At 40.5% G+C, this 288,358-nt stretch overlaps 9 pseudogenes; 1 reads left to right on the top strand and 8 right to left on the bottom strand.

The window, feature by feature from the left end:
- Nucleotides 1–76,850: 76,850 nt before the first annotated feature.
- Nucleotides 76,851–78,614, bottom strand: LOC138362753 (NADH-ubiquinone oxidoreductase chain 5-like; annotated as a pseudogene).
- Nucleotides 78,615–81,114: 2,500 nt separating this feature from the next.
- Nucleotides 81,115–82,836, top strand: LOC138362738 (cytochrome b-like; annotated as a pseudogene).
- A 42-nt stretch (nt 82,837–82,878) lies between these two features.
- Nucleotides 82,879–83,830, bottom strand: LOC138362737 (NADH-ubiquinone oxidoreductase chain 1-like; annotated as a pseudogene).
- Nucleotides 83,831–90,205: 6,375 nt separating this feature from the next.
- LOC138362752 (cytochrome c oxidase subunit 3-like) lies at nt 90,206–90,984 on the bottom strand (annotated as a pseudogene).
- Nucleotides 90,206–94,418, bottom strand: LOC138362742 (ATP synthase subunit a-like; annotated as a pseudogene).
- Nucleotides 94,419–95,242: 824 nt separating this feature from the next.
- LOC138362751 (cytochrome c oxidase subunit 1-like) lies at nt 95,243–95,735 on the bottom strand (annotated as a pseudogene).
- A 14,104-nt stretch (nt 95,736–109,839) lies between these two features.
- On the bottom strand, nt 109,840–111,094 carry LOC138362741 (cytochrome c oxidase subunit 3-like; annotated as a pseudogene).
- LOC138362740 (cytochrome c oxidase subunit 2-like) lies at nt 110,622–112,327 on the bottom strand (annotated as a pseudogene).
- LOC138362872 (cytochrome c oxidase subunit 1-like) lies at nt 112,327–232,501 on the bottom strand (annotated as a pseudogene).
- Between the last annotated feature and the right edge of the window lie 55,857 nt (nt 232,502–288,358).

Below are 288,358 nucleotides of genomic sequence, written 5' to 3'. Positions count from 1 at the left end.
GACAACCACTCAAGTGGCCAGCGAGCGTGGGGCCCCACATGTCTACCCACGCCTGCGGCCTAGCTGTTTCCCGCGCAAAGCTGAGCCTAGCCTCATGCCATACAATGAGATGATGCTATCAGCTCTAGCACTGTCCACAGACATGCCACCCCGGCCAGGGTAACATTTATGGACTGCTGATGACTGGGGCTCTCACATGAGCCCAAACACTAGATGTTTCGGTTGCTGGTACAAAACTTAAGTCCGCCCACTTAACAAGTGCACTTAACAAGTGTACTGGCTCCCACAGGCATAAGAGCACTATTGTAAGTGAGCTGGTGAACCACCTCCTCACAATATAGTTACGATTTTCAAGGTTTATGCTCCATCGGGGAATGCGAAGCAGAAAGATAGGAAACACTGTTTGGTTGTGGATTTCCTTCAGTTCTTTATGTATAATACGTGATCGCTGGTGCTAGGTGGGGATTTTAATTGTCACCTCTGTTTGTGACATTTGGGATGGTGGTTTTAAATGTAACGAAAGTGTTGGTGAACTTGATTATAGTATATAATTTATCGGGATGTGACTCTGATATCTCCTGGGCTGGTGACATTCACACATCTTTGTCGCACGAATGCAACAATGTCAGATTGTATTTACACTCACCAAAACATGTTATTTTTTTATTATTATTATTTTCTACCACAGGCGTGGCCACACATTTACAATGCTAACCAGCATATATACATTTTCTTCTGTCCTCCATGGACAGGGTTAGAGATCAGTTAAACATACAGTTCAGGGATTTATTGAACAATCCACCACAGAAGGTGATTCGGTACTTTTAAATTGCTAAGCTAACCTACATACGTAAATACATAGATACACAGATTTGCGTATGCCCTACATAAAGTGATCGAAGTGTCATTAATGTGCATTTACAAAGGTGAAATGCAATTCTGATCAGCTTCCATATAAACTTTATACACATACATATACATACACACTCATATATACGTACATTATACATATATACATGCATATATACACACACATGCATTCACATACATTTGTCTCTTTTACTCTGACAGGGTGAGATAGCTGACAGAGAAACTAGTGTGCAATTAAGCACTTAATCACTGAAGTTGATTAATGTGCTTCTGCAAGCTCAGGTTATATAGTTACATCACATACATACATTGTATAAATGATACATTACATGGTCAATCTTGGGTACAAGTCCAATATATCATCAAGTGTTCCAGTACCCATATAGTAATTACACAGTTCAGCCTACCTCAGCCCAGTAGAGCGAAAGTCAGACAATATGGGACATTCTACAATATAATGTTCAAGAGAGTGCATGTTTTCTCTTTCACAAAGTTGACACATTGTGTACTCGACATTTGGGTTTTGAGAAAGCTGCCAGATACGTCAATATCTCAGACGTATTCTGGCCACTATAACATCACATTGCCGGGTTCTTGTTCTATTAGTCCCATATGTGAATGTCTCCTCACGATATCTATCATAATATTTAATGCTACAACTTTCAGGTCTTTGTGAATTTGCTAGGTCGGTAGGATATTCATTAGATATTTGTTTAGGTATTCTCTTTGTCACTGCTAATGAAACTTTGTCACTGTACGCTATTCTCTTTGTCACTGTCCATATCAATTTCTACCACTGGTTTTCTACAGGCTGTCTTTGCAAGAATATCAACAGTGTCATGCCTTTAGATGCCAACATGTGATGGTATCCATAGGAATTTAATTTCAAATCTATATTCTTTAGCAGCTAAAACATTCATTCGAATATCACTGACTATTTTATGGGTGTCACTACTATGTGAGTTCAATGCCAGGAGTGCACTCTGCGAGTCACAGTATATAAGTCCACTGCCTTTGTCTTTTAAAAATTCAGTGGCAAGGTATATTCCTGCAAGTTCGGTTTGAGTTGTACTTGCCCAGTCATTGACGCGCTTCATTACTGTATATACGAGAGAAGATTGTTCAAATATATTGCATGCACATCCGGTACATCGTTCACCTTCTTCTACAGAACCGTCGGTATAGCACTGATACACATCATTACCCATACTCTGAGTACTTTCAGTGATGCTTTTCAGTGTTAACTGTTTTAATAATGTAGAGTGCACACTAGCTTTCTTGGGCGCATTTACAAAATCAACTGATAGATCCCAGTTATCCCATGCAGTAATTGGTTGATTAATCATTAATTGAGTTGGGTACATATTTAATATTTTGATGGAGTTGGCTATCCTGTAGAACCAAAATACATAATCAGATTTCGTTCTTCTTCTATAAACCTCTGGTGAGTGCAGCATATTAGAAAGTTTAGCTTGAAACTTCATGTGTTGTCTAGATATACTCAATGCCTTCACGCCGAAAACTGTTCTGATAGTCAAAATTCTCTGTCTTATGGTAGGTAATTTTAACTCTGCTCTCATATTAACTATTCTCGTGGACTTTGGAGCTCCAAGGATGAGACGCATAGCTTCATTTTGCAAGGTTTCAAGAGATTTCAGCTCTTTGTCAGTATACAGTCTGAGATGTAGTCAATCACAGAGCGTATAAATGATACATAAAACATTCTAGCAAGTTTCACGTTAATTCCATGATTGACACCAACAAGGACCCGCAAGGGCTTTAATCTCTCCCACAGTCTCCTCTTGAGAGAAGAAAGGTACCCAGGGTCATTAATGGGGACACCAAGGTATCTGTAAGACTCGCAGTTCTCAAGTGCTCGCTCATCTGTATGATAATTGGGTGGTGGAATACCACATGAATGAGGGCACGAGTTTTCTGTACAGAGATAAGGAGGCCACATTCCTCAGCTCTAGTAGCAAAAGCATCGAGCAGAACTTGCATTCTAGGCTTGGAGGCAGCCTGTAAACATATATCATCAGCATAACAAATGACAGTGTCTACATTATTAGTTGGAAGATCTTTAATAAGTTTATGCATCTGAACGTGGAACAACAAGGGGCTGAGGACCCCTCCTTGTGGAGTTTCCAGTTCAAAGTGTTTGATTTATGTGCTTTTAACACCATTAAACAAAACATATGCTGTTCGATTAGACAAATAGCCCTCTATCCATTTCAGTAATTTTCCCTGTATTCCCAGCTCGGCAAGGTGTTCTAGTATGATTACCCTGTTTGCTGTATCAAAAGCTGCTGCTAGGTCGATGAAGACTGTTTAAGGGGAAGCTTCAATATGTGCGAAGTACTCAGCAAAACCGTGTTGTGTACTGAGCCCAGGCATGAATCCAAACAGTTGAGGTGACAGGTGCCCCTGTATACGAAACGTGAGTCGGGTTAAGGACAATGAGTTCAAGCACTTTACAGACACACGATGTTACAGATATGGGTCTATAATTATCTGAGTGTGGTTTGGGGATGGGAACAATGACACTCTTTTGCAGAGTGTCATTGTTCCCACTGATGGTTCGTTGTCTGTTGGAGCGTGTGTCATTAAGTTTGTGCTGTATGTTAATTGGGAGTGAGCTGTAGCTTGATGTCAGTGCCCATTGATCAAGGAGAATGTTTGCTTGATCTAGTGGGCTGTGGTGCAGCGGTTTGTTTGGGTTGCTTCTAGAGATTTTTCGTATATTTTCCCAAACTTCAACAAGTGTTGTTTGCTCATTTATACTTTGCAGGAACTCTTCTCAATGTTTATTACGTATAACGTTGCTCATGTCTGTTATGATCCCAGGCAGCCGAAAAACGAGTCTCCCCTTTGAGAATTATTCTATCAAGCCTGATCTGACTAGGAGTTCGGAAATACAGACATGAAGATTCATATGTAAAAATAATTGGGTAAACTTTACACGGAGTTTAAGATTATGGGCAGTGAATAAGAAAATAGATAAATGACTGGTTAGGAGATGTAGATAATTTGCTGGAGGCATAACGCTAGCTTCTGGAGGGCTTTGAGCTCACTTGAGTGCCAAACATCGCAGGGGGAAGCCGTGCTCCATTTGAGCTCCCGTCAGAAAGGAACCCCTAGTGAAATATCTCTAAGAGAAGAGAAGTGTGCAGACGTGCCAGCTGTAGAATCGAACTGTTAACGCTGTGGTCTCAAGTCCTGGACGGCGAGGAGAGTTTATTAAGCCGCCCAGAGACATTATCGTGGGCTGTGGGACGCCCTGACCAGACGCAATCAGAGGGATAGCGCCCTCGACTAGACAGTCTATGGTAAGCATGATTTAAGCCAGTTCATAGTGATTGCTTGTAGTTGGTCGTGTGCCCAGCAATGTAGACAGTAGCAATGTTTATTGATAAGTCAGACATGTTTTGATAAGGCAGAAGGCCTAAAAAAGGAGAGTGGAGAGGGAGGAACACGGAGCGACGTCCGTCCCCTCTGAGCGCTGGCAGGTGACTGAGGTGGAGTCCTCCCAGAGTGAGTGAGGCCCACCGGGTGGGGTGGAGCATGGACCAGCCCAAAACGGGGGACCACTCGCACAGAATGTACAGAGCAGATAGATGTTGGAGGCAAACATATTGTGTGGTTATTTTTGTTTATGTGTTTAAGGGGAGACATTTTTATTGGAGTGTCAATGGGTGGCAGGTTTGTCTTTAGTGAAGAAGTTGCTGAGAACTTCGAAGCCAGCACAGAGGGAGTAGTTGATGAAACTCCAAGGTAGTGGAGGAGAGGACCTCGAGCTGTGAGGAGAAGCAGTGAAGAGGAGTGTCACGTGCTTCTGTAGAGGTGGTGAAGCACCATAGTTGCTCGAGAAAACTTCATGGTGTAGCAGCCGGGAGAGCTGTGGAGGACCCTAGTAGAAGTGGTGGAGTGCCATAGTTGTTCAAGGAAAATTTTCATGGTGTAGCAGCCAAGAAGTGCTGCAGAGGATCCTGGTAGTTAAGCCCGGAAGAACCTCAAGATATCAGGGTAGTGAACTTCCAGATGTGGAAGGGGAGTTCTAAATGATTACTTGTAGGGAGGTGATAGAGTGTTTGTCATTAGCGTGCAAGACGCAGTGAGAGGCGAGTGATTGTTTGCTATTTTTGTACCAAGGAGTGTTTATACTGAAGCATAGAGTTACAGTCGTAGGCTGGATTACCTACAGATGTATGTGTTCTAGGACTGATAGGGTGATCGATTGATCATTGTTGTGTATCAAGGAACATTTATACTGATATAGTTGTTATTGCATTCATACGTTGATTTTCCTTGTACATGTTTATAGATATATATTCTCTTGCTGATAGTGCAACATTGTATTATAAGACTTGACCTACTTGAGGAGGTTGGTAATATTAGGTGGTGAATCAGGAGATTGAACACCACTTGATAAGCTGATGATAGAGTTCTGATGGCGTTGGAGTGCAACCTGATTGAAATAGTATAGAGTGTAGGATTCATTATTATTATATGTGTGTATGTATTGTGTATGTGCTTTGTCCAGTAAATGTATTCAAATTTGCTGGTGTTTGCCCTTGTCCTAGTGAGGCTTCCCAGAAAATAGTAAAGAAAGAGAGAGAGAGAGAGAGAAAGAACCAAGAACCACCGCTGTGGACAGGGTAGGACGGAAAACTAGAAAGTCAAAGGGGTTGAGGAGATCATATCACATAAGGAGAGAGTGGGGAGTCACAACGGCTCGAGTGGGTGTGTGCACGTGACAACGAGGCTAAGTGTTGGAGCCGCATCCCCTAAACGTGTGACGTTGAGCCCCTCTCGAAGAGCCAGAAGCGCTTATTGTGGTCTCCTGGTGAAGTATAAGCACTCTACCGAGTTGTGGGTTGGGTTGTCCGTAAAAGATGAACAACGCGACAACACCACCAACCAACACAATATGTCTCTCACCTCTCTATTTGCGACAAGAAATGCATGCAAGTCACATTGTGCTTTGGTTCGTTTGTATGTATCTCCAAGCTGCTTTACTCGTTCATGACAGTGATTTACCGCACATTCTTGTGAGCACATCACACAATGTACACACACAGTACCATCACTTTCATGTACAAACTGCAGCAGGCCACTTCTCATTCCTCAACGTATATGCCAGAAACTCAATGTAGCATTGTTCCCGGATCTAGACAATCATGGGACAATATACATGTGAGATTTTAATGCTAGACATATTACGCTGGGAGACAGTACTAACAACGATAATGGATGCAAATTTATCATATATGTTTATGGCAAAAGATTAACTCTGTATACTACGGATACCCAAACTCATTTATTAGGAGGCAGACTTGATTATGTAATGGGTAGAAACCTTGTGCAAGATTGGATGGAATGTTCGTTGGTAAATCACTTGGTTAGTGATCACTATGCAGATTCTGCTTCCTATGAGGTACAGTGTGATGTACCTAATAGACATCAGAGACGGAAAATGAATATTCCATATGGTTTGCATAACCACTTTATTATTTGTATGTCAAAACTTGTTAGTAGTAAAACACCCAGCTGGATAAATTTTAAATACAGTCTACTATTAAATATATACAGTCCATTCTTAATTAAAATATTTAATTAAATTAAACTAATAAGTCAACGATTTAAAGTACGTAAATCAAATAAACTCCAGCTGTAAAGATTCCCCACATGTTTATGGTCATCCTAACCTAGATGGTCTAGAAACTAGATCATCCATAATATACCAGTTTTTGAACCATGTTCATGGTTCTTTAAACTGAGATTGTCCAGAAATTAGACTATTTTTTTTTTTTTTTTGAGATATATACAAGAGTTGTTACATTCTTGTACAGCCACTAGAACGCGTAGTGTTTCGGGCAGGTCCCTGGAATACGATCCCCTGCCGCGAAGAATCGTTTTTTCATCAAAGTACACATTTTACTGTTGCGTTAAACAGAGGCTACAGTTAAGGAATTGCGCCCAGTAAATCCTCCCCAGCCAGGATACGAACCCATGACATAGCGCTTGCGGAACGCCAGGCGAGTGTCTTACCACTACACCACGGAGACTGCAAGAACTCAAGAAGAAGGACTATTCTCAAGAACAGGTTCGTCTCAGACCATGTTAATGGTCTTCAACGAACCGAATCAACCAGAATTAACACGTTTATCCAATCTAAGCCTACAGTGGCTCTTAGAACACATGTTTATGGTCCTTCGTACCTAGATCATATTTATGATGAAAAGAACTAGTGTGTATATATAATTTATCAAATATAACAGTAAAAGTAAACTGCTATGTAAAACCATTTGTAGCCTTATTCAGTCAACCTCAATCTGCAGAATAACCAGAAGTATTAATAGTGACTGAGATCACAGCTGCTATTAAATAATATTAGGCATCATGGTAGCAATAGTGGGACATAGCCAAGTGCCCAGAGAACTTGCTACCATTCCTGAGGTAGAAATAAGAATATACTGGTCACCAGGAGCTACTGCTCACAACTTTTATAACAATTCAACATTACCTACAGCTCCAGAGTGGTCCCATTATTTAACCAGAATATACCTAGGTGGCAATGATACACCCATCACGAAAAACAGCTGAGATTATTTACAACCTTAGGAGATTAATTAACTCCTTCAAAGCAAACAATTCAATAGTCGTTTTACTCTCATAGAACCATGCCAACCACCAGAAAATAATCGTTGGGGTGTTAGTTCTGAGTTTTATACACAGACAGCTAATTATATGAATTATCATCTCAGGAGGGTATGTCTAGGAGCCACACCTATATTCACTTACTGCATGACTATTACCTGAGAATATATCTCCAGACTAAGTTCACCTCACACGAGAATCACAGCATACGTATCTAATAAATTAATAAATACTATTAAATATCACTAGAGCTTGATGAGAGGTTACTATTCATAAATGTATACATATCTCTCTTAAGCAATGAGAGAAACATTAAACATATAAAATAAAAAAAACAAATTAAGTATTACACCATTTTATTTCTGCACCTAATTGTACCACTTCATTAATCTGCCGACCCTTATGTGGGATGGGACCAAATTAGGCTAGTGCTGAACTCAATAATGATCCACCTAGATTAATCCAATTAATTGTGCTAACCTGCTGTAAGAGTAAGATATCACAATTGTCTAGTGTTGAACAAAATATTGTACAGCCTAGCAAGTATTTAAATATTGTGCAGTGGGCCTGACAGCTGAGTTGACAGCGCTTCGGATTTGTAGTTCTGAGGTTCCGGGTTCGATCCTCAGTGGAGGCGGAAACAAATGGGCAGAGTTTTTTCACCATGATGCCCCTGTTACCGAGCAGGAAATAGGTACCTGGGAGTTTGACAACTGCTACGGGCTGCTTCCTGGGGGTGTGTAACAAAAAAGAAGGCCTGGTCGAGGACTGGGCTGCAGGGACGCTAAGCCCTGAAATCATCTCAAGATGACCCCTACGAGGGTGGGGGTAGTTAACAACACGAGTTGTGTTGCAAAAATATATTTAATTTACCTGAATTATCTTACTATATATTTTATTTCATGTAATTGTTTCACCTCTGAGTTTTAAGAAGTGTTGCTTTCCAACCAACAGCAATAATGATGAGCTAGCTTTAGGTATTACCTATAGTGACACTGATTACCACTCAAATCATTTGTATATATGTCAATCATTTATAGCTGCATACTGCATACTGGAGCTGCATACTCCATGATTGGTCTTACATAAGTGGTATAAAGGGTCCTGAACGATTCCTTACACAAGCTTCTAAAGGCAGTTCTTATGTTGGTCAGTCTAGCATATGCCGGTGATGATATTCTTTTGATGTGGCCTCTGAGGACAGGTTCGATGTGATATCAACCCCGAGATCTTTCCCTTTATATCATTCTTGCAGGATTTCACCTCCCAGATGATCCCTTGTGTTCAGCCTCCTGCTCCCTTCAAGTGTAAGGTAATTTCATTACCTTACACTTTCCTGAGTTAAACTTTAGCAGCCATTTTCTAGACCATTCCTCCAGTTTGTCCAGGTCATCCTGTAGTCTCTGTCTATCTTCATCCGTCTTGATTCTTCTCATAATTTTTGCATCATCAGCAAACATTGAGAGGAACGAGTCTATACCTTGTGGAAGATCGTTTACATATATTAGAAACAGGATGAGTCAAAGTACTGAGCCCTGTGGGACTCTGCTGGTGACATCTCGCCTCTCTAATGTCTCCCCCCTCCCCTCTCACCGTTACTCGCTGTTTCCTGTTGCTTAAGTATTCCCTTATCCACTGGAGCACCTTCCCTTTTACTCCTGCCTGTTGCTCCAACTTTTTAAACAGCCTTTTATGGGGTACTGTGTCAATGGCTTTTTGGCAGTCCAGGAAAATGCAGTCGGCCATCCCTTCTCTTTCCTGGCTATTTTTTATTGCCTGGTCATAGAATTCTATAAAACCTGTGTGGCACGATTTACCATCCCTGAACCCATGTTGGTGGTGCGTTACAAAGTTATTTCCCTCCAGATGCTCTATGAGCCTTTTCCTCACGATCTTCTCCATCACCTTGCATGGTATACAAGTTAGGGAAACTGGCCTGTAGTTCAGTGCCTCTTGCCTGTCGCCCTTCTTGTATATTGGGACTACGTTAGCTGTCTTCCAACTTTCTGGTAAGTCTCCTGTTTCCAGTGACCTGTTATACACCATGGAGAGTGGCACACTTAGTGCTTCTGCACCTTCCTTTAGTATCCATGGTGAGATTCTGTCAGGCCCAACAGCCTTTGTCACATCTAGCTCCAGCAGACACCTTTTGACCTCATCACTGGTGAGGTCAAATTCCTCCAATGCATTTTGTCATTGCTTGGTTTGCCTCCTCCTCATTGAGTGCAGGAGCTTCTCCTTGTTCTATTGTGAAGACCTCCTGGAATCTCTTGTTGAGATCTTCATGCACCTCCTTGTCATTCTTTGTGTATCTGTTCTCCCCTTTTCTCAGTTTCATCACTTGTTCTTTCGCTGCTGTTTTCCTCCTGATGTGGCTGTGGAGCAGCTTTGGTTGGGTCTTGTCTTTACTTGCTATGTCATTTTCAAACTGTCGCTCTGCTTCCCTCCTCACTCTGAGGTACTCATTTCTAGCCCTCTGGTATCTCTCCCTGCTCTCCAGTGTTCTGTTATTTATTTACTTTCTCCATGTTCTTTTACTCAGTTGCTTCACTGCCATGCATTCCTGGTTAAACCGTGGGTTTTTCTGTTGTTTTCGTTTTTCTCCTTTTGGACGGGGATGGACCTGTCTGCAGCTTCCTGGCACTTCTGGGTGACAAAATCCATCATGTTCTGGACATTCTTGTCTCTAAATTCTGTTTCTCACCTTATTTCCCTGAGGAAGTTCCTCATCTCGTCATATTTTCCTCTTCGGTAATTTAGTCTTTTTCCATCCGATCCCATCCTTGGATAGGTTAACCCTACCTCCACCAAGTACTCAAAACTCACTACACTGTGGTCACTCATTCCTATGGGGGCTTTAACCTTGACTTCCCTTATTTTTGACTTATTCAGGGTGAATATCAAGTCGAGTTTAGCTGGTTCATCATTGTCTCTCACTCTTGTGGGTTCCTTGACATGCTGGCTCAGAAAGTTCCTTGTTGCCACTTCTAAGAGTTTAGCTCTCCACGTATCTGCACCACCATGTGGGTCCCCATTCTCCCAGTCTATCTTTCCATGGTTGAAATCGCTCATGATTAAGAGTCTTGAGCCATTCCTGCAGGCAACTGAAGCTGCTCTCTCTATTATATTAATGGTTGCCAATGTTGTTCCTATCAAACTCCTGTCTAGGCCTTTTGCCATTTACGGGAGGGTTGTAAAGGACTGCCACTATTATCTTAGGTCGACCCATTGTTATAGTTCCTTTTATGTAATCTCTGAACCCGTCACAGTCCGGAATTTCCATCTCATCAAAGCTCCAGTCCTTCTTTATCAGCAGGGCCACTCCTCCACCTCCTCTCCCTTCCCTCTCTTTCCTTACTGTAGTAAGAGTGTTATATATTATCGTACCGGATTGATGCTCGCTTGACTGTTTTGTTTGGATGCTCGCTTGACTTGTTTGTATCGTTAGATCAGCTGTGTCGTGCTTGTGTACAGGTTTGTGTAATGTTAACTTCTAGTATAATTTCTGTATATTCTAGCTTTAGTCATGTGCAGTTGGCTTATTGTTATAGTGAATAGACAAGGCTTAAACTATGTATAAGTATAGGGCATTAATGGCTTGTGTTATTGCAGGATGTAACTGTACTGTAATTATTTGATCAATAAAGCCACATGTCTGGCGATGCTTCTCATTCACCTCACTTACTATATAGTAGTCCTTTGGAAACACAGCATCTGTTATGACTCCTGACAATTTTGTTTCCGTGAGTCCTTTTATATCAGGGTTTTCTTCTTGTGCCCTGTCTGCCAGTTCACTTGCTTTATTGGTAATCCCATCAATATTTGAGTACATTACCTTGAAGCTCACTTTCTTATATCCAATTTTACCCTCACTCCCCACAAGTGTAGGAAGTTGTTCCATGGTCATTGCTACTTGGGTAGGCTTATCCTCCAGTGAGGTAGTTGCCAGGGATTCAGGGGGAGGTGGAGTGGGGGATGGAGGGCTAAGGTCTTGCACAGGCCTGCCTGGGGCAGGAAGAAGTCCTACGGGTGAGGGGGCAGGGATTGCTTGGGGAGAGGGCACACCCTCCTGCGGTGTAGTTGACAGGGGTTTGGCGGGAGGTGTAGTGGGGGATGGAGGGCTTAGGAAACGCATTTGTGTGGGCCACCTTTTATTGACTGCACTCACCATACCAGCTTAGTGGTACGTTATGGTGAACACAAATGTAGATCCTTATACATAACGTGTGTATAGAGTGTAATAACAGCAATTGGAGTAAGTTGGGAGCCATCATTTTGGTGAGGGAGGTGCGTCGTCTGCATGACTTATCATGTTGTTTACTGGTGGCCACTATGGTCTTTGGGCACCATACCAGCTTATTTGTACAAGTATGGTGAATAAAACAGGTAGATACTTATATATAATGTGTTTATATAGCATAATAATACCACAAACAATATTGTTGGGGGAGAAATATTAGTGCATCTGGCCTTGAGGGCGGCCATCACCAGCCGACTGTGTGAGTAGCTACGTCTTTGTACCTTTACTCACCATACAAGCTAAGATGTTCAGTTATGGTGAACAAAACATGTAAATACTTATATATAACATCGGTGTATAGTGAATAAATGCAAAAACCGTATTGTGGAAGGAGAATGAGTGGGAATGAGGTGTTGTTGAGGGAGTGAGTGGCAGCGAGTGGCTGGCTGGTGTGTGGTGGTCACCCCTCATTGCATTTTGACTCACAATACCAACATAGTGGTTCGTTATGCTGAGCAAAACATGCAGAAACTTATATATAACCTGTGTATATAGTGTAACAACAGCGAAACTATTTGTTTATTGTTTTATGAACATAATAATTGAGTCACTAATATGCACACAATAACTTTGAGTACAGCGATGGTTCACACTTTTTATTATATAAATATATATCACAATTCACTGTATTGAATAATATTACTGCAAAAAAACTAAGAAAAAATAAATCAGAGACATTGAAATAATTTGGTAATAATATATTTGTGGCAACTGCCACCTGACAGCACGACCGGAGTAGACCTCATCTGGCGAAGGCTCTGTAAACGCTCCTTTTTTGCCAGACTTCCCTACCCTATTGCGGCTAAAATATATCACTTACGATTTTTTTGTTATTTTTTCCGTGATCAGGGAACACAAATGTACATTTTTATAAAACGAAAGAATTTTTTGGATTTTTTTTTTGTTGCGCCTGTGGATGTTAACCCTTTAACTGTGCCGCCTCCAAATGTGACCCCCCCACCCCCACAGTGCGCAGGAAATAAATTCTCTTGAAAAAATTCTTTTGTTTTTTTAAAGTGTCAACAACCCTTCCCTCAGTATCAGTATGTCAAAAAAAATCGAAATCGTACTTACTTTGTTCGCTATGGGGTCCGTAAGTTGGCGCGTGATGTCATCATTCCCAGTTCTCCCGTGACGTACACTCCCTGGCCAGTAGGCCGCCTAAGGCGAGGCGCACGAGTTGCCGCGAATATATTTTTGTTCATTTTTTGCGCACAGTTCCAAATAAATTTTATTTGTTTTTACGTGCTAACCCTATGTGTAATGAGCACGTACACTATATTATGGCAGTAAAACATCCGTACTATCTTAGGACACTGTGTTACGTGCATGACACTCGTGTACACATATGTTAAGAACATAAGAACAAAGGCAACTGCAGAAGGCCTATTGGCCCATACGAGGCAGTTCCTATCTATAACCATCCAATCCCACTCATATACATGTCCAAACCGTGCTTGAAACAATCAAGGGACCCCACCTCCACCAAGTTACACGGTAATTGGTTCCACAAATTAACAACCCTGTTACCGAACCAGTATTTACCCAATTAATCTTTCCTAAATCTAAATTTATCCAATTATACCCATTGTTTCGTGTTCTGTCTTGTGTTGATACTTTTAATACCATATTAATATCCCCTTTGTTGTGTCCATTCATCCACTTGTAAACCTCTATCATGTCACCCCTAACTCTTCGCCTTTCCAGTGAATGCAATTTAAGCTTTGTTAATCTTTCTTCATATGAAAGATTTCTAATTTGGGGAATTAACTTAGTCATCCTACGCTGGACACGTTCAAGTGAATTTATATCCATTCTATAGTACGGCGACCAAAACTGAACTGCATAATCTAAATGGGGCCTAAGCAGAGCAAGATATAGCTGAAGAACTACACCAGGTGTCTTGTTGCTAACACTTCGATTAATAAATCCAAGTGTCCTATTTGCCTTATTACGAACATTCATGCATTGATCCCTTTGTTTTAAATTCTTACTAATCATAACTCCCAGATCCCTTTCGCAATCCGACTTCGAATGTTGCATATATTTACCATGTATCATGCTAATTTATGTATATATACAATCTTTTTACAGACTATACACTGTCACACACTATATACATTCACCATCAACACATTCAGAACACCGCGAGTGTGAGCAGCCACACCCAGCCAGCCCTCCCTCACTCCTCCAACATTGTATTTGGCAACATTGCTTCTCCCATCATACAGATATTCACACAAATGTTTCATGTTCATTTATGTATATTTACAACATATGTACACACTATACACTGTCACACACTATATACATTTACCATCAACACAATCAGAGCATCGCGAGTGTGAGCAGCCACACCCAGACAGTCCTCTCTCACTCGAACATCTTACTCGCCAACATTGTTCCTTCCACCATACTGTTATTGTTTTTATTACACTATTTACACATGTTATATATACCTATCTACATGTTTTATTTAACAGAACTATGCAAGTAAGCCGGTATTGTGTCCAAGCAGTACAGTGGCCACCATACACTGCATGAGAAATCACGCAGCAAACAGCAGACGACGCTATCATTACGTCACCTCCCTCACCAAAATTCTTCCTTCCACAATACTGCGCACAATGCTAGTTATAACCACAATCCTGGTCACTAATTCCTGTAAATGAATAATTGGCCGCAAGTTTATTTTGAAAAGGAACCTAAGAAGTCGTTTGAAGATTCCTAGATGGACGAAATAATGCTGTATGTCCTAACACAACCTTCAGAGAGGTTGTGTTAACCGGAGCTCCTGAGTGTTGTTATATTATCATAGCAATATGGAAGTTGTAGTGAAGGACCTGGTGACTCTAGTGGGAGCCCTGAGGACAGAGTTGGACTCTCTGCGGGAGGAGGTGCGTCAGCTTAAAAAACAACGAGAAGTAACGAAGGAGGAGACCAGCAGTAAAGGGACCTCGTCTTGGAGAGTTGCGAAAGACAGGGGCCTTAAGAAGACTTTGATAAAGCCGCCTTCAAACGCCATAGCAACTTCCAATTCATTTGACGTTTTGGAGGACGAGTGCTGTGGAGAGACTGTGGATCGCGCAAAAGGGAAAGCAACGAAGAGAAAGGAAGCGCAGGCCCCTCAGAAAGTAAAGGAAGTACCTAAGCAAACATTAGTTGTGGGAGATTCCCAGATAAGGTATTTGGATAGAACGTTTTGTGCTAGAGATAGGGGGAACAGGTTAAGGGTTTGCTATCCCGGAGCTGGCATTGGTGATATTATAAACAACATGAATGATATTATGGCTGGTAATGGGAACAATCCCATTATTTGCATTAGCGTGGGAGGAAATGATGTTGGTCGAGTCAGGAGTGAGGAACTGATTCAGAGGTATAAAACAGCCATAGAGTTAGTTAGGAGCAAGGGAGGAATCCCGATCATATGTGGCATTCTTCCAAGAAAGGGAGTGGGAAATGAATGGATATCGAGGGCACTTGGTGTCAATTGCCGGCTGGAAAGATATTGCAAATCAAATGCAATATCTTTCATAGACAACTGGGAACACTTCTATGGAAGAAATGAAATGTATGCTCGTGATGGGGTGCATCTATCGAGAGCTGGGGTTGTTGCTGTTGCGAACTCGCTAGAAGAAGTGGTTAGAGGTGTTTGTTTGGGTTTAAACTGTTAGTAGATAGAGGTATGGGAATTGATTTGGAGGAAGGAGGTAATAAAAGTATGTGTTTGTGGGAGAAAGGAATTGGCAAAACGATCAGGGAAAGAGAAGGTCCGCAAAATAACAATTCACTTAGGGTATATTACACTAACAGTAGAAGTCTAAGAAATAAAATTAACGAATTAAATGCTCTTGTCTGCACAGAAAAAATAGATATTATTGCACTTACCGAAACGTGGATGAATGTAGAAAATAGAGAACTATTAGCTGAATATCAAATATATGGATTTAAACTATTTCACACAGATAGATATATTAGACGAGGAGGTGGAGTAGCCATATATGTTAGGGACAATTTGAAATGTAGTCTCAAAGAGGGAATCAAAACAGAGCCACACACAGAAACTATTTGGATTGAATTAAACGAAAAAGCTAATAATATTATAATAGGAATAATATATAGGCCACCAAATTTAGACAGAATGGAAGCAAAGCATCTATGGGATGAAATATCTAGAGCATCTAGATCTAACAGTATTTATGTCATGGGTGACTTTAATTTTAGCGGAATAAACTGGTTGAACAAAACAGGGAATAGTGAAGCAGAAGATTTTCTAGAATTAATTGACGATTGCTTTCTTACGCAACACATTAAGGAACCAACACGGGAAAATAATATTTTAGATTTAGTGTTAACTAACAGGGAAACGCAAATTAATGACATCGAAATAGGGAGTGAGCTAGGGAGCAGTGATCACAAAGAAATCAGATTTAGCATAGAATGGAATAGACCAGTAGAAGAAAATTCTGTTAAAGTGCCAGATTTTCGAAAAGCTGATTTTAATAGCCTAAGAAATTTTTTGGGTCAAATTGATTGGAAAGGCTTGGGTATGGGGTGTGGGCCGGTCTTGGAGCGAGACATGAACCCAGCGATAGGTGACTTAAATGGGGATTTCGATGTGGATTCAATATATAACTTATTTAAGAATATTCTAAACAAAGCACAGGAACGTAGTATACCATACAAATTGAATAGATCGTATACTAATGACCCAAAGTGGATAACAAAGAATTTGAAGAACCTTATAGGTAAAAAGAGAGCTTGGTACAAAAGGATTAAAAATGGGGAGGTCACTTTAGAACAGGAATTCGTACAACTGGTTAGAAATGTTAAAAAAGAGATAAGGAAAGCAAAAAGAAACTATGAAGTTCGCATAGCAGGGCAAGCAAAGACAAATCCTAAAGGGTTTTTTCAGTTATATCGTACTAAGACTAGGGAAAGGATAGGTCCATTAAAAACTGAGACAGGTCAAATAACAGATAGTGATGAAGAGATGAGTAGTATTTTTAATAAATATTTTGTATCTGTATTTACTAAAGAGGAACTTAACAATATGCCTTCAGCCGAACAAGTCTATGTGGGTGGGGACGAGGACAGGTTGACGAGTTTAGCAGTTACCAGGGAGGATGTTCTTAAACAAATAGTAAAACTCAAACCAAACAAATCCCCAGGGCCGGATGAAGTGTTTGCTAGGGTGCTTAAAGAATGCAAAGAGGAGCTTTGTGACCCACTGTCAACCATATTTAATAAATCAATAGAGTCAGGCAGAGTGCCAGAGTTTTGGAAAGTTGCTAATGTGATACCAGTTTTTAAGAAAGGAGATAGATCACTTGCGTCTAACTATCGACCAATTAGCCTAACGTCTATTGTGGGAAAGTTACTCGAATCTATAATAGCAAATAAAATTCGTCTTCATCTTGAAAAACATAAATTAATAATTGAGTCGCAACATGGTTTTATAAATGGCCGTTCATGTTTAACAAATTTGTTATCTTTTTATTCTAGCATTGTTGAGGCAGTTGATAGTGGTAAGGATTGCGATGTTGTATACCTTGACTTTAGCAAAGCTTTTGATACAGTGCCACATGAAAGACTGATTAAAAAAATAGAGTCTCATGGTATTGGGGGTGCTATATTAAGCTGGATTAGGGCATGGCTATACCAAAGGAAACAGAGAGTTAGTATAAATGGAATCAAGTCAGAGTGGGAAAATGTTGTAAGTGGAGTGCCTCAAGGCTCTGTCCTGGGACCTCTGTTGTTTATAATATATATAAATGATTTAGATTCAGGTTTGAGTAGCAACATTTGCAAATTTGCCGATGATACGAAAATCGGTAGGGAAATTAATTCGGAGGAGGACTCACTATCACTTCAAGTTGATCTAGATAGGGTTTTGAAATGGTCAAAGGATTGGCAGATGCAGTTTAATGCTGATAAATGTAAAGTTCTGAGGTTAGGTAATGATGATAGAGTTACAAGATACGAGCTAGATCGTATCTAGTCGGTCAGGTGAAGTCACAGTGAGAGGTTGTGTTAACTGGAGCTCCTGAGTGTTGTTATATTATCATAGCAATATGGAAGTTGTAGTGAAGGACCTGGTGACTCTAGTGGGAGCCCTGAGGACAGAGTTGGACTCTCTGCGGGAGGAGGTGCGTCAGCTTAAAAAACAACGAGAAGTAACGAAGGAGGAGACCAGCAGTAAAGGGACCTCGTCTTGGAGAGTTGCGAAAGACAGGGGCCTTAAGAAGACTTTGATAAAGCCGCCTTCAAACGCCATAGCAACTTCAAATTCATTTGACGTTTTGGAAGACGAGTGCTGTGGAGAGACTGTGGATCGCGCAAAAGGGAAAGCAACGAAGAGAAAGGAAGCGCAGGCCCCTCAGAAAGTAAAGGAAGTACCTAAGCAAACATTAGTTGTGGGAGATTCCCAGATAAGGTATTTGGATAGAACGTTTTGTGCTAGAGATAGGGGGAACAGGTTAAGGGTTTGCTATCCCGGAGCTGGCATTGGTGATATTATAAACAACATGAATGATATTATGGCTGGTAATGGGAACAATCCCATTATTTGCATTAGCGTGGGAGGAAATGATGTTGGTCGAGTCAGGAGTGAGGAACTGATTCAGAGGTATAAAACAGCCATAGAGTTAGTTAGGAGCAAGGGAGGAATCCCGATCATATGTGGCATTCTTCCAAGAAAGGGAGTGGGAAATGAATGGATATCGAGGGCACTTGGTGTCAATTGCCGGCTGGAAAGATATTGCAAATCAAATGCAATATCTTTCATAGACAACTGGGAACACTTCTATGGAAGAAATGAAATGTATGCTCGTGATGGGGTGCATCTATCGAGAGCTGGGGTTGTTGCTGTTGCGAACTCGCTAGAAGAAGTGGTTAGAGGTGTTTGTTTGGGTTTAAACTGTTAGTAGATAGAGGTATGGGAATTGATTTGGAGGAAGGAGGTAATAAAAGTATGTGTTTGTGGGAGAAAGGAATTGGCAAAACGATCAGGGAAAGAGAAGGTCCGCAAAATAACAATTCACTTAGGGTATATTACACTAACAGTAGAAGTCTAAGAAATAAAATTAACGAATTAAATGCTCTTGTCTGCACAGAAAAAATAGATATTATTGCACTTACCGAAACGTGGATGAATGTAGAAAATAGAGAACTATTAGCTGAATATCAAATATATGGATTTAAACTATTTCACACAGATAGATATATTAGACGAGGAGGTGGAGTAGCCATATATGTTAGGGACAATTTGAAATGTAGTCTCAAAGAGGGAATCAAAACAGAGCCACACACAGAAACTATTTGGATTGAATTAAACGAAAAAGCTAATAATATTATAATAGGAGTAATATATAGGCCACCAAATTTAGACAGAATGGAAGCAAAGCATCTATGGGATGAAATATCTAGAGCATCTAGATCTAACAGTATTTATGTCATGGGTGACTTTAATTTTAGCGGAATAAACTGGTTGAACAAAACAGGGAATAGTGAAGCAGAAGATTTTCTAGAATTAATTGACGATTGCTTTCTTACGCAACACATTAAGGAACCAACACGGGAAAATAATATTTTAGATTTAGTGTTAACTAACAGGGAAACGCAAATTAATGACATCGAAATAGGGAGTGAGCTAGGGAGCAGTGATCACAAAGAAATCAGATTTAGCATAGATTGGAATAGACCAGTAGGAGAAAATTCTGTTAAAGTGCCAGATTTTCGAAAAGCTGATTTTAATAGCCTAAGAAATTTTTTGGGTCAAATTGATTGGAAAGGCTTGGGTATGGGGTGTGGGCCGGTCTTGGAGCGAGACATGAACCCAGCGATAGGTGACTTAAATGGGGATTTCGATGTGGATTCAATATATAACTTATTTAAGAATATTCTAAACAAAGCACAGGAACGTAGTATACCATACAAATTGAATAGATCGTATACTAATGACCCAAAGTGGATAACAAAGAATTTGAAGAACCTTATAGGTAAAAAGAGAGCTTGGTACAAAAGGATTAAAAATGGGGAGGTCACTTTAGAACAGGAATTCGTACAACTGGTTAGAAATGTTAAAAAAGAGATAAGGAAAGCAAAAAGAAACTATGAAGTTCGCATAGCAGGGCAAGCAAAGACAAATCCTAAAGGTTTTTTTCAGTTATATCGTACTAAGACTAGGGAAAGGATAGGTCCATTAAAAACTGAGACAGGTCAAATAACAGATAGTGATGAAGAGATGAGTAGTATTTTTAATAAATATTTTGTATCTGTATTTACTAAAGAGGAACTTAACAATATGCCTTCAGCCGAACAAGTCTATGTGGGTGGGGACGAGGACAGGTTGACGAGTTTAGCAGTTACCAGGGAGGATGTTCTTAAACAAATAGTAAAACTCAAACCAAACAAATCCCCAGGGCCGGATGAAGTGTTTGCTAGGGTGCTTAAAGAATGCAAAGAGGAGCTTTGTGACCCACTGTCAACCATATTTAATAAATCAATAGAGTCAGGCAGAGTGCCAGAGTTTTGGAAAGTTGCTAATGTGATACCAGTTTTTAAGAAAGGAGATAGATCACTTGCGTCTAACTATCGACCAATTAGCCTAACGTCTATTGTGGGAAAGTTACTCGAATCTATAATAGCAAATAAAATTCGTCTTCATCTTGAAAAACATAAATTAATAATTGAGTCGCAACATGGTTTTATAAATGGCCGTTCATGTTTAACAAATTTGTTATCTTTTTATTCTAGCATTGTTGAGGCAGTTGATAGTGGTAAGGATTGCGATGTTGTATACCTTGACTTTAGCAAAGCTTTTGATACAGTGCCACATGAAAGACTGATTAAAAAAATAGAGTCTCATGGTATTGGGGGTGCTGTATTAAGCTGGATTAGGGCATGGCTATACCAAAGGAAACAGAGAGTTAGTATAAATGGAATCAAGTCAGAGTGGGAAAATGTTGTAAGTGGAGTGCCTCAAGGCTCTGTCCTGGGACCTCTGTTGTTTATAATATATATAAATGATTTAGATTCAGGTTTGAGTAGCAACATTTGCAAATTTGCCGATGATACGAAAATCGGTAGGGAAATTAATTCGGAGGAGGACTCACTATCACTTCAAGTTGATCTAGATAGGGTTTTGAAATGGTCAAAGGATTGGCAGATGCAGTTTAATGCTGATAAATGTAAAGTTCTGAGGTTAGGTAATGATGATAGAGTTACAAGATACGAGCTAGATGGTGTTGTGATTGCGAAGTCGGATTGCGAAAGGGATCTGGGAGTTATGATTAGTAAGAATTTAAAACAAAAGGATCAATGCATAAATGTTCGTAATAAGGCAAATCGGACACTTGGATTTATTAATCGCAGCGTTAGTAACAAGACACCTGGTGTGGTTCTCAAGCTATATCTTGCTCTAGTTAGGCCCCATTTAGATTATGCAGTTCAGTTTTGGTCGCCATATTATAGAATGGATATAAATTCACTTGAACGTGTCCAGCGTAGGATGACTAAGTTAATTCCCCAAATTAGAAATCTTTCATATGAAGAAAGATTAACAAAGCTTAAGTTGCATTCACTGGAAAGGCGAAGAGTTAGGGGTGACATGATAGAGGTTTACAAGTGGATGAATGGACATAACCGGGGGGATATTAATAGGGTATTAAAAGTATCAACACAGGACAGAACACGAAACAATGGATATAAATTGGATAAGTTTAGATTTAGGAAAGAGTTGGGTAAATACTGGTTCAGTAACAGGGTTGTTGATTTGTGGAACCAATTGCCGCGTAACATTGTGGAGGTGGGGTCCCTCGATTGTTTCAAGCACGGGTTGGACAAGTATATGAGTGGGATTGGGTGGTTATAGAATAGGAGCTGCCTCGTATGGGCCAATAGGCCTTCTGCAGTTACCTTTGTTCTTATGTTCTTATGTTCTTCTTAGATGGTGTTGTGATTGCGAAGTCGGATTGCGAAAGGGATCTGGGAGTTATGATTAGTAAGAATTTAAAACAAAAGGATCAATGCATAAATGTTCGTAATAAGGCAAATCGGACACTTGGATTTATTAATCGCAGCGTTAGTAACAAGACACCTGGTGTGGTTCTCAAGCTATATCTTGCTCTAGTTAGGCCCCATTTAGATTATGCAGTTCAGTTTTGGTCGCCATATTATAGAATGGATATAAATTCACTTGAACGTGTCCAGCGTAGGATGACTAAGTTAATTCCCCAAATTAGAAATCTTTCATATGAAGAAAGATTAACAAAGCTTAAGTTGCATTCACTGGAAAGGCGAAGAGTTAGGGGTGACATGATAGAGGTTTACAAGTGGATGAATGGACATAACCGGGGGGATATTAATAGGGTATTAAAAGTATCAACACAGGACAGAACACGAAACAATGGATATAAATTGGATAAGTTTAGATTTAGGAAAGAGTTGGGTAAATACTGGTTCAGTAACAGGGTTGTTGATTTGTGGAACCAATTGCCGCGTAACATTGTGGAGGTGGGGTCCCTCGATTGTTTCAAGCACGGGTTGGACAAGTATATGAGTGGGATTGGGTGGTTATAGAATAGGAGCTGCCTCGTATGGGCCAATAGGCCTTCTGCAGTTACCTTTGTTCTTATGTTATGTTCTTATGTGAACATCGTGAACAGCAGTGAATCACTGATATTTGAACATTGTACCCAGTCATTATCACACTCAGGCTCTTTTATAATACTATCATGGTTAAATAATACAGGTTATATATATATATTGACATTATTAGGCGATGCTGTGGTCACACACTGAACAGTAGTGCTGTGCACTCATGCTGTGTGCACCAGCCTTGGTTGTTCACTCACTACTGAGGCTCTCACACCCGGGAATGTGAACCATGATTTTTTTTAAAGATGGTGTCTGTTTACAAGAGACCCTGAGGAAGCTGATGTAAACCCCATGTAGCCGCGGGAATTTTGAATGGAACGTGAAAAAAACAAATACCTGGAGGTGCGAAGCGCACCCCAGACATGGACCTGCAGGCGCGTTGCGCAGTTAAAGGGTTAAAGCTATTTGGACCCCTAGTGGTTTGAGGGTTAAACAGCCAGAATGGCTAAACTAGAAAAACTGAAAAGGACCCCTCATAGGTCTAAAAGATCACTTGACCATATAGATTAATAAATGTCAAGATATGTCTCAGCAATCACCAGTCGACTATGTTGAACTGAAAAGATAGTTTCACACATCCACAAGTAAGTTTCAGCAAGTCAAATGCCAGATAGAAAATTATTTGGTCGATCCTGCCAAAATCAATTTATCTGATACTGTATCTTGATTATCTTGAGATGATTTCGGGGCTTTTTTTTAGTGTCCCCGCGGCCCGGTCCTCGACCAGGCTTCCACCCCCAGGAAGCAGCCCCTGACAGCTGGCTAACACCCAGGTACCTATTTTACTGCTAGGTAACAGGGGCATAGGGTGAAAGAAACTCTGCCCATTGTTTCTCACCGGGGCCCGGGATCGAACCCGGGACCACAGGATCACAAGTCCAGTGTGCTCTCCCCTCAGCCGACCGGCTCCCTGTCTTAGCCGACCGGCTCCCTGTATTAGACGATGTTATGACTGATCTGGCACTGTAAGAGGATTATATACAGACCAATTTGAATCTTTTCGCTAAAATAATTAACCAGTGAAAGGCAACAGCCAAAGCTTCCTCTAATACAGCATAACTAGAGGTCAAGCTGCATTCCATCAGCCTTCCTACATTCTCTGGAACAGAGAATAAAAATTAGGCTAACTTCAGGAATAAATTTGTTGACTTAGTGTATTCTAAAGCCACTATACCTAAAACCATCAAATTTACATATTTTCAGTGTAAACTTCAGGAGAAGCTTTAAAGGTATACGTTTACCTTTACCTATAGGTACCTTTACCAATAGGTAATAATTTTTTTTTTTGGACATTGTTGAAAGTAACTGATAATAACATTGGAACAATAAATGACATTGGTATTTATATGAAGTATAACAAAATAGAGCATAATAAAATAATTACTCATTATTATATGTGTTATTATGTATTACTCACCAATGCTATAAAAGCACCAGCTGTATATCCACTTTGTGGACACTTCTTACTACTATTCTTCTTCTTTGTGCGTCAGACAGGTTCCTTCACCTCTTTATTCTTGCATTATCCATCAGTTCCATTTAATAGGAGCTGTTCTCTTTATCAACAAAACGTTCTTTTTCTTAAATATTCGTTTAAAATCAATTTCTGAAAATATTTTGATGAAAGTTTCACGAAGCTGAAGCCAATAATTTGGAGGTTTGTTTAATTTTGTTTAGTAATTTTCACATAATTCGAATATTTTTTGAGCTTATACCCCCCTTCAATGTCACACATATGACGTTTTGTGCAGTTTAAGGGTTAGGGAAATGGTCATTGCCACAGTTAGAATTAACCGCCCTACTGGTAGGCGTAAGATTGGCTCATTACCTGATCAAAACATTAATTAACCTCCACTTTGAAAAAACATCGGTGTGGTCAGATAATGAGGGAGTTCTTTAGTGGGTGGGAAACAATAACAGTTTTCTGGGTCAATCCAGAGACCCAGATCATTAAAAGTTTTTATCAGGCTCTTCTAAATGTGATTTGTGATGCAATGATTTGTGAATTATGTTTAGGCTACTGGTCACTGAGGTCCATTAACTACATCTCAGCTTTTGGTTATTGCCTTAAAGTCAGGCCTCTAGAGAAATAGTCAGTGGGATTCTCCTTTATGGGTACATATCTGAGTTTGTATCTAGTTGACAACTCTCTTATCTCCTTGACACGATTGCTCACATAAGGAGTTTTACTATTGTTGTTTTTCACCCACTGAAAAACTACCTCATTATCTGACCATACCACTCTTTCTTCAAAATTTATATTACTTAAAGTTTTCGTCAGAAAATGACCCAGCCTTACTCCTAACAGTTGGACAGTTAATTCTAGTTGTGGCAATGACTGTCTTTTCAACGGTGCCACCCTATCCTTTGAGGTGAGCAGATCTGCCAGTTCATCTGCCACTAAAATGTGATTGACTACAATCCTCTACATCTCACACTGTATACAGACAAAGAGCTGAAATCTCTTGAAACCTTGCAAAATGAAGCTATGCGTCTCATCCTTGGGGCTCCGAAGTCCACGAGAATAGTTAATATGAGAGCAGAGTTAAAATTTCCTACCATAAGAGAGAGAATTTTGTCTATTAGCACAGTTTTCGGCGTGAAGGCATTGAGTAGATCTAGACAACACATGAAGTTTCAAGCTAAACTTTCTAATATGCTGCACTCACCTGAGGTCTATAGAAAAAGAACGAAATCTGATTATGTATTTTGGTTCTACAAGGTAGCCAACACAATCAAAATATTAAATATGTACCCAACTCAATTAATGATTAATCAACCAATTACTCCATGGGATAACTGGGATCTATCAGTTGATTTTGTAAATGCGCGCAAGAAAGATAGTGTGCACTCTACATTATTAAAACAGTTAACACTGAAAAGCATCACTGAAAGTACTCAGATTATGGGTAACGATGTGTATCAGTGCTATACCGACGGCTCTGTAGAAGAAGGTGGACGATGTACCGGATGTGCATGCAATATATTTGAACAATCTTCTCTCGTACATACAGCAATGAAGCGCGTCAATGACTGGGCAAGTACAACTCAAACCGAACTTGCAGGAATATACCTTGCCACTGAATTTTTAAAAGACAAAGGCAGTGGACTTATATACTGTGACTCGCAGAGTGCACTCCTGGCATTGAACGCACATAGTAGTGACACCCAGAAAATAGTCAGTGATATTCGAATGAATGTTTTAGCTGCTAAAGAAAACAGATTTGAAATTAAATTCCTATGGATACCATCACATGTTGGCATCTCAAGGCATGACGCTGTTGATATGCTTGCAAAGACAGCCTGCAGAAAACCAGTGGTAGAAATTGATATGGGTGTTTCATTAGCAGTGACAAAGAGAATACTTAAACAAATATTTAATGAAGATCTCACAGACCTAACAAATTCACAAAGACCGGAAAGTTGTAGCATTAAATACTTAAATCCATTAATAAAAAACATGACCTTGAGAAGAAGTATAGGTTATGAATTGTCTCCAATTCATTCTCAAAGAATTACTCGTTATTGCTATCTAAGATAATTAGACGAGCCAAAACTAAATACTACGAAGATAAATTAACCCAAATAAAGAGCAACATTAAAAAAACTTGGAGCACAATTTCACAAATATTGAGATCAAAGAAGATTTTAAATAACAAACCAACTCTCCTGTCCAATAACGATGGTCAGCTTTCAGCCTCTGATTCTGCTATTGAGTTCAATAGGTTCTTCTCTTCCATTGGGGCATCCCTTGCAAATGATATTCCATCTTCCAGTACTGATATTAAGGACTATCTTACAGGTAACTATCCACAGTCTCTGTACCTAAAGCCTATTAATTCCACTGACGTCAATGAGATAATCCTTTCCCTTAAAACCAAGTCTAGTGCCCTTGAGGAGATACCAACTTTAATTTACAAAAAAGGCCTCCAGAACTTTAGCCCCTGCTATTGCATTGCTCTTCAACAAGTCACTTGAACTCCAAACCTTTCCAGATATCCTAAAAAAAGCGAGAGTAACCCCTGTACACAATTGTGGTGATCTCACAGATGTTAACAACTACAGACCTATATCAATTCTACCTAACTTGTCAAAAATTTTTGAAAAACTAATCTACAAGCAGCTTTACTCTTATCTAGCCGAACACAATATACTTAGCTCTTGCCAATATTTTTTCAGACCCAAAAGAAGCACTAACGATGCACTTATTAGTATGATTAACTTGATTCATGCAGCTCTTGATAAAAATGAGTTCCCTGTTGGGTTATTTGTGGACCTGCGTAAGGCTTTTGACACTGTCAACCACCAAAACCTTCTTCTTGAATTGCATCATTATGGAATCAGAGGACACTCCCTGCAATACCTCAAATCCTACCATACTGAAAGGCTCCAGTATGTTTCTGTGAATAATTCAATTTCTCCCACCCTACCCATCAACATTGGTGTTCCTCAGGGCAGCATACTTGGCCCTCTCCTCTTTCTCATCTACATTAATGACCTTCCAAATGCCTCCCAACACCTCAAACCAATTCTATTTGCTGACGACACAACCTTCATTTACTCCAGTCCTGACCCCCTTGCTCTAAATGCCACAGTAAATACTGAGCTAAATAAAGTCCATCTTTGGCTAACTGCCAACAAACTCGCCCTTAACAATGGCAAAACTTTCTATATTCTGTTTGGCAATAAATCCTCTAATCAAATAAATCTCAAAATAAACAATACCCAAATTTGTAACAAATTAGATGACAAATTCCTTGGCATTCTCATTGACCACATTTCCAGGGACACATTCTAAATACTTCAAAAAAAGTTTCAAAAGCTGTTAGCATTCTTTCTAAGATCAGATATTATGTACCCCACCCTGCCCTGGTGACTCTCTATTACTCCCTCATCTATCCATATCTCAACTATGGTATTTGTGCTTGGGGTTCTACTACCCAAAATCATTTATGTCCTCTAATTACTCAACACAAAGCTGCTATTAGGACAATATCCAACTCTGGCCCCAGACATCACTCGGTACCCCTGCTCAAATCTCTTAATATGTTAGATATTAAGTAACTGCATATTCTCTCATGTGTATTATACATATATAAAACGCTGAACTGTAATGCGAATCCTGACCTCAAAAGCTTCATAGAAGGTTGTTACAGCCCTACTGGGACGCAACCGGGTTCTTCTCTGATGGTAGTAGAGTTTTGGGAATCCGGCCCCAAGTTAGTAGAGGCTTTCAAGGGGTGAGCTCTGTAACACAAGTAAAATTAACGGGGGAGGTATACAAGTACACTAAATTATGAGAATTTTCCTTCAAATATATTTGCCACCACCATATATATATATATAAAACAGGTCACACACGGGGATTATAACTACACTTATATACAGTTCTGTCTTCCTTCGAAGACACTGGATATTCGGCGATGCTCACTTTGGGTAACCCTGGTTCCTTCTTCCGTGGCCCACGATGAATCCACGCTGACTACCCCAAATCTACCCTGGCCACAGGCCAGCCAAATCACAGTCCCACTGGATGCTTCGTCGTGGAGGCCTTCAACCACAATCCAGCCTGTAGCTGGCAGGTACCGATCAGCACCGCTGTATAGGCCACTCTACGACCGATACTAGGGTTGCGAGCCCTAGCCAGGAGCCTCGTGTGACTCGCTAGTCACTCTCCTCATACAGCACCCCAGTGGGTCGTCTCTTCCACCAGCCAACCCCGGATAAGGCGATTCCCGACACTGCCACTCCTCAGGCAGGCTATTGTACTCTCAACAGAGTTCGTCCGCGGGTGGCTCACAGCTTCTTCAAAGCAGACTGGTGAAGAGACCTTGGCTGCCTTGGGTAGACTTCCCCATCGTCCAACACTGCAGTCCCAGGTCGACTCTGAAACCAGACACGTCATCAGTACTGGGGACACGACCTGGAGCCACCAGGAAACATCACTTACAGAAACGCCCACCTACTTAAAGAATTAGTGCTTTTTCGACCCATTTGCTTAGAAATAAGTGCTTATTGTACCTGATTTATATAAACCAGACACGTCATTAATACTGGGATGCTCTAGGGAACATCACTCACAAGCTTAGACAGAAACGTAAACCTCTTCTCTCCATAGATGGCGTTCAATGTCTAAGCACTACCTCACCAGAGGTCAGCAGCGGCTACTCCACTAGTCAATTAAGACAGGAATCCAGCTCCTATTGCCGTCATATCCTGTCACCACTAGATGGCGTCATCCATTTGGAGGGGGTTTCGGGAGCGGACTCACAGATGGCGTTGTCGTCCCTGCTCCGACGATGGACTCGGGTCCGTAACAAAGGTTGTAACAGAACCCATGAGCACCACACCAGAAATAAATACAGTTTTGATATTCCAAGAGTACGACTTAATCAAACTAGAAATGCTCTTCAAATCAAGGGACCCAGAATGTGGAATGACCTTCCCAACCATGTTAAAGACTGAACCTCTCTCAACCAGTTTAAGATAAAAACGAAGCTATACCTAATAAATTCCCTGTAACCTACCTTACCCCTCTATTGTCAACCAATGTCGTTTTTTTTTAAATGACGCTGTTTGTCGACTGGAGCTGTATTTGTGCTGCTTTTTCAGCCATGTTCCCCCCTTTTTATCTCTGTATTTTAATTGTTCTCAACTCATTTTATTCTTTATGCTCAATTAGTATTAAGCTTTAGTCATTTAAGTTTTTCATGCCCGAAACGCTTTGCGTAATAGTGGCTTTAGGCATTGTAGGTACTAGCCCTATCTATAGATCCATCACTCTTTGTAAAATCTCTTGTATGTATGTACATTACCTAAATAAACATTTGATTTGATTTGATTTGAAATATTATGATAGATATCGTGAGGAGACATTCACATATGGGACTAATAGAACAAGAACCCGGCAATGTGATGTTATAGTGGCCAGAATACGCCTGGGATATAGACATATCTGGCAGCTTTCTCAAAACTCAAATGTCGAGTACACAATATGTCAACTTTGTGAAAGAGAAAACATGCACTCTCTTGAACATTATATTGTAGAATGTCCCATATTGACTGACTTTCGCCCTCCTGGGCTAAGGTATGCTGAACTGTGTAATTACTATATGAGTACTGGAACACTTGATGATATATTGGACTTGTACCCAAGATTAACCATGTAATGTATCAATTATATAATGTATATATGTGATGTAACTATATAACCTGAGCTTGTAAAAGCACCTTCATCACCTTCAGTGATTAAGTGCTTAATTGCACACTAGTTTCTATGTCAGCTATCTCACTCTGTCAGAGTAAAAGAGACAAATGTATGTGAATACATGTGTGTGTGTGTGTCTATATGTATGTATACATGTATGTATATATGTATGTGTACATATATATGTGTGTGTGTGTGTGTATGTATATGTATGTGTATAAAGTGCATATGGAAGCTGATCAGAATTACATTTCACCTTTGTAAATGCACATTAATGACACTATGTAAAAGACACATCGAACACTTTATGTAGGGCATACGTAAATCTGTGTATCTATGTATCTACGTATGTAGGTTAGCTTAGCATATTAAAATCACCGAATCACCTTCTGTGGTTGATTGTTCAATAAACCCTTGAACTATATGTTTAACACATCTCTAACCCTGTCCATGGAGGACAGAAGAAAATGTATATATGCTGCATAGCATTGTAAATGTGTGGCCACGTTTGTGGTAGAAAATAATAATAAAAAAAAAATTAATAGGCTACATATAGCTTAATGAGCGAATCTGCCTGTGCATTCAACGTGTTTCGAGGAAACTTGATAGCCATTAGGATACATAAATCTTTTACTAGGTGCTGTCATTTTTCCTGAGGGCAGGTATTAGCGAATCTTCCCAGACCTATCTTCTCCGGCCAGCATTCTTGCATGATCAACTTTCCTTTAATTAATATGGAATTTAATAGTCCCAAGGAGTCGAAAGCCTTAGTTACTTGCAATAATATCTTTCTCATTGCTAAATTGATGGTATTTGGTTTTCTTGATTTGATGATATACTGATCAGAAGTTGTTTCCCATTCGACACCTATAGTACTTTCATCTTCCGGATTGTCATGTAATCGGAAAATTCTGGTTCGATCAGTTGATTTAAGTTGTAATTATTTGAGGATCATGACTAGAGGGGCATATTTGATATCATTAACTCTCGATTGGCCTCATGATATATATTTATCTGTTCTTTCTTACTGCTGGTGGTTCCTTGGAAGTTGTCTATATACATGTTGATGCTAATTTCAGTTTTATTTGAGCTATTAGACATCTTTAAATGCTTATCTAAGGTTGCTTGAAGCAGAAACGGTGAAGATTGTTACCACCCTTGAGACTATATAAGGTTCTTCTCCCCGCAGTGTTAAGAAATAATATTAAATCAGCCTTGCCAACATATGTCTAGGGGTTATAGATACATCACTGCATAAAATGGAGAACAATATATTTACACTAAGAGGGACAAACATAACAATTAAATTGTATAAATAATAGCCAGAAATATTCTTCAGCATGCAATATCATAGAATAAAACTAATCATTGAGACATTAGCACTATCACCAGCACATGGATTAATCAATAGTTATACACAATCATCTAACCAGGAAAATTAACATTTATATGTGCTAAAATAACAGTGACCAATGACTTAACTTAACAACATGTCTCCTATCGATCCTAGCCGCCACGCTTCTGCCCCACGCTTTGGTCAACCGGCCAAGCGTCTACCAAAATATCAACTAAACATCCACATAAACATTGTGGAAATTCTACTAACAAAATGTAGTACTAATATTCCAAACATTATTAATCTTAAGAGTAGTAAACACTGGTACAACACTCAATATAATATAATGGCAACCAATAATGAGAATTAATCAAGGTTAAACTATAAACACTCGCTTGACAACAATGTTTCCACACTGGCCATATCCAAATATGGTCAACCGTCCACACGGAGAAACCACATGAGAAATCTATCACAAAAGCCTCATACAATATAATGCAACTCAGGCACACTACAGCATGCTATAATATATGACATACAAAAATCTCATATCATACAACTGGATGCTATATTAATTAGAAAACAAGACAATAAGTAATATAAGAATCAAGAGTAATGGCAGAATCCTAGTAAGATTCGTAACATCCCTCCCATCCCCTAAGAAAAAAATGAAATTAACTGAAGGTTGATTTCATTTTTTTTGACTGCATGGAATATAACATGAAAATACAACATGAAAATACTTCAACTAAAATCAAAGTACAAAGCAATGAAATTTCACACAGTAAAAAAATACAAAATTTACATACATCTTATGAATAAAGAACACTACATATTATGACACTGCAACAGGAAATCCCCTGGATAAAGCATCAGCAATAACATTTTGCCTCCCAGGAATATGACGAATTACAATATTGATTTTTTGCAGAATCAATGACCATCTAAGTATTCTCTGGTTTTTACACTTCATTGAGTTGATAAATGTCAATGGATTAGGGTCTGTATATACTACCACTTGATTTCCTGACAAATATGTCTCAAATTTCTTCACTGCAAGTATTAAACAAAGTGCTTCTTTCTCAACTACAGAGTAATTAAGTTGTGTCTTGTCAAACTTACGTGAGAAATAATAAACAGGATGTTCTAACTCATCTGGTCGTACTTGGAACAAAACATCACCTGCTCCTACATCGGAAGCGTCTATGTGAAGAATAAAAGGTTTATCATACTGTGGACTAGCTAACACAGGTGAAGTAGAGAGAATTCCTTTCAACTTCTGAAAAGAGTTCTGACACTCCTGCGTCCACTTAAATTTTACCTGTTTCCTTAAAAGATTTGTTATGGGTGCAGCAACAATGGAAAAGTTTTTACAATACCTCCTATAATACGCACACATTCGCACAATATCTCTGCACAGACTTCTTATTTGTTAGGACTGGGTACTCCACAATTGCCTGGATCTTGTGCAATGGGACTATCCTTCCTTGTCCGACCTCATGTCCTAAATACACTATAGTTCCTTTAGCCCAACTACATTTCTTCATATTGACAGTCAAATTAGCATGTTGTAACACATTGAACAATTTCTTTAAACTAGACATATGATCTACCCAATTCTTACTGAAAATTACTGAAAATTACTTACTGAAAAAATGTCATCAAAATATGCCTTACAGTCTGGCACATCCTTCAACAAAGAATTCATTAATTTCTGAAAAGTGGCTGGAGCATTTCTTAATCTAAAAGGCATGACATTACACTCATAAGTTCCATCAGGAGTGATAAATGCTGTCACTTCCCTTGCAAAATCTGTAAGAGGTATCTGATGATATCCCTTAGATAAGTCCAATTTAGATACAAAGTTTGCATGACCTATAGTATCAACACAGTTTTCCAATAATGGTAAAGGATAAACATCAACTACAGTTACCTGGTTGAGTTTTCTATAATCCACTACTAATCTCCACTTATCTTCTGGTTTTGGTACTAATAGACATGGTGAACTCCAGGAACTCTGACTGGGTCTAATGAACCCAAGTCGAAGAAGATAATCAACCTCCTCCTGGATGATACGACGTTTCTCGGGTGTCACTCGATAAGGGTGCAGCCGAATTGGAGTCACATTTGTCAGGGTGATATCGTGAGTAATGAGAGAAGTCTGAGTGGGGACCTCCCCAAACAAGCTAGAAGACACCTCCAAAAGGTCCTGGAACTCTGCTCTCTCCTCATCCTGCAATTGACTCAACAATTCTTCCCCAGAACTACTGGAATTAGACAAACAAAAATTACTATCTTCCTCAGCAACACTCCACTCTTCAGGAATTACCTCCTCAGCAACAATACTAGGCCCACAATAAGCCTTCAACCGGTTTACATGTACACTTATGATCTGTCGTTTCTGCTTGGGATGGCAAACCTTGTAAGTAACTTCCCCAAGACGTTTTAATACTTGATACGATCCTGGAAATTTATTAGACATAGACGTACCCATACGAGGCTTCAAGACCAATACCAAATCTCCTGGCTCAAAAACTCTGAGTTTGGCCTTGAACCTCTGGTCATGTTTCTGCTTCATTACCTGTTGTTGTTCACTTAGATGTCGTAAGGCCAACTCCCTCGTTCTGGACAGCTTGCTCTTGACATCCGTCTGGTAACGCTCACTCTGCCTGGCTGTAACATCTAACAATTTCTCATATAACATATTTAAAGGTCCTCTCACCTGATGTCCGAATACAAGCTCGAATGGAGAACAGCCTAGGGCACTGTGCAATCCATCTCTAGCCGCAAATAAAACAAATGGCAGATTATCATCCCAATGTCTGGGTGAATCTTCCCCAGTTGCCATCAACATTTTCTTGAGAGTTTGGTGGAACCGCTCGATTCCCTCCCTGACTCTGAGGATGGTAAGGACTGGAAAAATTGTGCTTTATACCAAACGAATTACAAAAATGTTTAAAGGTGGTGGAACAAAAATTACTCCCATTATCAGTTTGAATTATACTGGGCATACCAAATAGTGAGAAAAATCGTTCCAACTGCCTTATAATGGTAGAAGCTCTTAATGTTACGTAATGCATATGCTTCAGGGAACCTGGTGGTCATACATAAAATTGTAAACATATACATATTTCCGGATTTGGTACGGGGTAAAGGTCCGACACAATCCAGTACCACATGAGTAAAAGGCTCCTCTGGCTCTACAATAGGGTATAATGGTGCTCGTGGCACAGTCTGATTAGGTTTGACACACAACACAATTGTGGCAATATCTGACCACAATTTTTTTAAGTTTTGGCCAATACAAAAGTTTACAGATCTTATGATACATACTGGTAATGCCTTAATGGCCTTCCATCAGGTCATCATGAGCAGCTTGCAATACCTGCTCCCTATACTCTGTTGGCACAACGAGCTGGGTGTTAGACTCACAATCATCTGATGAGGGAGTTCCTGATGGTCTCCACCTTCTCATCAGACATTGATCCTTGAAATAACAACCCGTACTCTCCTCCAAAGTATCAATGGAGTCGGCTGCTTCTGCATAACACTCAGCAAGACTGGGATCAGTACTCTGTAACTTACGCATGGTCTGGAACTCTACAACTGGAGCGAGCGGGCAAGGAATTGGTACCTGGGCCACATCTTCCAGACCATCTGGGTCATAATAAATTAGGGCTTTGGCACCGGCCTCACTCTCGACATCCACGTGAGCTAAAAATGTATCTTCAAGGTCCACCTCCACCTCCCTCTCTGAAGGGGGTACTAGCCTCGAGAACATCCACCTTGGTAGTAGCAGGACTTACCACATTCTGCTTACCCATGGATCTGGTCACAACACAGGCTGGATAAATGACACCATCCTCCGCATCGGGTTGAGCCAGTACTGCATTAGGTTTAGTATACATAACAGGACAATCGGTCCCACTAAATTGACACTTGTCAAAATCATTACCTACAATGATATCAATCCCAGGAATGGGCAACTGCTCACTGACTGCTACAGTGAACCAACCTGGTGTAATAGAAGAATTCAGGTTAACCTTAATTAATGGTACACGCTGGATATGCCCTCCAAGTCCCTGCAATAACACTACCTCTCCAGTGTCTTTTGTGCTAACATCAGTAAGAACACGGCGAGAAATTAAAGACTGGGAAGCACTAGTGTCCCTTAACAACTGGACTGGTTTCCAGGTTCCACTAGTACATAATAGGGTTCCCGAATGTAGGTATGGATCAAAATTAGTCATCCACTTGGGCATGACTGGAGCAACATTGGCATTAAAGGCTTGCAAACCCCTACTCATAATTAGACCAGTTGGTCTCAACTCTGGGTGCAAAGCATAACATGAATTTACCACATGACCTCTTCTCCTGCAATGTGTGCAATATCTGCCAGTGGTCGGAACAGCCGAACCCACTGCAGGCTTAATCACTACATTACTTGAGGTTGACAACCCTGTCTATTTCTCAGATTTAGGCTTTACAGGAGAAGGGTTAAGCGGAGAAGGTGAAGTAGCTGGTCGAGTCTGGAAAACATGATTTTTATGAGCTTAATTATTAGTTTTAGCATTAAAATGATTAATTGGTGCTCTAAAAGGCACTTTAGTAAGTAGTTCATGCTCATCAGCTAGCTTGGCTAGTTTTATAAGATCAGTGGTTTGTTTATTTTCAGCCATAAATAAAGCTAATTTCTCTGGTAGACATCCAACTACTTCCTCAGTTACTATGAGGTCTCTTAAAGTCTCAAACTCTGTAATATTAAGTGCTTTAATCCATCTGTTAAACTGATTTAATTTTACTCGTACAATGTCAGAAATAGTCTGGTTATGTGCTCTTTTTAAACTTCTGAATTTTATTCTATGTGCCTCTGGGATCTGCTGGTAAGCATTCAAAATACTTTGCTGAACAAATTTAAAATCGAAAGAATTCTCAGCAGGCAAAGATGCAAATACCTCTTGAGCTTTACCATTAAATTGTCCTTGTAATATGCTAACCCACTGATCGACCGGCCAGTTCATGATGACTGCTAGTTTCTTAAAATGCAAGAAAAATATTTCTGGATCTTCTTCATTAAACTTAGGTAATTCTACATGTTTACTGTACTTAGAAGAACTATTTGTACTCTCTGGATTATTACTAGTGTTACCCAAACCTGCCGCAATCCTCTGCTGTTCCAGCCTGTTATTATTTTCAGCCATACTCTGCTGAATTTCTAATTGTTTAGTTTGTTGCTCTGCCAGTCTTAACTTAGCCTCCAACTCAAGGTGTTTTGTCTGGTTCTGCAACTCCAACCTCTGCTTGTCTGCTTCCAGCCTAGCCATTTCTAATTTAGTCTCCAACTCCAACTTTAAGATTGCCACCTTGTCACTTGACTCTTCTTCTAACTCTCCCAAACACTCCTCTTCAAGTTTCTCCTCCTCCACCAAGTGTGTGACAATCACTCTTAACACTTGAGCTTTCAAAATTTTACTGGAAATTGCTAGATTCAATTTATCAGCCAGCAATAACAAACCAGACTTCTTTAAGTCTTTAATTTTACCAAAATTTGGCTGTTCTACCAGCGCAACAACCTGATCCTCCATGGTTGGCTCAATTATCACAACTTAACACTTGATACAACACTGAAAATTATGCTTGGCCCCTGGCACAAGCTGAACACTTACCTCAAATCGTGAAGCGTTGAGAAGTTTTCACAGCAGCTCAGATTGAACAGATAATTTCACAGGCTTGATTAGGTGTCTCTAGATAATAACAGAGTACCAAGGAAGGCAATTGCTATTAATAATTAGCACTTTTTTTTTATTATTATTATTTTCTACCACAGACGTGGCCAGACATTTACAATGCTAACCAGCATATATACATTTTCTTCTGTCCGCCATGGATAGGGTTAGAGAAGTGTTAAACATACAGTTCAAGGGTTTATTGAACACTCAACCACAGAAGGTGATTCGGTGCTTTTAAAATGCTAAGCTAACCTACATACGTAAATACATAGATACACAGATTTACGTATGTCCTACATAAAGTGTTAGATGTGTCTTTTACATAGTGTCATTAATGTACATTCACAAAGGTGAAATGTAATTCTGATCAGCTTCCATATATACTTTATACCCATACATATACATACACACACAAACATACACATACATATATACACACACACATGCATTCACATACATTTGTCACATTTACCCTGACAGGGTGAGGCACCTGATAAAGAAACTAGTGTGCAATTAAGCACTTCATCACTGAAGGTGATGAAGGTGCTTTTACAAGCTCCGGTTATATAGTTACATCATATATATACATTTTACGATTGATATATTACATGGACAATTTTGGATACAAGTCCAATATATCATCAAGTGTTCCAGTACTCATATAGTAACTACAGAGTTCAGCATACCTTAGCCCAGGAGGGCGAGTCAGTCAGTATGGGACATTCTACAATATAATGTTCAAGAGAGTGCATGTTTTCTCTTTCACAAAGTTGACACATTGTGTACTCGACATTTGGGTTTTGAGAAAGCTGCCAGATACGTCTATATCCCAGGCGTATTCTGGCCACTATAACATCACATTGCCGGGTTCTTGTTCTATTAGTCCCATATGTGAATGTCTCCTCACGATATCTATCATAATATTTAATGCTACAACTTTCAGGTCTTTGAGAATTTGTTAGGTCGGTGAGATTTTCATTAGATATTTGTTTAAGTATTCTCTTTGTCACTGCTAATGAAACACCCATATCAATTTCTACCACTGGTTTTCTGCAGGCTGACTTAGCAAGCATATCAACAGTGTCATGCCTTGAGATGCCAACATGTGATGGTATCCATAGGAATTTAATCTCAAATTTGTTTTCTTTGGCAGCTAAAACATTCATTCGAATATCACTGACTATTTTCTGGGTGTCACTACTATGTGCGTTCAATGCCAGGAGTGCACTCTGCGAGTCACAGTATATAAGTCCACTGCCTTTGTCTTTTAAAAATTCAGTGGCAAGGTACATGCCTGCAAGTTCGGTTTGAGTTGTACTTGCCCAGTCATTGACGCGCTTCATTGCTGTATGTACGAGAGAAGATTGTTCAAATAGGTTACATGCACATCCGGTACATCGTCCACCTTCTTCTACAGAGCCGTCGGTATAGCACTGATACACATCGTTACCCATACTCTGAGTAATTTCAGTGATGCTTTTCAGTGTTAACTGTTTTAATAATGTAGTGTGCACACTATCTTTCTTGGGCGCATTTACAAAATCAACTGATAGATCCCAGTTATCCCATGGGGTAATTGGCTGATTAATCATTAGTCGAGTTGGGTACATATTTAATATTTTGATGGAGTTGGCTACCTTGTAGAACCAATATACATAATCAGATTTCGTTCTTCTTCTATAGACCTCAGGTGAGTGTAGCATATTAGAAAGTTTAGCTTGAAACTTCATGTGTTGTCTAGATCTACTCAATGCCTTCACGCCGAAAACTGTGCTAATAGACAAAATTCTCTCACTTATGGTAGGTATATGATAATTGGGTGGTGGAATACCACATGGAATGAGGGCACGAGTTTTCTGTACAGAGATAAGGAGGCCACATTCCTCAGCTCTAGTAGCAAAAGTGTCGAGCAGAACTTGCATTCTAGGCTCGGTGGCAGCCTGTAAACATATATCATTAGCATAACAAATGACAGTGTCTTCATTATTAGTTGGAAGATCTTTAATAAGTTTATGCATCAGAACGTTGAACAACAAGGGACTGAGGACCCCTCCTTGTGGAGTTCCCAGTTCAAAGTGTTTGCTTTCTGTGCTTTTAACACCATTAAACAAAACATATGCTGTTCGATTAGACAAATAGCCCTTTATCCATTTCAGTAATTTTCCTTGTATTCCCAGCTCGGCAAGCTGTTCCAGTGTGATTTCTCTGTTTGCTGTATCAAAAGCTGCTGCTAGGTCGATGAAGACTGTTTGAGGGGAAGCTTCAATATGTGCGAAGTACTCAGCAAAACAGTGTTGTGTACTGAGCCCAGGCATAAATCCAAACAGTTAGGGTGACAGGTGCCCCTGTATACGATACATGAGTTGGTTTAGAACAATACGTTCAAGCACTTTACAAACACACGATGTTAGAGATATGGGTCTATAATTATCTGAGTGTGGTTTGGGGATAGGAACAATGACACTCTTTGTCCAAGCATCAGGTAATACTCCTTCACGTAAACTCATTCTGTACAACACTAATAGTGGATTACCTGGTACGTGTGAGACTAATCTCAGTAGACTGTAAGTAATACCACCCTCTCCAGGAGCAGTTGATTTTCCCATCTTTAGTGCATGATTTAATTCCCAGATGAGTCTAGCCCTAGCTTCGGTAGGGGAAGGACGTGGTGAATCGGCGCTCCGGCTGTTGGTGGTGGTTACCAATTTGGCCGGTTGAGGGCGGGTGTGTCTCTGCCTGCCTGTGCTGACGTGGAGTTAACGATGGGGGTACCCCTCCCCCCTGTACTGCGAGCTCAGTCTGTGGGCCTCGAATTTTCCGGCCGGGCTGGGTACCCAGAAATAGCGCTGGTGTGTGAGCTGCTTTATGTCCCTGTGTTAAACATTTATGGAGTCGAGCTGGTGACAGCTCGTCGAGCGATATTAAAGTTTACCGGGGAATTGGCATATCGCCAGTTTCTCCGTCGTTACGAGGGGTGGACAGGATGGTGTGGGCACTGTGTCACTATCTGATCGGAGTGGTGCCCTCCCGTACGTTAGTGTGCATGGGGCTCCGTTGGAGTTTCCAGAGAGTCTGCTACGGCGGTACTTCGGCCGGTATGGCGCAGTGGTTAGTGTGCGGGTGAACGTGGTGTCTTCCAGTCCACTTAAGGGTGTGAGGACCAACATTCGCACCCTGGGCATGAGGCTCCAGGAAGATATTCCGTCCTCTGTGCGGCTTATGGGCTACAACGTTCGGGTGTTTTACGCCCGCCAGCCTCGGACGTGTTATCGTTGTGGCCTCTTGGGCCATCAGGCTGCTGACTGTTCTGCGCCGGCCGTTGCACCCGTGAACCTCTTCAGTGAGGAGGATTTTCCACCGCTTCCTGTGGAGGAGGATTCAGTGGATGTGGACGTCTCTTCAGCTGCAGATGTGCCCCGTGTATCGCCTGTTGCGCCGCCTGGTGCGCCCCCTGTTGTTGTCGCCTCTCCTCAAGAGGTTGTGGCGTCGCAGGGTGATCGTCCTGCTCCGACTAGTGTCCCTGGGATTCTTCAGACTGCCTGCTGCTCGATTCCCCCGTCATCCAGTTCGTCCTCTGCTGCGTCTGACCCTGTCCCTGCAACCTTGCCAGCTGTTCCAGCTTTGCTGGGTGATGGGGTGGATCCGGCGTTTCCTTCTGTGCCTGGCCTGGTGCCCCATGTGGTTGAGGATGCTGCCGTTCTGCGACGTGCGTCGGTTCGCCCAGCTTGTGTTGCGCGTGTCTCTGAGTCGGCCTCCGGGTCTGATGATGTGCGGCCAGAGCCTAAGCGTTCCCGGCTTTCGTCTTCAGCTTGGGCTGACGTTGGCGATTTCGACGCTTGTGGATCTGCCGGCGACGGAGGGGTGGCTCCGGTTGCGTTGCAGACTATGGTGGTGGCGGAGGTGCATTTGCCTGAGGGTGCCAGTGACGGTGTTTCGGCCTCCACTTCAGATTTGGTGTCTGCGGTTCCTGCTTCGGGTGCGTCGCCTGCCTCGGATGGCTCCGGTTTTTCGTGGGGGGTGGTTCCCCCTGCTGAGGTTCGCGGTGAGCGGGGTGGCCTGGTGATGGTGTTGAAAAAGACTGCTCGCTCTGGGGGTTCTGTAACCCCTTCCTCGGTCCCCGTTTTATCGACTGTGGTCTCGACGCCTCTTCCGTCTCCGGCCATCTCTTCAGTGTCTCCTGCGGTCTCGGTTGGGACGTTACCATCTCGTTGCTTGTCCCCTGCTCCTGTGCGTACGGCGACGCGGCCGTCCCGACAGCCCTCGTACGCTTCATCGGTGTCATCTGCTACCTCGAAGGACGTGGTTTGCGCTCCCCAGCCTCGTTATGCAACTTGCGTCGGTGACCTTCAGGAGTGGCCGTTTCCACCTGATTTGGAGGTTCCCGAGTTTATGCTGGGCCCACGGCGGCAGGGGGATCGCCCCCCTCCCCACCGACTTGGAGTATTTGATTTGGGAGGCCTATAAGCGAAGGTATCCTTGGGATTCGTTCCCTGGCTTGTGTGTGTGTCCGGTTCCTGTGCGATCCGGGGTTTGATTGGTGGGTGTCTGGTTGTGGATGTCGTGTGCTTATGTTGTGCTTTGTGGTTCTATGTTTTTTTTTATGTTGCTGCTTGTGCACTTGTTTGTGTAGTGTTGAATACCCTTCAGGCTGTTGGCGTGACCCGGTCTGGGTTTATGCTTTTTGTCGAGTTTTGCCATTGTGCTTTTTTTTGATTGTTGTATATTTGTTCCTTTCTAGTTGTTATTTTTATTATCACTGTTATTTTTGTTATTATTGATATTATTGATATTATTATCATTATTGTTATTGTTATTATAATTATTTTCGTTTTGTGTTGGTGCCTCTCCGTGTGGGTTTGAGGTGCTGATAGCCTTGTTCTGAATATTTCATATTTTGGTGTGTTATTTCTGCATTGTATTCCACTATGTTTTAACTTGCTTGTTGTGATTTGTTTGTAATTAGTATTGTTTTGTGGTCGGCGTTTATGTGTATAGTACATTTGTTCCTTTATGTTGTTGCACGTTTGTGCTTTGTTATTTTGGTCTGTTCTATGTTATTGTTTACTTTTATTGTACTTATAAGCATGCTTGCATGTAAAAATAAATACAAAAAAAAAAAAATTTAATTCCCATTCAGTTACATCATTAAGGTCCGACACGTCGATAGCTGTACAGGCAAGATTGATGGTTCGTTGTCTGTTGGGGCGTGTGTCATCAAGTTTGTGCTGTATGTTAATTGGGAGTGAGTCGTAGCTCGATGTTATTGCCCATTGATCAAGGAGGATGTTTGCTTGTTCTAGTGGGCTGTGGTGCAGCGGTTTGGTTGGGCTGCTTCTAGAGATTTTTCGTATCTTTTCCCAAACTTCAACAAGTGTTGTTTGCTCATTTATACTTTGTAGGAACTCTTCCCAATGTTTATTACGTATAACGTTGCTCATGTCTCTCACCCCTCTATTTGCAACTAGAAATGCATGCAAGTCACCTTGTGCTTTGGTTCGTTTGTATGCATCTCCAAGTTGCTTTACTCGTTCATGTTCTTTAACAAATACGGGGTCAAGGACCCACTTGGGTGGTGGTAGGTGTTGCCCACTTCTGCTAGGCTTACGACCTATTCCCCAACACACCCATGTGTCATAGTTGGTAGTAATCGTATCAACGAGATCTCTGGAGAAGGCTTGTACATTCGTTATTGTGTAATCTTGATACCATTTTGATATACAATTAATAAAGTGGTCATGCAAGCCATATGGAATATTCATTTTCCGTCTCTGATGTCTATTAGGTACATCACACTGTACCTCATAGGAAGCAGAAACTGCATAGTGATCACTAACCAAGTGATTTACCAACGAACATTCCATCCTATCTTGCACAAGGTTTCTACCCATTACATAATCAAGTCTGCCTCCTAATAAATGAGTTTGGGTATCCGTAGTATACAGAGTTAATCTGTTTCCATAAACATATATGATAAATTTGCATCCATTATCGTTGTTAGTACTGTCTCCCAGTGTAATATGTCTAGCATTAAAATCTCCCATGTATATTGTCCCATGATTGTCTAGATCTGGGAACAATGTTACATTGAGTTTCTGGCTTCTGGCATATACGTTGAGGAATGAAAAGTGGCCTGCTGTAGTTTGTACATGAAAGTGATGGTACTGTGTGTGTACATTGTGTGACGTGCTCACAAGAATGTGCGGTAAATCACTTCAGGCGTAAGTTAATAGGCCTGTGGCGTTACTGTTATTATAGGATGTATACCCTCTGATTTTTGGTGGGGTTTTGTTTATCATGTTGGACGTGTAGGGCTCATGTTAAGCAATTATATCTATGTTGTTACTGGTAACATATGCAATTAGGTCATTCAGTCTTTTGTTGATGCTACGAATGTTCCAACTGAGAAACCTAATGGTTCTTGTGTCAACAGCAGCCATCGTCTTGGTGTTGTTCCTCCCTGGGACTGGTGGTCCCTTTGTTGTCCTTGTCCCACTTACACAATGTGTCAATAAGTGACTACGACGTAAAGAGCCACACCAACCTGGCGTATAGTGTCGTCAGGAACATCTGGTGACATCATCAGTTTCTTGATCACTGAGCAACTCGGGATGGTCCGCGAGTGAATGCTCCCTGTAAGTCGCATGGCATAATTACTGTCACGCAGAATATTATCTTTTTCATTCTCGTACTTGGCTTGAGCGCGTTCCTTAAGGTCATGAATCATTTTAAAATATGTTGATGCAGGCCGACTTCCTTTTCCAGTTAATGTTTCTGTATCACTATCACTGCTGTCATCATTGAGTTGACTGACGACGTCGCTGCCACCGCTTCTGTTGTCGCCGCTGCTGTCGCCGCTGCCGCCGCCGCTGCTGCTGCTGCCGCCGCTGCTGCTGCTGCCGCCGCCGCTGCCGCCGCTGCCGCCGCCGCCGCTGCTGCTGCTGCTGCCGCCGCCGCCGCCGCCGCCGCCGCTGCTGCTGCTGCCGCCGCCGCTGCTGCTGTTGCCGCCGCCGCTGCTGCTGTTGCCGCCGCCGCCGTCACCACCACCACAGGAATCTTTACCAGCGCGGGCCACGGCTGTGACACAGCAGCATGGAGGCTGCTGTATCTCTTGTGGAGGAGCCAGACGTAGCGTCTGTATAATTTCAGTCAGTTCTGCTACCTGTGCTTGCAAGGTTGCCAACTGTCCATTAACTGTTGTATCAGGCTGTTGTGTGTTGTCAGAGGCGTTGCTGGTACTGTCACCACTATGGGGTGGGTCAACAGTACTAGAGCCGGCATCAGTAGGCACTTGTTGTGTCTCGGGCACTTGCCTCCTTGTGCCAAGGGAGGCTGGCCGTTTGGTACAATCTGAGTGCCAGATGGTGACTCCCTCCATACCACATCTGAAACACTTCAGCGGCGGTTTAGACGGAGCCACAGATTCAGGATGTTGCCCTGCTTCTGTTGCACCTGTTCCTGCTTTCTTTAGTCTCTGGTCGTCTTATACTGACAGTTCTTCAGTGGATGAAGACCAGAACAGAGAGCACACTTGGGTGTGGGGCACCGGCAGTGCTTAGCTATGTGGCCACTGCCACAGCACTCGTAACACTCCACAGGGTTCGGCTCCCACACCCTGAACGTGCTGGGGGGCGCATACAACCCACTAAACCAATGCTGGTCAGGTGGCGGGTCAGGCTTTTTCCAGACTATGACTATTTGATCAGTAGGCTTACCATTCATGGTCAATCTTCGTGCTCTGTGTACCCCGTCTAATTCATAGGCCCACTCTAGTGGATACCTGTGACTGTACCTGTAGACTAGGTATTCATCCATCTTCTTGTTCCGTGTTGGATTATCTAGAGGGGAGAGCTTTACATCACCTATTTTCTCTTGTAGAAGAGCCACCACAACCTCCTGCTTCTGTCTTGAAACATACACATATGGAGAGTTGACATGTGGACGTAGCACGCCTGCAGAGCCAGGTGGATACACCTCGCTCAGTTTCTTACTCCACACAATCCTGTCCGCCACACTCGTGCCTTTAGGGAAGGTCAGACGTGTGTACTCGCTCCTTGGTGCTATCGGACGCCTTCCACCCTGTTGTTCACCAGGCTTCTGTTTCCCTTGTTTCCTTCTCTGGCTCTTACTTACCACCTCCACAAACCCATCATTGGGTGGTGGGATGACAGTGTCACTGGTCACGGTAGGGGAGAACCCTGAGGGTCCAGCAGCTACCTCCTCCATACCTGCTTCTTCAGGCGGCATTATTTGTTGCTCTAACCTCTTCCGATACCTGGTTTGCATTGATAATCATAAGGTGACGATAAACACGACAAATGGCAGAGAAGACAGCATGCCCTTACCAGTCATCAGCGCCAACAGTCATAAACCTGCTCTGAGGGGAAGAGCACTCTCAGTGGGTTTGAGTGTGCTCAGACGTCTTGGATAAACACTTGGATATTCCACTTGGTTGGTTGGGACTCGCAGAGGAAAGCCCTCAGTGACTTATTCTCCTATGTGTGGACAGAAGGTCCCCTAAGACAGCCTAACCCTGCTACAAGGGTGAACAGATGCCCAAGTCAAGTGGCCCCCCAGACTTTACAGGTAACCGCATGGGCCACTGGACCGTTCCACTTGACCTGTTGAAATGGCGAAATGAGAAGAATAAGAGAAAGTGGGGAAGATAAGTCTTATAACTAGGAATGTACAGTTGCTCTGTACAAAGCTGGCATCATTGTAGTGTTGGCGGCTGTCAACCTCCCGCCAGGGAAGGGATAGGGGGGACCGTTGGGTCAGCACTCTAACCGCAAGGGTCAGAGGTCCGTGGGGGACAGATTACCATCCCACAACTCTCCTTGCTGTTTGTTGCCTGACGCTGTATATGCCCTGTGGTTCTTGCTAGAGTCTTACAGTGAGTCCCAGGTGCACTGTACAGGTGATGCTGTGTTATTAGCACCAGCAATGCTGCATCAAACTAATGTTTGGTAGGCTGCCCCTAAGGGAGCGGAGGGGGCAGGCTGGCCTGCCTTCGACCTCAGGCGCCACTCACTAGTTCACTCTAGGGTTCCCTTGATACTAGTGACTTATGCAACAGTGTTGGAACACTCAGTAGCACAGTAGTATTGTGACGATACCGCCCTGGCGATCACAGCACAAGGTTGGGGACGAGGGACTTAACCCAAAGAGGGAGAGGAGGCGCGCACATCCTCTCAGTCCAAGGCCTGGCCAGCGAGTGAATAATTAGCACTGTTAATAGTACAAACATTACAGGGAATTAAGGTTTAATCTCCCGGACACAGGCCCTCATTTTTTACCACCCTTGAGACTATATAAGGTTCTTCTCCCCACAGTGTTAAGAATTAACATTAAATCGACCTTGCCAACATATGTCTAGAGGTTATAGACACATCACTGCATAAAATGGAGAACAATATATTTACACTAAGGGGGACAAACATAATTAAATTGTATAAATAATAGCCAGAAATATTCTTCAGCATGCAATATCATAGAATAAAACTAATCATTGAGACATTAGCACTATCACCAGCACATGGATTAATCAATAGTTATACACAATCATCTAACCAGGAAAATTAACATTTATATGTGCTAAAATAACAGTGACCAATGACTTAACAACATGTCTCCTATCGATCCTAGCCGCCACGCTTCTGCCCCACGCTTTGGTCCACCGGCTAAGAGTCTACCAAAATATCAACTAAACATCCACATAAACATTGTGGAAATTCTACTAACAAAATGTAGTACTAATATTCCAAACATTATTAATCTTAAGAGTAGCAAACACTGGTACAACACTCAATATAATATAATGGCAACCAATAATGGGAATTAATCAAGGTTAAACTATAAACAATCGCTTGACAACAATGTTCCCACACTGGCCATATCCAAATATGGTCAACCGTCCACACGGAGAAACCACATGGGAAATCTAACCCAAAAGCCTCATACAATATAATGCAACTCAGGCACACTACAGCATGCTATAATATATGACATACAAAAATCTCATATCATACAACTGTATGCTATATTAATTAGAGAACAAGACAATAAGTAATATAAGAATCAAGAGTAATGGCAGAATCCTAGTAAGATTCGTAACAAAGATGTAGAACCAAACAAAATCTGAGGCAAACCCATAGTAATTATTTCACTGTTAGGATCACTAGGATCCTTTATCCATAGGACCTTTGTGTAATTTCTGCCTTCCTCTTAGAGACCTTCCCTAAGGAATGCCTTACTTTTGTCGTCTGTGTATACATAAGTTATTAAGCGAAACTTTAATAGCAAGTCTTACAGTCCATATGATAGACTAGGGCCAGTTTGAAGGCAGTCATTCAACGAGACACTATTCTGTTTGGTGCTAGCACTACAGTTAAACACTATCCTGATAGGTCTAGTAACTGTGTCCTTCAGTACTTTGTGGTGTGGCAAACAGTGTCCCTCCTTAGAGTCATCATTGGTTACAACTTCAATTAATTTATTATCGAGCTTCTGTTGTATTATGTCATGGTACAAATTCAGGTTCTCAGATTGTCTATTCTACACCTAAAACCTTACTTGGTTTTGTGCCATGAAATGATTTACTGGAAGCTGAGGATGAATCAGCTTCCTGATAGCCTGTCCAAGTTTTGATATTTTTGTAGACCGCTGAGTCCAGGTACTGTTTGTATGTCCAGGTATCATTTGGACTATTTAGAGATTATGCCTAAAGTTGCAAGATCCCACAACTTATGTACAGGAGGATCAATTTCATCTTCAGACATGTCATTGAATTTACGTGATGATGGTTCTTCTAGTCACACAAACATCACTGGGTTGACTTGTTTGTTGTCTACAGGTGGGGTTTTCTTCAGACTCAATACTTGGCCAGTGAGCAATTTGCCTCCCGCAGACAAAAACAGGATTATTCCCGGCTGTTTTGTACTTCCAGTGATGAATATCTGGTAATAGTCTGCTCCTACAAGTATTCCAATATTAGTGAGGTGATCAGACGTAATTTTGTTATCAGTCAACCTAATTCCCTTTTCTTTTAGAATTTTTTTTATTTCCCCCTAGACATAAACATATAGGTGAGGTGGAATTTCATTGACTGTGACAAAATTACAAATTACTTCCAGGGACTGTATTCCCGGTGTTACAGTCGAGTTCGTTTTCGATGCACAATAGAGAATTCTAGGTTTGAATCCCTGCCCTGGAAACACAAACCGAAACTGTCTCTATTTTCCGCTTGTTACAACGTGTAATAACGTTGTTACATCCTGGCTTATCGTGTTTATGACGTATTACAACGTTGTTCGAACTTGCTATATTGGTTGTTATAACTGGGTAGGAGGTGTTAAAACTTGTTCAAACGTTGTACCAACGTCGTAGTTTCGGTATGTGTTTGGCGGGTGGTGAGACAGAAATGGTTGAGCATATTTCTTTTCATCTAATGAGCCGTTCACCTAGCAGCAAGTAGGTACTCAGGAGTTACTCAACTTATTTTGGGGGTGTATCCTGGACGGGGTCAGTAATTTGCCCTGGGGGGGGGGAACTCGGTAAAAGCCTAATGTGAATGAATACACTCTGGCTTCTTGTCCCCTGAAATAAATAAAATATGGTGTTGACTTTGGCCCTTTTGTTTTTAAGGATGAATTGGGTAGTGGGTAAAGTTGTGTCATTGCTTAACTTTGTGGATAGGACACCTATATCCTGTCATACTTTGCAGTACTGCATGGAGGTAGAAGTCTCTTCCTCTACCTTGGCCTTGGAGAACTTTGATTTTGTCTCCACACAGTGCGGTCTGGTGTTGGCCCTTATTGCACCTATTGCAGGTGCTTAGTTGGACTGCACAGGTACAGGAGTCATGTGACCGTAGGTACTTTGTGCGTTTGTGCAACTCCTTGAGTCGCTTTACCCCTTTAGTATGATCACGGTAATTTGCAGTGATATATTAAATGTCCTTCTTGGCAGAGCACACACGTTCTCCAGCCTACAGCACCTTTGGGATTCACAACCGTTTATTTTGGGGGATCCAAATAAAAAAATAAAAGGCTTTGAATAACTCGCTGCATATGTACCCACACGGCCTTTCCTCCACCTTGGAATGGAGATGGTAGATTTAGATTTATTAGGATTATTTGTCATATTCGTTGGTCTCCCTGTGTTACGAACCAGAGTCCATCATCAGAGCACGGAGCAGTGACGTCAACGCCATCTGTGAGTCCGCTCCCGAAACCCCACGAAATGGACGACGCCAACTAGTGATGGCAGGAATATGCCAGCTGGACATGCTGGATTCCTGTCCTAGTCAGCTCTTGAAGTAGCCGCTGCTGACCTCTGGTGAGGTGGTGCTTAGACAGTGAACACCATTTATGGAGTGAAAAGGAGGACGTTTGTGTCTAAGCCAGTAAGTGATGTTTCCTAGTGGTTCCCATGTAGTGTCCCAGTACTGATGACGTGTCTGCTTTCACAGAGTCAACCTAGGATGGCTTTGATGTACGTCTACCCAAGGCAGCCAAGGTCTCTTCACCAGTCTGCTTTGTAGAAGCTGTGAGCCGCCACCGGATGAGCACTGTTGAGTGTTCAATTGTCTGCCTGAAGAGTGGCAGTGACGGGATTTGCCGTACCCGGGGCTGGCTGGTGGAAGAGACAACCCACTGCGGTGCAGACCGAGGAGAGTGACCAGCGAGTTACATGAGGCTCCTGCCTAGAGCTCGCAACCCTAGTATTCGTCGTGAAGTGGCCTAACAGCGAGGTTGATTGGTACCTGCCAGCTACAGGCTGGACTGTATTTGTGGGCCTTCACGACGGGGCACCCAGTGGGATTGTAATTTGACTGGCCTGTGGCCAGGGTAGATTCATCGTGGGTTCTGGGCCACGGAATAGGAAACCAGGCAAGACTACACAGAGTGAGCGTCGCCAAGTGTACAGCGTCTTGAGAGAGACGAAGAGATATATTGTGTAGTAATAGTTCCCGTTTGTGACTTTTAATTTATATATGGTGGTGGGAGAAGAAATATAAATATATATATAGAAAGTGATGTACTTGTGTATTTAATGTACCTCCCCTGTTTATTTTACTTGCATTATGGAGCTCACCCCTTGAAAGCCTCTACTAACTTGGGGCCTGATACCCAAAACTAATACCATCAGAAAAGAACCTGGTTGCATCCTATTAGGGACGTAACACCCTGATTTCTCAGTGCATGACTTTTCAGTATCAGACTCAATTTGTTGTGAGCTTTCATTCTATTGACTGTCATTCTCAACCCCTGGAAGATTTCATCTATGGATAGTGTGGTGTTTGTGTGTAGCTGAGGAAGTCTTGGTTGTAGGGTTGATACAAAGCCATTGCTTGGTTACTGACTTTAATACTTAAACTGATACATGACTAGTAGCTTCCAAGCTTGGCGGGCGTCCTGTACGCTCTTTTGTTTACCTCTCTCCCGGCGTCTGAGCCGCCGCACATAGAAAACATATGGTACCGTTTTCTGTGAACATGACATCCCTCCTTTTCTTTAAAAAGAATGAATACAGGATGTCTGCCATGCTTGTAGCACAAAGCAAAGTTATTGACACAAAGTAAGTTATTAACATATCAAGAGATATTGCATACATTTAACATTAATTAAGCACACAAAGAATTTAAACAACTTAATCTTTACCACAAAGGATTTCAATGTTAAAAATACATATGCAATGTTAAACAAACATGAAAGAAACTGTAATACAAAGTAACAAAATATTGAATGAGAGATCTGCATTATTCAAACAATATTAAATTTAGTTTAGCATAATAAGTATATACCTTGCATTACATAGGAACAAAATTAATCATCAAATCGTGTAGGGCGTTTAACATGACGTTTAGGACGAGAATCCCCAAATACAATAACATCCCTTGATGAATTATTTGTCGGGTTATAACTACTTTTTTCTTTATCGTTTGTACGACTTTGCACTTCATCATTTTCTACACTAGTTGGAATCACTTTGAAATAGGCCATATTACGTGTTATACTATGATCTCTATTACTAGCTGTTACCATAGTTCCTTTTACACTAATCACTTTATATGGTTTTGTATCATACAGCATATCTAGCTTTCCCTCTTTTTTCTTTTTAACTAGAACAGTGTCTCCAACCTTTATGAATTGTTCCTTTGCACGTTGATCATGAGCAATTTTCATTTTGGCCTTGGCTAGTGCATCCTTCTCAGCGAGACGTTTATCCGTTATCTCGGCTGGCATGACAGGTAGTGCGATTCTCATAGGACGTCCAAATAGAAGTTCGCCAGGCGACTTGCCGAGTGTTCCATGTGGTGTTGCACGGTAGTTCCTGAGAAAAGCATACATAGCTTGTTTCCAGGATCGTCCTTCGGCATAAGCACAGAGTACCGCTTTCATGAGAGGTTGCATGAATATCTCGACTTCTCCATTTGCTTGTGGATGTAGTGGCATCACACGGCTGTGTTTGAATCCAATATGCTCAGTAAAATTGACGAAGTCTTGTCCATTGAATGGCGGTCCATTGTCCGTCTTGACAACTTCAGGAATGCCAAAGTTTTAAAAGATCTTGTCGAGTTTTGGGATGACAGCCTTTGCAGATGTGGAAGTGATGATTTCTACTTCTGGATAACGTGAGTGATCATCAATGACTACCATCAAGTACTCTCCAGTTGGTAGCGGTCCACAGAAGTCCACCGATACTTCCGTCCATGGTGCAGCAGGTAGTGGTGAAGGCTGTAGAGGTGTTGGTCTTGAAGTATCCACTGCAGCTTGGCAAGGGACACAGGCATCATGCATGTCCTTTGCTTGACGATCAATGCCAGGAAACCACACCTTTTCTCGTAGCAGCTGTTTGGTCCTAACAAGACCTTGGTGTCCTTGATGTGCAAGCTTCAGAGCACGTTGATGGAGAACAGCTGGAATGACGATACGAGTACCTCGCAGCAAGGTGTCGCGTTGTTGTGTAACACTTAATTCTGTCTGGATGCGTTCAAGTGCTTTGAATGCATCTTGGTCAACTCCTGAGGGTGGGATGCGTGGAAACTTTTTCTTAGTCAATGCATCCACTGTTGCTTGCAGAGTTGGGTCCTCTAGGGTTGCAGTACGGATTTCATCAAAAGTGAGAGCCTTAGGGACTGCATCACAGGTTACAAAGTGTAAATATTCCTCGGCAACTTGCTGATGCTTGGTGATGGTGAAACTGTTGGCAGGATGTCGACTGATGTAATCAGCGGGATTGCCTGCACCCGGCTTGTATTTCACCGTAAAGTTGTATGGTTGCAGACGAAGAGCCCATCTCTCAATGGTTTGGACTGCTGGTGGTTTGGACTTTGGATTATTGAAGATGGTTTCCAACGGTTTGTGGTCAGTGACTATCGTGGTGAAGGGCGCACCAAGCAGATACACATTGAAGTGTTCACAGCCCCATAAAAGAGCAAGAGCTTCCTTCTCTGTCTGATTGTATCGTTGCTCAACATCTGTGAGAGAACGGCTGGCATAGGCAATTACTACTGTGGAATCTGGTTGACCAGGTTTGTGTTGGGCTAAAACAGCACCTAAACCAACAGGACAAGCATCCACCGTTAACTCAGTGTCCATTGATGGATCAAAGTATGCAGCAGTCGCATTCTCTACTAGTGCATCTTTCACAGCATCAAATGCATTTTGCTCGATATCGCTCCAGTACCATGATGCATTTTTCTTCAGGAGCTCACGTAGAGGCTTCGTAATGGTAGTAAAATCTGGAATGAAGCGAGAACAGTAGTTTGCCATTCCCAGAAAACTATGTACTTCAGTGGACGTTGAAGGAGGTGCAGCATTTTTTATATCTGCAACTTTCTTAGGATCTGGAGACAGACCCTTGTCACTAAGTACATGTCTAAAGAATTCAATTTTATGTTGATTGAACTCACACTTTGCTCGGCTTAGCGTCAGATTTTTGTCTCGTAGGCGTTGCAATGTTGCACGAAGAGCTTTGTCGTGTTCAGCTTGGGTACGGCCATAAACAATGATGTCATCAGACATGTTTTCAGCATTAGGTATATCTTACAATACCTGGCTGATGATGTGCTGGAACACCTCGGCAGCACTGTTAATACCAAAACTCAGGCGCTTGTACCTATACAGACCTCGATGTGTCGTAAACGTTGTGATGAATCGACTCTCATCATCAAGTTCAAGCTGATGATAGCCCTTGTTTAAATCTAACTTGCTGAATACAGTTCACCATTCAAGCGGTAGATCATATAATCTACAGTCGGTGTAGGATGGCATTCACGCATTATTGCCTTGTTGGGAACACGCATGTCCACACAGATGCGTATCTCATCTGGATTCTTCGGCTTTAGTGGAGTGACAATTGGGCTTACCCATGGTGTTGGGCCTGTTACTGGTTCAATGATATCTAGTTTCATCAGCCTATCCAGTTCGGCATCGACTTTCTTGCGAGTATGGAATGGTTGTCGGCGATGTGGTTGGGCAACTGGAATTACATCTGGGTTGATATGCAGATGTACTTTGCTATCAGTATAACAACCTATAGATTCAAATCGATCAGAAAATTCAGCAACAATAGCATCAACATTGTTTGCAGATTCCACTGCTACAGCATTAGAAAGCTGAAGTAGCCCCAATTTGGTTGAAGTCTTGTAACTGAGTAGAGACTCCTTTGCATTTCTAACAACATGGAATGTAGTAGTGAGCATTGCATTCTTTGACTTAATCTCTGCATTGAAAGTTCCAATCACTGGCAAGGCTACCTTTGAAGCATAGGCAGTGGCTTTGCCATTGTAGTTTTCAAGCTTAGGGAACTGTTTTTTTAAATTTCTCATAGTGACATTCAGCAATGGTGTCAATATTTGATCCAGTGTCAATGAGAACTTTGAGACAAATACCAGCAATGTATACACATGTCTCTGGGTTGTTTGGAAGATCATTCCATTCTGTGATTGCTTGTACTCCATAAGTGTACTCACATTCACTGTCATCTGAGACTGGTTGTAATGAAATGTTGTCTTGTACATTATTAACATTCTGGATATGAGGTGCAAGATTGTGGTTGCCACCTAGACACCTATGACCTGATCCTCGTACAGTGCTTTTATTCACTGACTGGTTTCTTTAGTGCGGAACGACACATAGCACCAAAATGACCTAGTTTTCCACACTCATAGCACTTCTTAACTTGAGCAGGACAAACATTATCTTGGTGTGGGTAGTCTCCTCCACAATTGTAACATTTATTGTTGACACCCTCTGATGTGGGTCGTTGTGACTGCTTGAGTCTTGTTCCTTGACCCCATTTGTGATGTGGTTCTCGGCTCAATTTGCTGTTAGGTTTGCCATGATATCTTCTTTGATCACGGTGTCCTCCCTGAACCTTACGTACCTCATCACTGTTAGTAACAGTGGCAGAACCGTTGTTGGCACTGCACTCCATGACACGAGCATCACGTGCAGCATCTTCCATTCGACGAGCCATATCCAGTATCTTGGTAAGATAACTTTCATCATCAACAAGTTCTAGAGCTCTTTGACGGAGACATGTAGATGTCCATGTTTCAATTATTTGCTGTTTGATTTCTTTGTCAACATCAGCAAACTCACAATGGGCTGCTAAATCCTGCAGACATGTGTGGTATTGCTCCACAGTTTCATTAGAGAGTTGTTTTGCTATCCTGAAATGCATAATTTCCATTGCAGTATTTTGCCTTGGTTTGAAATGCTCTGTTAGTTTGGCTTTGGCAGTGTCATAATCTTTGGCACCACCAGTGTCTTTCAGTGTGTCAAAGATGTCACAAACTCTATCACCTGCATAATGAAGTAGAAAGGCATGCTTTCTTTCAGCACTTTTGATGTCAGAAACTATCAACAAATTTTCAAACCTTTTAAGTCATTTGATCCACCTCTGTGACAGGTTTGTCTGGTCACAGTCAGGATCAAATGCAGGAAACTGAGGTATATTTGCCATTTTTACTGAATAAATTTAACCTTATCACTTAAATGTTCCTCAGAATACTAAACACTTACTGCACTGTGTATGTTAGTTATGAATTCACTGTAGTTACTTTAATTTTGCAAAGCACACAAGAATTTTAATGCAAAATTTCACAGCAGTGCACAATACAGCAGCAACTGACTTCTTACCTAGCCCTTGTGTACATGTGTTGTTCCTACTCACAGCAACACAGCAGTTGTTAGCAGTTAGTACAGCAGTTGGCAGCAGTTGGTACAGCAGTTGGCACAGCAGTCAGTTCACAACTTGAAGAATTGTAGCACATAGCGCGTTTCGTATACAAAACATCGGGTTTTGTATACAGCATCAAAGCGTCGTTTCGTACACAGCGTCGGCAGATTCCTCAGTACTCGGCTTCAGTCAGCACAGCTTGGGTAGCACACAGCATTGGTTAGCACACAGCATCGTTTAGCACACAGCATTGGTTAGCACACAGCATTGGTTAGCACGCAGCATCGGGTATGGTGCTTACAGACAGCACGACTTCCCTCCTCCTCCGGGGGCGAGACAGCATGCTTCTCCTTGTGTTTTAAGTTGAACAAATACCTGCGTTCACAGTTCATCCTCGTTGCCAGTGTGGTGTTTGTTTGTAGCCGAGGAAGTCTTGGTTGTAGGGTTGATACAAAGCCATTGCTTGGTTACTGACTTTAATACTTAAACTGATACATGACTAGTAGCTTCCAAGCTTGGCGGGCGTCCTGTACGCTCTTTTGTTTACCTCTCTCCCGGCGTCTGAGCCGCCGCACATAGAAAACATATGGTACCGTTTTCTGTGAACATGACATCCCTCCTTTTCTTTAAAAAGAATGAATACAGGATGTCTGCCATGCTTGTAGCACAAAGCAAAGTTATTGACACAAAGTAAGTTATTAACATATCAAGAGATATTGCATACATTTAACATTAATTAAGCACACAAAGAATTTAAACAACTTAATCTTTACCACAAAGGATTTCAATGTTAAAAATACATATGCAATGTTAAACAAACATGAAAGAAACTGTAATACAAAGTAACAAAATATTGAATGATAGATCTGCATTATTCAAACAATATTAAATTTAGTTTAGCATGGTTGTAGGGTTGATACAAAGCCATTGCTTGGTTACTGACTTTAATACTTAAACTGATACATGACTAGTAGCTTCCAAGCTTGGCGGGCGTCCTGTACGCTCTTTTGTTTACCTCCCTCTCTGGCGTCTGAGCCGCCGCACATAGAAAACGGATGGTACCGTTTTCTGTGAACATGACAGATAGGGCGTTTGTCTTAAAATGAGATGAGATATCAACTAAAAAATCTCAAGGGAGCTTCCTCTGGATGCTCAACTTTAGTGACCATTCAGAAGCTCGTACATCTACTTTGGTGTTAAGGGCTCTCACATGCGACTTCAAACGTAACTTGAAGTCTTGAAGGGAGTCTGTTCGGTTGGTAGGTGAGGTTAAATCGACCAATTGATAGAAAAGATTAGCAATACTATTTGTTTGGTGTAGTAATTGACTTTCAACAACTGTATAGCTATATCATAAGTATCCACTGACAGATTAGCTATGACCTTTTTGGCCTTCCCTTTGATAAGGCTTTGAAGGTATGTGAACTTTGTCACCTTTGGTATGGTTGCCATAGAATAAACATGAGTGTTAAAAGACATCCAAAAGGTGTCCCAGTTTTCTTCATCTAGTCCAGCAAAAGTTCGTTACTGTGCTGAACTGGATTGAGACACTATTATTTTACGCGTTGCCTTATGAACAGCTAATAGGTGTAGTAAAGGACTTAACTTGGCTTGAGTATCATCTTCATACATTGCCAGTTCAGACATGATTTGTTACATTTCGTCAGGGTTGTGTTTACTGCTGTTTGTGTTGGCAAGGAGTTTACTTCGGTATAATTCAATCAATCTTTTCACATCATCGAACTTGTTATCGGCCACCAATAGAGATATTTCCATATGGGTAAAATCAATTGGAGACTAGTGACAAATTCTCAAATATATTGAGTAGTCTTGTCAGGTGACGTTAAAGTGCTGCTAAGGCACTTTTGTTTACTCTGGATCAGCCATATTGGCTGATTGATTCCATAGCTTCTAAATGAAGATATCTGGGGTACTGGTTCATTGAGGTAAACAATTTTGAGTAGTAATAGCCTAGGATTAATATCCAGTCACTACGCTATATCCTACCTCTCGTTGGGGTTGGCACATTAAAAGTAAATTGTATATATATAATCACAAATAATTTGAGTGGTGACCAGTGTCACTGTAGGAATACCTCTGGCTAGCCTATCATTATCACTATTCGAAGGATTAGAGACACCAATGAAGACTCAAAAATGAAAATGTTATAGATAAAATATAAATGAATATAGTAATTATTTATATAATATGAGTAATCTAATTATTTGCCCAGCACAACTCTTGTTGGTATTGATCTGATCCTCTCTGGGGCCTACACAATGTGTAAATGATTATTAGGAAGTTCAATATTTAGTTCAACACTGGACAAGTTGGGCATCCTACCCAATATAAGGGTTGACAATAAGAAAATTGATATATTAGAGTTCAGTAAAGACGAAGGTGCAATATTTTCTGGGTTTTATTTATATGTTAAATGTTTGTCTCTAAACTTAAGAGAAATTTATATACATTTATGTCTAGTAGCCTCACATCAACCTCTTTTGATATTTGTGTTAATAATTTTGTTAAGTGATGAATATGTACGTTGTGTGTTTGTCTTCTTCTCTTCCTCAACATACCATTTATTCATATTAATTTCCATTTGCCAATTGGTGTTACATACACTAATAGTTTCCTTTTTTTTTTTTTTTTTTTAGATATATACAAGAGGTGTTACATTTTTGTACAGCCACTAGTATGCGTAGCGTTTCGGGCAGGTCCCTGGAATACGATCCCCTGCTGCGAGGAATCGTTTTTTCCTCCAAGTACACATTTTACTGTTGCGTTAAACAGGTTACAGTTAAGGAATTGCGCCCAGTAAATCCTCCCCGGCCAGGATACGAACCCATGACATAGCGCTCACAGAACGCCAGGCGAGTGTCTTACCACTACACCACGGAGACTTTTCTTGAAGGGCATAACAATCGTCTATGTTTTTAATCTTTCCTAGTGTCTTAGCATCATCAGCAAACTTATTCTTATAATTCAATATATCTTCTAATAGGTTGGTTATGCATGCAATAAAGATTACTAGTGCAAGAAATAAGCCCTGTGGTACTCCCCTTGTGACTTTTCTTCAGTTTGATAAATTGCTTCTGATTACTGCCCTCCACATTCTGTTGGTTAGAAAATTTGTCATCCAGGTTAGAACCCTCCTTGTCACTCCTCCAGTATCTTCCAGTTTCCAGAACTACATCTTAAATGAGACTCTGTCAAAAGACTATTTTAGGTGTAGATATATGCAGTCAACCCAACCATCTATTTCCTGTAAAATCTCTGTGGCTCTATCATAGAAACCAAGTAAATTTTTTACACAGGAAGTTCCACATCGAAAACTATATTATCTGTCCATTATCATATTATTTTTCTCCAGGTGTTCTACCTATTTCATTTTAATTATTTTGAGTACTACACTTGCCAATAATACAGGTCAATAATGAAGTGGTCTTCAATGCTGATACTTTGTGAAATGGAACTATGCTAGCTTTTTTCATATTTAATTGTGCTTCAGTAAACAGAAATGTCTGAAAAATTCATTGTAATGGTGTTTCAGGAAGCCCTTAAAATTAAATGAATATTACATGTTGATATAATCATTATTTAATATTTTCTTGTTAATTCTCCCAAAATTTGTATTTCATTGACTTCAGAGATGGTATAACTCAACTATATTACACCATAACACACTATACAATACCACTTATTAAATTAGGAGTACACCAAATAATTAAGCAGAATTGTTATATTCCTAAAAATAATTATCTAGTAAAATATTTGTTTTATAGTAGCTTAGAAATATAGTGAAGAAATGGAAATATTTTAAATGGAAACTAGATTTAACTAGGTTACTACCCAGGAAAGCTAAGAGGATGTAAATATCACAGGATTCAAAGTAAATACCAAATTCAGCAGTACTTGGATAATTTAAAAGTGTAGTTAGATTGTTTCGATATAACAAATGCACATGTGTTACGAACCCGGATCCAGCGTCCGAGCACGGAGCAGTAACGACCACGCCATCTGTGGGTCAGCTCCCGAAACCCCCGCCAAATGGACGTCGACACCTGGTGAGGACGGCGAATACCGGCCACAAGGGCCAGTTTCCAGTCCCATTCAGCACTCTACACCGCCGCTGCTGACCTCTGGTGAGGTGGTGCTCAGGCACCAGCGCCATCTATGGAGTGGATAGGTGGGCGTTTGTGTCTGAGCCTGTAAGTGAGTTGCCTTAGTGTGTCCCAGTTATTGATGACGTGTCTGCTTACAGAGTCGACCTGGGACTACTGTGATGGGAGTTGAGTCAGTCTACCCGAGGCAGCCAGTCTCCACACCTTGTACCCTGCTGCAGCAGTTGTGAAGTCATTCCCCCGGAAGAACACTGTGGTGTGTTAGCCTGCCAGTGGAGTGGCAGTAAAGGGATTACCCGGGACCGACTGTTGGAGACAATTATCCACTGGGGTATTGAGGACAGGAGGGTGATTTGTGATATCACACGAGACTCCTGTCTAGGGTGTTTACCCTAATATCGTTCGTGGAGTGGCCTGACCAGCGTTGCGGGTCCGGAACCTGCCAGCAGACCGGCTGGATTTGTGGTTGACGGCCTCCACGGCGGTGCCCCCAGTGGACCTGTGTTTTGGCTGACCTGTGGCCAGGGTAGGCTCAGCATTCTCAGAGGATTCGTTCTGAGGCCACGAGAAAGCTCCGAGGACTTAGCACCGAGCGTCTGGATCCAGAGTCTTCAGCAGAAGACAACTGTGTGAATAATCCCCTTGAATAGTGTTAATACCCCTCCCCCTGTGTACTCCTTTTATATCTTATTTATTTATTTGGTGATGGTAATTACAATATTAAGTTCTTAACTTTCTTTCCCTACTCCCTTTAAGTTACTTGCGTCACGGATCACATCCCTTGATAGCCACTACTGGCTTGGGAACGGATATATATCTTCCTCTAACAACATCAGAGTAAGAACCCCATTGCGTCCCGAGAGGGCCGTAACAACATGGCAATAAAGTACTGATATATCAAATACATAATAAGAAGACAACATAAAAATAATAAATGAAAAGTCCAGCAGCATATATCAGAAAACCTGACATCATTTACTAACATTAAATACAATAGGCAGATAATATTGACGCTGTTGTATACACAAGTTAACTCATACAAAATGTAGCGCAGTGGAAGTTTCCATCAAAAGGAAACAAGATGTCATTGCCACATAGCGCTATAAATTTACCAGCTATTCTGTTGGGAATTATTCTTAATACTGCAGTCTTTGGACTAATAACATCATAAAAACATCTCATTTGAGAATTAACTTAATTATCAGAATCAAGATGGGATAAATGTGACCTTTCTAGCAATTACTGACATCTGGACAAGGTGAGCCAGGCGTCAGTGGTGGGAGGGAGGTCAGCCATTGTTGTTAGACCGAGTCGCTTGGAGCGAGTTCAGCTCCTATAATTCTCCCTTGGACAAAGCGTTATGGAGATCAAATTAGTGCTTATTCCATCATCAACACGCAGTCAACATCTAAACAATGGAAGTGTCTTTCCGAAATCTTATCTAAGTCATTTCTGGCCAGTAATGTCAGATACATAGGATTAATTCCGTTTAGGACGTGAGGCAACGACTCAACCCAGGTAGTTATTTAATCTAATAATATAACAATTGTTTCATCTGATATAGCTGTTATATATTTGAACTCTGGCTTTACAGCTAGTGCCCTTTGACAAGAATAATAAAAGAGGAAGCAGTACAGTTGCTTGGTACTCCAGTACAGGAATGGAGATGCTAGATTCAACTATGAAGATTATTTGGTACCTTCATTCATGTTCATACCTAGTGGACTAAGCCTACTCTACAATAAGATAAGATCTTAATTATTATTACTAATATATGCAGCTTAATACTGTAGTTTGATTGGCTGCATATATATATATATATATATATATATATATATATATATATATATATATATATATATATGCAATTGACGATCACAAAACACTGATCATTTTATGCGGAAAATCCACAGAGAAATATGAAATGAGGTGAACGTTTCGGCTTTGTTAAAGCCTTTGTCAACACCAGACTGACTGTCTAGTGACTGACGATTGAGTCAGTCTGGTGTTGACGAAGGCTTTAACAAAGCCGAAACGTTCACCTCATTTCATATTTCTCTGTGGATTTTCCGCATATATATATATATATATATATATATATATATATATATATATATATATATATATATATATATATATTTAATATAAAAACCCCCTAATGTGCAAGAAATTGATTTGTGAGAATATTGCAGAAATACAGTCCGCTAAACATCAAGCAAATTGCTATCGAAATATATAAATTAACGTATATATTAATTCTATATATATTCATATAAATTAAAAAAAATGTAAATCTCACAGGTCGGTTCCCACAGTATATGGTCACCTTCGAACCGGATGACAGATTATTTGGTCATCTTTGTACTGGATAAACTAGAGTTAACCTGTGGATTCATTAAATACACTGGTACTAGTGCGATTTATACAATAACAATGCATTGCCAGTCAAAGATCGGTGGCAGTGCCCCGCCATCTGCTCACGAGCCCCCAAACAGTCTTACAGCGGCTTCATGGGTATATCACCCACCAATTTCGTGGAGTGTTATTCCGTGAAGTGACAGCGCTTATTTTAAAACCAGCCAAATTTGTGGTTGCTCCCTTGCAAGATTATTTACGAGTTTTGTGGTGTTTATTCCGCGAGGTTACTAATAAGATTTAATATTTCAAGATAATACTAGTGGCTATCATTAACAATTGTGTATATTATTTATCTTAAATCGAGAACTATTTAATATATTGCATTAGTCTTCTCAATACAATATTTACTACTTGCCAACCCACAACAGGGTAGGATATACATTGACTAGTGTTTATTGATAACATATCCCCCCCTATTATCATTGAATAGTTGAACTATTTATTGTTCATCCGAGTCCCATTTATTACCATTGTCTAGCTGTACTACATTGAACAACCTAGCACCATTAATTAATGGTACTGACCCTATTTTGGTTGTAATTAATAACAGCTCAAGTTGAGTTGTGCTTATATATATAATAATTTACTTATAATCATTGCACATTTTGAGTGATTAATTAGTGTCTATACCATCCTAGGGTGATAATTGAGAAGCTAACCTAAAGGTACTTCCAGTGACACTGGTTTATCACTCAAATCACTACTGTGTATGATTATATATATATATTATATATGACCGAAAAAGTAAGATTAATAATTCTAACACGAATTTTCTCAATGTTTCTTATATTGTTTTGCTTATGCATAAGCAACAGGGCTCTATTAAGGAACATATAGCCTCTTCCCACAACCAGACCATCACCAGAGAAGTCTTAACAAAAAACACGGAAACCATCGATAGATACAGCAACAGCAAACGGCTAGATATCTGTGAGGCACTACACATTAAGAAGTCGACACCAGCAATCAACAGCCAATTAATGCACAACTATATTCTACCCACTTCAAGACTCCGCACCAATATAGAAGCATCAAGAAATATGGGTCAATAGGCCTTTTGCAGTTACTTCCATTCTCACCTTTAACTTACAAAATATTATACCCATTGTTTCGTGTTCTGTCTTGTGTTGAAAGTTTGTTTTCACCTCATCCAAAACTGTTGTAACATATCACCTCACCCAAATGCAGGTATAAAATCGAAGATGTTTAAACTCTGTTCAGTTATAGTTGTGTGTGTGTAAACTAAAGACTTTGAAAATGTAACAAGTTTTATGAAACGCGCTCAAGTGTCGCGTCAGACTAGTAATAAAAATGAATTTTGGAGAATTGATATTTCAGTTACCATCAGCAGTGAAAAAATATAAGAAACATTGAGAAAATTCGTGTTAGAATTATTATTCTTACTTTTTCGGTCATATTTAATAATATATATATATATATATATATATATATATATATATATATATATATATATATATATATATATATATATATATATATATATATATATATACATATATATATATATATAAATGCGAACAAGCCTGAATGGTCCCCAGGACAATATGCAACTGAAAACTCACACCCCAGAAGTGACTCGAACCCATACTCCCAGAAGCAACGCAACTGGTATGTACAAGACGCCTTAATCCACTTGACCATCACGACCGGACAAAATGAGGTGATAGCCAAAGCTATTTGAATACGTCTTGTACATACCAGTTGCGTTGCTCCTGGGAGTATGGGTTCGAGTCACTTCTGGGGTGTGAGTTTTCAGTTGCATATTGTCCTGGGGACCATTCAGGCTTGTTCGCATTTGTGTTCCTCGCGTGTGCCCCAAAGAATGAGGTGATTTGGGAAAATGCTATGCCCAAGATTACCATCCGAGTGCCGGCGGTGGGGTGGTTCAAATAGCTTCGGCTATCACCTCATTTTGTCCGGTCGTGATGGTCAAGTGGATTAAGGCGTCTTGTACATACCAGTTGCGTTGCTCCTGGGAGTATGGGTTCGAGTCACTTCTGGGGTGTGAGTTTTCAGTTGCACATTGTCCTGGGGACCATTCAGGCTTGTTCGCATTTGTGTTCCTCATGTGTGCCCCAAATAATGAGGTGATTTGGTAAAATGCTATGCCCAAGATTACCATCCGAGTGCCAGCGGTGGGGTGGTTCAAATAGCTTCGGCAATCACCTCATTTTGTCCGGTCGTGATAGTCAAGTGGATTAAGGCGTCTTGTACATACCAGTTGCGTTGCTCCTGGGAGTATGGGTTCGAATCACTTCTGGGGTGTGAGTTTTCAGTTGCATATTGTCCTGGGGACCATTTAGGCTTGTTCGCATTTGTGTTCCTCACGTGTGCCCCAAAGAATGAGGTGATTTGGTAAATTGCTATGCCCAAGATTACCATCCAAGTGCCGGCGGTGGGGTGGTTCAAATAGCTTCGGCTATCAGCTCATTTTGTCCGGTCATGATGGTCAAGTGGATTAAGGCGTCTTGTACATACCAGTTGCGTTGCTCCTGGGAGTTCTGGGAGTATGGGTTCGCATTTGTGTTCCTCACGTGTGCCCCAAAGAATGAGGTGATTTGAATAAGGTGCCCCAAAGAATGAAGTGGATTAAGGCGTCTTGTACATACCAGTTGCGTTGCTCCTGGGAGTATGGGTTCGAGTCACTTCTGGGGTGTGAGTTTTCAGTTGCATATTGTCCTAGGGACCATTCAGGCTTGTTCCCATTTGTGTTCCTCACCTGTGCCCCAAAGAATGGGGTGATTTGGTAAAAGGCTATGCCCAAGATTACCATCCGAGTGCCGGCGGTGGGGTGGTTCAAATAGCTTCAACTATCACGTCATTTTGTCCGGTCGTGATGGTCAAGTGGATTAAGGCATCTTGTACATACCAGTTGCGTTGCTCCTGGGAGTATGGGTTCGAGTCACTTCTGGGGTGTGAGTTTACAGTTGCATATTGTCCTGGGGACCATTCAGGCTTGTTCGCATTTGTGTTCCTCACGTGTGCCCCCAAAGAATGAGGTGATTTGGTAAAATGCTATGCCCAAGATTACCATCCGAGTGCCGGCGGTGGAGTGGTTCAAATAGCTTCGGCTATCACCTCATTTTGTCCGGTCGTGATAGTCAAGTGGATTAAGGCGTCTTGTACATACCAGTTGCATTGCTTCTGGGAGTATGGGTTCGAGTCACTTCTGGGGTGTGAGTTTTCAGTTGCATATTGTCCTGGGGACCATTCAGGCTTGTTCGCATTTGTGTTCCTCACGTGTGCCCCAAAGAATGAGGTGATTTGGTAAAATGCTATGCCCAAGATTACTATCCGAGTGCCGGCGGTGGGGTGGTTCAAATAGCTTAGGCTATCACCTCATTTTGTACGGTCGTGATGGTCAAGTGGATTAAGGCGTCTTGTACATACCAGTTGCGTTGCTTCTGGGAGTATGGGTTCGAGTCACTTCTGGGGTGTGAGTTTTCAGTTGCGTTGCTTCTGGGAGTATGGGTTCGAGTCACTTCTGGGGTGTGAGTTTTCAGTTGCATATTGTCCTGGGGACCATTCAGGCTTGTTCGCATATATATATATATATATATATATATATATATATATATATATATATATATATATATATATATATATATATATATATATATATATATATATATATATATATATATATATATATATATATATATATATATATATATATATTAGTAGCAGTCTTTCCTGTAGACATATTTTATTAAATATGACCGAAAAAGTAAGATTAATAATTCTAACACGAATTTTCTCAATCTTTCGTACATTATGCTTCACTGTTGGAGGTAAATCAAAAATCACTTCTCCAAAATTCATTTTTATTTCTAGTCTGACGCGACACGGGCGCGTTTCGTAAAACTTATTACATTTTCAAAGACTTCACAAATACACAACTGATTAGAACTTGCGTTTCCCTGATTTTATATCTACATTTGAGTGAGGTGGGAAGGGTGATGTGGCATTACATTTGAGTGAGGTGGGAAGGATGATGTGGCATTAGAGGATATTAATAGGGTATTAAAAGTATCAACACAAGACAGAACACGAAACAATGGATATTGAATAGAAGTGTTTGTAGAAAGCCTATTGGTCCATATTTCTTGATGCTTCTATATTGGAGCGGAGTCTTGAGGTGGGTAGAATATAGTTGTGCAATAATTGGCTGTTGATTGATGGTGTTGACTTCTTGATGTGTAGTGCCTCGCAAACGTCAAGCCGCCTGCTATCGCTGTATCTATCGATGATTTCTGTGTTGTTTACTAGGATTTCTCTGGCGATGGTTTGGTTATGGGAAGAGATCTCTTCCCATAACCAAACCATCGCCAGAGAAATCCTAGTAAACAACACAGAAATCATCGATAGATACAGCGATAGCAGGCGGCTTGACGTTTGCGAGGCACTACACATCAAGAAGTCAACACCATCAATCAACAGCCAATTATTGCACAACTATATTCTACCCACCTCAAGACTCCGCTCCAATATAGAAGCATCAAGAAATATGGACCAATAGGCTTTCTACAAACACTTCTATTCAATATCCATTGTTTCGTGTTCTGTCTTGTGTTGATACTTTTAATACCCTATTAATATCCTCTAATGCCACATCATCCTTCCCACCTCACTCAAATGTAATGCCACATCACCCTTCCCACCTCACTCAAATGTAGATATAAAATCAGGGAAACGCAAGTTCTAATCAGTTGTGTATTTGTGAAGTCTTTGAAAATGTAATAAGTTTTACGAAACGCGCCCGTGTCGCGTCAGACTAGAAATAAAAATGAATTTTGGAGAAGTGATTTTTGATTTACCTCCAACAGTGAAGCATAATGTACGAAAGATTGAGAAAATTCGTGTTAGAATTATTAATCTTACTTTTTCGGTCATATTTAATAAAATATATATATATATATATATATATATATATATATATATATATATATATATATATATATATATATATGTCGTACCTATTAACCAGAACGTCCTTCTCAGCCTACTATGCAAGGCCCAATTTGCCTAATAAGCCAAGTTTTCATGAATTATTTGTTTTTCGGCAACCTAACCTACCTAACCTAACCTAACTTTTTCGGCTACCTAATATAACCTAACCTATAAAGATAGGTTAGGTTAGGTTAGGTTAGGTAGGGTTGGTTAGGTTCGGTCATATATCTACGTTAATTTTAACTCCAATAAAAAAAAATTGACCTCATACAAAATGAAATGGGTAGCTTTATCATTTCAAAGGAAAAAAATTTGAGAAAATATATTAATTCAGGAAAACTTGGCTTATTACCCAAATCGGGCCTTGCATAGTAGGCCGAAAAGTGCGTTCTGGCTACTAGGTACAACATATATATATATATATATATATATATATATATATATATATATATATATATATATATATATATATATATATATATATATATATATATATATATGTCGTACCTAGTAGCCAGAACGCACTTCTCAGCCTACTATGCAAGGCCCGATTTGCCTAATAAGCCAAGTTTTCCAGAATTAATATATTTTTTCTAATTTTTTTCTTATGAAATGATAAAGGTACCGATTTCATTATGTATGAGGTCAATTTTTTTTTATTGGAGTTAAAATTAACGTAAATATATGACCGAACCTAACCAACCCTACCTAACCTAACCTAACCTATCTTTATAGGTTAGGCTAGGTTAGGTAGCAGAAAAAGTTAGGTTAGGTAGGTTAGGTTGTCGAAAAACAATTAATTCATGAAAACTTGGCTTATTAGGCAAATCGGGCCTTGCATAGTAGGCTGAGAAGTGAGTTCTGGCTACTAGGTACGACATATATATATATATATATATATATATATATATATATATATATATATATTTATATATATATATATATATATATGTCGTACCTAGTAGCCAGAACTCACTTTTTGGCCTACTATTCAAAGCCCGATTTGCCTAATAAGCCAAGTTTTCATGAATTAATTGTTTTACGACTACCTAACCTACCTAACCTAACCTAACCTAACTTTTTCGGCTACCTAACCTATAAAGATAGGTTAGGTTAGGTTAGGTAGGGTTGGTTAGGTTCGGTCATATATCTACGTTAATTTTAACTCCAATAAAAAAAAATTGACCTCATACATAATGAAATGGGTAGCTTTATCATTTCATAAGAAAAAAATTAGAAAAAATATATTAATTCAGGAAAACTTGGCTTATTAGGCAAATCGGGCCTTGAATAGTAGGCCAAAAAGTGAGTTCTGGCTACTAGGTACGACATATATATATATATATATATATATATATATATATATATATATATATATATATATATATATATATATATATATATATATATATATATATATATAAATATATATATATATATATATATATATATATATATATATATATATATATATATATATATATATATATATATATGTCGTACCTAGTAGCCAGAACTCACTTCTATGCCTACTATGCAAGGCACGATTTGCCTAATAAGCCAAGTTTTCATGAATTAATTGTTTTTCGACTACCTAACCTACCTAACCTAACCTAACCTAGCTTTTTCGGCTACCTAACCTAACCTAACCTATAAAGATAGGTTAGGTTAGGTTAGGTAGGGTTGGTTAGGTTCGGTCATATATCTTCGTTAATTTTAACTCCCATATTTTTTTTTTTACCTCATACATAATGAAATGGGTAGCTTTTTCATTTCATAAGAAAAAATTAGAGAAAATATATTAATTCAGGAAAACTTGGCTTATTAGGCAAATCGGGCCTTGCATAGTAGGCCGAAAAGTGCGTTCTGGCTACTAGGTACGACATATATATATATATATATATATATATATATATATATATATATATATATATATATATATATATATATATATATATATATATATATATATAGGTCGTACCTAGTAGCCAGAACGCACTTCTCAGCCTACTATGCAAGGCCCGATTTGCCTAATAAGCCAAGTTTTCATGAATTAATAGTTTTTCGCAAACCTAACCTAACCTTTTCGGCTACCTAACTTAACCTAATCTATAAAGATAGGTTAGGTTAGGTTAGGTAGGGTTGGTTAGGTTCGGTGATTTATCTACGTTAATTTTAACTCCAATAAAAAATACCTGACCTCATACATAATGAAATGGGTAGCTTTATCATTTCGTAAGAAAAAAATTAGAGAAAATATATTATTTCAGGAAAACTTGGCTTATAAGGCAAATTGGGCCTTGCATAGTAGGCTGAGAAGTGCATTCTGGCTACTAGGTACAACATATATATATATATATATATATATATATATATATATATATATATATATATATATATATATATATATATATATATATATACAGTATATATCGTACCTAGTAGCCAAAACGCACTTCTCAGCCTACTATGCAAGGCCCGATTTGCCTAATAAGCCAAGTTTTCCTGAATTAATATATTTTCTCTAATTTTTTTCTTATGAAATGATAGAGCTACCCATTTCATTATGTATGAGGTCAATTTTTTTTTATTGGAGTTAAAATTAACGTAGATATCTGACCGAACCTAACCAACCCTACCTAACCTAACCTATCTTCATAGGTTAGGTTAGGTTAGGTAGCCTAAAAAGTTAGGTTAGGTAGGTTAGGTAGTCGAAAAACAATTCAGGAAAACTTGGCTTATTAGGCAAATCGGGCCTTGCATAGTAGGCTGAGAAGTGCGTTCTGGCTACTAGGTACGACATATATATATATATATATATATATATATATATATATCACTATATTTTGGTAGCAGTCTTTCCTGTAGACATATAATATTAAATATGACCGAAAAAGTAAGATTATTAATTCTAACACGAATTTTCTCGATCTGTCGAAAAATCCGACACCATTTAATAATATTACATGCAGGCAGATAATATTGCTGCTGTGTTGTATAAACAAGTTAACCCATAGAAAATGAAACTTGTAGTGGAATTTCCGTCTATAGAAAATGGGATATCATTACCACATACTATTATAAATTCACCACCTATTATGGTGGGAATTATTCTTAAATACATTAGTCTTTGGACTTTACCATCATAAAAACATCTCATATAAATTACCTTAATTATCAGAATTAAAATAGAGTAAATGTGACCCTTCTATCACTTACTGTCATCTGGACAATGTAGGCCAGTAGCGTCAGTTGTGAGGGAGTGGTCAGCCATTGTTATTGTACTTAGACCAGAGGCATGGGAGCAATTCGGCTCCTGTTAATTTTACTTGGACGAAGTGTTATGGAAACCAAAGGTGTACCATCATCAACACGCTATCAACAAATACAAGTTAAGTGTTCTGCCGAAACCCATTTATCTATCATTTGTGGCCATTAATGTTAGTTGATATTGGGTATTCCGGTTAGATCACAAATGATCGACTCAAACAAGGTAATTAAGCCTAGGTCTTTATGGTTGCTTGTACAGTGTTTTCTCTGATATAGCTGTCATATATTAGGATTCTGGCTTTACAGCGAGCGCCCTTTTGACAGTTCAAGACGAGGAAGCAAGACTTTGTACATCAGTTACTGGATGTTGGAAACTGCCTCAAAATAGGATAATTTGGTGTCTACATCCTTGTTATATCTGGTGGACTAAGGCTTGCTGTACAATAAGATAAGGAACCTCTTCAATTTTTTAACAATGTGTAGTTAATACTGTAGTTTGATTGGCTGCATATATATAAATTCAATATAAACCCCCCCTAATGTGTAGAGGATTGATTTGTGAGATTATTGCAGAGATACAGTCCACTTATCATCATACAAATTGCTATCAAAGTATATAAATTAACGTAAATATAAATTCATATAAATTAAATAAATATAAATCTCACAGGTCGGTTCCCACATTATTTGGTCCTTCGAACCGGATGACAGATTATTGGTCCTATGAACCCACATTATTGGTCATCTGCGAGTCAGATGACAGATTATTTGGTCATCTTAGTATCGGATGAACCAGTTAACCAGTGGATTCATTAAATATACTAGTGCAGTGTGATTTATACAAAACCAGCAGTCAAAGACGGCGGCATTGCCTGGTGCGAGTTCACGAGCCCCACTCAGTTCAGTTCAGCCTTATCAGCGGTTTCATGCACACCCACAGATATTTGGTGGCGTGTTATTCTGTGAGATGACAGCACTAATATTAAAGCATGCCAAATTAGTGACTGTGTCTTCGCGAGATTGTTCACGGATTTCGTGGTGATAAATTTCGCTAGAGATTATCTACGAATTTTGTGGACTTTATTTCGCGAGGTCACTAATAATATTTAATACTTCTTGATAATATTAGAAGTCTTATAGAGGCTAATTAAGAGGCTATTATCAAAAATTGTGTATATTATTTCTCCAAAATAGAGAATTATTTAATATATATTGCACTAGTGTTCACAATATAATATTTACTAATTGCCAACCCACAACAGGGTAGGATATTACCATTGACTAGTTGAACTATTTATTGTTCATCCTAGTCCCATTACCATAGTCTAGTTGTTCTATATTGAACAACCTAGCACCATTAATGAATGGTGCAGACCCTATTTTGGGTGTAAATTTTATCAACTCGAGTTGAGTTGTGTATATATAATAATTTACTTATGATCATTACACCTTTGAGTGATTAATTAGCGTCTATACCATCCTAGGGCGATATAGAAGAGCTAACCTAAAGGTACTTCCATGACACTAGTTTATCAATCAAATCATTAGTGTGTATGATTGTATATGTATAATGTGTATTAATTTTAAGTGCTAACCTCTAGTAGAGGTAGGGTTACAGCCTAGTGAGTGCAGAAATTTTACCCTAGGCTACCATCAGTGCTTGTTCAGTATTATGAGCGACCCAAGTACAAGTCCACGAAGGCTTCACCAACTAGCCAGTATGGATAATGCAGGGAGAATGAAAAGAACCCTTGCAGGTCTTACAGGCCACTTAACAAGACAGATCAAGAAATGTGAAGATTTGTCACAACAATCTCAAGTTGATTATGCTGACCTGGAAAGCTATTATCAAGCAGCTGCAGGTAAATTTGGGCAAATCAAATGCCAAATAGCAACAGCCAAATTCCTGAGAAATAGAGGAATAAAATTGGCAGATAATATTAAGTCTGATCACCTCAACGACTTCGATCTCCTTGTAGGGACAGACTATTGCCATCGATTTATTGGTAGCCCTACTAAATATCAGGGCATAACCATGTTTAACTCTGCAGGAGGTAAATTACTCTCAGGCCCAGTATCAAGCCTGAGGAGACCTATGACTGCAGATAAACAATACTAGTAGAAATCTAAATTTGTCAGCTGATTATATTTCTCCAGTAGCATTATACTAAGGAGATTACAGCTGACTATACCAACAGAGGTTGATGTTAGTATCATCATTTAAAGCTGAAGATGAGTTCATGGGGCCTCAGTGGCAAATCAGTGAACAGTAGCCTAAACAACTACAAGTCACTGTGACCAATGTCACTGAACCCATTGCAGTCTCAGAACTATACTTTACTTTAATGATGAGCTATTCAATCTTCTGAATCAATTACATATATTATTTAATCAAGATGTATTCCATGGGCCTCAGTGTTTATATATCAGTGACCAGTTACCTGAACAAACTTCAAGTTATATCGAATGTCACTGATCTCACTGCAGTCCCTGAATCATACTTGACTGTAGTACTTGATCACATCCAGTCTTCTGGGTTAAATAATATGTAATTAGGCTTGAATTTTAGCCATTCAAGAGTTAACAGGGAAATGAAATCGCATTAGACTTCTAACCCCTGCAACTCTAGTACGGGACATCCGTCCTGTACGAACAGACGCACAAATGTGTGATTACTAACTACTAACATCAAATTAATCTAATAATCCGAAGGAGGAGTATCGGTGTTCGTCTGTTCTAAATAGGACTTCGACCCGTGAGCAGCCCCCTGGGGAATTATGTCGGAAAATCCGACACTATTTAATAATATTACATGCAGGCAGATAATATTGCTGCTGTGTTGTATAAACAAGTTAACCCATAGAAAATGAAACTTGTAGTGGAATTTCCGTCTATAGAAAACGGGATATCATTACCACATACTATTATAAATTCACCACCTATTATGGTGGGAATTATTCTTAAATACATTAGTCTTTGGACTTTACCATCATAAAAACATCTCATAAAAATTATAAGAATTAAAAAGGGGTAAATGTGACACTTCTATCACTTACTGTCATCTGGACAATATAGGCCAGTAGCGTCAGTTGTGAGGGAGTGGTCAGCCATTGTTATTGTACTTAGACCAGAGGCTGGGAGCAATTCGGCTCCTGTTAATTTTACTTGGACGAAGTGTTATGGAAACCAAAGGTGTACCATCATCAACACGCTGTCAACAAATACAAGTTAAGTGTTCTGCCGAAACCCATTTATCTATCATTTGTGGCCATTAATGTCAGTAGCTATTGGGTATTCCGGTTAGATCACAAATGATTGACTCAAACAAGGTAATTAAGCCTAGGTCTTTATGGTTCCTTGTACAGTGTTTTCTCTGATATAGCTGTCATATATTAGGATTCTGGCTTTACAGCTAGCGCCCTTTTGACAGGTCAAGACGAGGAAGCAAGACTTTGTGCATCAGTTACTGGATGTTGGAAACTGCCTCAAAATAGGATAATTTGGTGTCTACATCCTAGTTATATCTGGTGGACTAAGGCCTTCTGTACAATAAGATAAGGAACCTCTTCAATTTTTAACAATGTGTAGTTAATACTGTAGTTTGATTGGCTGCATATATATAAATTCAATATAAACCCCCCCCTAATGTGTAGAGGATCGATTTGTGAGATTATTGCAGAAATACAGTCCACTTATCATCATACAAATTGCTATCGAAGTATATAAATTAACGTAAATATATAAAATTTACCCCCCTACAGTAAATAAAAAAATAAAACCTAGTACCCATAATAAAGAAGGACTATAATTTACTTGTGTTCCCTGAAGAGTTCCTAATCAACTAAAAATTTTAATACCAGTAGGAACTGCAATAATTATTGTAGCAGAAGTGAAATAAGCCCGAGTATCTACATCCATCCCTACCGTAAATATATGATGAGCTCATACTACAAAACCTAAAATACCAATAGCAATTATAGCGTAAATTATACCTAATGTTCCAAAAGCCTCTTTCTTACCTGATTCTTGAACTACAATATGAGATACTATACCAAAAGCAGGTAAAATTAAAATATAAACTTCAGGATGTCCAAAAAATCAAAATAAATGTTGATATAAAATAGGATCCCCTCCACCTGCCGGATCAAAAAAAGAAGTATTTAAATTACGATCTGTTAATAATATAGTAATAGCCCCTGCCAACACAGGTAAAGATAATAATAACAAAACAGTAGTAATAAACACTGATCAAACAAATAATGGTATTCGATCCATAGTTATCCCTACTGTTCGTATATTAATAGCAGTTGTTATAAAATTTACTGAACCTAAAATAGAAGATACGCCTGCTAAATGTAAAGAAAAAATACCTAAATCTACAGATGCCCACGCATGAGCAATAGCAGAAGCTAAAGGAGGATAAACAGTCCATCCTGTCCCAACTCCTCTCTCAACTATACCCCTAGTTAATAATAAAGTTAAAGAAAAAGGAAGTAATCAAAACCTTATATTATTTATTCGAGGAAAAGCCATATCTGAGGCACCTAATATTAAAGGAATTAATCAGTTTCCAAACCCACCAATTATAATAGGTATTACTATAAAAAAAATTATTACAAAAGCATGAGCTGTAACTACCACATTGTAGATCTGATCATCCCCAATTAATCTACCTGGTTGACCTAACTCCACCCGAATAATCATTCTTAATGAAGTTCCTACTATACCAGCTCAAGTACCAAAAACAAAATATAATGTTCCAATATCTTTATGATTTGTAGAAAAAAATCATCGTTGCGTAAATAAAATGGCCAAGCTTTAGGCGCTAAACTGTAAATTTAGATACAAGATTTTTCTTTTTTATTAGGTTTTATAGTAATAATTAAAAACATCAAATTGCAAATTTGAAAATGTGCTAACACTAAAACTTTTAAGACCTAAAAGAATTTCTTTTTTTTACAACTTTGAAGGATGTTAGTTTTATTAACTTAAAGTCTTAATATATTATATAAATTGAAGGAACTAATATCCCGATAAAATTTGTAATTATTACTATATTCATAATTTTATTCCCTTCATAATCCTTTGTAACTCAACCCCTAAAAGGAAATACTAAAGTCAAAAAAGAAATCCTTATACGAATATAAAAATAAAGAGTTACCAACCTACATATTAAGAGTACTAATAAAGGATATAAATAATTACTAAAAATTATTTCCTGAATAATAAATCACTTAGGAATAAACCCTAAAAAAGGAGGCAACCCTCCTAGAGAAAATAAACTCATTATAGATATACATTATAGATATAACCTTAGGTATTAAAGGAAATCTACTATTAACTAAATGAGAAAAATGATAAGCCTGCTGAAAATAAAAATTTATAATAACCAAAATTGAAAGTAAGCAATACACCCTAAAGTATAATAATCAACAATATTCCCTTAAAATTATAGCAAAAAATATTCAAGATATGTGATTAATAGAAGAAAATGCTATAATCTTTCGTAAATATAATTGATTTAATCCCCCCATAGCCCCAACAATAGCAGATACCACAGCAGAAGTAAAAATTATAATTAAACTTCACTTATCATAAACCAAATAAGATAATAAAATTATAGGCCCCACTTTTTGTAAAGTTATTAAAATAATTGCTTGAATTCAACTTAATCCTTCTATAACCTGAGGAAATCAAAAATGAAAAGGAGCTGCGCCTAATTTTAATAATAATGACAAATAAAATACTATCTTTAAATTTACCATCATTAAAATAAATAAAGCTGAAAAAATAATTATAATTGAAGCCAAAACTTGTACTAAAAAATATTTTAAAATACTCTCCGAACTATAACGGTTACTTCTAGAAGAAATTAAAGGAATAAAAGATAATAAATTTAACTCTAACCCCACTCAAGCCCCAAATCAAGTATCCGAAGAAATACATAATACTAACCCTAAAACTAAAGTAAAAAAAGAGTATTCTAAAAGGAGAAACCACCGGAAAGAGAGAAATTGATCTCATTCACGGGGTATGAACCCATTAGCTTTTTTTAGCTTATCTTTCAATAATATGAGTAAATTTTACATAATTAGTCACATCAAAACTATCCTTTTATCAAGCATCATATTATTTATAGGTATATACCACTGCTGTGGCTTCAACACAACATTCTAATTTTAAATTATATAAATTAAATTAAGGGGGCATATCAAAAAATATCGTTATAAATTAAAATTGTTCAATTTGCTTATAAATTTTTTTATGAAATGGTTATAGAAAGGGCTGCAACTGGTCCAAGTTTCACCATCACACCCTAAACAGAAAAGGAGAAAAAAAAAATACACAACGTATTATGCAACGAATGTTCAACATTCTCAAATAATCTCAGGGAACACATGTGTCAACTAAAATGTCTACTATGTGCTGTAGAAGCACAAACTCTTGTAATAATTGTAATATGTATGTTCAATATATTTATATTTAAAAAAAAAAAAAAAATATTTTATTTTTTTTTATTTTTTTTTTGCCAATTTTTTTTTCTCGTTTGTTATCAAGGAATTTGCATGAAACTTGCACACTTTGCTCAATGGATGCCTATCTGCAAGGGTGCCAATTATGAACGAAATCTGTCGAAGTCAAGCTCAGCTACAGGTGGCCGAACTTGGATCTTTATTTTACTCTGGAAAGTAATTTACACCTTCAAATTACTTCAGAGCTTTCATTTATTTATCAATTTACATGCAAATTACACCTTATATGTAGCGTTAGTGCTTCTACAGACTCTAGTAGACATTTTAGTCCAAAGTCTATTTGTTGATTTTATAAAAATTTATAAATATCATATATTGCATATTTTTTTAGTAGGGTAACTTTGAAAAATTATATTATTGCACTAAACACTTTTTTGATAAAACTGATCACTAGAATCCTTTATTATGTGCTTAATTCAATATCTGAGTGTTATAGAAATGATTTTAGTTGACACATGTGTTCCCTGAAACTATTTGAAAATTCGTTGCATAATTCGTTGTTTATTTTTTTTCCTCCTTTTCTGTTTAGGGTGTGATGATGAAACTTGGACCAGCTGCAGCCCTTTCTATAACCATTTCATAACAAAAATTTATAAGCAAATTGAACCACTTAATTTTACATCGATATGCCCCCTTAAAACTAATATAATAATAACAATCGTCACCCATAAAAAAAACCTCTTTATATAAATTTTAATTATATTACCTTGAGTAACTTCTAAATAATAAGAACCTTTTATAATTGCACTAAATCCTCCTTGTCCCCCAAAATATTCAGATCATCCCTTATCTCCAATTTTAACAAACCTTTTTCCTAATTTTAAAATATAGTAATTTAATTTTACCCTAGATAAAAAAGGTATAAATCATATAGATCCTGAAAACCTTCTAATAAAATTTAAACCCAAACTACTTAAGGTTTCATTTAAACTTATAATATTTAATATATACCCAGTAAAAGAACCAATTAATAATAATAATAATACCAAACTTTTCATAAACCTCCTTAAACAAATTATATAATATTCAGGAAATATTACTCAAGATAATCTTGCCCCCCTTAAAATAGAACTTAATCTTAATATTACCATAGGATTAGTTATAATAAAATCATTATCTCTAATCCCTCTCATATTTCTAATATGCCTTATTCTAGTAAGCCTATAAAAAATTAAACGAAAAGTATAACTTACTGTTAAACCAGTAGCTAAAATATATATAATAAATCTAATAAAATTAATATTACTTATAAAAGCCATCTCCAAAATAAAATCTTTAGAATAAAATCCAGCCATAAAAGGTATACCACATAATGATAAATTTGATAAATTTATACAAACACCAGTTAAAGGTATTCTAACAATTAAACCCCCAATTATACGAATATCCTGATAATCTCCCAAACTATGAATTACAACCCTCGCACACAAAAATAATAAAGCTTTAAATAAAGCATGAGTTAATAAATGAAAAAAAGCTAAATCAGGGAACCCCAGAGATAAAACTCTTAATATTACCCCCAATTGACTTAGAGTAGATAAGGCAATAATCTTCTTTAAATCATACTCAAAATTTGCCCCAAGACCTGCTATAAATATAGTTGTACAAGAGATAATTAATAAAAAAGATTGAACCGAAGACCCTTCAAAAATAGGCCTAAATCGAATTAATAAATAAACCCCAGCAGTTACCAAAGTTGACGAATGTACTAATGCAGAAACTGGTGTTGGAGCTGCTATAGCAGCTGGTAATCAAGCAGATAAAGGAATTTGTGCTCTTTTTGTTATAGCAGCCACAACAATTAATACTTTTATTAAAATTATATCTTCACTAGTATATAATCTTCAAACCATAAAATTTCAACCCCCTATTCTAAAAAACAAAGCAATACTTAAAAGAATTGCTACATCTCCTACCCGATTTGATTAAACAGTTAACATACCTGCATTAGCTGATTTTTCATTTTGATAATAAATCACTAACACATAAGAAATTAACCCTAACCCATCTCACCCTAATAAAATACAAATTAAATTAGGCCTAACAATTAAAGCATTTATTGAAATAACAAAAGCAAGTACTAAATATATAAAACGATTATAGTGTTTTTCTCCCGTTATATATTCTCCCCTATAAAATATAACCATAGAAGAAATAAATAAAATAAATCTTAACAATATAAAACTTAACCAATCAAATACCAAAGTTACCACAATAGAAGAAGAATTTAAAGAATATAATTCCCACTCAATTCCATACCTAGTCAAATTCTGTAATCTCATTAAAGACATACTTAAACACAATAAAGAACTTACAATTAAAAAAACTAACCTCACTAAATACATAGAGAATTTTCAAACCACTATTTAAAATAAATTCTTATAACTTTGACACCACAAATCAATATTTTCTTTTAAACTATTTAAATTAAATTAAAGGTAAAACTAAACCCCTCTTTAAATTTTTTTTTTTTTTTTTTTTTTTTTTTTTTGAGATATATACAAGAGTTGTTACATTCTTGTACAGCCACTAGTACGCGTAGCGTTTCGGGCAAGTACTTAATCCTATGGTCCCTGGAATACGATTCCCTGCCGCGAAGAATCGTTTTTTCATCCAAGTACACATTTTACTGTTGCGTTAAACAGAGGCTACAGTTAAGGAATTGCGCCCAGTAAATCCTCCCCGGCCAGGATACGAACCCATGACATAGCGCTCGCGGAACGCCAGGCGAGTGTCTTACCACTACACCACGGAGACTGCAATCTTTTATATTTAAGCAGACTATTATAGCAGCATTTTTTATTATAGCAGCTATTATAGCATATTTAAGCAGACTGCAGACTATTATATTTAAAGGAATTCAATGGAGACTTAGAACATAATACTCCCTTAACTTCCCAGAACAACATGCATACAATGATCTAAAAAACGTCCCATGCTGTCTAATCGAATACAAATACGAAGTATAGGCTGCTCTAAAAAAAGATAAACCAATTAATCCAATTATCCTTACTTCTCTTCAACTTACTATTCTAATAATTAAATTAATTTCTCCTAACAAATTTAATGTAGGAGGAGCCGCTATATTCCTAATATTTAATAAAAATCACCATAAACCCAAAGAGGGCATTAAATTTAATAAACCCTTATTAATTAATAAACTACGACTCCCTAATCGCTCATAAATAATATTAGACAAACAAAATAAACCAGACGAACATAGTCCATGGCCTACCATAATAATAACAGCACCATTTATTCCCCATCACCTAAACACCACTAAGCCACTTAAGACTAATCTTGTATGAGCTACTGAAGAATAAGCAATAAAAGATTTTATATCCACTTGCCGTAAACATAAAATTCTAACAAAAACACCTCCTAAAACACTAATACCTACTCACACTCAAGAAAATATTTTATTTTCCTCAGTAAACATTCTTAATACACGAATTAAACCATACCCACCTAACTTTAATAAAACACCTGCCAAAATCATTGAACCAGCTACGGGAGCTTCAACATGAGCTTTAGGTAACCACAAATGAAATAAATACATAGGGAGCTTTACTACAAATACCAGTATAGTAAAAAAATACCATAAAATACTAACCATTCCTAATTCAGATTCCCTTACTTTAGTTAACCCTATTATTAAACTATCCCCCACTATATACAACCCAGTTAAAGACACTAATAAGGGTAAAGAAGCAAATAATGTATAAAATAATATATAAATACCAGCCTGAGTTCGCTCAGGCTGGTAACCACAACCTAAAATTAAAATTAGAGTAGGAATTAAAGAACTTTCAAACCTTAAATAAAATATTAAATAATCTATAGAGCAAAAAGTTATTACTAAAGCAAATAGTAAAATTAAATTTAAAAATAAAAATAGACAACTAAATTTATTTGTCTTTTTTACTATTTGACATCTATAAATAACAAGTACAACAATTCAAACCCTTAATATTACTAAGATTATACTTAAATAATCTGTCCCTAATTGTATTCCTAAATTAAATATATAAAAATCGTGGCCCAACTCTAAAAATACTAAAAAAATATTAAAAACAACGCTAATTCAACAATACCCCAATTATTAATTAAAACCAATAATATTATATTTATAAGTAAAAACTTTATCATTACACTACATTAAATCTACCAAAATAATCATTACCATGAGAACACACAATAGAAATTAATAAAGATAACCCTAATGCACCTTCACAAACTCCTAAAGTTAAAAAAAATAATACAAAATATATATATATATTTTTTTTTTTTTTGAGATTTATATACAAGAGTTGTTACATTCTTGTACAGCCACTAGTACGCGTAGCGTTTCGGGCAAGTCCTTAATCCTATGGTCCCTGGAATACGATCCCCTGCCGCGAAGAATCGTTTTTTCATCCAAGTACACATTTTACTGTTGCGTTAAACAGAGGCTACAGTTAAGGAATTGCGCCCAGTAAATCCTCCCCGGCCAGGATACGAACCCATGACATAGCGCTCGCGGAACGCCAGGCGAGTGTCTTACCACTACACCACGGAGACTGTAGATATGTAGATAGATATCTCAATACCTACTCTTATAATATATAAAACTATAATCCAAAACACCCTCAATATTACAAATTCTAATCTAAGCAAAGTATTTAATAAATGTTTTCGGTTGGAGACAATAGATCATCCCCCACAAAACAATATAGCTAAAGAACAAATATAAACTAAATTTAAAGTATTCATTAGTTTTAATAGTTTAAAAAAAACCTTGGTTTTGTAAATCAAAATTGAATTACTATTCTTAAAACTTTAAAATATAATTTTAAAATTATTTTAATTTTTATTTCAACTACCGACTTCATCTCCATTCTATTCACCCGGTTATTTCACCCCTTATCCATAGGGTTAACATTATTTATTCAAACTCTAATTATTTGTATTACCTCTGGATTTTCTAATAATTCATTCTGATTTTCCTATATCCTATTCTTAATTTTCCTAGGGGGTATATTAGTTTTATTTATCTATGTAGCCTCATTAGCCTCTAACGCAATATTTGGAATCTCATTTAACACCTTATTTACCTTAACATTTATTATTTCTATGATTTGTTTTATTTCTTTCCTTGTCGACCCTTTATTAACCAGCTCTAAATATAGAATTAGAAGTTCTTCTATTATATTCCCCTATAAATTTAGAAATGCCCCTTTAATAACAAGAACTATTTATAATTCCTCATCAATAATATTTACTCTATTTATCATTACATATTTACTTCTTACCCTATTTGCCGCAGTAAAAATTATCAACGTCCACTCTAGGCCCTTACGAGTAAATAACTAATGTTTAAACCCTTACTAAAAACTCACCCCTTATTTAAAATTATTAATAGATCATTAATTGATATACCAATTCCTAGAAATATTTCAATTATATGGAATTTTGGTTCACTATTAGGATTATGTTTAGTTATTTAAATTATAACAGGCTTATTTCTATCTATACATTATACCCCTAATATTGAAATAGCTTTTTCAAGAACTATCCAGATTTGTCGAGACGTAAATTATGGATGACTATTACGCACCATTCATGCCAATAGAGCCTCTTTTTTTTTTATTTGTTTATACTCCCATATTGGACGAGGAATATACTATAGTTCTTATACTTACTTTCATACCTGAATAATTGGAGTATTAATTTTTTTCTTAACTATAGCCTCAGCCTTTTTAGGCTACGTTTTACCCTGAGGGCAAATGTCTTTCTGAGGAGCAACAGTTATTACTAATCTCTTCTCTGCTATTCCCTTTCTAGGTACAGATTTAGTTCAATGGATTTGAGGAGGCTTCGCCGTAGACAACGCCACTTTAACTCGTTTTTTCTTATTTCATTTTTTATTTCCATTTATTATTGCAGCTTTAACAGTAATTCATATTCTATTCCTACACGAAACAGGAGGAAATAACCCACTTGGAATTTCTTCATTTGTAGATAAAGTCCCCTTTCACCCTTATTTCAACTTTAAAGACATCTTAGGATTTATTGTACTTTTCTGAGCCTTAATTATATTAACCCTTCTTAACCCCTACCTCCTTAGAGATCCAGATAACTTTATTCCGGCAAACCCTCTAGTAACTCCCGTTCATATTCAACCTGAATGATATTTTCTTTTTGCCTATGCCATCCTACGATCAATTCCAAATAAACTTGGAGGAGTTATTGCTTTAGTAGCTTCAATTGCTATTTTAATAATTCTACCATTTACTCACAATTCTACTTTCCGTAGAAGAACATTCTACCCTATCAACCAAATTACTTTCTGATATTTAGTCTCAGTAGTAGTCCTACTAACATGAATTGGAGCTCGCCCAATAGAAACTCCTTATATTCTAACAGGACAAAATTTATCTACACTCTATTTTTTATACTATATTATTAACCCGATTTTTACAATAATATGAGATAAATGATTAAATTTAAAGTTTAGTTTATAAAAAACAAATGTTTTGAAAGCATTAATAGGAGTATCTCCAACTTTTATATCGAAAGAAAAGAATATCTTTAATATCCAAAATTAATATTTTTACTTACCTTAAACTATCCATCGACCTATCACTACAATAATAAAAATCAAGTATAAAATAATATCTTTATACCTATACACCAAATTAAAAAAAATTAAAGAAACAGGTAAAAAGCTTTTTCAAGCTAAATACATAGGTTTATCATAACGAAATCGAGGTAAAGTACCCCGAACCCAAATAAAAACAAAACTAATTATTACCACTTTAATATAGAAAATAATTCTCAAAGAATCAGGACCTAAAAAAAACAACCTAAAAATTATCCTTATAAATAAAATACTTGAATATTCCGCTATAAAAATTAAAGCAAACCCGCCCCTTCTATACTCAGTATTAAACCCTGAAACCAACTCAGATTCCCCCTCAGAGAAATCAAAAGGAGTTCGATTAGTCTCAGCTAAACTGGAAGCAAATCACACTATTCTTAATGGAATAGTTAACCATAGAAATCAAACTTCCTCCTGGTATACAATAAAATACTTAAAATTAAAACTCTCAATTAAAAAAATAAAAGACAATAAAATCAAAGCCAAACTTACTTCATATGAAATAGTTTGAGCAACAGAACGTAAACTTCCCAACAAAGAATATTTACAATTTGAAGCCCAACCAGCTATTATTATAGGATAAACACCCGCACTTAAACAACATATAAAAAATAACACCCCTAAGCTTATATTAAATAAACCTCTACTATATGGTAATACCCTTCATAAAATTAAAGAAATAAATAAACTTAATACAGGAGCTATATAATAAGGTAAAAAATTAGATATTCTCAAATTTATATTCTCCTTACAAAAAAGCTTTACAGCATCAGAAAAAGGCTGCAGAATACCTATAATTCCTAATTTATTAGGTCCCTTACGAATTTGAATGTAACCTAAAATTTTTCGTTCCAACAAAGTAACAAAAGCTACTCCTAATAATACACAAATAATTAAAATTAAATAATTAACAACCATAACCAATATTACCCCCCCCCCCCCCGTGACCAAGCATTTTTATTATTTATAGATTCCCTATATTATTAGATTCTAAATCTAACGCATATTTTGCCAAAATAACTCAAATTTTTTTTAATTATTTAATCCTTTCGTTCTAAAATAACTACAATTTATCCTGAAAGATAGAAACCAACCTGGCTTACACCGGTCTGAACTCAAATCATGTAAAATTTTAAAGGTCTAACAGACCTTCTATTATAGTCTCTACTCTATAAAGAACTTTTAATTCGACATCGAGGTCGCAAACTTTCTTGTCGATAAGAACTCTTAAAGAAAATTACGCTGTTATCCCTAAAGTAACTTAATCTTTAATCCCTTTTAGGATCATTAAACCAAACATTACTGTAAAAAAAAAAAAGTTATTTAATATTTTATCCTTGTCACCCCAACCAAATACTCTAAAATAGTACCCTTAAATAAAACTAACTACTATATTATAAATATAAAGTTTTATAGGGTCTTATCGTCCCTCCAGATTATTTAAGCCTTTTCACTTAAAAGTTAAATTCAATATATTAATTTAAGACAGATTATTTCTTGTCCAACCATTCATTCTAGCATTCAATTAAAAAACTAATGATTATGCTACCTTTGCACGGTCATAATACCGCGGCCTTTTAGTTCCCAATGGGCAGGTTAGACTTTATAAACCTCCATAAAGACATGTTTTTGTTAAACAGGCAGAAATAATTTTTGCCGAATTCCTTAAAGAAATATTTAAACACATAAAAATTTTTTAATAATTTAAATTAAATTCAAACACAATTATATAATAATATATTCATTATACCTATTTCAACATTATTTCTAAATAATTTTTAATAAACAATTAAAAAATATATAAATATTATTAACCTAAATTTTACTTATAACACCCTATAAACCTAGCTAATTTTAAGCCTAGTTAAATCCTTTAAAAATATTTTTTTATAATATTAAATAATAAAGAGCTAATCCCCCTTATTTTAACTATTTTTATAAATATATAAAAATGCTAATTTAAATTCACTTCTTAAAAAACTAGATATGAAGGAACCCGATTAATATTTCACTTCTAAAATAAAATTATAAATTTTTCTGCTACAAAAACTCACCTTTTAATTTAGTTATTTCCTTTTCGAGATACACAACCGAATTACATTAATTTAAACATCTATTATACACAAGATACATAACTTTAATATTACTTTTTCATTATTAAATCTTAAATTATTTCAAATTTCCTTTACAGTATTTTATATTAAGTCTTTAATATTATTCAATTAAATTTACTATATTTAAAAAATCTTTTTCATATTAACTACACTAAACAACTATTCATAATCAAAATATATCGAATCACACGACAAACCTTCAGTGTAAATGAGATGCTAATTTTTAGCTTTACTTTGTAATTCTAGAAACAATTTCCAGTACCTCTACTATGTTACGTCTTATTTCACATTAAATGAAAGCGACGGGCGATATGTACATAATTTAGAGCTTATATCAAAAAATCTCACTACTCCTTTTCTTACAATTAAATCCTCCTTCATAAATATATTTAAATACTTAATTCATATTAAATAAATTTTATTGTAACCCATATTTACTTATTTATAAGCTGCACCTTGATGTAATATACTCAATAATATGATTTCAATAATATTTTCTTCTAAATTATCTTATAATGACGGTATACAAGCTGATTAACTAAAATAAGGAAAATAATGCGTGTTGTATCGTTTATAAAACAGGTTCCTCTAACTAGACTAAAACACCGCCAAATTTCTTAAATTTAAAGAACATAACTCCTAATATTCTAGTATTTATAAATTAAATCTAAGTGTACTAGGGTATCTAATCCTAATTCATACCTTAGTTTTTTAAGTTTCACTACCTTAATTTTCAGATAAGTCTTTATATTTTATAACCCAATTTCACTTTTTATAAACATAAACTCTTATTTTAATTAATTTATTAACTTCTAATAATATACTTTATTTAATTTTCATGTATAACCGCGATTGCTGGCACAAGATTTTATCAAACTTATTATAATTTACTAACTCAAGATTTCTCCTATTGATAATATTAAATATTGCATATCTATATACTATACTTTAAGCAAATATATTTCACCAAAATTTACATATACTAAATAATTATAAAATAAAGCCCAAAGCAAAAATCAAACTTTATTAAACCTAATTCACCAAAATATAATTCAACTAATAATAAACCTACAACTTAAAATTTAAGAAAATATTCATAGAAACCAAAAAGAGGTATTCCACTGTTAATGGAAAAATTGAAATTATTTCCTATTAAGGAAATTTATTGGTTAAGAAAAAGCTTCTAACTTATTTCTTGAGCAGTTTAATTCCGTTCAAATTTCATTATACGTAAGGGTTACAGCACTAGAAGTTTTGATCTTCTAAGAATTGGTTAAACTCCATTATGTATAATACAATTATACTATAATCACTTATATATATATATCTACTAATTCAAATCTATTCTGCCCCCTCCTAAAATAAAAACCTTATTATTTTATATTAATTTTAAATAATTTAATATATTAATTCAATTTTAAGAATTAATAATATTAATAAATTTATTATTCTCTTCATATCTTTAATTACATCAAATATAATAACTTTTAAACTTTACAATATATATATACATTTAATTAATATTAAAATTATACTATATTATTAATATATTATTATCTTATATAAAAAATTACATTAAGATATAATTTAATTAAATTAATTTATTTTAATAAAAATAAATTTTAATATAAAATACATTTAAATATTATAAAAAATATTGAGGAAGATAATCTTCCTCAATATTTTTTATATAATAAAATTTAAAAAAAAGTATAATTAATTCTATATGTATAAAATAATGCTTTATTATAAAAAAAATATTTTTATTATTTAAGTTATTTGTATATATATACTAATTCAATCCTATTCTTCCCCCTCTAACATAAATTTAATTTTTTTACTTTAATTCCAAATAATTTTATACATTTAATTAATTTTAGGAATTTTAACGGATAATACAATTTTAAAAAGATTAGTCTTATTCTGCCCCCCCAGTAAAATAATTAACTAAAACATTACTATCATATTCTTGATTTATAGTAAATTATATTGATTTTTCTCAATATATATAATATTATATATTTAGAAATAACTACATCGGGTTACCTCTTTCATTTCCTTAAGATTCTAGCGTCTAAGTTCTTCTATCTTTTATTATTATTTATCAGAATATAAATATTATAAAAATCAGCTTCGATTGAGATATACCAAAACATAATGAGAGGATTAACGGAAGTCTAAATAATAAGAACTTAGTTCAAGAAAAAAATGTTCCGTAAAAGTACTCTTTTCTGACGAAGAGTACTTTTACTACATTTTTTCCTATAGCTAGCCTTAAACTAATATAGAGAGAAATTTAATATAAGATTGCGTTCTATTTATACTAAATTTAGTTTTTGTTACTTAAATAAGGTAATATATATGTATGTGCTTTAGAAAAATATTCTGCCCCCTCCTAAAATAAAAACCTTATTATTTTATATTAATTTTAAATAATTTAATATATTAATTCAATTTTAAGAATTAATAATATTAATAAATTTATTAATCTCTTCATATCTTTAATTACATCAAATATAATAACTTTTAACTTTACAATATATATATATACATTTAATTAATATTAAAATTATACAATATTATTAATATATTATTTTCTTATATAATAAATTATATTAAGATATAATTTAATTAAATTAATTTCTTTTAATAAAAATAAATTTTAATATAAAATACATTAAAATATTATAAAAAATATTGAGGAAGATAATCTTCCTCAATATTTTTTATATAATAAAATTAAAAAAAGTATAATTAATTCTACATGTATAAAATAATGCTTTATTATAAAAAATTTATTTTTATTATTTAAGTTATTTGTATATATATACTAATTCAATCCTATTCTGCCCCCTCCAACATAAATTTTATTTTTTTACTTTAATTCCAAATAATTTTATACATTTAATTAATTTTAAGAATTTAATGGATAATACAATTTTAAAAAGATTAGTCTTATTCTGCCCCCCCCCCCCAGTAAAATAATTTAGTAAAACATAACTATCATATTCTTGATTTATAGTAAATTATATTGATTTTTCTCAATATATATAATATTATATATTTAGAAATAACTACATAGGGCTACCTCTTTCATTTCCTTAAGATTCTAGCGTCTAAGTTCTTCTATTTTTTATTATTATTTATCAGAATATAAATATTATAAAAATCAGCTTCGATTGAGATATACAAAAACAGAATGAGAGGATTAACGGAAGTCTAAATAATAAGAACTTAGTTCAAGAAAAAAATGTTCTGTAAAAGTACTCTTTTCTGACGAAGAGTACTTTTACTACATTTTTTCCTATAGGTAGCCTTAAACTAATATAGAGAGAAATTTAATATAAGATTGCGTTCTATTTATACTAAATTTAATTTTTGTTATTTAAATAAGGTAATATATATATATGTGCTTTAGAAAAATATTCTGCCCCCTCCTAAAATAAAAACTTTATTATTTTATATTAATTTTAAATAATTTAATATATTAATTCAATTTTAAGAATTAATAATATTAATAAATTTAATAATCTCTTCATATCTTTAATTACATCAAATATAATAACGTTTAAACTTTACAATATATATATATACATTTAATTAATATTAAAATTATACTATATTATTAATATATTTTTTTCTTATATAATAAATTACATTAAGATATAATTTAATTAAATTAATTTATTTTAATAAAAATAAATTTTAATATAAAATACATTTAAATATTATAAAAAATATTGAGGAAGATAATCTTCCTCAATATTTTTTATATAATAAAATTAAAAAAAAAGTATAATTAATTCTACATGTATAAAATAATGCTTTATTATAAAAAAAATATTTTTATTATTTAAGTTATTTGTATATATATACTAATTCAATCCTATTCTGCCCCCTCCAACATAGATTTTATTTTTTACTTTAATTCCAAATAATTTTATACATTTAATTAATTTTAAGAATTTTAACGGATAATACAATTTTAAAAAGATTAGTCTTATTCTGCCCCCCCCAGTAAAATAATTTACTAAAACATTACTATCATATTCTTGATTTATAGTAAATTATATTGATTTTTCTCAATTTATATAATATTATATATTAAGAAATAACTACATCGGGCTACCTCTTTCATTTCCTTAAGATTCTAGCGTCTAAGTTCTTCTATCTTTTATTATTATTTATCAGAATATAAATATTATAAAAATCAGCTTCGATTGAGATATACCAAAACATAATGAGAGGATTAACGGAAGTCTAAAACATAAGAACTTAGTTCAAGAAAAAAATGTTACGTAAAAGTACTCTTTTCTGACGAAGAGTACTTTTACTACATTTTTTCCTATAGGTAGCCTTAAACTAATATAGAGAGAAATTTAATATAAGATTGCGTTCTATTTATACTAAATTTAATTTTTGTTATTTAAATAAGGTAATATATATATGTGCTTTAGAAAAATATTCTGCCCCCTCCTAAAATAAAAACCTTATTATTTTATATTAATTTTAAATAATTTAATATACACTTATCAATTTAAGAAATAACATTTTATAACTAAAAATGTTCCCCTTTAAGAATGGGGGGAACATTTTTAGAAGAAACTTCTTCAACTTTACAGCGAAAATGTAATATGTTATACACCTTAAAAACAAATTAGAGGCTTATTACCAAAATTTAGGTCGAAACTAAACACGAATCTTCGCTTTCTAATTTATAAAGTTGATCTACCGATACTTTATGATTGCAAATCATAAATCATAATTGACTACAACTCTACTCATTTCACTCCAATGCACCTTTTAATCACTCATAATATAAACCAACAAGTAAAATCAATAAAAATATTAACCCCGCCAATAATCAAGTAAAAATATTTGTTAACCTGATAATATAAGCCAAAGGTATTAAAAGAGTAATCTCAACATCAAAAATTAAAAAAATTACGGCTACCAAAAAAAATCGAAGGGAGAAAGGTAATCGAGCCCTTCCTTTTGGATCGAACCCACATTCAAAGGGTCTACTTTTTTCATGATCAACTACAACCTTCTTAGATAATAATGAAGCTACTAATATTACTAATATCCTTACTACTAAAGTAAATAAAACACTTGTTATTAAAATATAAATTAATTTTTCTAGACTCTAGACCTTTTGGTTGGAAGCCAAATATACATTTATACTAAAAAATTAACCTCCTCATAAGTAAATAAATACATATAAGAATAACCACACTACATCTACAAAATGTCAATATCAAGCAGCGGCCTCAAATCCAAAATGATGATAAGAAGAAAAGTGACACTTATATAAACAATATAAACATACTGAAAGAAATGAAGAACCAATAATAACATGAAGCCCATGAAACCCAGTAGCCACAAAAAAAGTTGAACCATAAATAGAATCGGAAATTGAAAAAGATGCTTCCACATATTCAAAAGCCTGTAACCCTGTAAAATACAACCCTAATATAACAGTTAATATCAACCTTTGTAAAGCCTCTTTATGATTAGAATTTAAAATTGCATGATGAGATCAAGTTACCGTAGCCCCAGAAGACAATAAAATTGTAGTATTTAATAAAGGTACACCGAAAGGATTAAATGGTTGAATACCTCTAGGAGGCCAAAATCTACCAACCTCTACAACAGGAGCTAAGATCCTGTGAAAAAACGCCCCAAAAAAAAAGAGAAAAAAAATAAAACTTCTGTCAAAATAAATAAAATTATACCTCAACGTAATCCTCTTATTACAGCCCCAGTATGTAATCCTTGATAAGTACCTTCACGAACTACATCACGCCACCATTGAATTATAGTTTAAATTACACCTAATAATCTTAATTACAATAAATCTGCCCTTAATTGATGAAATCACTTAATTAACCCAGTAGTTAATATTATAGCTCTAATTGAACCGGTTGAAGGTCAAGGTCTTATATCCACTAAATGATAAGTATGATGTGTATGTCTTGACATTAATTTACTTCTCTAGCATATAAAGTACTTAAAATAGCAAATACATATGGTTGAATAACTGCAACAGCAGACTCTAATATTAATAAAAGAATTTGCAAAATAATAAGAACCCAAAGAATTCTTAAAGGTATAGAAGAACCTATTCCCCCTAAAAGCCTTAATAATAAATGACCGGCAATTATATTAGCAGCTAATCGCACTGCTAATGTTCCAGGTCGAATAATATTCCTAATATGTTGACCAGACCACACACTAGAAATTGAAGGAACGACGACGTTTCGGTCCGTCCTGGACCATTCTCAAGTCGATTGTGATGAGGACAGGTAGGGACAGGCATTAAATAGGCAAGAGAGAGCTGAGGAGGAAAGTCAGGTGTAGGGGATAGTAGTAATGAGAACTGCAGCAGGCCTATTGGCCCATACGAGGCAGCTATTATATTATAACCTATTATAACCACCGAAGGAGATAGTAATAGGAATAAGAAGAGGATAGCAAGGGAGCGTAGAAGACAATGAACAGAAAAAGGGAGAAGAGAGAAAGAAAGGGAAAGAGAAAGAAAGAAATGGAAGGGGGAAAGCTTATGTTAAGTCACGTTTGTTAGAAAGATTAGAGCATTTGAGTATATACTGTGAAAGGGAAGAGTCCACAGCAACAAAGCCAGGACTCAAGTTCATGTTGGGTACATTGTTAATAAGAGCCGATTCTACAAGACGGCGTCTGTGTAGAGTAGAGGCAGGAAAGATTATTTTGGAGGAAGACCAATCAATGGGATGATTAGAATCCCTCACATGGCAGAAGAGAGCATTGTTAGTGTCTGCAGACATAACACTTCTCTTGTGTTCTTTAAGTCAAAAAACTAAGAAAAAAACCGCAAACTAAGACAGCTCTCTAGTCTTTGCCCTCCTGACTTTGATCTCATTAAACGTTTCCGTGTCATCTGCCCTTCTCTTCCTTATTTCTATGGTCTTCCTAAGACTCATAAACCTGGTGTTCCTCTTCGTCCTATCATTTCTTCACGGGGCTCTGTCAGCTATCCTCTTGCCTCGTGGCTCGCTAAAACCCTGACACCTTACCTTGGCACTTTTTCCCCTGCCCACCTTCGTCACTCTCAGGACTTCATAGAAAGACTGCGCCTGCAACCCTCTTGTAAAATGCTTAGTCTTGATGTCGACTCTCTGTTCACTAATGTTCCGCTCGATGACGTTCTCTCTTTCCTCAGACAGAAGGCGTCAGAGGGTCTCCTTCCTCTCCCACTTCCCACTGACGTTTTCCTCGATCTCATTAGACTCTGTGTTGAATCTAACTCTTTCTCTTTCAACGGTAAATATTACACTCAAACTTTCGGTGTCGCTATGGGTTCCCCTCTCTCCCCTGTTCTTGCTAATTTCTACATGGAATACTTCGAAACTGTTCTTCTTCCTTCTATTGATACTCGTCCCTCCCTCTGGCTTCGCTATGTTGATGACATTTTTGCTTTATGGCCTCATGACCTTAATCTTTTCCAGCCTTTCCTCGCCTCTCTTAACAATCTGGCTCCTTCTATCCATTTCAAAGTTGAGTGGGAATCTAATTCCCTCCTTCCTTTTCTTGATGTTCATGTTCACAGCTCTGTGTCTGGGTTCTCTTTCTCTGTCTACCGTAAACCCATGCATAGTGGCATGTACATTCACTTCTTTTCCTACCATCCTCTTTCTGTTAAGAAAAGTGTCCTCGTCTCTCTCTTCCTTCGCGCTCTACGCATCAGCGACCCTCAGTTTCTTGATTCTGAAATTGCCTTTATCTACAAATCATTCTCTCGCCTTGGTTATCCTTTGCATTTCATCAACTGTGCCCACTCTCAAGCTAAACGAAATTTCTTTCATCCTAAACCTGCTTCCAACACTAGTAGCACTGTACTATGCCTTCCCTTCATATCTGAACTCAAAACTTTTACCAATACCTTTCGTCCTCTTGACATTAAACTCGCCTTTCGACAAACTAACACACTTCGTAGCAATCTAGTTCACACTGCTCCTCCTGCTTCTAATGCTGCTGGTGTCTACTCTATTTCCTGTTCATCTTGTCCTCTCCAATACTTTGGCGAAACTGGCCGTACACTGAATGACAGACTTAAAGAACACAAGAGAAGTGTTATGTCTGCAGACACTAACAATGCTCTCTTCTGCCATGTGAGGGATTCTAATCATCCCATTGATTGGTCTTCCTCCAAAATAATCTTTCCTGCCTCTACTCTACACAGACGCCGTCTTGTAGAATCGGCTCTTATTAACAATGTACCCAACATGAACTTGAGTCCTGGCTTTGTTGCTGTGGACTCTTCCCTTTCACAGTATATACTCAAATGCTCTAATCTTTCTAACAAACGTGACTTAACATAAGCTTTCCCCCTTCCATTTCTTTCTTTCTCTTTCCCTTTCTTTCTCTCTTCTCCCTTTTTCTGTTCATTGTCTTCTACGCTCCCTTGCTATCCTCTTCTTATTCCTATTACTATCTCCTTCGGTGGTTATAATAGGTTATAATATAATAGCTGCCTCGCATGGGCCAATAGGCCTGCTGCATTTCTCATTACTACAATCCCCTACACCTGACTTTCCTCCTCAGCTCTCTCTTGCCTATTTAATGCCTGTCCCTACCTGTCCTCATCACAATCGACTTGAGAATGGTCCAGGACGGACCGAAACGTCGTCGTTCCTTCAATTTCTAGTGTGTGGTCTGGTCAACATACTTCAGCCACGTTATTGTGACTCATCGCCTGCAATATTCCTAATACTTTCAATTAAAACTATAAAAGGCATCAATACTCATGGAGTACCTTGGGGTACTAAATGAGCAAATATTTCTTGAGTATGATTAATTCAACCAAAAACTATAAAAGATAATCATGAAGGAAAAGCAAGTGATAATGTTATTGCTAAATGTCTTGAACTTGTAAATACATAAGGTAATAAGCCCAAAGAATTATTAAACACAATTAAAGTAAGTAAAGATACAAATAACACATTTAAACCAATATTTTTTGCCCCTAAAATTACTTTAAATTCACCATATAACATATTAGTAAACTTTAATCATATTATAACTCAACGTGAAGGAGAAACTCAATATATAAAAGGTAAAAATAACAAACCTAAAAAAAGTAGAAATTCAATTTAAAGGAAGAGAAAAAACTCTTGAAGAAGGATCTGAAATTCTAAATAATCTTGTTATCATTTTCAAACTTTCTCAATTTCCTGACCCATTTTTTCTACCCGATCTAATTTACAATAAATTACTAAAAAATACTGTACAGCCAATACTAAAATTAAACTCAACAAAAACATAATATATAAATTTATTCAAAAAAGAGGGGATATTTGAGGCATATAAAAATATTTATTCAATTACTTAAGTCTGACAAACTTATATTATATCTATATTAACTAATTTTTATTTCATCTGAAGTAAATTACTATTTCAAGCTTAAAAGGCTTACACTTATCTTTAAGTTATCAAATGAAGATTTTAAGCATGAAGAAACTCAATCCAAAAAACTATTTACACTCACTCTTTCTACTACAATAGGTATAAAACTATGGTTCGCCCCACAAATTTCTGAACACTGACCAAAAAATAAACCAGGTCGATTGATAAAAAATCTAATTTGATTTAACCGACCAGGAATTGCATCAGCTTTTATACCTAAAGCTGGAACAGTTCAAGAATGAATAACATCAGCAGCCCTAACAAGTATACGAACTTGAGAATTTATAGGTAGCACTACACGATTATCTACATCTAATAAACGAAACCCAGACTCAGAAAGATCCACCGTTCCTAATATATAAGAATCAAATTCTAAATCTAAAAAATCAGAATATTCATACCTTCAATATCATTGATGGCCAATTGTTTTCAAAGTAATCCTAGGATTATTAATCTCATCTAATAAATACAAAAGTCGTAAAGAAGGAAATGCAATAAAAATTAAAATAATAGCAGGTAGAATAGTTCAAATAATCTCAACTTCCTGTCTTTCCAATAAATAGCAATTAACCAAAAAATTAAAAAATAAATAAAATATAATATACCCTACAAACGAAACAATTAAAATTAACACAACTATAGCATGATCGTGAAAAAAAATTAATTGCTCTATTAATGGTGAAGCACTATCTTGAAAGCCTAAATTTCCTCATCTTTCCATTTCTAAAAGAAGAAACCTTCTTTATAGGAGCTTAAATCCTATACATCCATCTGCCATTTTAGAATTAATTAGAAATTAATAGAGTCTCAGAATAAGTATGATCAGCAGGAGGATAAGAATGCTGTCATTCTATAGAAGTAGGTATAAAAAGAGATCTAAATCTTTTTCGACTTATAATAAAAGCCTCTCAAACAATAATTACAAATCCTAACACAGCTACCAAAGAATTAATAGAACCAATTGAAGATAAAACATTTCATGCTCTATAAGCATCAGGGTAATCTGAATAACGCCGAGGTATACCATTTAAACCTAAAAAATGTTGAGGAAAAAATGTTACATTTACCCCTACAAATATAGTAAAAAAATGAATTTTTAATCATTTTTTATTTAAAGATAAACCTGTAAATAAAGGGAATCAATGAACAATACCTGCAAAAATTCCAAACACAGCCCCTATAAATAAAACATAATGAAAATGAGCTACTACATAATAAGTGTCATGAAGAATAATATCAATAGAAGAATTAGCTAACACAACCCTATGTAAATTCATATAAATTAAATAAATATAAATCTCACAGGTCGGTTCCCACACGATCTTTCATACGTTTCTTTTCACTGTTGGTGGTAATTCAAAAATCAATTCTCCAAAATAAAAATGAATTTTGGAGAATTGATTTTTGAATTACCACCAACAGTGAAAAGAAACGTATGAAAGATCGAGAAAATTCGTGTTAGAATTATTAATCTTACTTTTTCGGTCATATTTAATATATATATATATATATATATATATATATATATATATATATATATATATATATATATATATATATATATATATATATATATATATATATATATATATATATGTATATATATATATATATATGTATATATATATATATATATATATATATATATATATATATATATATATATATATATATATATATATATATATATATATATATATATATATATATATATTATTAAATATGCCTGAGAAAGTAAGATTAATAATTCTAAAACGAATTTTCCACATGTTTCTTATATATCTTTTCACTATTGATGGTAACTGAAAAATCAATTCTCCAAAATTAATTTTTATTTCTAGTCTGATGCGACACTTGAACGCGTTTCGTAAAACTTGTTACATTTTCAAAGACTTTAGTTTACACACACACACAACTATAACTGAGCAGAGTTCAAACAGCTTCGATTTTATACCTGCATTTGGGTGAGGTGATATGTTACAACAGTTTTGGATGAGGTGAAAACAAACTTTCAACACAAGACAGAACATGAAACAATGGGTATAATATTTTATAAGTTAAAGGGAAGAATGGAAGTAACTGCAAAGGGCCTATTGGCCCATATTTCTTGATGCTTCTATATTGGTGCGGAGTCTTGAAGTGGGTAGAATATAGTTATGCATTATTTTGCTGTTGATTGCTGGTGTCGACTTCTTAATGTGTTGTGCCTCGCAGATATCAAGCCGCCCGCTATCGCTGTATCTATCGATGATTTCCGTGTTTTTTTTTTTAAGACTTCTCTGGTGATGGTCTGGTTGTGGGAAGAGATTATATGTTCCTTAATGGAGCCCTGTTGCTTATGCATCGTTAATCGCTTGGAAAGAGATGTTGTCTTGCCTATATACTGAATTCTTTGAGGCTTACAGTCCCCAATTAGGCATTTGAAGGCATAGACGACATTGGTGTCTTTTAAAGCGTTCTGCTTTGTGTCTGGAGAGTTTCTCCTGAGTAGATTGGCCGTTTTCTTGGTTTTATAGAAGATCGTCAATTGTATCTTCTGATTTTTGTCTGTAGGGATAACATTTCTATTAACAATATCTTTCCATTTCCATCAATATTAACAATATATATATATATATATATATATATATATATATATATATATATATATATATATATATATATATATATATATATTTATATATGTATATATATATATATATATATATATATATATATATATGCATATATATATGTAAATATATATATATATATAAATATATATATATATATATATATATATATATATATATATATATATATATATATATATATATATATATATATATATATGTATATATATATATATATATATATATATATATATATATATATATATATATATATAAATATATATATATATATATATATATATATATATATATATATATATATATATATATATATATATATATATATATATATATATATGTCGTACCTAGTAGCCAGAACGCACTTCTCAGCCTACTATGCAAGGCCCGATTTGCCTAATAAGCCAAGTTTTCATGAATTAATATATTTTCTATAATTTTTTTCTTATGAAATGATAAAGCTACCCATTTCATTATGTATGAGATCAATTATTTTTTATTGGAGTTAAAATTAACGTAGATATATGACCGAACCTAACCAACCCTACCTAACCTAACCTAACCTATCTTTATAGGTTAGGTTAGGTTAGGTAGCTGAAAAAGTTAGGTTAGGTTAGGTTACATAGGTTAGGTAGTCGAAAAAAACATTAATTCATGAAAACTTGGCTTATTAGGCAAATCGGGCCTTGCATAGTAGGCTGTGAAGTGCGTTCTGGCTACTAGGTACGACATATATATAAATATATGCATATATATATATGTACATATATATATATATTTATATATATATATATATATATATATATATATATATATATATATATATATATATATATATATATATATATATATGTCGTACCTAGTAGCCAGAACGCACTTCTATGCCTACTATGCAAGGCCCGATTTGCCTAATAAGCCAAGTTTTCTTGAATTAATATATTTTCTCTATTTTTTTTCTTATGAAATGTTAAAGCTACCCATTTCATTACATATGAGGTCAATTTTTTTTTATTGGAGTTAAAAATAACGTAGATATATGACCGAACCTAACCAACCCTACTTAACCTAACCTAACCTATCTTTATAGGTTAGGTTAGGTTAGGTAGCAGAAAATGTTAGGTTAGGTTAGGTTAGGTAGGTTAGGTAGTCGAAAAACTATTAATTCATGAAAACTTGGCTTATTAGGCAAATCTGGCCTTGCATAGTAGGCATAGAAGTGCGTTCTGGCTACTAGGTACGACATATATATATATATATATATATATATATATATATATATATATATATATATATATATATATATATATATATATATATATATATATATGTCGTACCTAGTAGCCAGAACGCACTTCTCGGCCTACTATGCAAGGCCTGATTTGCCTAATAAGCCAAGTTTTCCTGAATTATTATATTTTCTCAATTTTTTTTCTTATGAGATGATAAAGCTACCCATTTCATGATGTATGAGGTCAATATTTTTTTATTGGAGTTAAAATTAACGTAGATATATGACCAAACCTAACCAACCCTACCTAACCTAACCTAACCTATCTTTTTAGGTTAGGTTAGGTTAGGTAGCCGAAAAAGTTAGGTTAGGTTTGGTTAGGTAGGTTAGGTAGTCGAAAAACAATTAATTCATGAAAACTTGGCTTATTAGGCAAATCGGGCCTTGCATAGTAGGCAGAGAAGTGCGTTCTGGCTATTAGGTACGACATATATATATATATATATATATATATATATATATATATATATATATATATATATATATATATATATATATATATATATATATATATATATATATATGTCGTACCTAGTAGCCAGAATGCACTTCTGAGCCTACTATGCAAGGCCCAATTTGCCTAATAAGCCAAGTTTTCATGAATTAATTGTTTTCCGACTACCTAACCTACCTAACCTAACCTAACCTAACTTTTTCGGCTACTTAACCAAACCTAACCTATAAAGATAGGTTAGGTTAGGTTAGGTAGGGTTGGTTAGGTTCGGTCATATATCTACGTCAATTTTAACTCCAATAAAAAAAAATTAACCTCATACATAATGAAATGGGTAGCTTTATCTTTTCATAAGCAAAAAATTAGAGAAAATATAATAATTCATGAAAACTTGGCTTATTAGGCAAATTGGGCCTTGCATAGTAGGCTGAGAAGTGCGTTCTGGCTATTAGGTACGACATATATATATATATATATATATATATATATATATATATATATATATATATATATATATATTCACAAAAGAGAATTGTAGCCTCGGCTACCATCCTCTTTTGTCCGGTGCTCCTGGCAGTATGGGTTCGAGTCACTTCTGGGGTGTGAGTTTTCAGTTGCATATAGTCCTGGGGACCATTCAGGCTTGTTCGTGTTTGTGTTTCTCATGTGTGCCCAAAAGAATGAAGTGATTTGATAAAATACCATGCCCAAGATTACCAAGCGAGTGCTGGCAAGGGGATGGAAATAGCTTCAGCTACCATCCTCTTCTGTCCGGTCGTGTTGGTCGAGCAGTTAAGGGATCCTGTACGCCAGACGAGATCTCTTTTGGAATGGGTTCGAGTCACTTCTGGGGTGTGAGCTTTCAGTTACATATAGTCCTGGGGACTATTCAGGATTGTTCTCATTTGTGTTCCTCACGTGCGCCCCAAAGAATGAGGTGATTTGATAAAATACCATGGCCAGTATTACCAAATGAGAGCTGGCAGAAGGATGGAAAAATCTTCAGCTTCCATCCTCTTTTGTCCAGTCGTGTTGGTCGACCGGTTAAGGGATCCTGTACGCCAGTAGAGTGATTCTGGCAGAATTGGTTCGAGTCGCTTCTGGGTGTGAGCTTTCAGTTGCATATAGTCCTGGGGACCATTCAGGCTTGGTCGCATCTGTGTTCCTCACGTGTGCACAAAAGAATGAGTTGATTTGATAAAATACCATGCCCATGATTACAAACCGAGTGGCGGCGAGGGGATGGAAATAGCCTCAGCTACCATCCTCTTATGTCTGGTCGTGTTGGTTGAGCGGTTAAGGGATCCTGTACGCCAGAAGAGTGCTCCTGGCAGTATGGGTTCGAGTCACTTCTGGGGTGTGAGTTTTAAGTTGCATATAGTCCTGGGTACCATTCAGGCTTGTTCGCATATGTGTTTCTCACGTATGCCCCAAACAATGAGGTGATTTGATAAAATACCAGGCGCAACATTACCAACCGAGTGCTTGCGGGGGGATGGAAATAGCCTCGGCTACCATCCTCTTGAGTCCAGTCGTGTTTGCTAGGTGATTCAGGGATCCTGTACGACAGGAGAGTGCTTCTGGCAGAATGGGTTTGAGTCACTTCTGGGTGTGAGTTTTCAGTTGCATATAGTCCTTGGGACCATTCAGGGTTATCGCATTTGTGTTCCTCATGTATGCCTAAAAGAATGAGGTGATTTGATAAAATACCATGCCCAAGATTATCAACCGAGTGCCGGCGGGGGGATGGAAATAGCCTCGGCAACCATCCTCTTTTGTCCGGTCGTGTTGGTCAAGCGTTTAAGGGATCCTGTAGGCCAGCAGAGGGGTTTTGGCAGTATGGGTTCAAGTCTCTTTTGGGTGTGAGTTTTCCGTTGCATATAGTCCTGGGGACCATTCAGGCTTGTTCACGTTTGTGTTCCTCACATGTGCCTCAAAGAATGAGGTGATTTGATAAAATTCCATGCCCAAGGTTACCAACCGAGTGCCGGCGGGCGAAGGTAAATAGCCTCGGCTACCATCCTCTTGTGTACGGTCGTGTTGGTCGAGCACTTAAGGGATCCTGTATGCCCGTACAGTTCTCCTGGCAGTATGGGTTTGAGTCACTTCTGGGGTGTGAGCTTTCAGTTACATATAGTCCTGGGGACCATTCATGCTTGTTTGCATTTGTGTTCCTCACGTGTGCCCCAAAGAATGAGGTGATTTGTTAAAATACCATGCCCAAGATTACACACCGAGTGCCGTCAGGGAGATGGAAATAGTCTCGGCTAGCTGCCTCCACCAGCCACCACCAGCCGCCACCTGCCACCACCCACCACCAGCCGCCACCTGCCACCACCCACCACCAGCCGCCACCCGCCGCCACCCGCCACCCACCACCAGCCGCCACCCGCCGCCACCCGCCACCCACCACCAGCCGCCACCCGCCGCCACCCGCCACCCACCACCAGCCGCCACCCACCGCCAGCCGACGCCACCCGCCACCACCCACCACCAGCCGCCGCCACCCACCACCACCCACCACCAGCCGCCACCACCCACCACCAGCCGCCGCCACCCGCCACCACCCACCACCTGCCGCCGCCACCCGCCACCACCCACCACCAGCCGCCGCCACCCGCCACCCACCACCGCCACTCACCACCCGCCGCCACCACCCACCACCCGCCGCCACCCGCCACCACCCACCACCAGCCGCCACCCGCCACCACCCACCACCAGCCGCCACCCGCCACCACCCACCACCAGCCGCCACCCGCCACCACCCGCCACCCGCCACCAGCCACCGCCACCCACCACCGCCACTCACCACCCGCCGCCACCACCCACCACCAGCCGCCACCCGCCACCAGCCACCACCAGCCGCCACCTGCCCCCACCCACCACCAGCCGCCACCCGCCACCAGCCACCACCAGCCGCCACCTGCCACCACCCACCACCAGCCGCCACCCGCCACCAGCCACCGCCACCCGCCACCCGCCACCACCCACCACCAGCCGCCACCCGCCACCAGCCACCACCAGCCGCCACCCGCCACCAGCCACCGCCACCAGCCACCGCCACCCTCCACCGCCACTCACCACCCGCCGCCACCACCCACCACCACCACCCACCACCACCCACCACGAGCCGCCACCCACCACCAGCCGCCACCCGCCACCACCCACCACCAGCCACCACCCAATTGCACCACCAGCCGCCACCTACCACCAGCCGCCACCCGCCACCACCCACCACCAGCCACCACCCGCCGCCACCTGCCACCACCCACCACCAGCCGCCACCTGCCACCACCCACCACCAGCTGCCACCTGCCACAACCCACCACCAGCCGCAACCCGCCGCCACCCGCCGCCACCCGCCACCCACCACCAGCCGCCACCCGCCACCCACCACCAGCCGCCACCCGCCGCCACCCGCCACCCACCACCAGCCGCCACCCACCGCCAGCCGCCGCCACCCGCCACCACCAGCCGCCGCCACCCGCCACCACCCATTACCAGCCGCCGCCACCCGCCACCACCCACCACCAGCCGCCGCCACCAGCCGCCGCCACCCACCACCGCCACTCACCACCCGCCGCCACCACCCGCCGCCAGCCGCCACCACCCACCACCAGCCGCCACCCGCCACCACCCACCACCAGCCGCCTCCCGCCACCACCCACCACCAGCCGCCACCCGCCACCACCCGCCACCCGCCACCACCCGCCACCCGCCACCAGCCACCGCCACCCACCACCGCCACTCACCACCCGCCGCCACCACCCACCACCAGCCGCCACCCGCCGCCACCAGCCCCAACCCGCCGCCACCCGCCACCCACCACCAGCCGCCACCCGCCACCCACCACCAGCCGCCACCCACCACCAGCCGCCACCCGCCACCACCCACCACCAGCCGCCACCCGCCACCACCCACCACCAGCCGCCACCCGCCACAACCACCCACCACCACCACCCACCACCACCAGCCGCCGCCGCCACCACCACCCACCACCACCGCCGCCGCCACCACCCATCACCGCCGCCGCCGCCACCACCCACCACAGCCGCCGCCGACACCACCGCCACCACCCACCACAGCCACCACCACCCACCACCACCGCCGCCACCACCCACCACCACCAGCCGCCGCCGGCACAACCACCCACCACCCACCACCACCGCCGCCACCACCCACCACCACCAGCTGCCACCCCCACCACCACCCACCACCGCCAGCCGCCACCACTCATCACAGACGCCGCCACCCGCCACCGCCCGCCACCACCACCAGACACAGCCGCCAGTGTCCGCCACCACTGTCCGCCACCGCCGCCACTGTCCGCCACCGCCGTCACTGTCCGCCACCGCCGCCACTGTCCGCCACTGTCCGCCACCGCCACCACTGTCTGCCACCGCCACCACTGTCCGCCCGCCGCCACCACTGTCCGCCCGCCGCCACCACTGTCCGCCCGCCGCCACCACTGTCCGCCCGCCGCCACCACTGTCCGCCCGCCGCCACCACTGTCCGCCCGCCGCCTCCACTGTCCGCCCGCCGCCTCCACTGTCCGCCCGCCGCCTCCACTGTCCGCCCGCCGCCTCCACTGTCCGCCCGCCGCCTCCACTGTCCGCCCGCCGCCACCACTGTCCGCCCGCCGCCGCCACTGTTCACCCGCCGCCGCCACTGTTCGCCCGCCGCCGCCACTGTCCGCCCGCCGCCACCACTGTCCGCCCGCCGCCGCCACTGTCCGCCCGCCGCCACTGTCCACCACCGCCGCCAAAGCCGACACGGTCCGCCCGCCGCCACTATCCGCCACAGCCGCCACTGTCCGCCCGCCGCCACTGTCCGCCCGCCGCCACTGTCCGCCCACCGCCACTATCCGCCACCGCCGCCACTGTCCTCCCGCCGCCACTGTCCGCCCGCCGCCACTATCCGCCACCGCCGCCACTGTCCACAAGCCGCCACTGTCCGCCCGCCGCCACTATCCGCCACCGCCGCCACTGTCCGCCCGCCGCCACTGTCCGCCCGCTGCCACTGTCCGCCACCGCCACCACTGTCTGCCACAGCCACCACTGTCTGCCACCGCCACCACTGTCCGCCCGCCGCCACCACTGTCCGCCCGCCGCCGCCAAAGTCCGCCCGCCGCCGCCACTGTCCGCCCGCCGCCACTGTCCACCACCGCCGCCACGGTCCGCCCGCTGCCACTATCCGCCACAGCCGCCACTGTCCGCCCGCCGCCACTCTCCGCCCGCCGCCACTGTCCGCCCGCCGCCACTATCCGCCACCGCCGCCACTGTCCGCCCGCCGCCACTATCCGCCACCGCTGCCACTGTCCGCCCGCCGCCGCCACTGTCCGCCCGCCGCCACTGTCCGCCACAGCCGCCACTCTCCGCCGTACAGCCTCCCCTCTCTCCGTTAGTAAATAATTATAATTGTTAGTAAATAATAAAAGAAATATAAATTATTAGATTTTTTTTACCCCTAAATTGGTTTTAATATTTAAATTGAAAATAATAATATAATATAAAATATAATAAAAATAATATAATATAAAATATAATTTAATTTCAAGAAATTTAACTTTAAACACAAAGATGTGAAAAGGGTTCAGATTATTGGCTCAAACCTTTCATAAGAGATTCATATTGGTATATGAATGGATTATGAATGACTCATGTTAGGAGTGTAAAGTTGCCACAACATCTCAAACTAGTGTTAGATACATATGTCTTGGTTATAAGTTTTGGAAACCTATTTAAGTCCACACACAATATCTTATCTGATACGATAAAACAAACGTTTCCAATACTTTCAAATACTTTCAAGATATGTTGTGGCAACCTAAAATTGTTTGCTGGGCATCCTCTTTTGTCCGGTCGTGTTGGGCGAGCGGTTAAGGGATCCTGTACACCAGTAGAGTGCTTCTGGCAGAATGGGTTCGAGTCACTTCTGGGTGTGAGTTTTCATTTGCATATAGTCCTGGGGACCATTCAGGCTTGTTCCAATTTGTGTTCCTCACGTATGCCCCAAAGAATGAGGTGATTTGATAAAATACCATGCCCAAGGTTACCAACCGAGTGCCGGCAGGGGGAGGGAAACAGCCTCGGCTACCATCCTCTTGTGAACGGTCGTGTTGGTCGAGCACTTAAGGGATCCTGTATGCCCGTACAGATCTCCTGGCAGTATGGGTTTGAGTCACTTCTGGGGTGTGAGCTATCAGTTACATATAGTCCTGGGGACCATTCAGGCTTGTTTGCATTTGTGTTCCTCACGTGTACCCCAAAGAATGAGGGTATTTGATAAAAAAACATGCCCAAGATTACCAACCGAATGACGTGGGGGGATGATAATAGCCTCAGCTACCATCCTCTTTTGTCTGGTCGTGTTGGTCGAGCGGTTAAGGGATTGTGTACGCCAGCAGAGTGTTCCTGGCAGTATGGGTTCGAGTCACTTCTAGTGTTGTGAGTTTTCAGTTGCATATAGTCCTGGGGACCATTCAGGCTTGTTCGCATTTGTGTTCCTCATGTGTGCCTCAAAGAATGAGGAGATTTCATAAAATACTATGCCCAAGATTACCAACTGAGTGACGTGGGGGGATGATAATAGCCTCGGCTTCCATCCGCCTTTGTCCGGATGTGTCAGTCTAGCCGTTAAGGGATCCTGAATGCCAGCAGAGTGCTCCTGGCAGTATGGGATCGAGTCACTTCTGGGGTGTGAATTTTCTAGATATCAAGGAACCCGATTAATATTTCACTTCTAAAATAAAATTATAAATTTTTCTGCTACAAAAACTCACCTTTTAATTTAGCTATTTCCTTTTCGAGATACACAACCGAATTACATTAATTTAAACATCTATTATACACAAGATACATAACTTTAATATTACTTTTCATTATTAAATCTTAAATTATTTCAAATTTCCTTTACAGTATTTTATACTAAGTCTTTAATATTATTCAATTAAATTTACTATATTTAAAAAATATTTTTCATATTAACTACACTAAACAACTATTCATAATCAAAATATATCGAATCACACGACAAACCTTCAGTGTAAATGAGATGCCAATTTTTAGCTTTACTTTGTAATTCTAGAAACACTTTCCAGTACCTCTACTATGTTACGACTTATTTCACATTAAATGAAAGCGACGGGCGATATGTACATAATTTAGAGCTTATATCAAAAAATCTCACTACTCCTTTTCTTACAATTAAATCCTCCTTCATAAATATATTTAAATACTTAATTCATATTAAATAAATTTTATTGTAACCCATATTTACTTATTTATAAGCTGCACCTTGATGTAATATACTCAAAAATATGATTTCAATAATATTTTCTCCTAAATTATCTTATAATGACGGTATACAAGCTGATTAACTAAAATAAGTAAAATAATGCGTGTTGTATCGTTTATAAAACAGGTTCCTCTAACTAGACTAAAACACCGCCAAATTTCTTAAATTTAAAGAAAATAACTCCTAATATTCTAGTATTTATAAATTAAATCTAAGTGTACTAGGGTATCTAATCCTAATTCATACCTTAGTTTTTTAAGTTTCACTACCTTAATTTTCAAATAAGTCTTTATATTTAATAACCCAATTTCACTTTTTATAAACATAAACTCTTATTTTAATTAATTTATTAACTTCAACTAATATACTTTATTTAATTTTCAAGTATAGCCGCGATTGCTGGCACAAGATTTTATCAAACTTATTATAACTTACTAACTCAAGATTTCTCCTATTGATAATATTAAATATTGCATATCTATATACTATACTTTAAGCAAATATATTTCACCAAAATTTACATATACTAAATAATTATAAAATAAAGCCCAAAGCAAAAATCAAACTTTATTAAACCTAATTCACCAAAATATAATTCAACTAATAATAAACCTACAACTTAAAATTTAAGAAAATATTAATAGAAACCAAAAAGAGGTATTCCACTGTTAATGGAAAAATTGAAATATTTCTTATTAAGGAAATTTATTGGTTAAGAAAAAGCTTCTAACTTATTTCTTGAGCGGTTTAATTCCGTTCAAATTTCATTATACGTAAGTGTTACAGCACGAGAAGTTTTGATCTTCTAAGAATTGGTTAAACTCCATTATGTATAATACAATTATAATATAATCACTTATATATATATATATATATATATACTAATTCAAATCTATTCTGCCCCCTCCTAAAATAAAAACCTTATTATTTTATATTAATTTTAAATAATTTAATATATTAATTCAATTTTAAGAATTAATAATATTAATAAATTTATTAATCTCTTCATATCTTTAATTACATCAAATATAATAACTTTTAAACTTTACAATATATATATACATTTAATTAATATTAAAATTATACTATATTATTAATATATTATTATCTTATATAAAAAATTACATTAAGATATAATTTAATTAAATTAATTTATTTTAATAAAAATAAATTTTAATATAAAATACATTTAAATATTATAAAAAATATCGAGGAAGATAATCTTCCTCAATATTTTTTATATAATAAAATTTAAAAAAAGTATAATTAATTCTATATGTATAAAATAATGCTTTATTATGAAAAATTTATTTTTATTATTTAAGTTATTTGTATATATATACTAATTCAATCCTATTCTGCCCCCTCCAACATAAATTTTATTTTTTTACTTTAATTCCAAATAATTTTATACATTTAATTAATTTTAAGAATTTTAACGGATAATACAATTTTAAAAAGATTAGTCTTATTCTGCCCCCCCAGTAAAATAATTTACTAAAACATTACTATCATATTCTTGATTTATAGTAAATTATATTGATTTTTCTCAATTTATATAATATTATATATTTAGAAATAACTACATCGGGCTACCTCTTTCATTTCCTTAAGATTCTAGCATCTAAGTTCTTCTATCTTTTATTATTATTTATCAGAATATAAATATTATAAAAATCACCTTCGATTGAGATATACCAAAACATAATGAGAGGATTAACGGAAGTCTAAATAATAAGAACTTAGTTCAAGAAAAAAATGTTCCGTAAAAGTACTCTTTTCTGACGAAGAGTACTTTTACTACATTTTTTCCTATAGGTAGCCTTAAACTAATATAGAGAGAAATTTAATATAAGATTGTGTTCTATTTATACTAAATTTAATTTTTGTTATATAAATAAGGTAATATATATATATGTGCTTTAGAAAAATATTCTGCCCCCTCCTAAAATAAAAACCTTATTATTTTATAATAATTTTAAATAATTTAATATATTAATTCAATTTTAAGAATTAATAATATTAATAAATTTATTAATCTCTTCATATCTTTAATTACATCAAATATAATATCTTTTAAACTTTACAATATATATATATACTTTTAATTAATATTATAATTATACTATATTATTAATATATTATTTTCTTATATAATAAATTACATTAAGATATAATTTAATTAAATTAGTTTATTTTAATAAAAATAAATTTTAATATAGAATACATTAAAATATTATAAGAAATATTGAGGAAGATAATCTTCCTCAATATTTTTTATATAATAAAATTAAAAAAAAAAGTATAATTAATTCTACATGTATAAAATAATGCTTTATTATAAAAAATGTATTTTTATTATTTAAGTTATTTGTATATATATACTAATTCAATCCTATTCTGCCCTCTCCAACATAAATTTTATTTTTTTACTTTAATTCCAAATAATTTTATACATTTAATTAATTTTAAGAATTTTAACGGATAATACAATTTTAAAAAGATTAGTCTTATTCTCCCCCCCCCCCAGTAAAATAATTTACTAAAACATTACTATCATATTCTTGATTTATAGTAAATTATATTGATTTTTCTCAATTTATATAATATTATATATATAGAAATAACTACATCGGGCTACCTCTTTCATTTCCTTAAGATTCTAGCGTCTAAGTTCTTCTATCTTTTATTAATATTTATCAGAATATAAATATTATAAAAATCAGCTTCGATTGAGATATACCAAAACATAATGAGAGGATTAACGGAAGTCTAAATAATAAGAACTTAGTTCAAGAAAAAAATGTTCCGTAAAAGTACTCTTTTCTGACGAAGAGTACTTTTACTACATTTTTTCCTATAGGTAGCCTTAAACTAATATAGAGAGAAATTTAATATAAGATTGTGTTCAATTTATACTAAATTTAATTTTTGTTATTTAAATAAGGTAATATATATATATGTGCTTTAGAAAAATATTCTGTCCCCTTCCTAAAATAAAAACCTTATTATTTTATATTAATTTTAAATAATTTAATATACACTTATCAACTTAAGAAATAACATTCTATAACTAAAAATGTTCCCCTTTAAGAAAGGGGGGGGAACATTTTTAGAAGAAACTTCTTGAACTTTACAGCGAAAATGTAATATGTTATACACCTTAAAAACAAATTAGAGGCTTATTACCAAAATTTAGGTCGAAACTAAACACGAATCTTCGCTTTCTAATTTATAAAGTTGATCTACCGATACCTTATGATTGCAAATCATAAATCATAATTGACTACAACTCTACTCATTTCACTCCAGACGCACCTTTCAATTACTCATAATATAAACCAACAAGTAAAATTCAATAAAAATATCAACCCTGCCAATAATCAAGTAAAAATATTTGTTAACCTGATAATATAAGCTAAAGGTATTAAAAGAGTAATCTCAACATCAAAAATTAAAAAAATTACAGGCTACTAAAAAAAATCGAAGAGAGAAAGGTAATCGAGCCCTTCCTTTTGGATCGAACCCACATTCAAAGGGTCTACTTTTTTCTACGATCGAACTACAACCTTCTTAGATAATAATGAAGCTACTAATATTACAAATATCCTTACTACTAAAGTAAATAAAACACTTGTTATTAAAATATAAATTAATTTTTCTAGACTCTAGACCTTTTGGTTGGAAGCCAAATATACATTTATACTAAAAAATTAACCTCCTCATCAGTAAATAAATACATATAAGAATAACCACACTACATCTACAAAATGTCAATATCAAGCAGCGGCCTCAAATCCAAAATGATGATAAGAAAAGTGACACTTATATAAACGATATAAACATACTGAAAGAAAAGAAGAACCAATAATAACATGAAGCCCATGAAACCCAGTAGACACAAAAAAAGTTGAACCATAAATAGAATCGGCAATTGAAAAAGATGCTTCCACATATTCAAAAGCCTGTAACCCTGTAAAATACAACCCTAATATAACAGTTAATATCAACCTTTGTAAAGCCTCTTTATGATTAGAATTTAAAATTGCATGAGATCAAGTTACCGTAGCCCCAGAAGACAATAAAATTGTAGTATTTAATAAAGGTACACCGAAAGGATTAAATGGTTGAATACCTCTAGGAGGCCAAAATCTACCAACCTCTACAACAGGAGCTAGCTCCTGTGGAAAAACGCCCCAAAAAAAAGAGAAAAAAAATAAAACTTCTGACAAAATAAATAAAATTATACCTCAACGTAATCCTCTTATTACAGCCCCAGTATGTAATCCTTGATAAGTACCTTCACGAACTACATCACGCCACCATTGAATTATAGTTAAAATTACACCTACAAATCTTAAATACAATAAATCTGCCCTAAATTGATGAAATCACTTAATAAACCCAGTAGTTAATATTATAGCTCTAATTGAACCGGTTAAAGGTCAAGGTCTTATATCCACTAAATGATAAGTATGATGTGTATGTCTTGACATTAATTTACTTCTCTAGCATATAAAGTACTTAAAATAGCAAATACATATGATTGAATAACTGCAACAGCAGACTCTAATATTAATAAAAGAATTTGCAAAATAATAAGAACCCAAAGAATTCTTAAAGGTATAGAAGAACCTATTCCCCCTAAAAGCCTTAATAATAAATGACCGGCAATTATATTAGCAGCTAATCGCACTGCTAATGTTCCAGGTCGAATAATATTCCTAATACTTTCAATTAAAACTATAAAAGGCATCAATACTCCTGGAGTACCTTGGGGTACTAAATGAGCAAATATTTCTTGAGTATGAATAATTCAACCAAAAACTATAAAAGATAATCATAAAGGAAAAGCAAGTGATAATGTTATTGCTAAATGTCTTGAACTTGTAAATACATAAGGTAATAAGCCCAAAGAATTATTAAACACAATTAAAGTAAGTAAAGATACAAATAACACATTTAAACCAATATTTTTTGCCCCTAAAATTACTTTAAATTCACCGTATAACATATTAGTAAACTTTAATCATATTATAACTCAACGTGAAGGAGAAACTCAATATATAAAAGGTAAAAATAACAAACCTAAAAAAGTAGAAATTCAATTTAAATGAAGAGAAAAAACTCTTGAAGAAGGATCAAAAATTCTAAATAATCTTGCTATCATTTTCAAACTTTCTCGATTTCCTGACCCATTTTTTCTACCCGATCTAATTTACAATAAATTGCTAAAAAATACTGTACAGCCAATACTAAAATTAAACTAAACAAAAACATAATATATAAATTTATTAAAAAAAGAGGGGATATTTGAGGCATATAAAAATATTTATTCAATTACTTAAGTCTGACAAACTTATATTATATCTATATTAACTAATTTTTATTTCATCTGAAGTAAATTACTATTTCAAGCTTAAAAGGCTTACACTTATCTTTAAGTTATCAAATGAAGATTTTAAGCATGAAGAAACTAAATCCAAAAAACTATTTACACTAACTCTTTCTACTACAATAGGTATAAAACTATGGTTCGCCCCACAAATTTCTAAACACTGACCAAAAAATAAACCAGGTCGATTGATAAAAAAATCTAATTTGATTTAACCGACCAGGAATTGCATCAGCTTTTATACCTAAAGCTGGAACAGTTCAAGAATGAATAACATCAGCAGCCCTAACAAGTATACGAACTTGAGAATTTATAGGTAGCACTACACGATTATCTACATCTAATAAACGAAACCCAGACTCAGAAAGATCCACCGTTCCTACTATATAAGAATCAAATTCTAAATCTAAAAAATCAGAATATTCATACCTTCAATATCATTGATGGCCAATTGTTTTCAAAGTAATCCTAGGATTATTAATCTCATCTAATAAATACAAAAGTCGTAAAGAAGGAAATGCAATAAAAATTAAAATAATAGCAGGTAGAATAGTTCAAATAATCTCAACTTCCTGTCTTTCCAATAAATAGCGAATAACCAAAAAATTAAAAAATAAATAAAATATAATATACCCTACAAACGTAACAATTAAAATTAACACAACTATAGTATGATCGTGAAAAAAAATTAATTGCTCTATTAATGGTGAAGCACTATCTTGAAAGCCTAAATTTCCTCATCTTGCCATTTCTAAAAGAAGAAACCTTCCATGTAGGAGCTTAAATCCTATACATCCATCTGCCATTTTAGAATTAATTAGAAATTAATGGAATCTCAGAATAAGTATGATCAGCAGGAGGATAAGAATGCTGTCATTCTATAGAAGTAGGTATAAAAAGAGATCTAAATCTTTTTCGACTTATAATAAAAGCCTCTCAAACAATAATTACAAATCCTAACACAGCTACCAAAGAATTAATAGAACCAATTGAAGATAAAACATTTCATGCTCTATAAGCATCAGGGTAATCTGAATAACGCCGAGGTATACCATTTAAACCTAAAAAATGTTTAGGAAAAAATGTTACATTTACCCCCTACAAATATAGTAAAAAAATGAATTTTTAATCATTTTTTATTTAAAGATAAACCTGTAAATAAAGGGAATCAATGAACAATACCTGCAAAAATTCCAAACACAGCCCCTATAGATAAAACATAATGAAAATGAGCCACTACATAATAAGTGTCATGAAGAATAATATCAATAGAAGAATTAGCTAACACAACCCTATGTAAATTAATATAAATTAAATAAATATAAATCTCACAGGTCGGTTCCCACACGATCTTTCGAACGTTTCTTTTCACTGTTGGTGGTAATTCAAAAATCAATTCTCCAAAATAAAAATGAATTTTGGAGAATTGATTTTTGAATTACCACCAACAGTGAAAAGAAACGTACGAAAGATCGAGAAAATTCGTGTTAGAATTATTAATCTTACTTTTTCGGTCATATTTAATAATATATATATATATATATATGTATATATATATATATATATATATATATATATATATATATATATATATATATATATATATATATATATATATATATATATATATATATATATATATATATATATATATATATATTAGTATATTTTGGTAGCAGTCTTTCTTGTAGACATATATTATTAAATATGACCGAAAAAGTAAGATTAATAATTCTAACACGAATTTTCTCAATCTTTCATATATTTCGCTTTACTGTTAGAGGTAAATCAAAAATCAATTCTCCAAAATTCATTTTTATTTCTAGTCTGACGCGACACGAGCGCGTTTCGTAAAACTTATTACATTTTCAAAGACTTTAGTTCACAAATACACAACTGAAGAGAACTTACGCATCTCCGATTTTATATCTACATTTGAGTGAGGTGGAAGGGGTGATGTGGCATTAACACAAGACAGAACAAGATGTGGTATTAATAGGGTATTAATTTCATCAACACAAGACAGAACAAGAGTATTAATAGGGTTTTAATTTCATCAACACAAGACAGAACACGAAACAATGGATATTGAATAGAAGTGTTTGTAGAAAGCCTATTGGTCCATATTTCTTGATGCTTCTATATTGGAGCGGAGTCTTGAGGTGGGTAGAATATAGTTGTGCAATAATTGGCTGTTGATTGCTGGTGTTGACTTCTTGATGTGTAGTGCCTCGCAAACGTCAAGCCGCCTGCTATCGCTGTATCTATCGATGATTTCTGTGTTGTTTACTAGGATTTCTCTGGCGATGGTTTGGTTGTGGGAAGAGATTATATGTTCCTTAATGGAGCCCTGTTGCTTATGCATCGTTAAACGCCTAGAAAGAGATGTTGTTGTCTTGCCTATATACTGGGTTTTTTGGAGCTTACAGTCCCCAAGAGGGCATTTGAAGGCATAGACGACGTTAGTCTCTTTTACAGCGTTCTGTTTTGTGTCTGAAGAGTTTCTCATGAGTAGGCTGGCCGTTTTTCTGGTTTTATAGTAAATCGTCAGTTGTATCCTCTGATTTTTGTCTGTAGGGATAACGTTTCTATTAACAATATCTTTCAGGACCCTTTCCTCCGTTATATGAGCTGCGGAAAAGAAGTTCCTGTAAAATAGTCTAATAGGGGGTATAGGTGTTGTGTTAGTAGTCTCTTCAGAGGTTGCATGGCTTTTCACTTTCCTTCTTATGATGTCTTCGACGAAACCATTGGAGAAGCCGTTATTGACTAGGACCTGCCTTACCCTACAGAGTTCTTCGTCGACTTGCTTCCATTCTGAGCTGTGGCTGAGAGCACGGTCGACATATGCGTTAACAACACTCCTCTTGTACCTGTCTGGGCAGTCGCTGTTGGCATTTAGGCACATTCCTATGCTTGTTTCCTTAGTGTAGACTGCAGTGTGGAAACCTCCGCTCTTTTCCATGACTGTTACATCTAGAAAGGGCAGCTTCCCATCCTTTTCCATCTCGTAAGTGAAACGCAGCACGGAACTCTGCTCAAATGCCTCCTTCAGCTCCTGCAGATGTCTGACATCAGGTACCTGTGTAAAAATGTCGTCAACATACCTGCAGTATATGGCCGGTTTCAAGTTCATGTCGACTAAGACTTTTTGCTCGATGGTACCCATGTAGAAGTTGTACCCATGGAGAAGTCTCCAAAGGAATTTGTTGACTTACTGCGGGGCACACGGGCCACAGGGATAAGAGCCTCATTGGACGTAGAATCGCTGTTTACCAACGTACCTGTGGACGAGACAATCGGAATGATAGCCGACAGAGTGTATCCTGATCCAGCCTGTACTCCTCTTGACATACCAGAAAATATTCTGAGGAAACTACTCCAGGCTTGTACTAAAGAGTCACCCTTCTTGAGCCCGGATGGGCACATGTATAAGCAAGTAGATGGGGTCGCCATGGGTTCTCCCCATGGGGGGATGATAATAGCCTCAGCTACCATCCTCTTTTGTCCGGTCGTGTTGGTCGAGCGGTTAAGGGATTGTGTACGCCAGCAGAGTGTTCCTGGCAGTATGGGTTCGAGTCACTTCTAGTGTTGTGAGTTTTCAGTTGCATATAGTCCTGGGGACCATTCAGGCTTGTTCGCATTTGTGTTCCTCATGTGTGCCTCAAAGAATGAGGAGATTTCATTAAATACTATGCCCAAGATTACCAACTGAGTGACGTGGGGGGATGATAATAGCCTCGGCTTCCATCCGCCTTTGTCCGGATGTGTCAGTCTAGCCGTTAAGGGATCCTGAATGCCAGCAGAGTGCTCCTGGCAGTATGGGATCGAGTCACATCTGGGGTGTGAATTTTCAGTTGCATATAGTCCTAGGGACCATTCATGCTTGTTCACATTTGTGTTACTTAGTGTGCCCTAACGAATGAGGTTATTTGATAAAAAACCATGCCCAACATTACCAACCGAGTGCTGGCGAAGGGATGGAAATAGCCTCAGCTACCATCCTCTTCTGTCCGGTCGTGTTGGTCGAGCGGTTAAGGGATCCTGTTTGCCAGCAGAGTGCTCCTGGCACTATAGGTTTGAGCCACTTCTGGGGGTGAGTTTTCAGTTGCATATAGTCCTGGGTACCATTCAGGCTTGTTAGCATTTGTGTTCCTCACGTGTGCCCCAAACAAAGAGTTGATTTGAAAAAATACAATGCCCAACATTACCAACCGAGTGCTGGTGGGGGGATGGAAATAGACTCGGCTACCATCCTCATGTGTCCGGTCGTGTTTGTCAGGCGAATCAGGGATCCTGTACGACAGTAGAGTGTTTCTGACAGTATGGGTTCGAGTCACTTTTGGGGTATGAGTTATCAGTTCCATATAGTCCTGGGGACCATTCAGGCTTGTTCCCATTTGTGTTCCTCACATGTGCCCAAAGAATGAGGTGATTTGATAAAATACCATGCCCAAGGTTACCGACCGAGTTCCAGCAGGGGGAGGAAAGTAGCCTCAGCTACCGTCCTCTTATGTCCGGTCGTGTTGGTCGAGCGGTTAAGGGATCCTGTATGCCAGTAGAGATCTCCTGGCAGTATGGGTTTGAGTCACTTCTGGGGTGTGAGCTTTCAATTACATATAGTGCTTGGGACCATTCAGGCTTGTTCGCATTTGTGTTCCTCACGTGTGCCCCAAAGAATGAGGTGATTTGATAAAATACCATGCCCAAGATTACCAACCGAGTGCCGTCAGGGGGATGGAAATAGACTCGGCTTCTATCTTCTTTTGTCTGGTCGTGTTGGTCGAGCGGTTAAGGGATCCTGTACGCCAGTAGAGTGCTTCTGGCAGGATGGGTTGGAGTCACTACTAGGTGTGAGATTTCATTTGCATATAGTCCTGGGGACCATTCAGGCTTGTTCGCAACTGTGTTCCTCACATGTGTCCAAAAGAATAAGGAAATTTGATAAAATACCATGCCCATGATTACCAACCGAGTGCCAGCGAGGGGATGGAAATAGCCTCGACTACCATCCTTTTTGTCCGGTCGTGTTGGTCGAGCGGTTCAGGGATCCTGTATGCCAGCAGAGTATTCTTGGCAGTATGGGTTCGAGTCACTTCTGGGGTGTGATTTTTCAGTTGCATATAGTCCTGGGGATCATTCAGGCTTGTTCGCGTTTGTGTTCCTCACATGTGCCCCAAAGAATGAGGTCATTTGATAAAATACCATGCCCAAGATTACCAATCGAGTACCGATGGGGGGATGGAAATAGCTTTGGCTACCATCCTCTTTTGTCCGGTCGTGTTGGTCGAGCGGTTAGGGGATCCTTTATGCCAGTAAAGAGCTCCTGGTAGTATGGGTTTGAGTCACGTCTGGGGTGTGAGTCTTCAGTTGCATAAAGTCCTGGGGTCCATTCAGGTTTATTCGCATTTGTGTTCCTCACATGTGCCCCAAAGAATGAGGTGATTTGATAAATTACCAAGCTCAGAGTTAGCAACCGAGTGCCGTCGGGGGAGGGAAATAGCCTCGGCTACCACCCTCTTTTATGCAGTCGTGTTGGTCAAACGGTTAAAGGATCATGTACGCCAGCAGAGTGCTCCTAGCAGTATGGATTCGAGTCACTTTTGGGGTGTGAGTTTTCAGTTGCATATAGTCCTGGGGACCATTCAGGCTTGTTCGCATTTGTGATCCTCAAATGTGCCCCCATGAATGAGGTGATTTGATAAAATACCATGCTCAAGTATACCAACCCAGTGCCAATGGAGGAAAGGAAATAGCCTCGGCTTCCATCCGCTTTTGTCCGGACGTGTTGGTCGAGCCGTTAAGGGATCCTGAACTCCAGCAGAGTGTTCCTGGCAGTATGGGATCGAGTCACTTCTGGGGTGTGAATTTTCAGTTGCATATAGTCCTCGGGACCATTCAGGCTTGTTCACATTTGTGTTCTTCACTTGTGCCCGAAAGAATGAGGTTATTTGATAAAAAACCATGGCCAAGATTACCAACTGAGTGCCAGCGAAGGGATGGAAATAGCCTCGACTACCATCCTTTTTGTCCGGTCGTGTTGGTCGAGCGGTTCAGGGATCCTGTATGCCAGCAGAGTGTTCTTGGCAGTATGGATTCGAGTCACATCTGGAGTGGAAGTTTTCAATTGCATATAGTTCTGGGGACCATTCAGGCTTGTTCGCATTTGTGTTCCTAACGTGTGCCACAAAGAATGAGGTGATTTCATAAAATACCATGCCCAAGATTACCAACCGTGTGCCGACAGGGGGATGGAAAATAGCCTCGGCTACCATCCTCTTTTGTCCAGTCGTGTTAGTCGGGCAGTTAAGGGATCCTGTACGCCAGCAGAGTGCTTCTGGCAGTATGGGTTCGAGTAATGTCTGGGTGTGAGTTTTTTGTTGCATATAGTCCTGGGGACCATTCAGGCTTGTTCGCATTTGTGTTCCTCACGTGTGCCCCATAGAATGAGGTGATTTGATAAAATACCATGCCCAAGGTTACCAACCGAGAGCTGGTGTTGGGAGGGAAATTGCCTCGGCTACCATCCTCTTTTGTTCGGTCGTGTTGGTCGATTGGTTGAGGGATCCTGTATGCCAGTAGAGATCTCCTGGCAGTATGGGTTCAAGTCCATTCTGGGGTGTGAGTTTTCAGTTACAAATAGACCTGGTGACCATTCAGGCTCGTTCGTATTTGTGATCCTCAAATGTGCCCCAATGAATTAGGTGATTTTATAAAATACCATGCCTAAGTATACCAACCGACTGCCGACGGAGGAATGGAAATAGCCTCGGCTTCCATCCGCTTTTGTCCGGAGGTCTTGGTCGAGCCGTTAAGGGATCCTGAACGCCAGCAGAGTGCTCCTGGCAGTATGGGATCGAGTCACTTCTGGGGTGTGAATTTTCAGTTGCATATAGTCCTAGGGACCATTCATGCTTGTTCACATTTGTGTTCCTCTCGTGTGTCCCAAAGAATGAGGGTATTTGATAAAAACCCATGGCCAAGATTACCAACCGAGTGCCGTGGGGGGATGATAATAGCCTCAGCTACCATCCTTTTATGTCCGGTCGTGTTGGTCTTGCGGTTAAGGGATCCTGTACGCCAGCAGATTGTTCTTGGCACTATGGGTTTGAGCCACTTCTGGGGGTGAGTTTTCAGTTGCATATAGTCCTGGGGACCATTCAGGCTTGTTCGCATTTGTTTTCCTCACGTGTGCCCCAAACATTGAGGTGATTTGATAAAATACCATGCCCAACATTACCAAACGAGTGCATGTGGGGGGATGGAAATAGACTCGGCTACCATCCTCTAATGTCCGGTCGTGTTTGTCAGGTGATTCAGGGATCCTGTGCGACAGTACAGTGCTTCTGGCAGAATGGGTTTGCGTCACTTCTGGGTGTGAGTTTTCAGTTGCATATAGTCCTGGGGACCAGTCAGGCTTGTTCGCATTTGTGTTCCTCATGTATGCCCAAAAGAATGAGGTGATTTGAGAAAATACCATGCCCAAGGTTACGAGTGCGAGTGCCTGCGGGGGGAGGGAAATAGCCTCGGCTACTATCTTCTTTTGTCCGGTCGTGTTGGTCGAGCAGTTAAGGGATCCTGTATGCCAGCAGAGTGTTCCTGGCAGTATGGGCTCGAGTCACTTCTAGGGTGTGAGTTTTCAGTTGCATATAGTCCTTGGGACCATTCAGGATTGTTCACATTTGTGTTCCTCATGTTTGCCTCAAAGAATGTGGTGATTTGATAAAATACCATGCCCAAGATTAACAACCAGTCTCCGTGGTGTAGTGGTAAGACACTCGCCTGGCATTCCGCGAGCGCTATGTCATGGGTTCATATCCTGGCCGGGGAGGATTTACTGGGCACAATTCCATAACTGTAGCCTCTGTTTAACGCAGCAGTAAAATGTGTACTTGGATGAAAAAACGATTCTTCGCGGCAGGGGATCCTATTCCAGGGACCCGCCTGAAACGCTACGCGTACTAGTGGCTGTAAAAGAATGTAACAACTCTTGTATATATCTCAAAAAAAAACAACAAAAAAAACAGAGTGCTGGCGGGGGGAGGTAAATATCCTCGGCTACCATCCTCTTTTGTCCAATCGTGTTGGTTGAGCGATTGAGGGATTTTCAACGCCAGCAGGGTGCTCCTGGCAGTATGGGTTCAAGTCACTTCTGAAGTGTGAGTTTTCAGTTGAATATAGTCCTGGGTACCATACAGGCTTGTTCAAATTTGTGTTCCTCACGTGTGCCCCAAAGAATGAGGTGATTTGATAAAATACCATGCCCAAGGTTACCAACCGAGAGCTGGTGTGGGGAGGAAAATTGCCTCGGCTACCATCCTCTTTTGTCCGGTCGTGTTGGTTGATTGGTTGAGGGATCCTGTATGCCAGTAGAGATCTCCAGGCAGTATGGGTTTGAGTCCATTCTGGGGTGTGAGTTTTCAGTTACAAATAGTCCTGGGGACCATTCAGTCTTGTTCTCATATGTGATCCTCAAATGTGCCCCAATGAATGAGGTGATTTTATAAAATACCATGCCCAAGTATACCAACCGAGTGCCGACGGAGGAATGGAAATAGCCTCGGCTTCCATCCGCTTTTGTCCGGAGGTCTTGGTCGAGCTGTTAAGGGATCCTGAACGCCAGCAGAGTGCTCCTGGCAGTATGGGATCGAGTCACTTCTGGGGTGTGAATTTTCAGTTGCATATTGTCCTAGGGACCATTCATGCTTGTTCACATTTGTGTTCCTCACGTGTGTCCCAAAGGATGAGGGTATTTGATAAAAAACCATGGCCAAGATTACCAAACGAGTGCCGTGGGGGGATGAAAATAGCCTCAGCTACCATCCTCTTCTGTCCGGTCGTGTTGGTCGAGTGGTTAAGGGATCCTGTACGCCAGCAGAATGCTCCTGGCACTTTGGGTTTGAGCCACTTCTGGGGGTGAGTTTTCAGTTGCATATAGTCGTGGGGACCATTCAGGCTTGTTCGCATTTGTTTTCCTCACCTGTGCTCCAAACATTGAGGTGATTTGATAAAAAACCATGCCCAACATTACCAAAGGAGTGCCTGTGGGGGGATGGAAATAGACTCGGCTACCATCCTCTTGTGTCCGGTGGTGTTTGTCAGATGATTCAGGGATCCTGTATGACAGTACAGTGCTTCTGGCAGAATGGGTTTGCGTCACCTCTGGGTGTGAGTTTTCAGTTGCATATAGCCCTGGGGACCAGTCAGGCTTGTTCGCATTTGTGTTCTTCATGTATGCCCAAAAGAATGAGGTGATTTGAGAAAATACCATGACCAAGGTTACCAACAGAGTGCCGGCAGGGGGAGGGAAATAGCCTCGGCTACCATCTTCTTTTGTCCGGTCGTGTTGGTCGAGCATTTAAGGGATCCTTTACGCCAGCAGAGTGTTCCTGGCAGTATGAGGACGAGTCACTTCTAGGGTGTGAGTTTTCCGTTGCATATAGTCCTTGGGACCATTCAGGATTGTTCGCTTTTGTGTTCCTCATGTTTGCCTCAAAGAATGTGGTGATTTGATAAAATACCATGCCCAAGATTACCAACCAGTCTCCGTGGTGTAGTGGTAAGACACTCGCCTGGCGTTCCGCGAGCGCTATGTTATGGGTTCATATCCTGGCCAGGGAGGATTTACTGGGCACAATTCCATAACTGTAGCCTCTGTTTAACGCAGCAGTAAAATGTGTACTTGGATGAAAAAACGATTCTTCGCGGCAGGGGATCGTGTTCCAGGGACCTGCCTGAAACGCTACGCGGTAAAAAAAGTGGCTGTAAAAAAATGTAACAACTCTTATATATATCTCAAAAAAAAAAAAAAAAAAAAAAGAGTGTTGGTGGGGGGAGGTAAATATCCTCGGCTACCATCCTCTTTTGTCCAATCGTGTTGGTTGAGCGATTAAGGGATTCTGAACGCCAGCAGGGTGCTCCTGGCAGTATGGGTTCAAGTCACTTCTGGGGTGTGAATTTTCAGTTGCATATAGTCCTCGGGACCATTCAGGCTTGTTCACATTTGTGTTCTTCACTTGTGCCCGAAAGAATGAGGTTATTTGATAAAAAACCATGGCCAAGATTACCAACTGAGTGCCAGCGAGGGGATGGAAATAACCTTGACTACCATCCTTTTTGTCCGGTCATGTTGGTCGAGCGGTACAGGGATCCTGTATACCAGCAGAGTGTTCTTGGCAGTATGGATTCGAGTCACTTCTGGGGTGGAAGTTTTCAGTTGCATATAGTCCTGGGGACCATTCAGGCTTGTTCGTATTTGTGTTCCTAACGTGTGCCACAAAGAATGAGGTGATTTCATATAATACCATGCCCAACATTACCAACCGTGTGCCGCCAGAGGGTTGGAAATAGCCTCGGTTACCATCCTCTTTTGTCCGGTCATGTTGGTCGGGCAGTTAAGGGATCCTGTACGCCAGCAGAGTGCTTCTGGCAGTATGGGATCGAGTCACTTCTGGGGTGTGAATTTTCAGTTGCATATAGTCCTAGGGACCATTCATGCTTGTTCACATTTGTGTTCCTCACGTGTGTCCCAAAGGATGAGGGTATTTGATAAAAAACCATGGCCAAGATTACCAACCGAGTGCCGTGGGGGGATGAAAATAGCCTCAGCTACCATCCTCTTCTGTCCGGTCGTGTTGGTCGAGTGGTTAAGGGATCCTGTACGCCAGCAGAATGCTCCTGGCACTTTGGGTTTGAGCCACTTCTATGGTGTGAGTTTTCAGTTGCATATAGTCCTTGGGACCATTCAGGATTGTTCGCATTTGTGTTCCTCATGTTTGCCTCAAAGAATGTGGTGATTTGATAAAATACCATGCCCAAGATTACCAACCAGTCTCCGTGGTGTAGTGGTAAGACACTCGCCTGGCGTTCCGCGAGCGCTATGTTATGGGTTCATATCCTGGCCAGGGAGGATTTACTGGGCACAATTCCATAACTGTAGCCTCTGTTTAACGCAGCAGTAAAATGTGTACTTGGATGAAAAAACGATTCTTCGCGGCAGGGGATCGTGTTCCAGGGACCTGCCTGAAACGCTACGCGTACTAGTGGCTGTAAAAAAATGTAACAACTCTTATATATATCTCAAAAAAAAAAAAAAAAGAGTGCTGGCGGGGGGAGGTAAATATCCTCGGCTACCATCCTCTTTTGTCCAATCGTGTTGGTTGAGCGATTAAGGGATTCTGAACGCCAGCAGGGTGCTCCTGGCAGTATGGGTTCAAGTCACTTCTGAAGTGTGAGTTTTCAGTTGAATATAGTCCTGGGTACCATACAGGCTTGTTCGAATTTGTCTTCCTCACGTGTGCCCCAAAGAATGAGGTGATTTGATAAAATACCATGCCCAAGATTACCAACCGAGTGCTGGTGGGGTGAAGGAAATTGCCTCGGCTACCATCCTCTTTTGTCCGGTCGTGTTGGTTGATTGGTTAAAGGATCCTGTATGCCAGTAGAGATCTCCTGGCAGTATGGGTTTGAGTCAATTCTGGGTGTGAGTTTTCAGTTACACAAAGTCCTATGGACCTTTCAGGTTTATTCGCATTTGTGTTTCTCACATGTGCCCCAAAGAATGACGTGATTTGATAAAATACCAAGCCCAGATTTAGCAACCGAGTGCCGTCGGGGGAGGGAAACAGCCTCGGCTACCACCCCCTTTTATGCAGTCGTGTTGGTCGAACGGTTAAAGGAACATGTACGCCAGCAGAGTGCTCCTAGCAGTATGGATTCGAGTCTCTTCTGGGGTGTGAGTTTTCAGTTGCATATAGACCTGGGGACCATTCAGGCTTGTTCTCATTTGTGTTCCTAACGTGTGCCACAAAGAATGACGTGATTTGATAAAATACCATGCCCAAGATTACCAACGTGTGCCGACAGGGGGATGGAAATGGCCTCGGCTACTATCCTCTTTTGTCCGGTCGTGTTGGTCGAGCAGTTAAGGGATCCTGTACGCCAGCAGAGTGCTTCTGGCAGTGTGGGTTCGAGTAACGTCTGGGTGTGAGTTTTTACTTGCATATAGTCCTGGGGACCATTCAGGCTTGTTCTCATTTGTGATCCTCAAATGTGCCCCAATGAATGAGGTTATTTGTTAAAATACCATGCCCAAGTATACCAACCGAGTGCCGACGGAGGAATGGAAATAGCCTCGGCTTCCATCCGCTTTTTTCCGGACGTGTTGATCGAGCCGTTAAGGGATCCTGAACACCAGCAGAGGTGCCGACGGAGGAATGGAAATAGCCTCGGCATCCATCCGCTTTTGTCCGGACGTGTTGATCGAGCCGTTAAGGGATCCTGAGCACCAGCAGAGATCCTGAACATCCCTTGCAGTATGGGATCGAGTCATTTCTGGGGTGTGAATTTTCAGTTGCATATAGTCCTAGGGACCATTCATGCTTGTTCACATTTGTGTTCCTCACGTGTGCCCCAAAGAATGAGGTTATTTGATAAAAAACCATGGCCAAGATTACCAACCGAATGCCGTGGGGAATGATAATAGCCTCAGCTACCATCCTCTTTTGTCCGGTCATGTTGGTCGAGCGGTTAAGGGATTGTTTACGTCAGCAGAGTGCTCCTGGCAGTATGGGTTTGAGTCACTTCTGGGGTGTGAGTTTTCGGTTGCATATAATCCTGGGGACCATTCATGCATGTTCACATTTGTGTTCCTCATGTGTGCCCCAACGAATGAGGTGATTTGATAAAATACCATGCCCACATTAGCAACCGAGTGCCGGTGGGGGGATGGAAATAGACTCGGCTACCATCCTCTTGTATCCGGTCGTGTTTGTCAGGCGAATCAGGGATCCTGTACGACAGTAGAGTGCTTCTGGCAGAATGGGTTTGCGTCACCTCTGGATGTGAGTTTTCTGTTGCATATAGTCCTGGGGACCATTCAGGCTTGTTCGCATTTGTGTTCCTCGTGTATACCCAAAAGAATGAGGTGATTTGAGAAAATACCATGCCCAAGGTTACCAACCGAATGCCGGCAGGGGGAGGGAAATGGAGGGAGGGAGGCTACCATCTTTTTTTGTCCGGTCGTGATGGTCGAGCAGTTAAGGGATCCTGTATTCCAGCAGAGTGTTCCTGGCAGTATGGGCTCGAATCACTTCTAGGGTGTGAGTTTTCAGTTGCATATAGTCCTTGGGACCATTCAGGAATTTTCGCATTTGTGTTCCTCATGTGTGCCTGAAAGAATTTGGTTATTTGATAAAATACCATGCCCAAGATTACGAACCGAGTGCTGGCGGGGGGATGGAAATATCCTCGGCTACCATCCTCTTTTGTCCAATCGTGTTGGTTGAGCGATTAAGGAATTCTGAATGCCAACAGAGTGTTCCTGGCAATATAGGTTCGAGTCACTTCTGGGGTGTGAGTTTTCAGTTGAATATAGTCCTGGGTACCATTCAGGCTTGTTTGCATTTGTGTTCCTCATGTGTGCCCCAAAGAATGAGGTGATTTGATAAAATACCATGCCAAACATTACCAACCAAGTGCCGGCGGGGGGATGGAAATTGCCTCGGCTACCATCCTCTTTAGTCCAGTCGTTTTGGTCGAACGGTTAAGGGATCCTGTATGCCAGCAGAGTGCTTTTGGCAGTAAGGGTTCGGGTCACTTCTGGGGTGTGAGTTTTCAGTTGCATATAGTCCTGGGGGCCATTCAGGCTTGTTCGCATTTGTTTTCCTCACGTGTGCCCAAAAGAATGAGGTGATTTGAGAAAATACCATGCCCAAGGTTACCAACCGAGTGCCGGCAGGGGGAGGGAATTATCCTTGGCTACCATCTTCTTTCGTTCGGTTTTGTTGGTCGAGCGGTTAAGGGCTCCTGTATGCTAGCAGAGTGCTCCTGGCAGTATGGGTTCGAGTCACTTCTGGGGTGTGAGTTTTCAGTTGCATATTGTCCTGCGGACCATTCAGGCTTGTTTGAATTTGTGTTCCTCACGTGTGTTCCAAAGTATGAGGTGATTTGATAAAACTCCATGCCCAAGATTACCAACTGAGTGCCGGCTTGAAGATGGAAATAGCCTAATCTACCATCCTCTTTTGTCCCGTCGTGTTGGTCGAGCGAGTAAGGGATCCTGTTCGCCAAAAGAGTGCTCCTGGTAGTATGGTTTCAAGTCACTTCTGGTGTGGGAGTGTTCGGTTGCATATAGTCCTGGAAACTATTCAGGCTTGTTCGCATTTGTGTTACTCACGTGTGCCCCAACGAATGAGGTGATTTGATAAAACACCATGCCCAAGATTACCAACCGAGTGCCGGCGGGGGGATGGAAATAGCTTCGGCTTCCATCCCCTTTAGTCCAGTCGTGTTGGTCGAGCGGTTAAGGGATCTTGTACGCCAGAGGAGTGCTTCTGGCAGTATGGGTTCGAGTCAATTCTGGGTGTGAACTTTCAGTTGCATATAGTCCTGCGGACCATTCAGGCTTGTTCGCATTTGTGTTCCTCACATATGCCCCAAAGAATGAGGTGATTTGATTAAATACCATGCCCAATATTACCAACCGATTGCCGGCAGGAAGATGGAAATAGCTTCTGCTTCCATCCTCTTTTGTCAGGTCGTGTTGGTCGAGCGGTTAACGGATCCTGTACGCCAGCAGATTGTTCCTGGCAGTATGGGTTTAGTCACTTTTGGGGTGTGAGTTTTCAGTTGCATATAGTCTTGGGGACCATTCACACTTGTTCGCATTACTGTGTTCCTCACATGAGCCCCAAAGAATGAGGTGATTTGATAAAATACCATACCCAAGGTTACCAATTGAGTAATGGCGGGAGGAGGGAAATAGCTTTGTCTACCATCCTTTTTGTCCAGTCGTGTTGGGGTGTGAGTTTTCAGTTGCATGAATGCCTGGGGACTATTCAAGCTTGTTCGCATATATATATATATATATATATATATATATATATATATATATATATATATATATATATATATATATATATATATATATATATATATATATATATATATATTTATACATATATATTTATACATACATATATAAATATATATATATATATATATATATATATATATATATATATATATATATATATATATATATATATATATATATATATATATATATATATATATATATATATATATATATATAGCATGAGTATGAGGTCCATTTTCACCAGATATTCGTCTTTTTTAAGAATGACGTATATTGGCGACTTGTCGCCTCTCCTGACAACTATCTCCTTGTTCTCTTAGGGTTCTCCCCTAGGTGTCCTGTTTGCAAACTTCTACATGTGTACCATCGAGCAAAAAGTCTTAGTCGACATGAACTTGAAACCGGCCATATACTGCAGGTATGTTGACGACATTTTTACACAGGTACCTCATGTCAGACATCTGCCGGAGCTGAAGGAGGCATTTGAGCAGAATTCTGTGTTGCGTTTCACTTACGAGATGGAGAAGGATGGGAAGCTGCCCTTTCTAGATGTAACAGTCATGGAAAGGAGCGGAGTTTTCCACACTGCAGTCTACACTAAGGAAACAAACATAGGAATGTGCCTGAATGCCAACAGTGACTGCCCGGACAGGTACAAGAGGAGTGTTGTTAACGCTTATGTCGACCGTGCCCTCAGCCACAGCTCAGAATGGAAGCACGTCGACGAAGAACTCTGTAGGGTAAGGCAGGTCCTAGTCAACAACGGCTTCTCCAATGGTTTCATGGAAGACATCATAAGAAGGAAAGTGAAACGCCATGCAACCTCTGAATAGACAACTAACACAACACCTATACCCCCTATTAGACTATTTTACAGGAACTTCTTTTCCACAGCCCATAAAGCGTAGGAAAGGGTCCTGAAAGATATTTTCAGTAGAAACGTTATCCCTACAGACAAAAATCAGAAGATACAACTGACAATTTACAATAAAACCAAAAAAACGGCCAGCCTACTCATGAGAAACTCTCCAGACACAAAGCAGAACGTTTTAAAAGAGACCAACGTCGTCTATGCCTTCAAATGCCCTCTTGGGGATTGTAAGCCTCAAAAAACTCAGTATATAGGCAAGACAACAACATCTCTTTCCAGGCGTTTAACGATGCATAAGCAACAGGGCTCCATTAAGGAACATATAGCCTCTTCACACAACCAAACCATCACCAGAGAAATCTTAGCAAACAACACAGAAATCATCGATAGATGCAGCGATAGCAGGCGGCTCGACGTCTGCGAGGCACTACACATCAAGAAGTCAACACCAGCAATCAACAGCCAATTAATGCACAACTATATTCTACCCACTTCAAGACTCCGCTCCAATATAGAAGCATCAAGAAATATGGGCCAATAAAAATAGGCCTTCTGCAGTTACCTACTTTTAATACCTGTTTCATTGTTTCGTGTTCTGTCTTGTGTTAAAAGTTTATTTTCACCTCACCCAAAACTATTGTAACATATCACTTCACCCAAATGTAGGTATAAAAACTCGAAAGATGTTTAAGCTCTATTCAGTTAAAGTTGTGTGTGTTTGTGTAAATAAAAGTCTTTGAAAATGTAATAAGTTTTACGAAACGCGCCCAGGTGTCGCGTCAGACTTGAAATAAAAATGAATATTGGAGAATTGATCTTTGAATTACATCAACAGTGAAAAGAAACGTAAGAAAGATCGAGAAAATTCGTGTTAGAATTATTAATCTTACTTTTTCGGTCATATTTAATAATATATGTCTACAGGAAAGACTGCTACCAAAATATACTAATATATATATATATATATATATATATATATATATATATATATATATATATATATATATATATATATATATATATATATATATATATATATATATATATATACATATATATATATATATATATATATATATATATATATATATATATATATATATATATATATATATATATATATATATGTCGTACCTAGTAGCCAGAACGCACTTCTCAGCCTACTATGCAAGGCCCGATTTGCCTAATAAGCCAAGTTTTCATGAATTAATTGTTTTTCGACTACCTAACCTACCTAACCTAACCTAACCTAACTTTTTCGGCTACCTAACCTAACCTAACCTACAAAGATAGGTTAGGTTAGGTTAGGTTGGGTTGGTTAGGTTCGGTCATATATCTACGTTAAGTTTAACTCCAATAAAAAAAAATTGACCTCATACATAATGAAATGGGTAGCTTTATGATTTCATAAGAAAAAAATTAGAGAAAATATATTAATTCAGGAAAACTTGGATTATTAGGCAAATCGGGCCTTGCATAGTAGGCTGAGAAGTGCGTTCTGGCTACTAGGTACGACATATATATATATATATATATATATATATATATATATATATATATATATATATATATATATATATATATATAGTAGGCATCCTTCAGTCTCGGGAGACTATGGAGTTGCGCCCTAGTTGTCAATTCTGGTGCAGCGTCTGGTGTGACTGATGAGGCCAATCCGAGAGTGGCAGTCCTTCCTCGAACTTGGAGAGACCTCTTTATATATATATATATATATATATATATATATATATATATATATATATATATATATATATATATATATATATATATATATATATATATATATAAATATATATATACATATATATATATATATATATATATATATATATATATATATATATAAATATATATATACATATATATATATATATATATATATATATATATATATATATATATATATATATATATATATATATAAATATATATATATATGCAATTGACGATCACAAAACACTGATCATTTTATGTGGAAAATGCACATAGAAATATGAAGAAATATGAACGTTCACCTCATTTCATATTTCTCTGTGGATTTTCCGCATATATATATATATATATATTTATATATATATATATATATATATATATATATATATATATATATAATATATATATATATATATATATATATATATATATATATGTATATATATATGTATATATATATATATATATATATATATATATATATATATATATATATATATATATATATATATATATATATATATACATATATATATATATATATATATATATATATATATATATATATATATATATATATATATATATATATGTATATAGGCATAGGGTAAGGCAGGTCCTAGTCAATAACGGCTTCTCCAATGGTTTCATCGAAGACATCATAAGAAGGAAAGTGAAAAGCCATGCAACCTCTGAAGAGACAACTAACACAACACCTATACCCCCTATTAGACTATTTTACAGGAACTTCTTTTCCACAGCTCATAAAACGGAGGAAAGGGTCCTGAAAGATATTGTTAATAGAAACGTTATCCCTACAGACAAAAATCAGAGGATACAACTGACGATTTACTATAAAACCAGAAAAACGGCCAGCCTACTCATGAGAAACTCTCCAGACACAAAACAGAACGCTTTAAAAGAGACTAACGTCGTCTATGCCTTCAAATGCCCACTTGGGGACTGTAAGCTCCAAAAAACCCAGTATATAGGCAAGACAACAACATCTCTTTCTAGGCGTTTAACGATGCATAAGCAACAGGGCTCCATTAAGGAACATATAATCTCTTCCCATAACCAAACCATCGCCAGAGAAATCCTAGTAAACAACACAGAAATCATCGATAGATACAGCGATAGCAGGCGGCTTGACGTTTGCGAGGCACTACACATCAAGAAGTCAACACCAGCAATCAACAGCCAATTATTGCACAACTATATTCTACCCACCTCAAGACTCCGCTCCAATATAGAAGCATCAAGAAATATGGACCAATAGGCTTTCTACAAACACTTCTATTCAATGCCCATTGTTTCTGTTCTGTCTTGTGTTGATACTTTTAATACCCTATTAATATCCCCTCTTGTTCTGTCTTGTGTTAATGCCACATCACCCCTCCCACCTCACTCAAATGTAGATATAAAATCAGAGATACGTAAGTTCTAATCAGTTGTGTATTTGTGAAGTCTTTGAAAATGTAATAAGTTTTACGAAACGCGCCCGTGTCGCGTCAGACTAGAAATAAAAATGAATTTTGGAGAAGTGATTTTTGATTTACCTCCAACAGTGAAGTGTAATGTACGAAAGATTGAGAAAATTCGTGTTAGAATTATTAATCTTACTTTTTCAGTCATATTTAATAATATATGTCTACAGGAAAGACTGCTACCAAAATATACTAATATATATATATATATATATATATATATATATATATATATATATATATATATATATATATATATATATATATATATATATATATATATATATATATATATAGATATTCATATGTACATCTTTCAATCTACTCCACCAGCAACCAATCCATTCATTTATCCATCTACTCCTTCTGCTATCAATCCATCAAGCAATCTGTCCATCTATCTCGGTATATCTATCAGTATATCCATCTTTCTCGACCTATTAATCATTCTATCTGCCAAACTATTTACCAATCTATCTGTTCAATTTTATATCCATCCATCTAATAAAGAATCTTTCCATTTACCCTTCCATCAACACATCTCGCCATCCATATAACCACCTATTTATTCATCTATCAATCTTTTAGTCTATCCACACGTCCATTAATCCATCGACCCACTCATCTGTCTATTTATCTATACCCCTATCTATCTATCAATATGTCCCTGTATCCATCCGTCTATCCACTTAACTATCTATCTATATAGATACATCTATGAATTCATCTACACATCTATCCATTCATCTACACATAAAATCGTAAATTTTCTATCTATTCACACTTTGAATGTCCATCTCTCTTTGCATCAATCCATCATTCCATCAATGTAATTTGTGTCCATCCATCAGTGTAGCCATGTATCAATTTATCTATCCATCTAGTTTTGTTTCCATCTATTCACCTAGCATTCTAACCATCTGTATCTCTGTCAATCCATGCATGTATTCATTTTTATGTATATACCTTTCTATCCACTTATCCATATTGCTTGCAATCCAACTAGCTTTCTACCAATCTATTTATGCATCTATCTATACATGCCCCCACTCTTCTTTCCGTTCATCTCTCCATCTAACTATCTTTCCATCGATCTATTTGTCAATCAAACTATCTGCCTATCCCCCCATTTATCTATCTACTCCATCTATCTATCCACCTACTCATCAGTGTATCCACCTATCAAGGCATCCATCCATCTATCAATCTATCCATGTACCTATCCATCAACCCATCCACCTATCTGCTGTCCGTCTCTGTCTATCTCTCTGTCTCTATCTTTAGCTGTGTCTATCAGTCTCTCTGTTTCTGGGTCCCCTATCTCTGTCTTTCTCTCTTTGTCTTTATCTATATATGTCTGTCTATCTGCCTGTATTTCTATCTGTCTGTCTCTCTCTCTCTCTGATAAACAGAATAATTGTCTATGTGTGGAGGTCAGCAGTGCGAGTTCAGTGGTGTGAACTAAAAAAAATAGTTACCCCTTACTCTGATAAAGAACGGAGGAGAGGAGAAACCTTTGATGCACTGGAATATTATTGACAACATGAAATTTCTGTTAATTTTCCTAAGATCAGTGAAAAATCGCCCATATTACCTAAATGCTTTTCTATAAAGTTTTGAAAATACATAGCTGTGTAGCTGTCCGACACGGCCAAAAATCGTCGTGGGTCTGAATGTGGCACTGGCACACTGTTCCTTTTTAAGTCTTGAGACCTCAACTAGCCTATGTTCATCCCGTTTCCCAGACCATCCACTCTGCCAAATTGCGTGAGTCTAGCCCTAACCGTGTGGCCTCCAAATTTTAACAGACGAAGGTTCTCTGCTGTAGCATGTAATAGAGGGATAACCCGGTGGTGCTCAGGTCTGTCTGTGTGTGTCTCTCATCTATCCATCTATATATCCCGCTATTTATCTCTATTTGTCTATCAATTCATCTATCAATCCATCCATCTGTCTCTCTGTCTAGCTATCCATCTTTCTCTACATCTATATGTTGGTCAATCTATCCAACAATCTTACCAACAATCTATCCATCTATATACTTAAAAATCAACTCATTAATTTATCGATCATCTCCCCATCTTGCCATCCATAAAATCATTTGGTTATCGATCTATGAATCCGTTTATCTACCTGTCCATCAATCTATCCATCCTTCCATCTATCCACATATCTATCCATTTATCTATATGTCTATCTATCAATCCCTCATTAAATCTTTTGTCCATCAATCCATATATATCTAAATCTATCTCTAAATCCACCCTTTGGGCAGCCATCTATCATTCAATCTATATATCCATCTAGCTTTTTATATATCTATCTATCTAACTTTCTATCCACCTATCTATTAATCTATTTATCCATATATTTATATATCTAGTCATCAATCTAAATATGCAACTAATCATCACACACAGAGATCACACTAACGTGATGCATCAAATGAACAAATCCACAAGGGCCATGACGAGGATTTGAACCTGCGTCCGGGAGCATCCCAGACACTGCCTTAATCGACTGAGCTACGACAGGGTAAAATGATGGGTGATGTGATGTGATGATGTAAGGGCGAAGAGGGAGAACGGCCTATTGACATAGCTCGGGTGCAGGGGGGGGGGTTGTGTAAAAGCCTGGTTTGTGCCTCGGAGAGGCTACGGGATCCAGTAAGTTCAGTAGAACTTCGGTTTCAACCCTTTTACCCTGTCGTAGCTCAGTCGATTAAGGCAGTGTCTGGGATGCTCCCGGACGCAGGTTCGAATCCTCGCCATGGCCCATGTGGATTTGTTCCAACTAATCATCTTCCAACCCATCCAATTGCTTTATATCTATCTTTTCCTCTATCCATCCATCCATTCCTTCATCCATCTACTTATCTGTCTATCCATTTATCTATCAATGCATTTGTTCATCCATTTGTTCATCCATTTGTTCATCTACGCATCCACCTATATCCGTCCATCTCTCTACTGTCTATGTCTCTGCTTCTGACTTTGTTTCTGCCCCTCTCTTTCTTATTCTCTGTCATAGACAGAGAACAGGCAGAGAGAGAGTCTGTTTCTGCCTGTCTATCTCTAGCTGTGTCTGAGTTTCTGTTTGTCTCTGTCTTTCTCTGTAGCTCTCTTTATCTGTTTTTATCTCTCTTTCTCTGTCTGTCTCTTTTTCCTATAAAAAATATAATTGTCTTTGTGTGGGTGGTCAGCAGTAAGAGGAGCGCTGTTGAGTGAAATACTAAAAAACGAATGGTTCCCCCTTAGACGGTTAGAAAGCCGTTGCTCGGAACCTTTGATTTTGTGTAAAGATCGTCTGTTTTATTGGAGTACGGGCAAATTATTGACAGCAAAAAGTTTCTTAATTTTCCTGAGATCAGTGAATAATGCTTCATATTACCTTATGAAAATAATTATTTGAAAATTTTGTTTTGAAAATATTTAGCTGCATAATTAGCTGACAGTGCCAAAAATCATCATGGGGGTGTGAATGGGGCACTGGCACGTTATTCCCTTTTAAATTTTGGTGACACCGACCAGCCTATGTTCATCCCGTTCCCCAGGCCATTCCTTCTTACAATTTGGGTAAGGCTAGCCCCATCTGTGTGATCTCTGACTTTCAACAGACTAGCAGACATTATCTCTAATGGTACTGATTATAAAATATAAATATTGAATTTTGTCACATGATACGTGCAGTGTGCTATGTTGCTTTGCTATATAATGTTGGAATGCATATGTGTAACTTTTACCATATTTTTCTTTAGCGTGGACGTCTGCTCCAGCATCGAGGAGGACCTTCACAGTGTTGTCGTGACCACCTGCGGCTGCCCCGTGAAGGGCTGTCATGCCTGTCAACAGATACCACAATTGATATTATGCATAAACCATCACTATTCCAATACTTTCTGTAAATTATTGTAATAAGCTGTTCTAGTTGATTTTTTTTTATATAATAGTGACGTTCCGACTCTAAATATTTTGTAAAACTGTTTTCACCCTAAATTTAAGAGGGGAAGATCGTGTTAATTTTTTTTAGGAATAGACCATTAAAATATCTGACATCCCACCAGTTCTTATTTGACAATGTATTACTTGTGACGAGAGCGACAGTGGTGCTATTGTCATGCCCGAAACGCTGAGTGTATTAGTGGCTTGAGGCATAGTATATACTTGTCCTACTTACAGATCCAACATTCTTCTCGTATACCATTTTGTATGTATGTGATTTTCCCCTAATAAATATTATTATTAGTATTTTAAATATTAACATTATTATTATTATTGTTATTATTATTATTATTATTATTATTATTATTATTATTATTATTATTATTATTATTTTAAATATTAACATTATTATTATTATTATTATTATTATATACATAAGAAGAGCATTATGCAGGATGCAGCAATAGCTGACCAACCAACAATAGCTGACTTTACAAGGGTGAACCGATAGCTCCAGTCATGCCATCGTCAGTTAACCAATACAACCTTTATAAGCATCATACACCATAAACCTTGGCAATACCAGCTCGAGGCAAGATAAACATTGTTGCCATCACCATACAACCAATATAACCATAAATTGTATGTAACTGATGATATTTGAGAATGACTGATGGAGGCATGAGGAACATCGTTGTCGTCATCAGTTAACAATGACCTTCACAGATACTCTGAACACCACCATTTGTTATCTTACCATGCAAGCTTAAGGCATGAACAACACCATGTTATGCATAATAAATATTATTATAATTTATGGTATCTTGCTTCACTAGTTGGCATCTAACCATACTGACTTGAGAAAAGAGCAACATTGTGTTATCATTGTCAGATAAACAAGATGATCACTGCGGATATCCTGCATCAACCAAATTGATATATGATCACACAAGTCTCTTTCAACTTATGGGGCTCCAGACACCCTTGTCTCCACCGGTCCCCCCCCCCCAGAAAATAATAAAAAGAAACACAAAGGCAATACCCCCAACTGACACCTCTATGATGCCAATGACACCATAATAAGTCACTTAACTACGTTTAATGTTTTGTAGGATGGGGCCATGTTGAATTAACATCAACAAGAACCTGTTGGCATATACCACATCTACTGCATAACCCGCAAGGAAGTCCTTTCTCAGTTATATTCTCTCAGGTGACCCACTACCCTCTCTCAGTTTATTATTTCCCAACTTGATTTTATCCTAAAATTAATGTAACTAGCCTGAAATCTGAATTTTCTCTCAAGAATTATCAGATCCTCAGAGGCAAGGAGTCAATCATCTTAATCTAAAAGAACTGTAACACCTAATTAACAAAAATATATTAAAACGATAGTGGATGGTACATCAATGTTACCCTTCGACTCTCTACCTGAATCTTATCAACAGAATAGTGTTAAATAAACTAATTTTTATAAACATCTTCCCTGTAATTAGAGCAGCTCTCATTGAAAATATCCATTACCAATATGTCTTCAGAGTTAATTCTGGGATGCAGCTTCCACTCCCTATATATAGTGATCATGAATGGATAAGTTAATAAGTGCAAGTACGTATATATTCAGTACCTACAAGAACAAAATGTATGGTTAATACATACATAATAACAATATTCTCAGTATTTCTACACTCTTGGAAGTTGGTTATCCTTAAAGACATTCAATATAAGAGTTCACAAGATTACAACAGTACACCGATATATAATACTAATAATGATGACCATCAACACGTCACTGGGCCTCTACCTCACATCCCACCACACTACCACACACCCCACCACATTACCACACACCCCAAACCCATACTACATAACCCCACTACAATACTACACACCCCACCACACTACCACACACCCCCACCACACTTCCACGCACCTCACCACACTACCACACACCCCACCACACTACCACACATCCCACCACACTACCACACACCCCAAACCAATACTTCATAGCCCCACCCCAATACTACACAACCCACCACACTACCACACACACCCCCACACTACCATATCCCCCGCAAGCACAAATGGGTGCGTACACAGCCCAACCACACTACCACACACCCCACCACAATACTACACAACCCCAACACACTACCACACACCCCCATCACACTACCACACTCCCCCACAACACTACTACACACACCCCACCACACAACCACAATACCCCACCACACAACCACACCCCACCATACAACCACACACCCCACCTCGCTTCCACACACCCACCACACTACCACCCACCCCACCATACTTCCACATCCCCCACCACTCTACCATACCCCCCACCAAACTACCCCACTACACTACCACACCTCGCTATACAACCAAACACCCCACCACACTACCACACACCCCACCACACTACCAAACAGCCCACCACACTACCACACACCCCACCACACACCCCACTACACTACCACACACCCCACCACACTACCACACAAACCAAAGCTACTCCACAGTCAAATCAGAAGGAAAACAACAGTGAAAGAACAGGTAGTGAAACTTCGAACAGGCGAGGACAGGTATACAGAGAGGTGTGTGAAGAACTCAACAAGAGGTTCCAGGAGGTCTTCACAATAGAACAAGGTGAGGTCACTGTGCTAGGAGAAAGGGAGGTAAACCAGGCGGCCTTGGAAGAGTTCGAAATTACGAGAGAGGAGGTCAAGAAACATCTGCTGGACCTGGATGTTAGAAAGGGTGTTGGTCCAGATAGGATCTCACCATGGATACTGAAAGAGTGTGCAGAGGCACTTTGCTTGCCACTCTCCATAGTGTGTAGTAAGTCACTGGAGATGGGAGACCTACCAGAAATATGGAAGACGGCGAATGTGGTCCCAATATACAAAAAGGGAGACAGGCAAGAGGCACTGAACTACAGGCCAGTGTTCTTGACTTGTATACCATGCAAGGTGATGGAGAAGATCGTGAGGAAAAACCTGGTAACACATCTGGAGAGAAGGGACTTCGTGACAAATCGCCAACATGGGTTCAGGGAGGGTAAATCTTGCCTTACAGGCTTGATAGAATTCTACGATCAGGTGACAAAGATTAAGCAAGAAAGAGAGGGCTGGGCGGACTGCATTTTCTTGGATTGTCGAAAAGCCTTTGACACAGTACCGCATAAGAGGCTGGTACATAAGCTGGAGAGACAGGCAGGTGTAGCTGGTAAGGTGCTCCAGTGGATAAGGGAGTATCTAAGTAATAGGAAGCAGAGAGTTACGGTGAGGGGGTGAGACCTCCGATTGGTGTAAAGTCACCAGTGGAGTCCCACAGGGCTCTGTACTCGGTCCTATCTTGTTTCTGATATATGTAAATGATCTCCCGAAGGGTATCGACTCATTTCTCTCAATGTTTGCAGACGATGCTAAAATTATGAGAAGGATTAAAACAGAAGAGGACTGTTTGAGGCTTCAAGAAGACCTAGACAAGCTGAAAGAATGGTCGAACAAATGGTTGTTAGAGTTTAACTCAACCAAATATAATGTAATGAAGATAGGTGTAGGGAGCAGGAGGCCAGATACAAGGTATCATCTGGGAGAGGAAATTTTTCAGGAGTCAGAGAAGGAAAAAGACTTGGGGGTTGATATCACGCCAGACCTGTCTCCTGCAGCACATATCAAGCGGATAACATCAGCGGCATATGCCAGGCTGGCCAACATATGAACGGCATTCAGAAACTTGTGTAAAGAATCATTCAGAACTTTGTATACCACATATGTCAGGCAAATCCTGGAGTATACAGCCCCAGCATGGAGTCCATAGTAGTGTAAAAGGAGACACATGGGGAATAAATTTTTCAGAAACGGTTGGGCACTTCCATGCCGACTCAACTCCCGGGTGCCAGATCGACCAAAAACTTATTTTAGGTGGTAGGTTAGGGCACGGTCAGCGCGCACCTGGCTGGCTGGCAGGGTGGGGTGGTCCGTTCCCGCCAGTGGTACCCAGGGCCCACCACCCAGGGTGTACCTGAGGAACTGGTGCCCTATCCTAACCTGTTTTTCTCGATATGTCTCGTGCTTTTAAGACGAGTCTAAGGCATCAAGAAGGGGGTCCCTACTTTTAAGGTACCGAGGATGAATGTTCAATAGATGAAAACCAAAAAATACACTGGTGAAAGGCATATAAACGTTTTTGGAGTATTTTAATGGCATGAGCAAAATTCACGATTTGGGCCGGGGTGTGACCAGAGTACTATGGTATCAATTTGGGGGCTCCTACTTGTGAATAGATCAGAGGGTGAATGTTCAATAGATTCAAACCAAGAAACACAGTTGAAAGCGAATATAGAAGTATAGAATTAGAATATAGAATTATAGAAAGCGAATATAGAATCAAAACTAGAGACTGCTGTGGGAAGTATATCTTCGCCAGTTTCAGAGTCAAGGGTGCCGAGTCTGTCCTGTCTGTGGGTGCAGTCTATAGAATTCCTAACACTGATGTGTCTGAATTCAATTCAAACCTTAGAAATCTAATACTAGATAACAGACTGAACAAAAACCATCTAATTATTGCAGGGGACTTTAATATTGACCTCTGCGAGCCTGAACACCCTACTGCTGTTAGCTTCCTCAACTGTATGAATTCCTGCTTCCTCATACCCTTAATCACTAGACCAACTAGAATCACTGATAGTACTGCTTCAACTCTAGATCACATCTGGACCAACATAACCTCTCCGCTTACTTCAGGTATAATCACCGATAGCACTACAGACCATTACCCCACATTTCTCTTAACTAACATTATCAAACCACCTCTTGAGTCAAGGGAGTTAAGCTTTAGGCTGCACAATGAAACTGCTATAAACAATTTTATAACTACTGCTGATAATGTCAACTGGGAGTCCGAGTTAGGTAACATAGGGGACATCAACCTAGCAGTGCAATCTTTTCTACAAACAACTCTTAGCCTTTATAACACCCACTGTCCTATGCTTACAAAACAAGTCACAAACAAAAGGCTTAACAATCCTTGGCTTACAAAGGGAATACTTAAATCCATTAACAAAAAACACGACCTTGAGAAGAAGTATAGGCTAGGAACCGTCTCCAAAGAATTACTCATTATTGCTATCTAAAATAATTAGACGAGCCAAAACTAAATACTATGAAGATAAATTTACCCAAATAAAGAGCAACATTAAAAAAACTTGGAGCACAATTTCACAAATATTGGGATCAAAGAAGATTTTAAATAACAAACCAACACTCCTGTCCAATAACGTTGGTCAGCTTTCAGCCTCTGATTCTGCTATTGAGTTCAATAGGTTCTTCTCTTCCATTGGGTCATCCCTTGCAAATGATATTCCATCTTCCAGTACTGATGTTAAGGACTATCTTACAGGTAACTATCCACAGTCTCTGTACCTAAAGACTACTAATTCCACTGATGTCAATGAGGTAATCCTTTCCCTTAAAACCAAGTCTAGTGCCCTCGAGGAGATACCAACTTTAATTTACAAAAAAGCCTCCAGATCTTTAGCCCCTGCTATTGCATTGCTCTTCAACAAGTCACTTGAACTCCAAACCTTTCCAGACATTCTAAAAAAAGCAAGAGTAACCCCTGTCCACAAATTTGGTGATCTCACAGATGTTAACAACTACAGACCTATATCAATCCTGCCTAACTTGTCAAAAATATTCGAAAAACTAATCTACAAGCAGCTTTACTCTTTTCTAGCCAAACACAATATACTTAGCTCTTGTCAATATGGCTTCAGACCCAAAAAAAAGCACTAACGATGCACTTATTAGTATGATTAACTTGATTCACGCAGCTCTTGATAAAAAGGAGTTCCCTGTTGGGTTATTTGTGGACCTGCGTAAGGCTTTTGACATTGTCAACCACCAGAACCTTCTTCTTAAATTACATCATTATGGAGTCAGAGGACACTCCCTGCAATACCTCAAATCATATCTTACTGACAGGCTCCAGTATGTTTCTGTGAATAATACAATTTCTCCCACCCTACCCATCAACATTGGTGTTCCTCAGGGCACCATACTTGGCCCTCTCCTCTTTCTCATCTACATTAATGACCTTTCAAATGCCTCCCAACACCTCAAACCAATTCTATTTACTGACGACACAACCTTCATTTACTCCAGTCCTGACCCCCTTGCTCTAAATGCTACAGTAAATATTGAGCTAGAGAAAGTCCATCTTTGGCTAACTGCCAACAAACTCACCCTTAACATTGACAAAACGTTTTATATTCTGTTTGGTAATAAATCCTCTAATCAAATAAATCTCAAAATAAACAATACCCAAATTTGTAGCAAATTAGATGGCAAATTCCTTGGCGTTCTCATTGACCACAAGCTGAATTTCCAAGGACACATTCTAAATATATCAAAAAAAATTTCAAAAACTGTTGGCATTCTTTCTAAGATCAGATATTATGTACCTCGCCATGCCCTGGTGACTCTCTATTACTCCCTTATCTATCCATATCTCAACTATGGTATTTGTGCTTGGGGTTCTACTACCCAAAATCATTTACGTCCTCTAATTACTCAACACAAAGCTGCTATTAGGACAATATCCAACTCTAGCCCCAGACATCACTCGGTACCCCTACTCAAATCTCTGAATATGTTAGATATTAAGTCATTGCACATTCTCTCATGTGTATTATACATATATAAAATGCTGAACTGTAATGCCAATCCTGACCTCAAAAGATTCATTGAAGGTTGTAACAGAACCCATGAGCACCACACCAGAAATAAATACAGTTTTGATATTCCTAGAGTACGACTTAATCAAACTAGAAATGCTCTTCAAATCAAGGGACCCAGAATGCGGAATGATCTTCCCAACCATGTTAAAGACAGCACCTCTCTCAACAAGGTTAAGATAAAAACGAAGCACTACCTAATAAATTCCCTGTAACCTATCTTACCCCTCTGTTGTCAACCCATGTATGTTTTTTGTTTTGTTTTTTTTCAAAACAACGCTGTTTGAATGTAATTATCTGTAATAATTTGTAATTGTATTTGTGCTGCTTTTTCAGCCATGTTCCTCCCTCTTTTACCTCTATTTTTATTTGTTCTCAACACATTTTATTCTTTTTACCCATTAGTATTAAGCTTTAGCCATTAATGCAGGCGATGAGTCACAATGTTTAGCCATTAATGTTTTTCCTGCCCGAAACGCTTTGCGTAATAGTGGCTTTAGGCATTGTATGTACTAGCTCTATCTATTAATCCAACAAACTTTGTAAAATCTCTTTATGTATGTACCTTACCTCAATAAACATTTATTTATTTATTTATTTATATGTTTTTGGAGTACTTTAATGAGGCTATGACTGAATAGTACAGGGAGCCCTTGGCACAGCTTCATTTTCTGTAATGGTCAGAGGTGAGCGGTGAGAATAGGGCGCGATTTTTTGACAAATCAGGAGCAGAGTAAAAAAATTCTCTTTCTGTTCCGGGGTCATGGGCCAATCAGGTGAAATTTTCCTTATTTGTCGCAGGGGTGTCACGTGACATGACGTCGGCAATAGGGACCCTCGACCTATGATTACCCCAGTGGGGTCAAGCATAGAAGGGGGGTCAAGATTCCTTACAAAGACCAAGTTGGATATTTAGGTGTAGTAAGCCTTATCTTGAATTTGCATGATACTGTGGGGTACATTGACATGAAGGGCGAGTCATAGAACAGGATCTGCATGTGAGATGGGTCATATTAGGGTTTTAAAGAAGTTAAGATAGCTTTAAAGAGTCCTGTGTGCTTGATAGTGGGTATATGTTCAGTCAATAATTCTCATGTTTTGAATCTGAATGAGGGGTCCTAGTTTGTGTTCTAGTCATAAAATGAGTTCCTTAGTATATTTGCTATGGAAAATGAGCTTTCAGTACTCTATATAATTTGAAATGAGGTCAAGAAAGACATGTTTATGTGCGAGAAGAGTCAGGTTGGAAACTGTTTATTCCAGTCATCCCCCCCTTGGCTTTGCTCCGTTTTCTGTAGCCAAAGTAAAGATTCCATTTTCTGTGGCATTCAGTTGATTACTGGTTAAAAAAGCATGCTTGCATTTGTATGGTTCTAAGCTGTTTATAGATTTTATAGATATATTTGTCGGGCCTCAAATTAGATTTTAATATGAAAAATAGCATAAAATGTATGTCTATCTTTTGTAATAAACGTTACAAGCATTAACAACGCCTGTGATATTTCATAGAATACGAAAAGAAGGCTAAATACTGGGGCCTCAGCCATATTGTGTTGGGTTTGACACTCCAAACATTAATTTGACACTCGTAAATATACTATAAAGGAAAGTAGTTGAGTGGTTTAAGCAATTTAATATATATTAGGAATCTGTTTACATTCCGTATTAAATTTCACATTTTAACATAATAGTTTGCAGCTATAGTTGTGGGGGCCCCAATAACTTCATGTAACGCTTCGACTGGCACTATCTGTTGCTATGAAATGCTTTTTGATATGTGTAAAAATTTAAAAGTCTACTCCATCAGTTGCCTTCTATGTCAGTGGTGGTATATCAAGTGCAAAGGTTTTCAGAAAATGTTACACCTCCACCTTTCAAAAAGTGAAAAGATGAATTCATTTTGGCATTACTGTCATTACTTTGGAAGGTTTTAATGATAGCACATGCTTAAACAAACGCGCTCACAAAAAGAAACTCGTTTTTTTTTTGGTTCAACTTACACAAATAAACCCAGGGCTTTCACATTCGCGCAAAATACTTAGTCCCCCCTAAACTTAAAACAGTTGCACAATCTTACTTAAACACATTGCTAAACTCTTATACACGAACAAAAACTCAATTTTTAACTTACACAAATAAACACGGGCTTTGCACATTCACACAAAAAAAATGCTTAGTCCCCCCTAGACTTGAACACTCACAATCTTACGGTGCTTTAATTGCCAAAGCCTTCCAAACCTGCATTGGGTCGTTAGTCATACATAGAATCAGCAAGAGCCCACCCCAGTCGCTCACGCAGGCAATAGACATGTTTTTCGCCCAACTGTATTTATTTAAAATAATACGTCAGATAGAAAGAGTTTCGCATTGCTATTATATTTACCTTATAAAGCCTCTCTATAAAAATGATATGCCACTGCGTATTATGATTGTTTTATAATAAATATTGCATAAATACTTACACGATTTCATAAACAAAAAATTATTTTAATGAGCCATGTTTGGAAGGCATCATCAATGCGATAAATACAAACTTTTAAACTAACTAAAAAGATATATGTTATTGTGTAAGAGTTTCATTTTATATAAAAAAGTTGCCAATGTTATGAAACCTCTGGCCACAAGTTTTTTTTAAAGGTTTCACGAGGGAGTAAATCTTGTTTCCTCATTTGGACTGGATGCAGAGTAATCTTCGTGCAAGTCCTGACTCAGTTCCCCAACGTCCAAACTATTGGACATTGCAAAATTTCACTAAATAATTCGGTATTTTAGTTGCCCCCTTTAATTATAGAGATTTCAATCTCTAAACATTTGAGTGCCAAGAACAACTCTCGTGCAGGCCCGCGTTCAGTCCCCGACGTTCAAGCATTTTGCTATAGTAAATGTCTCTAAAATGAGGCCGTATCTCGCCCTGACCAACTGTTTTTGGCTCAATTGTAACCCATCCAGCCACAGTCTGCTGGACAGAAGGGCAGTGGGCCTGATAAAAAAAAATAAATAAAAAACATAAATTGTTAGACTAGCTCTTTACATATGCTAGTTGTTTAATTTATTAACTGCTACTAATGCGATGATGATGCAAGAGGAGCCAGTACACATCTATGGATCAACCAATAAAAGCAGCAGACTTCTAAATGTTACTTCTGCTCAGCTTAGCCCCCCCACTGGATGGGCGGCAGTGCACAGGAAAAACAGATAAATTATGACACTAGCTCGCCACATATCCCAGTCTTGGTTTTAATTTAGAAACTGCACTTGCGGTCTTTCTCGTGCCACATTGTTGATGTGTGACAATGACCATTGGATTTTTTTAAAAACTAGCTCATTAAGATTGCGAAAACTTGCTTTAGCTAAATGAATTGTGTAGGTTCTAACTCTGAGGCCCATTATGCATCGCTGCAGCCCTTTCCGCTATTGCCCGCAAGATGGGATTGATTGATTGATGAAGATTAAGCCACCCAAAAGGTGGCACGGGCATGAATAGCCCGTACGTGGTGGCCCTTTTTGAGCCATTACCAGTATCAATAGCTGATACTGGAGATCTGTGGAGGTGCGACTGCACCCTGCGTGACGGGAGATGTCTCCCCCCCCCCCCCATATATTATTATATAGACATATATTATTAAATATGACCGAAAAAGTAAGATTAATAATTCTAACACGAATTTTCTCAATCTTTCGTACATTTCGTTTCACTGTTGGAGGTAAATCAAAAATCAATTCTCCAACATTCATTTTTATTTCTAGTCTGACGCGACACGAGCGCGTTTCGTAAAACTTATTACATTTTCAAAGACTTTAGTTCACAAATACACAACTGAATAGAACTTACGAATCTCCGATTTTATATCTACATTTGAGTGAGGTGGAAGGGGTGATGTGGCATTAACACAAGACAGAACAAGATGTGGTATTAATAGGGTATTAATTTCATCTACACAAGACAGAACAAGAGTATTAATAGGGTATTAATTTCATCAACACAAGACAGAACACGAAACAATGGATATTGAATAGAAATGTTTGTAGAAAGCCTATTGGTCCATATTTCTTGATGCTTCTATATTGGAGCGGAGTCTTGAGGTGGGTAGAATATAGTTGTGCAATAATTGATTGCTGTTGATTGCTGGTGTTGACTTCTTGATGTGTAGTGCCTCGCAAACGTCAAGCCGCCTGCTATCGCTGTATCTATCGATGATTTCTGTGTTGTTTACTAGGATTTCTCTGGCAATGGTTTGGTTGTGGGAAGAGATTATATGTTCCTTAATGGAGCCCTGTTGCTTATGCATCGTTAAACGCCTAGAAAGAGATGTTGTTGTCTTGCCTATATACTGGGTTTTTTGGAGCTTACAGTCCCCAAGAGGGCATTTGAAGGCATAGACGACGTTAGTCTCTTTTAAAGCGTTCTGTTTTGTGTCTGGAGAGTTTCTCATGAGTAGGCTGGCCGTTTTTCTGGTTTTATAGTAAATCGTCAGTTGTATCCTCTGATTTTTGTCTGTAGGGATAACGTTTCTATTAACAATATCTTTCAGGACCCTTTCCTCCGTTTTATGAGCTGTGGAAAAGAAGTTCCTGTAAAATAGTCTAATAGGGGGTATAGGTGTTGTGTTAGTAGTCTCTTCAGAGGTTGCATGGCTTTTCACTTTCCTTCTTATGATGTCTTCGACGAAACCATTGGAGAAGCCGTTATTGACTAGGACCTGCCTTACCCTACAGAGTTCTTCGTCGACTTGCTTCCATTCTGAGCTGTGGCTGAGAGCACGGTCGACATATGCGTTAACAACACTCCTCTTGTACCTGTCTGGGCAGTCACTGTTGGCATTTAGGCACATTCCTATGTTTGTTTCCTTAGTGTAGACTGCAGTGTGGAAACCTCCGCCCTTTTCCATGACTGTTACATCTAGAAAGGGCAGCTTCCCATCCTTTTCCATCTCGTAAGTGAAACGCAGCACGGAACTCTGCTCAAATGCCTCCTTCAGCTCCTGCAGATGTCTGACATCAGGTACCTGTGTAAAAATGTTGTCAACATACCTGCAGTATATGGCCGGTTTCAAGTTCATGTCGACTAAGACTTTTTGCTCGATGGTATCCATGTAGAAGTTTGCAAACAGGACACCTAGGGGAGAACCCATGGCGACCCCATCTACTTGCTTATACATGTGCCCATCCGGGCTCAAGAAGGGTGCCTCTTTAGTACAAGCTTGGAGTAGTTTCCTCAGAATATTTTCTGGTATTTCAAGAGGAGTACAGGCTGGATCACGATACACTCTGTCGGCTATCATTCCGATTGTCTCGTCCACAGGTATGTTGGTAAACAGCGATTCTACGTCCAACGAGGCTCTTATCCCTGTGGCCCGTGTGCCCCGCAGTAAGTCAACAAATTCCTTTGGAGACTTCAGGCTGAAGGCGCAAGGAACATAAGGAGTCAGCAGGCCGTTGAGTCGCTTCGCCAGTCTGTACGTGACATGTACGTACGAGTACGAGATGTACGAGTCAACATCTCTTTCTAGGCGTTTAACGATGCATAAGCAACAGGGCTCCATTAAGGAACATATAATCTCTTCCCAAACCATCGCCAGAGAAATCCTAGTAAACAACACAGAAATCATCGATAGATACAGCGATAGCAGGCGGCTTGACGTTTGCGAGGCACTACACATCAAGAAGTCAACACCAGCAATCAACAGCCAATTATTGCACAACTATATTCTACCCACCTCAAGACTCCGCTCCAATATAGAAGCATCAAGAAATATGGACCAATAGGCTTTCTACAAACATTTCTATTCAATATCCATTGTTTCGTGTTCTGTCTTGTGTTGATGAAATTAATACCCTATTAATACTCTTGTTCTGCCTTGTGTTGATGAAATTAATACCCTATTAACACCACATCTTGTTCTGTCTTGTGTTAATGCCACATCACCCCTTCCACCTCACTCAAATGTAGATATAAAATCGGAGATGCGTAAGTTCTATTCAGTTGTGTATTTGTGAACTAAAGTCTTTGAAAATGTAATAAGTTTTATGAAACGCGCTCGTGTCGCGTCAGACTAGAAATAAAAATGAATTTTGGAGAATTTATTTTTAATTTACCTCCAACAGTGAAACGAAATGTACGAAAGATTGAGAAAAATCGTGTTAGAATTATTAATCTTACTTTTTCGGTCATATTTAATAATATATATATATATATATATATATATATATATACATATATATATATATATATATATATATATATATATATATATATATATATATATATATATATATATATATATATGTCGTACCTAGTAGCCAGAACGCACTTCTCAGCCTACTATGCAATGCCCGATTTGTCTAATAAGCCAAGTTTTCCGGAATTAATATATTTTCTCGAATTTTTTTCTTATGAAATGATAAAGCTACCCATTTCATTATGTATGAGGGCAATTTTTTTTTATTGGAGTTAAAATTAACGTAGATATTTGACCGAACCTAACTAACCCTACCTAACCTAACCTAACCTATCTTTATAGGTTAGGTTAGGTTAGGTAGCCGAAAAAGTTAGGTTAGGTAGTCGAAATACAATTAATTCATGAAAACTTGGCTTATTTGGCAAATCGGGCCTTGCATAGTAGGCAGAGAAGTGCGTTTTGGCTACTAGGTACAACATATATATATATATGTATATATATATATATAAATATATATATATATATATATATATATATATATATATATATATATATATATATATATATGTATATATATATATATATATATATATATATATATATATATATATATGTATATATATATATATATATATATATATATATATATATATATATATGTATATATATATATATATATATATATATATATATATATATATATATATATATATATATATATATATATATATATATATATATATATATATATATATGTATATGTCGTACCTAGTAGCCAGAACGCACTTCTCAGCCTACTATGCAAGGCCCGATTTACCTAATAAGCCAAGTTTTCATGTATAAATTGTTTTTCGACTACGTAACCTACCTAACCTAACCTAACCTAACTTTTTCGGCTACCTAACCTAACCTAATCTATAAAGATAGGTTAGGTTAGGTTAGGTAGGGTTGGTTAGGTTCGGTCATATATCTACTTTAATTTTAACTCCAATAAAAAAAATTGACCTCATACATAATGAAATGGGTAGCTTTATCATTTCATAAGAAAAAAATTAGAGAAAATATATTAATTCGGGAAAACTTGGCTTATTAGGCAAATCGGGCCTTGCATAGTAGGCCAAGAATTACGTTCTGGCTACTAGGTAAGACATATATATATATATGTATATATATATATATATATATATATATATATATATATATATATATATATATATATATATATATATATATATATATATATATATATATATATATATATATGTCGTACCTAGTAGCCAGAACTCACTTATCAGCCTACTATGCAAGGCCCAATTTGCCTAATAAGCCAAGTTTTCATGAATTAATTGTTTTTCGACTACCTAACCTACCTAACCTAACCTAACCTAACTTTTTTGGCTACCTAACCTAACCTAACCTATAAAGATAGGTTAGGTTAGGTTAGGTAGGGTTGGTTAGGTTTGGTCATATATCTACGTTAATTTTAACTCCAATAAAAAAAATTGACCTCATACATAATGAAATGGGTATCTTTATCATTTCATAAGAAAAAAATTAGAGAAAATATATTAATTTAGGAAAACTTGGCTTATTAGGCAAATCGGGCCTTGCATAGTAGGCTGACAAGTGCGTTCTGGCTATTAGGTACGACATATGTCTATATATATATATATATATATATATATATATATATATATATATATATATATATATATATATATATATATATATATATATATGCAAACAAGCCTGAATGGTCCCCAGGACTATATACAACTGAAAACTCACACCCCAGAAGTGACTCGAACCCATACTCCCACAACTGGTATGTACAGGGACGCCTTAATCCGCTTGACCATCACGACTGGACAAAAGGAAGTGATAGCCGAGGCTATATGAACCACTTCCCCGCCGGCACTCGGATGGTAATCTTGGGCATAGCATTTTATCAAATCACCTCATTCTTTGGGGCACACGTGAGGAACACAAATGCAAACAAGCCTGAATGGTCCCCAGGACTATATACAACTGAAAACTCACACCCCAGAAGTGACTCGAACCCATACTCCCACAACTGGTATGTACAGGGACGCCTTAATCCGCTTGACCATCACGACCGGACAAAAGGAAGTGATAGCCGAGGCTATATGAACCACTTCCCCGCCGGCACTCGGATGGTAATCTTGGGCATAGCATTTTATCAAATCACCTCATTCTTTGGGGCACACGTGAGGAACACAAATGCAAACAAGCCTGAATGGTCCCCAGGACTATATACAACTGAAAACTCACACCCCAGAAGTGACTCGAACCCATACTCCCACAACTGGTATGTACAGGGACGCCTTAATCCGCTTGACCATCACGACCGGACAAAAAAAAAGTGTGCCCCAAAGAATGAGGTGATTTGATAAAATGCTATGCCCAAGATTACCATCCGAGTGCCGGCGGGGAAGTGGTTCATATAGCCTCGGCTATCACTTCCTTTTGTCCGGTCGTGATGGTCAAGCGGATTAAGGCGTCCCTGTACATACCAGTTGTGGGAGTATGGGTTCGAGTCACTTCTGGGGTGTGAGTTTTCAGTTGTATATAGTCCTGGGGACCATTCAGGCTTGTTTGCATTTGTGTTCCTCACGTGTGCCCCAAAGAATGAGGTGATTTGATAAAATGCTATGCCCAAGATTACCATCCGAGTGCCGGCGGGGAAGTGGTTCATATAGCCTCGGCTATCACTTCCTTTTGTCCGGTCGTGATGGTCAAGCGGATTAAGGCGTCCCTGTACATACCAGTTGTGGGAGTATGGGTTCGAGTCACTTCTGGGGTGTGAGTTTTCAGTTGTATATAGTCCTGGGGACCATTCAGGCTTGTTTGCATTTGTGTTCCTCACGTGTGCCCCAAAGAATGAGGTGATTTGATAAAATGCTATGCCCAAGATTACCATCCGAGTGCCGGCGGGGAAGTGGTTCATATAGCCTCGGCTATCACTTCCTTTTGTCCGGTCGTGATGGTCAAGCGGATTAAGGCGTCCCTGTACATACCAGTTGTGGGAGTATGGGTTCGAGTCACTTCTGGGGTGTGAGTTTTCAGTTATATATATATATATAAGTGCGTAGACTGACTCGAGTATGTAACCGGTCAGTGTAGAGATTTACCATATAAATGATCCAGTTGTCGATTCTATATAATCGGTCAGACTGGATTAGTGTGATGGAGTACCAGCATGAATAATTATAATCATTATGTTGCAGGGATGTCAGTGGGTTCCCTGAGGTCTGTGTAGTTAGAGTTACATTTACCTGATGATTTACCATTTACCTGATATTCATCATTATGGAATCCGAGGCCATGCACTGGACTATATCCAATTCTATCTTAGTGATAGACACCAATGTGTATCCATCAATCATATAATCTCTCCCATTCTTCCAATAACTGTTGGAGTGCCGCAGGGCAGCATCTTGGGACTCTTCTTTTTCTTATATACATTAATGATCTGCCTAATGTCTCTAACATTCTGAAACCTATTTTGTTTGCTGATGATACTACCCTCATCTACTCCCACCCCAACCCACATACACTAATTGGTGTTGTTAATAATGAACTAAAAAAAGTCCACTTATGGATGTCAACCAACAAACTAACACTTAACATTGAAAAGACCTACTACATCCTATTCGGAAGCAAATCTACAAATGCAATTCAACTTCAGATTGACAATGTAAACATTAGCAATAAAAATGATGGAAAGTTTCTTGGCATATTCCTAGACAAGAGACTTAACTTCAGTACCCACATACAACACATAACTAAGAAAGTCTCTAAAACAGTTGGTATACTCTCCAAAATCAGATATTATGTTCCTAACTCTGCTCTCATCTCTCTATATTATGCACTAATCTATCCCTATCTCAACTATGGTATCTGTGCATGGGGTTCAACCACTGCAAACCACCTCAAGTCCATCATCACCCAGCAAAAATCTGCTATCAGAATAATATCAAATTCTGCTTTCAGACAACACACAGCCCCCTTGTTTAACTCCCTAAACATGCTAAACATAATCTCACTCCACAAATTCTCTTGTGTCAACTACATTTACAAAACCCTGTTCTTAAATGCAAATCCTTGTCTAAAACTCTTCTTGGACAGATGTAATAGGACCCATTATCACCACACCAGAAATAAATATCTCTTTGATATCCCCAGAGTTAAACTTAATCTGTGTAAACACTCTATGCAAATAAAGGGACCCAGTTTATGGAAGTCACTCCCTACTGAATTGAAAATCTGTCCAACTTTTACATCATTCAAAATCAATACTAAAAAGTACCTAATTTCATCTTCATAGTTTTTCACTTTTTGCCTTAAAATTGCACTGTATCAATTGCTACCCAATCTCCCAACCTTTATGTTCCCAATTTGAACATCTTTACCATTGTGAGCATTGCTGTTTTCTTATATGTGCTGCCAATCTGTTGTATGGTGTTTATAAATCTTGTTTATCTGTATCTTTTGCTACCCAGTCTCCCAATCTTTATGTACCCAATCTGAACATCTTTACCATTGTGATCATTGCTGTCTTATATGTGCTGTCAATCTGCTGTATGGTGTCTATTAACCTTGTTTAAATTACTAATCAAGCTGTCAATGTAATCAATCAGAGCTTTAATATAACAATATGCTTTAATATACCTACTTATCTCTCTCATCTCATTTTTCTCTTGTAATGTATCTTTATCATTTATCAATTCTGATTGAAATTACCTACTTAAAATTATTTACTAGATAAAGGATCTGCCCGAAACGCTGTGCGTACTAGTGGCTTTACAAGAATGTATATACTGTACTATCCAATGTATTCTCACAAACCCAATGTACCTTCTTGTATATATATAAATAAATAAAAAATAAAATAAAATGATATAATTTTCATTGATTATGTGAATGCCATTTCTATATGTTCATTTTCATGTTTATGTACTGTGTTATGTGGTAAGTCAGTAGGTGTGATGCTGACTGATTGCCTAATGATGTCATTAGCATGTGAGGTATGCTGACGGCATCATTATGTTGCAGGTTTGTGCAGTATTGTTATCATTTATACGATATTGCTGCCCTGGGAGCTGTGTTGAGGGTTTAAGGGACCTCTAGGATTATTCAGGGGAATTCACAGTACTTAATGAGAGCAGGCAGTTGTTTGGGTAATTGCCTTGCTGAGGTAAGTGTGTGTTCACAGTAGTCCTTTGCAACGGTTGCAAAATAAGGAGGGCAGTAATATTGGTATACTCTTGTTGTTGCACAACCGTGTGTCATTATTGTGTGGGCACAGTAATTAACGAGTTGTAGTAGCCGCAACCTTATGTGGGCAGTGCATTTGTGTTGTTGCATGCCATTGTAGTGTGACCTATGTAACACTGGGGTTACGTTGTTTCTTTAAGTTGTATTGAGGACTTAAGGATTCAGTGAGTTAATTAAGTAAGGGGTAGTTAACTGGATAAGGGTTGCACACTTATTGTGGAGTGAGTGAGGGCTGTTATGAGAGAACAGCGTTGAGCTTGAGTGAGATACGTCTCGGGAGCAATTAATTGTCCGTGTGACAACTAATTGACCACTTTAGCTAATTATGTAATTAGCCTTCTCATCATGAATTCACGTAGTGGGAGAAGATCTGTCAGAGTCTGTCAGTATTTGTGTTAACATAATTTGCTCGAGACTAATTACCTTTCCTTGGTATAGCAATTAGTGGCTCATGTTAATTAGTGGAGTAATTAACGTCTGGAGGGCCAGATGACTCGGTAAAGCGAGGTCATGGAGCTTGCATAAATCGTTGTATTAATCATATCCTGTCTGAGGACAGTGGATTAATTGCACTCAAGTTAATTAGGGGTAATTAACTCCTTTCCCGTGAATTCAGTGTTTGATGAGGCCTGCTTAGGCAGTGCGGAGTGAGACGTATTTATGGATGATTAATTATCGGTCTTGGTGACAGTTAATTAATTGTTCGGAGTTAATTAGGGTAATTAACACTTGTAATTTTTTGACACAGACTGTTGAGAAGCTACCAAGTTAGGGTAGGCTTAATTAACGTAACTCAATGGGGATGTAATTAGTGGTCCGTTTGACCTTAATTGAGGATTACTCACTGAATACTTGCTAGGAGTCAAGTGTGATGTAATATAGGTTTGAGTTATTGTTAACAATAGTAATAGAAAGTCTCCCAATGAAAAAGGCTGCCTATGATCCAACAATCCTAAGGCGCATAATAGAAGAGCAAATGTATAGCATAGCAGTAGCAGGAGCCACCCACATCTTCACAGACGGATCGGTGGACACAGAAAATGAGAGTGCTGGCGCTGCTCTTTGCACGACCAGCGTTCATGCATATTGGAGACTGGGAGGACTAGTATCATCAACCCAAACTGAGCTGTTTGCCATACAACAGGCATTCGCATATGTGATTGCACAAAACACTCAAAATGCAATCATACACACAGACTCAAAAGCTGCACTTCAAATACTAGGACAAAAACAGTGGAAAGATAATGTGGAAATAATTACCACCATTTTGTATCAAGGAGCAGTCGCTAAAGGCAAAAGCCTCAACATAACTTTAAACTGGATCCCATCCCATATTGGAATCCCATTAAATGAAAAAGCTGATGAAATTGCTAAATTGGCAACTCGTCATCCAGTGATACATAAAACAATTCAACCCAGCTTAGAGAACATAAAAAACATCATCACCAAAAAACTCTCACATCTCAACAAAGCCTACCTGCACCAGAGAATAGCTGAAGGTTCGCCATCTGCAACATGGTATCTTCAGGCAACCAAATTAGAAAGGTTAAATATCCCAAAAGGAATCCACAGGGAAATAGCAGTTAGGCTATATAGACTACGTATAGGTTACAGATGCAACTGGGAGATTGGTGAACCCCGACAGAGAGAGTGCATCTTCTGCCAAACTGTCACAGAAAAGCAATTACTTCACCATCTTCTGGAATGTGAAGCAACCAATGACCTTAGAAGAGCTTTAAGAGTTCCTGAATCATGCAGTGGCCACCCTGAAGCCATCAACACAGCCACTCTCCTGGTCAACAAAGGTGTCCAGCAGCTGGACACCCTCATAGAGACTGTGAAGCAGTAACCTCCCCCACGATAATAGCTTGATGGTTAAATACAACCTCAGAATACTGAGAAAAAAAAATTGTACCACTTACGGGCTATTCATGCCCGTGCCACCTCTTGGGTGGCTTAATCTTTATCAATCATCATCTTTAACAAGAGAGACAAGTGTTAATGATTAACGTAGAGTATCATCATGTTGTTGTGTGGTGTGAGACAATTGTTTGTGATTACCGTAGTACTTTGCTGCTGACTGCTGCGATCAGTCAATTAACGTAATTATTCACTTAAGGCAATTTCTTTTGGTTGTCGTCTGGTGACGAGAGTAGAGTATTCTAGGGATTTGTGGAGCTGTGTTCCAGAATCCCGCCTTGCCTGTCTTTGTTTATTGTTTACAGTGAAACTTCTTGTAGGGAGTTGCAAAGAGTGTTCACACTGGGTTGTGATAGGGGGAGTCACTGTTGGACTACCCGCCTAGTTACGTGGGTCTCTCCTGGGAGGCGGGAGGACCCTTAAGCTTGTGATTAGAGTAAGCTGTAAGGGAAACCGTGACACTAGCGCTTGCATGCTTGTGTCTCCAGTGGGCATCATTGTTCAGTTAGTTCACTTGTCAGCCCAAAGTGTCAGCAGAATGGAGCCTGCTGTCATTTCTCGAGGGGCTGTTGAATAGCTGTGTTGCAATTGCCACTGGATGGACAATAACGTAACCATTCGCTGTGGTGTAACTTAGTCTGTGATATTTTTCTTTGATTTGCAATATTGCGTCATCAGACGCAATATTGCGTCATCACCCAACCACACTACCACACACACCACCACACTACCTCACACCCCACCTCGCTCCCAAACACCCACTACACTACCACACACGCACCACACTACCACACACCCCACCACACTACCACACACCCTACCACACTACCATACTCCCCACGACACTACCACACTACCCGACCACAGTACCACACCCCACCACACAACCACACACCCCACCTCGCTACCACACACCCACCACACTAACAAACACCCCACCGCACTACCACATCCCCCCACCACACTACCCCACCACACTACCACACCCCAACACACCCACACACCCCACAACGCTACCACACACCACACCACACACCCCACCACACCACCACACACCCCACCACACCACCACACACCCCACCACATTAGCACACACACCAACACACTACCACACACCCCTCCACACTACCACAGACCCCACCACACTAGCACACACATCACTACACTACCATACACCCCACCACACTACCACACACCCCTCCACACTACCACACACCCCACCACACTAGCACATATCACTAAGCCAGAGGAGGTCAGATTGAGGCTTCAAGAAGACCTAGACAAGCTGAAGGAATGGTTGAACAAATGGTTGTTAGAGTTTAACCCAAGCAAATGTAATGTAATGAAGATAGGTGTAGGGAGCAGGAGACCAGATACAAGGTATCATTTGGGAGATGAAATCCAGCAAGAGTCAGAGAGAGAGAAAGACCTCGGGGTTGACATCACGCCAGACCTGTCCCCTGAAGCTCATATCAGGAGGATAACATCAGCGGCATATGAAAGGTTGACTAATATAAGAATGGCCTTTAGAAACTTGTGTAAGGAATCTTTCAGAACATTATATACCACATATGTCAGGCCAATCCTGGAGTATGCGGCTCCAGCATGGAGTCCATATCTAGTCAAGCTTAAGACTAAACTGGAAAAGGTTTGAAGTTTGCCACCAGGATAGTACCCGAGCTGAGAGGTATGAGCTACGAGGAGAGACTACGGGAATTAAACCTCACGTCACTTGGAGACAGAAGAGTTAGAGGGGACATGATCACCACATACAAGATTCTCAGAAGAAATGATCGGGTAGATAAAGAGACTTTTTAACACAAGGGACACACTCACTAGGGAACACAGGTGAAATTTGAGTGCCCAAAAGAGTCATAGAGACGTTAGAAAGAATTTTTTCAGTGTCAGAGTAGTAGACAAATGGAATGCATAAGGAAGTGATGTGGTGGAGGCTGACTCCATACACAGCTTCAAGAGTAGATATGATAGAGCCCAATAGACTCAGAAACCTGTACACCTGTTGATTGACGGTTGAGAGTCGGGACCAAAGAGCCAGAGCTCACCCCCGCAAGCACAATTTGGTAAGTACAATTAGGTAAGTACACACCCCACTACACTACCACACACCCGCACAACACTACTACACACCCCTCTTTACTACAACACACCTCACTACACTACCACACACCCCCACTACACTCCCACACACCCCACCGCACTACCACACACCCCAACACACTACCACACACCCCACTACACTACCACACACCCCGCAGCACTACCACACACATCCCACCATACTCCCACATATCCCACCACACAACCACACACCCCAACACACTACCACACAACCCAACACACTACCACTCAACCACCATACTTCCACATACCAAAAAACAGTACCACACACCCCACCACACTACCACACATCCCACCACACTACCACACAATCCCACCACACTAGCACACACCCCACCTCACTACAACACACCCCTTCTACACTCCCACACACCCCAACACACTACCACACACCCCACCACACTCCCACAGAACCCAACACACTACCACTCAACCACCATACTTCCACATACCAAAAAACAGTACCACACACTCCACCACACTACCACACATCCCACCACACTACCACACACCCCCTCTACACTCCCACACACCCCAACACACTACCACACACCCCACCACACTCCCACAGAACCCAACACACTACCACACAACCACCATACTACCACATACCAAACCACACTACCACACACCCCACCACACTACCACACATCACACCACACAACCCAACACACCACCACACTATCACACACCCAACCACACTACCACACACCCCCACACTACCACACTACCCCACCGCACTACCACACCCCCCAACACACTATCACACCCCCACCACACTACCACACCCCCCAACACACTATCACACCCCCACCACACTACCACACCCCCCACCACACTACCACACCCCCCACCACACTACCACACCCCAACCACACTACCACACAAAACACCACACTACCACACCCCTCACCTCACTACCACACACCCCACCACACTACTACATATCCCACCACAATACCACACACCCCACCACACTACCACACACTGCACACCAATACTATACAACCCCACCACACTACCACACACCCCCACCACACTACCACACACCCCACCACACTTCTACACACATTCCACCACACAAGCACACCCCCCACCTCACTAACACACACTCCCACCACACTACCACACCCCCTACCTCACTACCACACACCCCACCACACTACTACATATCCCACCACACTACCACACATCCCACCACACTACCACACACCCCACCACACTACCATACACCCACCCACAAAACTACCACACACCCCACCATACAACAGGGAAAAATCCGAGAAGCAACAGAAGAATCCGTGGTATAATAGGGCATGTATGGAAGCGAAGAAACTGAACAAAAGGGCGTGGAGGAACTTCTGGAATAACAGAACACCAGAAAGCAGAGAGATACCAGAGAACCAGGAATGAATACGTCAGGTTGAGAAGAGAAGCAGAGAAAAGTTTTGAAAATAATATAGCAAACAAAGCAAAGACCGAATCAAAGCTACTCCACAGTCACATCAGAAGGAAAACAACAGTGAAAGAACAGGTATTGAAACTTCGAACAGGCGAGGACAGGAATACAGAGAATGACAGAGAGATGTGTGAAGAACTCAACAAGAGGTTCCAGGAGGTCTTCACAATAGAACAAGGTGAGGTCACTGTGCTAGGAGAAAGGGAGGTAAACCAGGCGGCATTGGAAGAGTTCGAAATTACGAGAGAGAAGGTCAAGAGACACCTGCTGGATCTGGATGTTAGAAAGGCTGTTGGTCCAGATGGGATCTCACCATGGATACTGAAAGAGTGTGCAGAGGCACTTTGCTTGCCACTCTCCATAGTGTATAGTAAGTCACTGGAGACGGGAGACCTACCAGAAATAAGGAAGACGGCGAATGTGGTAACAATATATAAAAAGGGAGAGAGGCAAGAGGCACTGAACTACAGGTGTCCTTGACTTGTATACCATGCAAGGTGATGGAGAAGATCGTGAAAAAAACCCTGGTAACACATCTGGAGAGAAGGGACTTCGTGACAAATCGCCAACATGGGTTCAGGGAGGGTAAATCTTGCCTTACAGGCTTGATAGAATTCTACGATCAGGTGACAAAGATTAAGCAAGAAAGAGAGGGCTGGGCGGACTGCATTTTCTTGGATTGTCGGAAAGCCTTTGACACAGTACCGCATAAGAGGCTGGTACATAAGCTGGAGAGACAGGCAGGTGTAGCTGGTAAGGTGCTCCAGTGGATAAGAGAGTATCTAAGCAATAGGAAGCAGAGAGTTACGGTGAGGGGTGAGACCTCCGATTGGCGTGAAGTCACCAGTGGAGTCCCACAGGGCTCTGTACTCGGTCCTATCTTGTTTCTGATATATGTAAATGATCTCCCGGAGGGTATCGATTCATTTCTCACAATGTTTGCGGACGATGCTAAAATTATGAGAAGGATTAAAACAGAAGAGGACTGTTTGAGGATTCAAGAAGACCTAGACAAGCTGAATGAATGGTCGAACAAATGGTTGTTAGAGTTTAAACCAACCAAATGTAATGTAATGAAAATAGGTGTAGGGAGCAGGCGGCCAGATACAAGGTTTCATCTGGGAGAGGAAATTCTTCAGGAGTCAGAGAAGGAAAAAGACTTGGGGGTTGATATCACGCCAGACCTGTCTCCTGCAGCACATATCAAGAGGATAACATCAGCGGCATATGCCAGGCTGGCCAACATACGATCGGCATTCAGAAACTTGTGTAAAGAATCATTCAGAACTTTGTGTACCACATCTTTCACGCCAATTCTGGAGTATGCAGCCCCAGCATGGAGTCCATATCTAGTCAAGGATAAGACTAAACTGGAAAAGGTTCAAAGATTTGCCACCAGACTAGTACCCGAGCTGAGAGGTATGAGCTACGAGGAGAGACTACGGGAAATAAACCTCACTTCGCTGGAAGACAGAAGAGTTAGGGGTGGATATGATCACCACATTCAAGATTCTGAAGGGAATTGATAGGGTAGATAAAGACAGTCTACTTAACACAAGGGGAACACGCACAAGGGGACACAGGTGGAAACTGAGTGCCCAAATCAGTCACAGAGATATTAGAAAGAACTTTTTTAGTGTCAGAGTGGTTGACAAATGGAATGCATTAGGATGTGATGTGGTGGAGGCTGACTCCATACACAGTTTCAAGTGTAGATATGATAGAGCCCAATAGGCTCAGGAATCTGTACACCTGTTGATTGACGGTTGAGAGGCGGGACCAAAGAGCCAGAGCTCAACCCCCGCAAACACAATTAGGTGAGTACAACTAGGTGAGTACACACCCCACAACACTACCACACACCCCACCACACTACCACACACCCCACCACACTACCACACATCCCACCACACTACCATACACCCCAACACACTAATACACACCCCACCACACTACCACAAACCCCCACCACACTACCACACACCCTACCACACTACCACACACCCCACCACACTACTACACAACCCCACCAAACTACCATACACCCCACCACATTTCTACACACACCACCACACTACCACACATTCCCCACACTACCACAAACCCCCACCACACAACCACACACCCCACCACACTACCACACACACATCCACACTACCACTCAGTCCACCACACTACCACACACCCCACCACACTACCACACACCCCACCACACTACCTCGCACCGCACCACACTACCACACATCCCCCACACTACCACACACCCCACCACACTACCACACACCCCAGATCACTACCACATACCCTACCACACTACCACACACCCCACCACACTACCACACATCCAGCACACTACCACACACCCCTCCACAGTACCACACATCGACCACACTACCACACACTCCACCACACTACCACACACCCCACCACACTACCACACTACCCCACCACAGTTCCACACCCCACCACACTACCACACACTCCACCACACTACCACACACTCCTCCACACTACCACACACCCCACCACACTACCACACACTCCACCACACTACCACACACTCCACCACACTGCCACCCCCCCATTACACAACCACACATCCCACAACACTACCACTCACCACATCACACTACCACACACCCCACCACACTAACTCACACCCCACAACACTACCACACACCCCATCACACTACCACACAACCCCACCACACTACCACACACCCCACCAAACTACCACACACCCCATCACACTACCTCACTACTCCAGCACAGTTCCATACCCCACCACACTACCACACACCCCAGATCACTACCACACACTCTACCACACTACCACACACCCCAACACACTACCACACACCCACCACACTACCACACACCCCTCCACAATACACACATCGTCCACACTACCACACACCCCATCACACTACCACACACCCCACCACACTACCACACCAAACCACCACACTACCACACCCCCATAACACAACCACACACCCAACAATACTAGCACACACCCCACTACACTTCCACACACAACCCCACCAGACTACCACACACCCCACCACACTACCACACACAACACCACACTACCATACACCCCACCACACTACCACACACCCCACCACACTACCACACACCCCACCACACTTCCACACAACCCCATAACACTACTACATATCCCACCACCCTACCACACACCCCACTACTCTATCACACCCCCCACCACACTACCACACCCCAACCACACTACCACACAAAACACCACACTACCACACCCCTCACCTCACTACCACACACCCCACCACACTACTATATATCCCACCACACTATCACACACCCCACCACACTACCACACACCCTACCACACTACCACACACCGCACATCAATACTATACAACCCCACCACACTACCACACACCCCCACCACACTACCACACACCCCACCACACTTCTACACACATTCCACCACACTAGCACACCCCCCACCTCACTAACACACACCCCCACCACACTACCACACCTCCCACGTTACTACCACACACCCCACCACACTACTACATATCCCACCACACTACCACACACCCCACCACACTACCACACACCCCACACCAATACTACACAACCCCCCACACTAACTCACACCCCACCACACTACCACACACCCCCATCACACTACCACACACCCACCCACAACACTACCACACACCCCACCTTACAACAGGGAAAAATCCGAGAAGCAACAGAAGAATCCGTGGTATAATAGGGCATGTATGGAAGCGTAGAAACTGAACAAAAGGGCGTGGAGGAACTTCTGGAATAACAGAACACCAGAAAGCAGAGAGAGATACCAGAGAACCAGGAATGAGTACGTCAGGTTGAGAAGAGAAGCAGAGAAAAGTTTTGAAAATGATATAGCAAACAAAGCCAAGACCGAACCAAAGCAACTCCACAGTCACATCAGAAGGAAAACAACAGTGAAAGAACAGGTATTGAAACTTCGAACAGGCGAGGACAGGTATTCAGAGAATGACAGAGAGGTGTGTGAAGAACTCAACAAGAGGTTCCAGGAGGTCTTCACAATAGAACAAGGTGAGGTCACTGTGCTAGGAGAAAGGGAGGTAAACCAGGCGGCATTGGAAGAGTTCGAAATTACGAGAGAGAAGGTCAAGAGACACCTGCTGGATCTGGATGTTAGAAAGGCTGTTGGTCCAGATGGGATCTCACCATGGATACTGAAAGAGTGTGCAGAGGCACTTTGCTTGCCACTCTCCATAGTGTATAGTAAGTCACTGAAGACGGGAGACCTACCAGAAATAAGGAAGACGGCGAATGTGGTAACAATATACAAAAAGGGAGACAGGCAAGAGGCACTGAACTACAGGTGTCCTTGACTTGTATACCATGCAAAGTGATGGAGAAGATCGTGAGAAAAAACCTGGTAACACATCTGGAGAGAAGGGACTTCGTGACAAATCGCCAACATGGGTTCAGGGAGGGTAAATCTTGCCTTACAGGCTTGATAGAATTCTACTATCAGGTGACAAAGATTAGGCAAGAAAGAGAGGGCTGGGCGGATTGCATTTTCTTGGATTGTCGGAAAGCCTTTGACACAGTACCGCATAAGAGGCTGGTTGATAAGCTGGAGAGACAGGCAGGTGTAGCTGGTAAGGTGCTCCAGTGGATAAGAGAGTATCTAAGCAATAGGAAGCAGAGAGTTACGGTGAGGGGTGAGACCTCCGATTGGCGTGAAGTCACCAGTGGAGTCCCACAGGGCACTGTACTCGGTCCTATCTTGTTTCTGATATATGTAAATGATCTCCCGCAGGGTATCGATTCATTTCTCTCAATGTTTGCGGACGATGCTAAAATTATGAGAAGGATTAAAACAGAAGAGGACTGTTTGAGGATTCAAGAAGACCTAGACAAGCTGAATGAATGGTCGAACAAATGGTTGTTAGAGTTTAACCCAACCAAATGTAATGTAATGAAGATAGGTGTAGGGAGCAGGAGGCCAGATACAAGGTTTCATCTGGGAGAGGAAATTCTTCAGGAGTCAGAGAAGGAAAAAGACTTGGGGGTTGATATCACGCCATACCTGTCTCCTGCAGCACATATCAAGCGGATAACATCAGCGGCATATGCCAGGCTGGCCAACATACGATCGGCATTCAGAAACTTGTGTAAAGAATCATTCAGAACTTTGTGTACCACATCTTTCAGGCCAATTCTGGAGTATGCAGCCCCAGCATGGAGTCCATAACTAGTCAAGGATAAGACTAAACTGGAAAAGGTTCAAAGGTTTGCCACCAGACTAGTACCCGAGCTGAGAGGTATGAGCTACGAGGAGAGACTACGGGAAATAAACCTCACTTCGCTGGAAGACAGAAGAGTTAGGGGGGGACATGATCACCACATTCAAGATTCTGAAGGGAATTGATAGGGTAGATAAAGACAGTCTATTTAACACAAGGGGAACACGCACAAGGGGACACAGGTGGAAACTGAGTGCCCAAATGAGCCACAGAGATATTAGAAAGAACTTTTTTAGTGTCAGAGTGGTTGACAAAAGGAATGCATTAGGATGTGATGTGGTGGAGGCTGACTCCATACACAGTTTCAAGTGTAGATATGATAGAGCCCAATAGGCTCAGGAATCTGTACACCTGTTGATTGACGGTTGAGAGGTGGGACCAAAGAGCCAGAGCTCAACCCCCGCAAACACAACTAGGTGAGTACAACTAGGTGAGTACACACCCCACAACACTACCACACACCCCACCACACTACCACACACCCCACCACACTACCACACATCCCACCACACTACCTTACACCCCAACACACTAATACACACCCCACCACACTACCACAAACCCCAGATCACTACCACACACCCTACCACACTACCACACAACCCCACCAAACTACCATACACCCCACCACATTACTACACACACCACCACACTACCACACATTCCCCACACTACCACAAACCACCACCACACTACCACACACCCTACCACACTACCACACACCCCACCACACTACTACACAACCCCACCAAACTACCATACACCCCACCACATTTCTACACACACCACCACACTACCACACATTCCCCACACTACCACAAACCCCCACCAAACAACCACACACCCCACCACACTACCACACACACATATCCACACTACCACTCACTCCACTACACTACCACACACCCCACCACACTACCACACACCCCACCACACTACCACACACCCCACCACACTACCACACATCCCCCACACTACCACACACCCCACCACACTACCACACACCCCAGATCACTACCACACACCCTACCACACTACCACACACCCCACCACACTACCACACACCCAGCACACTACCACACACCCCTCCACAGTACAACACATCTACCACACTACCACACACTCCACCAGACTACCACACACCCCACCACACTACCACACTACCCCACCACAGTTCCACACCCCACCACACTACCACACACTCCACCACACTACCACACACCCCACCACACTACCACACACTCCACCACACTACCAAACACTCCACCACACTGCCACACCCCCATTACACAACCACACATCCCACAACACTACCACACACCACACCACACTACCACACACCCCACCACACTAACTCACACCCCACCACACTACCACACACCCCATCACACTACCACACAACTCCACCACACTACCACACACCCCACCAAACTACCACACACCCCCATCACACTACCACACTACTCCAGCACAGTTCCACACCCCACCACACTACCACACACCCCAGATCACTACTACACACCCTACCACACTACCACACACCCCACCACACTACCACACACCCCTCCACAGTACACACATCGTCCACACTACCACACACCCCATCACACTACCACACCACCCCTCCACACTACCACACCCCCATTACACAACCACACGCCCAACAATACTAGCACACACCCCACTACACTTCCACACACAACCCCACCAGACTACCACACACCCCACCACACTACCACACACAACACCACACTACCATACACACCCACCACACTACCACACACCCCACCACACTACCACACCCCCACCACACTACCACACAGCCCACCACACTACCACACACCCCATCACACTACCACACACCCCCACCACACTACCACACAACCCCACCACACAACCACACACCCCACCACACTACTACATATCCCACCACACTTCTACACAACCCCACCACACTACCACATACCCCCACCACACTACCTCACAACCCCACCACACTACCACACATCCCACCACACTACTACATATCCCACCACAATACCACTCAATCCCACCACACTACCACACATCCCACCACACTACTACATATCCCACCACACTACCACACAACCTCACCACACTACCACACATTCCACCACACAACCACACATCCCACCACACTACCACACAACCCCACCACACTACCACACAACCCCACCACACTACCACACAACCCCACTACATTACCACACACCCCCACCACACTATCACACAACCCCACCACACTACCACACACTCCACCACACTACTACATATCCCACCACACTACTTCACAACCCCACCACACTGCCACACAACTCCACACCAATACAACACAACCCCATCACACTACCACTCACCCCACCACACTGCACACAACCCCACCACACTATCACACACCCCACCAAACTACCAGACAACTCCATCACACTACACACAACCCCACCACACTGCCACACAACTCCACCACAATACAACACAACCCCATCACACTACCACTCACCCCACCACACTACCACACACCCCACCACACTACCAAACAACTCCACCACAACACTACACAATCCCACCACACTTCCACTCACCCCACCACACTACCACTCAACCCACCACACTACCACACACCCACACCCTTTTCTAGTCCCCACACTCACTCCTCTACAACCACTCCTGTTCTCCTCTACACTCCCTTTCTCTTTCACAATCACTCCTAGTCTCCTCTAAACTAATCCTAGTCTCTTATTCACTCACTTCCTCTCTCTTTAACACCCACTACTAGTCTCCTCCACACTCATTCCTAGTCTCCTCTATCCCCTCTCCGAGTCTCTTGTACACACACTCCAAGTCTTTTCCACACACACAATCCTAGTCTACTCCACACCCACTCCCAGTCTCCTCTACACTCACTTATAGTATCCTCTACATTCACTGATTGTCTCCTCCACACACACTTCTAGTCTTCTCCACACTAACTCCTAGTCGCCTCTCCACTCACGCCTAGTCTCCTCTACACTCATTCATAGTTTCCTCCACACCCTTATGCTAGTCTCCTCCACACTAACTTCTAGTCTCCTCCACAGTCACTCCTAGTCTCCTCTGAACACACTCCTAATCTCCCCCACACACTCTCCTAGTCTCCTCCACACACACTCCTAGTCTCCTCCACACTCCTAGTCTCATTCATTCCCACTCCTAGTCTTATCTGAACCCACTTCTAGTCTCCTCCACTCTCATTCATAGTCTCCTCCACACCCACTCCTAGTTTCTTCCACACTCACTCCTAGTCTCCTCCACACTCACTTCTTGTCTCCTCCATAATCATTCCTAGTTTCCTCTTCCCACTCCTAGTCACTTGTACACACACTCCTAGTCTCTTCCACAATAACTCCTCCACACTCACTCCTAGTTTCCTCCACACTTACTCCTTCACACTCACTCCAGGTCTCTTCCACACTCACTCCTAGTCTCCTCTATACTCACTTCTAGTCTCCTCCACACTCACACTTAGTCTCCTCTACACTTATTCCTAGTCGCCTTCATACTGACGCCTAGTCTTCTCCACACTCACGCACCTCTCCTCCACACCCAATCCTAGTCTCCTCCACACCCAATCCCAGTCTCCTCCACCCCCACTCCTAGTCTCCTCTACACCCTTTCCTAGTCTCCTCCACATTAACGCCTTCACACTAACTTCTAGTCTCCTCCACATACATTCCTAGTCTCCTCCACACACACACTCCTAGTCTCCTCCACACACACTCCTAGTCTCCTCCATACTCACACCTAGTCTACTATACAGCCACTCCTAGTCTCCTCCACACTCACTCCTTGTCTCCTCTACACCCACTCCTATTCTCCTCTTCACTCACTCTTATTCTCCTCCACACTCACTCTTAGTCTCCTCCACACTCACTCTTAGTCTCCTCCACACTCACTCCTAGTCTCCTCTGCACTCACTCCCAGTCTCTTCCAAACTCATTCCTTGTCTCCTCAACACTAACTCCTTGTCTTCTCTACACTCACTCTTAGTCTCCTCCACACTCACTCTTAGTCTCCTCCCCACTCACTCCTAGTCTCCTCCACACTCACTCCTAGTCTCCTCCACACTAACTCCTTCACACTCACTCCTAATCTCCTCAACACACTCTCCTAGTCTCTTCCACACCCATTCCTAGTCTCCTCCACACTCCTTGTCATATTCATTCCTTCTCCTAGTCTCCTCTACACACACTCCTAGTTTCCTCCACACACACTCCAAGTCTCATCAACACCTACTCCTAGTCTCCTCCACACTCACTCCTAGTCTCCTCTCTACTCACTCCTAGTCTCCTCTACACCCACTCCTGGTCTTCTCCACACTCACTCCAAGTCTCCTCCACACGCACTGCTAGTCTTATGCAAACCCACTCCTAGTCTCTTCCATACTTTCCTAGTCTCCTCCACACTCACTTCTAGGCTCCTCTGCACTCACTCTTAGTCTCCTCTACACTCACTCCGTGTCTCCTCTACATCCACTCCTATTCTCCTCTACATAGTGACTTAGTTTCCTCCACACCCACTCCTAGTCTCCTCCACAATCATTCCTAATCTTCTCTACACTCATTCCTAGTCTCCTCTACCCACTCCTAGTCACTTGTACACACACTTCTAGTCTCTTCCACACACACTCTTAGTCCACTTCACATCCACTCCTAGTCTCCTCTGCACTCACTGTTAGTCTCCTCCACACCCAATCCTAGTCTCCTCCACATCAACTCCTAGTCTCATTTATAACCATTCCAAGTCCCCTCCTCTCCCTCTTCTAGTCTCCTTCACACACACTCCTAGTCTCCTCCACACAAACTCTTTGTCTCCTCCACACTCACTCCTAGTCTCCTATAAACTCACTCTTAGTCTCCTCCGCACTCACTCCTAGTTTCCTCCACACACACACTCCTACTATCCTCCACACTCATTCCTAGTCTCCTCTACACCCTTTCCTAGTCTCCTCCACACTCAATTCAAGTTACCTCTACACCCACTCCTATTCTCCTCCACACTCATTCCTAGTCTCCTCTACAGCAACTCCTGTCGGAAAACCCGACACCATTTAATAATATTACATTCAACAGGCAGATAATATTGCTGCCGTTGTATACACAAGTTACCCAAAGAAAATGTAGCTTGTAGTGGAATTTTCCGTCAATAGAAAATGGGATATGATTGCAACATAGTACTATAAATTCACCAGCTATTCTGTTGGGAATTATTCTTAAATACATTAGTCTTTGGACTTTTAATATTATAAAAACATCTTATTTTAATTAACTTAATTATCAGTATCAAAATAGAGTATATGTGATCCATCTATCACTTATTGACAATGGACAAGGAGAGCCAAGGCGTCAGTGGTGGGGGAGAGGTCAGCCATTGTTTAAGACTAGAGGCGCAGGGGGAGCAGATTCAGCTCCTGTAATTTCTCTTGAACGAAGTGTTATGGAGATCAAAGTGTTCTACGATCATCAACACGCTGTCAACATAAACAAGGGAAGTGTCCTACCGAAACCCGTTTATCTAACCATTTCTGGCCAGTTAATGTTAGGTAGATAAGGGCGAGCCGGTTAGGATGCGAACGAGCCTCTTAATAAAGGTAATTAAGCATTGGTCCATATCATATATAATATACAGTGTTTTCTCTGATATAGCTGTCATATATTTGGATTCCGGCTTTATAGCTACTGCCCTTTGACAGGAACAAGAAGAAGAAGCAAGAATTAATCTTGGTACATCAGTTACTATGGGTGATGGAAGCTAGCCTCACACGAGGATAATTAGGTGCCTACATCCTAGTTATATCTGGTGGACTAAGCCTGCTGTACAATATAATAAGGCACCTCCAATTTATTTACTAATATATGTAGTTAATACTGTAGTTTGATTGGCTGCATATATATAAATTTAATATGAAACCCCCTAATATGTAAGGATTGATTTGAGATTTTTGCAGAAATACAGTCCACTTAACATCATACCAATTGCTATCGAAATATATAAATTAATGTATATATATATTCTATATAAATTCATAAAAATTAAATAAATATAAATCTCACAGGTCTGTTCACACAACTCCTAGTCTCCCCCACACTTAATCCTAGTCACCTCTATACCCACTCCTAGTCTCCTCCACACACACTCCTTGTCTCCTCAACACACACTCCTAGTCTCCTCCACACACACTCCTTGTCTCCTCAACACTCACTCCTAGTCTCCTCCACATTCACTCCAACTCTCCTTCATACTCAGGCCCTGTCTCGTCTCCTCTATCCTCACTCTCAATCGTTTCCACACTCACTTCCATTCTGCTTCACAATCAGACCTAGTCTCCTCTTCACTCACTTCTAGTCTCCTCTGTAATCACTCCCAGTCTCCTTCACAATCACTCCTGGTCTTCTACACACCCACTCCTAGTCTCCTCCACACTAACTCCTTCACACTCACACCTAGTCTCCTCCACACTCAATCATGTCTACTCCTTACACACTCGTAGTCTCCTCCACACACTTCTAGTCTCCTCTACACTCACTCTTGGTCTCCTCTTCACCCACTTCTAATCTTTTCCACACCCACTCCTAGTCTCCTCTACACCCAATCCTAGTCTCCACACTAACTCTTTCACACTCACTCCTAATCTCCTCTACACTCCCGTTTAGTCTCCTCCACTCCCACTTCTAGTCTCATCTACACCCACTTCTAGTCTCCTCCACACTCACTCCTAGTCTCCTCTACACGCACTCCTGGTCTCCTCCATACTCACTCCAAGTCTCATCTACACTCACTCCTAGTCTCCTCTGCTCCACACTCACTCCTAGTTTCCTATGCACTCACACTTAGTCTCCTCCACCCTCACTCCTTGCCTCCTCTACACCCACTCCTATTCTCCTGCACACCCACTCCTAGTCTCATCAACACCCACTCCTACTCTCCTCCACAATCACTCCTAATCTCCTCTACACTCATTCCAAGTCTCCTCTACCCACTCCTAATCCCTAGTACACACTCTCCTTGTCTCTTCCACACACACTACTAGTCTCTTCCACACCCACTCCTTGTCTCCTCTTCACTCAAACCTAGTCTCCTCCACATTCCTAGTCTCCTGCACACGCACTCCTACTCTCCTCTACACCCATTCCTAGTCTCTTCCACATTAACTCCTCCACACACACTCCTAGTCTCCTCCACACACTCTCTTAATTTCCTCTACACTTTCTCTTAGTCTCCTCTACACTCATTCATAGTCTCCTCCACACACACTCCATGTCTTCTCCATAATTACTCTTAGTCTCCTCCACACACACTCCTAGTCTCTTCCACACCCACTTCTAACCTCCTCCACAATCACTCCTAATCTCCCCTACACTCATTCCTAGTTTCCTTCTCACCCACTCCTTGTCTCCTCTGCACACACACCTAGTCTCCTCCACACTCCTAGTCTCATCCACATACTCCTAGTCTCATCCACACCAACTCTTAGTCTCCTCCACACACACTCTTAGTCTCCTCCACACACACTCTTAGTTTCCTCTATGCTCACTCTTAATCTCCTCTACACTCATTCATAGTCTCCTCCACACCCACTCCTAGTCTCGTCAACACTCACTCCTAGTCTCCTCCACTCTCAATCCTAGTCACATCTACACCCACTCCTAGTCTCCTCTACACTCACTCCTAGTCTCATCTACACCCACTCCTAGTCTCCTCCACACTCAGTCCTAGTCTCCTATACAGCCTCTCCTAGTCTCCTCCACACTCACTCCTAGTCTCTTCTACAGGTACTCCTAGTCTCCTCAACACTCACTCCTAGTCTCCCCTAAACACACTCCTAGTCTCCTCTACACTCACTTCCTGTCTCCTCTACACCCACACCTAGTCTCCTCCACTCCCACTCCTAGTCTCCTCTACATTCACACCTAGTCTCCCCCACACTCCTTGTCTTCCACACCCACTCCTTGTCTCCTCCACAATCACTCCTAATCTTCTCTACACTCACTCTTAGTCTCCTCCACACTCATTCGTAGTCTCATCTACACACACTCCTAATACCCTCCCAACACACACTCCTAGTCTCCTCAACACTCACTCCTAGTCTCCTCCACACTCACTCCTAGTTTCCTCTACACCCATTCCTACTCTCCTCCACACTCAGTCCTAGTCTCCTCTACAGCCTCTCCAAGTCTCCTCAACACTCACTCCTAGTCTCCCCTAAACACACTCCTAGTCTCCCCTAAACACACTCCTAGTCTCCTCTACATTTACTTCCTGTCTCCTTTACACTCACACCTAGTCTCCTCCACACTCAACCCTAGTCTACTCCACACACACTCGTAGTCTCCTCCACACTCACTTCTAGTCTCCTGTACACTCACTCTTGGTCTCCTAAACACCCACTTCTAATCTCTTCCACACCCACTCCTTGTCTCCTCAAACTAACTCCTTCACACTCACTCATAGTCTCCTCCACATTCACGCCTAGTCTCCTTCCAACCCATTCCTAGACTCCTCTACACCCAATCCTAGTGTCCTCACTAACTCCTTCACACTCACTACTAGTCTCCTCCACACACACTCCTAGTCTCCTCCACACACACTCCTAGTCTCCTCCACACTAGCTGGTTCACACTCACTCCTAGTCTCCTCCTCACTCACGCCTATTCTCCTGCACACCCACTCCTAGTCTCATCAACACCCACTCCTAGTCTCCTCCACAATCACTCCTAATCTCCTCTACACTCATTCCTAGTCTCCTCTACCCACTCCTATTCACTAGTACACACTCTCCTAGTCTCTTCCACACACACTCCTAGTCTACTCCACACACACTCCTATTCTCCTCTACACTCACACCTAGTCATATCCACATTCCTAGTCTCATCCACACCCACTTCTAGTCTCTTCTTCACCCATTCCTAGTTTCCTCCACATTAACTCCTTCACTCTCAATCCTAGTCTCCTCCACACACGCTCCTAGTCTCCTCCACACACACTACCATTCTTCTCCACACACACTCTCAGTCTCCTCTACTCTCACTCTTAGTCTCCTCCACACCTAATCCTTGTCTCCTCCACACAAACTCCTAGTCTCCTTCTCTCCCACTCCTAGTCTCCTCTACACACACTCCTAGTCTCCTCTACACTCACTTACTGTCTCCTCTACACCCACTCCTAGTCTCCTCCACACTCCTTGTCTCATCCACACCCACTTCTAGTCTCCTCCACACCCACTTCTAGTCTCCTCCACAATCACTCTTAATCTCCTCTACACTCTCTCTTAGTCTCCTCTACACTCATTCATAGTCTCCTCCACACACACTCCATGTCTTCTCTATAATTATTCTTAGTCTCCTCCACACACACCAAGTCTTCTTCACACTCACTCCTAGTCTCCTCCACACTCAATCCTATTCACATCTATACCCACTCCTAGTCTCCTCAACACTCGCTCCTTGACTCCTCCACATTCACTCCTAGTCTCCTATACACCCACTCCTAGTCTCCTCCACACTTAGTCCTAGTCTCCTCTACAGCCTCTCCTAGTCTCCTCCACACTCACTCCTAGTCTCCTCTACACTCACTTACTGTCTCCTCTACACCCACTCCTAGTCTCCTCCACACTCCTTGTCTCATCCACACCCACTTCTAGTCTCCTCCACACCCACTTCTAGTCTCCTCCACAATCACTCTTAATCTCCTCTACACTCATTCCTAGTCTCCTCTAAACCCTCTCCTGGTCTCGTGTACACACACTCCTAGTCACGTCCACACACACACTCTTAATTTACTCAACACCCACTCCTAGTCTCCTCTACCATCACACCTAGTCTCCTCCACATTTCTATTTTCATACACACAAACTTCTACTCTCATCTACATCCATTCCTAGTCTCCTCCACACTAACTTCTAGTCTCCTCCACACTAACTTCTAGTCTCCTCCATATACATTCCTTGTCTCCTCCACACACACTCCTAGTCTCCTCCACACACTCCTAGTCTCTTCCACACACACACTCCTAGTCTACTCCATACGCACTCCTAGTCTACTCCATACGCACTCCTAGTCTCCACAACACTCACACCTAGTCTCCTCCACACTCCTAGTCTTATCCACATCCACTCCTAGTCTCCTCTACAATCACTCCTAATCTCCTCTACACTCATTCCTAGTCTCCTCCACACTGTCTCCTACACACTCACTCCTAGTCTCCTCTACCACACACTCCTAGTCTCCTCTGCACCCACTCCTAGTCTACTATACACTAACTCCTAGTCTCCGCTACACTCTCTCCTAGTCTCCTTCACACTAACTCCTAGTCTCCTCCACATACATTCCTAGTCTCCTCCACACACATTCCTAATCTCCTCTACACCCTCTATTAGTCTCATCTACACCCACTCTTAGTCTCCTCCACACTAACACCTTCACACTCACTCCTAGTCTCCTCCACACACCTTCCTAGTCTTCTCCACACTCACTCCTAGTCTCCTCTACAGTCACTTCCTGTCTCCTAAACACCCACTCCTAGTCTCCTCCACACCCTCTCCTAGTCTCCTCCACACTCCCTCCGTGTCTCCTCTTCACTCACTTCTTGTCTCCTCAACACCCACTCCTAGTCTCCTCCACACCCTCTCCTAGTCTCCTCCACACTCACTCCTAGTCTCCTCTACAGCCTCTCCTAGTCTCCTCCACACTCACTCCTAGTCTCTTCTACAGTCCCTCCTAGTCTCCTCAACACTCACTCCTAGTCTCCTCTAAACACACTCCTAGTCTCCTCTTCATTCACTTCCTTTCTCCTTTACACTCACACCTAGTCTCTTCCACACTCAACCCTAGTCTACTCCACACACACTCGTAGTCTCCTCCACACTCACTTCTAGTCTCTTCTACACTCACTCTTGGTCTCCTCCACACCCACTTCTAATCTCTTCCACACCCACTCCTAGTCTCCTCAAACTAACTCCTTCACACTCACTCTTAGTTTCCTCTACACCCTCTCCTAGTCTCCTCTACACTCCCTCCGTGTCTCCTCTTCACTCACTTCTTGTCTCCTCAACACCCACTCCTAGTCTCCTCCACACCCTCTCCTAGTCTCCTCCACATTCACTCCTATTCTACTCCACACCCACTCCTATTCTCCTCTACACTCACACCTAGTCTCCTCCACATTCCTAGTCTCATCCACACTCCTAGTCTCATCCACACCAACTCTTAGTCTCGTCCACACAAACTCTTAGTCTCCTCCACACACACTCTTAGTTTCCTCTACGCTCACTTTTAGTCTCCTCTACACTCATTCATAGTCTCCTCCACACCCTCTCCTAGTCTCCTCCACACTCATTCCTAGTCTCCTCTACAGCCTCTCCTAGTCTCCTCCACACTCACTCCTAGTCTCTTCTACAGTCCCTCCTAGTCTCCTCAACACTCACTCCTAGTCTCCTCTAAACACACTCCTAGTCTCCTCTTCATTCACTTCCTTTCTCCTTTACACTCACACCTAGTCTCTTCCACACTCAACCCTAGTCTACTCCACACACACTCGTAGTCTCCTCCACACTCACTTCTAGTCTCTTCTACACTCACTCTTGGTCTCCTCCACACCCACTTCTAATCTCTTCCACGCCCACTCCTAGTCTCCTCAAACTAACTCCTTCACACTCACTCTTAGTCTCCTCTACACCCTCTCCTAGTCTCCTCTACACTCCCTCCGTGTCTCCTCTTCACTCACTTCTTGTCTCCTCAACACCCACTCTTAGTCTCCTCCACACCCTCTCCTAGTCTCCTCCACATTCACTCCTATTCTACTCCACACCCACTCCTATTCTCCTCTACACTCACACCTAGTCTCCTCCACATTCCTAGTCTCATCCACACTCCTAGTCTCATCCACACCAACTCTTAGTCTCGTCCACACACACTCTTAGTCTCCTCCACACACACTCTTAGTTTCCTCTACGCTCACTTTTAGTCTCCTCTACACTCATTCATAGTCTCCTCCACACACACTCCTAGTCTTCTCCACACTCAGTCCTAGTCTCCTATACAGCCTCTCTTAGTCTCTTCCACACTCACTCCTAGTCTCTTCTACAGGCACTCCTAGTCTCCTCAACACTCACTCCTAGTCTCCCCTAAACACACTCCTAGTCACCTCTACACTCACTTCCTGTCTCCTCTACAACCACTCCTAGTCTCCTCCACACACACTCTAAGTCTCCTCCACACACACACTCTAAGTCTCCTCCACACCCACCCCTAGTCTCCTCTACACTCACACCTAGTCTCCCCCACACTCCTCGTCTTCCACACCCACTCCTAGTCTCCTCCACAATCACTCCTAATCTCACCTACACTCATTCCTTGTCTCCTCTAAACCCTCTCCTAGTCTCCTACACACACCCTTTCGTAGTCTCCTCTACACTCACACCTAGTCTCCTCCACACTCATAGTCTCATCCACACCCACTCCTAGTCTCCTCCAAAATCTCTCCTAATCTCCTCTACACTCACTCCTAGTCTCCTCCACACTAACTACTTCACACTCACTCCTAGTCTCCTCCACTCACTCCTAGTCTCCTGCATACGCACTCCTACTCTCCTCTACACCCATTCCTAGTCTCCTCTACATTACCTCCTTCACTCTCGCTCCTAGTCTCCTCCACACTCACTACTAGTCTCCTCTACACTCACTCTTAGTCTCCTCCACACCCACTCCTAGTCTCCTCAACACACACTCTTAGTCTCTTCCACACAAACTGCTACTCTACTCCACATCCACTCTTATTCTCCTCTACACTCACACCTAGTCTCCTCCACACTCTTAGTCTCATCCACACCCACTCCTAGTCTCCTCCAAAATCTCTCCTAATCTCTACACTCACTCCTAATCTCCTTCCCACTCACTCCTAGTCTCTTCCACACCCACTCCTTGTCTCCTCTTCACTCAAACATAGTCTCATCCACACCCACTCCTACTCTCCATAACACCCATTCCTAGTCTCCTCCACACTCACTCCTAGTCTCCTCCACACTCACTCCTAGTCTCCTTCACACCCTCTCTTAGTCTCCTCTACACTTATTCCTAGTCTCCTCCACACGAACTACTTCACACTCATTCCTAGTCTCCTCCACTCACTCCTAGTCTCCTGCACACGCACTCCTACTCTCCTCTACACCCATTCCTAGTCTCCTCTACATTACCTCCTTCACTCTCGCTCCTAGTCTTCTCCACACTTACTACTAGTCTCCTCTACACTCACTCTTAGTCTCCTCCACACCCACTCCTAGTCTCCTCAACACACACTCCTAGTCTCTTCCACACACACTCCTACTCTACTCCACATCCACTCCTATTCTCCTCTACACTCACACCTAGTCTCCTCCACACTCTTAGTCTCATCCACACGCACTCCTAGTCTCCTCCAAAATCTCTCCTAATCTCTTCACTCACTCCTAATCTCCTTCACATTCACTCCTAGTCTCTTCCACACCCACTCCTTGTCTCCTCTTCACTCAAACATAGTCTCCTCCACATTCCTAGTCTCATCCACACCCACTCCTACTCTCCATAACACCCTTTCCCAGTCTCCTCCACACTCACTCCTAGTCTCCTCCACACACACTCTTAGTCTCCTCCACACTCACTCCTAGTCTCATCCACACCAACTCTTAGTCTCCTCCACACACACTCTTAGTCTCCTCCACACACACTCTTAGTCTCCTCTACGCTCACTTTTAGTCTCCTCTACACTCATTCATAGTCTCCTCCACACACACTCCTAGTCTTCTCCACACTCAGTCCTAGTCTCCTATACAGCCTCTCTTAGTCTCTTCCACACTCACTCCTAGTCTCTTCTACAGGCACTCCTAGTCTCCTCAACACTCACTCCTAGTCTCCCCTAAACACACTCCTAGTCACCTCTACACTCACTTCCTGTCTCCTCTACAACCACTCCTAGTCTCCTCCACACACACTCTAAGTCTCCTCCACACACACACTCTAAGTCTCCTCCACACCCACCCCTAGTCTCCTCTACACTCACACCTAGTCTCCCCCACACTCCTCGTCTTCCACACCCACTCCTAGTCTCCTCCACAATCACTCCTAATCTCACCTACACTCATTCCTTGTCTCCTCTAAACCCTCTCCTAGTCTCCTACACACACCCTTTCCTAGTCTCCTCTACACTCACACCTAGTCTCCTCCACACTCATAGTCTCATCCACACCCACTCCTAGTCTCCTCCAAAATCTCTCCTAATCTCCTCTACACTCACTCCTAGTCTCCTCCACACTAACTACTTCACACTCACTCCTAGTCTCCTCCACACTAACTACTTCACACTCACTCCTAGTCTCCTCCACTCACTCCTAGTCTCCTGCATACGCACTCCTACTCTCCTCTACACCCATTCCTAGTCTCCTCTACATTACCTCCTTCACTCTCGCTCCTAGTCTCCTCCACACTCACTACTAGTCTCCTCTACACTCACTCTTAGTCTCCTCCACACCCACTCCTAGTCTCCTCAACACACACTCTTAGTCTCTTCCACACAAACTGCTACTCTACTCCACATCCACTCTTATTCTCCTCTACACTCACACCTAGTCTCCTCCACACTCTTAGTCTCATCCACACCCACTCCTAGTCTCCTCCAAAATCTCTCCTAATCTCTACACTCACTCCTAATCTCCTTCACACTCACTCCTAGTCTCTTCCACACCCACTCCTTGTCTCCTCTTCACTCAAACATAGTCTCCTCCACATTCCTAGTCTCATCCACACCCACTCCTACTCTCCATAACACCCTTTCCTAGTCTCCTCCACACTCACTCCTAGTCTCCTCCACACTCACTCCTAGTCTCCTTCACACCCTCTCTTAGTCTCCTCTACACTTATTCCTAGTCTCCTCCACACGAACTACTTCACACTCATTCCTAGTCTCCTCCACTCACTCCTAGTCTCCTGCACACGCACTCCTACTCTCCTCTACACCCATTCCTAGTCTCCTCTACATTACCTCCTTCACTCTCGCTCCTAGTCTTCTCCACACTTACTACTAGTCTCCTCTACACTGACTCTTAGTCTCCTCCACACCCACTCCTAGTCTCCTCAACACACACTCCTAGTCTCTTCCACACACACTCCTACTCTACTCCACATCCACTCCTATTCTCCTCTACACTCACACCTAGTCTCCTCCACACTCTTAGTCTCATCCACACGCACTCCTAGTCTCCTCCAAAATCTCTCCTAATCTCTTCACTCACTCCTAATCTCCTTCACATTCACTCCTAGTCTCTTCCACACCCACTCCTTGTCTCCTCTTCACTCAAACATAGTCTCCTCCACATTCCTAGTCTCATCCACACCCACTCCTACTCTCCATAACACCCTTTCCCAGTCTCCTCCACACTCACTCCTAGTCTCCTCCACACCAACTCTTAGTCTCCTCCACACACACTCATAGTTTTCTCCACACACTCCTAGTCTCCTCCACACACACTCTTAGTCTCCTCCACACTCACTCCTAGTCTCATCCACACCAACTCTTAGTCTCCTCCACACACACTCTTAGTCTCCTCCACACACACTCTTAGTCTCCTCTACGCTCACTCTTAGTCTCCTTTACACTCATTCATAGTCTCCTCCACCCCCCCTACTAGTCTCCTGAACACTCACTCTTAGTCTCCTCCACACTCAATCCTAGTCACATCTACACCCAATCCTAGTCTCCTCCACACTCAGTCGTAGTCTCCAATACAGCCTCTCCTAGTCTCCTCCACTCCCACTACTAGTCTCCTCAACACTCACTCCTAGTCTCCTCCACACTCATTCCTAGTCTCCTCTACAACCACTCCTAGTCTCCTCCACACTCAGTCCTAGTCTCCTATACAGCCTTTCCTAGTCTCCTCCGCACTCACTCCTAGTCTCTTTTACAGTCACTCCTAGTCTTCCCTAAACACACTCCTAGTCTCCTCTACACTCACTTCCTGTCTCCTCTACACCCACACCTAGTCTCCTCCACACCCACTCCTAGTCTCCTCTACATTCACACCTAGTCTCCCCCACACTCCTTGTCTTCCACACCCACTCCTAGTCTCCTCCACAATCACTCCTAATCTCCTCTACACTCACTCCTAGTCTCATCCACACTCACTAGTAATCTCCTGTACACTCACTCTTAGTCTCCTCTATACTTACACTTTGTCTCCTCCACACTCACTCGTAGTCTCATCTACACTCACTCCTAATACCCTCCCAACACACACTCCTAGTCTCCTCAACACCCACTCCTAGTCTGCTCCACATTCACTCCTAGTCTCCTCTACACCCATTCCTACTCTCCTCCACACTCAGTCCTAGTCTCCTCTACAGCCTCTCCTAGTCTCCTCAACACTCACTCCTAGTCTCCCCTAAACACACTCCTAGTCTCCTCTACATTTACTTCCTGTCTCCTTTACACTCACACCTAGTCTATTCCACACTCAACCCTAGTCTACTCCATACACACTCGTAGTCTCCTCCACACTCACTTCTAGTCTCCTGTACACTCACTCTTGGTCTCCTCCACACCCACTTCTAATCTCTTCCACACCAACTCCTTGTCTCCTCAAACTAACTCCTTCACACTCACTCTTAGTCTCCTCCACATTCACGCCTAGTCTCCTCCCAACCCACTCCTAGTCTCGTCTACACCCAATCCTAGTCTCCTCTACACCCAATCCTAGTCTCCTCACTAACTCCTTCACACTCACTCCTAGTCTCCTCCACACACACTCCTTGTCTCCTCCACACTAGCTCCTTCACACTCACTCCTTGTCTCCTCCACACTAGCTCCTTCACACTCACTCCTAGTCTCCTCCTCACTCACGCCTATTCTCCTGCACACGCACTCCTAGTCTCATAAACACCCACTCCTAGTCTCCTCCACAATCACTCCTAATCTCCTCTACACTCATTCTTAGTCTCCTCTACCCACTCCTAATCACTAGTACCCACTCTCCTAGTCTCTTCCACACACACTCTCCTTGTCTACTCCACACCCACTCCTATTTCACCTCTACACTCACACCTAGTCTCATCCACATTCCTAGTCTCATCCACACCCACTTTTAGTCTCTTCTTCACCCATTCCTAGTTTCCTCCACATTAACTCCTTGACTCTCAATCCTAGTCTCCTCCACACACGCTCCTAGTCTCCTCCACATACACTACCATTCTTCTCGACACACACTCTCAGTCTCCTCTACTCTCACTCTTAGTCTCCTCTACACCCAATCCTAGTCTCCTCCACACAAACTCCTAGTCTCCTCCTCTCCCACTCCTATTCACATCTATACCCACTCCTAGTCTCCTCAACACTCGCTCCTAGACTCCTCCACATTCACTCCTAGTCTCCAATACACCCACTCCTAGTCTGTTGTAATCCACAAGTTAGTAGGAATTATTAGCTAGAGGATCATTACTACAACACTTAACGAATGATGATTGGAAGTACATGTTAAGTAGACAGACAATGGATCACATATCTAAGAAAGGTCAATGGATTAAGACCGAAGCTGTTTAGCCAAATTAATAATTCCTGGAAAGAGGAATTATTCTTCGTCAGGCTTCTAGGAACAAGATTACCGCTCTAGGGATAAGGTTAATCGGATTATACCTTCCTTGAGAGGCCGGGTGAAATGGTTGAGGTAGATGGCTGACTGGAGTCAGTCTGATTGTGGGAGTTGAACTGAGAAGTCCTCTGGATCCCCGTTTGTGTCAGCAGCGAAGTGTAGCAGACAGCTATGCGAGAACCTGATGTGATCTTAGTGACCAAGTTAAGTCTGCAGTATGTGAGTATTGAATGTAAGACTAACCGGGTGTGGAGCGTTGTAGTAATAATTCTGTATTAGGGACTTAGGCGGAAGTTACGAGTGCAAGTGGTGACCGCGGAGTTCAAGTGGTCTATGGGTATTGGAAGTGTATTGACCTAATAGAGTATGTTGATATGTTATTATTTGTCAGAGTCTATTCTTTGTAATTAAATGACAAAACCCGACGGCCTTTAAATACCTTCCATATGTTCATTCATTGTGTTCCAGTACAAACCTAGTGGTACGCGTCAAGGGTCTGGTGTGTGTAGAAGTACACGGTGGTAGTAACGGTTGCTGAGGCAAGGTGTTATGTGTTGTGTAACCGCTGTGTTCGGAATGAACCGGGGTTCAGCGTCACGACATATTTGGTGGCAGCGCAAACAGGTTTTGGAACACTTTGAGGTATGAAGGGAGTGTGTTACTGATTGAGTTGGTGAGGGAATGTTCGGGAAATGGTAGACATCGGATTGTGGTGAGAATGGTGGTTACTAGACGGAGGAAAGAAGGGTCAGGTGAGACCAGGTCAGAGGATTTAGTTAATTAAAGGGACTAGGCCATTGTGGGGCACATGTGGGGTTTATTTCTTTCTTCCCAGATTCCCGCAACGAGAGACGGCTAAGAGGCAAGTCTGGACCACTGAAGCATCGGGATCAAAAACAAGTGCAGTGTTCGTAGTGCGGATTATACAGTGTTCGTAGTGCGGATTATACAGCGTGGCGAGGTAAACTAGCGCGGGTGAATGTGGGCCAGCGTGGGCCATGTGCGGCCATGTGCGGGCCAAGTGATGGGTGGGCCAAGCAAGCCTCACCTTGGAGCTTGTTTTATATCGTTGGTATGGTGGTAATAGTGAGAAACCGTTGCTAAGGACAAATCGAGCGTGAAAACTACGTAATATGACATAATTAAATTTCACGTAAAGTGTAAACCTGATATTTTAAAGTTAATTAAATATTACGTAAAGATTCGAGCTATTTCAGGCGTTACAATGATACAGAAAATAGGCGAAGTGAATTGTGAACTCCTAGGCATCGCGAGCGACGCGTAATTTGACGTCTGGGGTTCGATGTCTCCTGTACCGTAGAGAGGTCCATGGAGATTTTTTGTGGGTACAGGTAGAATTATGGAGATGTTACCGTGGGACACGGGGAGCGTGTCCCGTTGGTGGGGGTGTGGCGCCGGGAGTAGTGCATGGTTGTGTATTGGTGTTTGGACGCCAAGTGTAGTGCATGGTTGTGTATTGGCGTTTGTACGCCGGGGTGTGTAGTGTAATGCACGTGTAGTGGCTTATTAAACGCCAGCGTAATGCATAGTATTTACTGTAGTGAAATGTGCATGTTTTGACTGTTGATATTATGGATGTAGTATAGTGCATGACATTGTTGGCATTGTAGCGCCAAGGTGTAGCATAACTGGTTGTTGTAACACCGGGAGTATTGTAGACATTAGCGTTGAAGTATGTTAACGCAGGTGGTAGAGTGTGGCGGGTGGCCACTACACAAGAAATTATGCCTGACGAGTGTTGGTCAGGTAATTAATGGATTACGAGAGAAAAGGGAGTGTGTGTGGCGTCTGGTTACTTATTGGTGGTGACGTCTCCTGGTGTTTTGATGCGCTCTGGTGCAAGGCATATGCCTGTGGGGGTAATGGTGTTGGGGGACGCCGTGTGTTGTGTTGAGGGCGTTGGGGACGCCGTGTGTTGTGATGAGGGCGTTGGGGACGCCGGGTGTTGTGTTGAGGGCGTTGGGGACGCCGTGTGTTGTGATGAGGGCGTTGGGGACGCCGGGTGTTGTGTTGAAGGCGTTGGGGACGCCGTGTGTTGTGTTGAGGGCGTTGGGGACGCCGTGTGTTGTGTTGAGGGCGTTGGGGACGCCATTGGGTGGTGTAGTGTAGTGGCGTTTGGACGCCTGGTATGGAGTGTGGTGTTGTGGAGTATATGGTGGCGCAGGGGCGCCAGGTAGAGGTCGGTAAGGTGAGTATTGGCGTAGCAAGGTCGGTGCGTTAGGACGCAGGAAGTGGTTGTGGGGAGGTGTGGCGTTATAATGAGGTCATCAGTGGTTGGGATGACCATAGGTGATGGTGTGTCGGAGTGGGTAAGTCTTATGGATAAGATGAAATGTGGATAATTGCAGGAGTTGGTGGCTGCAGTAGGCGAGCCAAGTCGATATATCTAGCAAGACTCATAAAAGACTAATAAAAATTCATTATTCTCATTAAAATTTTCATTACTTATGACGGAGTGGGTAAGTCTTATGGATAAGATTACAAGGTAGAATTTCAAAATTTCAGGTGTTGGTGGTTGCAGTGGGCGAGCCGAGTAGATATACTAATTTCTCATTAATTAAGTTGTTACAGGAATCTCGCTAGAGGCGAGCCAGTGGCAGTATGATGCTTTAGAGACATTAGTTGTGAAATGATTTTAATGTGGTATTTATTGTGATAATGTATGTGTATGTATATACTGTATGTGTATGTATATACTGTATATTATCTCATCGGCACCATTACTGAGTGTTAAGCTTGAGTAGGTCCCCCGGGATCATGTCACAGAGCTTCAGGTAGAGTAGAAGGGAAGCTTTGAGGCTACACTCAGTAATTCTAGAAAAAAAAGGGGGAGGAAGTGAAGCCAACGTGACGTTATAGGCGAAATTCGCCCCCTGACATCAAAGCAGGGATAAGGGCCAGCTGCAATGGTTTTGCAGCTGCGCTCAGGCTATATACGGGGAAGAGAGTAAGGAGCCGAGGGGGGGTTATGTAATAATGGGATCGAGCCAGGGGGCTCCGAGGGAATATTTTGCAGGTACAGCGGTCGGGAAGGTGTGAATACAGGTGGACACATTCTGGGCAGATGGGCCTAGAGTAATGTGCTACAGCTGTGATGAGCACAGCAAGGAAGGATGACCAGAGAGCTGTGAGGTATCTACAGCGTTCTGGGATTGGTGCCCTGGAACGAGACGTCAGGACAGACCCGAGGGAACATGACCTTGGGGTAGGAATCTCCGTTGCTCTGGAGGCCAGGATCACGTTAGCTCAGAGCAACGATGGGCCATTGACAACATTCACCAGGTTGGACAGCCTGGGTTTTGACTGGGTCATGGAGGATCTATGACCTAGCAACCATGGGACACGAAGACAAGAGAAGTGATGCTGCCAATTGTGGAGGAGGCCAGTGAAACATTGTGTGATCATTGTAAGCCCTTATGTCAACAGTACAGGGCAAGATGTTAAATTATTATTAACTTGTTACTAAGGATGAAGAACCTTAGATATATATGTGTTGTGTATATATTAATGACTAGTGTCATTTCTGTTTAAGTGCCAGCATTCTGGTCCATGTAATTTTAGGGTTATGTTTGTATGTAATTATATGTCAGCAGTTTAGGTATATGTGCATTGTTGGAGATGGGAAAAATTATTACAGACTATTTTACCTTTGCTATGATGTGAATATAATGTACATGTTGGAGAAGTGTTGTGAGTCATGTCGGGGAAAATTTTAATTTATTTCATCGTGTGAATGATGAACTTATTGGATGATTTTTTAGTTGTACACATATGGTGGGTGCATCCTCCAGGTCCTTGCACTAATGGAACCATTGCAATGATGCATATAGGGACATATGCGTGTTTAAGGAGGGGAGTGGTGTTGTAATCCACAAGTTAGTAGGAATTATTAGCTAGAGGATCATTACTACAACACTTAACGAATGATGATTGGAAGTACATGTTAAGTAAACAGACTATGGATCACTTATCTAAGAAAGGTCAATGGATTAAGACCGAAGCTGTTTAGCCAAATTAATAATTCCTGGAAAGAGGAATTATTCTTCGTCAGGCTTCTAGGAACAAGATTACCGCTCTAGGGATAAGGTTAATCGGATTATACCTTCCTTGAGAGGCTGGGTGAAATGGTTGAGGTAGATGGCTGACTGGAGTCAGTCTGATTGTGGGAGTTGAACTGAGAAGTCCTCTGGATCCTCGTTTGCGGCAGCAGCGAAGTGTAGCAGACAGCTATGCGAGAACCTGATGTGATCTTAGTGACCAAGTTAAGTCTGCAGTAAGTGAGTATTGAATGTAAGACTAACCGGGTGTGGAGCGTTGTAGTAATAATTCCGTATTTGGGACTTAGGCGGAAGTTACGAGTGCAAGTGGTGACCGCGCAGGTCAAGTGGTCTATGGGTATTGGAAGTGTATTGACCTAATAGAGTATGTTAATATGTTATTATTTGTCAGAGTCTATTCTTTGTAATTAAATGACAAAACCCGACGGCCTTTAAATACCTTCCATATGTTCACTCATTGTGTTCCAGTACAAACCTAGTGGTACGCCTCAAGGGTCTAGTGTGTGTGTAGGAGTACACGGTGGTAGTAACGGTTGCTGAGGCAAGGTGTTATGTGTTGTGTAATCGCTGTGTTCGGAATGAACCGGGGTTCAGTGTTCACGACAAGTCTCCTCCACACTTAGTCCTAGTCTCCTCTACAGCCTCTCCTAGTCTCCTCCACACTCACTCCTAGTCTCCTCTACACTCACTTACTGTCTCCTCTACACCCACTCCTAGTCTCCTCCACACACACCCTTAGTCTCCTCCACACCCACTCCTAGTCCCTCTACACTCACACCTAGTCTCTTCCACACTCCTTGTCTCATCCACACCCACTTCTAGTCTCCTCCACAATCACTCCTAATCTCCCCTACACTCATTCCTAGTCTCCTCTAAACCCTCTCCTAGTCTCGTGTGCACACACTCCTAGTCACTTCCACACACACACTCTTAATTTACTCAACACGCACTCTTAGTCTCCTCTACACTCGCACATAGTCTCCTCCACACTCCTAGTCTCATCCACACCCATTCCTAGTCTCCTCTACCATCACACCTAGTCTCCTCCACATTTCTATTCTTATACACACAAACTTCTACTCTCCTCTACATCCATTCCTAGTCTCCTCCACACTAACTTCTAGTCTCCTCCATATACACTGCTTGTCTCCTCCACACACACTCCTAATCTCCTCCACACACACTCCTAGTCTCTTCCACACACACACTCCTAGTCTACTCCATACGCACTCCTAGTCTCCTCTACACTCACACCTAGTCTCCTCCACACTCCTAGTCTTATCCACATTCACTCTTACTCTCCTCTACAATCACTCCTAATCTCTTCTACACTCATTCCTAGTCTCCGACACACTCACTCCTAGTCTCCTCTACCACACACTCCTAGTCTCCTCTGCACCCACTCCTAGTCTACTTTACACTAACTCCTAGTCTCCTCTACACTCTCTCCTAGTCTCCTTCACACTAACTCCTAGTCTCCTCCACATACATTCCTAGTCTCCTCCACACACATTCCTAATCTCCTCTACACCCACTCCTAGTCTTATCTACACCCACTATTAGTCTCCTCCACACTAACACCTTCACACTCACTCCTAGTCTCCTCCACACACCTTCCTAGTCTTCTCCACACTCACTCCTAGTCTCCTCTACAGTCACTTCCTGTCACCTAAACACCCACTCCTAGTCTCCTATACACCCTCTCCTAGTCTCCTCCACACTCCCTCCGTGTCTCCTCTTCACTCACTTCTTGTCTCCTCAACACCCTCTCCTAGTCTCCTCCACACTCACTCCTAGTCTCCTCTACACCCATTCCTACTCTCCTCCACACTCAGTCCTAGTCTCCTCTACAGCCTCTCCTAGTCTCCTCCACACTCACTCCTAGTCTCTTCTACAGTCCCTCCTAGTCTCCTCAACACTCACTCCTAGTCTCCCCTAAACACACTCCTAGTCTCCTCTTCATTCACTTCCTGTCTCCTTTACACTCACACCTAGTCTCCTCCACACTCAACCCTAGTCTATTTCACACACACTCGTAGTCTCCTCCACACTCACTTCTAGTCTCCTCTACACTCACTCTTGGTCTCCTTCACACCCACTTCTAATTTCTTCCACACCCACTCCTAGTCTCCTGAAACTAACTCCTTCACACTCACTGCTAGTCTCCTCTACACCCTCTCCTAGTCTTCTCCACACTCACTCCTAGTCTCCTCTGCTCCACACTCACTCCTTGTCTCCTCTGCACTCACACTTTGTCTCTTCCACCCTCACTCTTTTTCTCCTCTACACCCACTCCTATACTCCTGTACACTCACTCCTAGTCTCATCAACACCCACTCCTAGTCTCCTCTACAATCACTAATAATCTCCTCTTCACTCATTCCTAGTCTCCTCTATCCACTCCAAATCACTAGTACACACTCTCCTAGTCTCTTCCACACACACTCCTATTTTACTCCACACCCACTCCTATTCTCCTCTACACTCAAACCTAGTCTCCTCCACATTCCTAGTCTCATCCACACCCACTTCTAGTCTCTTCTTCACCCATTCCTAGTTTCCTCCACATTAACTCCTTGACTCTCACTCCTAGTCTCCTCCACACACACTCCTATTCTCCTCCACACACACACTACCATTCTTCTCCACACACACTCTCAGTCTCCTCTACTCTCACTCTTAGTCTCCTCCACACCCAATCCTAGTCTGCTCCACACAAACTCCTAGTCTCCTCCTCTCCCACTCCTACTCTCCTCTACACACACTCTTAATCTCCTCTACACTCTCTCTTAGTCTCCTCTACACTCATTCATAGTCTCCTCCACACACACTATTAGTCTCCTCCACACTCACTCCTAGTCTCCTCTACACTCACTTACTGTCTCCTCTACACCCACTCCTACTCTCCTCCACACACACTCTTAGTCTCCTCCACACCCACTCCTAGTCCCTCTACACTCACACCTAGTCTCCTCCACACTCCTTGTCTCATCCACACCCACTTCTAGTCTCCTCCACAATCACTCCCAATCTCCCCTACACTCATCCTGGTCTCGTGTACACACACTCCTAGTCACTTCCACACACACACTCTTAATCTACTCAACACGCACTCCTAGTCTTCTCTACACTCACACATAGTCTCCTCCACACTCCTATTCTCATCCACACCCACTCCTAGTCTCCTCTACCATCACACCTAGTCTCCTCCGCATTTCTATTCTCATACACACAAACTTCTACTCTCCTCTACATCCATCCCTAGTCTCCTCCACACTAACTTCTAGTCTCGTCCATATACATTCCTTGTCTCCTCCACACACACTCCTAGTCTCCTCCACACACACTCCTACTCTCTTCCACACACACACTCCTAGTCTACTCCACACGCATTCCTAGTCTCCTCTACACTCACTCTTAGTCAACTATACACTAACTCCTAGTCTCCTCTACACTCGCTCCTAATCTCCTCTACACACATTCCTAGTCTCCTTCACAATGTCTCCTACACACTCACTCCTAGTCTCCTCTACCACACACTCCGAGTCTCCTCTACACCCACTCCTAGTCTACTATACACTAACTCCTAGTCTCCTCTACACTCACTCCTAGTCTCCTTCACACTAACTCCTAGTCTCCTCCACACACACTCCTAATCTCTTCTACACCCACTCCTAGTCTCCTCCACACACACTTCTAGTCTTCTCCAATCTAACTCCTAGTCTCCTCCACTACCACTCCTAGTCTCCTCCACACCCTCTCCTAGTCTCCTCCACACTCACTCTTTGTCTCCTCCACACTCATTCCTAGTCTCCTCTACACTCACTTCCTGTCTCCTAAACACCCACTCCTAGTCTCCTCCACACCCTCTTCTAGTCTCCTCCACACTCCCTCCGTGTCTCCTCTTCACTCACTTCTTGTCTCCTCAACACCCACTCCTAGTCTCCTCCACACCCTCTCCTAGTCTCCTCCACACTCACTCTTTGTCTCCCCCACACTCATTCCTTGTCTCCTCTACCCCCCTTTCCTAGTCTCTTTTACACACACTCTCCCTGTCTCTTCCACACACACACTCCTAGTCTACTCCACACGCACTCGTAGTCTCCTCCACACTCACTTCTAGTCTCCTCTGCACTCACTCTTGGCCTCCTCACACTCACTTCTAATCTCTTCCACACCCACGCCTAGTCTCCTCCTTACACACTCCTAGTCTCCTCCCCACTCACGCCTATTCTCCTGCACACCCACTCCTAGTCTCATCAACACCCACTTCTAGTCTCCACACTCACTCCTAGTCTCCTCTACACCCACTCCTAGTCTCCTCCACCCTTTCTCCTTGTCTCCTCTACACCCACTCCTATTCCCCTCTACACTCACTCCTAGTCTCCTCCACACACACTCCTAGTCTCCTCCACAAATCTCCTTGACACTCACTCCTAGTCTCCTCCACAAATCTCCTTGACACACACTCCTAGTCTCCTCCTCACTCACGCCTATTCTACTGCACACCAACTCCTAGTCTCATCAACACCCACTCCTAGTCTCCTCCACAATCACTCCTAATCTCCTCTACACTCATTTCTAGTCTACTCTACCCACTCTTAATCACTAGTACACACACTCCTATTCTCGTCTACACTCACACCTAGTCTCCTCCAAAATCTCTCCTAATCTCCTCTACATTCACTCCTAGTCTCCTTCACACTCACTCCTAGACTCTTCCACACCAACTCCTAGTCTCCTTCACACTAACTCCTAGTCTCCTTTACACTCACTCTTAGTCTCCTCCACATACATTCCTAGTCTCCTCCACACACATTCCTAGTCTCCCCCACACTCACTCCTAGTCTCCTCCACACACACTCCTAGTCTCCTCCACACACACTCCTAGTCTCCTTTACACTCAATCTTAGTCTCCTCCACATACATTCCTAGTCTCCTCCACACACATTCCCAGTCTCCTCCACACTCACTCCTAGTCTCCTCCACACACACTCCTAGTCTCCTCCACACACACTCCTAGTCTCCTCCACACACACTCCAAGTCTCCTCAACACTCACTCTTAGTCTCCTCCAAACTCACTCCTAATCTTCTCTACACCCACTCCTGGTCTCCTCCACACACATTCCAAGTCTCCTCCACACACACTTCTAGTCTTCTCCAATCTAACTCCTAGTCTCCTCCACTACCACTCCTAGTCTCCTCCACACACACTCCTAGTCTCCTCTGCTCCACACTCACTCCTAGTCTCCTCTGAACTCACACTTAGTCTCCTTCACCCTCACTCCTTGTCTCCTCTTTACCCACTCCTATTCTCCTCTACACTCACTCTTAGTCTCCTCAACACTCACTCATAGTAATCTCCACACTCACTCTTAGTCCCCTCCACACTCACTCCTAGTCTCATCAACACCCACTCATAGTCTCCTCCACAATCACTCCTGATCTTCTCTTCACTCATTCCTAGTCTCCTCTACCCACTCCTAATCACTTGTACACACTCTCTTAGTCTCTTCCACACTCACTTCTAGTCTGCTCCACACCCACTACTATTCTCCACTACACTCACACCTGGTCTCCTCCACACTCATAGTCTCATCCACACCCACTCCTAGACTTCTCCAAAACACTCCTAATCTCCTCTACACTCACTCCTAGTCTCCTTCACACTCACTCCTAGTCTCCTCTACACTCACTGTTGGTCTCCTCCACACCCACTTCTAGTCTCTTCCACTCCCACTCCTTGTCTCCTCTCCACTCACACCTAGTCTCCTCCACACCAACTCCAAGACTCCTCTACACCCTTCCTTAGTCTCCTCCACACTAACTCCTTCACACTCACTCCTAGTCTCCTCCATACACACTCCTAGTCTCCTCCACACACACTCTTAGTCTCCTCTACACTCTCTCTTAGCCTCCTGTACTCTCATTCATAGTCTCCTCCACACACACTCCTAGTCTCCTCCACATTCACTCTTAGTCTCCTCTAAACTCACTCTTACTCTCCTCCACACTCACTTCTAGTCTCATCCACACCTACTCCTAATCTCCTCCAAAATCACTCCTAATCTCCTCTACACTCGTTTCTAGTCTCCTCTACCCCCACTCCTAGTCTCTTGTACACACACTTCTTGTCTCATCCTCACCCACTCCTAGTCTCCTCTACACCCATTCCTAGTCTCCTCCACACTAACTTCTCCACACTCACTTCTAGTCTCCTCCACACTCACTCCTAGTTTTTAAATTTTTAAATTTTGCCCCGAGGGCCGAGTTTATTGGGCAGCGCCACTCATTTTGTGTGTGGACAGAAGATGTCTTGGAGTTCTTGGAACTCCAAGAATGATTGTCATGGCTTCATTTTGAATGCTTTCAAGCCTTTCATATCGGTTTGGGAGTAGGTGCACAGAACTGGTGCGGCATAGTCTATGACGGAGCGCACATAGGCTGTGTACATCATTTTAAGCACGGCAATAGAGGCTCCATGTCCATTCCAGGTCATAGCTTTCAGTGCCCTGAGTCGACTTTTGCATGTTCCTATGAGTTGATTGAGCTCCTCTTTCTTCCCCTTGTTAGAGCCGACAGTGACGCCAAGATACTGATAGTGGTCAACCCATTCAAGTGTTACACCATTAATTTGCAGTTCTGCATTTGCTCTCCGCTTGTGATGGGAGTATGCCTTCGTCTTGTTTGTGGAGAGAGTGAAACCCAGCTCAATACATTTCCTTCCGAGGAGTTCAATGGACTGTTCAATTTTTCCCAAGGTGGGAGCTTGTATTAGAACATCATCTGCATATCCCACTTGTTGTGTTCCTTCCGGAAAATCAATATTTGCAATGGCGTTCATAAGTACATTGAATAGTGTAGGGCTTAAGACTCCGCCTTGGGGGGTCCCGAGTTCCATATTCATTGTTCTGGAGACTGCTCCATTGAAGCAAACCTTGGCTTTCCTTCCTGTGAGGTAGTCTTCAACCCATTTCATGAGTCTCCCCTTGACACCCATGCATGCAGGCTCGTCCAGGATCGCAATCCCCTGTGCTTTGTCAAAGGCTCCTTTGATGTCAACAAATACAGAGTACCTAGCCGTGTCATTAGCCATGTAATTAGCTATACAATTTGCTGTGCTCCGTCCTTTAACAAATCCATTGACCCACTCCCCTAACCTGCCTATTTTGTGCAACAGTCGGTTTAGGATGATCCTTTCAAGCATCTTGCAAGTGCATGACACGAGACTGATAGGTCTGTAATTACCAGGGTCATTGGGCTTCCGTATGGGAACAATTATTGCGTGTTTCCATTGTGTGGTTAGTCTCCTAAACTCACTCCTACTATTCTCTACACCCACTCCTGGTCTCCTCCACATTCACTCCTAGTCTCCTCACGCATTCCTAGTCTCCTCTACACTCATTCATAGTCTCCTCCACACTCACTCCTAGTCTGCTCTACACTCATTCATAGTCGAGAAGTGAACCCAGATGTAATCAGGCTGACAGAAACAAAACTCTCAGGCATCAAAACGAATGTGGTGTTTCCCCAGGACTACACTGTAATAAGGAAAGAGAGGGGAAGGACGGGGAGGAGGTGGAGTGGCCCTATTAATGAGAAAGGAATGGAGTTTCAAGGAGATGGTCATCCCGGGCTGTGAGGGATTCAGAGACTACATAACAGGCACTCATGACATTGAGAGGACCAAAGGTAGTAGTAGCAGTGATATATAACCCTCCACCAAATGACAGAAGACCAAGACAAGAGTATGACAACAACAACATGGCAGTTAACACTATAAATCAGAAAACAGTCTCTGCTGCCTGTAGAAATAGTGATCAGCGGAATCACACGAGGCTCCTGCCTAGGGCTTGCAACCCTAGTATCGGTCGTGGAGTGGCCTACGCAGTGGAGCTGATTGGAACCTGCCAGCTACAGGCTGGATTTGTGGTTGAAGGCCTCAACGACGGTACACCCAGTGGGACTGTGATTTGGCTGGCCTGTGGCCTGGGTAGATTCGCCTAAAGAATTGAAGGATTAATCGTGGGCCACAAAGAAGAGAACCAGGGCTACTCATCGTGAGCACCGTGAAACATCCTGAGTCTTCGGAGGAAGACAAGTTATTGTACATAAGTGTAGTTATAGACCCAGCGAGTGACTGTGAGATATTTATTTATTTATGGTGATGGTAAATATATATATTTAAATTTAGTGCATTTGTATCCCTTTCCCCTTTAATTTACTTGCGTTACGGAACACACCCCTTGAAAGCCACTACTAACTTGGGGCCGGATTCCCAAATTCTAATAACATCAGAAAAGAACCCGGTTACACCCCAGTAGGGCCGTAACATAATTTCGTTACGTCCATTTGGAGGGGGTTTCGGGAGGTGACCCACAGATGGCGTTGTCGTCATGGCTCCGTGCTCGGACGCTGGACTCGGGTCCGTAACAAGTCTTCTCTCTGAACGACTGTGACATAAGGGAAATCGACTTTGAGGCCCCAGTAGGAAAGAGCGACCACAGTGTATTGGCGTTTGAGTATCTGGTTGAGGAAGGGTTATTGAACTCGAGGAGGGGTACTGAAAAAAGGCTGGCATTCCGAAAGGGAAACTGTGAGGAGATAAGAAAATTCCTAACAGATATAATATGGGAAACAGAGCTCAGGGGAAATACGACCCAAAACATGATGGACCTCATCACGCAGGAGTGCACGGAAGCAGCAAACAAGTTTGTCCCAGTCCAAAACCAAAACAATGATATGTAAATGAGAAACCAATGGTTTATTCAGAGATGTAGACTAGCTAAGCAGCAAAGTAAAAGGGCATGGAGAAACTATAGGAATAACAGGACACGTGAGAGTAGAGAAAGATACCAGAATACCAGGAATGAGTATGTCAGGATGAGAAGAGAGGCAGAAAGACAATACGAAAATGACATTGCAAGCAAGGCAAAGACTCAACCTAAATTGCTACATAGGCACATCAGGAGAAAAACAACAGTAAAGGAACAGGTAATGAAAAAAGGAATAGGGGCAGAAGGATTCATTACAAACGACAAGGAAGTGTGTGAGGAACTGAATAAGAAATTCCGGGAGGTCTTCACCTTAGAACAAGGAGAGATTCCAGAAATAAAAGAGAGAATAGTTAACGAGGAACCACTAGAAGAGTTTGAGATTAGCAGTGGGGAAGTAAGGAAGTGTTTACAAGAGTTGGATGTGACAAAGGTTATAGGCCCAGATGGAATCTCCCCTTGGATACTAAAGGAAGGAGCAGAAGCACTGTGCCTGCCACTCTGCATAGTGTATAACAAATCACTGGCAACTACCAGAGATTTGGAAAGTAGCTAACTTAGTCCCGATATACAAGAAAGGGGATAGACAGGAGGCCCTGAACTACAAGCCAGTGTCCCTAACCTGCTTACCATGCAAGCTGAGGAGAAGATTGTGCAAAGCAAGCTAGTGGATCATCTGGAGTGAAAGAACTTTGTAACACAGCATCAACATGGGTTCATGGATGGTGTTGGGAAAAAAGCTTACTCTCTATTTATTAATTGATGTTTAATTAATTATTTGATTTAAATTAATCGAAGGACCACCCTATTTTTACTGAAGAGGGAAACAGATGAATGAACAATAAACAAGGACTGAATACCAGTGCCTGTGGATAATATAACTATTAGGAGTTATTCCTTAAACCTTAATGGACTGTAAATTAAATTAATGTTCGAAAATAAACTTTCCGTCCTTCACAAAATGGGGGGTTAATACCGGAAGTAAAATACTCCCAGTATGCTTCATCGAGGCTGGTTCTTCCTCAAATAAAATTAATTGCTCTTACTAGGGTATAAACAAATAAACATTAAATAAATTGGTTAGTAGCAAGAATATTATATGATGGTTAAGCAAGAAATCATTCTCATTTAAAGTTCATGAGGCTATCAAATTGTACTAGATTTCCTAAATCATGTAAAGTTATATTCTTAAATTACTACTAGTTCTCTACTGTCACGTAATGAAATAAACTAAATTGAACTAATTCAGCTGCTTGGCTGTGATAGTGAACGGAGATGTAGAGTCGTGATGGCGTCATCTGGTACTTACTGTAACACGTGTGCCCCGAGCGTGGCGTGGGAAAATGAGGAGATCACGGCCGCTTCAACACGGGCTGAAATTCCAACTAAATGTACAAATTGTCTATACCAGATAAATTGCGTCATCACTATTCATTAGGAGGGACAGAGCAAATTCCTTACGGACGTACTTGTTGTTTGGGGAGGTCTTGTGGTGTAACGATGGACACAGTGTTATAAAATTATAAAGAGCTCAGTTAAAATTATGAGAACACTTAACCTGCTGGTTGTCCACCGATGCAATCCTTGGATCGCTACTAGGCCGATTAATATCAAGGGCCTGGCGTAGAATTGTTGGTAATTCGCCTCTCCCCGGATGCTCATGTCGCAATTCTGGTGGCGTCTCTAGCAATGGCGTCGCTACGAAAGCTTCACTACGAATGACGTCGCTTCGCCTCTGTCTCCCTCAACCCTCTCTCACGCATTCACAAAAGATTTTAGTAAGGACAGAAAATTCTTTTCGTATAATTACTTTACGTAATGCGTTAATGTGAACAAGGTTGCAATTGTAGGGAATTAAATATTATCTATATTCTCGCTAAACGGTGTTAATCGAGAAATGGAGAGAATTTCTATTTCTTCCATAGTGTTTGGATATAACAAAAAACCTGTTATATAGTGACAATTTAAGTTAATAACTTGTGATTATTGAATCACTAGTCATAACAACTGTGGACAAGGGATAGGACCTTACTGTACTCCACCCCACTCTTAACCCCCCAGCTGACCTGATCTGACCTGGTCGCCATCTTCGCCCCCCCACCCCCAGTCCCCTGCATCCCCCATACACACACTCTTCCCCTCTCTCCCTCTCCCTCTCCCACTCTCTCTCTCCCACTCTCTCTCTCCCACTCTCTCTCTCTCTCTCTCTCTCTCTCTCTCTCTCTCTCTCTCTCTCTCTCTCTCTCTCTCTCTCTCTCTCTCTCTCTCTCTCTCTCTCTCTCTCTCTCTCTCTCTCTCTCTCTCTCTCTCTCTCCCTCTCTCTCTCTCCCTCTCTCTCTCTCTCTCTCTCTCTCTCTCTCTCTCTCTCTCTCTCTCTCTCTCTCTCTCTCTCTCTCTCCTCTCTCTCTCTCTCTCTCTCTCTCTCTCTCTCTCTCTCTCTCTCTCTCTCTCTCTCTCTCTCTCTCTCTCTCTCTCTCTCTCTCTCTCTCTCTCTCTCTCTCTCTCTCTCTGTCCTCCCTCGCTCTCCCTGCCCTTCCTCTCTCTCTCTCTCCCTCTTTTTCCATCTCCCCCCCCCTCACACACACACACACACACATGCAATTTCGATATTGCAATCAAAGCGAAAAAACAACCTAACTTACTACATAGTCATATAAGAAGAAAAATGTAGGTGAACGACCAAGTGACAAGACTAAGGAAGACAAAGGGGGCATATACTGAAAATGACAAGGAAATCTGCGAGGCACTGAATGCCAGTTTCCATGGCGTGTTCACTACCGAGCCTGAGCAGATCCCATTGTTGGAAGGGGTTACCCTAGATGAAAGACTATCAGATATAGAGGTGACAGCAGAAGAGGTAATGAAACAGTTGACAACTCTAAATGCAACTAAAGCAGTTGGACCAGACAAAGTATCACCTCGGATACTAAAAGAAGCAGCACAGGCCCTCAGCGTGCTTCTGGCAATGATCTTTAATGAGTCACTTATGTCGGGAGAATTGCCCATTGCTGGAAGAAGGCAAATGTCGTGCCGATCTTCAAGAAAGGTGATAGGGAGGATACACTTAACTATAGACCTGTATCACTGACAAGTATCCCCTGTAAAATACTGGAAAGAATAATTAGGCTACGACTGGTTGCACACCTGGAGAACATTAGGTTTGTGAACAAACATCAACATGGGTTCTGTACAGGGAAATCGTACCTAACAAACCTTCTGGAATTCTATGATAAAATAACGAGGATAAAACAGGACAGAGATGGTTGGGCAGACTGCATATTTCTGGAATGCCAAAAAGCCTTTGATACAGTACCGCACATGAGACTGCTGTTCAAGATCGAGAGGCAGGCGGGGGTGGGGGGAAAGGTCCTAGCATGGATAAGGAACTACCTAACAGGAAGGAGCCAAAGAGTTACGGTAAGGGGCGAGAAGTCGGACTGGCGAACAGTAACAAGTGGAGTACCACAAGGATCGGTGCTGGGACCAATTCTATTTCTTGTATATGTTAACGACATGTTTACAGGCGTAGAGTCCTACATGTCGATGTTTACGGATGATGCAAAGTTGATGAGAAGAGTTGTGACAGATGAGGATAGCAGGATCCTCCAAGAGGACCTGAACAGGTTGCAGAGATGGTCAGAGAAATGGCTACTGGAATTCAACACGAGCAAATGTAAAGTTATGGAAATGGGACTAGGAGATAGGAGACCAAAGGGACAGTACACAATGAAGGGAAACAGCCTACCTGTGACGACGCGCGAAAGAGACCTGGGTGTGGATGTAACATGTAATCTATCTCCTGAGGCACATATAAATAGGATAACGACAGCAGCGTACTCTACACTGGCAAAAGTTAGAACATCATTCAGAAACCTAAGTAAGGAGACATTTAGGCCGCTTTATACTGCCTACGTGAGGCCAGTCTTAGAGTATGCCGCCTCATCATGGAATCCTCATCTGAAGAAGCATATAATGAAACTGGGCAGGGTTCAGAGGTTAGCAACGAGACTCGTCCCAGAGCTACGAGGGATGGGATATGAGGAGCGCCTGAGGGAACTGTGCCTTACGACACTAGAAAGAAGAAGGGAGAGGGGGGACATGATAGGAACGTATAAAATACTCAGAGGGATTGACAGAGTGAACATAGACAAAATGTTCACACGGAATAGTAACAGAACGAGGGGACATGGATGGAAGCTTGAAACTCAGATGAATCACAGAGATGTTAGGAAGTTTTCGTTTAGTAGTAGTGAGTAGCAGGAATGCACTTCAGTGAGAGTAGTGGGAAAATGGAATGCACTTCAGGAACAGGTTGTGGAAGCAAATACTATTCATAATTTTAAAACCAGGTATGATAGGGAAATGGGACAGGAGTCATTGCTGTAAACAACCGATGCTCGAAAGGCGGGATCCAAGAGTCAATGCTCGATCCTGCAGACACAACTAGGTGAGTACACACACACATAAGCTGGAAAGACAGGCAGGGGTAGCTGGTAAGGTGCTCCAGTTGATAAGGGAGTACCTAAGCAATAGGAAGCAGAGAGTTACGGTGAGGGGTGAGACCTCTGATTTCCGTGAAGTCACCAGTGGAGTCCCACAGGGCTCTGTACTCGGTCCTATCTTGTTTCTGATATATGTAAATGATCTCCTGGAGGGTATAGATTCATTTCTCTCAATGTTTGCGGACGATGCCAAAATTATGAGAAAGATTAAGACAGAAGGGGACTGTTTGAGGCTTCAAGAAGACCTAGACAAACTGAAGGAATGGTCGAACAAATGGTTGTTAGAGTTTAACCCAATCAAATGTAATGTAATGAAGATAGGTGTAGGGAGCAAGAGGCCAGATACAAGGTATCATCTGGGAAAGGAAATTCTTCAGGAGTCAGAGAAAGAAAAAGACTTGGGGGTTGATATCATGCCAGACCTGTCTCCTGCAGCACATTTTATGAGGATAACATCAGCGGCATATGCCAGGCTGTCCAACATACGAACGGCATTCAGAAACTTGTGTAAAGAATCATTCAGAACTTTGTATACCACATGTCAGGCCAATCCTGGAGTATGCAGCCCCAGCATGGAGTCCATATCTAGTCAGGGATAAGACTAAACTGGAAAAGGTTCAAAGATTTGCCACCAGACTAGAACCCGAGCTGAGAGGTATGAGCTCCGAGAAGAGACTACAGGAATTAAACCTCACTTCGCTGGAAGACAGAAGAGTTAGGGGGGACATGATCACCACATTCAAGATTCTCAAGGGAATTGATAGGGTAGATAAAGACAGACTATTTAACACAAGGGGCACATGCACAAGGGGACACAGGTGGAAACTGAGCGCCCAAATGAGCCACAGAGATATTAGAAAGAACTTTTTTAGTGTCAGAGTGGTTGACAAATGGAATGCATTAGGAAGTGATGTGGTGGAGGCTGACTCCATACATAGTTTCAAGTGTAAATATGATAGAACCCAATAGGCCCAGGAATCTGTACACCTGTTGATTGACAGTTGAGAGGCGGGACCAAAGAGTCAGAGCTCAACCCCCGAAAGCACAACTAAGTGAGTACACACACACACACACACACACCTCCCCCCTCTCTTTCTCCTTCACTCCCTCTCTCCCTCTTCATCTTTCTCCCTCTCCTCTCTCTCCTCCTTTCTCCTCCCTCTCTCTCTCCCTCCCTCCTCTCTCTCCATCTCCCCCCTCCCCCTCTACTTTCTTCTTACGTCAGTGGAAGGGTCGGATCGCCCCCACCCACCCATTTATCTCTCCCTTTATCTCTCCCTTTATCTCTCTCTCTCTCTCTCTCTCTCTCTCTCTCTCTCTCTCTCTCTCTCTCTCTCTCTCTCTCTCTCTCTCTCTCTCTCTCTCTCTCTCTCTCTCTCTCTCTCTCTCTCTCTCTCTCTCTCTCTCTCTCTCTCTCTCTCTCTCTCTCTCTCTCTCTCTCTCTTCTCTCTCTCTCTCTCTGTCTCTCTCTCTCTTCTCTCTCTCTCTCTCTGTCTCTCTCTCTCTCTGTCTCTCTCTCTCTCTGTCTCTCTCTCTCTCTCTCTCTCTCTCTCTCTCTCTCTCTCTCTCTCTCTCTCTCTCTCTCTCTCTCTCTCTCTCTCTCTCTCTCTCTCTCTCTCTCTCTCTCTCTCTCTCTCTCTCTCTCTCTCTCTCTCTCTCTCTCTCTCTCTCTCTCTCTCTCTCTCTGTCTCTCTCTCTCTCTGTCTCTCTCTCTCTCTCTCTCTCTCTCTCTCTCTCTCTCTCTCTCTCTCTCTCTCTCTCTCTCTCTCTCTCTCTCTCTCTCTCTCTCTCTCTCTCTCTCTCTCTCTCTCTCTCTCTCTCTCTCTCTCTCTCTCTCTCTCTCTCTCTCTCTCTCTCTCTCTCTCTCTCTTCTCTCTCTCTCTCTCTTGCTCTCTCTCTCTCTCTCTCTCTATCTCTCTCTCTCTCTCTCTCTCTCTCTCTCTCTCTCTCTCTCTCTCTCTCTCTCTCTCTCTCTCTCTCTCTCTCTCTCTCTCTCTCTCTCTCTCTCTCTCTCTCTCTCTCTCTCTCTCTCTCTCTCTCTCTCTCTCTTTCTCTCTCTCTCTCTCTCTCTCTCTCTCTCTCTCTCTCTCTCTCTCTCTCTCTCTCTCTCTCTCTCTCTCTCTCTCTCTCTCTCTCTCTCTCTCTCTCTCTCTCTCTTTCTCTCTCTCTCCCCCCCATCCCGCTCTGCCCTCCTGACAAATCCTATCACAGCACAACTATAGGAACAGGGGCACGCACGACAGTCAGAGGTACCAGGGGAACAGGGAAAAGTCAAGGTGACGAAATGAAGGAAATGTTTGCCCAGTTTCTGGAGGACATCAAGAGTGAGATGCAAGAAATGATGCAGGAAATGAAGAACAAAATAAGCAACCTGAAAAGAGAGCTAACAGCAGCAAAGGAGGAGATTAGAGCCCTTAAAGAGAATAGTATCGAGGCTGAGACTCAGAAAATCATCCAGGGAGGTGTTAATAATTTTTTGGAAGAGAATGCCACAATAAAAGCAACATTTGCAGAAATGCTAAAAAAAAATAACTCTGAAGTAATGTCTGCAGTGATGGAGGTGGCCAAGAAAGCAGCCACCTCACAGGAGGCGGCACGCTCCACTAGCCAACTGCTAGAAAGAAACAGATCAGTGGTTGCTGTGGGTATTAAAGAGCAGGAAGGCTCCAATAGGACAGAGTAGAATGACAAGGACAAAGCAGCAGTGAATGAAGTACTGAAGGCAATAGAGGATGGAGGGAGTTGAGCAAAATGTTGAAAAGGTTTTCAGGGTTGGAAAGTACAACAAGGACAGAGACCGAATGATAAAGGTGGTTTTCATGAGCGAAATCGCGAAAGAGGAACTGTTAGAAAGGAAGTGCTGTCTAGCAGGTGTAGAGAAGTACAAAAGAATATTCTTGCAGAGGGATATGACAAGGGAAGAGAGAATGCAGGCAGCAGACGCGAGGAAGGAGCGCAGGAAGAGAGAAAGGAATCAGGGAGCCACACCCCTGATCCTTACAATCCCAGAGGGGAATGGGGAACCCTCCTCAAACAGTGCATTAGCCACAGGGAGTGCAGCACCACCCCCACATTCTACCCAACAGACACCCTACCTGTCCCAACCCCTGTCAGCCCCCCACTAAGTACCCACCTAAGGCTCCCTACCCCTACCCACCCCTCTCCTCCCACTCACCCCCCTCCTCCCACTCCCCCCTCCCCCCAGACCCCCCTTCTCCCACATGCCCTTCCGTCTCTCCCACCCACAAGCCCTCCATTCTCCCCCACCCGCCTAAGCCCCCCACTCTCCCCCACCCCACCTAAGCCTTCTCCTCTCCACCACTCCCCTCTTCCTCAACCACCTCAGCCTTCCCTTCCCCCCATGCCCCCCAAGCCCTCCCCACTTTATTGCCCCCCCAAACTCCCCTTTCTCCCCCATACCCCCACCCCCCCAACCCTCCCCCTCTCACCCACCCCCCCAACCCTCCCCCCTCACCCACTCCATTACCCCCTCACCCACTCCCCCTGCCCTCCCCCTCCCCCCCTACCCCCCCAAGCCGTTCCTCCTCCACCAGTCTCCCCATACCAGATCCTCTCAGCTCCCACTCACCCCAGACCCCACAAGTCCCCCCCACAGGAGAAGCAGAAGAGAGTTAGTTTCAGGGCAATGTACTCGAACATAGATGGGATCACAAGCAAGGCAAGTGAACTAAAGGAAAGAGCGCAAGAAGTGAACCCAGATGTAATTGAGCTCACTGAAAGAAAACTCTCTGGAATCATAACGAATGCCGTGTTTCCCCAGGAGTACACAATAATAAGGAAAGGGAGGGAAGGTAGGGGAGGAGGTGGAGTTGCCCTACTCATGAGAAAGGAATGGAATTTTAAGGAGATGGCTATCCCGGGCTGTGAGGGTTTCAGAGACTACATAGCAGGCACCATGACAATGAAAGGACCAAGGATAGTAGTGGCAGTAATATATAATCCTCCAGCAAAGCAGACAAAGCAGCAGTGAATGAAGTACTGAAGGCAATAGAGGATGGAGGGAGTTGAGCAAAATGTTGAAAAGGTTTTCAGGGTTGGAAAGTACAACAAGGACAGAGACCGAATGATAAAGGTGGTTTTCATGAGCGAAATCGCGAAAGAGGAACTGTTAGAAAGGAAGTGCTGTCTAGCAGGTGTAGAGAAGTACAAAAGAATATTCTTGCAGAGGGATATGACAAGGGAAGAGAGAATGCAGGCAGCAGACGCGAGGAAGGAGCGCAGGAAGAGAGAAAGGAATCAGGGAGCCACACCCCTGATCCTTACAATCCCAGAGGGGAATGGGGAACCCTCCTCAAACAGTGCATTAGCCACAGGGAGTGCAGCACCACCCCCACATTCTACCCAACAGACACCCTACCTGTCCCAACCCCTGTCAGCCCCCCACTAAGTACCCACCTAAGGCTCCCTACCCCTACCCACCCCTCTCCTCCCACTCACCCCCCTCCTCCCACTCCCCCCTCCCCCCAGACCCCCCTTCTCCCACATGCCCTTCCGTCTCTCCCACCCACAAGCCCTCCATTCTCCCCCACCCGCCTAAGCCCCCCACTCTCCCCCACCCCACCTAAGCCTTCTCCTCTCCACCACTCCCCTCTTCCTCAACCACCTCAGCCTTCCCTTTCCCCCATGCCCCCCAAGCCCTCCCCACTTTATTGCCCCCCCAAACTCCCCTTTCTCCCCCATACCCCCACCCCCCCAACCCTCCCCCTCTCACCCACCCCCCCAACCCTCCCCCCTCACCCACTCCATTACCCCCTCACCCACTCCCCCTGCCCTCCCCCTCCCCCCTACCCCCCCAAGCCGTTCCTCCTCCACCAGTCTCCCCATACCAGATCCTCTCAGCTCCCACTCACCCCAGACCCCACAAGTCCCCCCCACAGGAGAAGCAGAAGAGAGTTAGTTTCAGGGCAATGTACTCGAACATAGATGGGATCACAAGCAAGGCAAGTGAACTAAAGGAAAGAGCGCAAGAAGTGAACCCAGATGTAATTGAGCTCACTGAAAGAAAACTCTCTGGAATCATAACGAATGCCGTGTTTCCCCAGGAGTACACAATAATAAGGAAAGGGAGGGAAGGTAGGGGAGGAGGTGGAGTTGCCCTACTCATGAGAAAGGAATGGAATTTTAAGGAGATGGCTATCCCGGGCTGTGAGGGTTTCAGAGACTACATAGCAGGCACCATGACAATGAAAGGACCAAGGATAGTAGTGGCAGTAATATATAATCCTCCACCAAATGACAGAAGACCCAGTCAAGAGTACGAGATCAACAACATGGCAGTTAACACTATAATTGAGAGGGCAGCCTCTTCTGCCTGTAGAAATAGATCCCACCTGCTAATTATGGGGGACTTCAATCACGGCAGGATTGATTGGGAGAACAAGGAACCGCATGGAGGCCAGGATACGTGGAGAGCCAAACTACTGGAGGTGGCGACTAGAAACTTCTTAACCCAGCATGTCAGAGAACCCACAAGGATGAGAGGAAATGACGAACCAGCGAGACTCGACCTGGTCTTCACCCTGAACGACTCTGACATAAGAAAAATCAGTTTTGAGGCCCCAGTAGGAATGAGCGACCACAGTGTATTGGTGTTTGAGTACCTGATTGAAGAAGGGTTATAGAACTCGAGGAGGGATACCGAAACCAAAAAGTTAGTATACCGAAAGGGAAACTATGAGGAGATAAGAAAATTCATAACAGATATAGCATGGGAAACAGAGCTCAGGGAAAAGACAGCCCAAGATATGATGGAATACATCACGCAAAAATGCAAGGATGCAGCAAACAAGTTTGTCCCAGTCCAAAAGGAAAACAGTGAAATGAAGATGAGAAACCCATGGTTTAATCAGAGATGTAGGCTAGCTAAGCAGCAAAGTAAAAGGGCATGGAGAAACTATAGGAATAACAGGACACTGGAGAGCAGAGAAAGATACCAGAATGCCAGGAATGAATATGTCAGGAAGAGAAGAGAGGCAGAAAGGCAATACGAAAATGACATCGCAAGCAAGGCAAAGACTCAGCCTAAATTGCTGCATAGCCACATCAGGAGAAAAACAACAGTAAAGGAACAGGTTATGAAATTAAGGATAGGGGCAGAAGGATTCACTACAAACGACAAGGAAGTGTGTGAGGAACTGAATAAGAAATTCCAAGAGGTCTTCACCTTAGAGCAAGGAGAAATCCCAGAGATAAGAGAGGGAATAGCTAACCAGGAACCACTGGAAGAGTTTGAGATCACCACCGGGGAAGTAAGGAAGTGTTTACTATAATTGGATGTGACAAAGGCAATAGGCCCAGATGGAATCTCCCCTTGGATACGAAAGGAAGGAGCAGAAGAACTGTGCCTCCCGCTCTCCATGGTGTATAACAAATCACTGGCAACAGGGGAACTGCCAGAAATTTGGAAAGCAGCTAACGTAGTCCCGATATACAAGAAAGGGGATAGATAGGAGGCACTGAATTACAGGCCAGTGTCCCTAACCTGCATACCATGCAAGATGATGGAGAAGATTGTGCGAAGAAAGCTAGTGGAGCACCTGGAGCGAAAGAACTTTGTAACACAGCATCAACATGGATTCAGGGATGCCAGGTCCTGCCTCACAGGGTTACTTGAATTCTATGACCTGGCAACAAAAATAAGGCAAGAAAGAGAAGGGTGGGCAGACTGCATATTTTTGGATTGTCAGAAAGCCTTTGATACAGTGCCACACAAGAGGCTAGTGAAAAAACTGGAGACGCAGGCTGGAGTGAAAGGGAAGGTACTCCGTTGGATACATGAGTACCTAAGTAACAGGAGACAACGAGTCAGTGTGAGGGGTGAGGTCTCAGATTGGCGAGACGTTACGAGTGGAGTACCGCAGGGGTCAGTCCTTGGACCTATACTGTTTCTGATAAATGTAAATGATCTTCCAGAGGGCATAGAATCGTTTCTCTCAATATTTGCCGATGATGCAAAAATTATGAGGAGGATTAAAACTGAGGACGATAGTAGGAGGCTACAAGATGACCTAGACAGACTGAGTCCAACAAATGGCTGTTGAAGTTCAACCCGAGTAAATGCAAAGTAATGAAACTAGGCAGTGGAAATAGGAGGCCAAACACAGGATACAGAATAGGAGATGAAGTAAATAATGAAACGAACAGAGAGAAAGATCTAGGAGTTGATATCACACCAAACCTGTCTCCTGAAGCCCACATAAAAAGAATAACGTCCGCGGCATATGGGAGGCTGGCTAACATCAGAACAGCGTTCAGGAACCTGTGTAAGGAATCATTCAGAATCTTGTACACCACATATGTAAGACCAATCCTGGAGTATGCGGCCCCAGCATGAAGCCCGTACCTTGTCAAGCACAAGACGAAGCTGGAAAAAGTCCAAAGGTATGCCACTAAACTAGTCCCAGAACTAAGAGGCATGAGTTACGAGGAAAGGCTGCGAGAAATGCACCTTACGACACTGGAAGACAGAAGAGAAAGGGGAGACATGATCACAACTTACAAAATCCTCAGAGGAATCGACCAGGTAAACAAGGGTAAACTATTCAACACTGGTGGGACGCGAACAAGGGGACACAGGTGGAAACTTAGTACCCACATGAGCCACAGAGACGTTAGAATGAACTTTTTCAGTGTCAGAGTAGTTAACGGATGGAATGCATTAGGCAGTGATGTGGTGGAGGCTGACTCCATACACAATTTTAAATGTAGATATGATAGAGCCCACTAGGCTCTGGAATCTGTACACCAGTTGATTGACAGTTGAGAGGCGGGACCAAAGAGCCAAAGCTCAACCCCTGCAAGCACAAATAGGTGAGTACAAATAGGTGAGTACATGGAAGGGGCTGAGCATAGCATTGAGAAGGTTTTCAGGCTAGGATGGTACAACAAAGACCGAGTGATAAAGCGAGTGTTTGCAAATGAGGGCACAAAGGAGAAGATTCTATCAAGGAAGAGTTCCCTGAAAAACGTGAGAGAATTCAAAAATGTATTCCTTCAGAGAAACATGATGAGGGAGGAGAGAGCCATGGCGGCAGAAGCAAGGAAGAGGTGCAGTGCGAGAGGGAAAAACCAGGAAGTCACAGCTCCCAACACAACACCCCCAGAGGCGAGGAGGGGGGACCCACAACCAGCTACCCAGTAACACCAGAGGGGAGGACAACCCCGCCACCCTCCTCTGCATAGAAAACCCCCCGTACCCTAAACCCTCCCTGCCACCACTCAAATGTTCAGCCAAATCTCCCTCCCCCACATTCAATCCCCACCCTTCTGCCCCTCCATTCCTCCCGCCGAGTCCCCCCTCCCCCCCCTTTCCTTCCTGTTCTCTCTCCCCTTTTACCCCATACCCTCCCTGTCCCTTCCCCTTCCCTGGATCCCCCTCCCCTCATCCCAGTATCCTCTGAGACCCTGTTATCCATCTCACAGGTCCTCACACCCATGGAACAGCTTCCCCCACCAGCAGAACACTCGCCAAGGAGGCGGTTTGAGAATGGACAGAAGAAAGTGAGCCTCAAAGCAATGTACACTAACATAGATGGAATTACAAATAAAGCAAATGAGCTTGGAGAACGGGTACTAGAGGAAAACCCAGACATAATAGCCCTCACAGAAACAAAGCTAACGAAAACGATAACAAATGCAGTGTTCCCATAGGACAATTATGTTATGAGGAAAGAGAGGGAAGGAAGAGGTGGTGGTGGTGTAGCTCTGCTGGTAAGAAAAGGCTGGGATTTTGATGAGATGGTTATTCAGGGCTGTGAAGGTTTCAGTGACTACATAGCAGGTACCATAACAACTGGAGGGGAAAAAATTATAGTCGTAGTCATATATAATCCACCACCAAATGACAGAAGACCCAGACAGGAATATGATAGAAACAACATGGCCACCATTAACATAATAGAAAGAGCAGCTTCTGTTGCTAGCAGGAATGGATCTGGACTACTAATTATGGAAGACTTCAATCATGGGAAGATAGATTGGGAGAAAAGAGACCCGCATGGAGGACCAGAAACATAGAGAGCTAAGCTGCTGGACGTGGCAACAAGAAACTTTCTAAGCCACCACATCAAGGAACCAACAAGAATGAGAGGAGAAGATGAACCAGCAATGCTTGATTTGATATTTACCCTAAATGAGTGGGATATAAGGGAAGTTAAGAGGGAAGCGCCCTTGGGAATGAGTGATAACAGTGTATTGAACTTTGAGTACCTAGTAGAGCTAAGAATTATCTCCCCCCAAAAAAGAACTAGGAATCAAAAGGCTGGCTTACCGAAAGGGGAATTATGAACAGATGAGAAGTTTCCTAAGGGAAATACCATGGGACACAGACCTCAGAGATAAGTCTGTACAATGTATGATGGACTATGTTACCCAAAAGTGTCAGGAGGCAGTTTATAGGTACATCCCAGCCCAAAGGGAAAAATCCGAGAAGCATCAGAAGAATCCATGGTATAATAGGGCATGTATGGAAGCGAAGAAACTGAACAAAAGGGCGTGGAGGAACTTCCGGAATAACAGAACACCAGAAAGCAGAGAGAGATACCATAGAACCAGGAATGAGTACGTCAGGGTGAGAAGAGAAGCAGAGGAAAGTTTTGAAAATAATATAGCAAACAAAGCCAAGACCGAACTAAAGCTACTCAACAGTCACATCAGAAGGAAAACAACAGTGAAAGAACAGGTAGTGAAACTTAGAACAGGCGAGGACAGGTATATAGAGAATGACAAAGAGGTGTGTGAAGAACTCAACAAGACATTCTAGGAGGTCTTCACAATAGAACAAGGTGAGGTCACTGTGCTAGGAGAGAGGGAGGTAAACTAGGCGACCTTGGAAGAGTTCGAAACTACAAGAGAGGAGGTCAAGAGACACCTGCTGGATCTGGATGTTAGAAAGGCTGTAGGTTCAGATAGGATCTCACCATGGGTACTGAAAGAGTGTGCAGAGGCACTTTGCTTGCCACTCTCCATAGTGTATAGTAAGTCACTTGAGATGAGAGACCTACCAGAAATATGGAAGACGGCGAATGTGGTCCCAAAATACAAAAAGCTGCGACAGGCAAGAGGCACTGAACTACAGGCTAGTGTCCTTGACTTGTATACCATGCAAGGTGATGGAGAAGATCGTGAGAAAAAACCTGGTAACACATCTGGAGAGAAGGGACTTCGTGACAAATTGCCAACATGGGTTCAGGGAGGGTAAATCTTGCCTGACTGGCTTAATAGAATTCTACGACCAGGTGACAAAGATTAAGCAAGAAAGAGAGGGCTGGGTAGACTGCATTTTCTTGGATTGTCGGAAAGCCTTTGACACAGTACCGCATAAGAGGCTGGTACATAAGCTGGAGAGACAGACAGGTATAGCTGGGAAAGTGCTCCAGTGGATAAGGGAGTACCTAACCAATAGGAAGCAGAGAGTTACGGTGAGGGGTGAGACCTCCGATTGGCGTGAAGTCACCAGTGGAGTCCCACAGGGCTCTGTACTCGGTCCTATCTTGTTTCTGATATATGTAAATGATCTCCCGGAGGGTATCGATTCATTTCTCTCAAATATTTGCGGGCGATGCCAACATTATGAGAAGGATTAAGACAGAAGAGGACTGTTTAAGGCTTCAAGAAGACTTAGACAAGCTGAAGGAATGGTCGAACAAATGGTTGTTAGAGTTTAACCCAACCAAATGTAATGTAATGAAGATAGGTGTAGGGAGCAGGAGGCCAAATACAAGGTATCATCTGGGAGAGGAAATTCTTCAGGAGTCAGAGAAAGAAAAAGACTTGGGGGTTGATATTATGCCAGACCTGTCTCCTGCAGCACATATCAAGAGGATAACATCAGAGGCATATGCCAGGCTGGCCAACATACGAACGGCACTCAGAAACTTGTGTAAAGAATAATTTAGAACTTTGTATACCACATATGTCAGGCCAATCCTGGAATATGCAGCCCCAGCATGGAGTCCATATCTAGTCAAGGATAAGACTAAACTGGAAAAGGTTCAAAGGTTTGCCACCAGACTAGTACCTGAGCTGAGAGGTATGAGGTACGAGGAGTGACTACGGGAATTAAACCTCACTTCGCTGGAAGACAGAAGAGTTATGGGGGGACATGATCACCACATTCAGGATTCTGAAGGGAATTGATAGGGTAGATAAAGACAGGCTATTTAACACAAGGTACACACGCACAAGGGGACACAGGTGGAAACTGAGTGCCCAACTGAGCCACAGAGATATTAGAAAGAACTTTTTTAATGTCAGAGTGGTTGACAAATGGAATGCATTAGGAAGTGATGTTGTGGAGGCTGACTCCATACACAGTTTCAAGCGTAGATATGATAGAGCCGAATAGGCTCTGGAATCTGTACACCTGTTGACTGACGGCTGAGAGGCAGGACCAAAGAGCCAGAGCTCAACCCCCGCAAACACAACTAGGTGAGTACACTCACTCCTAGTCTCCTCTACATCCACTCCTAATCTCCTCCACACTCACTCGTAGTCTTCACAACACTCACTACTAGTCTCCTCCACACTCACTACTAGTCTTCTCAACACACACTCCTAGTCTCCTCCACACTCACTCCTAGTCTTCTCAACACACACTCCTAGTTTCCTCCACACTCACTCCTAATCACCTTTACACACACTCCTAGTCTCCTTCACACTCACTCCTATTCTCCTCTACACTCACTCCTATGCAGCAAACACAGAAAGTTTGTGGACTTTTTAAATGGGGCCACAAAGGTTATACTGTAACTTTTGACATAAATACGTATTTCTGACGTCCGTAAAACCATTAGATATAACTGAAAACATATATTCTTGAGACACAGGTCTTTAAGATTTATGTAAAAATTTACAAATAATATTGAATGCTATGGAATTATAATGTTTTCATGCTTTATATTTAAGAATAAATAATTTTCAGTCGACATTTTTTTTTTTTACTTTATGTAAACCTATCCAATTTACGTTCTTATAACGTAAATATTACATTTATTTGACGTCAATGTAACGTTATTTACACATCATTACGTTATTATGATGTAATATTAACGTATAATTGATGTATGAAAACCTGAATATTATATTGAACTTTATGTTTTAAACCTTGTAAAGTTATCATAAAACTTGGAATAAGACGGTAAGCATACTTTACTTATGAAAATATACAAACAAATCAACAAAAACATATTAACATAAAAAAACTTATAGTACATAAACATAACATAAATTAACTGGATGCATGGTAGTTAATTGGAACTCTGTAATATTGCATACATGAACCTTCAGGTACAAACTCAGTGTATATACCCATGCAGTTCTTTCCTAAATCTAAATTTTTCCAATTTTTACACTTTGTTTCGAGTTCTGTCTTGTGTTGTTACTTTTAATACCCTATTAATGTCCCCTTTGTTATGTCCATTCATCCTATTGTGCACCTCTACCATGTGTCACTCCTAATTCTTCGCCTTTCTAGAGAGTGTAATATAAGCTTTGACAATCTTTCTTCATATGACAGGCTTCTAACACTTTCTCCCATTAATGACGAAGTATGGAGTCAAAATTTTAGCTGCTAAATGTCCACTAATGGAGTTTATCTGCACTCGCTTTTGGGTTATACGCTTTTGGATTTTATATGCATTTAAACCTGTAGAGAATTCGATTGCGAACACATTGATACCAAATTGAAAAACCTAGGACGAGAATTGAGGTAATAAACTTGAAAAGAGTATTCACTTTCAGTATTACCAGGCTCTCTAATGGAAGTCCAGGCACTGCATTGCACTCTTTTTTTGGGTAACCCGGCCGGCTTTCATCTTGTCAGCGGGTAGAGCGGGCTGCTGTTTTTTACATTTTATGCATATTATCCGGTTGGGATTTCTATTGCAAGCACATTGATACCAAATTGAAAGACCTAGGATGACAATTGAGGTGACCAAAGTGAAAAGAGTGTATACTTTTTATCGCTCTTGTGCGTTCCCGGGTAACACGCTCTTGCTTTCTCTGTTTGTTGCGGATGGTACTCCGGGCTTTTGGAGTTTATATGTCTTTAGTCCTGTAGAGAATTCTATTGCAAACACATTGATACCAAATTGAAAAACCTAGGACGAGAATTGAGGTAATAAACTTGAAAAGAGTATACACTTTTCAGTATTACCGCGCGCTCTAATGGAATGAGAGGTGCCTTGGGGTGGCACATTTCTCTCTTTCTGGTACCCGCGGCCGACATTCATCTTGTCGGCGTGTGGAGCGGGTTGCTGTTTTTTACATTTTATGCATATACTCCTGTTGGGAATTCTATTGCGAACACATTGATACCAAAATGAAAGACATAGGACGAAAATTGAGGTGACCAAAGTGAAAAGAGTGTATACATTTTATCGCTCTTGAGCGCTCCCGGGTCTCACTTTCGCTCTCACTTTCTCTGTTTGCTGCGGATGGTAAGCCGGACGTTTGGAGTTTATATTCATTTACTCCTCTAGAGAATTGTATTGCGAACACAATGATAGCAAATTGAAAAAAAGTGAGTGAGAGTAAGAGTGAGTAAGAGTGACTGAGAGTGAATAAGAGTGACTGAGAGTGTGGGAGAGTGAGAGTAAGAGTGAGTAAGAGTGAGGGAGAGTGAGTAAGAGTGATTGAAAGTGAATAAAAGTATGAAAGTGTGTAAGAGTGGCTGAGAGTGTGAAAGAGTGAGAGTAAGAGTAAGAGTGACAGAGAGTGAGTAAGAGTGAGTGAGAGTGACTGAGAGGGAGTAAGAGTGAATGAGAGTGAGTAAGAGTGACTGAGAGTGAGTAAGAGTGACTGAGAGTGAGTAAGAGTGATTGAGAGTGAATGAGAGTAGGAGTGAGTAAGAGTGATTGAGAGTGAGTATGAGTGAAAGTAAGAGTAAAAGTGAGTATGAGAGTAAGAGTGATTGACAGTAAGGGTGAGAGAAAGAGTGATTGAGAGTAAAAGTAATTGAGAGTAAGAGTGAGTAAGAGTGAGTATAAGAGTAAGAGTGATTGAGAGTAAGAGTGATTGAGAATAAGAGTGATTGGGAGTAAGAGTGAGAGTAAGAGTAGGAGTGAGAGTAAGAGTAAGAGTGAGAGTAAGAGTGAGTAAGAGTTAGAGAGAGTATGAGAGTCAGTAAGAGTGTGAGGTGTGAGAGCGTAGCTGGCCAGGGAGGCCGGATGTGTGTGGTCACAGCTAGGCTTTGGCCTTAATGTGATCTCTAATGTTGGTTTATATATATATATATATATATATATATATATATATATATATATACATGTTGGATTTTTTGTTCTGTTTTAACTTATAATTATTTAGCAGGAATGTAATAAGATATTACACAGTATTAATGTGACAATAATATATGCATTATTTCCTTGATAATCAAACTTGTTGTTCAAAGATAATATACAATCTTTGAAGGAAACATTTTGAGAGGACGAGCTGGCAACTCTGGGCTGGTGGTGAGAGAGACACACATGGTTAGTATAACTCCAGCCTTCAGTGGTGGAGGGTAGTAGGGAATTATGTGACTAGAACCGCGCGCGCCATCTGACCAGGTGGCACTCTTGAGAGCCAGCTGGGCAGGTGGCGCGCAGGTGTCTAGTCACAAAGGGTTTGGGGGGATTTTCCCGGAAGTTTGGCGCGTGTCGGACGCGTGTGAGCGTCCAGTGTTTGGGTATGTGGTCAGGAAAGATGGGAGGTCATGTTGTTGGGGGTGTAGGAGAGTATGTGGTAGAGTAAGAAATACGAGGATAAGAGTGGAATATGTGGAAAGAGTAGTTAAATATGTATGTGTGTTTGCCGTAGACTTAATCCTGTGTGTAGATAATAGTTTTGATGATAGTAAGTATGCTATGCAGAGGCTGTGTGTGAGGGGTCCCAACATAGTCTGTTATGTTGTTTGGGGTGGGGGAGGGGTGAGGGGAGCTTCCCCTCGGCGTGAGAGTGGTTAGGCCCATTTGTGGTTTTGACATCCATTATTTTCTTGGAGCTATGCACACAGCCGGAAGTGGGAGAGGATGAGAGAGCAAAGTCCAGGAGGAGGGATGTGGTCCATTTGCCTTAATCGTTTTTTCAAGTCTATTTTCTTCGAGTTATGCAGCTGTGTTTGGAGATGATCCATGAGGGTAATAGTTGGGCCATACATGGTAGGAAGTGTGGAGGAGAAAGAGAGACCAGTCACTCTCAAGTTGTGAATGAGATGAGGCAACAGTTGGTGAAGAAGGTTTGTTTTATGTAACAATGTATGGGAGTGTATAGGTGACAGACCTGGACGGATGTGAACCATACCCACTTACCCTTAAGCGTTTTTCAATGTCTGCGGAGGCGTGTGTGTACTGCCAACTGGTCACAGGGTAACTGAAGAGCATTTCCAAGTAGCTGGTTATATCTTCCCCTCCCAGAGGGTACGCAATGACTACCATTACTTCCTCAGACAGGGGCGGAAATGGCCGGGTATCCATTACCCACTGCGTTTCGTTAAGGAAAGGGAGATGTAGCTACGGTCAGCGAGTCCGTCTGTTCCACTTATCTCTCTCTCTCTCTCTCTCTCTCTCTCTCTCTCTCTCTCTCTCTCTCTCTCTCTCTCTCTCTCTCTCTCTCTCTCTCTCTCTCTCTCTCTCTCTCTCTCTCTCTCTCTCTCTCTCTCTCTCTCTCTCTCTCTCTCTCCCCCTCTCTCTCTCTCTCCCTCTCTCTCTCTCTCTCTCTCTCTCTCTCTCTCCCCCTCTCTCCCTCTCTCTCTCTCTCTCTCTCTCTCTCTCTCTCCCCCCCTCTCTCTCTCTCTCTCTCTCTCTCTCTCTCTCTCTCTCTCTCTCTCTCTCTCTCTCTCTCTCTCTCTCTCTCTCTCTCTCTCTCTCTCTCTCTCTCTCTCTCTCTCTCTCTCTCTCTCTCTCTCTCTCTCTCTCTCTCTCTCTCTCTCTCTCTCTCTCTCTCTCTCTCTCTCTCTCTCTCTCTCTCTCTCTCTCTCTCTCTCTCTCTCTCTCTCTCTCTCTCTCTCTCTCTCTCCCCCTCTCTCTCTCTCTCTCTCTCTCTCTCTCTCTCTCTCTCTCTCTCTCTCTCTCTCTCTCTCTCTCTCTCTCTCTCTCTCTCTTTTTTTTTTTTTTTTTTTTTTTTTTTTTTTTTTTTTTTTAAACTAAGACTAGGATTCATGAGGGATGCCTAATAACATACCTAGTGAAACTGCAAACAAGAGCTGTTATCCTGCCTCAGCTCATCTGAAGCCTACACCTAGAAACTCATTTATTACTCTGAAACTAACACAATGGGAACTATCATATATTAACTTATGTAAGCTAAGTTGAAACCTACTCCTAGATGCCCATTTATTTCATGAGCCTGGTATTTTTTGCTTTAGAAGGAATAGCCTTTATTCATTAAAAAACATTAAGTAACAATCATATAAGGAACAGGATGAGCTTGTAGCCAGCTGTGTGCCAGAGTCTTCATGTGAACAGTTGACCTGATCTCCCGTGTATCAATCTGTTGAGCGAACAAGTTCCAGATGCGAGTAAGTCTCGGAAGGAATGAACGCTGATGGAGTGATGTTCTTGAGAATGGCACTTCCAGCTTGAGACTGTTGAAGGTTGAGAGCCTAGTGTTACGAGTGGGAACTACTGGTACTCCACGGAGTTGGGTCAAGTGCGGAACTTTGAGGATGTTGGCCTTGTACATAACAGTAAGACCAACAACGTCCCGACGGTGTTGCAGGCTCTGATGTTCAGACCGTTCCCACCAGACTTGGTCAAGACTAGATATAAGCCTTCTAGCCCGTCTCTCCACTTTGTCCAACAGTCTGACGAAAGATGGGGGGCAGGCAATCCAGGAAAGGGGTGCATACTCAAGATGGGAGCGAACTTGAGCTTCATATAAGGTTTTGCATCCCTTGCTGTCAAGAAGATATGAGATGCGCCGTAGTGCTGTAAGTTTCCTGGCTGCCTTTTTAGCTAGGTTTATCACATGGCTCTTCATTGTCATTGAAGAGTCGAACTTCATTCCCAAGATGTCAAATTCTTCTGTGAACTCCAGGGATTTGCCACCCATTTGCAGTTCTGTCCGATTCGCCATGTGCAGTCTAGTTATCATCATCGCTTGAGTCTTCTCAGCCGCAAATGTGACCTGCCATCTCCTACCCCAGGTAGAAATTTCTGAAAGTTTGTGATTAATGATTCTTGCAGCAGTTAGCATTTCCTCCTTTCTGTATGTAAAGGTTAGAGTACAGTCATCAGCATAGGCTTGAGCTTCAGGAATGAGATGAAGAAGATCGTTGAAATAAACATTCCACAGCAGAGGGCCAAGCACACTACCCTGTGGAACGCTGGCACCAATTGAGTGGCTATCGGATTCTGCTCCATTGAGGACCACCCTTAGAGTCCGTTCTTGAAGGTAGTCTTTTAATAACACTAAGATGGAGCCTGCAATGCCTAAAGCTTGAAGCTTCACCACTAGTCCAGAGTGCCAGACCCGATCAAAGGCTCCTGCTATATCTAGAGCAACAACATAGCTGATCTTGGACTCATCCAGTGACTGATGCCACTTAGAGGAGAGATTTAGCAAAAGATCAGCAGCAGATCGGCCTTTTCTAAAACCATACTGTCGATCACAAATTAGCCGATGACGGTCAAAAAAATTATGTCATTTGCTGAGCAATTAATGATTCTAGGATCTTGCCAGTAATGGAAAGCAGTGACACAGGTCTGTAGTTACCAACTACTGAGCGGCTCTTCTTTTTGTGCACTGGAACAACGTCTGCCTTTTTCCATAAGGAGGGCCAAATTCCTTGAACTAGGCACAGTTGGAAGAGGCGCGTGAGAGGTGGAGCCAACAGGTCAGCGCAGCAGCGTAGTAGTCTTGGACTGACCTTATCTGGCCCCACAGCTTTGCTTGTGTCTAGCGTGTTAAGGAGATGGAGAACTTCAGCATGATTTATAACCACTTCAGTCAACTTAGACACAGTGCATGGGGCAAGATGTGGAGGCTGACGTTCAGGATCAGGGACCTGCATCTTGGAAGCAAAGTGGTTTGCCAGTAAATCAGCCTTCTCCTGATTGCTGGTTGCCACAGTACCATCTTCTCTGTTTAGAGGTGGGATTGTGTCCTCAGATGAGTACCCCTGCCGATCCTTCACCAGGGACCACCAGACCTTGGATCCAACCCTTCCAGATGCAAGTTTTCTTCGAGTTTCGGATTCCCATCTGGATATAGCCCACTTTTGAACTTCTTTCATTATTCGACAAGATTGTCTATGAATGTTTCTGTTATGAGCCGAGGGATGCCGTTTAAATCTCCTCCAGGCCTTGTTTTTGGCTTCAGCTGCCATCCGGCACCGATATCCAAACCAAGGCTGATCAGTGGGCTTGGTCACATACTGCCGGTGAGGGATATGCCTATACTGGAGGTCCAGTATATGACTGGTGAAAGCGTTTACTTGGCTGTTCACGTCCCCCTGGAGCAAGGCATGCCAATCAGTTACTTCAAGCTCTGAACGTAGGGCTCGCCAGTTCCCTCTGTCCCATAGCCAGGTAGTACGAACAGATTCTTCACCTCGATCTGTCGGGATAGCCAGTGTAGTAAAGACAGCCTGGTGGTCTGAAGAACCAACATATCCCAGAGGTCTGCAATTAACAATATTTGCAGGAAGGTCAGTTACGACAGGATCAAGGGACGAGCCTGATATGTGGGTAGGAAAACTCACAAAATTGTCAAGGTTAAAAACTGCTAAGAGTTCATCAAAATCCCTCTGTATAAGATACTGGTTGAGGTCACCTACAATTATAATGTGCTGACAGTTGTGCTGCATTAGCAGGGAGTCTAGGTTGTCCATCAGGAAGGTGATTGGAGAAGCACCCTGCCATTGAGGTCTGTACATTGCACATAAGAGAATTGAGGTACCTGGATTTAAGCATACTTTGAAGAACATAATTTCAAGATGACCAGGAATGACCACATCAATGTGTTGTGCATACACAGATTTGCTGGTGCACACTGCAACACCCCCTCCTTGACCCTGCCTATCTCGGCGCAACCATGAGGTATAACCGGCAATTGTTGCAAAGTTCTCAGGGGTCCTGTCATCTAGAAATGTTTCTAGCACAACAACCACATCAGGACGATGAGTGTTCACAAAGCTGTGTGTGAGATCGCCAACATTGGTCATGAAGCCCCTGATGTTGGCAGACAATATGCTGATCGATTGACTCCTCATCTCTGCAAGTTGTTTGAGAATTCAGCTGTGTATGGAGGCAGACTTCGTAGCTGCTGTGCTGGTGGAGTGTAAATCTGCTGAGCTGAATAAGGCACAACGACACCTTCAGGGATTGGGTATGGATAGTAAGGGTGCTGACGAGTAAGAGTATGCACCAAGTCTGAGTATTTCTGAGATTGATCTGTGATTAGATCTCTAAACATTTGTTCCTGTCTATCCAGGACCCTTTTGGTACGACAAGTGTCCTGTTGATGACCTGTTCGGTGGCAGTAATTACATCTGTGATCTCTTCGACAGGTATCAGCTGTATGCCCCCTGCGATTGCATTTAGAGCAGGGGCTTACTTTAAGCCACTGATTCAGGTGATGAGACCAATGCTGAGTGTGTTGCTGGTGTTGTTGTTCAGGGCCTTGTTGAGGTAGGTGATGTAGTGCCTGGTTATGGTTATGTTGTGGCAGAGGGTGTGGAGGCCGGTGTTGTTGTTGTTCAGTGCCTTGTTGAGGTTGGTGATGCAGTGCCTGGTTATGGTTATGTTGTGGCTGAGGGTGTGGAGGCCGGTGTTGTTGTTGTTCAGGGCCTTGTTGAGGTTGGTGATGCAGTGCCTGGTTATGGTTATGTTGTGGCTGAGGGTGTGGAGGCCGGTGTTGTTGTTGTTCAGGGCCTTGTTGATGCAGTGCCTGGTTATGGTTATGTTGTGGCTGAGGGTGTGGAGGCCGGTGTTGTTGTTGTTCAGTGCCTTGTTGAGGTTGGTGATGCAGTGCCTGGTTATGGTTATGTTGTGGCTGAGGGTGTGGAGGCCGGTGTTGTTGTTGTTCAGTGCCTTGTTGAGGTTGGTGATGCAGTGCCTGGTTATGTTGTTCCTGAGGGTGTGGAGGCCGGTGTTGTTGTTGTTCAGGGTCTTGTTGAGGTTGGTGATGCAGTGCCTGGTTATGTTGTTGCTGAGGGTGTGGAGGCCGGTGGTGTTGTTGTTCAGGGTCTTGTTGAGGTTGGTGATGCAATACCTGGTTATGGTTATGTTGTAGCTGAGGGTGTGAAGGCCGAGAACGCCTTCACACTGATCATATATCTGATCACGAATCAGAAAAAAAAAATATACTAATATTAAAGCGCACGACCCAGCAGCAAGGAATCAAGCCTTCACGATAAAATATCGCCAGGATCTGATTCGTGATCAGATATACAAGGCAGAGAATGAAATCAAAGACAACAAAACGCAACTACTTCATGCTACAAACGAGTGGAGAAATAGCAACATCGACCATAGTATCCGTACCCGCATTGAACAACACCTCGACATCCTCACAGACCAACATCACCTCAGCACTGAAACAAGGATTATCAAGAAACTAACAACATTAAATGGAGGACCTATGGCAATTCCACGACCAAGAGATGGCTTCCTGAACCTTGCAGGAATTAACCTCACTGAGGACCAAGTCACTCTCCTAAATCTGGGCATAAACTGTCATGTTATGTCCAGACCGAGTGAGATGGCCCGGAAAGTAGAGTTGGAAATTCTGTTGGACGACATATTCGACCTCGAGACACAAAAGAAGGTCACTACCAAAGATACCTTACAAGCAGAACTTATTGCAGAAGGAGGAAAGAATCGAGGCAACTACAGAAGCACCATACTGTCCCCCGAGCTTAAAGCGGCAGCTAAAAGCCTTCGTGAGAACAAGGAGATAGTTGTCAGGAGAGGTGACAAGTCGCCAATATATGTCATTCTTAAAAAAGACGAATATCTGGCGAAAATGAACATCATACTCTCTGACCAAACTAAGTTCCAAAGGGTAACGAAGGACACTACAGCCGAATTAAAAGCAAAGGTCAACAAACTGATCGAAACTGTGAACACCAAGAAATCCGGACTCCACCTGCCAAAGATCATTGGGGAATATAAACCTGGATATGCGTATGGAAATGTCAAGACGCACAAGCCTGGAAACCCACTTCGGCCAATCATTAGCCAGATACCCACACCCACGTACAGACTGGCGAAGCGACTCAACGGCCTGCTGACTCCTTATGTTCCTTGCGCCTTCAGCCTGAAGTCTCCAAAGGAATTTGTTGACTTACTGCGGGGCACACGGGCAACAGGGATAAGAGCCTCGTTGGACGTAGAATCGCTGTTTACCAACGTACCTGTGGACGAGACAATCGGAATGATAGCCGACAGAGTGTATCGTGATCCAGCCTGTACTCCTCTTGACATACCAGAAAATATTCTGAGGAAACTACTCCAAGCTTGTACTAAAGAGGCACCCTTCTTGAGCCCGGATGGGCACATGTATCAGCAAGTAGATGGGGTCGCCATGGGTTCTCCCCTAGGTGTCCTGTTTGCAAACTTCTATATGGGTACCATCGAGCAAAAAGTCTTAGTCGACATGAACTTGAAACCAGCCATATACTGCAGGTATGTTGACGACATTTTTACACAGGTACCTGATGTCAGACATCTGCAGGAGCTGAAGGAGGCATTTGAGCAGAGTTCCGTGCTGCGTTTCACTTACGAGATGGAAAAGGATGGGAAGCTGCCCTTTCTAGATGTAACAGTCATGGAAAAGGGCGGAGGTTTCCACACTGCAGTCTACACTAAGGAAACAAACATAGGAATGTGCCTAAATGCCAACAGCGACTGCCCTGACAGGTACAAGAGGAGTGTTGTTAACGCATATGTCGACCGTGCTCTCAGCCACAGCTCAGAATGGAAGCAAGTCGACGAAGAACTCTGTAGGGTAAGGCAGGTCCTAGTCAATAACGGCTTCTCCAATGGTTTCGTCGAAGACATCATAAGAAGGAAAGTGAAAAGCCATGCAACCTCTGAAGAGACAACTAACACAACACCTATACCCCCTATTAGACTATTTTACAGGAACTTCTTTTCCACAGCTCATAAAACGGAGGAAAGGGTCCTGAAAGATATTGTTAATAGAAACGTTATCCCTACAGACAAAAATCAGAGGATACAACTGACGATTTACTATAAAACCAGAAAAACGGCCAGCCTACTCATGAGAAACACTCCAGACACAAAACAGAACGCTTTAAAAGAGACTAACGTTGTCTATGCCTTCAAATGCCCACTTGGGGACTGTAAGCTCCAAAAAACCCAGTATATAGGCAAGACAACAACATCTCTTTCTAGGCGTTTAACGATGCATAAGCAACAGGGCTCCATTAAGGAACATATAATCTCTTCCCACAACCAAACCATCGCCAGAGAAATCCCAGTAAACAACACAGAAATCATCGATAGATACAGCGATAGCAGGCGGCTTGACGTTTGCGAGGCACTACACATCAAGAAGTCAACACCAGCAATCAACAGCCAATTATTGCACAACTATATTCTACCCACCTCAAGACTCCGCTCCAATATAGAAGCATCAAGAAATATGGACCAATAGGCTTTCTACAAACACTTCTATTCAATACCCATTGTTTGTGTTCTGTCTTGTGTTGATACTTTTAATACCCTATTAATATCCCCTCTTGTTCTGTCTTGTGTTAATGCCACATCACCCCTCCCACCTCACTCAAATGTAGATATAAAATCGGAGATACGTAAGTTCTATTCAGTTGTGTATTTGTGAACTAAAGTCTTTGAAAATGTAATAAGTTTTACGAAACGCGCCCGTGTCGCGTCAGACTAGAAATAAAAATGAATTTTGGAGAATTAATTTTTGATTTACCTCCAACAGTGAAGCGTAATGTACGAAAGATTGAGAAAATTCGTGTTAGAATTATTAATCTTACTTTTTCGGTCATATTTAATAATATATGTCTACAGGAAAGACTGCTACCAAAATATACTAATATATATATATATATATATATATATATATATATATATATATATATATATATATATATATATATATATATATATATACAGCACCGCCTTAGACTAATTTCTATAGTGAACGAGATGTGAAGGGATATACGAAGCTCTCCTCAACTTAGAAAAAAAAATCGTAGCGTGGTGCAAAGTCAATATAAAACCTCATTGTTGAGATTATAGTATTACACCTATCTTACTGCTAGAATGGACTATAATCCACGTTTATTAAATAATAATAAATAAATAATAAATAAATAATATAAAATACATAGCTACGGAGTGTGGTTAATCATTAATTGGAAACTATCCTGGGAGCATGCGCGCACGCGCGCCACACACGATGAGGATAAAAGGGGGTGGGTAGATCACACTAATTTTACGGGCTATTCATGCCCGTGCCACCTTTTAGGTGGCTGAATCTTCATCAATCATTCATCACACTAATTCATTACTGCCCGCTCATCGCTCCCCTGTGTTTCATCTATATTGCGTTGGGGAAAAAAAACAAAATGAACTCCATAGCCAAAATGAACTCTGTAGAAATTCATCACGGATACATGACGGATGAGGAGTTTAACAATCGAGAGTGCTGCATTGTCTACTCTGTAAATTGTATATCATGCTCCCCCTACGGCATGTCCCAGGACATTGCTGATAAATATTCTCACGCCACCGCTCACGCCAGAACGCAATTGTATAATCTAAAGAGATGCATCAGAGAAGACCGTCCAACACCGGGATCCATTCACATAGAATCCATGGTGGGGGTGGGGGGCAGATCCTGGGCAGCCCCCAGCATCGGCACATGATAATCTACAAATATCAATACGGCCCATCCGTCCACAAAGAACAGCCGCACAGAGGTGCAAACAAAATTTGTGTTTGTACTTTCAAAACGATGTGGAGTAAACGTTGCAAATGTTTGTCTCGCCTCAGTCCTAAATAATGGACCCCAAGCAATCATTTCCCGTCCATAAAGATGAAAATTTTCCATCAAAATAGAGTATAACACGTGTGAGTTATATGGTCTGAGAGAGAGAGCACAAGGCTTATGTCTAGCGATTTACGGAACAAAGCCAAGCCCACCCAGGACATAGAGAATGTCTAGTCAGCATTTGAACATCATTTTGAAGACACCACCCCTGGAAGGCATCTGTAATGGGTTCCATACCAGGATATTTTCATTAAAACCAATAGCTATAAGACCATGGTAATAGCCAAAAATAAATACATATGAAGAACAAATATTTGTTTAACCAGATAAGAGTGGTTAAAGATTGTATAAATCAAGCTTTAAAACAGGGTGGGTGATTATGCTCGCCTTGGTGTGGACAAAAGCTAGTGTTTAGACGAGTCTACATGGCATGTGTGGTGAGTATACTTCTCTACGGCTCCGAATCCTGTACCCTGCACTCTCCCCAGGAGAGACGGCTCTATACCTTCCACATGTGAAACCTGAGACGAATCCTTGCATCACGTGGAGAGTCCACGTAACCAACAACACAGTACTCTAGAGAACAGGAATTCCTTCAATGTTCACTCTCCTGAAGCAGAGACGCATGCCATGGCTGGGACATGTCACACGCATGGAAGATGGCCGCATACCAAAGGATCTCTTATATGGAGAACTTTCATCAGGAAGGAGACCCACCGGAAGACTCCAGCTGCGTTTCAAAGACGCCTGCAAACGCCACCTCAAGCAGATCAACATCAACACTTGGGAGGCAGCAGCTACGGACAGATCTGCCTGGAGACGCAAAGTGATGAAGGGACTCCATCCATTATAGGTTTAACTGAAGAGGCAGGAAGAGGAAAATAGACTTCAGAGGAGGTCTCGACCACTGTCAGACGCAACGGTTTAGACGTTTATCTGCGCTCTTACGGGGTATTCATGCCCGTGCCACCTCCTGGTTGGCTTAATTTTAAACAATCAATCTGCGCTCGCTGCGACCGGGACTGCCATCCTCGGGTTGGACTTCACAACCACAGCAGACGTTGCATAGAACTAGACCCCCCGGGCACAACCCCATAACCCCACGGGATTGACGGATGCTTACTACTACTAGACGCTACCATGATACTAAACACTCCACCACCAAAACGAATATACACGAGTTTCAGTCGTTTTTATTCTCTAGGAGCTTAGTATAATGGTGTAAACGTCATATAACACTGATTAAAGTGTTCATAAACCGTTTAAAAATGATAGGTATGTGAAATATAAAATAACAGAGTGAAGTGGGATGTGGAGCCTCAGCTGATGGAGCTCGCAGACACCATCACACCAGAACACACTATACACCAGTGTATATCATATCAAACTGTCTAGCTACTCTGTGGAGAGGTATTGTGGTGAAATAACATAACTATAAATGTATTAATTAATAAACAAACCAAACAATAAAAATAGTTATTACGAACCGTTCCCATAACGTACATTATAATGTACATTATAATATACGTTATGGGAACGGTTCGTAATAACTATTTTTGTCAGGGATCCTTGTTAAGATGTTTCACTAATTGTTCTATATCAGCCATTTGGACATAACACAAGCTTTTCAGTCAACCTCAGTGAGTCAATTACTTGCCACTGAATTAAATATAACTAACTAGGTTAACCAATGTTAAGCAAATAAATATTTGAAAAATATTGCAATTTTTTTAGAGAGAAATAAAAATACACATTTTGCAATAGATAAATTCACAATGATAAAATATTAAGTATTCTCATTGTTGATAATATCATTCATGTGTGACAAAATACCAGAATTAAAAATACAAGCTAAAACTAATATTTTATATTAATTATAAGTGCATGTTATGTTATACATATATAATTTTACTATAACGTACTGAAATTTATTTCATCCGGCAGGTAAGTGAAGGCAGCACCATTTCTGCTGCGTCTCCCTAAATGTGAGCCACCTAGAGAACACTGTGACATCCCATACAGTTCACTAAAGAACGAAGACGACTACAGTTTTCCTATGGGCCACTGGATATGAATACTGTCACTCTAGACAGCTAAAATGTTGCTATCATTCTTTTTATTTTGTAATATATTTATTAATTATAATCATTCTTAGGAAATCAAAATAATCTATAAACCTAACATTCAATGAAATTCAAGAAATTATCAAAATTATTAAATTTTCAGTTATACTTCTTGCATAGCATTACATAGAAGAATACACAGCATGGCGGAACAAGGCAGACCTTTTGCAAGAAGACTATCTTGCCCTCTTTATACATTTCAGAGAATGACAAGGTGTGTATAACCAGTCATATTTTAGCAGATAACACTGTCATGTCGGATCCAGAGCAGCCACACTCGGTACCTGTAGCTAAACACTCACCCACCTCATAGTCACTTACCCCTGTCCTCACCGCTACACTCGAAGTTGAGGTCTATGCCACTCTTCCGTCCCTTTTGCTATAGTAATTCATCAAAGACTACTTTCCCCTGTTTGTGTTAGTAATTGTTAATTGAACTGGAGTAGAAAGTACTAGCACTGAGACTGAGCATCGACTGAAGAGAAAATCGATCTTACAGGCTCAAAAACTGCAATTAATCAGCAGTACATCCCTGCACATCTATAACAATACTGGATTTGAGTACTGAGATTATGAATTGAAATTTATGGGCGCTCGTGAGTGAAGGACTTGATAAACTTTCCTGTTACTACAGAGGGAATTGATTTGATACATTATCTTGTAATCTAGGGACATATGCAATGTCCAAATGTGGTATCTTTTCTGAGATGCTGAGTCACGAAAGCCATTGTCTTCTCATCATAATCAAGAAAATAGATTTCTTACAAATACGGTTGGCATAGGTTAGGTTAGGTTAGGTAGCCGAAAAAGTTAGGTTAGGTTAGGTTAGGTAGGTTAGGTAGTCGAAAAACAATTAATTCATGAAAACTTGGCTTATTAGGCAAATCGGGCCTTGCATAGTAGGCTGAGAAGTGCGTTCTGGCTACTAGGTACGACATATATATATATATATATATATATATATATATATATATATATATATATATATATATATATATATATATATATATATATATATATATATATATATATATATATATATATATATATATATATATATATATATATATATATATATATATATATATATATATATATATATATATTCGTTTGTTTAAAATCGTTAATCTCCGTTTTTCACTAATCTAAGTTTTTTCACCGAAATTCTTTGAAGTTTCCACACGTTTCATTCACATCCGAGCACGTTTTTATATACATGCTATATAGGTGTCATGTCTGTGACGGGAAAAAACACGCTTCTCTTGGAAAAACTGTGTTTTTCATGTGAGGAAACATCTTCGAAACCTCTTTACCGACTGCTTTGAAATGTTGACACAACGTTGCATTCAAATAAGCGAATGTTGTTATATATCTTCTTTATACATGCCTCACATTTGACAGGAAAAAAACATGATTTTTTATATAAACAGCGCCATCAGTTGAATGTAGGAGAAACACACGCTGTAATCTCCGGAAGTTCTTCACCGATTACTTTGAAATTTTGACACAACGATCCATTCGAATACACGTGTGTTTTTATACATCTACTATATAGATGCCACACCTGTGGCAGGTAAAAACATGTTTTTTTTTAAACAGCGCCATCTGTTGCACGTAGGAGAAACATTCGCAATACTAAATATGTTACAATTTCATTTCAATGTTTCCGACTGCATTGATAAATTTTATTTTTATAGATTTCGATTTATTTTATTTTTTATTGAATTATTTTGTATGACATTGTGTTGGAATTCAGCTGTGTTGTTTACCATACCGTTCATTTTGTAAGTATAAGTATAGATGCCACACCTGTAACAGGTAAAACTATGCTTTTCTTGAAAAACAGCACCATCTGTTGCATGTAAGAGCAACACACATGCTATACCAAATATGTTTCAATTCCATTTCAATGTTTCTGATTGCACTGATAAATTTAATTTTCATAGGTTTTGATTTATTTTCATTTTGATTTAATTATTTTGTTTGAATTGTGTTGGAATTGAGCTGTGTTGTTTACCATACTGTTCATTTCGTGAGTATAGTTTATTTTAGATTGCTAGCCACTCCACCATCTCCTCTTCCTTCCCACCATGCCCCACACCCCTGTCCCTTTGTCCTCCCCACCATTCTCCTTTCCCCCCATCCCCTTGTCCCCTCCATCCCAAACGCCCCCATCCCCTCATCCTTTTCTACCCATACCCCTCTCCCTTTTCCCCTCGTCCTCCCCCACCATCTCTCACTTCTGTCTCCTCATCATCCCCACCATTCCCTCACTTCCTCGTCCGATGCCTTCCCAAATGGTCTGATGTTCCCATCAGAGAATTGGGAACATCAAGTGATCTGATGTTCCCATCACTGAAATATAAGAAAAACAGTTAAAAAATGAAATGAAAATATGAAAAAAAATATAAAAATAAACTATACACACGAAATGATCGGTATGATAAACAACACAACTCAATTCCAATGCAATTCACAAAAAATAATTAAATCAAGATGAAAATAAATCAAAATCTATGAAAATTCAATTTATAAATGCAATCAGAAACATTGAAATGAAATTAAAGATATTTAGTATAGTATGTGTGTTGCTCTTACATGCAACAAATGGCACTGTTTTTCAAGAAAAGCATAGTTTTACCTGTCACAGGTGTGGTATCCATACTTATATTTACGAAATGAACGGTATGATAAGCAACACAGCTCAATTCCAAATCAATATCACACAAAATAATTAAATAAAAAATGTAATAAATCGAAGTCTATGAAAATAAAATTTATCAATGCAATCGGAAACATTGAAGTGGAATTCGTGACATAATCAGTATAGCGAGCATATTGCTATTATGTGCAACAGATGGCGCTGTTTTTCAAAAACGCATGTTTTTACCTGTCACAGGGATAGCATCTATATAGTAAGTATATAAAACCACGCTCCTATTCGAACGCAACGCTGTGTCAAAATTTCAAAGCAATCGGTGATGAACTTTCAAAGATTACAGCGTGTGTTGCTCTTACATCCAACAGATGGCTCTATTTAAAACAAAAAATCATGTTTTTTCCTGTCACAGGTGAGGCATGAATATACTAGATATATAAAAAGACGTGCTTATTCGAATGTAACGTTTTGTCAAAATTTCAAAGCAATCGGTAAAGAGGTTTCGAAGATTTTCCTCACATGAAAAATACAGTTTTTCATAAAAAGCATGTTTTTTTTTTTTTTTACCGTCACAGACGTGGCATCTGTATAGTATGTATATAAAAACCTGGTCGAATGCGAATAGAACGTTGTGTGAAAATTTCAAAGCAATCGATGAAGAACTTTCGGAGATTAGCGATTTTGAACAAACGAACATTTTCATTTTTATTTATATAGATTATTATTATTATCATCATTATATGAATAACACTGAGGAACTATTACACTTCTTAATATCTCTCTCGTTATATACGTTTGGGATACTCAAGTACCATGGCAGAGGAATCATGTAACAAGGATTTAAGTTGCATTCCATGGTTGTGTGGCCACATTAACATGGTAGTCATCCAGTGGAACAAATAACCTGTTAACTTCTTTGACGCAAATGGTACTGTTATCATTATAATATACAGTATAATATCTATACTCGAAACATACTTGTTGGAGAGGTGTTGGATGAAGATGAACATTTCCCGGAATGAGTTAAGTGGAGCACTATGGTGATCATACATCTTATGTTCTGTGTTCTTGTAATATTTATCTTTGCTTATTTATAACAGTGTTACTCTAGTACTTTGACATAAGTAACTGTTGGTTTGGCTTTCTGTGGCTTGCTTTGGTATTTTAAAGGCAATTAAGCGTTGCCTAATGTCTTGCATTCCTAAATAAAAACTAATATTTTGTCTAAGATTTTATATATATTTTTTATATACATGTTCCTTCAGTAATGCTGTTTACAATAATGTTTGTTACTATCGTGTTGGTCCTGGTCACGATACTCGACCTTGAAACTTGGCTGGATGTTAGAGCAATTGTTATCATGTTTAAACACGTCTAACTTTCTTGTGAGTTATTCCTTAATAACATGTTTAGTTCTTCCTGGTTAGTGATCATTACAGTGTCACCATCAGGGCCTTCGAAGATGTTATCTGGTAATACACCTAAATGTTGATGACCTTATTAGCACTGTAAGCTTGCGACAATGAATGCCACAATTTAATATTACTTTTATGCTAATAGCAAAACACAGAAAGGTGATGAATATTTCTCCAGTGTGTTTTGTGCTTAGGAACTATTTCCTTGTTGTAAGATTGGTACTGTGACTTAGAACACTATAAAAATATATATTTGTTGTTTTAAAGAGATGAGACACTATTGGCACTTAGCTGAAGGAGATCATCATTTAATTTGTCAGGAACAGATATGGTTTCTCCCACACTTACTGATAACTCCAGTTTAATCCACAATTATCATGAAGAACTCACGAATAATATCAGCCTGGCCTGTAATTGTTAAGTAGCAGCTAACCATCTCTTCCACTTCATTTTACAACCCATAAGTTCCAGGAAGGTGATCTTTATGTTTCAGCCTTAGTACCCACCTAGTTGTGCTTGCGGAGGTTGAGCTTCGGCTCTTTAGCCCCTCTTCTCAGCTGTCAATCAACTAGTGGACAGGTTCCTGAGCCTATTGGACTCTGTCTTATCTACATTTGAAACTATGTATGGAGACCGCCTCCACCACATCACCTCCTAATGTATTACATTTGTTAACTACTATATCACTAAAATAAATAAAAATAAAATATTTACCCTATCAATTCCTCTGAGAATCTTGTTTGTGGTGATCATGTCTCCTCTATCTCTTCTGTCTTCCAGTTAAATGAGATTTAGTTTCAGTAGTCTCTCCTTTAGATCATTCACATCCTCTCGGGTACTTGTACGATGGCCAACCTTTAAACTTTCTCCAATTTAGTCTTGTGCTCTATGTAGTCTCCTACATGGTTTGTAAATCGGGTGTATTGAATCAATCCAGAAATATAGTCTACTGTGTGTTTCCGTATGAATAGTGAATGTTTTGTCCAAAAGTATCAGCAGAAATGTGATGTATTATATATTCTTAAAGAGTAACGTATAGTACTACTATATAAGAAAATTGATAAAAAATTTGGGAAACTCTTATTGATTCTGCTTCTCTTGTTTTTGGTCTTATTTCGTTATGACACGAGAACATTTCCAATTTCAGTAATGTGCAATCACCTTCGATTGTCCTTATCAATAACACTGTTGGAAAATATTTTAACTATCTGTTATATTAACGGAATTATACGAGAATTTGTGTAAATCTCGTCCATCACCGATTGTGGTATCCTTTTATCTAGGCTCCGGCCTGAGTCTCGGGGGGGGGGGGAGGAGGGTCCTTGGCTCAACATGTCCTCTTACAAATTACGTTGCTTTTCGCTTGTTTGCGTACTAAGGCCATAAATAGTCGTAAAGGAAAATGAGCTCGGCTCACGAAATTGACGTCTGTCACTTTTTCTGTTTTGGGTCCTCTGGCTTATTCGATTAGAATAGGAGAAGCCAGTTTAAATTAACAGTTTTCATGACGTTTTGAAACCTTTGAAGAATTTCCAGCCCTCTTAACCTACCAGAGGACCCAAAACTTGCTGCTTTGGGTCCATTTTAAATGGATTTTTTTTCATTATGTTTAAAATTAAAATACGGTAATTTTTGGCCGTATTGCACACGAGGGAAAAGCGACGTAATTTGTAAGAGGACGGGTTGCTTGGCTAGGTCAGGGAGGCAACACACACCAATATTACTACATATTTGTGCTCCCAAACCCAAGAAAAAGTAAGTAATTACTGTTTCTTAATTTGTATGTAATCTATTTTTTTTAATTTAAGATAATAAAAAACAAAATGTTAAATGTTTGTTTCAAATGTAATATTATTGTATATATCATATTTCTTATGGTGCTGATTTGCTACCACTAAATATAAGGAAATTTAAACTGTTCTGAATCATCCCATTTTTTCTACATGTTTTGCATAACTTGATACAAGTTTTGTTTCGTTGATATTCTTATATTTTGCCTGGGAAGATCTGAGGCACAAACCTTTTTCTAAGGTCCCTATCAACCACAAAATGCAACTAATTTTGTTTTCATTTTATTGTAATTACTTTATTAGCATATTCATAAATACATATTTGTTATTCTATTTTTTGTATACCTTTATATCCGTAATCTGTCAGAGAAACCCCAAATCATTTCAGTGCAAAACTGTAACATGAATAATAATTTATATATATTTCCTCCCCAATTTGGCATAACTTTCCTATAATTACTAAAGAAAGAATTATTTGTTTAATTTTGTCAACGAAGCCTCTCTAATGAGGAGTCCACAGAAAAAGTGCCACAAGGCAATGGTTAGAAGATGTTTATTTACATTTTGAATATATTAATTGTCAAAATGGTACTTATTACAAATGGGAAAGTATTGATTGATTGATTTCCAAGCAAAATTCTAGTTGTGCCATTGACTAATTGAGTCATCATCTACATGGTTGTTTGCTGTTGTCATAAGTGTAGTGTGTGTGTGGGGTGACATCACATATACTGTGCACTGTATGTCACAATGATTGTGCTTCACTGTGACTTAAACTTAGTACCTTTATGTTTTTTCTTTGTTTTGCGCCCATATAAGCATGGTATATTGAGTGACACCATATTTGTTGCGATCAGTGTTGTGAAATATGTTACAGATTAAATGTATTGCATTGTTTGATGCCAAATGTGAAGTGTGTTTTGGGACACTATATGAATTGTGTAACATCTTAAGCTGTGTATTATATGTTCAATATGTGACGTAGTGTAATGTATTCAATACGTGACGTAGTGTGATGTGTTCAATACGTGACGTAGTGTGATGTGTTCAATACGTGACGTAGTGTGATGTGTTCAGTACGTGACGTAGTGTGATGTGTCATAAATGTGGAGTACTGAGTGATACCATCAATGTATTATATTGTGTGTCACTCTACGTGTTCTGTAATGTGTGACACCTTAACAATGAAGTAATGTTCTTCCTCATATACATAGTGAATTATGTAGCAAAATATATGTAATGTTTGCACTACAGTAATACCATTATTTTGAGAGCATATTTCTTGTGAATAATGTTACTATAAATGTTGAACATTTAATTGTTTCTTAGGCAGGCTGGGGAACGTAAACACCCTTTGTGCTCCGTATTGTATTATAAAATAACAATATTTTATTTTGTTACACCATAAGTGTGGGGTGTTGTGTGACTTGAGTGCTATATAATGTTGGGATGCATAAGTGTGATACTTACCTTCATCATATGCAGCGTTGACGTTTGCTCCAGCGTCGAGGAGGACCTTCACAGTGTTGTCGTTACCACTTGCGGCTGCCTCGTAAAGGGCTCTCATGTCTGTTAACAGATACCACAATTGTTATTATGCATAAACCATCACGAGACTAGAGGTTTCTCTAAAGTGTTGAAATAAACCGTCCTTGATGAACAACTTTTTTAACACTGAAGTGAAAAACAAACTCAAAATGAACAAATCCACAATGACCGTGATGAGGGTTTGAACTTACAGCCCAAGATGAACCCAGACGAGCCTTAGTCGACTGCGCCACGACATGGTGAATGGAATTGCAACCGGGAGTGCAACTGCTCCCTGTTTTACACAATTCCCCCTGCACCCGGGCTTTATCAACAAGTTGTTCTACATCTTCACCCTCATTTCAGTACACACAGAAATCACAATAGCGTGATTCATCATACGAACAAATCCACAAGGGCTGTGATGAGGGTTCGAACTTACGTCTAGGATGATCCCTAACGCGCCTTTGTCGATTGCGCCACGACATGATCAAAAGAATTGCAACTGGGAGTGCAAATGCCCCCACACTGCTCCCGGTAGTTAACAGATGGAATGCAGTAGGCAGTGATGTGGTGGAGGCTGACTCCATACACAATTTCAAATGCAGATATGATAGAGCCCAGTAGGTTCAGGAATCTGTACACCTGTTGATTGACAGTTGAAAGGCGGGACCAAAGAGCTAGAGCTCAACCCCCGCAAGCACTACAAGGTGATGTTATTGTTGCACTTTCATTTATATGGATAAATGAGACTTCAAAATAATACCTATTGCCCATGTATTTTCATTTTGATTAAAATTTATGCATATATATGTCTAACCTTCGCTTGCAACAATCCTGAATTCCAATGTCTTTTATGTTATATGGTAATCACTTCAATTACTCCACTTTCCAAAACAATATTTACCTGTGTATTTTTAGAATCTAAACTTATTTAGTATGAATCAGAGTAACGACACGTGGTTTAAGATAAGAAAGCATTAGTTAGTTTTTTTATAAAGTTTTTCGATTTATTCAGCCATAACATGTTATCTTCATATTGTTCATTGTTGAATGTCCTGACTTCCGGGACGAGCGTGTGTCTTGTTTTCCGACCATCCCCCGCGGTCGCTTGTCTCTCGATAGTATTCTTGGTGTCTCGTATACTTTTGATATCGTTCGCTTTATGCGTTTCTGTTCTCGTATTGGCGTCCTTGATGATGTTTAGCGCCCTCTGATTATCCTGCACATTTAATGGTGCTACATAACCTTCCCGGTTTGGTGCCTTCTATTGATAATGACTTACTTAGTTCATATTGTTCAGTTTTAACATGGTATGTGTTCTTCTATCATGTTCATCCTTCATTTATTACGTTTGAGTGAAAGCACCATATAATGGTAAGATTACTAGTATATGCTTGAATAAAATCTTTGATGAGGAGCCATGTGAGACGACAGAGAGTACGAATAAAGGTGATAACCAGCAATAGTCATTCATATTAAGTGAAAGTAGTGTATGAGAGAAAAATGGTTAACCTGCAGGTTTAGCAGTGAGAGGAACTCAACACTCAGGCCTGGATAAGCAATGTCTGAAGAAGCTTGATTCAGAAATTAGGTTGACCTGGGGGAGAGGAGTTCACCCTTGTAATGTCTTGGATCTGTGGGTTCCAGCAGCAACAATTTCATTCATTCCAAACCATTGATAAATAACAGAGAAGTCTCCGGTAATGTGGTAAACCCAGAAGTATCGATTACTAAGGCTTAATCCATACATGCATTGAAGGACAGTTTAAGTTTATCATATTATTCAAAATCACTTGATATAAATATAATAAAAAGGCCTCTCTCTTGCTCGAGTTCTCTGGTTTTTAAATCAAATTATAGTCAAAATCCACACGTCACAGACAAGTGATAACTGTTTAGGTTGCAATGGTTAAAGATAGATTATTAGAACAACTGGCCAAAGGAGCATTACTGTGTTATTCAATACAGGATTTTTGCCCCAGTCCCAGACTATATCTGGTTAGGAACGCGACAAAAGTGACATACAATTACTGTTTCCCATGCATGGTCAAATATAAACCATAAATATGAAAATATTCACAAAGTTTGAAACCAATATTACTGTTAAATATAACTAATCACCAAACGAGGTCCTATAGGCTCATTTATACTGAAAATTTTATTTATAGGTCATTCACTTTAACATATTTTGGTTATTATTTAACATGGTTTGGTTATTGGTTATAGTTACCAAAAAAAACGGCCAATCTACTTTGAAAAACTCCCCAGACACAAAGCAGAATGCCTTAAAGGAAACCAACGTTATCTATGCTTTGAAATTCCCACTTGGGGACTGTAAGCCTCAAAGAATTCAATACATAGGCAAGACAACAACATCTCTTTCCAGGCGATTAACGATGCATAAGCAACAGGGCTCCATTAAGAACATATAATCTCTTCCCACAACCAGACCATCACCAGAGAAGTCTTAACAAAAAACACGGAAATCATCGATAGATACAGCGATAGCAGGCGGCTTGACATCTGTGAGGCACTACACATTAAGAAGTCGACACCAGCAATCAACAGCCAATTAATGCACAACTATATTCTACCCACTTCAAGACTCCGCACCAATATAGAAGCATCAAGAAATATGGACCAATAGGCCCTTTGCAGTTACTTTCATTCTTCCCTTTAACTTACAAAATATTATACCCATTGTTCCGTGTTCTGTCTTGTGTTGAAAGTTTGTTTTCACCTCATCCAAAACTGTTGTAACATATCATCTCACCCAAATGCAGGTGGTATAAAATCGAAGCTGTTTAAACTCTGTTCAGTTATAGTTGTGTGTGTGTAAACTAAAGTCTTTGAAAATGTAATAAGTTTTACGAAACGCGTTCAAGTGTCGCATCAGACTAGAAATAAAAATGAATTTTGAAGAACTGATTTTTCAATTACCATCAACAGTGAAAAGAAATATCAGAAACATTGAGAAAATTCGTGTTAGAAATAATAATCTTACTTTTTCGGTCATAATTAATAATATATGTCTACAGGAAAGATATATATATATATATATATATATATATATATATATATATATATATATATATATATATATATATATATATATATATATATATGTATATATATATATATATATATATATATATATATATATATATATATATATATGTATATACATATACATATATATATATATATATATATATATATATATATATATATATATATATATATATATATATATATACATATATATATATATATATATGTATATATATATGTATATGGTTATATATATATATATATATGTATATGAATGAAAACTCACACCCCATATATATATATATATATATGTATATACATATACATATATATATATATATATATATATATATATATATATATATATATACATATATATATATATATATATATATATATATATATATGTATATATATATGTATATGGTTATATATATATATATGTATATAAATATATATATATGTATATAAATATATATATATGTATATACATACATATATATATATATATATATATATATATATATATATATATATATATATATATATATATATATATATATATATATATATATATATTATTAAATATGACCGAAGAAGTAAGATTAATAATTCTAACACGAATTTTCTCAATCTTTCGTACATTTCTTTTCACTGTTGTAGGTAAATCAAAAATCAATTCTCCAAAATTTTTATTTCTAGTCTGACGCGACACGAGCGCGTTTCGTAAAACTTATTACATTTTCAAAGACTTTAGTTTACAAATACACAACTGAATAGAACTAACGCATCTCCGATTTTATATCTACATTTGAGTGAGGTGGATGAGGTGAGGTGGCATTAATAGGGTATTAATTTCATCAACACAAGACAGAACACGAAACAATGGGTATTGAATAGAAGTGTTTGTAGAAAGCCTATTGGTCCATATTTCTTGATGCTTCTATATTGGAGTGGAGTCTTGAGGTGGGTAGAATATAGTTGTGCATTAATTAGCTGTTGATTGCTGGTGTTGACTTCTTGATGTGTAGTGCCTCGCAAACGTCAAGCCGCCTGCTATCGCTGTATCTATCGATGATTTCTGTGTTGTTTACTAGGATTTCTCTGGCGATGGTTTGGTTGTGGGAAGAGATTATATGTTCCTTAATGGAGCCCTGTTGCTTATGCATCGTTAAACGCCTAGAAAGAGATGTTGTTGTCTTGCCTATATACTGGGTTTTTTGGAGCTTACAGTCCCCAAGAGGGCATTTGAAGGCATAGACGACGTTAGTCTCTTTTAAAGCGTTCTGTTTTGTGTCTGGAGAGTTTCTTTATGAGTAGGCTGGCCGTTTTTCTGGTTTTATAGTAAATCGTCAGTTGTGTCCTCTGATTTTTGTCTGTAGGGATAACGTTTCTATTAACAATATCTTTCAGGACCCTTTCCTCCGTTTTATGAGCTGTGGAAAAGAAGTTCCTGTAAAATAGTCTAATAGGGGGTATAGGTGTTGTGTTAGTTGTCTCTTCAGAGGTTGCATGGCGTTTCACTCTCCTTCTTATGATGTCTTCGACGAAACCATTGGAGAAGCCGTTGTTGACTAGGACCTGCCTTACCCTACAGAGTTCTTCGTCGACTTGCTTCCATTCTGAGCTGTGGCTGAGAGCACGGTCGACATATGCGTTAACAACACTCCTCTTGTACCTGTCTGGGCAGTCGCTGTTGGCATTTAGGTACATTCCTATGCTCGTTTCCTTAGTGTAGACTGCAGTGTGGAACCCTCCGCTCTTTTCCATGACTGTTACATCTAGAAAGGGCAGCTTCCCATCCTTTTCCATCTCGTAAGTGAAACGCAGCACGGAACGTTGCTCAAATGCCTCCTTCAGCTCCTACAGATGTCTGACATCAGGTACCTGTGTAAAAATGTCGTCAACATACCTGCAGTATATGGCCGGTTTCAAGTTCATGTCGACTAAGACTTTTTGCACGATGGTACCCAAGTAGAAGTTTGCAAACAGGACACCAAGGGGAGAACCCATGGCGACCCCATCTACTTGCTTATACATGTGCCCATCCGGGCTCAAGAAAGGTGCCTCTTTAGTACAAGCTTGGAGTAGTTTCCTCAGAATATTTTCTGGTATGTCAAGAGGAGTACAGGCTGGATCACGATACACTCTGTCGGCTATCATCCCGATTGTCTCGTCCACAGGTACGTTGGTAAACAGCGATTCTACGTCCAACGAGGCTCTTATCCCTGTGGCCCGTGTGCCCCGCAGTAAGTCAACAAATTCCTTTGAAGACTTCAGGCTGAAGGCGCAGGGAACATAAGGAGTCAGCAGGCCGTTGAGTCGCTTCGCCAGTCTGTACGTGGGTGTGGGTATCTGGCTAATGATTGGCCGAAGTGGGTTTCCTGGCTTGTGTGTCTTGACATTTCCATACGCATATCCAGGTTATATACGCATAATGTGTAGTGCCTCGCAGACGTCAAGCCGCCTGCTATCGCTGTATCTATCGATGATTTCTGTGTTGTTTGCTAAGATTTCTCTGGTGATGGTTTGTTTTTGGAAAGAGATTATATGTTCCTTAATGGAGCCCTGTTGCTTATGCATCGTTAAACGCCTAGAAAGAGATGTTGTTGTCTTGCCTATATACTGGGTTTTTTGAGGCTTACAGTCCCCAAGAGGGCATTTGAAGGCATAGACGACGTTGGTCTCTTTCTAAGCGTTCTGCTTTGTGTCTGGAGAGTTTCTCATGAGTAGGCTGGCCGTTTTTCTGGTTTTATAGTAAATCGTCAGTTGTATCTTCTGATTTTTGTCTGTAGGGATAACGTTTCTACTGACAATATCTTTCAGGACCCTTTCCTCCGTTTTATGGGCTGTGGAAAAGAAGTTCCTGTAAAATAGTCAAATAGGGGGTATAGGTGTTGTGTTAGTTGTTTCTTCAGAAGTTGCATTGCGTTTCACTTTCCTTCTTATGATGTCTTCTTATGATAGAGAAAATTCGTGTTAGAATTATTAATCTTACTTTTTCGGTCATATTTAATATTATATATATATATATATATATATATATATATATATATATATATATATATATATATATATATATATATATATATATATATATATATATATATATATATATATATATATATATATATATATATATATATATATATATATATATATATATATATATATATATATATATATGTCGTACCTAGTAGCCAGAACTCACTTCTCAGCCTACTATTCAAGGCCCGATTTGCCTAATAAGCCAAGTTTTCCTGAATTAATATATTTACTATAATTTTTTTCTTATGAAATGATAAAGCAACCCTTTTCTCTATGTATGAGGTCAATTTTTTTTTATTGGAGTTAAAATTAACGTAGATATATGACCGAACCTAACCAACCCTACCTAACCTAACCTAACCTATATTTATAGGTAAGGTTAGGTTAGGTAGCCAAAAAAAGCTAGGTTAGGTTAGGTTAGGTAGGTTAGGTAGACGAAAAAACATTAATTCATGAAAACTTGGCTTATTAGGCAAATCGGGCCTTGAATAGTAGGCTGAGAAGTGCGTTCTGGCTATTAGGTACGACATATATATATATATATATATATATATATATATATATATATATATATATATATATATATATATATATATATATATATATATATATATATATATATATATATATATGTCGTACCTAGTAGCCAGAACGCACTTCTCAGCCTACTATGCAAGGCCCGATTTGCCTATTAAGCCAAGTTTTCATGACATAATTGTTTTTCGACTACCTAACCTACCTAACCTAACCTAACCTAACTTTTTAGGCTACCTAACCTAACCTAACCTATAAAGATAGGTTAGGTTAGGTTAGGTAGGGTTGGTTAGGTTCGGTCATATATCTACGTTAATTTTAACTCCAATAAAAAAAATTGACCTCAAACATGATGAAATGGGTAGCTTTATCATTTCATAAGAAAAAAATTAGAGAAAATATATTAATTCAGGAAAACTTGGCTTATTAGGCAAATCGGGCCTTGAATAATAGGCTGAGAAGTGCGTTCTGGCTACTAGGTACGACATATATATATATATATATATATATATATATATATATATATATATATATGTCGTACCTAGTAGCCAGAACTCACTTTTCAGCCTACTATGCAAGGCCCGATTTGCCTAATAAGCCAAGTTTTCATGAATTAATTGTTTTTCGACTACCTAACCTACCTAACCTAACCTAACCTAACTTTTTCTGCTACCTAACCTAACCTAACCGATAAAGATAGGTTAGGTTAGGTTAGGTAGGGTTGGTTAGGTTCGGACATATATCTATGTTAATTTTAACTCCAATAAAAAAAATTGACCTCATATATAATGAAATGGTTAGCTTTATCATTTCATAAGAAAAAAATTCAAGAAAATATATTAATTCAGGGAAACTTGGCCTATTAGGCAAATCGGGCCTGGCATAGTAGGCTGAGAAGTGCGTTCTGGCTACTAGGTACGACATATATATATATATATATATATATATATATATATATATATATATTTATGTCGTACCTAGTAGCCAGAACGCACTTCTCAGCCTACCATGCAAGGCTCAATTTGCCTAATAAGCTAAGTTTTCATTAATTAATTGTTTTTCGACTACCTAACATAATCTAACTTTTTCGGCTATCTAACCTAACCTAACCTATAAAGATAGGTTAGGTTAGGTTAGGTAGGGTGGGTTAGGTTAGGTCATATATCTACGATAATTTTAACTCCAATAAAAAAAATTGACCTCATACATAATGAAATGGGTAGTTTTATCATTTCATCAGAAAAAAAATAGAGAAAATATATTAATTCAGGAAAACTTGGCTTATTAGGCAAATCGGGCCTTGCATAATAGGCCGAGAAGTGCATTCTGGCTACTAGGTACGACATATATATATATATATATATATATATATATATATATATATATATATATATATATATATATATATATATATATATATATATATATATATGTCGTACCTAGTAGCCAGAACTCACTTTTTGGCCTACTATTCAAGGCCCGATTTGCCTAATAAGCCAAGTTTTCATGAATTAATTGTTTTTCGACTACCTAACCTACCTAACCTAACCTAACCTAACTTTTTCGGCTACCTAACCAAACCTAACCTATAAAGATAGGTTAGGTTAGGTTAGGTAGGGTTGGTTAGGTTCGGTCAAATGTCTACGTTAATTTTAACTCCAATAAAAAAAATTGACCTCATACATAATGAAATGGGTAGCTTTATCATTTCATAAGAAAAAAATTAGAAAAAATATATTAATTCAGGAAAACTTGGCTTATTAGGCAAATCGGGCCTTGAATAGTAGGCCAAAAAGTGAGTTCTGGCTACTAGGTACGACATATATATATATATATATATATATATATATATATATATATATATATATATATATATATATATATATATATATATATATATATATATATATTATATATATATATATATATATATATATATATATATATATTTATATATATATATATATATATATATATATATATATATATATATATATATATATATATATATATATATATATATATATATATATATATATATATATATATATATATATATATATATATATATATATATAACTGAAAACTCACACCCCAGAAGTGACTCGAACCCATACTCCCAGGAGCCACGCAACTGGTATGTATGGGTTCGAGTCACTTCTGGGGTGTGAGTTTTCAGTTGCATATTGTCCTGGGGACCATTCAGGCTTGTTCGCATTTGTGTTCCTCACGTGTGCCCCAAAGAATGAGGTGATTTGGTAAAATGCTATGCCCAAGATTACTATCCGAGTGCCGGCGGTGGGGTGGTTCAAATAGCCTCGGCTATCACCTCATTATGTCCGGTCGTGATGGTCAAGTGGATTAAGGCGTCTTGTACATACCAGTTGCGTGGCTCCTGGGAGTATGGGTTCGAGTCACTTCTGGGGTGTGAGTTTTCAGTTGCATATTGTCCTGGGGACCATTCAGGCTTGTTCGCATATATATATATATATATATATATATATATATATATATATATATATATATATATATATATATATATATATATATATATATATATATATATATATATATATATATATATATGTCGTTCCTAATAGCCAGAACGCACTTCTCAGCTTACTATGCAAGGCCCGATCTGCCTAATAAGCCAAGTTTTCATTAACTAATGTTTTTTCGACAACCTAACCTAACCTAACTTTTTCGGCTACCTAACCTAACCTAACCTACGAAGATAGGTAAGGTTAGGTTAGGTAGGGTTGGTTAGGTTCGGTCATATATCTTCGTTAATTTTAACTCAAATAAAAAAAAATTGACCTCATACATAATGAAATGGGTAGCTTTATCATTTCACAAGAAAAAAATTAGAGAAAATATATTAATTCAGGAAAACATGGCTTATTAGGCAAATCGGGCCTTGCATATTAGGCTGAGAAGTGCGTTCTGGCTACTAGGTACGACATATATATATACATATACATATATATATATATATATATATATATATATATATATATATATATATATATATATATATATATATATATATATTGGTGTATACTGGCAGCAGGTTTTCTTTCAAACATGTTTCATTGAATATGACCGCATATTCTGTATTTATTATTTTCTGGTTTAGGGCTTCTATCCCTCTAACTATTTTCTTAGCATCAGGGCTTAATTGAAATAGGAGTTCTCCAAACCTCATTTTCGTACTTTTAAGGTGAAGAAAAGAAGTGATTTACTATAGAGTGTATTACACTTATTTATATAATTTGCACAACGTTTCGAACCTCCATGGTTCATTCTCAAGTGAACAGATCTTACAATACTAGTTAATTTTATACCCTCACTGGGTCAGGTGATATTACAATAAAGGTGAAAACATGGGGGGATACATAAGGGATAAATGTGAGGTGAAACATAGAGGTAACTGCAGAAGGCTTATTGGCCCATACGAGGCAGCTCCTATCTAAACACAAAGATTAATCCATTGTAATTGGCCCATTATGTTGGACATTGTCTTCTGTGTTGGCATCGTTATGTTCTGGTCTTGTCCTTACTCTCATGGTGGGTAGAGTAAATAGTTCCGTGATTTGGGTGTTCATGGTAGGTCGCTCTACTCTTATGTGAATTGCCTCAAGAATTTGCAATCTTCTTGCATCTTGGGTTTTGTCTATTATGCAGGTGTTCTTGTTCAACATTTCTCTTGTAAGAGTGATGTCATGGGCTTGTCTCATGTGATTCCTAGGGGCACCGGATTGAAGATGGCATGTCAAACGCCTTGTCAGCTTGGTCGACGTCATACCTATGTACTTAGATTGAAGGTTACATCCTTCGTGGGGGCAAGTATACATATATACAACGCTTGACTGCTGTAGAGGGTTCTCCGTCGGCTTCGGGCTGTTTTTGATAAGGAGTTCGGAAGTCTTTTTGGTTTTCTAGAAAATTATCAGGTTTATGTTTTGGTTAGGTGTAGTGCTTTTTACTCCTTTACGGATTATTTCTTTCATTATTCTTTCCTCTTTTATATGTTCACTGTGCATTGTTGATTTGTAATATAATTTTATTGGAGATGTTGTGGTTTCTGTTCTAGGTTCTGGATTATACCAACGGTCCAAGTGTCTTCTTATAGCAGCGTTTATTTCCGCGTTGCTATATCCGTTGTTCACCATTACCTGAGTTACTCTTTCAAACTCTCTACTCACGTTGCTCCATTCAGAGCAGTGGGTAAGCGCTCGACGAATATAAGCATTGAGAACACTGGCTTTGTATCTTTGGGGGCACTCACTTCTACCGTTCAGGCATAATCCTATGTTGGTGGGCTTAGTAGATATGTTGCTGCTTAAAGAGGTTCCTGTTTTTGTTATTAGTACATCCAGGAATGGCAGACTGTTATTTTCACTATTTTCATGTGTAAATCGGAGTACTGACTCTCTCTCAAGGTGTCTTTTTAAGTCAATTAGTTTATCTGAGTCTTTTACTATTACGAATATGTCATCTACATAACCGCAGTATACAGTTGGTTCTTGTCTGCTACTGAAGACCCTGTCTTCGTAAACCAACTGTATATATATATATATATATATATATATTGGTGTATACTGGCAGCAGGTTTTCTTTCAAACATGTTTCATTGAATATGACCGCATATTCTGTATTTATTATTTTCTGGTTTAGGGCTTCTATCCCTCTAACTATTTTCTTAGCATCAAGGCTTAATTGGAATAGGAGTTCTCCAAAACTCATTTTCGTACTTTTAAGGTGAAGAAAAGAAGTGATTTACTATAGAGTGTATTACACTTATTTGTATAATTTGCACGACGTTTCGAACCTCCATGGTTCATTCTCAAGTGAACAATCTTACAATACTAGTTGATTTTATACCCGCATTAGGTCAGGTGATAATACAATGAAGGTGAAAAACATGGGGGGATACATAAGGGATAAACATAGGGGCTGCAGAAGGCTTATTGGCCCATACGAGGCATCTCCTATCTAAACACAAAGATTAATCCAGTGTAATTGGCCTGTTATGTTGGACATTGTCTTCTGTGTTGGCATCGATATGTTCTTGTCTTGTCCTTACTCTCATGGTGGGTAGAGTAAATAGTTCCGTGATTTGGGTGTTCATGGTAGGTCGCTCTATTCTTATGTGAATTGCCTCAAATTCTTGAGGCAATTCTAAAAAAAATTGACCTCATACATAATGAAATGGGTAGTTTTATCATTTCATCAGAAAAAAATTAGAGAAAATATATTAATTCAGGAAAACTTGGCTTATTAGGCAAATCGGGCCTTGCATAATAGGCCGAGAAGTGCATTCTGGCTACTAGGTACGACACACACACACACACACACACATATATATATATATGTCGTACCTAGTAGCCAGAACGCACTTCTCAGCCTACTATGCAAGGCCCGATTTGCCTAATAAGCCAAGTTTTCATGAATTAATGTTTTTTCGACTACCTAACCTACCTAACCTAACCTAACCTAACTTTTTCTACTACCTAACCCAACCTAACCTATAAAGATAGGTTAGGTTAGGTTAGGTAGGGTTGGTTAGGTTCGGTCATATATCTACGTTAATTTTAACTCCAATAAAAAAAATTGACCTCATACATAATGAAATGGGTAGCTTTATCATTTCATAAGAAAAAAATTAGAGAAAATATATTAATTCAGGAAAACTTGGCTTATTAGGCAAATCGGGCCTTGAATAGTAGGCCAAAAAGTGAGTTCTGGCTACTAGGTACGACATATATATATATATATATATATATATATATATATATATATATATATATATATATATATATATATGTCGTACCTAGTAGCCAGAACTCACTTTTTGGCCTACTATTCAAGGCCCGATTTGCCTAATAAGCCAAGTTTTCATGAATTAATTGTTTTTCGACTACCTAACCTACCTAACCTAACCTAACCTAACTTTTTCGGCTACCTAACCAAACCTAACCTATAAAGATAGGTTAGGTTAGGTTAGGTAGGGTTGGTTAGGTTCGGTCAAATGTCTACGTTAATTTTAACTCCAATAAAAAAAATTGACCTCATACATAATGAAATGGGTAGCTTTATCATTTCATAAGAAAAAAATTAGAAAAAATATATTAATTCAGGAAAACTTGGCTTATTAGGCAAATCGGGCCTTGAATAGTAGGCCAAAAAGTGAGTTCTGGCTACTAGGTACGACATATATATATATATATATATATATATATATATATATATATATATATATATATATATATATATATATATATATATATATATATATATATTATATATATATTATATATATATATATATATATATATATATATATATATATATATATATATATATATTTATATATATATATATATATATATATATATATATATATATATATATATATATATATATATATATATATATATATATATATATATATATATATATATATATATATATATATAACTGAAAACTCACACCCCAGAAGTGACTCGAACCCATACTCCCAGGAGCCACGCAACTGGTATGTATGGGTTCGAGTCACTTCTGGGGTGTGAGTTTTCAGTTGCATATTGTCCTGGGGACCATTCAGGCTTGTTCGCATTTGTGTTCCTCACGTGTGCCCCAAAGAATGAGGTGATTTGGTAAAATGCTATGCCCAAGATTACTATCCGAGTGCCGGCGGTGGGGTGGTTCAAATAGCCTCGGCTATCACCTCATTATGTCCGGTCGTGATGGTCAAGTGGATTAAGGCGTCTTGTACATACCAGTTGCGTGGCTCCTGGGAGTATGGGTTCGAGTCACTTCTGGGGTGTGAGTTTTCAGTTGCATATTGTCCTGGGGACCATTCAGGCTTGTTCGCATATATATATATATATATATATATATATATATATATATATATATATATATATATATATATATATATATATATATATATATATATATATATATATATATATGTCGTTCCTAATAGCCAGAACGCACTTCTCAGCTTACTATGCAAGGCCCGATCTGCCTAATAAGCCAAGTTTTCATTAACTAATGTTTTTTCGACAACCTAACCTAACCTAACTTTTTCGGCTACCTAACCTAACCTAACCTACGAAGATAGGTAAGGTTAGGTTAGGTAGGGTTGGTTAGGTTCGGTCATATATCTTCGTTAATTTTAACTCAAATAAAAAAAATTGACCTCATACATAATGAAATGGGTAGCTTTATCATTTCACAAGAAAAAAATTAGAGAAAATATATTAATTCAGGAAAACATGGCTTATTAGGCAAATCGGGCCTTGCATATTAGGCTGAGAAGTGCGTTCTGGCTACTAGGTACGACATATATATATACATATACATATATATATATATATATATATATATATATATATATATATATATATATATATATATATATATATATATATATATATATATATATATATATATATATATATATATATATATATATATATATTGGTGTATACTGGCAGCAGGTTTTCTTTCAAACATGTTTCATTGAATATGACCGCATATTCTGTATTTATTATTTTCTGGTTTAGGGCTTCTATCCCTCTAACTATTTTCTTAGCATCAGGGCTTAATTGAAATAGGAGTTCTCCAAACCTCATTTTCGTACTTTTAAGGTGAAGAAAAGAAGTGATTTACTATAGAGTGTATTACACTTATTTATATAATTTGCACAACGTTTCGAACCTCCATGGTTCATTCTCAAGTGAACAGATCTTACAATACTAGTTAATTTTATACCCTCACTGGGTCAGGTGATATTACAATAAAGGTGAAAACATGGGGGGATACATAAGGGATAAATGTGAGGTGAAACATAGAGGTAACTGCAGAAGGCTTATTGGCCCATACGAGGCAGCTCCTATCTAAACACAAAGATTAATCCATTGTAATTGGCCCATTATGTTGGACATTGTCTTCTGTGTTGGCATCGTTATGTTCTGGTCTTGTCCTTACTCTCATGGTGGGTAGAGTAAATAGTTCCGTGATTTGGGTGTTCATGGTAGGTCGCTCTACTCTTATGTGAATTGCCTCAAGAATTTGCAATCTTCTTGCATCTTGGGTTTTGTCTATTATGCAGGTGTTCTTGTTCAACATTTCTCTTGTAAGAGTGATGTCATGGGCTTGTCTCATGTGATTCCTAGGGGCACCGGATTGAAGATGGCATGTCAAACGCCTTGTCAGCTTGGTCGACGTCATACCTATGTACTTAGATTGAAGGTTACATCCTTCGTGGGGGCAAGTATACATATATACAACGCTTGACTGCTGTAGAGGGTTCTCCGTCGGCTTCGGGCTGTTTTTGATAAGGAGTTCGGAAGTCTTTTTGGTTTTCTAGAAAATTATCAGGTTTATGTTTTGGTTAGGTGTAGTGCTTTTTACTCCTTTACGGATTATTTCTTTCATTATTCTTTCCTCTTTTATATGTTCACTGTGCATTGTTGATTTGTAATATAATTTTATTGGAGATGTTGTGGTTTCTGTTCTAGGTTCTGGATTATACCAACGGTCCAAGTGTCTTCTTATAGCAGCGTTTATTTCCGCGTTGCTATATCCGTTGTTCACCATTACCTGAGTTACTCTTTCAAACTCTCTACTCACGTTGCTCCATTCAGAGCAGTGGGTAAGCGCTCGACGAATATAAGCATTGAGAACACTGGCTTTGTATCTTTGGGGGCACTCACTTCTACCGTTCAGGCATAATCCTATGTTGGTGGGCTTAGTAGATATGTTGCTGCTTAAAGAGGTTCCTGTTTTTGTTATTAGTACATCCAGGAATGGCAGACTGTTATTTTCACTATTTTCATGTGTAAATCGGAGTACTGACTCTCTCTCAAGGTGTCTTTTTAAGTCAATTAGTTTATCTGAGTCTTTTACTATTACGAATATGTCATCTACATAACCGCAGTATACAGTTGGTTCTTGTCTGCTACTGAAGACCCTGTCTTCGTAAACCAATTGTATATATATATATATATATATATATATATATTGGTGTATACTGGCAGCAGGTTTTCTTTCAAACATGTTTCATTGAATATGACCGCATATTCTGTATTTATTATTTTCTGGTTTAGGGCTTCTATCCCTCTAACTATTTTCTTAGCATCAAGGCTTAATTGGAATAGGAGTTCTCCAAAACTCATTTTCGTACTTTTAAGGTGAAGAAAAGAAGTGATTTACTATAGAGTGTATTACACTTATTTGTATAATTTGCACGACGTTTCGAACCTCCATGGTTCATTCTCAAGTGAACAATCTTACAATACTAGTTGATTTTATACCCGCATTAGGTCAGGTGATAATACAATGAAGGTGAAAAACATGGGGGGATACATAAGGGATAAACATAGGGGCTGCAGAAGGCTTATTGGCCCATACGAGGCATCTCCTATCTAAACACAAAGATTAATCCAGTGTAATTGGCCTGTTATGTTGGACATTGTCTTCTGTGTTGGCATCGATATGTTCTTGTCTTGTCCTTACTCTCATGGTGGGTAGAGTAAATAGTTCCGTGATTTGGGTGTTCATGGTAGGTCGCTCTATTCTTATGTGAATTGCCTCAAATTCTTGAGGCAATTCACATAAGAATAGAGCGACCTACCATGAACACCCAAATCACGGAACTATTTACTCTACCCACCATGAGAGTAAGGACAAGACAAGAACATATCGATGCCAACACAGAAGACAATGTCCAACATAACAGGCCAATTACACTGGATTAATCTTTGTGTTTAGATAGGAGATGCCTCGTATGGGCCAATAAGCCTTCTGCAGCCCCTATGTTTATCCCTTATGTATCCCCCCATGTTTTTCACCTTCATTGTATTATCACCTGACCTAATGCGGGTATAAAATCAACTAGTATTGTAAGATTGTTCACTTGAGAATGAACCATGGAGGTTCGAAACGTCGTGCAAATTATACAAATAAGTGTAATACACTCTATAGTAAATCACTTCTTTTCTTCACCTTAAAAGTACGAAAATGAGTTTTGGAGAACTCCTATTCCAATTAAGCCCTGATGCTAAGAAAATACTTAGAGGGATAGAAGCCCTAAACCAGAAAATAATAAATACAGAATATGCGGTCATATTCAATGAAACATATATATATATATATATATATATATATATATATATATATATATATATATATATATATATATATATATATATATGTCGTACCTAGTAGCCAGAACGCACTTCTCAGCCTACTATGCAAGGCCCGATTTGCCTTATAAGCCAAGTTTTCCTGAATTAATATATTTTCTCTAATTTTTTTCTTATGAAATGATAAAGCTACCCATTTCATTATGTATGGGGTCATTTTTTTTCAATTGGAGTTAAAATTAACGTAGATATATGACCAAACCTAACCAACCCTACCTAACCTAACCTAACCTATCTTTATAGGTTAGGTTAGGTTAGGTAGCCGAAAAAGTTAGGTTAGGTTAGGTTAGGTAGGTTAGGTAGTCGAAAAACAATTAATTCATGAAAACTTGGCTTATTAGGCAAATCGGGCCTTGCAAAGTAGGCTGAAAAGTGTGTTCTGGCTACTAGGTACGACATATATATATATATATATATATGCACAACTCTTCTAAACACGAGAGTGAAGTATACAACTTTAGAACACTTTCCCACCAGGAGACTCGAACCCTAGCCAGCACAGAAGCCTTCCAGCAACTGGCATAACAGGTACGCCTTAACCCACTCCACCACCCACTCAGACTCTTAAAAGAGATGGTAATTTCGGAGTATTTAAATACACCAAAGATCATCACCTCCCAAGAGCACCAGAGCAAGTGAGGGGTCATTTAGACGTTAATTTCATCAAGTCCCTGTTAATATGGGAAGACACAGTGTCTATGCTTAAGGCACAACTCTTCTAAACACGAGAGTGAAGTATACAACTTTAGAACACTTTCCCACCAGGAGACTCGAACCCTAGCCAGCACAGAAGCCTTCCAGCAACTGGCATAACAGGTACGCCTTAACCCACTCCACCACCCACTCAGACTCTTAAAAGAGATGGTAATTTCGGAGTATTTAAATACACCAAAGATCATCACCTCCCAAGAGCACCAGAGCAAGTGAGGGGTCATTTAGACGTTAATTTCATCAAGTCCCTGTTAATATGGGAAGACACAGTGTCTATGCTTAAGGCACAACTCTTCTAAACACGAGAGTGAAGTATACAACTTTAGAACACTTTCCCACCAGGAGACTCGAACCCTAGCCAGCACAGAAGCCTTCCAGCAACTGGCATAACAGGTACGCCTTAACCCACTCCACCACCCACTCAGACTCTTAAAAGAGATGGTAATTTCGGAGTATTTAAATACACCAAAGATCATCACCTCCCAAGAGCACCAGAGCAAGTGAGGGGTCATTTAGACGTTAATTTCATCAAGTCCCTGTTAATATGGGAAGACACAGTGTCTATGCTTAAGGCACAACTCTTCTAAACACGAGAGTGAAGTATACAACTTTAGAACACTTTCCCACCAGGAGACTCGAACCCTAGCCAGCACAGAAGCCTTCCAGCAACTGGCATAACAGGTACGCCTTAACCCACTCCACCACCCACTCAGACTCTTAAAAGAGATGGTAATTTCGGAGTATTTAAATACACCAAAGATCATCACCTCCCAAGAGCACCAGAGCAAGTGAGGGGTCATTTAGACGTTAATTTCATCAAGTCCCTGTTAATATGGGAAGACACAGTGTCTATGCTTAAGGCACAACTCTTCTAAACACGAGAGTGAAGTATACAACTTTAGAACACTTTCCCACCAGGAGACTCGAACCCTAGCCAGCACAGAAGCCTTCCAGCAACTGGCATAACAGGTACGCCTTAACCCACTCCACCACCCACTCAGACTCTTAAAAGAGATGGTAATTTCGGAGTATTTAAATACACCAAAGATCATCACCTCCCAAGAGCACCAGAGCAAGTGAGGGGTCATTTAGACGTTAATTTCATCAAGTCCCTGTTAATATGGGAAGACACAGTGTCTATGCTTAAGGCACAACTCTTCTAAACACGAGAGTGAAGTATACAACTTTAGAACACTTTCCCACCAGGAGACTCGAACCCTAGCCAGCACAGAAGCCTTCCAGCAACTGGCATAACAGGTACGCCTTAACCCACTCCACCACCCACTCAGACTCTTAAAAGAGATGGTAATTTCGGAGTATTTAAATACACCAAAGATCATCACCTCCCAAGAGCACCAGAGCAAGTGAGGGGTCATTTAGACGTTAATTTCATCAAGTCCCTGTTAATATGGGAAGACACAGTGTCTATGCTTAAGGCACAACTCTTCTAAACACGAGAGTGAAGTATACAACTTTAGAACACTTTCCCACCAGGAGACTCGAACCCTAGCCAGCACAGAAGCCTTCCAGCAACTGGCATAACAGGTACGCCTTAACCCACTCCACCACCCACTCAGACTCTTAAAAGAGATGGTAATTTCGGAGTATTTAAATACACCAAAGATCATCACCTCCCAAGAGCACCAGAGCAAGTGAGGGGTCATTTAGACGTTAATTTCATCAAGTCCCTGTTAATATGGGAAGACACAGTGTCTATGCTTAAGGCACAACTCTTCTAAACACGAGAGTGAAGTATACAACTTTAGAACACTTTCCCACCAGGAGACTCGAACCCTAGCCAGCACAGAAGCCTTCCAGCAACTGGCATAACAGGTACGCCTTAACCCACTCCACCACCCACTCAGACTCTTAAAAGAGATGGTAATTTCGGAGTATTTAAATACACCAAAGATCATCACCTCCCAAGAGCACCAGAGCAAGTGAGGGGTCATTTAGACGTTAATTTCATCAAGTCCCTGTTAATATGGGAAGACACAGTGTCTATGCTTAAGGCACAACTCTTCTAAACACGAGAGTGAAGTATACAACTTTAGAACACTTTCCCACCAGGAGACTCGAACCCTAGCCAGCACAGAAGCCTTCCAGCAACTGGCATAACAGGTACGCCTTAACCCACTCCACCACCCACTCAGACTCTTAAAAGAGATGGTAATTTCGGAGTATTTAAATACACCAAAGATCATCACCTCCCAAGAGCACCAGAGCAAGTGAGGGGTCATTTAGACGTTAATTTCATCAAGTCCCTGTTAATATGGGAAGACACAGTGTCTATGCTTAAGGCACAACTCTTCTAAACACGAGAGTGAAGTATACAACTTTAGAACACTTTCCCACCAGGAGACTCGAACCCTAGCCAGCACAGAAGCCTTCCAGCAACTGGCATAACAGGTACGCCTTAACCCACTCCACCACCCACTCAGACTCTTAAAAGAGATGGTAATTTCGGAGTATTTAAATACACCAAAGATCATCACCTCCCAAGAGCACCAGAGCAAGTGAGGGGTCATTTAGACGTTAATTTCATCAAGTCCCTGTTAATATGGGAAGACACAGTGTCTATGCTTAAGGCACAACTCTTCTAAACACGAGAGTGAAGTATACAACTTTAGAACACTTTCCCACCAGGAGACTCGAACCCTAGCCAGCACAGAAGCCTTCCAGCAACTGGCATAACAGGTACGCCTTAACCCACTCCACCACCCACTCAGACTCTTAAAAGAGATGGTAATTTCGGAGTAAATGACCCCTCACTTGCTCTGGTGCTCTTGGGAGGTGATGATCTTTGGTGTATTTAAATACTCCGAAATTACCATCTCTTTTAAGAGTCTGAGTGGGTGGTGGAGTGGGTTAAGGCGTACCTGTTATGCCAGTTGCTGGAAGGCTTCTGTGCTGGCTAGGGTTCGAGTCTCCTGGTGGGAAAGTGTTCTAAAGTTGTATACTTCACTCTCGTGTTTAGAAGAGTTGTGCCTTAAGCATAGACACTGTGTCTTCCCATATTAACAGGGACTTGATGAAATTAACGTCTAAATGACCCCTCACTTGCTCTGGTGCTCTTGGGAGGTGATGATCTTTGGTGTATTTAAATACTCCGAAATTACCATCTCTTTTAAGAGTCTGAGTGGGTGGTGGAGTGGGTTAAGGCGTACCTGTTATGCCAGTTGCTGGAAGGCTTCTGTGCTGGCTAGGGTTCGAGTCTCCTGGTGGGAAAGTGTTCTAAAGTTGTATACTTCACTCTCGTGTTTAGAAGAGTTGTGCCTTAAGCATAGACACTGTGTCTTCCCATATTAACAGGGACTTGATGAAATTAACGTCTAAATGACCCCTCACTTGCTCTGGTGCTCTTGGGAGGTGATGATCTTTGGTGTATTTAAATACTCCGAAATTACCATCTCTTTTAAGAGTCTGAGTGGGTGGTGGAGTGGGTTAAGGCGTACCTGTTATGCCAGTTGCTGGAAGGCTTCTGTGCTGGCTAGGGTTCGAGTCTCCTGGTGGGAAAGTGTTCTAAAGTTGTATACTTCACTCTCGTGTTTAGAAGAGTTGTGCCTTAAGCATAGACACTGTGTCTTCCCATATTAACAGGGACTTGATGAAATTAACGTCTAAATGACCCCTCACTTGCTCTGGTGCTCTTGGGAGGTGATGATCTTTGGTGTATTTAAATACTCCGAAATTACCATCTCTTTTAAGAGTCTGAGTGGGTGGTGGAGTGGGTTAAGGCGTACCTGTTATGCCAGTTGCTGGAAGGCTTCTGTGCTGGCTAGGGTTCGAGTCTCCTGGTGGGAAAGTGTTCTAAAGTTGTATACTTCACTCTCGTGTTTAGAAGAGTTGTGCCTTAAGCATAGACACTGTGTCTTCCCATATTAACAGGGACTTGATGAAATTAACGTCTAAATGACCCCTCACTTGCTCTGGTGCTCTTGGGAGGTGATGATCTTTGGTGTATTTAAATACTCCGAAATTACCATCTCTTTTAAGAGTCTGAGTGGGTGGTGGAGTGGGTTAAGGCGTACCTGTTATGCCAGTTGCTGGAAGGCTTCTGTGCTGGCTAGGGTTCGAGTCTCCTGGTGGGAAAGTGTTCTAAAGTTGTATACTTCACTCTCGTGTTTAGAAGAGTTGTGCCTTAAGCATAGACACTGTGTCTTCCCATATTAACAGGGACTTGATGAAATTAACGTCTAAATGACCCCTCACTTGCTCTGGTGCTCTTGGGAGGTGATGATCTTTGGTGTATTTAAATACTCCGAAATTACCATCTCTTTTAAGAGTCTGAGTGGGTGGTGGAGTGGGTTAAGGCGTACCTGTTATGCCAGTTGCTGGAAGGCTTCTGTGCTGGCTAGGGTTCGAGTCTCCTGGTGGGAAAGTGTTCTAAAGTTGTATACTTCACTCTCGTGTTTAGAAGAGTTGTGCCTTAAGCATAGACACTGTGTCTTCCCATATTAACAGGGACTTGATGAAATTAACGTCTAAATGACCCCTCACTTGCTCTGGTGCTCTTGGGAGGTGATGATCTTTGGTGTATTTAAATACTCCGAAATTACCATCTCTTTTAAGAGTCTGAGTGGGTGGTGGAGTGGGTTAAGGCGTACCTGTTATGCCAGTTGCTGGAAGGCTTCTGTGCTGGCTAGGGTTCGAGTCTCCTGGTGGGAAAGTGTTCTAAAGTTGTATACTTCACTCTCGTGTTTAGAAGAGTTGTGCCTTAAGCATAGACACTGTGTCTTCCCATATTAACAGGGACTTGATGAAATTAACGTCTAAATGACCCCTCACTTGCTCTGGTGCTCTTGGGAGGTGATGATCTTTGGTGTATTTAAATACTCCGAAATTACCATCTCTTTTAAGAGTCTGAGTGGGTGGTGGAGTGGGTTAAGGCGTACCTGTTATGCCAGTTGCTGGAAGGCTTCTGTGCTGGCTAGGGTTCGAGTCTCCTGGTGGGAAAGTGTTCTAAAGTTGTATATATATATATATATATATATATATATATATATATATATATATATGTCGTACCTAGTAGCCAGAACGCACTTTTCGACCTACTATGCAAGGCCCGATTTGCCTAATAAGCCAAGTTTTCCTGAATTAATATATTTTCTCCAATTTTTTTCTTATGAAATGATAAAGCTACCCATTTCATTATGTATGAGGTCAATATTTTTTTATTGCGGTTAAAATTAACGTAGATATATGACCGAACCTAACCAACCCTACCTAACCTAACCTAACCTATCTTTATAGGTTAGGTTAGGTTAGGTAGCAGAAAAAGTTAGGTTAGGTTAGGTAGGTTAGGTAGTCGAAAAACAATTAATTCATGTAAACTTGGCTTATTAGGCTAATCGGGCCTTGCATAGTAGGCTGAGAAGTGCGTTCTGGCTACTAGGTACGACATATATATATATATATATATATATATATATATATATATATATATATATATATATATATATATATATATATATATATATATATATATATATATATATATATATATGCACAGACTACCCTATTCCAGTAGCTGAAGTTTATAACTTTTTAGACACTCAACCCACCAGACACCCAACCCAGACAGGTTCCCCTGTCTAAAAAGTTATAAACTTCAGCTACTGGAATAGGGTAGTCTGTGCATTAAGCATTTGGCACTGAGTTTTCCCATATAACAGGAACCGATGAAAGAGCATCCGAGGTCCCACACTATCTCATCGCCTGGGAGAGGATTGGAATTTCTGGTTGGTTAAATACCCCAGAATTCCTACCTCTCTTATTATGGCTTTGAAGTATAGCGTAGTGGATACAGCATGCAACTGCCACCTTGTTGGCCAGTGTTCGAGTCCCCTGGTGGGTTGAGTGTCTAAAAAGTTATATATATATATATATATATATATATATATATATATATATATATATATATATATATATATATATATATATATATACATATATATATGCGAACAAGCCTGAATGGTCCCCAGGACTATATGCGAATGAAAACTCACACCCCAGAAGGGACTCGAACCCATACTCCCAGGAGCAACGCAACTGGTAACTACAGGGCGCCTTAATCCACTTGACCCTCACGGCCGTCAAAAGGAAGTGATAGCCAAGGCTATTTGAGCCACTTCCCCGACGGCAACTCGGATGGTAATCTTGGGCAAAGCATTTCACCAAATCACCTCATTCTTTGGGGCACACGTGAGGAACACAAAAGGGGATCAAGCCTGAATGGTCCCCAGGACTATATGCGAATGAAAACTCACACCCCAGAAGGGACTCGAACCCATACTCCCAGGAGCAACGCAACTGGTAACTACAGGGCGCCTTAATCCACTTGACCCTCACGGCCGTCAAAAGGAAGTGATAGCCAAGCCTATTTGAGCCACTTCCCCGACGGCAACTCGGATGGTAATCTTGGGCAAAGCATTTCACCAAATCACCTCATTCTTTGGGGCACACGTGAGGAACACAAAAGGGGATCAAGCCTGAATGGTCCTCAGGACTATATGCGAATGAAAACTCACACCCCAGAAGTGACTCGAACCCATACTCCCAGGAGCAACGCAACTGGTAACTACAGGGCGCCTTAATCCACTTGACCATCACGGCCGTCAAAAGGAAGTGATAGCCAAGGCTATTTGAGCCACTTCCCTGACGGCAACTCGGATGGTAATCTTGGGCATAGCATTTCACCAAATCACCTCATTCTTTGGGGCACACATGAGGAACACAAATGCGAACAAGCCTGAATGGTCCCCAGGACTATATGCGAATGAAAACTCACACCCCAGAAGTGACTCGAACCCATACTCCCAGGAGCAACGCAACTGGTAAATACAGGGCGCCTTAATCCACTTGACCATCACGGCCGTCAAAAGGAAGTGATAGCCAAGGCTATTTGAGCCACTTCCCCGACGGCAACTTGGATGGTAATCTTGGGCATAGCATTTCACCAAATCACCTCATTCTTTGGGGCACACGTGAGGAACACAAATGCGAACAAGCCTGAATGGTCCCCAGGACTATATGCGAATGAAAACTCACACCCCAGAAGTGACTCGAACCCATACTCCCAGGAGCAACGCAACTGGTAACTACAGGGCGCCTTAATCCACTTGACCATCACGGCCGTCAAAAGGAAGTGATAGCCAAGGCTATTTGAGCCACTTCCCCGACGGCAACTCGGATGGTAATCTTGGGCATAGCATTTCACCAAATCACCTCATTCTTTGGGGAACACGTGAGGAACACAAAAGGGGATCAAGCCTGAATGGTCCCCAGGACTATATGCGAATGAAAACTCACACCCCAGAAGGGACTCGAACCCATACTCCCAGGAGCAACGCAACTGGTAACTACAGGGCGCCTTAATCCACTTGACCCTCACGGCCGTCAAAAGGAAGTGATAGCCAAGCCTATTTGAGCCACTTCCCCGACGGCAACTCGGATGGTAATCTTGGGCAAAGCATTTCACCAAATCACCTCATTCTTTGGGGCACACGTGAGGAACACAAAAGGGGATCAAGCCTGAATGGTCCTCAGGACTATATGCGAATGAAAACTCACACCCCAGAAGTGACTCGAACCCATACTCCCAGGAGCAACGCAACTGGTAACTACAGGGCGCCTTAATCCACTTGACCATCACGGCCGTCAAAAGGAAGTGATAGCCAAGGCTATTTGAGCCACTTCCCTGACGGCAACTCGGATGGTAATCTTGGGCATAGCATTTCACCAAATCACCTCATTCTTTGGGGCACACATGAGGAACACAAATGCGAACAAGCCTGAATGGTCCCCAGGACTATATGCGAATGAAAACTCACACCCCAGAAGTGACTCGAACCCATACTCCCAGGAGCAACGCAACTGGTAAATACAGGGCGCCTTAATCCACTTGACCATCACGGCCGTCAAAAGGAAGTGATAGCCAAGGCTATTTGAGCCACTTCCCCGACGGCAACTCGGATGGTAATCTTGGGCATAGCATTTCACCAAATCACCTCATTCTTTGGGGCACACATGAGGAACTCAAATGCGAACAAGCCTGAATGGTCCCCAGGACTATATGCGAATGAAAACTCACACTCCAGAAGGGACTCGAACCCATACTCCCAGGAGCAACGCAACTGGTAACTACAGGGCGCCTTAATCCACTTGACCCTCACGGCCGTCAAAAGGAAGTGATAGCCAAGGCTATTTGAGCCACTTCCCCGACGGCAACTCGGATGGTAATCTTGGGCAAAGCATTTCACCAAATCACCTCATTCTTTGGGGCACACGTGAGGAACACAAAAGGGGATCAAGCCTGAATGGTCCCCAGGACTATATGCGAATGAAAACTCACACCCCAGAAGGGACTCGAACCCATTCTCCCAGGAGCAACGCAACTGGTAACTACAGGGCGCCTTAATCCACTTGACCATCACGGCCGTCAAAAGGAAGTGATAGCCAAGGCTATTTGAGCCACTTCCCTGACGGCAACTCGGATGGTAATCTTGGGCATAGCATTTCACCAAATCACCTCATTCTTTGGGGCACACGTGAGGAACACAAATGCGAACAAGCCTGAATGGTCCCCAGGACTATATGCGAATGAAAACTCACACCCCAGAAGTGACTCGAACCCATACTCCCAGGAGCAACGCAACTGGTAACTACAGGGCGCCTTAATCCACTTGACCATCACGGCCGTCAAAAGGAAGTGATAGCCAAGGCTATTTGAGCCACTTCCCCGACGGCAACTCGGATGGTAATCTTGGGCATAGCATTTCACCAAATCACCTCATTCTTTGGGGCACACATGAGAAACTCAAATGCGAACAAGCCTGAATGGTCCCCAGGACTATATGCGAATGAAAACTCACACCCCAGAAGTGACTCGAACCCATAGTCCTGGGGACCATGCTATATAACATTATACATTCATATATAAATTGAGGGTCGTTAGGCAGCGCGGCCACGCCTCATCATCAAGTAAGTTCTGACTTAATCATTTCAGTGAATGAATCTCTTTTATTTCTGAATATTCCTATAATCAGAATTGCCATATCCATTAATCTTAATTTATCAAGTTTGTTTATTTTATGGCATATAATAATTTTTTATGCATATTTCCATATACCTTTGTGTGATTTTACCTTGTTTGCAACGTCACATATATTCCTAGGACTAGGCTAAAATGTATATTTAGTTCAGGTCCTAGATCATGAACCTGGCCAGTGCTTGATTTCATGTCATAGAGCTGTTTAATTATATTCATGTAAAAATTGCCTATTAAATGTGTGGGTGTACCTGCAGGTATATTGTGTTCTGCAGTATATGAGCCAGATCAGCCTTAAGGATCCTACCTGCTGTTGCCCATTATCAGTATCAAGGTCACAGATGAGTGGACTTACAATCCAGCATAGGAACCTTGTATTCCAACCCGTTCTCGCAAATTCGTAAAGTCAATATTGACTTATTAACTACGTGCATAGGTGATATACTAAACATAATAGATACCCTTAAAAAGATTCATAGAAAACACCATCCTTACCTAACCTTGTTAGTATCTTAAGATAAGCATCTTATTGCTTCGTAATTACAATTATTACTTAACCTATACCTATTATAGGTTAGATAATAATTGTAATTACGAAGCAATAAGATGCTTATCTTAACATACTAAGTAGGTTAGGTAAGGTCGGTGTTTTCTATGAATCTTTTTAAGGGTATCTATTATGTTAAGTATGTGACCTATGCACATATTTAATAAGTCAATATTGACTTATTAAATTTGCGAGAACGGGTTGTGTATTCAGCTAAGAGCCTTCTTGTGTTGTACTTTATCAACAATTACAATATTATTTAATTTTAAATTCATGGTTCTAGGTACCACATTTTTGTTCCTATGTAATTCAACTCTTAATCAGTAATCCTGGTATTTTCCCCCCACAATAGAAGTAAATATTGAAATTTTGAATTTGGCATTAGAGGGTGAGCGACATCAAAGTGGTAAGCTCCATCCTCAAGATTGTGAGTATATTAATCTTTACTTTGACCATATCACTAATAGTGTGTATATTGTTTGTTCAATAAATGAATTACAAAGCATTTATAAAACAATTATAGATGATGACAAAAATTCATTAAACACGAATAATGACCGGTCTCTGGTAAGTGGCTTAGATGCCTACAGTTTGGTTATGCCTGGAGCAGATAAGCGATATAAAGTGTTAGGTTCACATCGTACTTTATATAACACATTTGTAAATGTGTCTAATGGAGAAATGTTCAACACTAGTCTACAAGGAATGGAAATGTTAGCTCTTAATATCTGTGTTATTATCATCTATGCCATGATTCATTTAAAATGTTTACTGGAGAAAAATATTCTTCCCACCGAGAAAATGCGGCACTCTAACAAACATATCATTGAGGAGGTAATAAAACATATGCCTTCGACATTATTTGGTCATCCAATGTTACCTATTATTACCTTGATAAACATTAAATGAATAGATTATTAATTATTAAAAAAAAATAACATTAAAATACAGTGTCTTTGAAAATGAATACCAATAAACTTTTGTCCTATTTTCTTTCTAATATAACTACTATTAATAATTCTAGTGATACTAATGCTGCTATTAGTGATACTACCACTAATATTACTGCTACTTATAGTAGTAATAATACTACTACTACTACTCTTACTGATATATTGTCAACAGTAAACAATAATGATAATAATAGTAATAATTATATTAATAGTAAAAAAAACTTAGATACCGAAGAATTCTCTCACGATATGTTTTTTTTTAAATATGTGCGATATCTTAATGAAGAAAAGAAAGAACCTGTTCTTCTTCTTCTTGACTTTGATAATACATTAACCGTATACGATGAACAACAACATTTGGAATTGAATTTCTCAAATAGTTTTCCTTCAGTGTAAACACGCCCATTTTTATATGAAATGCTAGATTATATGAAAGCCACAACATACATAACACTCTTATTTTATGGTCGGCGGGTAAATGATCATATATCCAAAATGTTCTATTTTATTGAACATGTGTCAATATTTTACTCATATTCTAACGTATTATGACTGTTTTTCCGAAAATAAATATGGCGTTAGTAAGTCATACAAATATATTGTCAATAAATACCATAAATATTCAGATATGAGAGCAATACTGATAGATAATTGGGCTGTTTATAATGCTTTAGGGAGAAAAAGAAGGAGTTATGAGACAGAGACAAATGATGATGGAAAAGTCAAACAGCAATATAGTCGCCTGATCTTTATCAAACCTTATACAATATGTGATGTGATGAAAGAATTCGGGGGTTTCAATATACCCCCTCATCAAATAAAAAAATGTAGATAGTTTTATTCTTTCTAAAAGTTTAAATGGAAAATAAATGATAATAGTAGTAGTTGTAGTAGTTGTTAGAAATTTCCAACACTAATACAATACTATTGTATTATAATAAATCAGTATTAATATGTACTAACTACAGTAGTCACTAAAACTTACTAACAGTAATGTTCACATAAACTAATCATTATATCTGCATATGGATGCTGGAATTCTTACGAAACCAATCACCAGTATTGCGTCAGATTATATATAGTTAAACACATTTATAGCCAGTGTGCTAGAGAATTGAATGTGATTCTCTAAAATCATCAGTATTCCATGTGATAATTATTTATGGATAACATAACTCCCAAATAATTCTAAACCAAGAGTTTTTAGTTACAATTGTTATCAAGTAATAGTTTTTCTGTCACACGTGAATGCCATGGAGAAAACTAAAATCTTCTCCATTTCTCGTTTACCACCATAAGACGAGAAAGCAATAATATTTAAATCCCTAGAATCACAACCCAGTCTTTATTAAAGTATTTCAACCACAATTGCGCGAAATAGTATTATTCGTGATAAATAATTTAATGCGGGGACGCGGGTTGAGGGAAGAGGGACGCCATTGTGTGTGCGGGTGGCGAGCTCGTGTTGCGGATTGAGCAACAAAAAGTCGTGGCGTCAGAGTCTCAGACACGTGACGTTGGGATTATCAGCAAGAATTACACTGGTACTCAACCTAGAACGAATAATTATTCTTCTACGTGATCTACAGTGCTCGGTCAAATAATAACGCGTCGATATTCAAGCCAAACTCTCAACCACGTGTACAACATTGTGGGAGTTTGAGACTGAGACGCGATACCGGCAGACTTCAGCATATACTGCACCCTTCGATAAGTATATATTTCTTTCTTGATGCGTCATTAGAGATTGTATATTTCGTGGGCAGTCTGTCGTTACATCGAATGACTACTAAAAATCCAACGTTAGTACCGCACTAATTTTTATTTTCTATTTCACGAATATTGAGATTTAAGTAGCCTAGTTCAATACTACGTAATATCCCTTAAATTACAGCTCGCATGTGAGGAGTCAACGAGCCGTTAACTACATTCGTGTTATTCACCTCTAAGGGCTTCTACGTGGAGATCCTGAGATCACGAGGATGAGGCGTGAATGATGTCATAGAAATCGTCTTAAAGCTAAGACTTTTTGTACACATTTAATTACTCCAATTATTTCTACTTGTTCATGATATTATCAGATTGAATGCTTGTCATGAGAACTGGAGATAAAATGTGTTTATTTAGATGATTGCTCTCTAATACTAATAATCATTAATATTCTCTATTTGTATTTACCTATTGATTCTATAATAGTTTGGTCACAATATTCTTTATTCAACAATGAACTGGTGCACGCACCACACTAGTTCCTAGACATATATGAAGTTCTAGCAATACCCCCCCCCCCCCCCCCCAATGTAGGTGTTTGAGGCTCTGACTTTAGTTAATTAACCATACAGTCCATTATTTATTTAAGTGATTATTCTTTCTAATATTTATCCATAGACACTGGTTCTTCCTTGTGTTTCTAATGATCACTTTTATTAGTTTCCCTCTTTTTTTAAAAGTGGGTGGTCCTTCGTTATAAATTTGATTAATTAAATAATTAAATAATTGAGTCAAGCCCCAGATATCCCACAGTTGTAATAAAAGAACAGAACCACCTCCTCAGGGAAAGTTAGAACAGTGTCCTTCTTATGGTGACACAGCTCTCTTATCTTTAATATGTTTCTGTGAAAAAGAAATCTTTGGGACAGTAACACTGACTAACGAAAACAAGGAATAGATACAATGTGACTACTTTGTCCTTTCATATGTAAACGATCAGTTACTATTAATAAACAACAAAAAAACACAAAAAATTCCCATATAAACAGTGAACAGTGTCGTCCTCTCACATGGGTACAAACTTCCTCACCATGAGGACAAAATTCTTTATTTTTTTATATTATTTATGCTTATTTCTATAATACTTATTAACTACTTTCATCATCTTCACTTTCGTTCGTTGGTTTATTATGTATGAGTTGTTCTGTCAACTCAAGCTGATTAATTAACATTAATTATTTTTCGTGCATAGCTTCGGTATTTGAAACTAAACTCATTCCCATAATTAATTTTCACTTTCCCCAGTTTTTCTATAAATTTCTTCAATGTTGTTTTTAAAGACCTCTTGTGAATTTTTAAGTTGCCGCTGATAATGGTCATGTAACTGGTTTATACAAACAGCTATATAAAGTAACTGTTGTTATTATTATCAATTAGGGTCAAATTAGTTTGAAAGTGTTTTGAATTTCATCTATTTAAGTAATAGCGACAATGATCATATTTACACAACCTTTAATGCGTTCATTCATGCGTTTCCATAACAGATAAGAAGGGTAAATCAGTTGGGCAAAGACTAAATTGGGTGTATAGAGATAACTATGTTCAAGGGTAGATAGGAACTGTTCAAACAATTTATATACATTCAAAATTCTGTTCATGAGATCGATTCTGACCATATTTTCGTTTTCAAATTCATTGATCGCACAATATATAAGGTTAGTTATTAAATCATTAATGAGGGATGAATCCACTACTTGGTCGATATTATTGGAATTTTTAAAGAATTCATTTATTTCTCGAATATTTTCCTTCGGTTCAAATTGTATATCACCACTCTTTCCATCTTCTTGTAAAGCTAAGTTAAAAAGAGTGTAACATGTTATTAGAGGGAATGGGTTTAGCATCTCTGACCTATTTCCATTGTTTTGTCTAATTTTTATGGTTTGGTGTGCGTCTTTAGAATACATTTTTCAAAAACTAAATTGATTTGGAAAGGTGCTTTATATTGTTTATTTATAATGCTCTGTTAAGATTATTAATATCAATTGTCGAATTTGTAGTATTTTTTTAAATTAATTAAAATTTAAACTATTCTGGATCTTTAATTTCAGCCAAATAATTACTGATGGGTGATATTGTATTTTGGGTAATATTTCCGAGGGAATTTTGAACAATAAAGTTTGTGCTGGTAACTCGAGCTAATATAATTGTTAAAGCTGTAATTGTATTCTTTAAAACAAACTTTTCATTTCAACAGATATTTTCAAGGGTAACGAATCCTATATGAGGCGAATAAACAATGTTAGGAGGGGTGGTTTCTAATATTCTTATACTTTCCACGTTGGAATCATCAGTGGAAACATCAATATTTGAACCTTTTTCTGGTTTCATATTTATATCAAATATTTTACATGGATACATGCCCATTGTAATGTCGAAAATGGTGATATTATTAACGGAGTTTACCATTCATATTTAGATCATCTTTAAATGTAGTAAAATACTGTTTCAAATGATCAGTGTATTAAGTTAAACGGCTTTGATACGTTTTGACCATGGGTTTCTCGGTTGCGATATGAGTCAGATAAAAATATCAGTCTGATAGGTGAGAGGAGAATGAATACCTTAGGGTCCAACAGGATTTTGGAGTTGATGTAATACATTGGGGGAAGTTATATTGGTGGATACTGTAGGTTTAGGGCACGAGAAAATGTTACCCCTCTATAAGGGCTCGTTACAAGTGTAGACATTCGGTGGGTTTACTGGTGGTAGTCGTTGTAGTGAAAATAGCTCTTCCTTGTCTGTTGACAATAAGAATATTACGCGTTGTATAGATACATCGACCATTGAGAGGTGATAAATCTTTTTAAGATCATCGAGGGAGTCAGAAAGAGCAATAGCGATAGCTAAATAGTCGTGGGTCCTGTGTGTCGACAAAGGTTCATAACACGGCTATCGATTATTTCTCCTTTGTAAGAGTCGCTGCTGAGATTGAACTAACTTAGCCTAATAGATACTCATAATATTGGTAATGTATATTGTTTTAAATCAACACAGCTGGCTTCATTTTTGGTAATTTTTATAAATTGTGATAAAGGAGGAGTGCTTATTCTCTTTTCATCGTCATTCCATTTTACTATTGTGGTTGACGGACTTAAATAGCAACCATTTTCCAAAGAGTCGGGAAGACTTTTCAAATTCTTTTTATAATTTCAGCCAAATCTGCAGCAACTTTTATTTCATCTATTGTCTCATTCATATTAACCCAAATAATTTTAACACTTTGATCTGTGAGATTTGACGGCATAGCTACAATGTTTAATAAAATGTTAGTATTGGGTAGGATGACATTACCTGGGAAGAAAGATATGTTCTGTGTTTTTTTCATCTGGTGATAGATTTTGTAATTAATATCAAAGCTAGATAGAGCATCCCAGAAATATCCTAAATTATAGGTGTGAGTAAATACTCCAGTGTTATGACAACGTCTGATTATGGTGAAAATCTTTTAAAACTTCTCGAATGATTAAACCCATTTTAACATATAAATAAGGCTGACATATAGCTGATAAACTTATCTATGCATTGGATATGGATATTTTTCTTGGCGTTTCATATAACGCTGTTCAAGTCGCTGTAAATAACAATCCTTTTCTTTAGTTTCTATATTAGGTAATATTGCATATTTACAAATACATTGATTACCTATGATATTTATTTGTTCTCTAATAATCGTTCTAAATAAATTATGTATGGGAGCATTATCGTTAATGGAATTTTCTGTGGGATTTTTTATTGATAGAGATAACAGTGATTGACGTTCAGATGAAGATGTTGACATTTACTTTTTTTTATTATATGTATATATATATATATATATATATATATATATATATATATATATATATATATATATATATATATATATATATATATATATATATATATATATATTAGTATATTTTGGTAGCAGTCTTTCCTGTAGACATATATTATTAAATATGACCGAAAAAGTAAGATTAATAATTCTAACACGAATTTTCTCGATCTTTCGTACATTTCTCTTCACTGTTGGTGGTAATTCAAAAATCAATTCTCCAAAATTCATTTTTATTTCTAGTCTGACGCGACACTTGAGCGCGTTTCGTAAAACTTATTACACTTTCAAAGACTTTAGTTTACACACACACAACTGAATAGAACTTACACATCTCCTATTTGTTTATATCTACATTTGAGTGAGGTGGATGGGGTGAGGTGGTATTAATAGGGTATTAATTTCATCAACACAAGACAGAACACGAAACAATGGGTATTGAATGGAAGTGATTGTAGAAAGCCTATTGGTCCATATATCTTGATGCTTCTATATTGGAGCGGAGTCTTGAGGTGGGTAGAATATAGTTGTGCATTAATTGGCTGTTGATTGCTGGTGTTGACTTTTTAATGTGTAGTGCCTCGCAAATGTCAAGCCGCCTGCTATCGCTGTATCTATTGATGATTTCTGTGTTGTTTGCTAGGATTTCTCTGGCGATGGTTTGGTTGTGGGAAGAGATTATATGTTCCTTAATGGAGCCCTGTTGCTTATGCATCGTTAAACGCCTAGAAAGAGATGTTGTTGTCTTGCCTATATACTGGGTTTTTTGGAGCTTACAGTCCCCAAGTGGGCATTTGAAGGCATAGACGACGTTAGTCTCTTTTAAAGCGTTCTGTTTTGTGTCTGGACAGACACAAAACAGAACGCTTTAAAAGAGACTAACGTCGTCTATGCCTTCAAATGCCCACTTGGGGACTGTAAGCTCCAAAAAAAACAGTATATAGGCAAGACAACAACATCTCTTTCTAGGCGTTTAACGATGCATAAGCAACAGGGCTCCATTAAGGAACATATAATCTCTTCCCATAACCAAACCATCGCCAGAGAAATCCTAGTAAACAACACAGAAATCATCGATAGATACAGCGATAGCAGGCGGCTTGACGTTTGCGAGGCACTACACATCAAGAAGTCAACACCAGCAATCAACAGCCAATTATTGCACAACTATATTCTACCCACCTCAAGACTCCGCTCCAATATAGAAGCATCAAGAAATATGGACCAATAGGCTTTCTACAAACACTTCTATTCAATACCCATTGTTTCTGTTCTGTCTTGTGTTGATACTTTTAATACCCTATTAATATCCCCTAGTGTTCTGTCTTGTGTTAATGCCACATCACCCTTCCCACCTCACTCAAATGTAGATATAAAATCAGAGAAACGCAAGTTCTAATCAGTTGTGTATTTGTGAAGTCTTTGAAAATGTAATAAGTTTTACGAAACGCGCCCGTGTCGCGTCAGACTAGAAATAAAAATGAATTTTGGAGAAGTGATTTTTGATTTACCTCCAACAGTGAAGCGTAATGTACGAAAGATTGAGAAAATTCGTGTTAGAATTATTAATCTTACTTTTTCGGTCATATTTAATAATATATATATATATATATATATATATATATATATATATATATATATATATATATATATATATATATATATATATATATATATATATATATATATATAAATATATATATATATATCGTACCTAGTAGCCAGAACGCACTTCTCAGCCTACTATGCAAGGCACGATTTGCCTAATAAGCCAAGTTTTCCTGAATTAATATATTTTCTCTAAGTTTTTTCTTATGAAGTGATGAAGCTACCCATTTCATTATGTATGAGGTTAATTTTTTTTTATTGGAGTTAAAATTAACGTAGATATAAGAACGGACCTAACCAACCCTACCTAACCTAACCTAACCTATCTTTATAGGTTAGGTTGGGTTAGGTAGCCGAAAAAGTTAGGTTAGGTTCGGTTAGGTAGGTTAGGTGGTCGAAAAACAATTAATTCAGTAAAACTTGGCTTATTAGGCAAATCGGGCCTTGCATAGTAGGCTGAGAAGTGCGTTCTGGCTACTAGGTACGACATATATATATATATATATATATATATATATATATATATATATATATATATATATATATATATATATATATATATGTCGTACCTAGTAGCCAGAACTCACTTCTCAGCCTACTATGCAAGGCCCGATTTGCCTAATAAGCCAAGTTTTACTGAATTAATATATTTTCTCTATTTTTTTTCTTATGAAATGATAAAGCTACCCATTTCATTATGTATGAGGTTAATTTTTTTTTATTGGAGTTAAAATTAACGTAGATATATGACCGAACCTAACCAACCCTACCTAACCTAACCTAACCTATCTTAATAGGTTAGGTTAGGTTAGGTAGCCGAAAAAGTTAGGTTAGGTTAGGTTAGGTAGGTTAGGTAGTCGAAAAACAATTATTTCAAGAAAACTAGGCTTATTAGGCAAATCGGGCCCTGCATAGTAGGCTGAGAAGTGCGTTCTGGCTACTAGGTACGACATATATATATATATATATATATATATATATATATATATATATATATATATATATATATATATATATATATATATATATATATGCAAACAAGCCTGAATGGTCCCCAGGACTATATACAACTGAAAACTCACACCCCAGAAGTGACTCGAACCCATACTCCCACAACTGGTATGTACAGGGACGCCTTAATCCGCTTGACCATCACGACCGGACAAAAAGGAAGTGATAGCCGAGGCTATATGAACCACTTCCCCGCCGGCACTCGGATGGTAATCTTGGGCATAGCATTTTATCAAATCACCTCATTCTTTGGGGCACACGTGAGGAACACAAATGCAAACAAGCCTGAATGGTCCCCAGGACTATATACAACTGAAAACTCACACCCCAGAAGTGACTCGAACCCATACTCCCAGTTGTGGGAGTATGGGTTCGAGTCACTTCTGGGGTGTGAGTTTTCAGTTGTATATAGTCCTGGGGACCATTCAGGCTTGTTTGCATTTGTGTTCCTCACGTGTGCCCCAAAGAATGAGGTGATTTGATAAAATGCTATGCCCAAGATTACCATCCGAGTGCCGGCGGGGAAGTGGTTCATATAGCCTCGGCTATCACTTCCTTTTTGTCCGGTCGTGATGGTCAAGCGGATTAAGGCGTCCCTGTACATACCAGTTGTGGGAGTATGGGTTCGAGTCACTTCTGGGGTGTGAGTTTTCAGTTATATATATATATATATATATATATATATATATACATATATATATATGTATATATATATATATATATATATATATATATATATATATATATATATATATATATATATATATATTGTGACGGTGTTCCCCCCCTTATATTTCTCCCACGCCTGCAGTAAGAGTCATGTCCAATTTACCCAAGCGTTCTCTACGTAGCAGGCATCAGTTTGGTATATGTGGGAGAGTGGAGTGTTCTCGGAGTGCCGAGAAATTTATAAAACAAGAGTATTTTGGCCTGTGGTTTTGGCCTGCTTCCCTTTAGGAAGCCAAGATGGCGCTGGCTCTCCTGTTTCCCCGCCAAAACTGTGTGACGTCAGTGACACCAGATTGGTCGCCGATAGCGACGTGGCACAGGGAGCCAATGAAAACCTCCCGTGGCGAATATGACGTCACGAAGGAAGGGGGGTCCGGTCAGCGCGCCGCGCTGGCGCCATCAGTCTAAGACAGCACGTCAAGGAGGTCGGACGTGTGCTGGGGGGGTCCTGTCAGTTGGACAGTTTACCCCGACTCCGGAGGATTTACGCATCACCCGTGGTCTGCCAACACCTGTGGGGTCTTCCTTCGTTCATGTGTTGAACCGAAGAAGGAATTGACGGGATATTGAGCAACAAGTGCTCCAGGAACAGGTGTTGTGCAAGAGTGGAGTCTAGGCAGCGACGTATGCGACGGCTGATAGATCCACAGTGATGACGTAGTTGCTGAACCAATCCTCCGTGAGGGAATCAGTCTGACACGACACGTCAAGGAGGTTGGACGTGCGAAGATTGGTCCTGTCAGTTTGACAGTTGTTTCCCGCTCCCGTGGATTTTACGCGTCACCCGAAGTCTGCCAGTACTCTGTGAGGTCTTCCTTCGTTCGTGTGTGGAACCAGAGAGGGAATCGACGGATATTGAGCAACAAGTGCTCCAGGACAGGTACTGTGCAAGAAGAAGTGAAGTTTGTGCAGTGACGTATACGACGTCTGAGGCAGTTCACCCGTTTGTGACGGCGTAGTGGCTGAACCGAGCCACTGGGAAGCAGAGGAAGAAGGAAACTACTCGGGAATCCGAACGACTGCAGCAGAGACGTAGGCGGGCAGCCGTAGCTGGGAGGAGAAGTTGACGGCTGGGATACCGACTCCAACCCTACAAGAAGTCGAGGAGGAGCACGGACCTGCTGGGAAAAGGCACGGAGACGACGAGCTTACGGTGGGACATTGATTGAGTTCCTGGAGGACACGACAGTGTGTGTGTGGGGGCGTTCCCGACACGAGGCAGGAGCCAGGACCAGGAGCTACAACTCAACTCTCATCGGAGGATAGGTGGAAGTAGGTGATTCTAGTTTCCCTCCCAATTCCCCTTTAGTCAACTATATTATTTAGTCTGAGTATTTTGTATGTCGTGAGCAAGGCTCACCTATGTCACAGTAAGGCACCAGTGTGCAGAGTGGTACTATAAAGGGTACTCACGATATTTACGATTATTATGGGTGTATGCAGGCACCCGGAGTAATTGATGAATTTACTGTGTTGAGAATGTCTTTCATGAGACTTTAAGGTGATCATATAGTGAGATAAAATATATATATTATTATGCCAGTATTTGGAGGTTAGGCTATGTGCCCAGTAACTATGTTATTACCATTATTGATGTCTGATTCATCTATATATATATATATATGTCTATGCTCGTGTATTGAATAATCATTCATGTGTGCAGTAATTAATTGTGTTATTGCCCACGTAAGGAAATACTGAGAACTCCAGTGTTAAATACTTCAAAAGTATCATTAAATGAAGGGGCAGTGTGTAATACCATGACAGTGAATTATTGTCACATTTAATATAGAAATGTTTGATTGAGCCCAAGATCAGTGTAGCGAAGTAATACGTGCTATTGTCGCAAATATTGTGTGTTCGAACTTCTAGTGATCTTTGAGAACTTAAAGAAACAGAGCGCGGGTCTCCAGGGAAACAAGCAATAAACATTCGCGCGGGGGTAGTCGCCCAGCTGATTGTGACATTGACGAGAAGGGGGAGTGTTGCCAGTTTAGTGAGTGCATATTATACGTGGGAACGAACGACTCCCACCTGAAACAGCTGATTGCTTATTGATATGACCTTGTGATGTCTTTGAATGAGTTTTAAGTAAAATACAAAATACATTTGTGTTTATATCATCCCCTCCATATTTCTTGTGGCTATGTAATACCTGAAAGCAGAGAGTGATAGAAGTAAATACCTGCCTGATATCAGATCTATTGAGTGTGTCCTTGCCACTGTTTCCACAATTCATCAAATCCACTGATGTGTTACTGGACACCGAAAACACCAGTTGGCGACCTTGTGGTTAATAGTAGAGCCCTATTGTTGGGGCGGGCATACAACAGTTAAGTGAACACGTTGTGTTCCCACTCCTTCTCGATCAGAGGCCGGTTGGGATTGACTGGGATACTCTCCTGGCGTACAGTGGCGCCGCGAGGATAGAGTGAAGACCCGCAGGGCTACGGTGAGTGACCTTGAGTATAACTGTTGCTCACCCGAGTAGAGTGAACCCCGACAATATATATATATATATATATATATATATATATATATATATATATATATATATATATATATATATATATATATATATAAATATATATATATATGTATATATATATATATATATATATATATATATATATATATATATATATATATATATATATATATATATATATAGAGTAGGCATCCTTCAGTCTCGGGAGACTATGGAGTTGCGCCCTAGTTGTCAATTCTGGTGCAGCGTCTGGTATGACTGATGAGGCTAATCCGAGAGTGGCAGTCCATCCCACACCGAGCACAAACGAAGTCCCATTCTGGTCTGTCTTCCTGGCTACCGGCTTTCCTTCTCTGTCTCTTTGCCTCCGATTCCTTGGCAAGTGACTCCTCGAACTTGGAGAGACCTCGTTGAACAGACTGCCTCCAGGCTGAACGGCCTGCAGCCAGTATCTCCAGCAAGATCGACGTCCATGGCTTTCAGGTCCCTTTTGCATACGTCTTTGTACCGTAGCTGGGGCTTGCCTGCTGGATATATATATATATATATATATATATATATATATATATATATATATATATATATATATATATGCGAACAAGCCTGAATGGTCCCCAGGACTATATGCGAATGAAAACTCACACCCCAGAAGTGACTCGAACCCATACTCCCAGGAGCAACGCAACTGGTAACTACAGGGCGCCTTAATCCACTTGACCATCACGGCCGTCAAAAGGAAGTGATAGCCGAGGCTATTTGAGCCACTTCCCCGACCGCAACTCGGATGGTAATCTTGGGCATAGCATTTCACCAAATCACCTCATTCTTTGGGGCACACATGAGGAACACAAATGCGAACAAGCCTGAATGGTCCCCAGGACTATATGCGAATGAAAACTCACACCCCAGAAGTGACTCGAACCCATACACCCAGGAGCAATGCAACTGGTAACTACAGGGCGCCTTAATCCACTTGACCATCACAGCCGTCAAAAGGAAGTGATAGCCGAGGCTATTTGAGCCACTTCCCCGACGGCAACTCGGATGGTAATCTTGGGCATAGCATTTCACCAAATCACCTCATTCTTTGGGGCACACGTGAGGAACACAAATGCGAACAAGCCTGAATGGTCCCCAGGACTATATGCGAATGAAAACTCACACCCCAGAAGTGACTCGAACCCATACACCCAGGAGCAACGCAACTGGTAACTACAGGGCACCTTAATCCACTTGACCATCACGGCCGTCAAAAGGAAGTGATAGCCGAGGCTATTTGAGCCACTTCCCCGACGGCAACTCGGATGGTAATCTTGGGCATAGCATTTCACCAAATCACCTCATTCTTTGGGGCACACGTGAGGAACACAAATGCGAACAAGCCTGAATGGTCCCCAGGACTATATGCGAATGAAAACTCACACCCCAGAAGTGACTCGAACCCATACACCCAGGAGCAACGCAACTGGTAACTACAGGGCGCCTTAATCCACTTGACCATCACGGCCGTCAAAAGGAAGTGATAGCCGAGGCTATTTGAGCCACTTCCCCGACGGCTACTCGGATGGTAATCTTGGGCATAGCATTTCACCAAATCACCTCATTCTTTGGGGCACACGTGAAGAACACAAATGCGAACAAGCCTGAATGGTCCCCAGGACTATATGCGAATGAAAACTCACACCCCAGAAGTGACTCGAACCCATACTCCCAGGAGCAACGCAACTGGTAACTACAGGGCGCCTTAATCCACTTGACCATCACAGCCGTCAAAAGGAAGTGATAGCCGAGGCTATTTGAGCCACTTCCCCGACGGCAACTCGGATGGTAATCTTGGGCATAGCATTTCACCAAATCACCTCATTCTTTGGGGCACACGTGAGGAACACAAATGCGAACAAGCCTGAATGGTCCCCAGGACTATATGCGAATGAAAACTCACACCCCAGAAGTGACTCGAACCCATACTCCCAGGAGCAACGCAACTGGTAACTACAGGGCGCCTTAATCCACTTGACCATCACAGCCGTCAAAAGGAAGTGATAGCCGAGGCTATTTGAGCCACTTCCCCGACGGCAACTCGGATGGTAATCTTGGGCATAGCATTTCACCAAATCACCTCATTCTTTGGGGCACACGTGAGGAACACAAATGCGAACAAGCCTGAATGGTCCCCAGGACTATATGCGAATGAAAACTCACACCCCAGAAGTGACTCGAACCCATACTCCCAGGAGCAACGCAACTGGTAACTACAGGGCGCCTTAATCCACTTGACCATCACGGCCGTCAAAAGGAAGTGATAGCCGAGGCTATTTGAGCCACTTCCCCGACGGCAACTCGGATGGTAATCTTGGGCATAGCATTTCACCAAATCACCTCATTCTTTGGGGCACACGTGAGGAACACAAATGCGAACAAGCCTGAATGGTCCCCAGGACTATATGCGAATGAAAACTCACACCCCAGAAGTGACTCGAACCCATACTCCCAGGAGCAACGCAACTGGTAACTACAGGGCGCCTTAATCCACTTGACCATCACGGCCGTCAAAAGGAAGTGATAGCCGAGGCTATTTGAGCCACTTCCCCGACGGCAACTCGGATGGTAATCTTGGGCATAGCATTTCACCAAATCACCTCATTCTTTGGGGCACACGTGAGGAACACAAATGCCAACAAGCCTGAATGGTCCCCAGGACTATATGCGAATGAAAACTCACACCCCAGAAGTGACTCGAACCCATACTCCCAGGAGCAACGCAACTGGTAACTACAGGGCGCCTTAATCCACTTGACCATCATGGCCGTCAAAAGGAAGTGATAGCCGAGGCTATTTGAGCCACTTCCCCGACGGCAACTCGGATGGTAATCTTGGGCATAGCATTTCACCAAATCACCTCATTCTTTGGGGCACACGTGAGGAACACAAATGCGAACAAGCCTGAATGGTCCCCAGGGCTATATGCGAATGAAAACTCACACCCCAGAAGTGACTCGAACCCATACTCCCAGGAGCAACGCAACTGGTAACTACAGGGCGCCTTAATCCACTTGACCATCACGGCCGTCAAAAGGAAGTGATAGCCGAGGCTATTTGAGCCACTTTCCCGACGGCAACTCGGATGGTAATCTTGGGCATAGCATTTCACCAAATCACCTCATTCTTTGGGGCACACGTGAGGAACACAAATGCGAACAAGCCTCCTGGGAGAATGGGTTCGAGTCATTTCTGGGGTGTGAGTTTTCATTCGCATATAGTCCTGGGGACCATTCAGGCTTGTTCGCATTTGTTTTCCTCACGTGTGCCCCAAAGAATGAGGTGATTTGGTGAAATGCTATGCCCAAGATTACCATCCGAGTTGCCGTCGGGGAAGTGGCTCAAATAGCCTCGGCTATCACTTCCTTTTGACGGCCATGATGGTCAAGTGGATTAAGGCGCCCTGTAGTTACCAGTTGCGTTGCTCCTGGGAGTATGGGTTCGAGTCACTTCTGGGGTGTGAGTTTTCATTCGCATATAGTCCTGGGGACCATTCAGGCTTGTTGGCATTTGTGTTCCTCACGTGTGCCCCAAAGAATGAGGTGATTTGGTGAAATGCTATGCCCAAGATTACCATCCGAGTTGCCGTCGGGGAAGTGGCTCAAATAGCCTCGGCTATCACTTCCTTTTGACGGCCGTGATGGTCAAGTGGATTAAGGCGCCCTGTAGTTACCAGTTGCGTTGCTCCTGGGAGTATGGGTTCGAGTCACTTCTGGGGTGTGAGTTTTCATTCGCATATAGTCCTGGGGACCATTCAGGCTTGTTCGCATTTGTGTTCCTCACGTGTGCCCCAAAGAATGAGGTGATTTGGTGAAATGCTATGCCCAAGATTACCATCCGAGTTGCCATCGGGGAAGTGGCTCAAATAGCCTCGGCTATCACTTCCTTTTGACGGCCGTGATGGTCAAGTGGATTAAGGCGCCCTGTAGTTACCAGTTGCGTTGCTCCTGGGAGTATGGGTTCGAGTCACTTCTGGGGTGTGAGTTTTCAGTTATATATATATATATATATATATATATATATATATATATATATATTGGTAGCAGTCTTTCCTGTAGACATATATTATTAAATATAACCGAAAAAGTAAGAATAATAATTCTAACACGAATTTTCTCGATCTTTCTTATGTTTCTTTTCACTGTTGATAGTAATTGAAAAATCAGTTCTCCAAAATTGATTTTTATTTCTAGTCTGACACGACACTTGAACGCGTTTCGTAATAACTTATTACATTTTCAAAGACTTTTAGTTTACACACACACAACTATTACCTGCAAACACTAAACAGAGTTCTTACTTATGCTATGTTTTAAAGAGCTTTCATTTTTCATTTTATACCGCATTTTGGGTGAGGTGATATGTTACAACAGTTTTGGATGAGGTGAACAAAACTTTCAACACAGGATAGAACACGAAACAATGGGTATTGAAGGTAAGAATGGAAGTAATTGCAGAGGGCCTATTGGCCCATATTTCTTGATGCTTCTATATTGGAGCGGAGTCTTGAAGTGGGTAGAATATAGTTGTGCATTAATTGGCTGTTGATTGCTGGCGTAGTGCCTTCTTGATGTGTAGTGCCTCGCAGATGTCAAGTCGCCTGCTATCGCTGTATCTATCGATGATTTCTGTGTTGTTTGCAAAGATTTCTCTAATGATGGTTTGGTTGTGGGAAGAGATTATATGTTCTTTAATGGAGCCCTGTTGCTTATGCATCGTTAATCGTCTGGAAAGAGATGTTGTCTTGCCTATATACTTAGTTTTTTGAGGCTTACAGTCTTAAAGCGTTCTGGCCGTTTTTTTGGTTTTATAGTAAATCGTCAGTTGTATCTTCTGATTTTTGTCTGTAGGGAAAACGTTCCTATTAACAATATCTTTCAGGACCCTTTCCTCCGTTCTATGAGCTGTGGAAAAGAAGTTCCTGTAAAATAGTCTAATAGGGGGGTATAGGTGTTGTGTTAGTTGTTTCTTCAGAGGTTGCATGGCATTTCACTTTCCTTCTTATGATGTCTTCAACGAAACCAGTGGAGAAGCCGTTGTTGACTAGGACCTACCTTACCCTACAGAGTTCTTCGTCGACTTGCTTCCATCCTGAGCTGTGGCTGAGAGCACGGTCGACATAAGCGTTAACAACACTCCTCTTGTACCTGTCTGGGCAGTCACTGTTGGCATTTAGGCACATTCCTATGTTTGTTTCCTTAGTGTAGACTGCAGTGTGGAAACCTCCTCTCCTTTCCATGACTGTTACATCTAGAATGGGCAGCTTCCCATCCTTCTCCATCTCGTCCCCAGGCCTGAGGTCTGACCTGAGGTCTGGCCTGAGATCACGAATTCCGCTGTGAAACTGATTGGCCTCGTCCCATACAGTTCGTTCAAGTGAGGACACACTAGTGTGAGATAAATTGATATATCATGTGTATATATAATTAACTCATATATTATTTGTTTTTTACTTTTTTTAAGAAAGTATAGTATACGTATATATTTATTCACTTAAATAAATCTGTATAACATTTTATTTTAGAGATTGAGACGTTCGTTATATATTTCTGAACCCACCTTATGAATAACCACGAAAAATTATAGCCATAATTTATTTTCTTTTGCTAATTACTTATTTATATGTACTGTAATTATTAAAGGCGAGACATTACGAAGAAAAAGAAAGTTATTTCACTGTGGTATAACATGACAAAAAAATATATCGTCATTTGAATGGTACATTGACCAGGCTGAAAACGATGACGAGTTAGATAATAACCCCGTATTAATTTTATCACCATTTGGACTCCATCAATATGACAATCATCATAAAGCCTGTAAAGTGTGGGAAGGTATGAAACTAAATCACTGTTGTATATGTTTACCTTCTCAATTATACTCAATGAAAGTAATGAAATATTACCAGCCAGTGCCTCCTGGCAGGACGGATATTGGTTTAAAATATATCGTACTACTCCCACAATAATACCTACAGTTCCAGTATGTCCAACCACATTAGGTAAATTAATATGGCAAGATTACCAATTTAGTGTGAGTGTTCAACTCGTGGACTATTTAGTGGAAAGCATTGTGATCATCCCACAACTAAACTTACTCGGGATAATGGATGTAGAAAATTTGGATGGATTCATGACCGAAATATTATAGACATAACTAAATTAAATCCAGTCAAAGAAGGTCTATGTGTGGAATGTTGACCAAACCACACACACACTAGAAAGTGAAGAGACGACGACGTTTCGTCCGTCTTGGACCATTATGAAGTCGATTATGATCAATCGACCATTATCAAGTCGATTATGATCAATCGACCATTATCAAGTCGATTATGATCAATCGACCATTATCAAGTCGATTATGATCAATCGACCATTATCAAGTCGATTATGATCAATCGACCATTATCAAGTCGATTATGATCAATCGACCATTATTAAGTCGATTATGATCAATCGACCATTATCAAGTCGATTATGATCAATCGACCATTATCAAGTCGATTATGATCAATCGACCATTATCAAGTCGATTATGATCAATCGACCATTATCAAGTCGATTATGATCAATCGACCATTATCAAGTCGATTATGATCAATCGACCATTATCAAGTCGATTGACAGTAATCAACCATAATTAACCAATTTGCATTATCCCTGCATATCGACGACCCTTCTGCCAAACGTAACAATACGCCTAACCACACTACCAATCTCCAAATATCTACCTCTGTAACCGTTACCAAGAATCTACCACCGTAAACATGTCCACACATAGCAACAAGCAATGTAGGACTGCCTCTCACTCATTATCCATAACACAAAGAGTCCTAAATGAAACACTGGCACCACTGGAATTGTCGCCGATGTTGGTAAACACAGCACCCGCTTCCCTCCCTCTCTGTCAGCTGCCGCCTACGACTCAACTCAAAACTCAGGCTGTAGAAGTCACTCTATATATGCCTCCCTGTATAAACTTAAAACCATTGCGGAGCAATCCATGGCCCCAAATACTACACAACCTAGTGCTCCTGCAGTCTGAAGCAATTGCGGCTCTCCATGCCACAGTCTCCCAACAACAACAAACTATAGACTGCCTCCTGAGTGCTGGCTGCGCCACCAGAGGGTGCAGACGTCGAGCTCTGGCTGTCAGTGGTCGTCTGCCTTTGCTGAGTGGCGGTTGCTGTGGGGGTGGAGCTCCCGCTGGTCGGGGCCCCACCTGCCAATATGGACGGGGCTGGTACTAGCCGTATTCGAAGAATAGACACAGTGTGGCTAGATTTTTCTGCTGATGTGGACAGGCCCGTTGTTGAAGTTGCCCTCCTCGACGTCCTCCGTGTTGACGTCCCCGAGCTCCTGGGCTTAGAGAAGTTGTCGCCCGGCCGTGTTGCGGTGTCATTCGCCACGTCACATGTATACCGGGACACTGACGGGTCATCTAATCCTATCAATGGCAGGGTTGGTGCAGCATACACGGTAATCAAGGATAATACCTTCCAACGCAGAAATGAAGAAAAAGCACGTATTGAGAACTATGCCTCTTCAACGCAAGCAGAGCTAACTGCCATTGTTATGGCGTTAAGGTTTCTTGAACGGAACACTAATGGTGCAGTGATTTGCACCGATTCAAAGGCAGCACTGCAAAGCCTAAGTAAAAATCAGGCAGAAAATCTTGCAATAGTCGCTGAAATCAAGAGAGCTGTGAGAGTACTTACCAATCAGGGAAGAGTCATCAAGTTTCTGTGGATCCCCTCACATGTTGGAATATGTGGAAATGAACGAGCAGATGTGCTGGCTGCTGAAGGCGCTGAAGGAGACCATATTGAATACTTCATACCCAAGACTCAACTACAAATTAGAGGTATTATCAGGCAACATCACCGTGACAAGGTAACTGAGGAAAGGAGGATAGAAGCACAAACCAGTGAATCTGTACGATGGTACAACATGGTTGCAGCTGGCAATCCCAATCAGTATGGCCGAAGAGGAGGACGACGAGGGAGAGAATCTGTAATAGCGAGAATCCGTCTTGGATACAAATATCCATGGAGATTTGGAATGGAAACAACAGTTGATCAGCAAAGTTGCAGAATCTGTGGTGAGTGATGGACACCGCCTTGACCACTATCTACGTGAATGTGAACACCTGAGAGACATTAGGCATAACTGTAGAATAAACCCCACATTGTTTGAGTTAGGAAAACACTATTTGTCAAATATTGATACTGTTCTTAAAAGATTTCCCCATTTTGCACCCGCAAGATAACGTAAGCTTTTAAGGGTTGATAAATGTTAATCTTCTTGTTTGAGGAGCTGTTCACTTGAGACAGTTAAGCAAGTCCCAGCTGTGTCTGGGTACAAGTGACAGGATGAACAACCCAGCGGGTTTTCTTCCTATTGGGGAGTGTTGTACATTCTGCTATGGCGGTATGTTCACTCACAAGATGAGTGGCGCTGCCCAATAAACTCGCCCCTCGGGGCAAAATTTAAAAAAATGTATACCGGGAGTTTGTGGCCTGCTGGAATGGCCGCACGCTTCCTCTTCCGGCTTCGGCTGTGTCTGTAGAGATCTCAGATCCCTGGGGTCCCTTGACGTTTGTGAGTATTCACGGCGTGCCGGTGACCTTCCCCGAGGCGGCCCTCATGGCCTTGTTTACGCGGTTTGAGTCGGTGGTGAAGCACCGGTTCAACACTTTGAGTGCGGGCCGACTGAAGGGGGTACAGCTGGGTTCACGCACACTTGTCATGCGGCTCACGAGCCCTATACCGTCCAGGGTCTCATATCGTGGGCTGTCTCTGAGGACTTTCTATCAGGGGCAGACGCGAACGTGTTTCCGGTGTGGTGCTGAGGGCCACGTCGTGGCCGGTTGTGACGCTCCTCGTACAGAAGCCCCTTCAGTTCTCCTAGAGGATGATTTTCCTCGCTTATATGTGCGTGTGAGCTCCTCGGCGGATTCTCGCTCTGTGCAGGTGCCTGGTGTGGATCCCGCGGCGGTTCCGGATGTTGCTACGTCTGGACCGGATGTGTCTGCCCCGCCGGTGAACTCGGGGGACCTAGGGGCGCCTGTTTCGGACCTTCATCGTTCGGTGACTGTGGAGGTGCATCTGCATCCGATGGCCTTGGGGGATGCTGTAGGGGTGGTGCCTGCGTCTCCTGCTGGAGGCAATGTGCTTTCCGGGGCTGACGGTGCGGTGGTATGTGTGTCTCTACCCACGTCCTCTGCCTCGTCGCCTCTGGGAGTTTCCTCGTTGACGAGTACCTCTTCTATTCTGCATGTTCCGTCGCCCTCTCTGGATACCTCACGGGTGCTGACGTCTTCCCTCCCGCCTGTTGTGTCTCTTTCTTCTCCGCCTCCGGTCTCCGTTCCTGGTGGTGGCTTTTTGCCCCGCGTTGTTGAGGCTGCTGTTCTGCGTTAACGTGCTGCCCCGCTTTTGGGGCCGCCTGTCGATAGTTCTTCTGGGACACCGCTTGTTGGGGGTGACAGCTCCGACGATCAGCAGCCTCTTTTTCAGCGCCGTCGCTCGGCTCGGGGTGTGTCGCCTAGCCGGTCGTGGGCAGAGGAGCGTGATGCCATGGAGGATGATGATGTGGCCGACGCTGTGTTGCCTTCTATGGTGCCTTCTGAGTTGGATGCTGTGCCTCCTGCTGGTGGCTCTCCTCAGTGGGCTGTTGCCCCTGGTAAGAGCGACCTTGTGGTGGTGTTGACGAAGGATGTGAAGCGGGGGGCCTCTGCTCCTGTTCCGGTTGGTGGGGGCTCTGGGGCCCCTGCGGAGCCACCCTCCGCGGGTCTCGGTGCGGTTCCTGACACCGAACGGTGTGCACGCCCTAGTGGGCGGGCCGGTGTGCGGCCTGTCGTGCAGTCAGATGTGCCTCCCAGTGTGCGCCCGTGTGTCCAGCGTCATAGGGGGAAACCCGTCCCTTTTGTCCTCTCGACCGGCGAGGTGCTCGACGGATCTACAGCAACTGCGACTTTTAAGTGTACTGACTTGGTGCGTCCTGCTCCCTGGTGCCCTTCTACCATCTGGGTTCCACGAGCGCAGTGTTTTGTCTCGGGAGTGCCAAATTCGATGCCTCGGCCTATTGCAGCTCCTGGGTGTCCGATTCCTCAAAGTGACCAACTTGTTTGGGAGGCTTATTGTTTACGGTTTCCTGCTCGGGAGTACCCGGAGAAGTATGAGTGATTGGTTTATTGGTGTATTTGGTTTCTGTCTGTGCTGTGCGTGATGTTTCCCCGGTGCCTGCGTGCACAGGTGGGTGTCCTTGTCTGTGCGTGTGGGTGGTGTGGGTGTTGTTCTTGCCCCTGCATGGCTTGTTTTCTTGTATGTTTTGTGCTTTGCATTTGGTGTGTGTGTTTGTGTTGTGGTTGTGTGCGGTTGTGGTTGTTTGGTGTTATTTTTTTTCGTGTCGTTATGCTCGCCCTGTGTATTGTGTTGGGGTGGCGGGCGGTGTGGTTGTGTATGTCGCTTGTGTGCGTGTGTTTATTATCTTATCCTTGTGACATTGCTTTATTAGGTGTGCGGCATTGTTGTGTTTATGTTATCTCTGTATTTCCCTGTTTATGTCTTTACATGTTTTTTGTTTTTATTTTTTTTTGTTTCCTGTAGCTCTGTACTTATGCCTCTGTGTCGGTGGTTTATGAGGTCTGTTGTTATTATGCACCTGAGTTTGGGCTTGTTTTGTGTTTACTTATTTCTGTACTTCCGTTTTTTGTGGATGTGACTGTTTTATGTTATTTATGTCGTGTTATTTATTTGTAATGTACTGTTTTTTTGTTTGTTTGTGTGTTTGTGTGTGTGTGTGTGTGTGTGTACCCTCCAGTGCCCGTTTCGGGGTTTTCTCATTGTGCCATATTTTATGTGTTTTATTTCTTGGTTTTTGTTGTGTATGTTTAGTTTGCATCCGTGTTTCCGTACTTTGTTATGTTTGTCCTGTATGTATGTATGTTTGTTTTCCATTGTCTGGTTTGTATATTGTGTATTTCTTTTATAAAACTAAAATTTTGTATATGTGTGAGTGTCTGGTTTATTCTGTGTATGTTTGTTGTGTCTTTCCATGTCCGTAATGCGTCCGTTTGTTGTATGTCCATTATTATGTTTCATTTTGTATTCGGACTAATGTCCCTGGAGTTTCTTGGGTCTTGTACTGCAATGTTCTTTTTTCTGCCTGTGTTTCTGCTTGTGTTTCTGCTTATGTTTTGTTGTAATGTTCTTGTTCTTCTGTTCATGTATATTGTGCTATACTTTGTATATTTCTTTTATAAAAAAAAAAAACTATAGACTTCCTCCTCGAATCTTCGACGAACAATAATCAAGCAATTCTCAGCTCACAAGACGTAACAGATAACACAATGGATCCAATACACAAGATTAAGGCCGAGGAAACCCAACCAGGACAAAGCGACATCCTTCATAAGCTGGAAACAAATAAATCTTCTTCAGATGCACCAGGCAGCTTCCAACGATGACCTGGAGCAGGAACAACTTCACGACTCCCTGATAATTAGCTCTGCTGATCTACCCGATGAACAGCATGGGGAGAACTGCTGAAATACCCGATGAACAGCATGGTGAGAACTGCTGAAATACCCGATGAATAGCATTGGGAGAACTGCTGATCTACGCGATGAACAGCATGGTGAGAACTGCTGATCTATCCGATGAACAGCATGGTGAGAACTGCTGATCTACGCGATGAACAGCATGGTGAGAACTGCTGATCTACCCGATGAACAGCATGGTGAGAACTGCTGATCTACCCGATTAACAGCATGGTGAGAACTGCTGTAATGTAGCCCACGCTCTAATTAATTCAAAGATAAAAGTCAACGTTGACATCAAATCAGCTGTCAGGATAGATAAAAACAGTTCCCGTAGCACTAGGAGAATGCTCATCAAACTTGCAAATTGCGCTGCTAAGTTTTACCTCATGCAAACAGCTGCTTAGCAAAAACGAACCTTTATATAAACGAGTGCCTTACCAAGCAGCGTGGATCCCTCCTCTTCAGTCTGCGTCAAATTCGCAAACAAAATCCAGGTGTTATCAAACATTGCTACACTAGGAATGGAACGATCATCGTAAAGAAGGAAAGAACAGGAAAAAGATATGAAATAAAGTGTGACCAACAACTATTGGCCTTCTTTAATGAATGTGGTATATCTGAAAGTTCGAATCCATCCAATGCCATTACTAAAAATAACTCATGAGTGACTGGGCCTAACTTAACCTAGCCAAACCCTGTCCAATGTGCTGTATTTGGCTCTACTGGTTGACTGATAAAGATTAAGCCACCCAAGAGGTGGTACGGGCATGAATAGCCTATAACTCTACTGGTTGATTGATTGATGAACATTAAGCCACCCAAAAGGTGGCACGGGCACGAATAGCCCGTAAGTGGTAGGCCCTTTTGAGCCATTACCAGTATCAAGAGCTGATACTGGAGATCTATGGAGGTGCGACTGCACCCTGCATGACGGGAGATGTCTCCCGTCTACTGGTTGTTGTTGTTAAAGATTCGCTACTTGGAACAAAAAGTTCCAAGCAGCACGGGCTATGGTGAGCCCGTAGTGGACTTTTTTTTTTGTCTACTGGTTAAATAATGCTCTCTCATCAATAAAAGTTCGTAACTAATCAGAAAAATCCCCACGTACTTATGTAAGCATCTATCTCAGTATCTTAGTCAAATTTTACTCATATGTATAACCTTACCTTGTTATATTTAAATTTAATTGCAATTTCATTTATATTAGTCATATACTAATTGAGTTCTTTTTTTGTTTTCATAATTTCATACTAATTATATGATCATAACTAAGCTATCTAAAGTTAATTATCATTAGGATTTTTTTACTTTATGAATATTCTTATTCTTATTATTCACTAGCTGTACCCGGCCACACGTTGTTGTGGCTTAGCAACACGTGTGTAATACTTCCCTTCAAGTGCAGATAAAGCGGTCGTCTTCTCACAAGAGTTTGAGTTAGGGCTTGAGGAGAGGGGTCAGAGCGGGTGTACCTTACAAAGGCTAATATTAGGACCAGTTAATTCCGAGACGAGTGATTATTTTTGTAAGTGAATAGATACAGTACATCTGTTTTCGAAGGATCAAGAATTGAATGGGAAAAATTATTTATTTTAAATCACAATTGTATGAATGTAAAATGGGACTAATGGATAAATTTTACGTAGCTCATCTGCATCATGTAAATGAACATTTTTTTTTTAGATATATACAAGAGTTGTTACATTCTTGTACAGCCACTAGTACGCTTAGAGTTTCAGGCAAGTTTTTATTCCTATGGTCCCTGGAATACGACCCCCACGAAGAATCGTTTTTACAATCACGTACCCATTTTACTGTTGAGTTAAATAAAGGCTACAGTTAAGGATTTGCGCCCAGTAAATCCTCCCCGGCCAGGATACGAACCCATGACAAAGCTCTCGCCGAATGCCCGGTGAGTGTCTTACCACTACACCACGAAGAGACTTTCAAACCAAATTTCAAACCAAAATGCTCAATACTCCCAACGTGCTCTCAACGTTATTTTTTCAGGGTGGTTAGTCCAATAAAATAATTCATAGTTTGAAAGTGAAGAGGCTGCACGCATTATTGTGTTGAAGACTATACATTCCTGTAAGGGGACCGACAAGTGAGTTTATTGCTTAACGTTATCATGGAATTATTATCATATAACAGGGAATTTATTTAACTGTTATCATATAACAGGGAATTTCCATCAGCACAATGGATTTGAATTTTAGATTAATTAAGGTCTGTGCTAATTGCACAATGAAGTTATGTAGACATACAAGTGTGAACGGAACACTACCAGTGTTTAGTTGATGTTATGCTATGTAGCCAGCCTTTGAGTAAGAATATATAATTATACATGAATAAATGGATCCAGATATAACATGTATAATGTTATACTTATCTGACAACGGGTGTGACGTCAGACTGCAGGATAGAGTAAATTGAACTTAATGGTTCCTGTGAGGTCTTAAACTCAAACTTCAAGACTTAGTCAGGCAAATAGAACTGTTTGTGCCAATATTTGGTAATGATTATAAATTGTCAGGTGGAGAGCATTGTAGTTACATGAGTATACTAAGTTGATATTAGGAAGAGAGGCAAGGTATTCAGTCAACCCCTCATATACCGACCCTATAACAGGGATATAAGCAGCTATATGATGGAGATGAAAGGCTGCTAACGGCTCCAGCCCGTTCTCCCAAACATTCCCAATGTACTAAACTGATGTACTAAATTGCCTGAAAGTAACCTACACGAGGACCCATTAAGAGAAAACAGATCACGAAAATTTTGCAAACCGCAACGATTTATAGTACTTCAAATTTTGGCCTAAGGGAATTTACATGTTAAAATACGGTGTACTATTCAGGAAAACAGGTTGCTCGCTGTTCACCACTTCGTTACAGATACAATAAATTGTATTCTTAACATTTTCTGCAGCGGAGCTTTATGCTATTCTCTATGCTCTTCGTCTCCTGCTTTCTCGTTGTCAGTCTTCCTTTGTAGTTGTTGTTGACTCTCGTAGTGCCCTCATGGCTCTCGGGTCCTTTAATCCGGTTCATCCAGTGGTTGTCAAGATCCAGCATTGGCTGTTTCTTGTTCACAGTAAATTTAAGTCGGTTGAGTTTTGTTGGGTTCCCAGCCATATTGGTGTCTCTTTAAATGAGCGTGCGGATGCTGCCGCCAAGGAAGCTGTCCGCTCTTGTCCCATCTCTTGTAAAGGTATTCCATATTCCGACTTTTACCCGGTTATCCATTCCTCCATCCTTACCCGTTGGCAGGCTTCTTGGTCGTCTGTTACTGGTAACAAATTACGTACTCTTAAATGTTGTGTTTCCTCGTGGCCATCCTCCTACCACCTTAACCGGCGATGGGAAACAGCTCTGGCGAGGTTGCGTATTGGCCATACTCGCTTAACCCATGGTCACTTGATGGAGCGCCGCCCTGCTCCTTATTGTCCTAGTTGCATTGTCCCTCTTACGGTCGTGCATGTCCTTCTTGAATGTCATGATTTCCAGGACGAGCGTGTGTCTTGCTTTCCGACCGCCCCTCGCGGTCACATGTCCCTCAATAGAGTTCTTGGTGACTCGGATACTTTTGATATCGTTCGCCCTATGCGTTTTTGTTCTCGTATTGGCATCCTTGGTGATATTTAGCGCCCTCTGAATATTCTGTGCATTTGATGGTGCTACATAGCCTTCCCGGTTTGGTGCCTTCTTTTGATAATTACTTACTTAACATTTTCTATGTTTACACTTTTACCTGTGCTCAGACGTATTAATAATTATCTTGATAACATCATACTTTATAGTGTGATGATGAATAAATATTTACATTATTGTGATTATTGTGCAACATTGAATTATGTCAAATGTGGAAAGATAACACTGTTTACCATTTCAAAAAATACAAATCGTCTCTGTCGTGATTCAGTTGTTGAATTTAATTGATTAACTAGGCTATCGTTCTGGCATTAAAATATCCTAATTCAAGATATTGTATAGTGTTGATAGTATTTACTGGTAAAGGTTACTCTAGTTATTATTTCTCCCTGCCTTGTGGAGAAACTTTCCCTCCTTTAAAACTTCTAAAGAGAGTTTATAAGATTTTTGTCACATGCAGTTCACAGATTTTTATTTAAAATGGAATTCTATTACTATATAGAAAACAGTGGAAATATTTTCATCTTATATTATAACCCACTTATTGAATACCTGGCGCTAAAACAATCATTTAACTTACAGGTAAAAAGACTACTTAATTGTTGGATTAGTTGCCAAGCAGTACATCTTCAGTGTCCACTACATCTATAGACCAACTGACTTTTTAACTCTGGGAGGCAGTCAAGCTGCTGGCTTTCTCACTCGGTGTTGTCAAGTATAATTTAAAAGACACGTATAGCTAAAAATAACAGGTAACATAACATATATTATGTATATCTATTAACAATGAAACATCTCCATGTATATATTATATTTCCACCCTCGAAAACTCCGTTACAAAGTAAAATATGTCTGAAAAGAGTAATATTGATCCGTCACTTTAACTACAGCTCGAAATGTAGCAAAATTGCACCTCCAGCTGATGTCTGAAATTTATCGACATGTCTCCGGCTACCATTAATTTAAAGCTATGTGGACATAGGGTGTGAGATTGTCGTCCTGTGGGGGAAGGCACTAATACAAGTGACCTCACTCAGAAAGAACTGCACTAGCAACAACCAAGTTCTGTAATGACAGCTTATTACTGTAAGACTTAACAGGTGGCGTAGAGCCACCTGTTCAGATCCTTGGCACTCTTAATCCACTGAGTCGTGGAGCTTCCGTAACTACTGAAGGTAGTTGTCAGAGTAGCTCATAGGTGTCTCATACCAAATGATTTCTTTGCTGTGTGTGGCTATGAAATTAGCTCGCGTCCAAATATCCAGAGCAACACAAGGAGTCACTTTCAAGTGTAAAGCAGAGTTAATAAATGGTGACAAGGATCTTCGAAGGTGTGAACGGAAAGACACTTGCAGTTCCAACAATAAAAATTTATTCATAAAACCTAATAATAATAATAGAAGGTAAGAATAATTAAGCGTTACTTTAAAGTCAGTAGTGGTGCTGTCAACATTAGACAAGCCGGAATAAACGCACTTCTGGTACAGACCGCTCACAGTTCCAATATTAATTACAGTGAAACAGTGGGCGACCACTCAGATGCAAGTAGCAGTTCGTGACGACTGCGGAAAAGCA

Source organism: Procambarus clarkii, chromosome 9 (genome assembly GCF_040958095.1).
Source record: "Procambarus clarkii isolate CNS0578487 chromosome 9, FALCON_Pclarkii_2.0, whole genome shotgun sequence".
NCBI classification, from domain to species: Eukaryota; Metazoa; Arthropoda; class Malacostraca; order Decapoda; family Cambaridae; genus Procambarus; species Procambarus clarkii.
This window is presented reverse-complemented; position numbering and strand designations above follow the sequence as displayed.